The sequence below is a fragment of the Gorilla gorilla genome, chromosome 20, assembly GCF_029281585.2.
Source record: "Gorilla gorilla gorilla isolate KB3781 chromosome 20, NHGRI_mGorGor1-v2.1_pri, whole genome shotgun sequence".
Lineage (NCBI taxonomy): Eukaryota > Metazoa > Chordata > Mammalia > Primates > Hominidae > Gorilla > Gorilla gorilla.
The window spans coordinates 7521213-7795043 of record NC_073244.2 but is presented as its reverse complement, the minus strand read 5'-3'; the positions used below and the strand labels follow the sequence as shown (position 1 = coordinate 7795043).

Below are 273831 nucleotides of genomic sequence, written 5' to 3'. Positions count from 1 at the left end.
GTAGCTGGGATTACAGGCACCCACCACCAAGCCTGGCTAATTTTCGTATTTTTAGTAGAGATGGGGTTTCACCATGATGGGGTTTCACCAGGATGGTCTCGATCTCCTGACCTGGTGATCCGCCCGCTTTGGCCTCCCAAAGTGCTGGGATTACAGGTGTGAGCCACCGCGCCTGGCTAATTTTTGTATTTTTTGTAGAGACAGGGTTTTGCCATGTTGCCCAGGCTGGTCTCCAACTCTTGACCTTAGGTGATGAACCCCCTCCTCGGCCTCCTGAAGTGTTGGGATTACAGGCGTGAGCCACTGCACCCGACCTAGTTCCTCAATCTTTGTGGCATTTGTCTACCTTGACATTATGTATGTAGTAAGCGTTTTGGGGGAGTCCCAGCTCCGTCCACACTGACCACCCCCCACACCTGGCCTGGAGAGGGTGCTGGGCGTCTGCTGAGTGTCAGTGCACGTGGCCTGCATCCTGCTCGCTCATCCGCAGCTTCCCGGCCTCAGGCTATGTCTCTGTACAGCGGAGCCTGCGCCACGGAGCAGGCCCGCCACCTGGGTCCGGGGTCTGGGGTCTGGAGTTTGCGCTTGGTCTTTGGGTTGAGGGTTCCGGGTCTGAGGTATGGGATCTGGAATCCGGAGTCTGAAGTCTGGGGTTCAGAGTCTGGGATCTAGGATTCAAGGTTTGAGGCCTGGGGTCCCGGACTGAGGTCTGTGCTCCAGGGTTTAGGATCCAGGGTTTAGGATCCCCGGTCTGGAGTCTGGGGCCTGGTGCCTGGACCCCAAATTCTGGACCTCGGTCTGGAGTCTGGGCTTCAGGTCAGGATGCTTAGGGAGTGGAGCAAGAGGTCTTCCACCAGCCCCTCCCCTCTACAGGCCCCTCCTACTCTTCCCTCTCCTCCCCGTTCCCTCCCTCCCCTCCCCTGCAACAGCCTCCCCCATTCACCTCCCTTCTCCCCTCCCTCCTCCCCTCCCGCCTCCCCTCCTTTCCCCTCCCTCTCCTCCCCTCCCTCCTTTCCCCTCCCTCTCCTCCCCTCCCTCCTTTCCCCTCCCTCTCCTCCCCTCCCTCCTCCCCTCCTTTCCCCTCCCCTCCCTCCTCCCCTCCCTCCTCCCCTCCCTCCCCTCCCTCCTCCCCCTCCTCCCCCTACTCTCCTGCTTTCCCCTCCCCTCCTTCCCTCCTCCCCTCCCTCCCTCCCTCCTCCCATCCCCCGCCCGCGCCGCAGCCACAAAATGGCGGCGGGTGGGAGCGGCGGGCGTGCGTCGTGCCCGCCGGGGGTCGGGGTCGGCCCGGGCACGGGGGGCAGTCCCGGGCCCAGCGCCAACGCCGCCGCCACCCCGGCCCCCGGCAACGCGGCCGCTGCCGCCGCCGCCGCCGCCGCCGCCGCCGCCGCCCCCCCCGGGCCGACGCCGCCCGCCCCGCCGGGCCCCGGGACAGACGCGCAGGCCGCGGGCGCGGAGCGGGCGGAGGAGGCGGCGGGCCCGGGGGCGGCGGCGCTGCAGCGCGAGGCCGCGTACAACTGGCAGGCCAGCAAGCCCACCGTGCAGGAGCGCTTCGCCTTCCTCTTCAACAACGAGGTGCTGTGCGACGTGCACTTCCTGGTGGGCAAGGGGCTCAGCTCGCAGCGCATCCCCGCGCACAGGTGGGCGCCCCGACCCCGCCTGCCCTGGCCCCGACCCACCCAGCCTGCTGCCCCGGGCCCTGCACCTGAGGCCCTGCGCTCCTCTGTCCCCGAGACCCCCGCACCCCTCCGGCCCCAGGACTCCTGCACCCCTCCATCCCCGAGCCCTGCACCCCTCTGTCCCCGGGACCCCTGCACCCCTGCATCCTCAGGCTCCGAACCCAACTCGGCCTGCACCCCGGGGCCTGCACATAAGGCCCTGCACCCCTCTGTCCCTGGGACCCCTGCACCCCTCCGGTCCTGAACCCGACCCGGCCTGCACCCCTCCATCCCTAGACTCCACCCAGTTCCCTGGGCTCTGCACCCCTCTGTCCCTGCCTCTGCACCTCTCTGTCCCCGGACCCCACCAGGCCTGCACTCTGGGCCTCTGCACCCCTCCATCCCCAGGCCCCCCTGGATCCTCCACCCCTGGCTTGCGCCCCCAGCCTGTTCCCCGGGATCCCAGGCCCTGTACCCCTGGGACCCCTGCTCTCCTCCGTCCCTGGACCCACCCAGCCTGCACTCCGGTACCCTCCGTTCCTGGGACCCTCCAACTCGGCCTGCACTTGGAGCCCCTGGGCCCCTCCATCGTCAAACCCCACCCAGCCCGCACCCCAGAACCCTGAATACCCCATCCTCAGGGCCCTCCACCCCCCGCCTGCACCCTAGGACCCTCCATTCTTCCATCCCCAGGACCCTCCACCCCTGGACCTCACCCCTCCCTGCACCCCAGGTCCCCAGACACCTCTGCCCCCAGATCCCTGGGCCCCTCCACCTCCGGCTGGAACCCCTGCCTACACCCCAGGCCCCTCCATCCCTGGACCCCACCTGGCCTGCATCCCTGGGTCCCCTCCATGCCCTGGCCCTGCACCCCCACCCCCCACCCCTGGGACTCCTGTGACCCTCCAACCCTGGGACGTGTACCCCCATCTGCTCCTCCATTTCCAGGACCCCAACCCACTGTTACTAGGACCCATGACCCCACATGCCACACTCCTCCGTCCCTACACCCGGGTACCCTCAGGACCCCTCCATCCCCAGGCCCTGCACCCTTGCCTGCTGCCCCTCTCCCCCTGGGACCCCTACTGGTGACCCCTCCATCCCTGTACCCAGGGACTCTCCAGGACCCCTCCTTCCCCAGGTCCTTCACCCCTGCCCACTCCCCTTCCACTCTCTACTCCCGGGGCCCCCTGGGACCCCACTACACTCAAGTGTGTCACCCCTGCATCCCAGGATGGTGAGACGACTCCACTCTCACCTGAGATCCCCCCGTCCCCAGTCCTCACCACCTCAGTCCGTAACCCCCAACCTATGACTCCTGAACTCCAGGCCCCCTCCCTCCAGGGGTCCTGCTCTTTCCTCCACCCCCACCCATGACCCACAAGACTCCTCCCTCTTCCCCCACCATCCAGGGACCCTGCCACTCCCACCCGCACCCCTGTGCCCCAAGACCCCTAGGCCTTGCTCCCTGCGTCCTCCCCGCTGCCTCCAGACCCACTGACCCCCACCGGAGACCCCCAAGCTCAGCACATGATCTGGATCAGAGACCTTCAAACCATGCCGCTCCCCTCCAGGGATACCCCCTGCCCGCCCTGCAGTCCAGATCATAGACTACCATCCACAGCCCCTCCAGCCCCGGACCCCCACCTCAGCCAGAGACCCCTGGGCCCTGCCACCTCCCACTTCAGTGACCACCCACCTCCAGCTCCGCCACTGCCAGGCTCTGGACCCTAGACTCTGCAGGAGGCTGTTTCCCCTGGGCCCTGCTACCCCCTGCACCCCATCCTATGATCCCCTGCCACCAGGCCACCACCCTAGAGCCCCGCCCAGACTCCCATCTCCGGGCCCTTCCAACCCAGAGACCCCCAGCTCCGGGGTCCCTCCCTCCCCAGCCCCCAGCCCTTCTTTCTGGGAAAGAAGCAGGTTTGGCGCAGTATCTGTCTTTGCCAGTGTGCGGGATACCGGCCCCAGGCCCCAGGTTCCCTCCACTCCCGGGTCCCTCTTACCCTGCCCCTCATTGGTCGGGGGCAGGGGCTGGGTTTTCTTGCTGCAGGGCCTGGAGGGGGAGGGTTCTGCCCTCCCTTCTGACCTTCGGGTGCTTTTGTTAATGTGTTCTGGCTTCTTCCTGGGTGTTTATGGGCAGCTGGGTCTCCTTTGGTGGGGTCCTGCCCTGGGCAGTACTCAGAAGAGGTTCCTGCCCCTGGAGGGTTCCGGGGCCTCCTGCGGCTTGTGCCGTCCCTGTCGCCGCCCCTGTCTCTGTCGTCCTTAGCTGCTGGGCCTCTCCTAGCTTGGAGTGAGGGGCGGTGGGTTTGCTCCCTCCACCTGGGTGGTCTTCGTGCTCTTTGGGGAGGGGGTAGGTTGGATGCAGCTGGAACTCACCCAGCAGCAGGTGCAGCTGGAGAATCCCAGGCTTTCTGTTTGAGGGGGCAGGTGGGGCGCCCCGGGCACCGGCTGACCTTGGGACATGTATGCGATTGCACTTGAGGGACCGCTGGCTCGGTTGCAAAGTGGGGAAGATGGAGGCAGGACAAGGACCCCTTGGAGAAAAGTAGGTGAGGGGTCTGCCCCCGGGGGGCTCAGGAGAGGGCAATGAGGCCCAGTGGGAGATAGCAGCAAGGTAAGGTGGGCGGGCCTGGGACAGCGGACCCTCGACATGCGGGGTTAGGGGCGTGGACCCCCACTCAGCTCAAATCCGAGTACAACTTTTGACTCCCACGAACTTAACTAGGAATGGCTTCTCGCTGACTGGAGGCCGTGTGAGGACACTTGGTCAATGCACACCCGCTTCCTGTTCTCACAGTAACAGAGGCTGGAGACCAGAAAATACATTCAGAAAAGTCTAAGGGGCCGGGTGCGGGGGCGCACGCCTGGAATCCCAGCACTTTGGGAGGCCGAGGCGGGCAGATCACGAGGTCAGGAGATCGAGACCAGCCTGGTCAACACGGTGAAACCCTGTCTCTACAAAAATACAAAAATTAGCCGGGCGTGGTGGCACACACCTGTAATCCCAGCTACTCAGGAGGCTGAGACAGGAGAATCTCGTGAACCCAGGAGGTGGAGGTTGCAGGGAACCGAGATTGCGCCATTGCAGTCCAGCCCAGGCGACACAGTGACACTCCATCTCAAAAAAAGTAAAGGACAGGCTGGGCGCGGTGGCTCACGCCTGTAATCCCAGCACTTTGGGAGGCCGAGGCGGGCGAATCATGAGGTCAGGAGTTTGAGACCATCCTGGCCAACGTGGTGAAACACCGTCTCTACTAAAAATACAAAAAATTAGCCGGGTGTGGTGGTGCACAACTGTAGTCCCAGCTACTCGGGAGGCTGAGGCAGGAGAATCACTTGAACCCAGGAGGCGGAGGTTGCAGTGAGCCGAGGTTGCGCCACTGCACTCCAGCCTGGGCCACAGAGCAAGACTCTGTCTCAAAAAAAAAAAAAGGAAAAAAAATAAAAGGAGAAATCGTGTTTGCTGTTCACACAGTGGAGGTGGCCATGATGAAGGCCTCTGTCCTTGTGTTCATATTGAGGGCTGAGGAGCAGGAGCAGGAGGGTGGGTCTGTCTCCGGGGTGGCAGAGGTGGAAGGGGAAGCAGGAGAGGCCGGCACCGTCGGGGCAACCTTTATTGAAAAAATTCACATATGAGTGGACCCGAGCAGTTCAAGCCTGCCTTGTTCAAAGGTCATCTGTGTTTCCTTAGCATTTCAGGAGGGCTGAAAATGGAGAGGGGCACTGACCTGGTCCAGAACGACCCCCTGAGCAAGTGATGTTGATGGAGAATGCAGTGCCCCAGGCTCAGGGATGGAAGGCCCAGAGCCCAGAGGGGCTGGGCAGGTGGGAGCCATGGCAAGGCCGGAGCAGGAGGAGTGAGGGAGGCCCCGTGGCCCAGCGTGACCAGATCCGCATTGAGGGTGGAACGCGCCGTGGACGGGCCCAGGAGCGAGGCTGGGGAGTAGCAGCTGCAGACTCCAGGCAGGAGACAGCGGGGGGGCTTGGTGGGGACGGCAGAAGTGAGGGGTAGAGGATGCAGGTCCTCTTTGGAGGAAGCGAGTTCCTGTGGCCAGGAGAGGAGGCAGCTTGGCAGGTGAGGGCATGGGGGGCTATGGTGGGGGTCCCCAGACTTCTGGCTGGAGCATCACAAGCCAGGACAGGCTCAGGAGGGACAAGTACTGGCTTGGATGTGTTGGCGGGACCTGGGGCTGAGAGGTCCGCAGAGCAGTGTGTCCCAAGTGCTCTGTGCCTCAGTTTCCATGATTGAAACAAGGTCACTCAGACACGTCTGTCCTGGGGCTGTGGGAACAAACGGACCCGATGCGTTGCTGACAGCCGCAGGCCACACAGCAGAGAGAAAACAGCAGCTGAGGCCGGGCGCAGTGGCTCACGCCTATCATCCCAGCACTTCGGGAGGCCGACATGGGCAGACATCTGAGGTCAGGGGTTCGAGACCAGCCTGGCTATCGTGGCAAAACCCCGTCTCTACTAAAAATACACAAATAAGCTGGGCACGGTGGCACGCACCTGTAATCCCAGCTACTCAGAGACTGAGGCAGGAGAATGGCTTGAATCCGGAAGGCAGAAATTGCAGTGAGCCAAGATCGCGCCACTGCACTCCAGCCTGGGTGACAGGGCGAGACTCCGTCTCGAAAAAAAAAAAAAAGGTGGGGGGATGTCAGGACGAACTGGGGGTGCTGGGATAAAGTCTGGAGTTCACCGATGAGCAGAGGGGCTGGGCCTTGCCAGCTGTGAGGAGAGCAAGTGGCCTGGGCTTGGGCGTGGTCCCTGGCAGGGGTGCAGGGTGAGCTGAGACATGGCAGAGAGGAGGCTGGGAGCAGGCCTTGGCGGTGGCCCCAGTGTCTGGACCGTCGCGCAGGGGTCGGCGTTTGTGCTGGGGAGGAGGCCAGGGGTTGCACGTGGCTTCTGGGCTGTTCCCCGGTCCTGGATGGGCACCCATCCGTCTCAGCGTGCTGGAGCCTGGCACACAGTAGGCATGCAGTGATTGTGCATTGAATGATCTGTGGGAATTAAACATCTGATTCTCTCATGGGGCGTGAAGGGAGAACTGAAGATCTCCAGGGTTGCACTTTTGTAGATGTGCACATTGGCCGGTCCCATGAAGTTAGTATCTAAAATACCTTTTTTTTTTTTTTGAGACGGAGTCTTGCTCTTTTGCCCAGGCTGGAGTGCAGTGGCACGATCTCGGCTCACTGCAAGCTCCGCCTTCCGGGTTCACGCCATTCTCCTGCCTCAGCCTCCCGAGTAGCTGGGACTACAGGTGCCCGCCACCACACCTGGCTAATTGTATTTTTTAGTAGAGACGGGATTTCACCGTGTTGGCCAGGCTAGTCTCAAACTCCCGACCTCAGGTGATCCGCCCACCTCGGCCTCCCAAAGTGCTGGGATTACAGGCGTGAGCCACCACACCTGGCCTCCCCCCCTTTTTTGTTTTTTTGAGACAGAATCTTGCTCTATTGCCCAGGCTGGGGTACAGTGGCGTGATCTCCGCACGCTGCAGCCTTCGGCTCCCTGGCTCAAGCAATTCTCCTGTCTCAGCCTTCTGAGTAGCTGGGATTACAGGTGTGCACCACCACGCCCAGCTAATTTTTGTATTTTTAGTAGAGACGGTATTTCCGTCATGTTGCCCAGGGTGATGGTGAACTCCTGAGCTCAGGTGATCCACCCACCTCGGCCTCCCAAAGTGCTGGGATTCCAGGTGTGAGCCACCGTGCCCGGCCTAACGTATCTTTATTCACTCTATCATGGAACTGTCAGCATTGTAGCGAGGTCTAGAAGTAGAACAATCTGGCTGGGTGCGGTGGCTCACGCCTGTAATCCCAGCACTTTGGGAGGCCGAGTCAGGCGGATCACGAGGTCAGGAATTTGAGACCAGCCTGGACAACATGGTGAAACCCCGTCTCTACTAAAAATACAAAAAATTAGCCTGGTGTGGTGGTGGGCACCTGTAATCCCAGCTACTCGGGAGGCTGAGGCAGGAGAATTGCTTGAACCTGGGAGACGGAGGTTGCAGTGAGCTGAGATCACGCCACCACACTCCAACCTGGGCGAAAGACTGAGACTCCGCCTCAAAAAAGAAGAAAAAAAAAAACCACAAAAATTTGCCGGGCGTGGTGGCGCGCGCCTGTAACCCCAGCTACTGGGGAGGCTGAGGCAGGATAATCGTTTGAACCTGGGAGGTGGAGGTTGCAGTGAGCCAAGATTGTGCCACTGCACTTCAGCCTGGGCGACAAAGCGAGACTCTGTCTTGGAAAAAAAAAAAAAACAGTCTGTTCTGGGGTCTCGCATTTCATTGACTGCTTTGTGAGTCCTTGTTCCCATAACACATTGTTTGATGATTGCTGCTTTGTGGTATGTTCTGAGAACTGCTCACCAAATTCTTCCCAACTTTATTCTTTGTGAAGACTTTTCAGGCTGAGTGCAGTGGCTCACATCTGTAATCCCAGCACTTTGGGAGGCTCAGGTGGGAGGATCACTTGACCCCAGGAGTTCGAGACCAGTCTGGCCAATATAGCGAGACCTCATTACTTGGCCATGGTGGTGTGTGCCTGTGGTCCCTGCTACTCAGGAGGCTCGGGTAGGAGGATCACCTGAGCCTGGGAGGTTGCCGCTGCAGTGAGTCATGATCCTACCACTGCACTCCATCCTGGGCGATAGAGTGAGACTCTGTCTCTAAAAAAAAAAAAAAAAAAGCCGGGCACAGTGGCTCACGCCTGTAATCCCAGCATTTTGGGAGGCCGAGGCGGGCAGATCACCTGAGGTCAGGAGTTCGAGATCAACTTGGCCAACATAGTGAAACTCCGTCTGTATTAAAAATACAAAAATTACCCAGGCATGGTGGCTTGCACCTGCTGCTTGAGAGGCTGAGGCAGGAGAATCGCTTAAACCTGGGTGGCAGAGGTCGTGGTGATCTGAGATCGCACGACTGTGCTCCAGCTTGGGCAACACAGCCAGACTCCGCCTAAAAAAAAAAAAAAAAGAGTGGGCGCAGTGACTCACCCCTGTAATCCCAGCACTTTGGGAGGCTGAGGCAGGGGGATCACCTGAGGTCAGGAGTTTGAGAGCAGCCTGGCCAACATAGTGAAACCTTGTCTCTACTAAAAATACAAAATTAGCCAGGCGTGGTGGCAGGTGCCTGTAATCCCAGCTACTCGGGAGGTTGAGGCAGGAAAATTGCTTGAACCTGGGAGGTGGAGGTTGCAGTGAGCTGAGATCGTGCTGCTGCACTCCAGCCTGGGCAAAAAGAGTAAAATTCTGTCTCAAAAAAAAAAAAAATACTTTCTCAGCTGGTCTGACACATTTACTCTTCTAGAATCAGTCACCCACATCCACCCATCTGTCCACCCTACAGATACTCACTGAAATACAATCCTGGCTACAGGAGGTGAATATGACAGAAAAACATCTCCTTCCTTATGGAACTTATATTCTGTGTTTTATTTTATTATTATTATTTTTTGAGACAGAGTCTCACTCTGTTGCCCAGGCTGAAGTGCAGTGGCATGATCTTGGCTCACTGCAAAGCTCTGCCTCCTGGGTTCCGGCAGTTCTCTTGCCTCAGCCTCCCGAGTAGCTGGGATTACAGGTGTGCACCACCACACCCGGCTAATTTTTGTATTTTTAGAGACGGGGTTTCGCCATTTTGGCCGGGCTGGTCTCAAACTCCTGACCTCAGGCTATCCCCGGCCTCCCAAAGTACTGGGATTACAGGCGTGAGATACCGCCCCTGGCCTAAGGTGGGAAGATCTTTTGAAGCCAAGAGTTTGGTACCAGTGTGGGCAACATAGTGAGACCTTGGCTGTGTGTAAAACAAAACCAAAACAGATAAAAGACACAGGTGCCAGCAGATTCATGTGAAGGGTCAGATAGTAAATATTTTTGGCAGGCCATACTGTCTCAGTTGCAGCTACTTAATTCTGCCATAGCAGCACAAAAAGCCATAAATCAACAACATGTAACACAGCAAGAATAGCTGTGTTCTAATAAAACTTTATTGGCCGGGTGCGGTGGCTTACACCTGTAATCCTGGCACTTTGGGAGGCCGAGGCAGGAGTATCACCTCAGGTCAGGAGTTCAAGACCAGCCTGGCCAACATGGTGATACTCCGTCTCTACTAAAAATACAAAAATTGGCCGAGTGCAGTGGCTCACGCCTGTAATCCCAGCACTTTGGGAGGCCGAGGCAGGTGGATCATGAGGTCAGGAGTTCAAGACCAGCCTGGCCAAGATGGTGAAACCCCATCTCTACTAAATATACAAAAATTAGCCGGGCGTGGTGGCGGGCACCTGTAATCCCAGCTGCTTGGGAGGCTGAGGCAGGAGAATTGCTTGAACCTGGGCAGCAGAGGTTGCAGCGAGCCGAGATCGCGTCACTGCACTCCAGCCTGGGCGATAGAGTGAGACTGTTTCAAAAAAATAAAAAATAAAAAAATTAGCTGGGCATGGTGGTGAGCACCTCTAATCCCAGCTACTTAGGAGGCTGAGGCAGGAGAATCGCTTGAATCTGGGAGGAGGAGGTTGCAGTGAGCTGAGATAGTGCCAGTGCAGGCCAGCCTGGTCAACAAGAGTGATACTCTGTCTCAGAAAAAAAAAAAAACTTAATTTACAAAAACAAGTGGTGGGCCAGATTCACTCTAAGGGCCATAGTTTGCCAGCCCTGGGCTAATGGTGTCTGATGATCTTGAGAATCAGTTCGTCAAGTGATAAAGGAATTTATTGAGGAGATTGGTCTTTCTAAGGACATAAAGTTGGGTGATTTTTCTTTTTCTTTTTTTTTTTTTTTTTTTTTTGAGACGGAGTCTCGCTCTGTTGCCCAGGCTGGAGTGCAGTGGCACAGTGTCAGCTCACTGCAAGCTCCGCTTCCTGGGTTCAAGTGATTCTCCTGCCTCAGCCTCCCGAGTAGCTGGCATGTTTACTTTTTTCTGGTTTGAACTGTTTCTTCCTGAAGCCTTATTAGGTTTAACAGTTTTTCTGTGGGTTCTGTGGTCTTGTGCTCTGCAGTAGAGTATCCTGTAGTAACCGGGATGGTTTGGATCTGTGCTGTCCAGTACTAGGCACTCGTGCCAGTACGGACTACAGATGTGGACAGTGTGACCGAGGAGTTGAATGTTGAATTCAGCTTAATTTGGATATAGATTTAAATAGCCATGTGTGGCTAGTATTGACCCCTTGGACTCTTAGACTTTTTAAAAATTAAATTTTTTTTTTTTTTAGAGACGGGGTCTCACTCTGTCACCCACACTGGAGTTCAGTGGCTCGATCATAGCTCACTGCAGCCTCCAGCTTCTGGGCTCAAACAGTCCTCCCACCTTAGCCTCCCAAGTAGCTGGGACTATAGACATGCACCACTATGCTCGGCTGATTTTTTTCTGTTTAGTAGAGATGGGGTCTGCTGTGTTGCTCAGGCTGGTCTTGAACTTGTGGGTTCATGTGATCCTCCCAACTTGGCCTCCCATAGCACTGGGATTACAGGTGTGAGCCACTGCTTTGGCTAAAAAAAATTTTTTTTTTTTTTTTGAGACGGAGTTTTGCTCTTGTTCCCAGGCTGGAGTGCGATGGTGTGATCTTGGCTCACTGCAACCTCTGCCTCCCGGGTTCAAGCAATTCTCCTGTCTCAGCCTCCTGAGTAGCTGGGATTACAGGCTCCGGCCACCGCACCTAAGTTTTGTATTTTTAGGAGAGACGGGGTTTCATCCTATTGGTCAGGCTGGTCTCGAACTCCTGACCTCAGGTGATCCACCCGCCTCGGCCTCCCAAAGTGCTGGGATGACAGGCATGAGCCACTGCGCCTGGCTAAAAAATAATTTTGAAAATTAGCCACGCATGGTGGTGCACGCCCTAGTCCCAGCTACTCAGGAGGCTGAGGTGAGAGGATCACTTGAGCCCAGGAAGTCAAGGCTGCAGTGAGCTGTGATCATAGCACTGCACTCCAGCCTGGGTGACAGAGTGAGACCCTGCCTCAAAAAAGAAAATGTTAAACGTCAGGGTCATTCCACTCCGAGGCATTTATCCAGGAGAAGGAGAATCTGTGTCCTCACACAGCCTCGTGCGTGAATGCTCAGAGCAGCATGATCCACAGTAGCTCAAAACCGGAAAACCCGCAGACCAGCCAGTGAGTGCAGAAACAAACCGCGGTTCACAGATTCCATGGAATTTGGCAGTCAAAAGAATTCCTGGCTGGGCGCAGTGGCTCACGCCTGTAATCCCAGCACTTTGGGAGGCCGAGACAGGCAGATCACGAGGTCAGGAGATTGAGACCATCCTGGCTAACACGGTGAAACCCCGTCTCTACTAAAAATACAAAAAAATTAGCCGGGCGTGGTGGTGGGTACCTGTAGTCCCAGCTACTCGGGAGGCTGAGGCAGGAGAATCGCTTGAACTTGGGAGACGGGTTGCAGTGAACCGAGATGGCACCACTGCACTCTAGCCTGGGTGACAGAGCTAGCCTGGGTGACAGAGCAAGACTCCATCTCAAAAAAAATAATTTTTTTTTTTTTTGTAGAGATGGGGTCTTTCTGTGTTGCCGAGGCTGGTCTCAAACTCCTGGGCTCAAGTGATCCTCCTGCCTCGGCCTCCGAAAGTCCTGGGATTACAGGCATGAGCCACTGCTCGTGGCCTGATTTTATTTTCGACTCAGAGGGTATATATGAAGGTTTGTTATGTGAACCCTGAATATCTGAGACAGGTCTCAGTCAATTTAGAAAGTTTATTTTGCCTGGCCGGGTGCGGTGGCTCACGCCTGTAATCCCAGCACTTCGCGAGGCCGAGGTGGGCAGATCACCTGAGGTCGGGAGTTGGAGACCAGCCCGAACAACATGGAGAAACCCCGTCTCTACTAAAAATGCAAAATTAGCCGGGCGTGGTGATGCATGCCTGTAATCCCAGCTACTTGGGAGGCTGAGGTAGGAGAATTGCTTGTACCTGGGAGGCAGATGTTGTGGTGAGCTGAGATCATGCCATTGCACTCCAGCCTAGGCAACACGAGTGAAACTCCATCTCAGAAAAAAAAAAAAAAAAAAGTTTGTTTTGCCAACATTAAGGACGTGTGCCTGTGACACAGCCTCAGGAGGTCCTGACAGTATGTTCCCAAGGTGGTCGGGGCACAGGTTGGTTTTATACCTGTTAGGGGGACATGAGACATCAATCAATATATGTAAAATGAACATTGGTTCAGTCCAGAAAGGGGGGAAACTCTTAGCTGGGAGGGGCTTCCAGGTCATAGGTAAGAAACAGACCATTGCATTGAGTTTCTGATGAGCCTTTCCAAAGGCAGCAATCAGATACGCATTTATCTCGGTGAGCAGAGGGATGGCTGAGTTCTCTCTGTCCTTTGTCCGCAAGGAATTTCCTTGTGGACAGATTGGGAGGGAGGTATGTAGCTTTTTTATCTTAGTAGCTGTCCTTTTTAAGGAATAGAACAGAAGGCTGGTTTGTCCTAAGCGGTTCCAGCTTGATTTTTCCCTTTGGAGTAGTGATTTTGGGGTCCAGAGATTCCTTTTTCTTTTCTTTTCTTTCTCTCTTTTTTTTTTTTCTTTGACGGAGTTTCGTTTTTGTTGCCCAGGCTGGAGTGCAATGGTGTGATCTCGGCTCACCACAACCTCCGCCTCCCGGGTTCAAGCGATTCTTCTCCTGCCTCAGCCTCCCGAGTAGCTGGGATTACAGGCATGCATCACCACACCCAGCTAATTTTGTATTTTTAGTAGAGATGGGATTTCTCCGTGTTGGTCAGGCTGGTCTTGAACTCCCAACCTCATGTGATCACCTGCCTTGGCCTCCCATAGTGCTGGGATTACAGGCGTGAGCCACCGCACCTGGCCTTTTTTGTTTGTTTGAGACGGAATCTTGCCCTGTTGCCCAGGCTCGAGTGCAATGATGCAATCTTGGCTCACTGCAACCTCCACCTCCTGGGTTCAAGCAAGTCTCTTGCCTCAGCCTCCCGAGTAGCTGGGATTGCAGGTGCACGCCACCATGCCTGGCTAATTTTTGTACTTTTTTAGCAGAGACGGGGTTTCACCATGTTGGCCAGGCTGGTCTTGAACTCCCGACCTTGTGATCTGCCTGCCTCGGCCTCCCAAAGTGCTGGGATTACAGGGGTGAGCCACTGCACCCAGCCTGTGTGTGACTAATTTTTAAACTTTTCGTAGAAAAACAGGCAAGGCGGAGTCTTGCTACATTGCTCAGGGTGATCCTCAGCTCTTGGGCTAAAATGATCCTCCTGCCTTGGCCCCCAAAGTGGCGTCTTTCTTTTGATGTTGACGTAGCCACTCCAGCTCTTATGGTTTCTGTTTGGATAGAAAGGAAAATCTGTTTTTACTCCTCATAGGCGTTCTGGCACTGTGTGTGGGTTTTCCACAGCAAGTGATTCCTCATCTTGTAGATACAAACTGGGCACACTACAATTTTTTTTTCTTTTTTTTTTTTGAGACGGAGTCTTGCTCTGTCGCTCAGGCTGGAGTGCCATGGCGCAATCTCGGCTCACTGCAAGCTCCGCCTCCTGGGTTCACACCATTCTCCTGCCTCAGCCTCCCGAGTAGCTGGGACTACAGGCGCCCGCCACCACGCCCGGCTAATTTTTTGTATTTTTTTTGGTATTTTTAGTAGAGACGGGGTTTCACCATGTTAGCCAGGATGGTCTCGATCTCCTGACCTCGTGATCCACCCGCCTCGGCCTCCCAAAGTGCTGGGATTACAGGCATGAGCCCCTGTGCCCGGCGGCATCCTACAATTTAACTCAACCCTCACACCCACCATCCAGAGTGAGCACAGACCCCACAGGTGGTCAGCTGAGCCCCATGCCACCCACGTCAGATGCCTGTTGCAGGGGCGAGTCCCCAGGTGACCCACACTTCTCTCTGACTAAAATCAGGAGTCCCACATCTCCGTCCTTGAGCTTGATAATTAGCCATAACAGCTCACAGAACTTCGAGAAATACAGTTATCGGTTTGCCTGTAATCACAGCGCTTTGGGCAGCTGAACTGGGAGGATCGCTTGAGCCCAGGCGTTTGAGACCAGCCTGGGCAACATAGCGAGACCCCGTCTGTACAAAACATGTAACAGTTAGCTGGGCATTGTGGCTTGTGTGTGTGTTCCCAGCTACCGGGAGGCTGAGGTGGGAGAATTGCTTGAGTCCAGGAGGTTGAGGCTGCAGTGAGCTATGATCGTGCCACTGCACTCCAGCCTGGGTGACAGAGTGAGACCACACCTGTAAAAACTAAAACTAAAAATGAAAAATAAATGAAAGATTTAATAAAGGACATCTCTTCCAGGCGTGGGGGCTCACACCTGTAATCCCAGCACTTTGGGAGACGGAGGCGGGCGGATCGTCTGACGTCAGGAGTTCAAGACCACCCTGGCTAACATGGTGAAACCCCATCTCTACTAAAAAAATACACAAATTAGCCAGGCATGGTGGTGCTATGCCTGTAATCCCAGCTACTCGGGAGGCTGAAGCAGGAGGCTCACTGGAACTCGGGAGGCAGAGGTTGCAGTGAGCCAAGATTGCGCCACTGCACTCCAGCCTGGGCGGCAGAGCGAGACTCCATCTCAAAAAACAAAAACAGCAAGGACATCCTGCAGCCAGATGAAGAGGTTCACATGTCCAGAGGGTATCGGAGCACCTGCACCTGTGTCCTGTGGGCTCGGGATGGCCACCCTCGTGGTACGTGGACAAAGTCACCAGCTTGGAGGCTCAGCCCTGCGGTTTAGGGCTCTTCATGGACGTTGCATTGCGTAGATTACATCACGGAATCATTGGCCCTTTGTGCACCACACAATTCTTTCGGTCTTTAACCTGTTTTCTTTTCTTTTTGAGATGGAGTCTCAGTCTTGTAGCCCAGGCTGCAGTGCAGTGGCACGATCTCAGCTCACTGCGACCTCCGCCTCCAGGGTTCAAGCAGTTCTCCTGCCTCACCCTCCTGAGTATCTGGGATTACAGGTGCCACCACGCCTGGCTAATATTTTGTATTTTTAGTAGAGACGGGGTTTCACCGTGTTAGCCAGGATGGTCTTGATCTCCTGACCTCGTGATCCACCTGCCTCGGCCCCCCAAAGTGCTGGGATTACAGGCGTGAGCCACCGCGCCCGGTGCCTCCTGGGTTCTAAGTGATTCTCCTGCTTCAGCCTCCTGAGTAGCTGGGACTACAGGTGTCCACCACCACACCTGGCTAATTTTTGTATTTTTCATAGAGACAGGGTTTCACCATGTTGGCCAGGCTGGTCTCGAACTCCTGATCTTAGGTGAGCCGCCCGCCTCAGCCTCCCAAAGTGCTGTGATGACAGGCGTGAGCCACTGTGCCCATCCCCCATCCTACTTTCTGTCTCTGAATCTGAGGACTCTGGGGACCTCCTAGGAGTGGATCACACAGGATTTGTCCTTCTATGCCTGGCGTCTGTCATAGAGCGCGACGTCTTCAAGGCGCATTTGCGCCGGGTCCTGCATCAGAGCGTCGTTCCTGTTTGTGGCTGGGTCGTGTTCCGGTGCGTGGGTGGTCGCACCGTGTCTGTCAATGGACACTGGTTGTTTCCCCGTTCGGAGTTGGGAATCGTGCTGCTGTGAGCAATTGTGGATGTGTTTTTGTGTGGCCGTGTGTTCTCGATTTGTTTGGAAGGGGAAGGGGTTACAGATACATGAAGAGGGGAACGGCCGGGAGTGGGGCTGGGGACTCACGGTGGGCAGAGGAGGCAGTAGCGGTGCCCAGTGGTCGAATCCTGAAGGCCCATGCAGGTGTCTCCAGGGAGGGGCTCGGTGTTGGAGGAGCCCCTGCCTTGGGGACCGGCAGAGCTGCCTGGGGACCCGCCCATGTCAGAGGTGCTCCCTGATTCCAAACTGTGCATGGACGGCCCACGCCGGGCCCACTTGAGTGCCTCCTGCTTTCTGCTTTTGAACCCTCCTCAAAGGTTTTCCCCACAGGAGACCAAGATACATTTTTAAATCAAGAAAGAGAAGTCCCACGCACAGGTACTCTATTTCTGGAACATCGTGTGGGAGGGGAGCGTTTGTCCTGGGGCACCAGCTGTGGGTGATGGTGGCGCAGGGCCCTGAGGCCTGGGCCCCTGAGGACGCGGCCAGGAGGGCAGACGGGCGGGCGGCAGTCCCAATGCCCACACACTGGGGGGTCAAACTCAGTGGGTTCATCCTCTGCCAGTCCCGGAGCCCAGGACCATGGATCAAGGCGTACCAGGGCGGCGCTCCCTCTGGAGGCTCAAGGGAGGATCCTCCTGCCCCACCCAGCTTCTGGGGACTCCAGACATCCTTCGCCTGTGGCCGCATCGCTCCAGTCCCTGCTTCATGCGGCTGCCCACTCTGTTTCTTTTTTCTTTTTTTCTTTTTTTTTTTTTTTTGAGATGGAGTCTTTAGTCTCGCTCTGTCACCCAAGCAGGAGTGCAATGGCGTGATCTTGGCTCACTGCAACCTCCACCTCCCAGGTTCAAGCGATTCTCCTGCCTCAGCCTCCTGAGTAGCTGGGATTACAGGCGCCCGCCACCACACCCAGCTAATTTTTGTATTTTTAGTAGAGACGGGGTTTCACCATGTTGGCCAGGCTGGTCTCCCAACTCCTGACCCCAGGTGATTTGCCTGCCTTGGCCTCCCAAAGTGGTGGGATTACAGGCGTGAGCCACTGCACCCGGCCTTTTTTTTTTTTTTTTTTTTGTGACAGAGTCTTGCTTTGTTGCCCAGGCTGGAGTGCAGTGGCGCAGTCCTGGCTCTCTGAAGCCTTGACCTCCTGGGCTTAAGCAGTCCTCCCGCCTCAGCCTCCTGAGTAGCTAGGATTGCAGTTGCTCACCACGATGCCTGGCTAATTTTCAATGTTTTTGTAGAGATGGGGTCTCACTATGTTGCCCAGGCTGGTCTCAAACTCCTGGGCTCAAGCGATCCTCCCGCCTTGGTCTCCCACATGCTGGGATGACAGGTGTGGGCCACCGTGCCCGGCCTGTTTCTCCTTCTTCCAAGAACACCAGCCACTGGTGAGGGCCAGCCTTCCCCGGCGCCTTCGTCCTGACTCACGGAGTTAGCACCGGCCTGTTTCCGCCGGGCCTCGCATTCGGAGGTTCGGGGCGGATGTGGACGCTGTGGTCGGGGCCCGTGTGGAAGCCACCGCGTTGGTTTCTGACCTGACTCTCGGGCGCAGTCAAGCCCTGGGCTGGACCGGGTGGGCCGAGGGCCTGCGGGGGTCGTGGGGGCGCGTGTGGTGGGAAGAGAGCGAGGAGCTTCTCCTCGGAAGACGGGGGCTTTCCCGGGAGCTGTGTGGAGGTCGCCCAGCCAGGCCTGGAGGTTCAGCTGTGCAGGAGTGAGAAGCAGGTCCCATCCGTGCGGAACCACCTGCAGCTCCGGAGCTTTCCGAGCGTGGAGAGGCCGTTGAGAGCTGGCACTTGCTGTGGTGGGAGGCTTGGAAGGGGACAGGTGGGGAAGAGGTGACGCAGGGACCGCAACGTCCTGGGGCAGGTGCTCCGCCGCGCGCAGGCCGAGCGTCTATGATCCCACTTCGCGAGCGTCTATGAACCCGCCCCGCAAGTGTCTGTGCCCCTGCTGAGTGTCCGGGACCCCACACGCCGAGTGTCCGTGACCCCCCCCCCCCATGCTGTGTGTGCTCTCAGCCCCCTGCGAGGCCATCGTGTGGGCAGGCCCTGGGGACTGTACATGGACAGCACAGAGTGGCGGCTTGAGCCTGGGAGCCGTGGAGTCCTCCCCACCCCATACAGACCTGGCCAAACGCGGGTTCATAGCCGGCTCTTGGGGAGGCTAGGGAGGCACCAGCAGCCTTTCTGTGCCCACCGCACCCTCCTGCCTGTTGCGATACCGAATATCTGAGCCACTGAGTGGGCCCCATAGGCAGCCTGTGCTTCACACGGGGCAGAACCCCCAGCGTCCTCACAGCCACCGCTTTCCCAGCTGGGGCCACCCCAGCTGCCTCTTAACGCTCCTCCCACGCTCCTGCTGTTCCCTGGGCCTCCATGCCCTTCCCCATGGGCGTGGCGGCTCAGATGACCCCACAGGGCTTCCCTGGGCCTTGCGTTCCCGATGGGACCACGCTCCTCTCTCTTCTCTCACTCAGTGGGGGCTGTTCGGCCATTTGGTCCTCGTCTGTCTGCCTCAGTGAGGCCAGGCCCTGTGCCTGTAGCTGACTCCCTGGGAAAGCTTGTGCTGATGAGGGAATGGCGTGAGCAGGAGAGTGATAGAGAGTAGATGAGTGTGAATGAATGAGTGAATAATGAGACTAAGTGGATGAGTGCATGTGGGAATGAACGAATGTGTGTGTGTGAATGGGTGAGTGAATGAGTGTGCGATGAATGAGAAAGTGAATGAATGAATGCATGTGTCATAAATGAGCAAGTGAATACATGCCCACGGGAATGAATCAGTGGATCAATGAACGCATGTGTGGATGAATGAATGAGTGCATGTGTATGAGTGAGTGAATGTACATGGAAATTAATGAATGAATATGTGAATGATTGAATGAATGAACGCCTGTGTGAATGAATGCATGTGAATGAGTGAGTGAATGCATGCATGAATGAATGTATGTGTGAATGCATGTGTGAATGAATGCATGTGTGAACGCATGTGTGAATGAACACGTGTGAATAAATGCACACATATGGGTATGAGTGAATGAGTGCGTGCCTGACGCCTGGAAGGAAAGAGGATGGTGAGGGCTGGCAGAGCGTGAGGCCCTGTGTGGCCCAGGGCATGGTCGTAGCCCTGCCTGTCCTTGCCGTGGGTCCGTCTGCATCACCCTCCTGCTGTCCCAGGCCCCTTCCAGAAGCCTCTGCCATCGGGGGGCCTGGTACATGCCTGCTGGAGGCTGGCAGGGAGCCCTAGTGGGGTGGTCACCCAGGATACTGGGCAGGCCCTCCCGGCCGTGGGGCGGCGGCCACGGGGTTAACCAGGGCCTCCTCTCTCCCATACCAGGTTCGTGCTGGCCGTGGGCAGCGCCGTCTTTGATGCCATGTTCAACGGGGGAATGGCCACAACATCCACGGAGATTGAGCTGCCCGACGTGGAACCCGCTGCCTTCCTCGCACTGCTAAAGTAATGCTTCCGGATGCTTCCTGCTGGGGAGCTGGGCCTGGGGAGGGGGACCTCAGAGAACATAGACCCTGTCTGACACCAGCTCAGAGGCCCTGGCTTGGTGGAGATTTCTAGAACGTTCCTGTGCAGTGAGGGGTTTCAGAGGCACTTTTTTTTTCTGAGATGGAGTCTCGCTCTGTTGCCCAGGCTGGAGTGCAGTGCCGTGATTTTGGCTCACTGCAACCTCAGTCTTCCAGGTTCAAGTGATTTTCCTGCCTCAACCTCCTAAGTAGCTGGGACTACAGGCTTGTGCCACCATGCCCGGCTAATTTTTTTGTATTTTTAGTAGAGATGGGGTTTCACTGTGTTAGTCAGGATGGTCTCGATCTGACATCATGATCCACCCACCTCAGCCTCCCAAAGTGCTGGGATTACAAGCCTGAGCCACCGCGCCCAGCCCAGAGGCACCCTTTTTATTTTATATTTTTTAGACATAATCTTGCTCTGTTGCCCAGGATGGAGTGCAGTGGTGTGATCTCAGCTCATTGAGACCTCCGCCTTCCTGGTTCAAGTGATTCTCCTGCCTCAGCCTCCTGAGTACCTGGGATTACAGGTGTTCACCACCACACCCAGCTTATTTTTGTGTTTTTCAGTAGAGACAGCGTTTCTCTATGTTGGCCAGGCTGGTCTCAGACTCCTGGCCTCAGGTGATCCGCCCGCCTCAGCCTCCCAAAGTGCTGGGATTACAGGCATGAGCCACTGTGTCCAGCCAGTTCCCTGCTTTTCTTTTTCTTTTCTTTTCTTTTCTTTCTTTCTTTCTTTTTTTTTTTTTTTTGACAGTTTTGCTCCTGTTGCCCAAGCTGGAGTACACAAACAAAAAATAACAACGACAAAAAAAAAAAAAGGAAACATCAGTGAAAGAAATTTAAAAAGACACAAATAAATGGAAACACATCCCATGTCCATGGATTGAAGAGAATATTGTTAAGATGTCCACACAACCCACTGCGATCTGCAGTCAGTATAATCCTATCAGAATTACTGTTTTTTGCAAAAATAGAAAAACTATCCTAGAATTCATATGGAATCCCAAGGACCCTGAATAGCCACAATGATCTTGAAAAAGAACAAAGTTGGAGGGCTCATACTTTCTGATTTCAAAACTCACTGCAAAGCTACAGTCATCAAAACAGTGTGGTACTGGCATAAGGACAGAACGTGGGGACCAATGGAATGGAACAGAGCTCAGAAATAAATACCTTTGCACATAGAGTTAAATAATTTTTGCAAGGGTGCCAAGGCCATTCAACAGAAAAGAGAGTTTAACAAATAGCACAGGCACAACTAGAAATACACATGCAGAAGAATGAAGTTAGACCCTTACCTTACTGTATATAAAAATTAACTCAAATAGATCAAAGTCCAGGCTGGGCACGGTGGCTCACGCCTGTAATCCCAGTACTTTGGGAGGCTGAGATGGGCGGATCACGAGATCAGGAGATTGAGACCATGCTGGCTAACATGGTGAAACCTCGTCTCTATTAAAAATAGAAAAAATAAATAAAAAATAAAAAAATTAGCCGGGCATGGTGGCGGACGCCCGTAGTCCCAGCTACTTGGGAGGCTGAGGCAGGAGAATGGCGTGAACCTGGGAGGTGGAGGTTGCAGTGGACCGAGATCATGCCACTGCACTCCAGCCTGGGTGACAGAGCGAGACTCTGTCTTGAAAAAAAAAAATAGATCAAAGTCCAAAATGTAAGATCTAGACCTGTAAAATACTTAGAAGAATCCAAAGTGGCCAGGCACAGTGGCTCAGGCCTGTAATCCCAGCACTTTGGGAGGCCGAGGTGGGTGGATCATGAGGTCAGGAGGTCGAGACCATCCTGGCTAACACGGTGAAACCCCATCTCTACTAAAAATACAAAAAAATTAGCCGGGTATGGTGGCAGGCGCCTGTAGTCCCAGCTACTCAGGAGGCTGAGGCAGGAGAATGGTGTGAACCCAGGTGGCAGAGTTTGCAGTGAGCTGAGGTCATGCCACTGCACTCCAGCTAGGGCAACAGAGCAAGACGCCCTCTCAAAAAAAAAAAAAAAAAAAAAAGAATCCAAAGTATGGCTAGGTACGGTGGCTCACACCTGTAATCCCAGCACTTTGGGAGGCTGAGGTGGGTGGATCACCTGAGATCAGGAGTTGGAGACCAGCCTGGGCAACATGGCAAAACCCCATCTCTACAAACATACAAAAATTAGCTGGGCATGGTAGCAGGCACCTGTAACCCCAGCTACTCAGGAAGCTGAGGCAGGAGAATCGCTTGAACCTGGGAGGCAGAGGTTTTAGTAAACCAAGACTGCACCACTGCACTCCAGCTTGGGCGACAGAGCGAGACTCTGTCTCAACAACAACAAAAAAAGAAAAACCAGAATCAAATCTTCATGACATTGGGTTTGACCATGATTACTTGGATATGACACCAAAGACACAGCCAAGAAAAGAATAAACAAAGACATTGGACTTAGGGAAAATGTTAAAAACGTATACCTCAAAGGACAATACCGGCAGAGTGGAAATGCCACCCACAGGCTGGGAGAGAAAAAAATATTTTTTTATTTTTTTATTTTTTGAGATGGAGTAGCGCTCTCCCACCATGGCTGGAGTGCAGTGGCACGATCCTGGCTCACTGCAACCTCTGCCTCCCGGGTTCAAGTGATTCTCCTGCATCAGCCTCCTGAGTAGCTGGGACTACAGGCACACGCCACCACGCCTGGCTAATTTTTGTATTTTTAGTAGAGACCCGGTTTCATCATGTTGGCCAGGATGGTCTCGATCTCCTGATCTCATGATCCGCCTGCCTCAGCCTCCCAAAGTGCTGGGATTACAGGCCTGAACCACTGTGCCCAGCTGAAAAAAAAATATGTTTAGAGACAGGATCTCACTATGCCCACACTGGTTTCCAACTCCTGGTCTCAGGCAATCCTCTCGCCTCTGCCTCCCAACGTGCTGGGATTACAGATGTGAGCCACTGCTCCAGGGTGGAGACATTTTTTTATTTTTTATTTTTTTTTTTGAGAGGGAGTCTCACTCTGTCTCCCAGGCTGCAGTGCAGTGATACGATCTTGGCTCACTGCAACCTCCGCCTCCTGGGTTCAAGCGATTCTTGTGCCTCAGCCTCCCAGGTAGCTGGGATTACAGGTGTCTGCCACCACACCTGGCTAATTTTTGTATTTTTAGTAGAGGGGGGTTTTGCTATGTCGGCCAGGCTAGTCTCTAACTCCTGGCCTCAAGTGATCTGCCTGCCTCGGCCTCTCAAAGTGCTGGGATTACAGGCGTGAACCACCAGGCTGGCCTGTGCTGCTTTTTTTTTTTTTTTGAGATGGATTCTCGCTCTGTCTCCAGGCTGGAGTGCAATGGCGGGATCTCGGCTCACTGCAACATCTGCCTCCCAGGTTCAAGCGATTCTCTTGCCTCAGCCTCCCAAGTAGCTGGGACTACAGGCGCCCACCACCACGCCCAGCTAATTTTTGTATTTTTAGTAGAGACGGGGTTTCACCATGTTGGCCAGGCTGGTCTGGCACTTCTTGACCTCAGGCGATCTGCCCGCCTCAGCCTCCCAAAGTGCTGGGATTACAGGCGTGAACCACCAGGCCCAGCCTGTGCTTCTATTTTTGATCGGCCCAACTTCTGATCTGCATTCAGTGTCGTGTGGGCCCCTCGCTGGCAGGTGGTAATAGCGTCCATGATTATCCATGATCCTAATTAGCGTGTTGGGTTCTGTGATCCACCCAGAAGTGGTTGAGGTTTTCGGTGGTGCCCGAGGTGGGGAACCAACAGTTCCTCATGGAAAAGGCACCCAAGGAGGAGACACCCAGCTCCCAGTGCCCTCTCCTGGGGCATCCCGGGCAGAACAAGACAGGCCGTATAGACGCTTCCGGGTGTGTGCTGTGTAGATGGGTTCAGCCTCTTGCTCGTTTTCATGGGTGACCGCCTTGCCAAGTCGTGTCCCTATGTCAGAGGGCAACGGACAGGGGCTAATTCTGGAAGGTTCCTCGGGGAACCTGATGTGGGTGTTTGGGTCCTGCCAGCTCAAGGGCGGGTGGCCGAGTCTAACGGTCTGAGTGGTCCCCTGACGCTCTCCCCTGGGGGCGGGCATGGCGGTCCCACCTCACGGCCACCCGCGTTGCTTCTGCAGGTTTCTCTACTCGGACGAGGTGCAGATCGGCCCGGAGACGGTGATGACCACGCTATACACCGCCAAGAAGTACGCGGTGCCGGCGCTCGAGGCCCATTGCGTGGAGTTCCTGAAGAAGAACCTGCGAGCCGACAACGCCTTCATGCTGCTCACGCAGGTGGGCGGGGTCGGTACGAGGCGGGGGCGGGGCCAGGCCTGGCTGGGGGGGGCAGGGGCGGGGCGGACCGAGGCTGGAGGCGGGGCCGGGGGCGGGCCCGGGAGGCAGCAGGCTCCGGCCTGGTAGTAAAATGTGTTTTGGGCCGGGCGTGGTTGCTCACGCCTGTAATCCCGGCACTTTGCGAGGCTGAGGCGGGCAGATCACCTGAGCTCAGGCGTTCCAGACCAGCCTGGCCAACATGGCGAAATCCTATCTCTACTAAAAACACAAAAAAGAGCCGGGCGTGGTGGCGGGCACCTGTAATTCCAGCTACTTGGGAGGCTGAGGCAAGAGAATTGCATGAACCCGGGAGGTGGAGGCTGCAGTGAGCCGAGATCGCACCACTGCACTCCAGCCTGGATGACAGAGCGGGACTCCACTTGAAAAAAAAAAAAAAATGTGTTTTGGACTTTTCCGTGATACTTCAAAAAATTATTGGCAGGGTGCGGTGGCTCACGCCTGTAACCCCAGCACTTTGGGAGGCCAAGTAGGGAGGATTGCTTGACGCCCGGAGTTCTAGACCAGCCTAGGCAACATAGAGAGACCCCGTTTCTACAAAAAATAAAAAAAAGATTCAGGCCGGGCACTGTGGTTCATGCCTGTAATCCCAGCATTTTGGGAGGCTGAGACAGGCAGATCACCAGAGGTCAGGAGTTTGAGACCAGCCTGGCCAACATGGTGAAACCTCATCTCTACTAAAAAAAAATATTTCATAAATTAGCCAAGCACGGTGGTGCATGTCTGGAATCTCAGCTACTTGGGGGACCAAAGCAGGAAGATTGCCTGAGTCCAGGAGGTTGAGGCTGCAGTGAGTGGAGATGGCGCCACTGCACTCCAGCCTGACTGACAGAGTGAGACCTTGTCTCTAAAAAAAAAAAAGTAAAATAAATTTTTTTTTTGAGACGGGGTTTCTCTTGTTGCCCAGGCTGGAGTGCAATGGCACGATGTCAGCTCACTGCAACCTCCGCCTCCAGCGTTCAAGCGATTCTCCTGCCTCAGCCTCCACAGTAGCTGGGATTACAGGCCCCCACCACCGCGCCTGGCTAAAAAAAAAGAAAAAAAAAAACCAGAGAGAACTTTCTCTCTCTCTGTAAGGAAATGTCAGGTAGACAGAGCAGGGCCAGGGATCTCAGGGGACCCCAGTTGGGCTCTGTGCAGCCCAAAGGGCGGGGGCTGGGGAGGTCGTGCAGGCAAGGGAGGCTGAGAGGAGGACGTGGGGCCAGGAAGGGTGGACGGCCACTTGGGAGCCGTGAGCTCCTGGTCGGGGGTGGAGGGTGGCCAGAGGGGACAGCGGCACTGGGTCCTCTAATGGGCTTTGGGGGTCCAGCATCCTGGAAAGGACCCAGAACCTTCTCCCCCTCCATCCTGGCAGGTCAGATGCAGGGGATCCTGGACTCCCACAGGGAGGGGTTTCTTGTCCGGGTCATCTGGTCGCCTTGCTGGAGAGGCCTCTGCCTGACCTGAGAGGAGGCTGGAGCTCAGTCCCCGGGCTTCATCTTGTGGCTGCCTCAGCCTCCCTGCCCCTAAAACCACTACGAACCCACTTGAGAGGTGTCCTCGGGAGGATGCCCGCAGAAAGGCCTGCCTGGGTCCCTGCTGGCATAGGCCCTTCCAGCACTTTCCACTAACGAAGCCTCTGTTTCCCTAAGAGCACAGGCGACCTCCAGCTCTGTCACCTGACTGTCAGAAGTCATGTCTGCTGTTTGTCTTGGGATGGAGCTGCCGGGGACATGGCCCCTCCCACCACAAGTGGCCAAGGGCATGTTGTGGTCGGGAAGCTTCACCGGTCGGCCCCAGCCACCTCACCTCTGCCTGCCACTCGGGGCCCTGGGCCCTGCTGCCCCCCGAGTGCAGCTGCAACGCCCTTTTTGCCTAAAGCAGCAGGCCCTGCCAACAGGGACCTGAGCATCTTTTTCTTCCTTCCTTGGCCTCTGAGGTCCTGAGAGGGAACTCCCCAACTCTCCCGCCCCAGTCAGCGGTCACAGGGGAGTCTCTGGGCCCACAACAGGGCCGGCCTGGTGGCTGAGACCCTGGTGGCTCCTGGCCACGCTCAGGAAGGCCTGTGTGGTCAGGGCTGCGTTTGAGCCAGCCCCACACTGGGGATCTGCCGAGGGCTGGGTGCTGATGTCCCCCCCGCGCCCCCCGTCGATGTCTCTTGCCAGGCGCGACTCTTCGATGAACCACAGCTGGCCAGCCTGTGCCTGGAGAACATCGACAAAAACACCGCAGACGCCATCACCGCGGAGGGCTTCACCGACATTGACCTGGGTAAGGGCCCAGGAGCCCAGGTGTGGGAATCCCAGCGGGGCCTCGGCGGGAGGGTCCGGGGATTGACAGTGGGAGCTTTGGGCCTGGGGGTTCCCTGGGGGAGCTGCACAGGTGAGCTGGGGCCTCACCACTTGCAGCAGGTCAGGAGCTTGGGTCCTAGCACAGCCCCAGGGGAGTCTGGGGCCTTGGCCGGGAGACCACAGGCCAGAGCCCACCATCCCAGCTGATGGTGACCATCTCGTCCTCCGATGGTCCATGGTTTTGACTTTGCTGTTGAACAGCTTTTGTCAAAGCTACTCAAGTCTGTCCTTGTGGCTTGAAAACCACCACAGCCGAGGAAAATGAAGGGGCGTGGTCTTGTGTTGATAAAGCTTTATTTATAAACACACGCACAGGGCCAGATTTGGGCCACGGGCCGTAGCTGCCAGCCCGGCTTTAACTGCTGGTTCTCACGTTAGTCTCACTGCCTCCTGCAGGGTGGGCACGTGGGTGTCGTGTTCACGCAGCCCCTTCCTCCACCCCACAGACACGCTGGTGGCTGTCCTGGAGCGTGACACACTGGGCATCCGTGAGGTGCGGCTGTTCAATGCCGTTGTCCGCTGGTCCGAGGCCGAGTGTCAGCGGCAGCAGCTGCAGGTGACGCCAGAGAACAGGCGGAAGGTTCTGGGCAAGGCCCTGGGCCTCATTCGCTTCCCGCTTATGACCATCGAGGAGTTCGCTGCAGGTAACAGAGCTCGGGCCCAGGGGCTGGTTTGGGAGGGGAGTGGCACACAGGTGGGCATCTGGGTACCAAGGATAGTGCCCCCAAGTTCACTGCGGAAAGCCTGGCAGATGCCTGGCATATACAGATGGGAAGAAACCTGGCTTGTGAGGACGCGTCCACAGGGCCGTCTGTTAGCCCCGGCCCAGCTCTGTCCCCACCGTGCGCATTGCCAGACCCCGCCTCTCGTGTCTGTCCAGCTGTTTTGGTGGCATCTTCCCAGGAGGGAAGGGAGTCCCCGTTTCGGGCCCTTGTGCTACCTGCTGGTGCAGGTACCAGTGTCCGTGACGAGCCCAGGAAGGCTCTGACATGGCCGGGGTGGCTGTCATGTGCCCGAGTGGGCCTTGGGGTCCCCTGCTGCAGGGCCTGGGTTCCGGGGTGACGTGAAGGGGCAGCCCTAACGATGCCTCCTGCCCTCATGTGGCTGCTCACTGCCTGACGCCATCCAGCTCTGGAGCAAAACAGGCCTGGAACTTTCCAGAAGGGGCTGGGACAGAGCCCTGGGGCTGATGCACACTCGCCATCTGGCCTTCCCCAGGTCCACGCGGCCCCTGCTCTTGCTTAGCTGAAGGTCGCCAGATTTAGCAACAGGGTCTCTGTCGCCCAGGCTGAGTGCAGTGGTACAATCACAGCTCACTGCAGCCTCGACCTCCTGGGCTCAAGTGATCCTCCTGCTTCAGACTCCGGAGTAGCTGGGATCACAGGTGCCACCACCACACAAGGCTTATATTTGTATTTTTTTGTGGGGACAGGGTCTTGCTATGTCACCTGGGCTGGTCATGAACTGGGCTCCAGCCATCCTCCCATCTCGGCCTCACAAAGTGCTGGGATTATGGACATGGGCCACCGAGCCTGGCTAGATATATACTTCTTAAAAATACAACTGTTGATCAGCTGGGTGTGGTGGCTCATGCTTGTAATCCCAGCTACCCAGGAGGCTGAGGCAGGAGAATCACTTGAACCCAGGAGGTGGAGGTTGTGATGAGCCGAGATCGCGCCCCTGCACTCCAGCCTGGGCAACAAGAGTGAAACTCCATTTAAAATAAAAAAAAAAATACAATTGTTGGCCAGGCTGGGTCACTCACTCCTGTAATCTCAGCACTCTGGGAGGCCCAAGATGGGGGGAATCACTTGAGGTCAGGAGTTTGAGACCAGCCTGACCAACAGGGTGAAACCCCGTCTCTACTAAAAATACAAGATTAGCTGGGCATGGTGGCGCATGCCTGTAAACCCAGCTATGCTGGAGGCTGAGGCAGGAGAATTGCTTGAACCCTGGAGACGGATGTTGCGGTGAGCCGAGATTACGCCCCTGCACTCTAGCCTGGGGGACAAGAGCCAAACTCCATCTCAAAAAAAAAAAAAAAAATTAACATTGTTTATTGAGTTTTGATACTCAGTCTTCCTGATTCACTTAACCCATAATGGTCTCTCACCAGTTATTAAATGTGTCTGCACTGGGCTGGCTTGCAGCTGAGTGATGCAGAGTTGAGCCCACCTTGGTTGATGAGTGATTAGGTCTCAGGCAGGCAGGGCTGCTCTCATTAGAGCAGAGGGTGCTCACAGTGTCCCGGCACTCCTGGGGGTGGATGGTGGACCCCCAATTCTGCCCCTCCTGGCCTCCCCTCCCTGCGCAGAGCCCCTTCACATCCCATGCACGGTCCCTCCGCCTGTCACATCTCTGCACCGGGATTAAGAGCCTGGCTCTTGGAGCCTGCCTGGGGTCTGCTAGCCATCACCCCTGGGGGTGTAAGCGCTTGGGAAGGTGGCTGCCTAGGGCCCACCGTGGAGAGGAACCCCCAGACTGCTTCTAGAAGCCAGGGCTGCAGCCTGGGGGGTACAGGCCTAGCAGGGAGCCACAGTGACCCCTCCCAGCCAATGGCCCTGAGAGAACAGGCAGCGGAGCACCCCCCCACCCACAGTGAAGTGACGGGTGGTCCCTACAGTGGGGCCAGACCCTGAGGCATCGCCCCTGAGTGAGCGTATCTGTCGGCCTCTGGTCTGTGCCCTGGGACCTCTCCCTAAAAGCCCAGGCAGCAGGGGCCATGGCTGGTGGCTAGTCCCCCGGGGAGGGGCTGCCCAGGTCCCTGCACCTTGAAAGTCCGATGCAGACATCTTAGGGGGAAGGAGCGTGTCCTCCCAGGCACTCGGGGTCCTGGGGTGCAGCCCGGCCCCCCCCCACACCCTCCCTGTGCTGCAGGTCCTGCACAGTCGGGCATCCTGGTGGACCGCGAGGTGGTCAGCCTCTTCCTGCACTTCACCGTCAACCCCAAGCCACGAGTGGAGTTCATTGACCGGCCCCGCTGCTGCCTTCGTGGGAAGGAGTGCAGCATCAACCGCTTCCAGCAGGTGGAGAGTCGCTGGGGCTACAGCGGGACCAGTGACCGCATCAGGTGGGACTTGGGGTGCAGGTGGGGGGGGGTCTGGACATGGGGGTGGAGGACTCGGGGATGATGGGGGGCGCGCCGGGCATGGAGGTGGAGGGCTCAGGGATGATTGATAGAGGGGGCCGGACATGGGGGTGGAGGACTCAGGGACAATGGAGGGGGCCGGACATGGGGGTGGGCTCGCCCCAGCTCACCTTAGGCTGTCCCTGGGTATCCACACCGCCGCCTGTCATCTGCCACGGCAGGTTCTCAGTCAACAAGCGCATCTTCGTGGTGGGATTTGGCCTGTATGGATCCATCCACGGGCCCACCGACTACCAAGTGAACATCCAGGTACCAGCCCCAAGCCTCATCCCCAGGCCCCACTCAGGACCATGTCCTCTGTCCACCTCCATGGAACCCTGGCTGAACCCCCGGCCCTGGTCCCTGTGCTGCCCCGACCCTGGGCAGGTGGGCTGGGCCTCGAGGGGTCCCCGTCGACCCTCCCCAGGCCTGAGCCTCCCACTTCCCACCTCCCCGCAGATTATTCACACCGACAGCAACACCGTCTTGGGCCAGAACGACACGGGCTTCAGCTGCGACGGCTCAGCCAGCACCTTCCGCGTCATGTTCAAGGAGCCGGTGGAGGTGCTGCCCAACGTCAACTACACGGCCTGCGCCACGCTCAAGGTGCGCCGCCGGGGACAGGGGTCCCTCCGCGGGAGTCTCTGGCCCATCCTGAAGCCACCGGGGCACAGCACACACACTCCAGAGGCAGCCACCCTGGCCCAGTCGGGGCCTTGCCCTGTCCACACCTGGGGCATCCCAGCCTGGTGGTCCTTGACCTCACTGTACCCCTATTCCCTGCAGGGCCCAGACTCCCACTACGGCACCAAAGGCCTGCGCAAGGTGACACACGAGTCGCCCACCACGGGCGCCAAGACCTGCTTCACCTTTTGCTACGCGGCCGGGAACAACAATGGCACATCCGTGGAGGACGGCCAGATCCCCGAGGTCATCTTCTACACCTAGGCTGCCCGACACCGACACCGCCCTCCCTCCGTGGGGACAGCCGCAGCCCCAGGCCATCATCCGCTGCTGGGCCCCCCCCACGCGGTGCCAGGCCCAGTGTCCCCCGGGCCATCTGTCCACTCCACGCCCCCTCAGCACCAGGAAGGGGTTGCCCTGTGTTCACCACGAGTGCGGCTGCTGGATCAGGGCAGCCGGGGAGGTAGCCGGGGAGGTGGCCGGGCCAGTGGCCAGGCCCTGTGGAGACAATCCCTCAGGACTAGGGACAGGGCTGTGCCCGCCTGGGCCAGGGACCACGGACCCGCAGCTCAGGGCGCCTGCCCACGTCGTCTGCCGGCGGTGCGCCGCGGGCGTCCCTCGCGTCTCTTCACTGCACATTGCAATGCATTCGCGATTCCCATTTCTCTGCTAGGAGCCAGCCTGGGTGGCGCCGCTCCCAGAGCCGTGGGTCCCAGACCTTGCGTTCCTTTTGTTCCTGTCCGTTTATCGGGACACAGGCCCCACCTGTCACGTGCCCGAGGCCACCCAAGCCCAGCCTGCGGGGCGTTCCCACTGCCTGGATGCCGGCTTGAGTTCTGCGCACGCGGGATTCAGTGGGGACGGCCCCTGCGGGATAGGCCTAGCCCTGGCCCAGGTGGTGAGCGGTTTGCAGTGTCTGTTCTCATCCACCTGATGGGCCCAGATAAAGGCCCCCGCTGTCCAGCCTCCCTGGACAGCCCTCGCGGTCCCTGCAGCCCGAGATGGGACTCAGACCCTGTGCCCCAGAGCTCCCCTGCCGCAGAATGGGGCCCCAGCCGGCCCCGACCGGGTCCAGGAGCACTGCTCGCCTGTACATACTATTGCCGTAGCCCACCTGGTGCCGCGGGAGCCACCCCCAGGTGCTGGGGGCGCAGCCCCTCCCCACTCCGGCCACGCCCCCACCCACCCCGCGTGTTTCTGCCCTGTGACTCCTGGAACCTGTGTCCTCCCCAAAGCCATGGGAGGGGTGCCCTCCTCAGACCATGCCCCCAGATGATTTTTTTAAATAAAGAAACAAATGCACCTGCCTTGAGCGCACACTGCTTTGCTCCCCTTCACTCTCTGCCCTGTCATCCGGGCTGCAGTGGGCGAGGGACGTTGCGCCGAGAGGGACCCTGAACCCCGGGTCTGGTCGCCAGTGCTGCAAGACCCTCCTTAAGTACCCACAGGCCACACTGAAGCCCGGGAGGTCGAGACTGCAGTGAGCAGTGATGCACCACTGCCCTCCCGCCTGGGCAAGAGCAAGACCCTAACTCAACACCTCCCCCCAAACCCAAATGCAATGGACGTGTGTGCCGATTTCCCCGTGGGGAGGCCCTGCTGGCTGCTGGGGGACCGTGGATGTGAGAGATGGAGAGAAAGCAGGGAGTGCCCAGTTCTGGCCTCAGTGGCCAGAGGAGTCAAGCCGTTGGCTGCTGCCTCAGGAGCACACGTGCAGGGCAAGACATCAAGAAACCCGGCAGCAAGGCCGCGTGGTGGCTCACATGTCATTACAGCACCTTGGGAGGCCGGGCCGGTGGATCACCTGAGGTCAGGAGTTCAGGACCAACCTGGCCGACATGGTGAAACCCCATCTCTACTAAAAACACAAAAATTAGCCAGGTATGGTGGCGGGCACCTGTAATCCCAGCTACTTGGGAGGCTGAGGCAGGAGAATCACTTGAACCTGGGAGATGGAGGTTGCAGTGAGCCAAGATGGTGCCACTGCACTCCAGCCTGGGCGAGAAAGCAAGACTCCGTCTAAAAAAAAAAAAAAAAGCCAGCAGCAAACAGTTGCCAGGAGGCTGAAGGCTGAGCAGATCTCCACACTGCGCAGTGCTGGGAGCAGGCAATGGAGATGGAGGCTGGCGGGGTAGGGGGCCTTGTCGAACACCCTGGGGGCCGGGCGTGCTGGCTCACACCTGCAATCCCAGCACTTTGGCAGGCTGAGGCAGGACTGCTAGGGGCCAGGAGTTTGAGACCAGCCTGGGCAACACAGCAAGACCCCATCTCTAAAAAAATACATATTAAAAGGAAACACCTTGGGCTTCTAATGAAGACACCAGAAGGGCCACCCACCAGGAGCTAGGGCAACACTCCTGGGGGAGGACAGAACGGAAGACCTCATCACTCCAAAACAAAACCCTGGTAGGGTCTCACTAGGCTGCTGTTACGCCAGACCCTGCCAAAAGAGAACACAGCCCTGCGAAGACACATCAGCACCAGCTTCTACCATCTGTCATTTACAACGTCCAGCATCCATTTAAAAATGACAGGCTGGGCGTGGTGGCTCATGCCTGCAATCCCAGCACTTTGGGAGGCCGAGGCAGGTGGATCATCTGAGGTCAGGAGTTCGAGACCAGCCTGGCCAACATGGTGAAACCCGTCTCCACTAAAAATACAAAAATTAGCGGGGCGTGGTGGCGTGCACCTGTAATCCCAACTACTTGGGAGGCTGAGGCAGGAGAATCACTTGAACCTGGGAGGCAGAGGTTGCAGTGAGCCACGACTGTGCCATTGCACTCCAGCCCAGGGAGACAGAGCAAGACTCTGTCTCAAAAAAAAAAAAAAAAAAAAGCCAGGTACGGTGGCTCACGCCTGTAATCCCAGCACTTTGGGAGGCTGAGGCGGGCAGATCACGAGGTCAGGAGATCAAGACCATCCTGGCTAACATGATGAAACCCCGTCTCTACTAAAAAAAAAATACAAAAATTAGCCAGGTGTGGTGACAGGTGCCTGTGGTCCCAGCTACTTGGGAGGCTGAGGCAGGAGAATGGCGTGAACCTGGGAGGCGGAGCTTGCCAGTGAGCCGAGATCTCGCCACTGCATTCCAGCCTGGGCAACACAGCAAGACTCTGTCTCAAAAAACAAACAAACAAACACGCAAGGTGAAGCACAGTGACTAAAAACAATGGAAAAACAGATCGAGATACGTGACACAGTCAAAGGGTTGAAGGTATGTGTAACTGGAGTCCCAGAAGGAGAGGAGAGAGAGAATGAGACTCAAGCTATATGACAGCCAAGAATTTTCCAAAATGAATGAAAGACGTTGACCCACAATTTTTTTTTTTTTTTTTTTTTTGGAGACAGAGTCTCTCTGTCGCCCAGGCTGGAGTGCAGTGGTGCAATCTTGGCTCACTGCAAGCTCCGCCTCCTGGGTTCACACCATTCTCCTGCCTCAGCCTCCCGAGGACCTGGGCCTATAGGCGCCTGCCACCACGCCCGGCTAATTTTTTGTATTTTTAGTAGAGATGGGGTTTCACCATGTTGGCCAGGATGGTCTCTATCTCCTGACCTTGTGATCCGCCAGCCTCGGCCTCCCAAAGTGCTGGGATTGCAGGCGTGAGCCGCCGTGCCCGGACAACAAAAACATTTTAAAAACTTTGTCAGTGGAGCATGGTGGCTCACGCCTGTCATCCCAGCACTTCTGAAGGCCGAGGTGGGTGGATCACTTGAGGTCAGGAGTTCGAGACCAGCCTGGCCAACATGGTGAAACCCCGACTCTACTAAAAATACAAAAATTATCCAGGTGTGGTGGCACACGCTTGTAATCCCAGCTATTCGGGAGGCTGAGGCAGGAGAACTGCTTGAACCCGGGAGGTGGAGGCTGCAGTGAGCCGAGACCACGCCAATGCACTCCAGCCTGGGTGACAGCGAGACTCTGTCCCAAACAAACTTTGTCAACCTGGAATGCCACTCCCAACAAAAACATCCTTATTAAGAAAGGTGAAATAAATATTTTTTTCAGGGAACAAATGCTGATTTGTAATTTGTTACCGACAAAGCTGCACTCGGCCCGGTGTGGTGGCTCACGCCTCTAATCCCAGGGTCACTTTCCCACCTCGTCCTCCGAAAGTGCCTGGACAACACAGCCAGACAGGAAACCCTATCTCTACCTAAAAACAAAACAGAACAAAACAATTAGCTGAGTGTGGTGGTGCACGTCTATGGTCCCAGATACTTGGGAGGCTGAGGTGGGAGGATCGCTTGAGCCCAAGAGGTGGAGGCTCCAGGGAGCTATGACTGTGCAACTGCACGCCAGCCTGGGCCAGGCCCTGTCTCAAAAAAAAGCTGCACTGTAAGAAATATTGAAGTTCTTCAGGCTAAAAATTATCCCAGAGGTAATTTTGGAATTCTGTCGCCCGGGCTGGAGTGCAGTGGTGTGATCTGGGCTCACTTGCAAGCTCCGCCTCCTGGGTTCACGCTATTCTCCTGCCTCAGCCTCCCCAGTAGCTAGGACTACAGGCGCCCAGCTAATTTTTTGTATTTTTAGTAGAGACAGGGTTTCACCATGTTAGCCAGGATGGTCTCGAACTCCTAACCTCATGATCCGCCAGCCTCGGCCTCCCAAAGTGCTGGGATTACAGGAGTGAGCTACCCTGCCCGGTCCCAGATGTAATTTCTGATCAGCAGAAAGAAATGAAGAGCATCAGAAAAGGTTAACATGTGGGTAAATATATAAAGCACATGACAGGTAGTCCTTATCCCCAAGCTACTGCCGGGAAAACCATCGATGAGCTCATTCCATTTCCCTCTTGCCATTTGACTCTTACAGGTGCATTATTTCTGCTTTGTCACAACATATTACAGTGGTACTGGTCTTCCACCCTTGCTATCACCTTTAAAAAAAATTATTTTGGCCGGGCACGGTGGCTGACGCCTGTAATCCCAGCACTTCGGGAGGCCGAGGTGGGCGGATCACGAGGTCAGGAGATGGAGACCATCCTGGCTAACACGGCGAAACCCCATGTCTACTAAAAATACAAAAACAAAATTAGCCAGACATGGTGGCGGGTGCCTGTAATCCCAGCTACTCCGGAGGCTGAGGCGGGAGAATGGGGTGAACCCGGGAGGTGGAGGTTGCAGTGAGCCGAGATTGCGCCACTGCACTCCAGCCTGGGCAACAGACTGAGACTCCGCCTCCAAAAAAAAAAAAAAAAAAAAAAAATATATATATATATGAGACAGAGTCTTGCTCTGTCGCCCAGGCTGGGGTGCAGTGGCGCGATCTGGGCTCACTGCAACCTCCACCTCCCGGGTTCAAGCCATTCTCCCGCCTCAGCCTCCTGAGTAGCTGGAATTACAGGCGCGTGCCACCACTCCCGGCTAATTTTTGTATTTTTAGTAGACACGGGGTTTCGTCATGTTGGCCAGGCTGGTCTCAAACTCCTTACCTCAGGTGATCCGCCCACCTCAGCCTCCGAGAGTGCTGGGATTACAGGTGTGAGCCACCACGCCCAGCCGACTGCTCTGGTTTAATTTTCCCAAGTGCACGTTCAATGTGGAGGTTCAGGTCTTTTTTCTGCAAAGCTTCCTTGGACAAGGGTCTTAAATGCTAGTTCTGTTTCACCTCTTCAAAGACTCGAACACCAGCCCTTCTTGGCCCATCTTCCAGATTCTGTGCCATGTTTGGCAGCTTCGTGTCTTCTTTCGTCTTCCGGATTCCGTGCCGTGTTCGGCAGTTTCCCGTCTTGTTTTCCTGCCTTCAGTGCCTTTCCTCTGATTTTCATGGAGGTCTCAGGCACCTTGCAATTTATTCATTTCCAAAACCAGTTCTGTTCTGATGTTTCCTTCCTGAATTCATTTTCGGAGGTTTGTCCATTTCTGCGCTTAGTTTCTGAGTCTCTGATTCCGGATGGTTTTCCGGTCTTGCGTGCTTCCTGGAAGGGACCTGTCTGTTCCCTTCAGCTTCATGGTGACTTGTCTGAGGAGGGTGAGCTCTCTCGGCTGACAGCAGCGGAGTGTCCTCCCTGCCCCTGCCCTCTGCTGCCTTCACCTCCCTCGAGGCCTTGCAAGAGATGAGTGGGTGAAGACGAAGACCCCATGCGGCATCCGGGGACTTCTGCCTCCACTTCCCTTGCCAGCGCAGCTGCGGCGTGGGCGTGGACGAGGGCCTCCTCGCGGCTGCCGGGTATGGGGTGTTGTCTGGGGAGAAGGCATGGGGCGGAGCCGGGGCTGGTGCTGCCAAGGTCTTCACCTGCCTGCAGTTTCCGCTGTTCTTCCGGGAGCTACTGCTGATTCTTCACAGTGTCGTGGTTCCCGTGGAGATGTTTTCTGCCCTGCTGCGTGAACAGAGGGAGTTAAGGAGGCCTTCCGCTGTCAGAGCAGCCAGGACCATCCCGCCTGGGCCCCGTTGCTGAGGCTTTCAGGTATATTTGTGTAGCGTCGGGGAACGGGACCCCCGGGGCCAAGTCGCATGTGTGTGACTTCCCCTTTCCATGGTACGTGAACACTCGTCTCCTGCCCTCTCCCCAGACAGAGCCCAGCTCCGCCCTCTGCTTCCATCTTCCTTACCTTCCGCCTCATCAGTCGGTTTCTGTTACCGGAGGCTGCCGGCCGCTCTGGACTTGTCCCGGACAGGCAGGATGGGGATGGAGGCGACGCCCGTTCCAGGTCAAGCTTCGTGGAAAGCCCAGACAAATCCCTCTACACTTGGGTTTGGTTTCATTTTTCTTTTATTTTTTTAAAAAAGCCCCTAAATTCTATGGCTTCAAGGGAGCATCAGAGAAACGTAAATGCCATTTCTGTACACTTGGTAAAGCAAAAACTAGACTCACAAACACCGCCCTGGGCACGGCCCCAAGCTGCTCCACTCTGCCCGGCAGCCTCCAGGGCACCCCACTGGGGAACCGCCCGCCAGTCCAGGACCGCCCCCAGGCCCCTGCAATACACCTGCAGGGCTGGGCCGGGGGCTTTAAGGCGTTTTGTCTCCGGCTGCTTGCCGGGTGTCGGAGCAGAGAGGCAGGAAGCTCCGTGCCCACGCGCCCCACGCAGCAGGGCCCAGGGCCGAGCAGGGTGACACCAGCCGGTCCTCCCACCTCGGGTTCCAGGCGCCGGGGCGCAGCCTCCGGGAGCAAGTGCGTCGAGAAGCACCCGCCTGGCAGCGCCCACCCGCCCCTTGCCAGGGCCAGGCTGGGAAGAGAATGCAGTGGCCGTGCCCGCGGCGCCCGAGCTTTGGTGCAGCATTTTGGTTGGGGAGCCGGCTTCAGCCACGGCCCCACCCCTGCCTTCCCCTTTGGTTTCGGGGAGGCCTGGGGCACGGCCTCACCCCTGGCAGCAATGCCTGTCCCCCTCCCAGGAGGGCCTGGGCAAGACAGCTCCACAGCACCCCTCCAGGCCGGGCCTGCCCTCCCCTCGAGAAAACGGCCTTTGGATCGAGGGAGACAAGCTGGACTTTATGACGCTAACGGGGGCGGCTGGCGGGGCGGGGCCAGGCCGGGGGGCCTCCAGGATCACACTACTCACTTCAGCAAAGAAACGGAGGGGCAGGAGTGGGGTAGGGCAGGCCTCTGTTTTTTTTTCCTCTTTTCCTTGTTTTAAATAGTTAATGCTCTTGGAGGGGAGAACTAGACACAGGTGTAGAAATTTCGGCCAAAGTCTTACATGAAAGAAGTGACCCCACGTCCCGGGGGTGGGGCCGCCTGAGCCAGGCGCGGCCCCTGCAGTCTGCTTTCTGGCTTCCAGCCAGGGTCTGGCCCTGGGCCGCTGTGGGTGGGCCCCGAGGGCCTTGCACAAGGTCGCGCCCCAAGGGGCTGCACGGAGAAGATTCAGGGGGCTGCACGCGCCCAGGGTCACTTGTGTCGCTGCAGCGATTTTCTCTTTCTCCTCTTGAAGAAACAGCAGCATCTGAGGAGGGCGGTGGCTCAGGTAGGAGGACTGGGGCGCAGGGCGGGGGCAGCCCAGGCCTCAGGCCCTCCCACCCCCATGGGGACCCAGGGCACCCCCACCTCCCCGAAGGCACTGCCCCAGAGCCTTACTTGGTTTCATCGGCCACCTCCACCTCTGCAGGCGCTGTGATGGGGGCGTTGGAGTGGCCGGCCGTAGGGTCGTCCGCATTCAGCTCCCCGTTGGTGGAGTTCAGCGCCTGGTGGGGGCAGTAGGGGGTCACGCTGGCCGCCCGTGCCCCTCCCTGGGGCGTCGGTCCCGCCCGGGCCTCACCTGGTTTTTGCTGTGCGGCTGGGCTTTGTCCCGGAGCTGAGGCTGGGAGGGCAGGTCGGTGTGGACGGTGCCGATGGGGGTCGGCTGTGGGTGAGGGAGCAGGGGTCAGGATGGGCTGCAGCTCCGGTTCCCATCTCCCTCAGGGCAGTTTCCCGGTCCCCCGCTCCCACATACCAGCACCCCCACACCTACCAGGGGCTTCCCGGCCCAGTCGTACTCATAGTCGAACACGAAGCCACTGCGGTCGAAGAGGTCGGTGAAGAGCTTCCGCAGGTAGTCATAGTCGGGCTTCTCGAAGAAGTCCAGGCGCCGCACATAGCGCAGGTACGTGGCCATCTCCTCTGCAGAGAAAGCGCCAGCGGGGCCTCGGCGGGGGTGGGGGGCAAGGGGCGGGGGCGGGGACGCAGGGACCCCTTACCTGGGAAGTTCTCGCAGAGCACCTCGATGGGCGTGGCGCGTTTGGTGTCCCCGATCTTCTGGTACCGCTCCTTGAGCGTGTCGGCCTGCGGGGGTCTGTGGTCAGCCTTGCTCCCGCCCTGCGTCCCCGCCCGCCCGCCCGCCCGGCCTCCTCGCCCACCTTGAGCCCCTGCCAGGGGAGGCTGCCGCGCAGGAAGTACATGAACATGTGGCCCAGCGCCTCCAGGTCGTCGCGGCGGCTCTGCTCTGCGGGGACAGGGGCGCAGCCTCAGCGGGGTCCGGGCGCCCGCCCCCCGCCGCGCGCGCGCAGCTCACCCTTGCCCAGGTGCGTGTTGATGCTCATGTAGCGCGCCGTGCCCGTCAGGCTCTTGTGCTCGCGGTATGGGATGTGCTTCTTGGTCTCGGGGTCGATGTACTCCTTGGCCAGCCCGAAGTCGATGATGTGGATGGCGTGCTGCCGCTTGGTCCCCGGGCGGCCCACCAGGAAGTTCTCGGGCTTCACGTCCCGGTAGATTAGGCTCTTGGTGTGCACATACTCCATGCGCGTGATCTGCAGGGGGGCACAGCGGTGTCGGCCGGGCCCCTCCCTGTCCCATGCGCTCCCCTCCAGGGCCACCCTCTTCCCTCCGAGCCCCCCCCACCCCCGCCCCGCCCCGCCCGCCCGCCGCGCACCAGCTGGATGGCGATCATCAGCACCGTCTTGAGCGTGAAGGTCCGGTCGCACAGGTCGAACAGGTCCTCCAGGCTGGGCCCCAGCAGCTCCAGCACCATGGCGTTGTACTTCCCGCACGGACCGAAGTAGTAGACCTGAGGGACGCCCTCTGCGGCGGAGGACAGACGCACGGGCGTGCGGCGGCAGCCCCCTCCCTGCCCCTGCGCAGCCCCCGCCCCACCCGCGGGCCGCCCGGTACCTGTGGCGCTGAGCTGCTTGTAGAACCGGTACTCCAGGTGCAGCTGCGGGGCCCGGGACTTGATCGGCTCCTGGGGGCACAAGAGCGAGTCACCAGGGGACCGAGTCGCTGCCCTGAAATCCCTGGGGGGGCACGTCAGCGGGGGTGGGGTGGAGGGGCCGACTCACCAATTTGATAGCCACGTATTCATTTGTATAGAGATTCTTTCCTGCGGGGACAGAGACCATCAGCACCGCCAGCGCAGGGCCCACCTAGCCCCCACCTCCCCAGCCCACCCCCAAGGCAGGAGGCAGGAGGGGGTCCCTGAAGGACCACCCTCCAAATGGCACCACTGCCCAGCAGCCGGGCCTGGGCCCAGCCTGCCAGAGCACTGCACCGTGCCCTGCCAAGTCATCCCGACACCTGCACCCTGCCCATGTGGTCACCGCCTCAGTGTCTGCCACTCCTCCTCCCCCGCCCCCCCACCTCCCTAGCCCAGGACAGAAGTGGCACTGGGGAGGTCTCTCACGGCCTGCAGGCAGCCCCAAGGGCTCCACACTCCTCCACCCCTTTCTCAAAGACGAAATCTCCCGCATGCCCGAGGCCCGAGGCCCCCAGGTGAGCCCCAGCACAGATGGACAGGGACCTGTAGCCCACATGGGTTAGAAGAGAGGAGCCTAGGTCCTGTCCCCTGGGGCCACCAGCCACACAGGACTTCCAGGGCTCAGTCTCATGAAAGCGCAGAAGGTACGAGGCCCAGAGCCTTTTTTTTTTTTTTGAGACGGTGCCGCTCTGTTGCCCAGGCTGGAGTGCAGTGGCGAGATCGCAGTTCACTGCAGCCTTTGTCTCCTGGGCTCAAGCCATCCTCCCATCTCAGCCTCCCAAGTAGCTGGGACTACAGGTGCGCACCATCAAACCCAACTAATTTTTGTATTTTTAGTAGAGACGGGGTTTCCCCAAGTTGCCCGGGCTGATCTTGAACTCCTGAGCTCAAGTGATCTGCCTGCCTCAGTCTCCCACAGGGCTGGGATGACAGGCGGGAGCCCCTGTACGGCCCAGGGTGCAGCTTTTTACATGTTACACCCCCTGAGGAAGGAGAAGGCCAGCCCTTAACACAGGGGCGCTCTGCAGGGGCAGCTGTGGAAGCCGGCCTGGGAGGGGGCACGGCCCCACCCACTGTGGTGACTCAGCACCCGAGGGGTGAGCCTAGTGGTGAACAGGCCAGATCCCTGCAGGCACACACGGCCCTGGAGGGCTCCCCACGGCAGCTGGGCCAGACGACAGGCATGAACGTGTCTGGCACCCATGTGTCTCCAGCCCAGGATGGCACTGGGGCCATAGCTACCATCTGCTGGGTGACCTGTCCCGCGGCATGACAGGGCACCATGTGGGGCAGCCCCGTCTCTCAGGCACCATCCAGCTGGGTCACCGTGTTAGGACTGCAGTCAGCTGCCTTTGCCCGAGTAGCATACGCTGCAGAATGAGGCCTCTGTGGCCAGGCGGGGTGGCTTATGCCTGTAATCCCAGCACTTTGGGAGGCCGACGCAGGCGGATCACCTGAGGTCGGGAGTTCGAGACCAGCCTGACAAACATGGAGAAACCCCGTCTCTACTAAAAATACAAAATTAGCCGGGCATGGTGGTGCATGCCTGTAATCCCAGCTACCAGGGAGGCTGAAGCAGGAGAATCGCCTGAACCCGGGAGGTGGAGGTTGTGGTGAGCTGAGATGGTGCCATTGCACTCCAGCCTGGGCAACAAGAGAGAAACTCTGTCTCAAAAAAAAAAAAAGAAAGAAAGAAAGAGGCCTCCACTTCCTTCCGCCCTGCTGCAGCTGGACTGGCAGGGTGGCCGTGGAGACAATGGGTTTGGAAACCCTGCTGAGGTGGATGCAAAGTCCCAAAGCCCGGTGGCTGAGCTGTACACAGTCATGACCTCGTAGTCTGAGGCTGGGGTCCCACCTGGGCCCTGAGAGCCTCTTCCCCCGCCTAGTGCCCCTCCTGGGCATGCCTTGCAGCACAGGAATCGCTGGGGCTCCTTCTGGCACTGCCCTGTCCGCATCACGACCTGGGCTCTACTTCAGCACAGTTTCCCATCAGCTTGTCAAGTTCCCTGAACAGCCTCAACAACGTGGCGCCTTGAGGGTGCAGGATCGTGAGGACGAGGGAAGACCAGGTGCCTCCCTGCAGCCCTGACCCGGGGACCAGGGCTGGTCTCTCCAGTCCTGAGCCGGGGACCAGGGCAACGCCTCCAGCCCTGAGCCAGGGACCAGGGCAACCCCTCCAGTCCTGAGCTGGGGACCAGGGCTGGTCCCTGCGTTTTCAGAACAAATGGGCTCCCCTCCTACGTTCTCCCCAGTGTAACACGTTATTAGGAAATTCTCCTCGTAAAACAACAGGAGCCGTGCCCCAAACACCCAACACTATTGCCGAGGCCCCAGAACTAAACCTGCCACACGATCCATCCTCACAGCTACCATCCACCGGTCCATCTTATTTTTAGAGGCATTTCAAAGTTTTTTTCTTTTTGGAGCGGAGTCTCGTTCTGTTGCCCAGGCTGGAGTGCACTGGCGCGATCACGGCTCACTGGAACCTCTGCCTCCTGGGTTCAAGCGATTCTCCTGCCTCAGCCTCCTGAGTAGCTGGAATTACAGGCAGGCACCATCAACCGGGCTAATTTTTGTATTTTTACTACAGATGGGCTTTCTCCATGTTGTCCATGCTGGTCTCGAATTCCTGATCTCAGGTGATCCGCCCACATCAGCCTCCCAAAGTGTTGGGATTACAGGCGTGAGCCACTGCGCCTGGTCAGATTTCGAAGTTTTAGAGCTCAGGACACTGCCCCCTGAATCAGCTGCAGGTTCAGTCCACCATTTGCGTGTCCTTCCTGCGCTGCCCTTCGGAGGTGGGATTCACAGTGGATTCATCCCCCCTTCCCCGCCCAAAAGGCTGCCCCTGCGGTGGGCTCCTCGCCGTGGCGTGCTGCATGTGCCCGCCTGGTGCTGCGCCGCGGCTCACAGGGAGGATGGGGTTTGGTTTGCCCATCTGCCCTTGAGGCACGCCCTCCTGTCTCCAGTTCTGACTCTCCAGAGCGGAGTTCCGGCGAACACGGCTGCGTAGCTCTTCCTGTGGGCAGCCGTCCCCTTCTCCGGCAAAGTCAGTCACGTGCTGACCACCACCAAGCACTGAGCTGCGCCCCCCCAGGCTGAGGAGGCCAAGCCCTCGCCTGTGTGCTACACCGTCCCTCTGCTGTCTGTCGATGTATCATCCAGCTGTGGCTCCCTGACGGGCAGGCGGATGCTCGCCAACGTCTTCCCCAGCCTGGCTGGCCGCATGCTCTTGCAGCGTCTTGATGGGCGGGCCTTTGAAGCTCTGATGCATCTGATGGTGATGGGGTCTTTCCCGGCTCTTCTACTCTGCACTGTGGAAGAAACCTTCGCCTGACCCCCACCGCTGTGTGCGGCTGGCATGTCAGAGACCCGGGTGTGCGCTGGGTGGGTGTGGCAGCATCTGAGGCCTATGGATCTGCAGATTCCTGGAGGAGGTCGGGCGCTCTGGGCTCTGAAAGCCAAAGGGCCTCCTCCAGCAGTACTCGCGGTATATGCAGAGGGCAGGAGAGCCCACGGGGCCTGGCAGAGAACAGCTCCAGAGAGGCTCAGGACGTTCCGGGGGACACACAGGAGGGAGGATGCCACAGCTCCAATGGCCAGAGTGCGGGGTCCTCCCTGGATTCTCTACTTCAGCTGAGAACCCAAAAGGTCCACACCTTGGCACAGGGCTCCCTGGCCTTGGAGTCACTCATGTTTACCCTCAGCCTTGCCCCAGCAACTCTGAAACCAACCTGACAGAAACAAGGTGAGCCATGGGGACAAACTCAGCGCTCAAGCCGGGAGACGGCACCCTCCACACCTCACGGCACACACCACGGCCACGCCCAGTGAGGCTGTCCCACAGGTGAGTGAGGGGGGTGTGACCGTGACAAGGGAGAAAGTCAGCAGCAGCACAGACGTCACTCCACACAGTGCTGTATCTTTGATGCACCCCCCCAAGGGTCATGTGTTGGGAACTTGGTCCCCAATCCAGCACTGCTGGGGCTGGGGCTGGGGCCTAGTGAGAGGATCTGAGTCGCTGCCCTCGTGGATGAGTGAAAGCCATCAGCAGGGGAGTGGGTTCCTGACTAAAGCGCGAATCCAGCCCCCTCCGGTCCTTGCCGTCCTGCCTTCCACCATGCCTTCTTGCCATGACATGGCAAGAAGGTCTTTGCCAGACGCCACCCTCAATCTGGGGCTCGCCAGCCTCCAGAACGGTGAGCCCATCAATTTCTGTTCATTATAAATGACCTGGCCAGGTGCAGTGACTCACGCCTGTAACCCTAGCACTTTGGGAGGCCAAGGCAGGTGGATCACGAGGTCAGGAGTTTGAGACCAGCCTAGCCAACCAACACAGTGAAACCCTGTCTCTACTAAAAATACAAAAATTAGCTGGGTGTGGTGACGGGCGCCTGTAATCCCAGCTACTCGGGAGGCTGAGGCAGGAGAATTGCTTGAACCCGGGAGGCGGAGGTTGCAGTGAGCCAAGATAGTACCACTGCACTCCAGCCTGGGCAACAGAGCAAGACTCCATCTCAAAAAATAATAAAAAATAAATAAAAATAAATGACCCAGTCTGTGGCATTCTGTTACAGCAGCACAAAACGGACTAAGAAACAGCACAAACATGTTCGAAGATTTAAAGGAAAAGATGGCCAAAGTGAATGTGCACATGGGAAATCTCAGCTGAGAGCGAATGGACAATCAGACGGAACCGAAAAACGCCACTAAGCAATCAAAGATTCACCACATGGACTTCTGGGGTTGGAGGCTGCAGAAAAAGAGTAAACTTTCAAGCAGCAGCAGCAGCCGCACAGCCTGACACCAGGAGAGCACAGAGGCAGACGGAAAACAGCCAGGGCTGAGGGACCTGGGGACAGGGCCAAGCACTCCTGTCACACGCAGAACCAGAACCCAGGAATGAGAGCAAGGCTGGGTATGGTGGCCCACGCCTGTAATCCCAGCACTTTCAGAGGCCAAGGCGGGCAGATCACCTGAGGTCAGGAGTTTGCCAACATGGCAAAACCCTGTCTCTACTAAAAATACAAAAATTTAGCTGGGCGTGGTGGCAGGCACCTGTAATCTCATCTACTTGGGAGGCTGAGGCAGGAGAATTGCTTGAACCCAGGAGGCGGAGGTTGCAGTGAGCCGAGATCACGCCACTGCACTCCAGCCTGGGCAACAGAGTGAGACTGTCTCAAAAAACCAAAGCAAGGCCAGGCGCGGTGGCTCACGCCTGTAATCCCAGCACTTTGGGAGGCCGAGGCGGGCGGATCACGAGGTCAGGAGATGGAGACCATCCTAGCTAACATGGCGAAACCCCATCTCTACCAAAAATACAAAAAATTAGCTGGATGTGGTGGCGGGCGCCTGTAGTCCCACCTACTTGGGAGACTGAGGCAGGAGAATGGCATGAACCTGGGAGGCAGAGCTTGCAATGAGCTGAGGTTACGCCACTGCACTCCAGCCTGGGTGACAGAGCGAGACTGTCTCAAAAAAAAAAAAAAAAACAAAGCAGGCGAGGCATGGTAACTCACATGTGTAATCCCAGCACTTTGGGAGGCCGAGGCAGGTGGATCACCTGAGGTCAGGAGTTCAAGACCAGCCTGGCCAACATGGTGAAACCCCATCTCACTAAAAATATAAAAAATTAGCCAGGCATGGTGGCTCACACCTGTAATCCCAGCTACTCGGGAGGCTGAGGCAGGAGAATTGCTTGAACCCGAGAGGCAGAGGTTGTGGTAAGCCGAGATGGTGCCACTGCACTCCAGGCTGGGCAACAAGAGTGAAACTCCATCTCAAAAACAAAACAAAACAAAGCAAAGCAAAGCTGAGATGGAAAAACGTTTCATGAAATAACGGCTCACATTTTTCCAAAGTTAATTTGAAAAAGTACCAACATAGAGATCCAGGAAGTCAGTGGATCCCAAGCAGGATAAAAACAGAAAGCCTCATCTAAGGAAAGCATAGTCAAGATTTTAAATCAAAGATAAAAACCTTAAAAACAGAAAAAACGACACATTCTAGAACATTCTAGACAACGGAACAACATTCAACAACCGGAGTCCACAACAGGCTCAACACCAAAGCCACCAACAGTCCTGAGTGCTGGGGACGTGGAGTGCTCGATGAGCCCACTGCTATTCAGTTCTATTTGGGCAGTTAGTTCTATTCAGAAGGGCCCAAATCCGGAAACAGCCAAGCGTCCCTGTGCTGGGAGCAGATGAAGAAGGGCTGGTATGTCCTCCGATGGACGGCCTCCCAGCACCCCTGAGAAACCACGATGTGCGGCTGCCCGAGAAGCACACAGCGCCCAAAACGCCAGGCTGAAGAGAGCGCAAACCACAACTCAGTAAAAGCTGGCATCACCAGGCCGGGCGCGGTGGCTCATGCCTGTAATCCCAGCACTTTGGGAGGCCAAGGTGGGTGGATCACAAGGTCAGGGGATCGAGACCATCCTGGCTAACACAGTGAAACCCCATCTCTACTAAAAATACAAAATATTAGCCGGGTGTGGTGGCGGGCGCCTGTAGTCCCAGCTACTCAGGAGGCTGAGGCAGGAGAATGGCGTGAACCCGGGAGGCGGAGCTTGCAGTGAGCCGAGATTGTGCCACTGCACTCCAGCCTGGGTGACCGAGCGAGACTCCGTCTCAAAAAAAAAAAAAAAAAAAAAAAAAGCTGGCATCACCCACGTCACTCTCATCTGCCTACAGGGACCTGCACTGTTCAGCGGCCTGCAACCGCCGCCCAAGGACAGGACCCACATAGCCACCTGGGTTCCCAAAAGCCATACCCTGCAGGCTGCAGGTCACGGGATGAGCCTGTGTGCCCTGTATGCGTGGTTGTGGCTGTATGTGCCTGTGTGCGTGTGCTTTAGTGTGCACATGTGCATTTGTGGGCACGTGTGTACGTGTCTGCATGTGTCTGCACGTGTGTCTGAGCGTGCACACACACACAGGGTTGGGAGGCCACAGCTCCTGTCGGGAAAAGCTCAGTCTCTTGGCTGAGAAACGGAGCCCGGGCCTCCCGAGCCACAGGCCGTCGGACCGGCAGTGAGGCTTCGTGGCCCAAGCCCAGCCTCTGCACAGAGGTGGAATCCCAGCAGCCTCCCCAAGGGCTGGGGTGGGATCTGGTTCGGGTGGGGTCTCAAACCCCGGCCTCCTGGGGCCCTGGGTGCAACCAATGGGAACACAGAAGCAGCCAACAGTGACCCCAACAGCTGCCCTCGCCTGGGAGAAGCTGCTTGACTCATAGGACACACACTTCTGCCGCGTAACTGCCTGCTGAACCCTTCTGCCCATGAGTGGTAACTACCATTCATCCTCATTTAACAGGTGGGTAAACTGAGGCAGGAGGTGGGAAGCGGGGCCACAAAACATGCCTGGGGTCCAGGCTGCGACAGCCCATGCTCCTGCGCCCCTGGGCGGCCGCTCTTGAAGATGCAGCCACATCATGACCACTGCCTGGGCCTGTTTCCCTCATCTGACAACCTCATCGGGCTGAGGGTCCGGATTCTGGTACCGCCTGCCATGGGTGCCCACGTGAGGCTGATCCACTGCCGTGGCCTCCCGGACCTGCCCATCCTGCGCTGTTTCCCAGGGACCCTGATTCCCACCACGACAGACACTGACTGGGGTTGCACCTGGGTTCCGCAGACAACCCCAGCAACAGACGCCAAATGCCCTCCCGCAGGAGCTCTGGCAGCACCAGCAATAAATTTAACCACATTTCTGGGGATGATCCAGCTCCCTGGCACAGCTAATCACAGACTGGGAACGGCCCCAAAGGTGCTCAGAGCTCCCCCAGGCCTGATGGTCATCTTCAGGCACCCCCACCCCAGGGAAGGCACCCCTGGCCAGTGAGAGGCTCAGTCCTCGGCCCTGCTCCTCACGCCTGCCCGGGCAATCAGACCCCAACCTGGGAGAGGTTGGTGTGAGCAGAAGGGACGGAGCCAGGTGGGCCAGGTGCGGCCTTTTACATGGTGAAGCTGGGAGTGGCACACAGCAGTGTCATCACCACAGAACAGTCACTCCAGCCACCCGACGCCAGCTCCGGGCTGGCCAAGACCTCCCACGAGCTGAGTGCCGGGCAGGCACCTGCCGTTAAGGCCAGGGCTTCACCCAGCGCGCACATGGGCCAAGGAAGTCATTCACAACTTAACATCAGGCTCCTTGCGGCGTGGCCTGGCCTGCTCTGGGCCACCTGCCTCCCAACAGAACTGTTTCCCGAAAAGGTGACAGGGCCAGAAACCCACTCTCCCCACAGAACCTCCTCGAAGGGAAGTGGCACTCGCACCACGATGGTTCAACGCACCTGCCGGTGACACGGGGCGGCCCCGCCACAGGCCCCGGTGACCCCGGGCAGCCCCGCCAGAGGCTCCGGTGACTCGGGGCGGCCCTGCCAGCAGCCTCCCGCCCCCACCTACCACCAAGCAGGGCCTCACCTAGGCGGAGCTCCCCGAAGTTGCCGCAGCCGATCTTCTTGCCGACGCGGAAGTTGGGGCCCACCATCAGGACCCCCGAGCTGGTCCCCGAGCTCCGGATGCCGTGGCTGCTCCGGCCCCCGCCGGCCTTGGACATTCTCCGGCCCTCCTCCGTCTCCCCTTTCCCTCCTTTCTTGTCAAAATCCATAAGTTTGTGATACCCTGGCCTCTCCACGGTGACTCTGCTGCCGTGCAAATCCCAAGTCTCTGGAAACCTGAGGTCTTGGCTCCTCTGTGGCTAGAACATCACCGCGGCCGGTGGGCGGGGGGCCCGTGGCTCCCAGCTACTGAGACGCAGGCGTTCGGGCCAGCCAGGCCGCGGTGCTCATCCCAGTGGCCTCGGGGTCGCTCTCGGGGGCAGGAGACATTCTGCTGACACGTCCCACCGCCTCAAAGCTCACGGCTCACAGCTGCAGAGAAAGAGAGGCACAGGTGAGCACCGGCGAGGCCCCCGCGGGGCCACTGAGGACACGGGGCGGAGGCCACAGAGGACACAGCCAGGAGACTGCTGGGCTGGAAGGAGCTCTGAAGGCCAGGGCATGATAAGCACCGTCCCTGCCCGGAACCCAGCTGGGAAGCACGCACCACATGACATCAGAGGCCAGAGGTCTCGGCGTGGCTGCCTGGGGACGAAGAGGGTAGGGCTCAGGGGGCTTTCTGTAAAGCGGGATGGGTGGGTGGGTGGGTGGGTGGCACAGGTGGGAGAGTGTACTGCCAGGAGAGCGTGACTGCCAATCCCAGGTAGAGGCCCTGAGGATCCTGAAGCCAGGGGGGCAGTCCCACCCCCAGACACAGAGGGGCCACACAACAGTCCCCGTATCCAGGCCCAGGGCAGCTCTGGGAAAGAGGGAGGGAGGCAGATGACAGCAGGCAGGCCCAAGGCAGGGACACAGGAGACACCGAGCTGCCCCTGCCCATGGCGACTGGTTGACCCTGAGAGCGGGGAGAGTGGGCCGGAGGGCAGGAGGCCCCGGAGAGCCGGGCACTGATGCAGGAGCCCCCAGGGCCTGACCCAGGCTCGGGTTCTTCTCCAGCAGCCACTGGTGGAGCGGGGCAGGCTGGACGCCACTCGAGGCTGTGACGATGCCAGGCTGGGTCGGACCCATCCCCTTCGGTGCAGAGCGGAGCTGAGGAGGGAATGGCGGGGCTTGAGGGACCAGCGGAGCCAACAGCCACCTAAGCAAGGCTGGGCACGGGGCAGGCAGCAAACTTCTACCCCAGGGGAAAAGACAGAAGCCTCTGGTCCTGAGAAGGAACACGCAGTCCCTGCTCCCGGGATGGTGGGACCCCAGCCCACAGCCCCTCGCTGAGTCTGCACCACCTTAAATGCTCCCGAGCCCAGGGCCGAGGGCCCCAGAGCCTGTTGCCACCCACAGAGAAACGCCGTGTTTGGACAGGGGCTCATGGCTGAGGAGACTCTATGCAGGTCGCTCTCTGGAGCGAGGGGGCCAGCCAGCCCCGGCTGGCATGGAGCCCAGTCTCAGTGCAGGCCCCGACGGGAGGCAGGACGGTCCCCAGCAAGGAGCCTCGGGACAGCCTGGGGAGGAGGGAGGAGGGAGGAGGGGGGAGCCCCACCTGCAGAACTGAAGGGTGGTGGGGGCAGCCTGGGGAGGAGGGAGGAGCTCCCACCTGCAGAACTGAAGGGTGGTCGGGGGCAGCCTGGGGAGGAGGGAGGAGGGAGGAGCCCCACCTGCAGAACTGAAGGGTGGTCGGGGGCAGCCTGGGGAGGAGGGAGGAGGGAGGAGCCCCACCTGCAGAACTGAAGGGTGGTCGGGGGCAGCCTGGGGAGGAGGGAGGAGGGAGGAGCCCCACCTGCAGTACTGAAAGGTGGCGGCTGTGGTGTTAACTGGACGCTCGGGTGGTGCAACCCCAGGGACGCGGCTGTCACCTCCTGTCGCCCTCAAGCCAGGTACCCGCCCAGGAGGCCAAGAACCCTGCACCGGGGGCCACCACAGGCCACCTACCTGTCTGCACAGATCCTGCCAGGTCCTCCCTGACCCAGGCCCCAGCCACCCCCGGCCCCATTCTAGGGCTCCAGACAGACAGAAGCTCCACCCTCACTGAAGAAGGGGGACCACAGTTTGCTGCTGTGCCCCAGATGTGCAGGGGAAGAGGTTTCCTGGCAACCGGCAGGACGTAGGGGCTGCGGGTGAAGAGGGGCCGTGGGTGCAAAGCCATCGCCAAAAATGTTAGGACAGGAACTCCCAGCTGAGTAAGCCACATCAGAAAGGAAGGCACCGGCGTCACAAGCACTGCCCCCCTGGATGTGGCCCTGCGTTCCGGTGCCAGAAACACCCTGTGGCGATCGCAGGCCTTGGGTTCCGCACGGCAATAGCCGCTCGAATGTTCTGGTTTCCCGGTGCGCACACAAGTTACGTTCACAGTATACCGTGGTCTAGAAGTGTGCAGTAGTGTTGTGTCTAATCAAAGGACACACTGTAATTAAGCGGGGTGTGGTGCGCAAGCCTGTGGTCCCAGCTACTCGGGAGACTGAGGCAGGAGGATCGTTTGAGCCCACGAGGCGGAGGCTGCAGTGAGCTATGATCGCACCACTGCACTCCAGCCTGGGTGATACAGCAAGACCCCAGCTTAAATAGGTAATAAAGAAATAAAAATACTTTATTGCTAAGCAATGGTAATGATCATGGGAACCGTGAGTGGCCCTAATCTCCCCGGAGGAGGGCCTTGCCTCGATGTGGACGGCGGCTGACTCGTCGGGGCGGTGGCTGCTGGAGGCTGGGGCAACTTCTTAAACTATGACCACAAAAAAGTTGGCCACAGCGATGGACTCTTCCTTTCACGAAAGATTTCTCTGTGGGGCGTGATGCTGTCTGATAGCATTGATTACCCACAGCAGAACGTCTTTCAGAACTGCAGTCGGTCCTCACAACCCGGCTGCGGCTTCATCAACCGAGGTTCCGGGCTGTTCCAAGTTCTTTGTCCTCATTTCCCCCAGGTTCACAGAATCTTCACTGGGACTAGAGCGCAACTGAAGCAACTCCCCTGCTCACCCTTCAGAGGCAATCCCTCACGTGTTAAAGTTTTCTTGTGAGACAGCGGCAATGCAGTCACATCTCCAAGTCCTTCTCATTCTAGTTCTCTTGCTGCTTCTAAAACCTCCACAGTCCCTCCTCCACGAAGTCCTGAACCCTCACAGTGATCTTTCAGGCCTGGGATCAACTTCTTCCGAACTTCCGCTCATCCTGACATGTTACCTCCTCCCATGAATCACGCGTGTCCTTCACGGCCTCTAGAACAGCAAAGCCTTTCCGGGGATTTCAATTTACCCAATTTCCCCAGCTCCATCAGAGGAATTGCTCTCCACGGCACCTGCAGGCACCTAGAGCCTTACAAATGTATTTCTCAATAATGAGAGTCACGGGCGGCTGCGGTGGCTCCTGCCTGTAACCCCGACACTTTGGGAGGCTGACGCAGGCGGACTGCTTGAGGCCGGGAGTTCAAGACCAGCCTGGGCAACACAAGGAGACCCTATCTTTACAAAAATAAAAACAAAATTAGCCAGTCATGGCGGTGCACACCTGTGGTCCTAGCTACTTAGGAGGCTGAGGTGAGAGGATCGCTTGAGCCTGGGAGGTGGAGGCTACAGTGAGCTGTGATTCTGCTTCTCCACTGCAGCCTGGGCGACACAGTGAGACCGTGCCTCAAAAACACTAAGACTTGGCCAGGCACAGTGGCTCAGGCCTGTAGTCCCAGCACTTTGGGAGGCTGAGGCGGGCAGACTGCTTTGAGCTCAGGAGTTCCAGACCAGCCTGAGGAACATAGTGAAACCCCCTCTCTATGAAAAAATATAAAAATTAGCTGGGCATGGTGGCACGCACCTGTAGCCCCAGCTACTCAGGAGGCTGAGGAAAGACAATTGCTTCAACCCGGGAGGTGGAGGATGCAGTGAGCCAAGATCGTGCCACTGCACTCCAGCCTGGGTGACAGAGTGACACCTTGTCATGCATAAATGAATGAATGAATGACACGCCAAGGAATCATCTTGATTTCCGAGTCATTCATTCATTCATTGATCCACGGGCTGCAGGCTGGATGTTGTGCTAGCAGGGATGGAAACCATGATCTTTTTTTTTTGGAAACGGAGTCTCGCTCTGTCGCCCAGGCTGGAGCGCAGTGGCACAATCTCGGCTCACTGCAACCTCTGCCTCCCGGGTTCACGCCATTCTCCTGCCTCAGCCTCCCGAGTAGCTGGGACTACAGGCGCCCGCCACCACGGCCGGTTAATTTTTTGTATTTTTAGTAGAGACGGGGTTTCACTGTGGTCTCGATCTCCTGACCTCGTGATCTGCCCGCCTTGGCCTCCCGAAGTGCTGGGATCACAGGTGTGAGCCACCACGCCCGGCCGGAAACTGATCGTGTACGTCTCCACTAGGGATCTTGGGTGACCAGGTGCGTTGTCAGTGAGCAGTCATATTTTGAAAGAAATCTTTTTGGCCTGGCGCGGTGGCTCACACCTGTAATCCCAGCAGTTTGGGAGGCCGAGGCAGGCGGATCATGAAGTCAGGAGATCGAGACCATCCTGGCTAACACGCTGAAACCCCATTTCTACTAAAATTACAAAAACATTAGCTGGGCGTGGTGGTGGGCTCCTGTAGTCCCAGCTACTCGGGAAGCTGAGGCAGGAGAATGGCGTGAACCCGGGAGGGGGAGCTTGCAGTGAGCCGAGATGGCACCACTGCACTCCAGCCTGGGTGACGAGCGAGACTCAGTCTCAAAAAAAAAAAAAAAAAAACAAAAAACAAAAACAACTTTTTTCTGAACAATAGGTCTCAAAAGTGGGCTTCAAATATTCCATAAGCCAGGTGTTAAACAGATGTGCTGTCACCCAGGCTCTGTTGTTCTATTTATAGAGCACAGAGTAGATTTAGCATAATTCTTGCGGGCCCTAGGATTTGTGGAATGGTAAAAAGCCCTGGCATCACCTTCAAGTCACCAGCTGCGTTAGCCCCTAACAAGAGGGTGAAGAGGGTGGGCCTCTCCTTGGAAGCCAGGGAACCGCTTCTCCCACACGAGGAAAGTCCTGGGTGGCATCTTCTTCCAGAAGGCTGCTTCTTCTACCCTGAAAAGCCATCTCCAGCAGTGACCTTGGCTAGATCGTCTGAATGCTGGCTGACGCGTCTCCAGGAACACTTAACCCTTTTCACCTTGAACCTGGGTTTTTTTTTTTTTTTTTTACACAGGGTCTCACTCTGTCACCTAGGCAGGAGTGCCATGGCGCAATCACAGCTTGCTGCAGCCTCGACCTCCTGGGCCCAAGCGACCCTCCCACCTCAGCCTCCAGAGTAGCTGGAACTACAGGCACACATCACCACGCCCAGCTAATTTTTAAAAAAATTTTTGTAGGCCAGGCGCGGTGGCTCATGCCTGTAATCCCAGCACTTTGGGAGGCCAAGGCCCAGCACTTTGGGATCACCTGAGGTCAGGAGTGTGAGACAAGCCTGGCCAACATGGTGAAACCCCGTCTCTACTAAAAATACAAAAATTAGCTGGGCATGGTGGCGGGTGCCTGTAATCCCAGCTACTCAGGAGGCTGAGGCAGGAGAATCACTGGAACCCAGGAGGCAGAGGTTGCAGTGAGCCAAGATAGTGCCATTGCACTCCAGCCTGGGCGACAGAGCGAGATTCTGTCTCCAAAAAAAAAAAAAATTTGTAGAGGCTGGGTGCAGTGGTTCACACCTGTAATCCCAGCACTTTGGAAGGCCAAAGTGGGTGGATCACTTGAGGTCAGGAGTTCAAGACCAGCACGGCCAACATGGTGAAACCCTGTCTCTACTAAAAATACAAAAATTAGCTAGGTGTGGTGGCGTGCACCTGTAACTCCAGCTACTCGGGAGGCTGAGGCAGGAGAATCGCTTGAACCTGCAAGGCGAAGGTTGCAGTGAGCCGAGATCACACCACTGCACTCCAGCCTGGGTGATACAGCGAGACACTGCCTCAAAGAAACAAAATAGGCTGGGTGCGGTGGCTCACGCCTGTAATCTCAGCACTTTGGGAGGCCAAGGCAGGTGGATCACGAGGTCAGGAGATAGAGACCATCCTGGCTAACACGGTGAAACCCTGTCTCTACTAAAAATACAAAAAAATTAGCCAGGCATGGTGGCACACGCCTGTAGTCCCAGCTACTCGGGAGGGTGAGGCAGGAGAATGGCATGAACCCGGGAGGTGGAGCTTGGGCGACAGAGGGAGACTCCGTCTCAAAAAACAAAACAAAAACAAACAAACAAAAAGAATCAATGGGCTATAATAAACTCACGAGAGTACTGTATATTTTATTTTCATGAAAAATTTATAATAAACCACCATGTTACTCCCTGTCTCTGTGGCTGGGCCTGCCCTGGCCATTTCATAGAAATGGGATCACACACGGCATGTCCTCTGTGTCTGGCGTGTCTCATTGAGCCTGGAGTGTCTCATTGAGCCTGGCGTCCTGAAGGTGCGTCCACACCATGGCCTGAGTCAGAGCTTCTTCCTTTTCATGGCTGGGTTGTGTTCCAGTGCATGGAGGGCCGCACTACGCCTCCTCCTCTGCTGACGGCCATCTGGGTTGTAGCCACCGTCTGGCTGCTGGAGTCCACGGCGGCGTTTGCACACGGGCTTCCGCGTGGCTGTGGGCTTCCCCTCCATCTGGGTACGTAGCTGGGAGTGGTCTTGCTGGGTCGGATGGGAGATCCGTGTGTGTCTTTGAGGAGCCGCCAGGCCGTCTCCACGGCGGCTGCACCAAGTCATCCTCCACCTGCCGTTCCCGGGGGTCTGACTTCTACACACCCACCCCAGCACTTCTGTGAGCTTTTGTGTTTGTTTTGAGACAGGGTCTGGCTCTGTCGCCCAGGCTGGAGCACAATGGTATGATCTCAGCTCACTGTAACTTGTCTCCCAGGCTCAAGCAGTCCTCTTGCCTCAGCCTCCCGAGTAGCTGGGACCACAGGCATGGACCCCCATGTCTGGCTAATTTTTTTTTTTTTGTAGAGATGGGATCTTGCTATGTTGCCTAGGCTGGTCTCAAACTCCTGGGCTCAAACAATCCTCCCTCCTCAGCCTCCCAAAGTGCTGGGATTATAGGCGTGAGCTGTGGTGACCCCACTTCTGTGCTTCTGGGCACAGCCATGCTGGGGATGTGCTTTTTTTGTTGTTGTTGTTGACAGAGTCTCACTCTTTTGCCCAGGCTGGAGTGCAGGGGCACGATCTCGACTCACCGTAACCTCTGCCTCCCAGGTTCGTAGAGTTCTCTGCCTCAGCCTCCCGAGTAGCTGGGACTACAAGGCACCCGCCACCACATCTGGCTAATTTTTGTTATTTTTAGCAGACACGGGGTTTCACCATCTTGGCCAGGATGGTCTTGAACTCCTGACCCCAGGTGATCCGCCTGCCTCGGCCTCCCAAAGCGTTGGGATTACAGGCGTGAGCCACCGCACCTGGCCAGGGTGTAATTTTAATTTGCGTTTTTTGGCTGACTCCTGGTTTATTTTTGGATGCGAGTTTTCTCCACTGGACTGGGTCAGGGATGCAGTGCTGTGTTGATGCTGGACACGAGGGAGGTGGCAGGAGACACTGATGTGGCTGAGTGGCCGTGGTTGAAGAAGGGATGGCAGTCGGTGCCCCTCACCCCTGCTTAGCGGCCAGCAGATTTCTTGAGCTACCGACTCTCCTTACTGCCCAAACATCCAGAAACACCCACGCATGGCTAACCTAGTTTCTCTAAACCAGACCCATATTAAAATTTAACTTCCTTCCTGGGCGTTTTGGGGGAGGAATCTCCTCATGTGCCCCGGGAGAGGGATCTGTGACACGTAGTCCCCCACCCCCCACTGCAGCTCATCTCTCTTCCAGCACAGGGACTGGGCGCCGTGCCGCTTCGGGGGCACCCCCTAGTTCCAGACAGCACCTCCACGCCTCAACAGTGGGGCCCCTCCCAGGCTCCACTGTCCTGGGATCCCCCACTGAGGCCCAGCTCCTGGGACCACCCACCAGCAGGGCCTTCTGGAGAAACAGACAGCAATGGCCTGGAGTATAGGCTGCTGGGCCCTGCCTGCGAGGCTCCTCAGCATGGGCCGGAGACTCAGGGTGACGCACACACCCCAGCCAGGAGGGATACCTGAGGCAGCTCCACCCAACGCCTCTGTGTGGGGGAACAAGCAGCAGCGCTGACCACCAAGCCGGCCTCAAGTCCTCCACCCGCCACGGCCAGGTTCTGGCCACGGGGACCACCCCCTCCACGCCCCTCCACATCCATGAGAGCCACGGGAACAGACCCCTGACAGCGAGAATGCTACAACTGCGACGGCCAGGGCTGGGGTCACACTGGGCTGTCCCGGTCACAGCCCGTCCATCCATCTGTCCTTCCACTGCGGCTGCCAACGGGACGGACAGGGGGACTTCCGCAGAGGACCACCATGGGGGGGGTGACGCATCCACAGGAGAGGAAACCGGAGCCCGGCGCCTCTCCTCTGCCCACGCCCTGCCGCACACCGGCCCACACCTGGATGAGCCACCAGCACGGGGACATTCTCCTTCTTCTGCAAACCCTCTCAGCATCCACAGGAAGGGGGCGCTGAAACGTCCGTGCCTGCATTTTGTTTTGTTTTGTTTTGTTTTGAGACAGAGTCTCGCTCTGTCGCCCAGGCTGGAATGTAGTGGTGCGATCTCGGCTCACCGCAGCCTCCGCCTCCCGGGTTCAAGTGATTGTCCTACCTCAGCCTCCCAGGTAGCTGTGATTAGAGGCATGTGCCACCATGCCCGGCTAATTTTTGGTATTTCTGGTAGAGACAAGGTTTCGCCACGTTGGCCAGGCTGGTCTCAAACTCCCAACTTCAAGTGATCCACCCACCTTAGCCTCCCAAAGTGCTGCGATTATAGGTGTCAACCACCACGCCCTGACTACTGTTAGATTTTCCAGCCCACGAGAAAGCAAAACCACATGCGTGTACACAGACACACACACGGAGACCCCAGGCGCAGGCACACGGGGGACACATCAGCATGTCAGAGCCGGGTGTGAGATCCAGCATGGCAAACATCCCGAGGGGACACTGCCCAGAGGCCCCGCCTGAGGCCAGCCTGCTCGCGCCACACTGCCTGCCTTTCTCGACGAGGGCTGGAGGCTGCCCGAGAGGCAGCGTCCTGAAGACACAGGCCTCAGCTCTCCCCTGCCAGAAAGCGGCAGGACGTGTGGGCCATCTCGGGGGACTGCATGCAGAAGCCGGGCAGGGAGGGGAAGGGGCAGGTGCCATCCAGGGGACCTTCCCTGTGGACTGAGGGCGAGAAGGCCCAGGTCCCGGATGTACCTATCTCCTAAGCAGGACGCCTTTTCTTCCTACATGCCCCTGTGCTGACGCAGACATTCGGCTGTGGTAGGGTCAGGACTGGCACCAGGGAGGGCAGGGAAGCTCCAGACCCTACATGGGGCCCTGGACGTGGGTGGGGGCTTCTGCCTGCCTGGCTTCCCCAAGGTTATGCCCTTTACAACAGCAGGGAACAAACTCTCACTCCCCAGTTCCGAGAGTCCTGCGGGAGGACCGTGAATCCAAACAGGGTTGTGGAAGTCACAATGTGTAGCCAGGGATGTGGGGACCCAGGGTGGCACTAAAGGTGGGGCGGGTGCTGGGGGACCCAGGGTGGCACTAAAGGTGGGGCGGGTGCTGGGGGCCGAGCATTAAAGGTGGGGCGGGTGCTGGGGGCTCAGCCGCAGCCTGTAGGGTCCGTGCTACTCTGCGCAGGCAGGTGTCCAGGCAGGTAAGACACCCCGATGCCACGTCAGGAAAAAGACATCACACCCACCCTCTCTGTGAGCCCCAGAGCTCCGGCCCTTTCCCAGACAAGGGAGTGGGGACACTCACAGGCCACTGAGAGGGAGCTGCCAAAACCCTCGTTGAGGACAAGAGACTGGAGGCCACCAAGCAGAACCTGAAAAGCAAACGTCACCGACTTCACAAGGAAAACAAATCCATCCCTTCTCGCCATGAGGATGAAAATATCCTCTATTAGATGGCACAGACAGAGACACGGCCTCATGATGAGCTAAAGGCACTGAGCTGCATGAGTTACACAGCTAGCGGGTACAGCCCGAGAGTCACACCTCAGTTATTAATACAAAAACCAACTCGCACCCTGGGAGCAGACGGAGATGCAGACTGGGAAGCCACATGGGGAATTTGGGGAGGGGACGCTCAGGACCCAGAGCCAAAGCTCATACCCACACTCAATACCGGCTGCTGTGGCCCTGGACGGGGGCGGGGGGGACGGGGGGAGGGGGGACAGTGCCTGGATGGGGGATGGGGGACGGGGGGACAGTGCCTGGACGGGGTAACGGAGGACAGTGCCTGGGAGAGCTGGGCTGCTGCGGCCCTGGATGGGGGGACGGGGGGACGGGGGGACAGGGGGACGGGGGACAGTGCCTGGGAGAGCTGAGCTGCTGCAGCCCTGGATGGGGGACGAGGGGACGGGGGACAGTGCCTGGGAGAGCTGAGCTGCTGCGGCCCTGGACGGGGGGATGGGGAGATGGGGGGGACGGGGGAGATGGGGGGACAGGGGACAGTGCCTGGGAGAGCTGAGGCCCTCTACACACCTAGCAGGAGCCGAGCAGCTCTCCTGCCCTGGTGCACCAACCCCACGGCCCCCACTGCTGAGCCCTGCAAGACCGCCCTGCCGGGCTCCTGTTCCCCCAACATACACACTCGCTACCCAAAAAGGACCAAGCGAGGCCCAGCGGCCTCTGGGAACCACCGAGGAGGAAGCCATGCTCTGGACAGACATCAGGGGCACAGGCTTTGGTGGGGGCAGTGGGAGTCCCAATCGCCCCTCAATTCCAGGCAGGGCAGGCAGGTGCCCCATGAGGCTGCACTGCGCTTCCAACGCCTCCAGACCTGCTCGGGAGGGGCCCCTTACTCAGCCACCAACGTCCCTCAGGTGTCCCATTAGGATGTGGGCAGCACCGTCATCAGGACGCGTCCCAACACCCGGCTTCCGGACAAGACAAGCGCACACCTCCAACCCTTCCCTGCACACGGAGGAAGCACGTGGTGATATGAGGCTGGCTCTGCCGTGTGCCCCGCAGCTCCAGGGGGCCCTAAGCAGTGGCCGTGCCACACACACAGTGCCCGAGTGCCCACCCCACATACACGGCGCCCGCCAAGGGCCCACCCACACACATGGCACCCGCCGAGCACACACCCCCCCACACACACACAGCACCCACCGAGCACACACCCTGGTGTTTCCAGGGGAGATCTGGCAGCTGCTCGGATGCCGCCAGACGGCCTCAGAGGCCCCTCTGTGCCCACGTCTGCAGTCACCCGGGGTCCTGCGCACCCTCCAGTCTCTGCCTGTGTGGTGAGCTGTGAAAGTGGCCTGGCCTGTGGAGCACGCCCCGGGCGAGGGGACATGGGGGACCTGCAGGGGCAAAGGCATCTGCTCGGCTCCCTCGGTGAGGACAAACATGAAGTGGAGAGAGAGGTGCCTGCGCTCACTGTCCCTCCTAACAGCAAACCCAAGGTCTCCCACAGGCCCGGCCACCCAAGCCGCTCGGGGCAGCCCCCTTCTCTCCCAGGCTGCTCTCTGCTCAGCACTTGGTTTGCACGAGCGCCTGGTGCATCCCGGGACATCTCTCCCCCGGCTCCACTTCCGTCTGTGGTGCCCACGTGACCTCCCGGGCACACACTGCTTCTCATCCTTGCGGGCCTCCAGGCTGGGCAAGGCACCCTCCTGGGCACAGGGCCACTGGCCTGCTCTCCATCTAGGCTATCCCTCCTGACACGGTGGCCCTCGAGCCTGTGGGGCTGCCTGGAGGGAGGTGGGGCCTGCATCCAGATTGCTTTTCTTTCTAGCTGTCCCTGCCTTGCCCTTTCCACAGCCGGGGACCCCAGAGGCCCAATCTCCGGGTGGCACCGTTTAAGCCATGCAGCATCAGGGCACGACCGTCGAAGGCGGGCGCCACCACCAGCCTTCCCTCTGCAGAATCCCCACCTTCTCCCTCCTTCTCTCTTCCAGGTGAGCGATTGGCTTGGTCAGTTCCTTCTGCTAAGAAACCCCGAATGATGTGTGATTGATGAACTGAATTAACCCATCAGCCGCCACCTGGTCAGGTTCATCGAGGCTGAGCCCTAAATTCCGAAATGAGCCTCCTGGGGCTCTCTGGGGTGTCCTCCTGGCCCGGAGGCAGAAGCTTCTGGACGGCTGTCTCACAGCCCCCACGGATGTGGGCATGACCCACGGCCCCGTGTCCCGATGCTGGAGTCTGTAACCGCCACCTCCTTAAACACTCTCCCATCCCCAACACTCAGTCCACCCAGATGGGACTGAACACACCCCACCCAGCCCCTCTGTGGAGGGTCAACACCAACCACTGAAAGGGCCAATGCCGCAGGGTGAGCGCCTGTGCCGCAGCCACAGCTGCCGGGTCTGAGTACAGAGTGGCCTCGCCGGCTAGGACGCATGGTCTTCTGTTTTTTGAGACAGGGTCTAGCTCCATCACCCAGGCTGCAGTGCAGTGGCAGGATCTCGGCTCATTACAACCTCCGCCTCCCGAGTTCAAGCAATTTTCCCGCCTCATCCTCCCAGGTAGCTGGGACCACAGGCATGAGCCACCATGCTGTCTGATCTTGGCTCAGCTACGTGCGTTCCGGCTTTTGCAGAACAAAAAGCACCAAATCCCCATCCCAGCTGCACCTGCACAGACGACAAGCCCCACCCCCCAGAACCTGTGACGTGAGCGCTGCCCTGCTGGGTCTACCCACTGCCGGGTCTAGGGCCCCACTGCTCCTGGCATCCCCCTGGAAGCCTCCTTGTGCGACCCCCGGCCCCTCGTCTGGGTGGTGACCATCACCTCTCAGGTCCTGGCTCCCGCAAGGCCGCTTGGCACCCCTGCCCCATGACCTGGAGGCAGGAGGATGAGAAGGGGGCAGGCCCTGCACTCAGGGACCCAACGCTGTTGGGAGCTGGGGTGAAGGCCAGCCCAGGCTGTGTGCCGACCCTGCTCCGCCCGGCCAACGAGCAGGCTGCCCCGCTGGCGTCTGTTCTGATACAGTGGTCTTGGGTGTTGTGGCCCAGGCAGGTTGGGGTTGCTACTTTCTCTCTGGCCCCCTGGATGAGCACTGGCCTCCCTGTGCCCGGCCTCAGGGCCGGGAGCAAACCCCACTGTGCCCTGCAGAGCTGAGCCACACAGATGCACACCCGGCTTTGCAGATGGAGCCCGGAGCCGGGCAGCAGCCTCCTCCGGTGACAGCAGTGGCACGGGGGTCCACTGAGCACTCCCTGCACACTCAGGGCTGGATCCCGCCTCCAAGCATCTCACGACAGCCCCTCTGAGGGGGTCGTGGGCGGACAGCAGAGGGAGGGCCCAGCCACACCCATCCTAAGCCTGACATGGACGGAGAAGCCCCTGACCTGGGTGCTGCCCCCGCCTCACGGAGCCTCACCCAGGCACACACCCACCCCGCAGAGCCTCACCCTGGCACACGCCCACCCCGCGGAGCCTCGCCTCAGCCTGAGCCTCAGTGGGGGGCGCTGACCCACAGCCGGTGAAGGGCAGCCCAGTGGAAAACGGGAGTGCTGCTTGCACACCTGCCGCCCACGGTAGCCGCTAGCCCACATCTCCCACCTCAGGAGTGGCCCCGACAGTCACCGCCTGCGCCTGAGGCCCTCACAGCAGCAGCAGCAGCAGCAGCAGGAGGGCAGTCAGAGGACAGGCAGGGCCACCACCCTGGGCTGTGTTCCGTGGGCACAGGGCAGGTGCCCAGCTCCCCCTGCCCCCACAAACAAGAGCTGCCACCCCAAGACTCAGCAGCTTCCGAGGGCGCAGATCACTCCCTGGAGGCGGTCACCGCTCGGTCAGGGCCCAGCACCCGTCCATCACCAAGGAGGAAGAGCCCGGCCTCTTCTGGGGCTCTCCAAACCCCAGGGGGTGCCCAAGGGAAGCCAGACAAGGCCGGGGCCTGGAAGGAAGCGAGGACGTGAAGGCTGGGCACCCACAGTGCCCACGCAGGCCTGGGGGTTGGGGGCCTGCCCTGTTGCCTGAGGGCCACAGCGAAAAGCAACAACCCCAGGGAGGGACGAAGGGACGCTGATCCTCACCCAGCCTCCACCCAACCCACGCAGCCATGATTCCGTCCCAGGGAGTGAGTGCCAGCTCCGGGTCACACGCCAAGGATGGCTCCCGGGCGCCAACGAGCGGATTGCAGCCATCCCCACAAGGGGCTGCTCTCTCCCCGTCAGCTCCCATCCCCTTCCCCAGCCCTAGCCTCAGGCTGCTACCTGCCCTGTTCTTCTCGGGGTCCTCCATCTGGTCTGGGCCCAGGGCCAGTTCCCTGGGGAGGGCCCCGGGAGCCCCCTTCTCTGACTGTCTCCACTGAGTGATGTCACAGTCCCTGGGCTGACATCACCACACAGCCCTCAGCCCAGAGCCCAGGGCAAAGCTGAAGGGAGGCTAGGGACCTCACTGGGCTGGGCAGGTGCAGGCCACCCCCGTCCCAGTGCCCTAAGAGGCACCTAGACTCATGTGGACCCGGCCGCAGACCCTTCTGGGCAGCTCTGTCCAGGCCAGCCCTGCCCTCTGACCTGGGGCCGCAGGGGCTGGCCACTGTGGGCTCGGTTCCCTGCCACCCCGATTCATCTGCACCCCAAGGAAAGAAAATGAGGGGTTGCAGCGCCCCAGTACCCAAGAGCCCCCAAACACCAGGGCAGCACATACTTCCAGTCCCAGGGCCACAGCAGAGCGGGGCCAGGCCCAGCCCAGTGACGCAGGGCAGACGGAAGGGCGCCCTCCACAATGGAGGGGCGCAGGAGCTGCCGCGGCCAGGACAAACCAACCTCAGGCTGACCTAGGCCGGTAATGGGTTTAACGCATCAGGTGCAAAAGAGAAACACCCCACAAATCAGGGAAAGGAGGGAAGCCGCCCACCCCATGGGAGGAAGCTGAGGAGTGAACGCCAGGGATGGGCAGGGCCGGTCCTCGAAGCACTGCAGACACCAGACCAAGGGCGACTGTCATCACCACGAGAAGGCCCCGTCCATGGCAGAAGCCAACCTCACCGCGCCAACTGCACCAGAGACGCCCACGAGGACAGCCGGCCTCTGAGAACGCAGCTGAGCCGTCACAGGCCGCCATCAGCAAAGGCAAGGGTCCAGGTAAAGAACACAGGAGGGCCACAAGTGACCGCGGCACAGCGGCCAGGACCGGACCCTGACGCGGGGGGAGGCGGCAAGGCTGCACAATGGCAGCTGGGACCAGACCCTGTTGGGGGGATGGGGGGGGACAGCGAGGCTGTGCAGGGACCCCATCCCACAGGTCAGCCTCGCCCTGGTGATGGCACAGACCACAGGTGAGGGCCACGGGCAGAGCTGACCAGGGAAAAGCTGGCACTCACCCAGCACCGGACACATAAGGCAAACGCCACCGGCAGCCTTGGCGGAGGGCACTGTCCCTGCAACTAGTCCACATAGGGGCAATTTTCCCAAAATTCAGATTATGCAAATGGAGGCAAGGCTGCCATGGACTCCAGAGCCTCAGACGCCATCAACAAAAGCAAAGTGGACACATCTGCATCAAATCCATCACAAAGACGGCCTTCCAGACTCTGGGGGAAGTGAGAACACCCCCACCCAGGCCCCCATGGCGCACAGGCCCCCATAGCAACCCTGCACCACCTCAGCAGCCTCAGCTCTGGTTCCTGCTCCGTGGCCCGAGGGCAGAGCTGACCTGGTCTTGCCAGGGGGGCAGGGGTCCCCGGCCCCAAGTGGTGCCACAGACAGCGGGGGGAGCATGCAGGCAGAGTCAGGCACCCCACCAGGAAAGAAAGCTCCCATGGCAGGTCCCGGGGGCGCGTGGGACCCGGGGTGGCTCCCATCAGAATCCTGCTACATCTGAGAGGACACGGGTCCTTCCAGAAGCGTAACCATGAACAGCCGTGGAAAACCTGGGTGGGCTGCGTTTCTACATTTCCTTTGTTTTTTTTTTTTCAGACGGAGTCTCCCTCTGCCACCCAGACTGGAGTGTCTTTTCCCCTCATCGTGTGGGAGCCGCCGGGCGACATCCCGCCCCGGTTTCCCTCCACTCGAAGGCAGTCACCTCGGTTGCCAGCTCCTGCCTCTGTGATGATCCCCACGAGGGCTACAGAGTGAAGGGCACAGCGGGGTTCAGCCTAACTCCCCGGGGAGCCCCAGGCGAGAGGGCTTGGTCCTGGGGAGCTGCCCAGGTCTTCTACATCCCCTGGCCTCCATCCAGTCCCGCACGACTCGGCTCCTGACCCTGTGCACCGGGCGACGCCTCCTAGGCGCATGACCCTCAGAGTCAGGCCTGTACTCACCTCAGCGTCTATCGAGGGCCTTCAAGGATCGGGTTTTTTTAATCATCGTCAAATATATCGTTATTAAAAAGATACGTACACTCTGGGAGGCCGAGGTGGGCAGATCACTTGAGGTCAGGAGTTTGAGACCATCCTGGACAACATGGTGTAACCCCAGTCCCTTCTAAAAATACAAAAATTATCCGGGCGTGGTGGCGGACGCCTGTAATCCCAGCTACTCGGGAGGCTGAGGCAGGAGAATCACTTGAACCCAGGAGGTGGAGGCTGCAGTGAGCCGAGATGGCACCACTGCACTCCAGCCTGGGCGACAGAGCAAGACTCTGTCTCGAGAAAAAAAAAAAAAGTTGAGCACGTGGAAGCATCCCGCCCTCCGCCACTCGGGCATTGTCAGTGCTCACAGGCCGCAGATGACACACGCTATCGGCGCACTAGCTTCTGCCCCCTGGGCCCTCGTCCAGCCCTGCACCCACTGCCCACTGAGGGGCCAAGGTGTGCTTGCTGTCCTGCAGTGACCATCACGACCCGTTTCACACAGAAGGGTTGGGCAATCCCCGAAAAAGACATGCCGCGTCCTAGCCCCCAGTAAACAGGAACGCGGCCTTATGTGGAAATGAGGATCGCCCCAATCTCACCACTTCTCAGCTTAAGGTCCTGTTTCACGATGCTGAGTCAGAAAACAGCAGAGAATGGCTGGGCCCGGTGGCTCTCGCCTGTAATCCCAGCACTTTGGAAGGCTGAGGCGGGTGGATCACGAGGTCAGGAGATCGAGACCATCTTCGCTAACACGGTGAAACCCCGTCTCTACTAAAAATACAAAAAATTAGCCGGCTGTGGTGGCGGGAGCCTGTGGTCCCAGCTGCTCGGGAGGCTGAGGCAAGAGAATGGCGTGAACCCAGGAGGCGGACCTTGCAGTGAGCCGAGATCACACCACTGCACTCCAGCCTGGGCGACACAGCGAGACTCTGTCTCCAAAAAAAACAGCAGAGAAGAGGAAGGTGGGGAGGGGTGGACTCTCACCGCTTCCTCCCGCCCAGCCTGCACATCCTGAGGGCACCCAAGCATCCCCCATCCTGGCCCATCGGGAGGCTGCACCCCCCCAACTGGGACCCCTGTCCGTCATGCACACCACAGCTGGTGCTGCCTCCTCAGGGAGCCCCAGAGGACACAGGCAGCTGGGCCAGTCTCAGGATCTGGCAGGGTCTGAACGGGAAGAAATCAAACGGTCCCAGCAGGCCCCCATCTTTGATTTTTTTTTTTTTTTTTTTTTTTTTTGAGACGGAGTCTCACTCTGTCGCCCAGGCTGGAGTGCAGTGGCGCGATCTTGGCTCACTGCAAGCTCCGCCTCCCGGGTTCACACCATTCTCCTGGCTCAGCCTCCCGAGTAGCTGGGACCACAGGCGTCCACCACCACACCCGGCTAATTTTTTGTTTTTTTAGTAGAGACAGGGTATTTTAGTAGAGCCAGGATGGTCTCAATCTCCTGACCTCGTGATCTGCCCGCCTCGGCCTCCCAAAGTGCTGGGATTACAGGCGTGAGCCACCGTGCCCGGCCATCTTTGATTTTTATAAACCAGCTAAACGGCAGAAAGTGTTGCCTCCCCAGACACACGGCATCTCCTCTTACCTCCCCTCATTTCAACAGCAGGGGACAGACACAGACCACCCGCCTGGTCAGCTCTCTGACCCCCATGGTCTCCCCTGAAAACTGGGCACGGGGATCACCCAGGGATCTAGGGGGGCACCAAGGCGAATACACGCCCAGCTCACCGAAAACTTCCCAACACGCTCCGCCATGATACCCCATAACCCCCAGCAAAACTCCCGCAGCCCCTCCCTCCTGGATGCCCCAGAGCAGGTGACACCTCCCTTCCAGCAGCCAGGTCCCCACCTGACGCTGGCTGGAGGGAGGCAGGGGGACGGGTGCTGGTGGCCTCTGGGGCACGAGAAGGCGCCTTGGTGTTCGGTGGGCAGCAGCAGATTTAGGCTGAGCCAGCCCAGGAAGGCCCGTCCGTCCCAACATGGAAGGAGGCCTTGGCTGTTTCTAAGCGCACCCCCTCCTGTCTCCCAAAGGCCTCAGACAATCTTCTGTGAAAGGCGGACGGTGCTCATCTCCTGGAATCTGAGGTTTGTGAAAGAACAACTTCTTCAGATGTTTCTGTAATGTTCAAGTTCTCCAGCACTGCTGACTTCTCTTTTGCTACTTAAAAATAAACATCGATGGCCAGGCGCGGTGGCTCATGCCTGTCATCCCAGCACTTTGGGAGGCCGAGGCAGGCGGATCACGAGGTCAGGAGATCGAGACCATCCTGGCTAATACAGTGAAACCCCGTCTCTACTAAAAATACAAACAATTAGCTGGGCGTGGTGGCGGGCGCCTGTAGTCCCAGCTACTCGGGAGGCTGAGGCAGGAGAATGGTGTGAACCTGGGAGGCAGAGCTTGCAGTGAGCCGAGATCACGCCACCACACTCCAGCCTGGGGGACAGAGCGAGACTCCGTCTCATAAATAAATATATAAATAAATAAAATAAATAAAAATAAACATTGATTTTTGTGGCCTCGAAAGGCCAGGGCCACCTCGATGATCCTGTGGGGCTGGGGCCTGCCGGTCACTCTGTGGACACTGGATGCCTCCGGCCTCTGAACTCGCTGTGGTGAAGGTCACGGGCAGCACATCCATCTGTCTGTCCCACTGCCCGTGCTCATCACAGGGTGCAGGATCTGGCCCTGTGCCTGACAAGGCAGTGGGGACACCGGGCACATGCAGGACCCCTGGCTTTCTAGACGGCGTGGGGATCAGGACAGCAGGGTCCCTGATGCCCTGCAGGCCAGAGAAGCATCGGGCCGAAGGACAGGAGAAACCAAGTCACCGGAAGAGGGGAGTGGTCATTGCTGTGCAGAGATCCAGTCCCCAAAACCCGGCAGGGGACCCAAACAGTGCAGGTATGGATGGCCGTCTGCGGCTCCTCAAATGGTCCAACCGGGAGTGGCCCTGTGACCAGCGGTTCCACCGCTAGAAGTCCACCTGACAGAATAATCACGCAGCCACACGGGAACTGGACACGGATGCTTGCAGCAGCCACACGCAGATGCCATGCAAACATCTATCACAGAAATAAACGCGTGGCCACCCACACACCGGAACACGACTCAGGCACGAACAGGAGCGAGACTCGGACGCGGGCCACGGCGCGGATGCACCGAGGGTGTCACGCTCAGTGAGAGATGCCAAACACACAAGGCCTCATCCCGTGTGATTCCACCCCTAGGAGGTCCCTGGAGCCCTCAGAGTCGCAGAGCCAGAAAGTAGGATGGGGGTGCCAGGGGCTGGAGAGGGCACAGGAGTGAATGTTTCACGAAGACAGCGTCTCAATTTGGGAAGGTGGGAAGGTTCTGTAAAGGATGGTGTGGAAGGCTGGCTGCTGATGGGGCCAGGGCTCCCTTTGCAGGTGATGAGAACGCTCTGGAATTAGAGGTGGTGGGTGCACTCACAGAGGAGCCTTGACCACGGCGGGTTTGAACTGACAGGTCCACTCTGATGTGGATTTTTTCAACAAAGGTTGCCCTGAGGGCGCCGGCCTCTCCTGGCTCCTTCCCGCTCTGCCACCCGAGACAGCGAGACCCACCCTCCCTTCCTCAGCCCTCAACGTGAACACTATGAGGACAGAGGCTTCCATGAGCATTACTTCCACTGTGTGAAGAGCAAACAGAGTTTCTCTTCCTTCTGCTTTTCTCCACATGTTCTGGTCTCCAGCTTCCCTCACTGTGAGAACGCAGCACCTAACACAACACACGAGGTATGTGTGCGTGGACCACGTGTCCTCCCGAGGCCTCTGGTCACCAGCAGGCTGTCGGCAGCGGCGTCTGGAGGACTCGAAAGCTATACGAGGGTATTTTGCTACATGAGGGGCTGCTGCCCTAAACCCCACCCTGCTCAAGGGTCAGCTGTACAAAAACCACTTGCGTGCACACGTTGCCGAATTTTACCAAACGCGGATTATGTTCCGACCAAAAAAAAGTGGCTCATGCTCTAAGGGCCACACCGAAATAGGCTGGTAAGAGAACAGTGTGATGGGATCGTTTTTTTTTTGGCTTTTTTTTTTTTTGAGACGGAGTCTCACTCTGTCGCCCATATGGACTGCAATGGCGCAATCTCAGCTCACTGTAAGCTCTGCCTCCTGGGTTCACGCCATTCTCCTCCCTCAGCCTCCCGAGTAGCTGGGACTACAGGCACCTGCCACCGCGCCCAGCTAATTTTTTGTCTTTTTAGTAGAGACGGGGTTTCACCATGTTAGCAAGTATGGTCTCAATCTCCTGACCTCGTGATCCACCCGCCTCGGCCTCCCAAAGTGCTGGGATTACAGGCGTGAGCCACCGCGCCCGGCCGGGATCATTAATTTTAAGAAACGCTGTGAGCCCAGCTCTGGCCAGCACCCTGGGGATGAGAGCGGGAGGGACAGGGCCCAGGGCAGCGGCCTTCCAGAATGGCTCCCTCTGGTGCAGGATCAAGTCTGAGCCCAGGGCAGGGCCGCCCCCCGAAGCCACACCTCCTGCTCACAGGGCAAGGGTTTAACCAGCTCTTCCCGGGTCCCGGCCCACGAAGCTTTCAGAGGAACCGGGGCTGTGCGCCCACAGGAAGGAGAGGCCAGTGCCCGGGCACAACGAGGACGAGCTGACTCATGGGGGCCCCAGGACATCACCACACCCATTGCCCAGGGCCGCGGGCGAGGTCCAAGGGGCAGCGGAGGTCCCCAACAACTCATGGGGCAGCCACGGTCCACCCAGGGCTCAGGCAGCGAGCCCCACACAGCGCCCCTCTCCACGGCGTACAGGCCTGACCAGCATGATGGCACGGCACGCACACACCTGTGCAGACACCAGCGCAAACGCACACCACCCCTGCGGCCGCAAGCCCTGTCCCAGCCCACCTGCAGGCTCCAGGGCTCTGGCTGGCCTGCACGTGGCTAGGGCCCGGCTGGATCCCCCTCGGCGCACCCACCCTCAGAGGAACTCAAAGGCACACCCAGCAAGTCAGAGGCAGACACGGGCCAGTCCGTGTCCTCACGCTGGTCCCGTGCGCTGCCCTCAGGCTCCCGTCCCGAGAACTGTCCGCAGGCAGAGCCTGGGCATCGGCGCCGGCTGCCCTGCCCCAGGACCACTGGAGCAGAAGCCCAAGGGGCACAACTGCCACGGACAGGATGAGCCCTCGCACACCTGCCATCTTTCCTGGGGACAGAGGTCAGATGGGAAGGGGCAGAGGTCACCGCAGATTACATGAGCATCACCTGGGAAACAAGGTCCCTAAGGAGGGCGGGTCCCACCTGCAACAGGGCCCGAAGCACCACGGCCAAGGGGGGAGGACTGGCCATCAGGCCTCACAGGCGGGGACTCTGTCCACGAATCCAGACCAGGACTTGGGGTGCCTCACTCTGGAGGGTGGAAATTTCCAGATAATTGAGGGATTACCTTTAAGCACAACTTTGTTCAAGCCTCCAAAGGCAATTACGCATCAACGAAACACCGCTGGTGACAATAAAAAAACCTCTAAGATTTTCTCTGCCGTTTAAATAGCGATAGGGCCGGGCACGGTGGCTCACGCCTGTAATCCCAGCTACTCAACAGGCTGATGTGGGAGAACTGCTTGAACCCAGAAGGCAGAGGTGGCAGTGAGCCAAGATCGTGCCACTGCACTCCAGCCTGGGCGACAGAATTAGACTCCGTCTCAAAAAAAGTAAAATAAATAGGCCAGGCACGGTGGCTCACAAGGTCAGGAGTTTGAGACCAGCCTGACCAACATGGTGAAACCCTGTCTCTACTAAAACAATACAAAAAAATTTGCCGGGCATGGTGGCGCGTGCCTGTAATCCCAGATACTCAGGAGGCTGAGGCAGGAGAATCGCTTGAACCTGGGATGTGGAGGTTGCAGTGAGCCAAGACGGTGCCACTGCACTCCAGCCTGGACAACAGAGCGAGACTCTGTCTCTAAATAAATAAATGAATAGGCCAGGCACAGTGGCTCATGCCTGTAATCCCAGCACTTTGAGAGGCTGAGGCGGGCGGATCACAAGGTCAGGAGATGGAGACCATCCTGGCTAACACAGTGAAACCCCATCTCTACTAAAAATACAAAAATTAGCCAGGTGTGACGGCGTGCACCTGTAGTCCCAGCTGCTGGAGAGGCTGAGGCAGGAGAATGGCGTGAACTCGGGAGGCGGAGCTTGCAGTAAGCCGAGATTGCGCCACTGCACTCTAGCCTGGGCAACAGAGCGAGACTCCATCTCAAAGAAAATAATAATAATAATAATAATAATAATAATAATAAATAAATAGCCGGGCGCGGTGGCTCACGCCTGTAATCCCAGCACTTTGGGAGGCCGAGGCGGGCGGATCACGAGGTCAGGAGATCGAGACCATCCTACCTAACACGGTGAAACCCCGTCTCTACTAAAAGTACAAAAACTAGCCGGGCGTGGTGGCGGTCGCCTGTAGTCCCAGCTACTCGGGAAGCTGAGGCAGGAGAATGGCGTGAACCCAAGAGGCGGAGCCTGCAGTGAGCTGAGATCGGGCCACTGCACTCCAGCCTGGGCAACAGTGCAAGACTCCATCTCAAAAAAAATAAATAATAAATAAATAAATAAATAAATAAATAAATAAATAAATAAATGAATGAATAAGTAGTGATGGGCCAGCCCTGGCCCATGACCCCCGAGCCTCTTGCAGTCTTTCTTCCCACTGCCCTCACCTGCGCCCCCTCCTCTGAGCGGCCTGAGACACAGACGTGAGGCAGCTAGCTCCCCCTGCAGGTATGGAATGGGAGTGACCTCCCCGGGACAGGCCATGGGATGCACTTCCCACCTCTCCCGGGAACATACGCGTGCCCTCTGCTCCTAGATGGAATCTGCCGTAACAAGAGTCATACCCCACGGGTCAGGCTGGCCAGACCAGTGTCTCTTGCCCCACTCCACTGGGCTGCCTGCCCCACTTGGCACCCACAGCCTCGGTCCTCACCCCACGGCCTCTCCAGGGAGGGACCCACTGCTCTACCCCAGCGTGCCCCAGAAGTTCAGCAGATACACATCAAGGGAGAACCAGCCTTTTTTTTTTTTTTTGAGACGGAGTCTCGCTCTGTTGCCCAGGCTGGAGTGCAGTGGCGCGATCCTGGCTCACTAAAACCTCCACCTCCCGGGTTCAAGTGATTCTCCTGCCTCAGCCTCTCGAGTAGCTGGGATTATGGGCGCACGCCACCATGCCCGGCTAATTTTTGTATTTTTAGTGGAGATGGGGTTTTGCCATGTTGGCCAGACTAATCTTGAACTCCTGACCTCAGGTGATCCGCCCACCTCGGCCTCCCAAAGTGCTGAGATGACAGGCGGGAGCCCCCGCGCCTGGCCAGAGCTAGCTGTTTTCAATATGATGTCACGCGAAACTGTCTCGGGCCTCACGGTGCAGGGAGGCCGCTGGGCCACCCAGGAGCACGCCTGAGGGTGACAGGAGGGATCCCTGGGCAGGGCTGGCAGGGGGCTGCCCCGATTCCCTGTGCAGGGGACACGTTCGGGGCTCTGAGCAAGGGGGATGATCCCCACACCTCAGACGCGTGCCCCGAACAGTCAGCCGCAGTGGGGGCCAGGGCCGCCTGAGTGCTACCGGGGGAGCCTGGGGCCGGCCCGGGGGTCTGAAAAGCGGCTCCCCTGTGGGCCCAGGACAGAGCTCACACTGCACCTGCAGAGGGGCCCTGGCAACCTTGCGGGCGCACAGGCTGGTGCAGGGCCCCAAGCGGCGGTGGTGGCCAGAGACTCTGGGCAGGGGGAGAAGGGGCCGCGGAGCCTGGAGGCCTCAGAACCCAGCAGGGCTTCAGGACAGTGCCTGGGGGACAGCATGGGCAATGCTCCTGGGCACAGCTAGCGCACGCTGGCCACCCGGGGCATGTCCTGCTTTGTCCCATGCCCTTGCTGGTGACAAGTTGATGTGGGTGGTGAGGGGGGCAGAAAAAGGGCAGCAAGGGTGGGATGCTAGAGGTTCCTGCCCCACTACAGGAGGACCGGGCAAAGGGAGGAGGCTCACTGGGCTCCACCCGCCAGAGGGGTGCTTGCCAGGAGCCAGGCAGGCCCCAGCCCTCACCCAATCCCTGCCCGCTGCAGGGCTGCCCACAGTGCATTGAATACACCGTTCTGGTGGTCCCAGCCCCTCACTTTGAGCCCTCGCTGAGGTAGCACAAAGGGGTACCTCCCCCACCCAGCCAGGCCAGTCAAGCTCCCGGACAGACCCACCCAGCAGACGGCTGCACCCACGTGCCAGTCACAGGGCGGCACAGCCCTCTAGACACAGAGCCAGCAGAGAGGATGGGGAAGGCGGTGAGGCCGGTCCCCTGGCCGCAGGGCCACCACCCCTCACTGTCACTGCTCCCACTGGCACGGCGAGTGACCAGAGGAGCACAGGTGTGGGAGTCAGCCCTCGGGAAACACCACCTTCTCCTCTACCCAAGCAGGCCAGGTAGGCCTCGACTTCCTCATCTGTAAAATGGGCGCTCCACCCACTTCCCAGGAAGCCCCACAGCACGGGCCCCACGAGAACTCCAGAATGAGGAAGAAGCAGACGCGGAGCCTCCCGACCTAGGGAGCCTCCAGACTGCAGGCCTCACTCAGACGGCCTTGCCCAGAGGCCGCCAACCAACAGGTTCTCTCGTGTGGCTGCCGGCGGAGCATTTGCAGATCTGCAGATCTGCAGATCCACGGGATGGGGGAGGCGGACCAGGCACGCCTGACACCAGAGCTCGACCCAACACGCGCGCGGCCACCGAGCCCTAGCTGGACACGGGACTTGAGGCTGACCTGAGGAAGAAGCCCACAGCTGCCCGCCACCACCGCAAGCCTAACCAGGACTCGGGCCAGGCCTCCTTCACATGGGCCCTGTGTCCCCTCTGGGTTCAGAGAAAGTCAGCCAGCCCCACGTGCTGGCCTGCCCACCGCCACCCGAGGCCCGCAGCCCCTGCCAGGCTGTGCCCGGCACTCGGCCCCAACAGCACCCACAGCGCTGCCTCCACCCACCACCCGCCCTCCGCCAGGCCTCGGTCAAGGCCTTGACAGACCATGAGCCCCTGGGGGCCTGGGGCAGCTCGGTGGGGGATGCAGAAAGGAGGCAACGTCAAACGCTCAACAGGATCCCCCTCTCCAGATGCCCCAGGGCAAGCAACTCCGACTGTCCCTAAGCTCAGCTTCCGTCCGTCCCAGTGGCTCTGCGGACGCATCTGCTGGGGCGCTAGGGCCTGCCACTCGGGCGCGCGGTAACCCCCACCAGTCCCAACAGACACAGTGCCCCCCCTCCCAACCGTGCCTGGCACACCAACAGGACTACCCCAATCCCCAAATTAATGGCTGGCATACTGGCTTCCCCTAAGCTTGGGATGAGCAACAGGAACTTTCAATTAAAAAAACCCTCGCCTACTTCCTTTGTAGCCCAGAGTAATTACTGTATTATTAAAAAGGAGGAGAAGAAAAGAAGAAACCCAAATCGGCAATTCCACAAAATCTGTCTGCACAAAGTGCTGCACCATCGCGGGCCGTCCTGCAAACAGCCTGGCTCCCAGACCTGCCCAGAGCCCAGGCAATGAGGCGCTGCTCCCTCATCCTCTTCAGAGGAACTAGACAGGTTCGAATCAGACAGGAAGCCCCTATGCACACAAGGAAGTCCGAAGGCACAGCAGGCATAGTAAATCCAGACACTACAGACCACTTGGGGTTCGCCTCCCACCGGGGTGAAGGGAACAGAGCCAGCTCCTCCAACATCGCACCCCATTTGCCCGCTGCACGGTCCTGCAGGACACATGGCTGGCCTCTCACCCCCAGACCTGGCCCTCCCACTGGGACCCCGTCCAGACCCGGCTCCCCTGCATGCAGGTCTCCCGTTCCCTCTCATCTGTGCAGGAGCGGCTCTCAGAGCTCACTGTGGGGGGCTGAGCAAAACACTCTCGGCCCTAGAGACGTCAAGGCAGGCGTGCGCGTGCCTGCACACACTCCCGGGGGCTGCCTGCCTGGGAAACTCATCAGTCAGCCCAGCCCAGAGCGTTTCGTTTTGGTGGAGACACAGGGGAAAACAAAACAAAGTACCAGTGACAACCGCGAACTTCCCCCTTTCAAACCTGGGGGCCCTGGCACACAGTCTGTCCTCTGCACAGAGGCACCCCAGGCTAGGCTGGGCTGTGCAGGGCAGAGTAGCCCGGGGTGCTTCCATCCCCAGCTGCCAACCCCCGCCCAGCCCCCTCCCTAATCCGAGCGCCTTCCCGTGGCGGGACGGCTGGGTTTTTCCCCCAGACAGGAGCCTTTGTACCTTCCTGCTCAGCTCCCACACCCACGAGCTACCAGGGCCTCCGGGAGCCAGGAAACACCAAGAAGGCTCCTGCATGTCCTGGGGTGGGGAGGCAGAGCCCCACATGGCCTTGTGGACCGCCCCCAGCGCACTGGGCCACACGGTGGAGCGTAACGGGGAGAAGATGCTGGACTCCACCTACACAGACAACCCTCCGGCCCGCTTCCTGCAAACAATGCCATCCGGAGGCCACAGGAATAAGAACCAGCTGTCCCAAAGCCATTCTGGCTCAAGACGCAACAGTCCCCGAATGTCCTCTCAGCCCCCACGCCCCTCAACGGGAAAGTCTTCCCCTAAGAAAGTTGGGAGAGAGGAGCCAGGCGGGGATCGGGGATCGGTGAGGCCACCGCAGGCCCTGCTCAGACATCTCACCCTCCCTCCCTGATCCGTGCGTTTCCGGAAAACAAAGCCGGTGGCCACAGCGGAAGGGGGAGGGGGCAGCGAGCCCAGCCGGGAGTTCCCAGGCAGTGCCGCAACAGGTCCCTGCGGATCAGACCACCTTCCTCCCCCCCCCACCCCCTGCTCTCCCCCTCAAGAGCTTTAAGACCACAAAGTGAGGACGGGGACACAGCTGCGTGGGGAGGGGCCAGGCCAAGACAGGAGGAGGCGATGGGGCCAGGTGGGCAGGGGCCTCGGGACCAGAACGCGGGGAGGCGTGAGGGACGCGGGTGAGTGGGCGGTGGGCTTGAGCACTGGGTGGGGGAAGAAAGCGGGAGGTGGGGTGGGGACGAAAGGCTCAGCGGAGGGCAGGAGAGTTGGAGCACGACAGTCACCAGGGTGCAGAGTGGGGGGGGTCACTGGGGCGGCGGGGGCAGGGTCTGGAGTGTGAGGATCACTGGGGCGGCAGACTCCTGAGTGTGGAGGTCAGCGTGGGGCTGTGTCCGGAGGTCCTGAGCGCGGGTTAGCGCGGTGGGGGACGCTGGGGTCCCGAGTGCAGGGTCAGCGGGGTGCTGCGGCGGTGGGGCCCTGAGTGTGGGGGTCAGCTTGTGGGGCGGTTAGAAGGATTGGGGGGCGCTGGGGTCCGGAGCGCGGGGTCGGCAGGGCGCAGGAGGGCAGTGGACACCGAGTGTGGGGGCGGGAGCGCCGGGGGTCACTGGGGGCGCCCAGGGCCAGGGTGCAGGGGGTGAAGGGGCCGGGGCGGGCGCGCGCGTCGTTACCTTGGCTCCGCCGTGGCCGGGCCCGCGGGCAGCGTCTGGGCGGCCGGCCCGGCCTCAGCAGCGCAACGCGGACCCCCGCTCCGGGCCCCGCGCCCGCTCGCGCTCCGGCTCCGGTGCCCGCTTGGGCCCCCGCTCCGGCTCCCGCGCCGCCTGGGCCGGCCTCCGCATGTTCGGGACGGGAGGCGCCGGGCTCGCCGCGCTCCGCCGCGCCCGCTCCGGGGCCCGCGCGCCTTACGCCGCCAGCGTCTGCCAGCGGGGGGCGGCGGCCATACGCGCCCCACTGCGCAGCCGCGGCCAGGGCGCCGGGGGCGCGCGCCGCCGACGTCACAGTGGGGGGCGGGGCCAACACCCGGCCGGGCGTTTCTCGCGCCGCTTTGCGACAATGGATGGCGCCGCGCGACGGCCACGGCGCTTTGCGGCCGCTACGAGGCCGCCGGGCCGCTGCCCGCGGGGGACACCGAAAGCGCGTGGCCGCGAGGGCGCGCGCGGGCAGGAAAGGGGGTCTAACGGTTTCCACACCCTCCTAGGGGCGGGGCTTCCGCCGCCCGCCCCTCCCCGCCCGCTGTTGCCATGGCGACGCGTGGCTGGTCGTCCTGGCACCGCCCCGCCGCCGTGTGTTACGTCACAGTCTCGCCACCTGACGTCATGGACGGGCGGCGCCGCGGGACGTTCTGTGCGCGGGGCGGTGGCGGGCGCGGCGCGGGGAGGCGGCAGGCTGCGCGCGCTAGGCCGCGAGGTTTCCGGGACAGGCGCTGGAAGGGGCGACTGGCCAGGAAATGAGCTGGTTAAGGGCAAGAGGGTTTTTCCATCTGGCTTTCCTGGGCCAGGAGGGGAAAACAGTTCTAGAATAACTGCTCCGTGTTCAGGGGGAGAACAGCGGTGACGTGGGTGCCCCGTTGTCTTCATCCACCGTGACATCAGCAAGGAGCAGAGAGGAGGTGGCCCCGGACCCGCGGCCGGCAGCTAGACAAATGCACTGCTGGGACTGCCATGCCGAGCACGGGCCGCTCCCCTGGGGCTCTGCGCGTAGAGCCGACTCCTTGCTTGTACCTGCCTGCCTTCCGGCCTGCAGCGGGCAAGAAACGTGGGGAGGGGATCCACAGGCCAAGGCACCGCACAGTGAGGCCCTGCTCCATCCCATGACAGGGCCTGGAAGGGGACTGGCAGCTGCAGAAATGGTTTCCGGCCTTCCCACATCCCCCACGCACCTCCCGGTGGGGGCATTTTTAAAGTCGAAGGAGACACATTCATTCAAATATGTATTAAGTGCCTGCCAGTGGCTCTGAGAATAGAACAGTGAGCTAGACTCTTGGCATCGTTTCCTAGGGAGTCCTCGGTCCTAGGGGGAGGAGAGAGCCCTGTGTAATGATTTCAGATGATGTTATAAGGTAGGGTGTGGGGCGGGCGCGGTTGCTCACGCCTGTAATCCCAGCACTTTGTGAGGCTGACGGAGGAGGAGGCTTCGTTGAGCCCAGGAGTTCAAGACCAGCCTGAGTAGCAGAGACCCTGTCTCTACAAAAAATCAAAGTAGCGGGACGTGGTGATGCATGCCTGTGGCCCCAGCTACTTGGGATCCTGAGGCAGGAGGATTGCTTCAGCCAGGAGGTCGAGGCTGCAGTGGGCTGTGATTGCACCACTGCACTCTAGCCTGCCTGACAGAGCAAGACTGTCTTAATAAGGCCAAGGCCGGGGGCGGTGGCTTACGCCTGTAATCCCAGCACTTTGAGAGGCCGAGATGGGTGGATCCCCTGAGGTCAGGAATTGGAGACAGCCTGACCAACATGGCGAAACCTCGTCTCTACTAAAAATACAAAAATTAGGCGGGCGTGATGGTGAGCACCTGTAATCCCAACTAGTCTGGAGGCTGAGGCAGGAGAATCGCTTGAACCTGGGAGGCGGAGGTTGTAGTCAGCCAGGATCGTGCCACTGCACTACAGCCCGGGTGACAGAGCAAGACTCCGTCTCAAAAAAAAAAAAAAAAGCTGTAGAAAAGCTGGGATTCCAGGTGTAAACCACTGTGGCCAACCTTGCTTTCTCATTTTTAACCCACTTCAAATGTGGTCCACATGTTCCTGATTCATTTCAGCTTTAATCATGAGGATGTCATTGGGGACAGCTGGTGGGGGGGGTGAGACTAGCCCCTTTGAGGGTTTTTATTTATTTGTTTATTTATTTATTTAGAGTTTCGCTCTGTTGCCCAGGCTAGAGTGCAGTGGCATGATCGCGGCACATTGCAACCTCCGCCTCACGGGTTCAAGGGATTCTCCTGCCTCAGCCTCCTGAGTAGGTGGGATTACAGGCGCGCACCACCATGCCCAGCTGATTTTTGTACCTTTAATAGAGATGGGGTTTCACCATTTTGGCCAGGCTGGTCTCGAACTCCTGACCTCAGGTGATCCGCCTGCCTTTGCCTCCCAAAGTGCTGGGATTACAGGCGTGAGCCACCGCGCCCAGCCGGGTCTTTTTTATTTTGAGACAGGATCTGACTTTGTCACCCAGGCTAGAGTGCAGTGGCACAGTCTTGGCTCACCGCTGCCTCTACCTCCCCAGGCTCAAGCAGTCTTCCCACCTAAGCCTCCCCAATAGCTGGGATCACAGACACGCGCCACCACGCCCGCCTAATTTTTTTTTTCTTTCTTTTTTTTTTTTTTTTTGAGACGGAGTCTTGCTCTTTCGCCCAGGCCAGACTGCAGTGGCACTATCTCGGCTCACTGCAAGCTCCATCTCCCGGGTTCACGCCATTCTCCTGGCCTCAGCCTCCCAAGTAGTTGGGACTACAGGCGCCCGCCACTGCGCCCGTCTCATTTTTTGTATTGTTAGTAGAGACGGGGTTTCACTGTATTAGCCAGGATGGTCTCGATCTCCTGACCTTGTGATCCCCCCGCCTCGGCCTCCCAAAGTGCTGGGATTACAGGCGTGAGCCACCGTGCCCGACCACGCCCGGCTAATTTTTTATAGAGACAGGGTTTCGCTATGTTCCCCAGGCTGGTCTCCAACTCCTGAGCTCAAGCAATAGCACCCACCTCAGCCTCCGAAAGTGCTGGGATTACAGGCGTGAGCCAGTGTGCCCAGCACTCTTTGGAGGTCTTAACCTAATAAGAACAGTATAAAGATAACAACTTGTCCACGCCCATCCCATCCTCTAGAGAGAAGATCTCCCAGCCTCCAAGTAAATCCCAAACAGCTCTAGGTTTGGGGGAGGAGGCAGGCAGGAAGTGCCCCCTTCTGTTCTATTCCTATACTCACATAAGAGACGTTCACACTTGTAATCCCAGCATTTAGAGAGGCTGAGGTGGGAGGATCCCGTAAGACCAGGTGTTCAAGATCAGCCTTAGTGAGGCTAAAAATACAGAGTGAGGGCCAGGCGCGGTGGCTCACGCCTGTAATCCCAGCACTTTGGGAGGCCGAGGCTGGTGGATCACCTGAGGTCAGTAGTTCAAGACCAGCCTGGTCAACATGGTGAAACCCCGTCTCTACAAAAAATGCAAACATTAGCCAGGCTTGGTGGTGGGCGCCTGTAATCCTGTCTACTCAGGAGGATGAGGCAGAAGAATCGCTTGAACCTGGGAGGCAGAGGTTGCAGTGAGTCAAGATTATGCCACTGCACTCTAACCTCAAAAACAACGAAAAAACAAAAACAGGCCCTCAGCAGATACCAAAGCTGCCCACACCTTGGTCTTGAACCTCCACGCTCTCCAAAGCTGTGAGAAGTAAATTTGTTGTGTCTAAGCTGCCTCACCTACGGTATTTTGTTAGAGATGCCACTGTCCCAACAGCCCCACATCCTCTGCCCAGGAAGCCCTTCTCCCACTCTCGCCCCATTCATCCCTGAAGGCCCAGCCTCAGGGTCGCAGCGTCTGGGAAACCTTCTGGAAGCTTTTCCCCCCTTGCTCACCTCCTGGTCCTGCCGCATGTTACAGCTGGAGGTGTCCCCACAGCCCTGTAGCCCGGGGCCCTCTCGGGGCCACTCATTCCGAGGCCGGGTTGGCTGGAGGGTCAGGAGCCCGGGGGCAGGGGCCAGACTCATGCCTCGCAGGAAGGAAAGCTGGGTCCTGTTGCTGAGGCCGCCACGGGCTTGTGCCTCCAGCCATGTGTCTTCTTCCTGCTGTCCACCCTGGGCCTCCATTCCCCTTCCAACCCCAGGAGGAGGAGCACATGGGGCCCTAGGGGGTCACGGAGCCCAGATGAGGGACCGTGAGTCCTGAGGTCACCTGTGGAGCAGGTCCTGTGGAGCTGCCTGGGTCGCCGGCCTGGAGCAAGAAGTAAACGTCCACTGTGCCGGAGCCGCTACGCCAGGCAGGCCGATTTGTTAAAGCAGCTGGGCCTTATCGGTAATGTGCTAATACACAGGTGCAGCCCATCACAGATGCTGGGCTGTGGAACTCAGCGGTCGGGCAGAGCTGCCTTCAGGCATGGCTGCAACCAGGGGTGACTCAAGCTCAGTGCCTGTGGACCTTTCTCTTTGTCCTCGTGTCTCTCTCTCTCTCTCTCTTTTTTTCTCTCTCTCTGTCTCTATCTCTCTGTCTTTTCCTGTCTCTGTCTCTATGTCTCTTTTTTGAGATGAAACCTTGCTCTATTGCCCAGGCTGGAGTGCTCGCCATCTTTCTGTCTATGTCTCTGTCTCTCCCTGTCTCTGTCTCTCTATTTGTCTTTCTGCCTCTTTCTTCCTCTGCCTGTCTCTCTGTCTCTCTCTCTGTCTCTCAAGCTCTCTGTCTCTGTCTCTTTGTCTCTGTGTCTCTCCCTTTCTCTTCCTCTATCTCTCTGTCTCTCTCTCCCTTCCTAGCTCTCTGTCTCTATTTCTCCCTCTCTATCTCCCTCTGTCTCTGCATCTCTCCCTCTATCTCCAACTGTGTCTCGTCTCTTTCATCCTCTGTCTCTGTCTCTCTCTCCCTCTCTATATCCCTCTGTCTCTATCTCTACCTCTCTATCTCTCTGTCTCTCTCTATCTCTCCCTCCCCACATCTCTCTCTGTCTCTACCTTTCCCTCTCTCTCTCCCTCTCCTTGTCTCTCCGTCTCTGTGCCTTGGCTTCATTCTTTCACTCCAAGCTTCTTCCATCCGTGGTGGCAGGTGTGGCTTAGTTTAGCAACCCCAAATAAAACAGAGCTCTTCTCTCCCAGGATCGTTATAAAATCCCAGGAAAGTCTCTTATTGTCTGGCATTGGCCCATCCCAGATGGCTGGCCAGGCCTGGTTTAGGCAATGTCCTGGTGACCAGAAGGGCAGGTTCCACGAGGGGCAGCGCTCTGGGAACACAGGAGTCAGGTGGGCCAGGTTCCCCACAGCAGGAGAAGTAGTTGCCGGGGAAGGGGAAGGACGCTGAGCAGATGACAACAGCTGCCTGCGACTTGGCGGCAGCGTTCAGAGCAGCTCCAATGACAAAGGGCTTTCCCGCCTGGAGTGGCTCACTGCCTAGTCTTGGCCCTGCCAGCCTCAGTGGCCTCCCTGCAAGGGGACAGTCCTGGCCATCATCTCCGGGTCCAGCCCTGGACAGCAGGGATCAAGTGACTCATGCCCTGGGCTGAAAATGTACATGACCTTGCAATTTTCCTGAATTTGCTCCAGGAACAAGAGACAAAGCTAATTCCCAGGAAGAGGAGGAGGGATCTGCCCTGTAGTTGCCCTTGACCAGGTCCCTGGGCCTCAACCTTATCTATAAAAGGATAGAGTTGAAGACGGATTGAACTGCCAAATTGGTTTCCTCCTGGTGCTGCTTGATTGATTGGTGATGTCTGCTTTGTGCGTGGGAGGGAAGCAGTGTGGGCATCATTGGTTGATTGGTGATGTCTGCCCTGTGCACAAGAGGAAGGCAGGCAGGACAAACAGCAGCGTTCCCCGGTCAACCAACATCATTGCTTGATTGGTGATGCCTACCCTGTACACAGGAGGAAGGAGGGCAGGAGAAACATCATTCGTTGATTAATTGGTGATATCTGCCAATGTTGCCATGTTGGCCAGGTTGGTCTCCAACTCATGACCTCAGGTGATCCACCTGCCTCAGCCTCCCAAAGTGCTGGGTTTACAGGCATGAGCCACTGCGCCTGGCCCGATTCTACAACTTTTTTCTATTTCCTCATTTTAGATCATTCCAGAACTTTCTGGGAATTACACCCAACAGTCTCTAGTAGGGCATAAACACAGACTTGGGGGAAAAGAAGACCTGTCTTTGCAGCCAGTGGTGGCACCCCTTCCCAGCTGGGAGGCTGGGCCTGCCCAGCACTGCATTCCCATATGCAGTGCAGCCAACGGAACAGGGCGACGTCAGGAAGTTTTGGTGGGTGAGGAAGCAGCACAGAGCAGGGTCTGCCCTCACCCCCACCAACCGCAGGGACAGAGCCTGGGGGCAGTGGGTGACCCCAGAGCCAAGTGTGGGGCACTGGGATCTGCCTCTTCACAGGGGCATGGGATCCAGTCAGAGGATGGGTGACTCTGAGAGAAGTTTCCTTTGTCTACTTTCTCTGCTGTCCCAGAGAATGAAGGCTCATCCTGCAGCATCCTTTGAGGGTACATGGCTGTGTGTTTGTGTGTCTGTGTGGGATGCTGTGTGTTGATGTTTGCGTGTGTCTGTGTGTATGTCCATGGATGGGTGTATGTTTGTGTGTTTTGTGTGTCTGTCTATGATGTAACATGTTGGTGTGTGTGGATGCATGTCCATGCATTTGTATTTTGGGGTTGTTTTTTTTTTTGAGACGGAGTCTCGCTCTGTCGCCGAGGCTGGAGTGCAGTGGCGCAAGCTCCGCTCACTGCAAGCTCTGCCTCCTGGATTCCCACCATTTTCCTGCCTCAGCCTCCCGAGTACCTGGGACTACAGGCGCCCGCCACCATGCCCAGCTAATTTTTGGTATTTTTAGTAGAAACGGGGTTTCACCGTGTTAGCCAGGATGGTCTAGATCTCCTGACCTTGTGATCCACCCACTTCGGCCTTGCAAAGTGCTGGGATTACAGGCGCGAGCCACTGCGCCCGGTCATATTTTGTGTTTTGTGTTTTGTTTTTCTGAGACAGGGTCTCCCTCTGTCACCCAGGCTGGAGTGCAGAGGTTCAATCATAGCTCACTGCAGCCCTCACTTCCCAGGCTCAAGTGATCCCCCTGCCTCGGCCTCCCAAAGTGTTGGGATTACAGGCATGAGCCACCGCACCCAGCCTGCATTTTGTATATGTGTTTGTTGTTTTCCAGTGTGTATGTCCGTGTACATGTGTGCATGGGTGTGTGTGTGTTAGGTGTGTCTGTGTGAGGTGGCATGTTGGTATGTGTGGTCCGTGTGTTCATGCATTTGTGTCATGTGTATCTGCGTACATGTGTGCACATGTATGTGTGTGCACGTCTGTCTCTGGGTCTTTGTGTGCGTGGGTGTGTGCGCGCACCTGTGCATCTGGGTGTGTGTGTGTGTTCGTCGGTGGGTCTATGGGGAGGTGTGCACTTGTGTGCCTGTGTTTGGCATGCCTGTGTGTGGTGTGTGTTGGTTTGTGTATTGTGTGTGTGAGCGTGTGAGTGCCTGCATGGGGGGGATTCAGGAATGCTGCTGTGAATGGCATCGCTCAGCCCCAGGGACCCGTCTTGCTCCAGGTTTTGGGCTGTTTCATGGAGGCTGGGGGATGTTCTTGTTGATGATGCAGCCTACTTGGACTTAACTTATTTTTGGTCATATTGCACCTAAATGGTCCTCCTGGCATTCACTCTGTTCATTTGCCCCTGGTACCTGGCGACTCCTCCCATGGTGGTGACCAGGGTCTCTCCCACATCTCTTGTCACCAAGGCCAGCCACAGAGGGCAGCCTGCAGTGGACAGGGTGCAGGACAGGGCAACAATGACCATGATGCTTCATGGAAGATGTGAGCTCCCCCCAGGGAGCCTCCCATCCAGAGCCCCCACCCCTCAGCTCGATGGAATGCCCAGCCCCTTGGTGCTGCAACCCCAGTAGGAGGGTGGCATCCTGGACCCAGGCAACAGGGATGCTGCATGCCACAAACACTGAGACACAAAGAAGAAGTGGTTCAAAAGCTGGGTGTGATGGTCACAGATTCTTTGCTGCTCCTCCCACGGAAAGACACAGATCATTTCCCCTCCCCTGAATGTAGCTGCTCCTGTGACCTGTTTTAGCAACAGAAGGCAGGGGAAGTGGTGCCTTGAGACTTCTGAGGCAGGGTTCAGAAGCTCAACAGTAGGCCGGGCACGGTGCTTACACCTGTCATCCCAGCACTTGGGGAGGCCGAGGCGGGCGGATCACCCGAGGTCAGGAGTTTGAGACCAGCCTAGCCAACATGGTGAAACCCTGTCTCTACTGAAAATACAAAATTAGCCAGGCGTGGTGGTGGGCACCTGTAATCCCAGCTACTCGGGAAGCTGAGGCAGTAGAATCACTTGAACCTGGGAGGCGGAAGTTGCAGTGAGCCGAGACTGCGCCATTACACTCCAGCCTGGGTGACAGAGTGAGACTGTGTCTCAAAAAAAAAAAAAAAAAAAAAAAAGAGCTCAACAGTGTCCTTTCTGTTTGGAACCCAGCTGCCATCTTGTGAGGCAGCCACCTGGAAGTCCCTGGGTTATGGCACCACTGAGCAGGCACCACCTGCCAACCCTGTGAGTGAGCTACCTCAAACATTCCTGGCCAGGGAAAGCCACTAAATGATTGCTGATTACCCCCCATCACCACAGGGAGCAGAACTGCCCAGCTGAGCCCAGACACCCTGCATCATGTCAGATATAATCCACTGCCATTCTACCTTAGCCACCCCAAATCCCTAGGGCTGAATGAGGTCATCAAATAATGATTCCTCTCCCACTCTCTCCCCTCTGCTAGTCCCTGGCAGACTGGAGGATGGCCCAGAGGCAGCCAGGTGAGGGGTGACGCCCTTCAAGGCCCTGCTCCAGTGGTCCTCACCAACTACAACCGCCCTGCAGAGCCCCGCCATGCCCTGCACCTGCTCCCCAGCCCTCATGCCGCTGCCAGGAGTGTCTGTGCTCATCTGTCTTCTCTCCCCTCCAGCCTGAGAAAGCTCCTTCTTCCCACCCCTTACCAGAAATATAAATTGGCCGGGCACGGTGGCTCATGCCTGTAATCTCAGCACTTTGGGAGGCCGAGGCGGGCAGATCACGAGCTCAGGAGATCAAGGCCATCCTGGCTAACATGGTGAAACCCCGTCTCTACTAAAAATACAAAAAATTAGCCAGGCATGGTGGCAGGCGCTGGTAGTCTCAGGTACTAGGGAGGCTGAGGCAGGAGAATGGCATGAACCCGGGAGGCGGAGCTTGCAGTGAGCCAAGATGGTGCCGCTGCACTCCAGCCTGGGCGACGGAGTGAGACTCCGTCTCAAAACAAAAAAAAAAAAGAAAAAAAGAAATATAAATTTACTCCTTGCCCCTTCTGTGTTTCAAAGGAGGGCGGCTTTTCAAAGTCCCCACAATGGGGACAGCATTCGAGGCTGCCTCAATGGCTGGTTCCACTTCGCAGCCCCATCTATCCATCAGGACGCCCTCTGCACCCATACTGACTTGTTCCTTTCCAACCCACCCTGACCCTCCACCCATCTGAGCCTTGTCTGGCTTCTCTCAGCCCAACAGGTCTGGCAAAGCTCGGGCAGATGATCACCTCTTTTGGGAGGACTCCATGATACATCAGGCCAAATGAATCCAATCCACCAGCCTCTGGAACTGCTTTCATCCATGTACTTATGTGTTCTGCCTTCCATGATGGATATTCATGGTCTGTCTGCCCCACTAGGCAGCAGCTCCTGAGGACGGGAACTAAACCTCTTTAAAATGCCTTCAAAAACCCTGCCATGCACCCTGATACAGCCCTAGTTAGTGTACATATTATTATCAGGTTTCTGAAGATAATCCAGGAACACCTATTGTATCAGTCAGCTACTGCTGCATAACAAATTATACCAAACTCAGTGGCTTAAAACAACACATGTCTTTGTGATATGACTGGTGAAATAAATTAAGCAAAAACAAATTATTATTTTTTTTTAATAAAAAAGAAAAAAGAGGCTGGGAGCCATGGCTCATGCCTGTAATCCCAGCACTTTGGGAGGCTGAGGCAGGCAGATCACCTGAGGTCAGGGGTTTGAGACCAGCTTGGCCAACATGGTGAAACCCAATCTCTACTAAAAATACACAAAAATTAGCTGGGTGTGGTGGCGGGCGCCTGTAGTCCTGGCTACTTGGGCGGCTGAGGCAGGAAAATCTCTTGAACCTGGGAAGCAGAGGTTGCAGTGAACCGAGATCGCACCACTACACTCCAGCCTGGGCAAAGAGCAAGACTCCATCTCAAATAAATAAATAAATAAAACAAAAATAAAATTAATAAGTAAAACAACAAACATCTTATCAAGTTTCTGGGGCTCAGAAGACTAGAAATGACTCAACTGGGGGGCCAGGCATGGTGGCTCATGCCTGTAATCCCAGTACTTTGGGAGGCTGAGGCGGGTGGATCACCTGAGGTTGGGAGTTTGAGACCAGCCTGACCAGCAAGGAGAAACAGAAACCCTGTCTCTGCTAAAAATACAAAAGTTAGCTGGGCATGGTGGCACACGCCTGTAGTCCCAGCTACTCTGGAGGCTGAGGCAGGAGAATTGCTTGAACCCGGGAGGTGGTGGTTGTAGTGAGCCGAGATCACGCCACTGCACTCCAGCCTGGGCGACAAGAACAAAACTCCGTCTCAAAAAAAAAAAGAAAAGAAAAAAATGACTCACCTGGGTGGCTCACGCCTGTAGTCCCAGCACTTTGGGAGGCTGAGGCGGGTGGATCACTTGAGGAGTTCGATACCAACCTGGCCAACATGGCAAAAACTAGTTTCTGCTAAAAATATAAAAATTAGCTGGGTGTGGTGGTGTGCGCCTGTAATCCCAGCTACTTGGGAGGCTGAGGCAAGAGGATCGCTTGAACCTGGGAGGTGGAGGTTGCAGTGAGCCGAGATTGTGCCACTGCACTCCAGTGTGGGCGACAGAGTGAGTCTGTCTCTCTCTCTCTCTCTCTCACACACACACAACACACATACACACACACAGCTTGAGATTGTGCGTTCATGCTGGGAAATCTTGAGACATCCCAAACATATCACATTCACACTCCTAAATTGCTGTTGGAAGGCGATGGCTCCCTCATGTGGAAGAAGGATTTAGCAGTGGGGTTTGTGGAGGCGTAGGCAGGGTGAGGGGCAGCAACGCCAGATGACACAGCCCCTGGGGTTGGCAACAGTGGGTGCCTTACAGGTGGGGGATGGGCTGCAGAGAGGGACCCCCATGGACAGGCTGTCCTCTAGAGGGAGGAGGCCAGGGACCAACAATCGGCCTCACTTCTCCTCCCTCACTCTCCCAGCCCCCTGCCCCCTGGTGCAAGTCCCCAGCTGGACCCCGCTGGGATGGAAGCTGAAGCCAGAGGGTTGAGGATCCGTCCCTGCAGTGCCCCCAGGCCTGGGTCTGGGCGTGGAGCTCAGTGGCAGGGGTGGAGGGGGAGCCTGGAGGGCCCAGCCCAATGAAGCCATCACAGTCACTCTTTTAGTGACGCCCACCCCGGGGACTCACCACCAGGGGCAGCAGCCATGGTGGGGGGCACACGATGCCCCCAGCTGCCCGCCAGGTCCCCCGCCATGCCTGCAGTTCCGTCTTCCTTTCCTCATTCCCTGGATCGCCCCTGTGACCCTGAAGGGGACGTGGCCACTCAGGAGCCACATCATGCCGGCTGCACCTTGTCCAGAGGCGGTCACTCCCCATTTTTTTTCTTTTTTTTTTCTTTTTTTTTTTTTGAGAAGGAGTTTCACTCTTGTCGCCCAGGCTGGAGTGCAATGGTGCGCTCTCAGCTCACTGCAACCTCTGCCTCCCAGCAGATTCTCCTGCCTCAGCCTCCCAAAGGGCTGGGATTACAGGCGTGACCCACCCCTGCGAGAGTTTCTGTTAGAACCTGAAGCCTGGGAGCCAGGGCAGAGCCCGTCCGACTGGAGTCCGAGGGCGCCCTCTGGCGGCCGAGCGGAGGGCGGCGGGGTCGATCTCCGAAGGGACGACGGGGCAGTGACTGGGGCGACAGTTTGCAGAAAGAGGGGCGTGATATTTAGGACGCACAGCAGAGGCTGCGGTCCCCGTCAGTACCCTGCAGCACCTGTCACTCCTGAACATGTAAACGCACACACGCATTCACACATGCAAACACGCATCGGTTTGCTAGGGCTGCCTTGACAGGTACCGCAGACCGGGCGGCGCAAACACCTGTTTATTCTCTCTCGGTTCTGGGGCTGCGAGTCCCAGTCGAAGGTGTGAGAGACGCTGGATCCTTCTGAGCCCGAGTGGACTCTGTCCCAGGCCTCTCTTGGCGGTGACCGGCGTTCTTGGCTTGCGAAAGCTTCACCACGGTGTTCGTCCTGTGTGTGTCTGTGTCCCAAATTTCCCTTTTTTTTTTTTTTTTTTTTTTTGTCTTGCTCTGTCACCAAGGCTGAAGTGCAGTGGTGTGATTTCGGCTCACTGCAACCTACACCTCCCGGTTCAAGCGATTCTCCCACCTCAGCCTCCCAAGTAGCTGGGATTACAGGTGTGCATCACCACGCCTGGCTAATTTTTTGTGTTTTTAGTAGAGACGGAGTTTCACCATGTTGGCCAGGCTGGTCTTGAACTCCTGACCTCAGATAATCCACCCGCCTCGGTGTGCCAAAGTGCTGGGATTACAGACGTGAACCACTGCACCTGGCATTTTTTTTTTTTTTTTTGAGATAGGGTCTCTCTCTGGCACCCAGGCTGGAATGCAGTGGTGCCGTAACAGCTCACTGCAGCCTCAATCTCCTGGACTCAAGCAATCCTCCCACCTCAGCCTCTTGAGTAGCTGGGACTACACGCATGTGCCACCATGCCCTGATACTTTTTGTATTTTTTGTGGAAATGGGATCTTGCTATGTTGCCCAGACTGGTTTCAAACTCTTGGTCTCAAGCAATCCTCCCACCTCGGCCTCCTGAGTAGCTGGGATTACAGGCACGTGCCACCATACCTGGCTAATTTTAATTTTTTTTGTAGAGATAGGGTCTCATTATGTTGCCAAGGCTGGTCTTGAACTCCTGGGCTCAAGCAATCCTCCTGCCTCCGCCTCCCAAATTGCTGGGATTACAGGTGAGAGCCACTGGGCCCAGCTCAAATTTCCTGTTTTATGTAAAGGACACCAGTCACACTGGATCAGTGCCCACCCTACTCCAGAATGAAGTCATCTTAACTATATAATTTCATCCTCAATGACCTTATTTCCAAGCAAAGTCACATTCTGAGGTCCTGGGGCTTAGGGTGTGAACATATGGGTATTGGGGAGGACCTAATTCAATCTGTAATAAAACACAAACACCCATAGACACACAGATGCATATACACACACACACACGATACACACACATACAACACACATGCAACACAAGCACAACACACACAGAACAGCATCCATGACTCTCCACCTGAGGGCGGAGCTAAGCCTCCCCGGCCCCCATACCATTTGCAGGGGAGTTGGAGGATAAATACCCCAGCTCCCTCACCTCCGGACGACAACCTGAGCCAGATCCTCAGTAGGACTGAGCTCCAGCAGCCTGGAGCTGTAACCTCCCTGTTCACGCCTCCCTACGGACCACTCCCCATCCCCACACCCCTTCGGTACTTCCTGGGCTCATGTCCTAGATAGACCATTTGCCCTCAATCTTTGTTGTGGCTAAAACACCCTTTTGCGACAGAGCTGATGAGCCATCCCTCTTGTCCTCTATGAAGCCAGATGTTCAAGAGTTTTGCACACATTTAAAAAAGTATGCCACCCATCCTCCTGTTTAAAAAATGTATTTGAGGCTGGGCACCGTGGCTCACACCTGTAATCCCAGCACTTTGGGAGGCCAAGGCGGGTGGGTCACGAGGTCAGGAGATCGAGACCATCCTGGCTAACACGGTGAAACCCCGTCTCTACTAAAAATACAAAAGATTAGCAGGGCGTGGTGGCGGGCGCCTGTAGTCCCAGCTACTCGGGAGGCTGAGGCAGGAGAATGGCATCAACCTGGGAGGCAGAGCTTGCAGTGAGCAGAGATGGCGCCACTGCACTCCAGTGTGGGCGACGGAGTGAGACTCGGTCTCAAAAAAAAAAAAAAGTATTTGAAAAAAAATATTAACATGTAGTAAGTTTATTCTTTTGTTGTTTTTTGGTTTTTTGTTTTTTTTTTTTTGAGACGGAGTCTCGCTCTGTCACCCAGGCTAGAGTGCAGTGGCGCCATCTCGGCTCACTGCAAGCTCCGCCTCCTGGGTTCACACCATTCTCCTGCCTCAGCCTCTGGAGTAGCTGGGACTACAGGCGCCCGCCACCATGCCTGGAGAATTTTTTGTATTTTTAGTGGAGACGGGGTTTCACCGTGTTAGCCAGGACGGTCTCGATCTCCTCACCTCGTGTTCCACCCGCCTTGGCCTCCCAAAGTGCTGGGATTACAGGTGTGAGCCACTGCGCCCGGCCGGGTTTGTTTTTTGAGACAGAATCTTGCTCTATCACCCAGGTGGCAGTGCAGTGGCGTTACCTTGGCTCACAGCAACCTCTGCCTCCCAGGTTCAACTGATTCTTCTGCCTCAGCCTCCCAAGTAGCTGGGATTACAGGCACCTGCCACCACACCTGGCTAATTTTTCTATTTCTAGTAGAGACGGGGTTTCACCATGTGGGCCAGGCTGGTCTTGAACTCCTGACCTCGGGTGATCTGCCTGCCTTGGCCTCCCAAAGTGCTGGTATTACAGGTGTGAGCCACCACACCCCACAACCCCTTTTTTCTCTCCAGAGTCTCCCTCTGCCGCCCAGGCTGGAGTGCAATGGTGCAATCTCGGCTTAGTGCAACCTCCGCCTCCCAGGTTCAAGCGATTCTCCTGCCTCAGCCTCCTGAGTAGCTGGGATTACAGGCGTGTGCCACCACGCCCGGCTCATTTTTTGTGTTTTCAGTAGAGACAGAGTTTCACTATTTGGCCAGACTGGTCTTGAACTCCTGACCTCAGATGATCCGCCCACCTCGGCCTCCCAAAGTGCTGGGATTACAGGCGTGAGCCACTGCGTCTGGCCGATGGTTGCTTTTTACTTAGGGCCAGTGACACTGGCTTTCCATTTGTGCAAGTTTCCTTTTTTTTTGAGCGGGGGGGGGGGGGCGGGGGGGAGTACAGTGGCATGATCTGGGTTCACTGCAACCTCCGCCTCCTGGGTTCAAGCGATTCTCCTGCCTCAGCCTCCTGAGTAGCTACAACTACAGGCACCCGCCACCGCGCCTGGCTAATTTTTGTATTTTTAGTAGAGGCCGGGTTTCACCACGTCGGCCATGATGGCAGGGTCAGCCCTGGGCACACCTGGCTACAGGGCACCCGGGGCCTGGGTGGAAGGAGGCGCTGCAAGGGTGCATCCTGCCAGAGGCCATGTGCTGAGGGGTCTCCCAAGGGAGAAGACAGCCTGGGGGAACCACACATGCTCACAGCACAAACGCGGCAGGTCCCTGGCTCTAAGTGCAGAAACATGTATTTATTTCCAGGATATTTTCACGTAACAAAACCCCAACGATGCGGCGAGGGGCCACACACGGCGGGGGAGGGGTGGGGGGGATGGGCCTGCCAGGTGAGATTTTATCTGCATCAGTGCAGGCGAGAGGCTGGGGAAGGGGGTGCCTCTTGGCAGATTGGCCGGGGGCAGGACCTGAAGACCCTGAAGCATGGCCGTGAGACCCTTGGGTGCTCCATCCTGGCTGCCGTCCATCGAGACACCACGGCCACCTCCGGGCACCCAGCGGCATTCCGCACCAGCGAGGGGACTGGCCCACATCCCGGGGAGGGCTCCAGGGCAGCAGGCGTCCTACAGCAACAGCATCCTGGGGGTGAACGGGTGGTGAGGGGTGGCAGCCTGGGGTGTCCAAAGTTGTGGTCAGCGAGTGCAGGAAATGATGAAGGAAAAGTTTCTTTTTGGCCCAACCGTTGTGAATGGTGCTGTGAAAATGTCTTGCCTGGGGGAGGTGTTCCAGGGGGAGTTGGGGGGTGAGGGGACAAGACAATTGTGGCCGCTGCCGGACCCCTCCATAAGGCACAGATTTGACGGGTCCCCTCTCATAAAAGGCCACTCCAGGCTGGGCGCGGTGGCTCACACCTATTATCCCAGCACTTTGGGAGGCCAAGGCGGGTGGATCACTTGAGGTCAGGAGTTCGAGACCAGCCTGGCCAACATGGTGAAACCCCATCTGTACTAAAAATATAAAAATTAGCTGGGCACGGTGGCAGGCACGTGTAATCCCAGCTATTTGGGAGGCTGAGGCAGGAGAACTGCTTGAACACGGGAGGCAGAGGTTGCAGTGAGCCGAGATCACATCACTGCACTCCAGCCTGGGCGACAGAGTGAAACTCTGTCTCAAAAGAGAAAAAACAAAACAAAACAAAAAGGCCTCTCCTGCAGGGCTCCGGCTGCTGGGAAACCGGCTCTCTGCCGGTTTGCTGGGTTTGGGGAGCGGCTGCGCTCCCGACCTGGCCTGGGTCCCCGACTCTGAACTCAGGGGCGTGGAAAGACAGCCTGCCAGGGATCCCTGTTTTGGAGGCAGGGAGGGTGGCCCCAGGACACCCTGGACCAGGAACTCCCCAGGTATGGTGCACGTGGGGAGGGGGCGAGGCTGGAACCGCACAGATCAGGGGATGGCGGGGACAGCGAGGACTCGGCTAGGCACCCAGCCCTCTATCACTGCAGGGGACCGGAAGCTGGCCCCGACGCCTCTTCTTAGTTCTGGCCAAGGGCATCTGCCATGGTGACGGCGGGTGGCCGGTGTGAGACGGAACTCCCCATCAGACCTGCTCTGACCTCAGCGCCTGCAGCTCTGGGAGGACGGGAGGGCGGCCGACCTGCTGCCACCTGTCCCCCGGAGTCAGGCCTCGAGACCTGAAGACAATGCCGTACCAGCCGTGCAGTGGACGGCAGGTGACCACACGTTTCCGGGAGTAAGAGGGCGTCCTGTGGACGGCAGAGGCCAAGGGCTGCTGGGGAGTGCTTGTCAGGAACTCCGCTCTCGGATGAGATGAACACGGGTTCTGTGGCCCTGGCAGGAGGCGGGCGGTCCATGGCCACCACCGGCTTCCACCATCCCAGCTGGGGGGATGGGGCCCCAGGTACTCCCAGCCCTCGGGACTAGGGGTGGCAGCAGGAATGAAGGGGAGGAGGTGGTGGGCGGTGGGAGCAGGGCTAGATCCCTCTAAGGCCACTGGCCACTGCCCGGGTAGCTGGGCACAGTGGGGTACTCGGGCAGGCTGTTGCCTGAGAAGTTGTTGTACTGGGCCTCCCTCGACGGTGGGTTCCGCCAAGTGCCCGTGTTCCACTCCGTCTGTGCCTTCTGGAAGCTTCCGCCGGCCCCTCGGTAGATCCTGTGCACCTGCAAGGACAGAGGACAGGGAGGCAGAGAACAGAAAATGAGCGTGGCGGCTGGGCACGGGGACTCACACCTGTAATCCCAGCACTTTGGGAGGCTGAGGCAGACAGACTGTCTGAACTCTGGAGTTCGAGACCAGCCCGAACAACATGGTGAAACCCTGTCTCTACTAAAATATAAAAAATAGGCCGGGCACGGTGGCTCACGCCTGTAATCCCAGCACTTTGGGAGGCCGAGGCGGGCAGATCACGAGGTCAGGAGATAGAGAGCATCCTGGCTAACACGGTGAAAACCTGTCTCTACCAAAAATACAAAAACAAAATTAGCCAGGTGTGGTAGCGGGCGCCTGTAGTCCCAGCTACTCGGGAGGCTGAGGCAGGAGAATGGCATGAACCCCAGAGGCGGAGCTTGCAGTGAGCAGAGATCGCACCACTACACTCCAGCCTGGGTGACAGAGCGAGAATCTGTCTCAAAAAAAAAAAAAAAAAGCATTTTGCTGTAACTGAACGTTTCTGTTATGAGCCCAGCTCAACACTTCCGCTATCTTCAGATGGAAACTGTGACTGGGAGCCTGCAAGGGGCCCCACCCTCACTGACAGGACAGCTCCAGGGCCTCAGCTGTTCCTGCAAACACTGCGGTTTACACACAACCCCTGCTTCCCTCTGGAGTCTGGACTCCCGGCCCGGGGGGCCACAGGACTGGCCCCATAGGAACCCGGGCGCTGGGTCCCTGGGAGTGTCCCTGGTGACAGTGCCTCCTGCTGTCATCCCAGCTCACTGCTGGGGATGAAGTGCGGCCTGCGTGACACCGCGGGGAGAGGGCCCAGCTCCTCGATGTTCACCCACCTGGGACAGTTGAGTGACGAGGTTCATGGAGAAGGGGTAAGGGCTCGACATCACAAAGCCGAGGACTCACCTTCATGATCGCGATGGCCATCATGGCAGCCGACACGGAGAACATGATGGCTGGAAGCAGCATGACCACGGCAGCGCCCGGGCTGTACTGGAAGAATCCAATTGCCGACAGCCAGCCGCTGCAAGGGACAAGAGAGTGCGTGGGTGCCTGCACACCTGCTGGATGAGGGCCCATGGTCCTCCCCATATAAAGAGCTCTGGCCAATCAACAAGGAGTGGACAGCTCATACAAGGACCACCAAGTGGCCAAAAAACATAAAGCGATACTGAGAGGCACCAACTTCAACGCGTGAATACGACCTTATCCCTTCACCATCGCAGCAGCGGGCCGCGCGTGCAGGGGATGGAGACCAGTGCTTCCCCATCAGTTTCCCTCAGTGAGTCCGGCAGGCACCAGCCACGGAAAGACTCAAAGGCCCCGTTGAGCCTGCTACTAAGAACCCAGCCTACGGCAACTGTGTCTAATGATGGGAACTGCTGAAACCTACATCCGCATGTCCGGGAGCAACGCGGATGGAAAATCTGCCACCGTCACCCGGTGGGCACTGAGGGAGCATTAGAAACAATAGGGAGGCCGGGCACAGAGGCTTACGCCTGTCGTCCCAGCACTTTGGGAGGCTGAGGCGGGCGGATCACTCGAGGCCAGGAACTGGAGACCAGCCTGACCAACAAGGTGAAACCCCGTCTCTACTAAAAATACAAAAATCAGCCAGGCATGAGGGCGCACGCCTGTAATCCCAGCTATCTGGGAGGCTGAAGCGGGAGGCTGCAGTGAGCCGAGATCGTGCCGTTGCTCTCCAGCCTGGGGGACAGAGCAAGATTCTGTCTCAAAATAAAAAAAAAAATAAAAAAAAAACCGAGGGAAAGCACTGCTTAGATCAGTCACCAGCGGGACACTGGGAAGGCCAGCACGCCCTGGGTCCCTCTGTGCAGGACCAGCCTCTGGGCATTGCGCCTGCCTTTGAGACCCAGCAGGCAGAAAACACAGTCATTTTGAGATTTTTGTCTTAACAGGTGATAAAACCACAGGGTTTAAAATTCAGGGAACTTAAAGGCAGGCACGACGTACAGTCTCTCTCCTGCTCACTCCCCTCCCTGGCGCACAGGCAGCCCGCAGGACCCACACCCCCGGATGTGTCCGGGGAGCTTATGCACACACATGCACAGGGCGGACACGCACGCACACGCGGTACCCCCGCCGCGTCCCTGCAAGATGCTGGCCTGTCCTGCGTTCACCTGCTTGGAGCCTCCACAGCATCACAGGCTGCATGGTCTTTGGGTCATTCCTTCCTCTTTTTTTTTTTTTCTGGAGAGATGGTTTTTCCCTATGTTGCCAAGGCTGGTCTGAACTCCTGGCCTCAAGCAGTGATTCTCCTGCTTTGGCCTCCCAAAGCGCTGGGATTACAGGCGTCAGCCACCATGCCTGGCCTCTTTTATTTTTTAAAAAAGTAAACCTCTGTTTGGATGTAATTTTAGATTTATGAAAAGCGGCAAAGGCATCTGAGGACTCCTGCCGCCGCCCCCGCAGCTTCCCACTGGCCGGCATCGCACGCCCCCGCCTGCAAGTGTCAGGTCTAGGGAGGCGCCCGGCACACTGTCAGTGGGCTGCATGCTCCGCTCAGAGGCTGTGGCGCCCGCTGATGTCCAATTCCTGGCGGGGTCCACCGGGGCCCCCTGCTGCACCGTGTCCTCAGTGCCTGGCTGCCGGCACATGGCCACCCTCACCGTCTACACAGCTAGGCCCCGCTGGGGGTCATTTCTCTGGAGTTTCCAGTCCTCTGCAACCACAGATGCTGCCGTGGCTCATGGCCTCGGGCATGCGTCACCCCTGGGGAGGTGACGCTGGTGAAGCTGCCTGGGGCAGGGAGAGCGGGGCTGTCCCCTCTCGCCCCACAGCAGTGCACAGAGCGTGTGGGGAGGTGGCGCTGGTGAAGCCGCCCAGGACAGGGAGAGCGGGGCTGTCCCCTCTCACCCCACAGCAGTGCACAGAGAGTGTGGGGAGGTGGCGCTGGTGAAGCCACCCAGGATAGGGAGAGCGGGGCTGTCCCCTCTCACCCCACAGCAGCACACTGAGCGTGGGGCCTCACTAAGCCAACGGTGGACATGAAGTCGCCGTGCGCTGTGGTTTGATTTCTCTCATTACGAGGGGGGCCGGGCTCTCCTCTAAGAACCGCTGGGTTTCTTTCTCAAGAGCGTTCACCTTCTGTCCACCTCGGGCAGGGACCGCACGCTCAGCTTCTCCCGTGACCTGCGGGAGATGACCCAGGCTCCGATGAGGAGAGCCAAGTCGCTGCTGCCGCACGTGCACGAGGGCCGAGGGGGCAGGGAGGTCTCTGAGGGTCACATGTGGGCACTCACCTCATGCCGGGATCTCAGGACCACCCAACATGGGCACAGGCCTGTCCACCCAGCTCAGCCTGGGAGAGCTGGGGAGGCACCGGGGAGGCGGCTCGCAGGAGGCACTGGAGCCCAGGGAAGGGCCAGTGGGAGCCGAGCCGGCAGCTGGGAGCTCAGGAGGACTCGGAGGATGACGAGCAGTGCCTTGACCTGCAGCCACAGCCTCTGCAGGAGGGGGAAGCACCCCAAAGGCTGGCAGAGCTGGAAGCCCCAGGGACACGCTCACTATGACTCTAACTCAGACCCCTGGGGCAATGTCACTCAGGCTCTTGGGGTGGCAGGTGACAGACCAGCTTCAGCGGCACATCCAAGGGGTGCACAAACCACAGATCCCGGCCACCCTGGAGGGCCTGGTGCCGGGGGCAGGTGCAGGAGGGGAGAGGCCTGCAGATCGAGGGGCCCTGAAGGGAGAGGAGTCACCATCCCAGGAAACCCGGGACCTTATCTGGATTCTGATTTGTGCACTGGCGTGAGAGCACTGCAGTCTTGTGGGGCAGGAACCCCGGAACAGGAGCTTGCTAACGGGAGCCCAGGAAACCAAAGGCACCCACGGCTCTGTGAGCAGCGTCACCCATGGGGAGCTCCCGCCGTGCCAAGGACAAGGGAGACACGTCGGGGACGTGGGCGAGAACAGTCACTCTCTGCAACTGAGAACTACAAATTATTCCAAAATAAAAAGCCTATTTAAAAAGCCACAAATTTGGCCAGGCACAGTGGCTCACGCCTGTAATCCCAGCACTTTGGGAGGCCGAGGCGGGTGGATCACGAGGTTAGGAGTTTCAGACCAGCCTGACCAACACATGGTGAAACCCCGTCTCTTACTAAAAATACAAAAATTAGCTGGGCGTGGGGGCACACACCTGTAGTCCCAGCTACTCGGGAGGCTGAGGCAGGAGAATCGCTTGAACCTGGGAGGTGAAGGTTGCAGTGAGCCGAGATTGCACCACTGCACCCCAGCCTGAGTGACAGAGAGCGACTCCATCTCAAAAAAAAATAAAAAATAGTTTAAAAAAAGGGCCAGGTGCAGTGGCTCACACCTGTAATCCTAGCACTTGGGGAGGCCGAGAAAGGCGGATTGCCTGAGCTCAGGAGTTCGATACCAGCCTGGGCAACACGGTGAAACCCCGTCTCTACTAAAATACAAAAGAAATTAGCCAGGTGTGGTGGCGGGCGCCTGTAGTCCCAGCTACTCGGGAGGCTGAGGCAGGAGAATTGCTTGAACCCAGGATGTGGAGGTTGCAGTGAGCTGAGATTGCACCACTGCACCCCAGCCTGGGTGACAGAGTAAGACTCTGTCTCAAAAAAAAAAAAGAAAAAAAAAGGCAGAAATTTAAGACACCAACACAAACACTTCTGGGCACCTGGCAGCCTTAGAGAGTGACTGTGAGTTTCTCAGGTGTGGTAACAGCACCAGGTGTGTGTGTTTTTACAGATGTCCAGGTCTTCCTCCTGCAGCGATCTGTGCAGAAACATCAGCAGCCAGGAACTGGCTCCCAGACCCCGGGTCAGGGATGTGATCAACACTCAGGAGATAAGCCTGGCTGGGCGCTGGCGAGGACGCAGGCACTGCCAGGGCGAGCTCGGACCCCTCCCTAGGAGAGTGCCTACAATCCCAAACCATGGCTGGGTGCTGGCGAGGACGTGGGCACTGGCGAGGACGCGGGCGCTGCCAGGGTGAGCTCAGACCCCTCCCTAGGAGAGCGCATACAATCCCGGACCAGCACACTCCGGTGGCCGCCTGGCTTCCCAGCAGGCCCACAACCTGGCAGCTGAGCCGCGTCACAGCCACCACGCCCATCAGAGAGAAGCTTACCACGCGCCCCAGCCGGAGAAGCCAATTGCCTGGATGACGGTCAGGACAAACTGGGCTCCGAAGATGAAGAAAAACGCCATGAAATTAAAGGAGCTGTCGGCTCTGGGGAGGGACAGAAAACATGACGGTTACCACAGCCCTGGCTTCTCCCAGATGCGCCTAGAGAGGAACGGGCCAGTCAGAGATGGTGAGAGCAGAGGCTCTATTTTATTCCTTTTTTTTTTTTTTGAGATGGAGTCTCACTCTGTCGCCCAGGCTAGAGTGCAGTGTCGAGATCTCGGCTCACTGCAACCTCTGCCTCCCGGGTTCAAGCGATTCTCCTGCCTCAGCCTCCTGAGTAGCTGGGATTATAGGCGCCCGCAATCACGCCTGGCTAATTTTTGTACTTGTAGTAGAGACAGCGTTTCACCATGTTGGCCAGGCTGGTCTTGAACTCCTGACCTCAGGTGATCCGCCAGCCTCGGCCTCCCAAAGTGCTGGGATTATAGGCCTGAGCCACTGCACCCAGCCAAAATTACTAGAAAGCAAAACAAAACAGACAGTAGTTGGCTCTGGCTTGTGGGCCACAGTTTGCCACCCCGAGATGTGAACTGTCTTTCACACTGGGCAGAGAAAGGGACAGCTCCTCACAGCGGGGCTGGGACTGGGGTGCAGAGTGGGCCCTGGTTCCCTCTGGGTGCAGGCGGCCCCCGGCAGCTCTGCTCACCGGAAGGCCTTGTAGACAGGCCGGAACCAGCACACGTAGCCGCAAGGCGTGAACAGGAGCAGCCACACGAAGGCCAGGCCAAAGTTGGTCCCCGAGCCTCCGCCAATCCACCAGGCCAGGCAGGCGATGAGGTTGACACCGAGGGTGGCGCAGTAAACTGCAAAGAGAGAGGGAGGATGGATGAGCAGGCACGGGAGGGCGTGGCTGTGGGAAAGCACGGGCCCAGCAATGGGGCACCTGCTGTCCGCCTCCCCAGCCCGGTGACCCCACATCGAGGATGAACTGTGCAAGCCAAGACACTGGGGCCTGGACACCGGCCTCGTTCACCGCAGGGACCACCGGGCCCAGGACGGCTTCGGTAGACCGTGGGCCCCCGACGGGCTGCCCCTGCCTGAATGCCACTCCCTCCCTCGGGGAGCCCTGCCTCCCGCTTCCCGCCTCCTGCCCCCAGGCGCACTCACACATCCACAGCCGGTAGATCCTCTTCACCAGGACCTGGTGCTCCACTGGGATCTCGTCGGAGAAGTTCTGGTAGAAGCAGGGCTTCACAGGGATGAACCTGGGCAGTGGCGGGAAGTTGTTCTCCTTTTCTGTAGGGACAGAGAACCCACGGACAGAACCAGACTTTGTCTCTTGAAGGAGGCCCCACCTCATCCCTTCGACCCACGGCTGGGTTGCCTCTCATGGCAGAAGGGACTCTGCAGTTGGGATTGAGGGCAGGACGCTGAGACAAGAGAGGGTCCTCATGGCAGCCTCACGAGAGGAGACGGGAGGGTGGGAGTCAGAGAGAAATGGGAAGAGGCTGCGCTGAGGCTGTGAAGGGGGAGAAAGGGGCCCTGAGTGGAGGGATGTGGGCGCCTCTAGACGCTGGGCAAGGCGGGAACCGGCCTACAGCTTGATGTTAGCGTTTCTGGTCTCCAGAACTGTCAGGTAACCGACTTCACTGTTTTAAGGAACTAAGTTTATGACTTTTTTTTTGAGACGGAGTCTCGTGCTGTCTCCCAGGCTAGAGGGCAGTGGTGCGATCTCGGCTCACTGCAGCCTCTGCTTCCCAAGCTCAAGTGATTCTTCTGCCTCAGCCTCCCAAGTAGCTGGGATTACAGGCGCCCACCACCACACCCGGCTAATTTTTGGATTTTTCTTTTTAGTAGACACGAGGTTTCACCACGTTGGCCAGGCTGGTTTTGAACTCCTGACCTCAAATAATCTGCCCACCTCGGCCTCCCAAAGTGCTGGGATAACAGGCGTGAGCCACCGCGCCCGGCCTCCATCTCTTCTTATAAACACAGCAGGCACTGGGATGAGAGCTCGCCCTGCTCCAGTACTTTATCTTAAGTCCATCACGTCTGCAAAAGCCATATTCCCAAATGAGGTCCCACTCACAGGTTCCAGGGATCAAGATGGGAACACAGCCTTTGGGGCACTCAGCGTGGCACTGGGAGCCCCCCAGGAGCTTCTGCTCAGCCAGCACTGCCTGAGGAAGTGTCCCTGGGCGCCTGCGAGGGCCAGATGGTGAGTCAGACAGCAAGAGGCCCTGTCCTCAGGGGCTTACGCCCCACTGGGGAAGGCTGCCAGTAAATGAGTGGGTGAGGGACCCCAGGGCGCGTGAGAACACGCCCGCTGCTATAAGGAAAGAGCAGCTGTGATGGCAGGGGCACCCGGCTGGGCTGTGCTTCGGGTCAGTGAGGCGTCCGAGCGGATACACAGGCGGCTCTGCTGTCCTTTGCCCCCAGCAGAGGCGTGACTCCGGCTGTGCTGGGCTGCGGGACCCGAGGAGTCAGAGGCCAGGTGGGCCAGGAGGACACTGTGTGCCAACGGCCAGGACCGAGGGCTCCTGCGGGAACTGCTGGCATCTCCCTCCCGCCCACGCTGCTGGAGGCTCCCAGGCAGGCAGGACTCACCTGACATCTCTGTTTCACCGACCAGCGCAGGCTGAAGCCTGCAGCTGCCTGGAAGGAAGACAATCACAGTCAGGGAACCCTGAGCCGCCCTGGGCAGAGCGCTAACCACCCACCCACCGTGGCTGAAAAGCCCTTCATCGTGCCCTATGCTCTGGACACAGCAGTGGCTAAGCGGGAGCCACAGGCCTGACTCGACCCAATGTGTTACCCCACAGGTCCCCCTCCCCTCGGCTCCAGTGCACACCACCCATGCTGGCAAAATGGGCAGGGCTGGCCGCAGCCCCTCCCACCCACCGCCCCAGCCAGGACGCCTCTTCCCCGCTGTCCTAGGCCCCTGCGTCCCCCAAATCCCGGCTTCAGCCCACAACGGGTGGGCGCCACAAGGTGAACGTTGCAGGGCCTAGGACCCCATGGCACCCGCATGGCACCCTGGCCGTTCTGAAAGGGAACCCCATGAGCTCACGCACCAGAGCAGCCCCACCCTGCCTGCCATCCACCCACGACTGAGTGGATCTAGCTGCTTCCGTGATCCTGGGGGCGGACCTGCCATCGGGAGGTGGGCCAGCCCAGCAGGGGCATGCCTGCTGCCCATTGGGCATCACAGACCAGTGGGGTGTGAACCGTCCCAGATCCTGGCAGGGGAACAGGCCCGAGGGGGCGGGCACGGGGCCAGGAGCTGCCTCCCGCCCACAGTCCAGGTGAGGCGGTTCCCAGGAACTGAGCCCTCCACTCACAACCCGTTCAGGGACACGTCACCGTGGGGTGGGGCACCCCTGGTTCTTGGGACAGGACATCCTCCCCTCCGCCCGCCTGACGCCTCCCACCTCTCACTCCCTCCTCCCTGACTTCCTGCCCCTCAGGGGAAGGAGCTGAGCACCTGAGCATGAAGGAGGCCCAAACGCTGCCTCTACCACTCAACTGGGCACGCCTCTGCGGCTCCCACCTCCTCACTCCACGCTGTGGCTCTGGCCCCATCAGGGACCCTCCAGCCCACCTCAGTGCCACCCCCACGCACGGACTCCCCCACTGCAGGCCTGGCGGGCTCCTGGCCAGCAGTGGTGTTCTGTCCACTGCATGAGCTCCCCACGCAGAGCCCCCACCTGCCGGATCCCCTCCCCTACGGGCTGGGGGCTCACAGCAGGCGTGTCTGGGGGCTAAGCTGCACCCACATGGTCAGGCAATGGACGCTTGCCGGGTGGACCCACAGGTCCTGCTCCAAGTTCTGTAAAAACGGCTCTAGTCCTCACTGTGCTGTGACCGACTAGCATCAGGCCTTTGGGGTCCCCTGTTGCCACTTGTGAAGAACACTAAATCCCAAGGCCCCTCCTTAGGGTCGGTGGCCTGTGGACTACGCCTAGTGTCCACACACTTGGGCCAGGCAAGCCTGGAACCATCAGGACTCCAGAAGCGGGCAAGGAGGCAGCAGCTGGGGGCCTTGCTCTACCCCAGAATCAGCCCAGGTCTCTGACCACACGTGGCTCAGCAGGTCCCCTCCCGCTGAGCCACCAGGCCCTGTACAGACCCCACCCCACTCGGGACCCTGGCCACAAAGGCACACACCTCCTAACAGACACCCACTTGGTTTTGGGCTGTTTATTTTCCCATCAGAGCAGTTTCCTGGCCCGCGAGACAGAGGGGACACAAAGGCAGCAAGGGCACCCGCAGAAGGGCACCGCAGGCACGGGGTGGCCCCAATGACCAAGTCCAGGAAAGCTCGATCCGCACGGAAGGCAGCACCCGTGGTCCCCGCTGGAGGCGGTATGTGTCCCTGAAATCCACGGACAGGCTTGTGTGGAAGAAATCGAGGCCCGGAAGTCCAGGAGGGGCGCCCCACGGCCGGGAGCGGGAAGGGTCCGGAGGCAGGAGGGCGGCGCCTACGTGTCGGGGTCCAGCCAGCGGCACTGCTCCTCCAGCACCCCGCGGAACACCTGGAAGCGGTGGTTGAGGTCGGGCCGTGCATGGATGCGGAAGCGGGTGCCCAGGGCGCCATCGGGCGAGGGCGCACCGTAGAAGACGCGCAGGATGCGTGCGTGCACCAGGGCCATGGCGCACATGGCGCAGGGCTCGCGGGTCACGTACAGGTCGTAGCCGGTGCACAGGTAGGGGAGGCCGTCCTCGTCTGCGTCCAGTTTACGCACGGCGCCTGCGCGGACGGCCTGGGGGGCAGCGGCCGGGGCAAAGGAGCAGGCGGGGAAGGGTCTGAAGTCGTAGGTGCCGCGGCCCTGGCCGCGCGCCACGAGGTCCACGCACACCATGACGGCGTGCAGGAGGGGGTTGTCCGCGCAGCTGCAGTCGTGGCCGGTGGCCAGCACGCGGTCCGAGGCCGGGTCCACTACCACAGCCCCCACGGCCCGCAAGCCCCGCGCTGCTGCCCGCCGGGCCGCCCACACCGCCCGCTCCATGTGGCTCTGCATGGCGGCGCGCTCCTGCGTGGAGAAGAGCCGCCCAGCCAGGGCGCTGGTCACCTGCTTGTCCTCGTGGAAGGACGTGGGCCAGTGGGCCCGGGCCTCCTCGAACTGGCCCCTGGTCAGAGGCGGCCGGGCGGGCACGGGCACCAGGAAGGGTTGCCCCAGGCCGCGGGGGTCCACAGCCGGCCGTGGCAGGAGCTCAGCCAGCGAGCGCGGGCCCGAGGCCGGCCCAGCCAGGCAAAGCAGCATCTCCAGGGCGTGGGGGCTGCCGGCATCGCGGCTGGGCCGCACCCGCTTGAGGTGAGGCTGGGCGGGGAGCGGGTGCAGGGCCGACACCTCCTTCAGGAGGCGTGAGGTCTGGCGCTTGTCCAGGACGGGCGCGGCGTAGGCCAGCACCAGCTCCACGTCCCCTGACTGCTTCTCGGACAGGACAGGGAGGGCCTGCCACGGCGCCGGCTCAGGCTCCGGGCTCCCGGCCTCCAAGCACTTGGGCTGCTCCACGAGGCCCGGGGCGGGCTCCATCCTCAGCAAGGCCGACTGTGGGAGACAGAGACGGGAGCAGAGGATCATCCGGCGGCTGCGGGCGGCTGGGGGAGAGCCGGGGAGTCCGTCCCGGGAGGCCGTGGCTCCACAAGGCAGGGCGTGCTGCCACCAAAGCTGAGGCTAGTCCGAGGGCTCCGGCCCAGGTCACCGCATCAGAGCTACACTCCCTCATGTCCTGCTAACCCCTGGTTTGCACAGAGTTTAAACAGCCATTGGTTTTTAAAAACGAAGATATAATTCACCTACCAGAAGACAGATCATTTTCTTTTTTTTTTTTTCTTTTTTTCATTTTTGAGACGGAGTCTCGCTGTCACCCAGGCTGGAGTACAGTGGCACGATCTCAGCTCACCGCAACCTCCGCCTCCCGGGTTCAAGCTATTCTCATGCCTCAGCCTCCAGAGTAACTGGGATTACAGGCATGCGCCACCACGCCCGACTAATTTTTGTGTATTTTTAGTAGAGATGGGATTTCACCACGTTGTTCAGGCTGGTCTCAAACTCCTAACCTCATGTGATCCACCCGCTTCAGCCTGGTGGTGGGATTACAGGTGTGAGTCACTGCGCCCAGCCAAGACAGGTCATTTTCAAAAGCACAATTCATGGCTAGGTACCAGCCGCTCACGCCTGTAATCCCAGCACTATGGGAGGCCGAGGTGGGGGGGATCACTTGAGCCCAGGAGTTTAAGACCAGCCTAGGCAACATAACAACACCCCATTTCTACTAAATATCAAAAAATTAGCTGGGCGTGGTGGCACACACCGGTGGTATCAGCTACTCGAGAAGCTGAAACAGGAGGATCACTTGAGGCCGGAAATTCAAGGCTGCAGTGAGCTACAATCGTGCCACTGTACTCCAGCCTGGCTGACAGAGCAAGATGCCATCTCAAAAAAAAAAAAATGAAAACCCGGGCACGGTGGCTCATGCCTGTAATCCTAGCACTTTGGGAGGCCGAGGCAGGCGGATCACAAGGTCAGGAGATCAAGACCATCCTGGCTAACACGGTGAAACCCCGTCTCTACTAAAAATACAAAGAATTGGCCAGGCCTGGTGGCACGCACCTGTAGTCCCAGCTACTAGGGAGGCTGAGGCTTGCAGGAGAACCCAGGAGGTTGAACCTGGGAGGCACAGGTTACATTGAGCCGAGATCGCGCCACTGCACTCCAGCCTGATAACAGCGCGAGACTGTCAAAAAACAACAAAAAAGCCAGGCGTGGTGGCTTAAGCCTGTAATCCCAGCACTTTGGAAGGCTGAGGCAGGCAGATCATGAGGCCACGAGATGGAGACCAGCCTGACCAACATGGTGAAACCCCGTCTCTACTAAAAATACAAAAATTAGCTGGGCATGGTGGCGCGCACCTGTAATCCCAGCTACTCGGGAGGCTGAGGCAGGAGAATTGCTTGAACCTGGGAGGCAGAGGTTGCAGTGAGCCGAGATCGTGCCACTGCACTCCAGCCTGGTGACAGAGCGAGACTCCGTCTCAAAAAAAAAAAAAAAAACCTCAAAAACCAAAAACTATCAAGTGTCCTATTCAGTGGCTCTTAGTACGCTTGGAGTTGTGCAACCATCACCACTATAAAATTCCAGAACATTCCATCACCCCTAAGAGAAAACTTGTCTCACCACCCCACAACACACACAGCAACCCAGGCAACCACTGATGTGATCTCTGCATCTCCAGAAGCCAGAGCCTGGAAGCAGAAGCCGGGGACAGGCAGCGCCTGGCTGCCAGACAGAAGGGCCATGTGGCCAGGAACTGAGCAAGACCCTTGGTCCCCTGGCCGCAAGGTGCTGAATTCCGCCAACACCTGCGTGAGCTGCAAGCAGATGCCACCCCCGTTGAGCCTCCAGATGACAACACAGCCCTGGCTGACACCTGGGTTCCAGCCCGGTGAGACCCCGCACGGAGGAGCCAGCCATGTCACATTCAGGCCCCGACCCACAGAACCGGGAGCTGGCAGTGTTGTATTAAGCCCACAGATGCACGCAGTCTGCTATGCAGTGACAGAAAGCAAGCATGCCAAGTGTGGGGGACATGGGGCCACCTCCCAGAACAGCACACAGCCTGGCACTGACACACAACACCCACCTCCAGTGGTTTCTGTAAACACTCGCCCCCTAGTCGGCCAAGGGCTAGGAAAAGAAAGACCTCAGAAGACAGGCCACGAACCATAAGCCCTGGAGCGCAGCCCCTCCCCTGGTGGGCCCGACTTCCCATCCCTTGACCACATTCCTGCAGCCGTGGTGGGCCCTGGCTGTTGGGTGGAGCAGGCAGCCACTGGGGTGTCCCTGCTTACTCAGTCACAGAGGAGGCCCTGGCTGGAGTGGGGCTGCGGGAAGAGCTGGGATCACCCCCGGGGCTCCTGCTAACATCCCTGACTGCCGGGCAGTGTGCCAAGGCGGCTCTCGGGTGAGAACCTCCCGGCCTGACATCACCAGCACTGTTACCATCCCTGCCGCTGGCACAGGTGAGGACATCCCTGCTGCTGGCACAGGTGAAGATATCCCAGCCACTGGCACAGGTGAGGACGGGAGGCAGTAGGGCCGTTACCATCCCTGCTGCTGGCACGGGTGAGGACAGGAGATAGTAGGGCCATTACCATCCCTGCTGCTGGCACAGGTGGACATGAGGCAGTAGGGCCACTCCACTGGAGAGGAAGGGCTGGTGGGGCCCCCGGCTCTCGGGATCCCCCCATTAGAAGGGAGCCTGCCCTAGGTGGGCAGACAGCACAGCAGAGAGGCAGGCGTGGGGACAGCCAGCCTGCAGGGACTGCTCACAAGGCCCTGGGGGACAGCGCTTCTGGCTCCCACATCTCTGGCATCCACCCCACCTGAACACCCCCAAACCACAGTCTCAGCTGGCCAGCCTTCCCCCACCTGCATCTGCCCCACAGACTTGCACCGCAGGCCTGAGGTTGGATTACAGGCGTGAGCCACCACGCCCAGCCCACATTTTTTTTTTTTTTTCAGACAGAGTCTCACTCTGTCGCCCAGGCTGGAGTGCAGTGGCATGATCTCAGCTCACTGCAACCTCCACTTCCCAGGTTCAAGCGATTCTCCTGCCTCAGCCCCCCTAGTAGCTGGGAATACAGGCACATGCCACCACGCCCGGCTAATTTTTGTATTTTCAGTAGAGAAGGGGTTCCACCATGTTGGCCAGGCTGGTCTTGGAACTCCTGACCTCAGGTGATCCACCTGCCTCAGCCTCCCAAAGTGCTGGGATTACAGCTGTGAGCCACCGTGCCCAGCCCACATTTCTTAAAAGTATAAATTAGTTGGGCACGGTGGTGTGCACATGTAGTCCCAGCTACTCAGGAGACCAAGGAGAGAGGATCACTTAAGCACAGGAGTTTGAGACCAACCTGGGCAAGATGGAGAGACCCTGTTCCTTTTTTCAAATAAATAAATAATAATAAAATCCTAAAAACCTTACTACCTGTGTGCTCACAGTTATTTAGCAGACAGTACTGCCTCAGATGGTGCTGGGGCTAAGCCGCAGATGATCTTAAAATGACTCCAGCCGGGTGATCCTGAACTGCCCGCCTGGACTACACATCCCCGCTGGTATGGACGGCTCCTCCCACAGACAGGGATGTGTCTCTGGATCATTTCGCAGCCGCGCAGCTGTGGGTGCTACTCCTCGAGATGCACTGCCCGGTCCACGCCTCAGCCGCCGGGGCGCCCCACAGATGGGGGACCAGCAGCCAGTGGAACTCCAGGCCAGTGGCCTTGGAGGTCACGCTGAAGCGGCCCCAGCGCTGCCCGAAGCTCACGCGTTCAACAAAGCACAGAACCGGAGACGCAGTGGGAGACAGGAGCAGGAAGCGCGGAGGCAGCGCCAGGTGTGGCCGCTGCCCGAGGCCCCGTGCCAGGTGGGGCCCGTAGCAGCCGACTCGCTGGGCCCTCCCAAAACGCACACCACGCGCGACCAGGACCGAGAGGCCCGCGCGGCCCGGCTAGGCCACAAACACTCCACTGTCTCCAGGGTAAAAGACAAACACAGCCTCGCTTGTCCCTCCAAGAGTACAACCTCTGTCTGATGAAAAACAAACGACCCAGAGAGGAGGCAGCTGCCGGGACACTGCAGGCTGGGCCTGCCGCGCCCTTGGAGGGCAGGTCAAAATCCCGGAACAGGCACAGTGTTCAGGCTGATTGTCCCAGGCCAGGGCGGCCTCAACTGCCAGAGCACCTCCTACCCACCTGCTATGGCCCAGGGGGGACGTCTCATTCTCACAGCGACTGCCCCCCAACAGCAGGGGGCCACCTGACCCTCCCTCTACCACACCCACCCAGAAGGCAGGCGACCGACCACTGGGACCCCTCAGGAGGCCAGGCAGCCCAGGTCCCAGGTCCCAGCAGAACACGGCCGCCAGCCTGGGCTGCGAACTGGCATAGCTCCAGGCAGGTGAGTCAGACCCTGCATGGTGACAACCCTGGTGAACTGGAGGCTGGGAGGCCTTTATCTAAGTCCACAGATGAGGAGGCCAAGGTCCGCGCCGGGACCTGGGTGTGTCCGCCCAGAAAACACACCTAGTCCCCAACCCGCCCTAGAGGCGTTCAGCCCAGCGCGGTCAATTCCTGACTGCGAGAACTCAGGCACCAGTCCTGACTCCTCCAAGCCTCGGCTTCCACCCCTGTGAAATGGGAATTCCTGCTCTACCTTTTTTTTTTTTTTTTTAAGGCAGAGCTGTCAGGTACATAAGAGAAAATCGGGGGATGGAGGGGCCTGACCATCTTCAGCAGAATCCAGGAGGGCTCCTCGGAGGCAGTGACCCACAGCCCAGCCTGGAAGGCTGGGGAAGTAGGAGAGAGAACGCGGAGAGGGAACAGCTAATGCTCAGTTCCAGGGCACACCAATAGTCTGCGTGGGGGCTTTTTTTTTGGGGGGGACAGTCTCACTCTGTCCCCCAGGCTGGAGGGCAGTGGAGCGATCCTGGCTCACTGCAACCTCCGCCTCGCTGGTTCAAGCAATTCTCCTGCCTCAGCCTCCCAAGCAGCTGGGACAACAGATGTGCACCACTATGCCTGGCTAATTTTTTATATTTTTAGTAGAGGTGGGATTTCACCATATTGGTCAGGCTGGTCTCGAACTCCTGACCTCGTGATATACCTGCCTAGGCCTCCCAAAGTGCTGGGATTACAGGCGTGAGCCACCGCGCCCAGCCTGGGGCTTGTTTCTTTACACACACACATATATAATTAATTTTTTTTTTTTTGAGACGGAGTCTCACTCTGTCGCCCAGGCTGGAGTGCAGTGGCACGATCCTGGCTCACTGCAAGCTCTGCCTCCTGAGTTCACACCATTTTCCTGCCTCAGCCTCCTTTGGGAGTAGCCGGGACCACAGGCGCCCACCACCATGCCTGGCTTTTTTTTTGTATTTTTAGTAGAGACAGGGTTTCACCGTGTTAGCCAGGATGGTCTTGATCTCCTGATCTCGTGATCCACCCGCCTTGGCCTCCCAAAGTGCTAGGATTACAGGCGTGAGCCACCACGGCTGGCGCTACACATATGTATTTTATTTATTTATTTAGAGACAGGATCTCGCTCTGTTGCCCAGGCTGGAATGCAGTAGTGCCATCACAGTTCACTGCAGCCTCAACCTCCTGGGCTCAAGCAATCCTCCTGCCTCAGCCTCCCAAGTAGCTGGGACCACAGACATGTGTCACCATACCTGGCTTATTAAAAAAAAATTTTTTTTCTTTTTTTTGGAGAGTGAGTCTTGCTAGGTTGCTCAGGCTGGAGTACAATGGTGCCATCTCGGCTCACTGCAACCTCCGCCTCCCAAGTCCAAGCGATTCTCCTGCCTTGGCCTCCCGAGTAGCTGGTTTTACAGGCGCGTGACACCACGCCCAGCTAATTTTTGTATTTTTGGCAGAGATGGAGTTTCACCATGTTAGACAGGCTCGTCTCGAACTCCGGACCTCAGGTGATCCACTCGCCTTGGCCTCCCAAAGTGCTGGGGTTATAGGGTGAGGAACTGCACCCAGCCGTCCTTGTTTCCACGGAGTCGATCCTGTTTCTGGCCACCCTACAAGGAGGCCTTCTCTGCAAGACAGCGGGGAACCTCGGCCCTCGGGGTAGGGTGTGGGAGATAACTGGGGGCCCGTGATACAAAAACTTGAAAAACTCATACTCTAGGTAACGATGAGGAACGATGGTCAATTCTGGGGATGTACCAAGGCCTAGGGGAATCTCCACATAAAGGCAAACCAGACCTGGGGAGGAAGGACGCGAAGGCTACGGAAACTCGCGAGAGCGCGGTTCGGAGGCAGGGGACTGCGGGACATGACCCGAGGAAGGGCCACCGGGAGCAGCTGAAGGATACGGGGTCTCCCGCACGGACCATAGGGGCGCGCACGCGCAGAAAGGCGCTAGGCCCGGGGGAGCGCGGTCCTGAGGCTTCCCCCAGGCCAGCGCCGCGCGCACGCGCATTCGCGCCGCCTCCCCGCGTCGCCCACCGGCCCGCCCGAGACGCGCGCGAGGCTGGCCTGGGCCCCCCGTTTTCTCCCCACGAACGGCCGGCGCCCGTCACCGCCGAGACCCCCCACGTCAGCCCCTACTCCCCCTCTGGGGAAGTCTGAGCCTGGAGACCCCGAGACCTCGAGGCCGCGCGCTTACCTGAGGGATCCGGGCGCGAGCGCAGCGCTTCGCCAAGTCTTAGCAACCGGCCCGGCCCAACCCACCCCACTCCGCCTCGTCTCCGCCTGGCGCCGCGGAGCACGACGGGAGCGTAGTTCCAGGGGCGGGATCGTCGGGAGGCAAAGGTGGGGCAAGGACTACAATTGCTAGTAGGCACTGCGCGCCGCCGCCTCGCCCCGCCCCCCTCCGGCACTGCGCTCACATGACCTCCGGGCGGCGGGGGGGAGGAGAGGCGGGGCCGCTGCGCTGGGCGAGCGCTGAGTTTACTGGTTCGAATCCCATCAAGCGGCCAGGGAAAACTTGGAACCCGGGGGATCTTTGGAAGATTAGCAGAGTGGGAAGGATGAGGCAGAGGGGGTATATGACACCCGTCCCCTGAGTCCGGGATGGGGCCAGGTTCCAGTTCTGCCTGTTACTGCACTCCGACCTGGGCCCCCCTCAGGTTTGAGTTTTCTCATCAGTACCGTAGGTGAAGAAGACCTCTTGCCTCTCCTGGGCCAAACAAGCGCACTTTTTTTTTTTTTTTTTTTTTTTGAGACGGAGTCTTACTCTGTCACCCAGGCTGGAGTGCAGTGCTAGGCTCACTGCAACCTCCACCTCCTGGGTTCAAGCGATTTCTGGCTAGTTTTTGTACTTTTAGTAGAGAAGGGGTTTCACCAAAACATGCACATTTTATGAGCAATTTGTTACTCCTTCCAGTTGGACAGGTTTAACCAAGTGGTTCTCAACAGGAGGGAATTTGTCATCCCCTCCCCCAACAGCTTGACAGTGCCTGGCTGTAACCAGCTCAGGCTCCGATGCCAGAGTCTTGCCAAACCAGTAAGGAGGAAAAAGTGCAGTGAAAGGAAGGTGACTTCCTTTCAGAGTTCGCAGCGGGGAAGCAGCTGGTTTAGGCCTCCAGAAACCCCTTCAAACTTGAGGCTGGGGCGAGAGGCTAAAAAAGGGGAACTGGGAATGGTGGGTGTGCAGGGGAGGTGCTGAGTATAAGCTCTGTGTGTTCATGAATTTTGGTGGCTTAAAAGCGCAGGCTGGCCTCATCCTAATAAGGGCCGGGTTGCAGACCACCTTGAGGAAATCTCTGGGATTTTGCAGGTGGGTCTCCGTGCTTGGCCTGTCTCCAGATTAGCTCCTGAAACGTTCTTTCTTTTTTCTTTTTTTTCGAGACACTGTTGCTCTTGTCACCGAGGCTGGAGTGCAGCGGCATGATCTCAGCTCACCGCAACCTCCACCTCCCAGATTCAAGTGATTCTCCTGCCTCAGCCTCCCGAGTAGCTGGGATTACAGGCACACGCCACCATGCCTGGCTAATTTTGTATTTTTAATAGAGATGGGGTTTCTCCATGTTGGTCAGGCTGGTCTCAAACTCCCGACCTCAGGTGATCCACCCGCCTCGGCCTCCCAAAGTGCTGAGATTACAGGCGTGAGCCACCGTGCCCAGCCTGTTCCTGGAACTTTTAGGTAATCACATAATTAGATAGATGCATACAGTTAGGTAAACTTGCAGAGTGTGAGGGAGTTTATGGTGAGAAAGGGGAGGACGTGGTGTTTCAAAGAAAGTGCATTTCAAGGTCGGGTGCGGTGGCTCATGCCTCTACTCCCAGCACTTTGAGAGGCCAAGGTGGGTGGATCACCTGAGGTCAGGGGTTCGAGACCAGCCTGGCCAACATGGCGAAACCCCATCTCCACTAAAAATACAAAAATTAGCCAGGCATGGTGGCGGGGGCCTTTAATCCCAGCTGCTGGGAAGGCTGAGGCAGGAGAATCACTTGAACCCGGGAGACGAAGGTTGCGATGAGCTGAGATCGCACCACTGCACTCCAGCCTGGGCGACAGAGTGAGACTCCATCTCAAAAAAAAAAAAAAAAACCCAGCATTCCAGGAAACTATTTCGCTCTCAGTTGTTTTCTTTTTTCCTTTTCTGAATAAAAACTCAGACTGCTGTGAGTTTCACTTTTTCTTTTTTTAGCTTAAATACACATCTCTCCATCGCTGGATGCCTTATGCAAACTAGCCAAGAGCCCCTGTTTTGCTGATTTGTTTAAAAAAGAAAAAAAGACAGCCTTTATTTGGTAAGTCATTAAATCCAAAGCCCAGATTCTCTGCATCTAAAAAAATGAATCTAGGCCAGGCATGGTGGCTCGTGTCTGTAATTCCAGCACTTTGGGAGGCTGACACATGAGGTTTGCCTGAGGCCAGGAGTTTGAGACACACTGCCATCTCTGCAAAAAAACAAACAAACAAACAAAAAAAGAATTGCTGGGTCTGGAGGGGCACTGAGTAAGTGGGACAGCTGGGACAGCTACTCAGGAGGCCGAGGTGGGAGGATCACTGGAGTCCAGAAGGTCAAGGCTGAAGTGAGTTATGATTGCGCCACTGCGCTCCAGCTGGCTAATTTTTGTATTTTTTAGTACACCATGTTGGCCAGGCTGGTCTCAAACTCCTGACCTCTGGTGATCTACCCGCCTCAGCCTCCCAAAATGCTGGGATAGTGCGAGCCACCATGCCTGGCCTTCTTTCGGGTTTTTGTTTTGCTTTGGGGTTTAAGCTAGTTTCAGTCATGATTTCAGCCTCTACTGATGAGACCCCTTTTTTAATTGACATTGTTCTTTATCCGGAACTTTTCTTTTTCTTTCTTTGTTTTTTTTTTTTTTTTGAGAAGGAGTCTCACTCTGTTGCCCAGGCTGGAGTGCAGTGGCGCGATCTCAGCTCACTGCAAGCTCCACCTCCCGGGTTCACGCCATTCTCCTGCCTCAGCCTCCCGAGTAGCTGGGACTACAGGCGCCCGCCACCACGCCCGGCAAATTTTTTTGTATTTTTAGTAGAGACGGGGTTTCAACATGTTCGCCAGGATGGTCTCGATCTGTTGACCTCGTGATCCGCCCGCCTCGGCCTCCCAAAGTGCTGGGATTACAGGCGTGAGCCACCGCGCCCGGCCTTTATCCAGAACTTTCCAAAACGAATGTGGCCCACAGCCGGTGTGCTGGCTCACACCTGTAATCCCAGTGCAATCCCAGGACTTTGGGAGGCCGAGGCGGAGGGATTGCTTGAGTCTAGGAATTTTGAAATTGCCCTGGGCAACACAGCGAGACCTTGTCTCTTTCTTTAAAGAAAAAAAACAACATAGCTGGGAGTGGTGGCGCCTGTAGTCTCAGCTACATGCCGGGAGGCTGCGGCAGAAGGATGGCTTGAGCCCAGGAGGCAGAGGTTGCAGTGCGCTGAGATCACACCAATGCCACTTCACTCCAGCCTGGGTGACAGCCAGACCGTCTCAAAAGAAAAAACAAATGGAACGTGACCCTCCCGACTCACAGTAATGGGTCAGGGTCCGGCATCGAAATGTTGCAAAATCATGGAGTCGGTTCCCCAATCGTGAGCTTAGTGGCCGCAGAGAATCAGCCAGAAGCCTAAGTCAGACACTGGCGGGCTGGGTGGCCCCAAGTGACAGGCAGTCAAGAAATGACCAGGACCAAGCTCGGGGGCTCACGCCTGTAATCCCAGCACTTTGAGAGTCCAAGGTGGAAGGATCGCTTGAGCCCAGGAGTTTGAGACCAGCCTGGGCAACATAGTGAGACCTTGTCTCTACACAAAAATTTTAAATTACCCAGGTGTGGTGTGTGCCTGTGGTCCCAGCTACTTGGGAGGCTGAGGTGGCAGGATCACTTGAACCTGAGAGGTCAAGACTGCAGTGGGCTTTGATCAGCATTACTGCACTCCAGCCTGGGCAACAGAGGGAGATCCTGTCTTTGAAAAAATAGGCCTGGGTGGGGCGCGGTGGCTCACGCCTGTAATCCCAGCACTTTGGGAGGCCAAGGTGGGCGGATCACGAGGTCAGAAGATCGAGACCATCCTGGCTAACATGGTGAAACCCCGTCTCTACTAAAAATAAAAAAGCCAGGCGTGGTGGCGGGCGCCTGAAGTCCCAGCTACTCGAGAGGCTGAGGCAGAAGAATGGCGTGAACCCAGGAGGTGGAGCTTGCAGTGAGCTGAGATTGCGCCACTGCACACCACCCTGGGTGACAGATGGAGACTGTGTCTAAAAAAAAAAAAGAAAAAAAAAATAGGCCGGGCATGGTGGCTCACGGCTGTAATCCCAGCACTTTGGGAGGCCGAGGTGGGTGGATCACAAGGTCAGGAGTTTGAGACCAGCCTGACCAACATGGTGAAACCCCGTCTCTACTAAATATACAAGAATTAGCCGGATGTGGTGGCGCTTGCCTGTAACCCCAGCTACTCAGGAGGCTGAGGCAGGAGAATAACTTGAACCCGGGAGGTGGAGGTTGCGGTGAGCTGAGATTGTGCCACTGCACTCCAGCCTGTGTGACAGAGCGAGACTCTAAAAAAATAAATAAAATAAAACAAAACAAAATAAAATAAAATAAAAATAAGACCGGGAGTGGTGGCTCACGCCGATAATCCCAGCACTTTGGGAGGCTGAGGCGGGCGGACCACTTCAGGCCAGGGGTTCTAGTTGTGGGATATAATGGGGTTTCTCTTCAAATAATCTGATCAATCATTTATTCTTTAATTCATAGTACCCCTCCTTTCCCTTCTTTTTCTCCTTTTTCCTTTTTGCCTTTGTTAAATGCCTAGACACGCCTCAATACCAAGCGTTATCAGCATCAGCTTACATTCCTTTCCTTATTTTAAAAAAAGACTAACTTTCTAGCTCATCACAGACACCCCCTTCCCCATTCTCTCCACTTTCTTTTTCTTTCTTTTTTTTTTTTTTTGAGGCAGAGTCTTGCTCTGTCACCCAGGCTGGAGTGCAGTGGCACTATCTCGGCTCACTGCAAGCTCCGCCTCCCGGGTTCACGCCATTTTCCTGCCTCAGCCTCCCGAGTAGCTGGGACTACAGGCGCCCACCACCACGCCTGGCTAATTTTTTGTATTTTTAGTAGAGACGGGGTTTCACCGTGTTAGCCAGGATGTTCTCGATCTCCTAACCTCGTGATCCGCCCTCCTCGGTCTCCCAAAGTGTTGGGATTACAGGCGTGAGCCACCGCGCCAGGCCTCCCCTTTCTTTTACATACCCACCCTATCTAAAAAAAACAAATGTTTAGCCAACCAAAATTAGTTTAGATTGTGTGACCCGACCCCAGCCAATAGGAAAAAAGTACAGAGGCTGAGGTGGGTGGATCATGAGGTCAGGAGATTGAGACCATGCTGGCTAACACGCTGAAACCCCATCTCTACTAAAAAAAATACAAAAAATTAGCCGGGCGTGGTGGCGGGCGCCTGTAGTTCCAGCTACTCGGGAGGCTGAGGCAGGAGAATGGCGTGAACCCGGGAGGCGGAGCTTGCAGTGAGCGGAGATGGCGCCACTGCACTCCAGCCTGGGTGACAGAGCGAGACTCCGTCGCAGAAAAAAAAAAAAAAAGCCAGCGTGGTGGCTCACGCCTGTAATGCCAACACTTCGGAAGGCTGAGGCGGGTGGATCACCTGAGGTCAAGAGCTCGAGACCAACGTGACTAACATGGTGAAACCCCGTCTCTACTAGAAATATGAAAAATTAGCCAGGTGTGGTGGCGCATGCCTGTAGTCCCAGCTACTCAGGAGGCTGAGGCAGGAGAATCGCTTGAACCCAGGAGGCAGAGGTTGCAGTGAGCCGAGATCGCGCCATTGCACTCCAGCCTGGGCAACAAGAGGGAAACTCCGTCTCAAAAACAAAAACAAAAACAAAAAATCAAAGTCCTAAGATTATAGGCATGAGCCACAGGGCCTGGCTAAGAAACAATGTTTTCAATTATGAAAACAAATATTTTAGGCAGGGCGTGGTGGCTCATGTCTGTAATCCCAGCACTTTGGGAGGCCAAGGCAGGCGGATCATGAGATCAGTTTGAGACCAGCCTGGCCAACATGGAAAAACCCTGTCTCTACTAAAAATACGGGCGTGGTGGCGTGCACCTGTAGTCCCAGCTACTCGGGAGGCTGAGGCAGGAGAATCACTTGAACCTGGGAGGCAGAGGATGCAGTGAGCTGAGATTGTGCCACTGCACTCCAGCCTGGGCAACAAGCGAAACTCTGTCTCAAAAACAAAAAAGAAATAGTATCAGACAAAGTGTGATGAAAACTGAAAAAAATTAATAAAGTTAAAAAACAAAACAAAACAAAACAAAACAGGAATGCGTCCAAAAAAGGAGAGGAGTTCCCCGCAAGACCTCTGTCTGTTTCCACATGGCTGAGGCCAAAATCAGTATCAATTTCCCTGTCACCACCTTGTTCAGCTTGTTTCTTTGCGTCAGCATCCCATTAACTTTCTGATTGTTTGTTTGTTTTGAGACGGACTCTCGCTCTGTCACCCAGGCTGGAGTGCAGTGGCATAATCTTGGCTCAGTGCAACCTCCGCCTCCCAGGTTCAAGCGATTCTCCTGCCTCAGCCTCCTGAGTAGCTGGGACTGCAGGTGCCCGCCACCACGCCCGGCTAATTTTTTTATAGTTTTAGTAGAGATGGGGTTTCACCACATTAGCCAGGATGGTCTTGATCTCCTGACCTAGTGATCCGCCCGCCTCGGCCTCCCAAAGTGCTGGAATTACAGGTGTGAGCCACCACGCCTGGCTATATATATATTTTTTCGAGACGGAGTCTCGCTCTGTCTCCCAGGCTGGAGTGCAGTGGCACTATCTCAGCTCACTGCTACCTGTGCTTCCCGGGTTCAAGCGATTCTCGTGCCTCAGCCTCCCAAGTAGCTGGGATTACAGACGCCTGCCACCACGCCTAGCTAACTTTTGTATTTTTAGTAGAGACGGGGTTTCACCATGTTAGCCAGGATGGTCTCGGTCTCACCTCATGATCCACCCGCCTGGCCTCCCAAATTCCTGGAATTACAGGCGTGAGCCACAGCGCCCGGCCAAGGATGTCTCATTTATTTCAGCTCCACCAGGACAGGACGTTTTGGTGTTTTTTGTTTTGTTTTTGAGATGGAGTCTCACTCTGTCCCCCAGGCTGGAGTGCAGTGACATCTCGGTTCACTGCAACCTTCGCCTCCCGGGTTCAAGCGATTCTTGTGCCTCAGCCTCCTGAGTAGTTGCGATTACAGGCGCCCGCCACCACGCCTGGCTAATTTTTGGATTTTTAGTAGAGATGGGAGTTCGCTGTGATGGCCAGGCTGGTCTGGAACTCCTGATCTCAGGTGATCCTCCCGCCTCAGCCACCTAAAGTGCTAGGATTACAGGCATGAGCCACCGTGCCTGGCCTTGCTGTGTTTTTTTTTGTTTTTTTGGTTTTTTTTTTTTTTGAGACAAGATCTGCCTCTGTCACCCAGGCTGGAGTGCAGTTGTGCAGTCATAGCTCACTGTGGCCTTTGCCACCCGGGCTCAAGCAATCCTCCCACCTCAGCCTCCCATGTAGCTGGGACCACAGGTGTGTCCCGTCACGCCCGGCTAATTTTTGTTGTGGTTGAAATTTTTGTAGAGTCGAGGTTTTGCTGCCCTGCCCGGGCTGGACTTTCATTCTCTGCGGTATCCCTATTGCCCAGCACGCACGTGGGCAGCCCTTGTTGCTGTTATCCTGGCAAGGCAAGTGGGATCGCCCCCGCCTCTCCTTGGAGCCCTGCACCAGCCTCTCAGACCCTCCCCAAATCAAGCGGACACGGTTGCCACCTACCGACCAAAGGCAGCTGCACCCCGGTCACGGGGCTTCCGGCCGGATCTAAGCACGTGTTTACACCCTTTCCCAGAAGGTCCACACCCACCATACTCGGCTCCGGTGGGCGGGAGACAGTGCTGGCAACAGAGAACAATCACACTCCCTCATCAGCAGTGCAGAAGTTTAGAAGCTCTGTGCTAACACTGGGGTCAAAAATGGAGTCTGTCAGCCGGGCGCGGTGGCTCACGCCTGTAATCCCAGCACTTTGGGAGGCCGAGGCAGGTGGATCACGAGGTCAGGAGATCGAGACCACCCTGGCTAACACGGTGAAACCCTGTCTCTACTAAAAATACAAAAAATTAGCCCGGTGTGGTGGTGGGCGCCTGTAATCCAGCTATTCGGGGGGCTGAGGCAGGAGAATGGCGTGAACCCTGAGATCACGCCAATGCATTCCAGCCTGGGTGACAGTGCCAGACTCCATCTCAAAAAAAAAAATTTTTTTTTTTTTTGCAGAGACAGAGGTCTCTCTTAGTTGCCCAGGCTGGTCTTTTTTTTTTTTTTTTTTTTTGAGATGGAATCTCGCTCTGTCGCCTAGGAGTGCAGTGGCACGATCTTGGCTCCCTGCAAGCTCTGCCTCCTGCGTTCACGCCGTTCTCCTGCCTCAGCTTCCCAACACCACCCCCGGCTAATTTTTTTTTATTTTTTTGAGACAGAGTCTCGCTGTATGGTCCAGGCTGGAGCGCAGAGGCGTGATCTCGGCTCTCTGCAAGCTCCGCCCCCCGGGGTTCACGCCATTCTCCTGCCTCAGCCTCCCGAGTACCTGGGACTACAGGCGCCCACCACCACGCCCGGCTAATTTTTTGTATTTTTAGTAGAGACGGGGTTTCACCATATTAGCCAGGATGGTCTTGATCTCCTAACCTCGTGATTCGCCCACCTTGGCCTCCCAAAGTGCTGGGATTACAGGCGTGTGCCACCGCGCCCAGCCCCAGGTTGGTCTTGAACTCGTAAGGCTCAAGTGATCCTCCCAGTCTGCCTGCCAAACTGCTGGGATTATAGGCGTGACCTAAGGCACTCGGCGTGGAGACAGGAAGTCTCTTTCTGTGGCCCAGGCTGGAGTGCAGTGGGAGCTGATCACGGCTCACCACAGCCTCAAACTCCTGGGCTCAGGGGATCCTCCCACATTGGGCTCCCGAGTAGCTCAGACCACAGGCATGTGCCCCGACACCTGGCTAACCAAATTTTTTTTTTTTTTTTTGTAGAGATGGGGTCTTGCTGTGTTGCCCACGCTAGTCTCAAACTCCTGGGCACCAGTGATCCTTCTGCCTTGGCCTCTCAAAGTATTTGGATTACAGGCTTGAGCCCCTGTGCTTGGCCCCCGCCGAGACAGGACTTTTTAAAGAGATTATTAGGTTCAAATGACGTCCTGAGGGTGCGCCCAAATCCAATCTGACTTGTTTCTCTTTAAGAGGCAATTACGGCCAGGCATGGTGGCTCACACCTGTAATCCCAGCACTTTGGGAGGCCGAGGCGGCGGATAACCTGAGGTCAGGAGTTTAAGATCGGCGTGGCCACCATGGTGAAATCCTGTCTCTACTAAAAATACAAAAATTAGCCAGGTGTGGTTGGCGGGCACCTGTAATCCCAGCTACCTGGGAGGCTGAGGCAGGAGAATCGCTTGAATCTGGGAGGCGGAGGTTGCAGTGAGCCGAGATTGTGCCTCTGCACCCCAGCCTGGGCGAGGGAGCAAGACTTCATCTCAAAAAAAAAGAAATAGGCCAGGCGCGGTGGCTCATGCCTGTAATCCCAGCACTTTGGGAGGCCAAGGCGGGTGGATCACTTGAGGTCAGGAGTTGAGACCAGACTGGCCAATATGGTGAAACCCTTTGTCTACTAAAAATACAAAAATTAGCCAGGCTTGGTGGCGGGCGCTTGTAATCCCAGCTACTCAGAAGGCTGTGGCAGAAGAGTCGCGTGAACCCAGGCGGTGGAGGTTGCAGTGAGCCGAGATCGCGCCACTGCACTCCAGCCTGGGTGACAAAGTGAGACTCTATCTCAAAAGAAAAAGAAAATAAAGAAATAAATAAATAAGTTAAATAACCCAATTCCTGGTGGGCTGGTGGGAGCAGAGGGTGCTGGGTCTGGTTTGTCGAGGGGACAGGGCTGGGTGCCTGCAGGAAAGGTCGCTAGGAGGGTCCCCTGCCCTGGCCCTGCCCCCTCCCCGCACCTCTGACCGCGTGGTTGGGTGATGCTATTTTAAGATGCCCCCCCCCAACTTCCTTCCTTCTCATGTCTGGAACCCACTTCCTGAGCGGAACCCACTTCCTGAGCGGGTCCCACTCTCTCCCCTCTGGGAGGGGTATCCCTCCGCAGCGCTCAACGCCCCTGACCCTGGAAGGAGGCCTCCCGGTCCTTTCCCCAAAAGAAGCCTGGCTACAGAATCTTTGAGGCCAAGCTCAGAATGACAATACAGGGCCCCTAGTTTAAAAATGTTTAGAAATTTTTTTTTTCTAAGACAGAGGTTTTTTTGCTCTTGTTGCCCAGTCGGAATACAATGGTGCTATCTCAACTCACAACAACCTCTGCCTCCTGGGTTCAAGCGATTCTCCTGCCTCAGCCTCCCAAGTAGCTGCGATTACAGGCATGTGCCTCCACGCCCGGCTGATTATGTATTTTTAGTAGAGACGGGGTTTCTCCATGTTGGTCAGGCTGGTCTTGAACTCCCGACTTCAGGTAATCCGCCCGCCTCGGCCTCCCAAAGTGCTGGGATTACAAGCGTGAGCCACCGAGCCAGGCCTTTTTTTTTTTTTTTTTTTTTTTTTCCCCAAAGAGACGGAGTCTTGCTCTCTCGCCCAGGCTGGAGTGTAGTGGCATGACCTCAGCTTACTGCAACCTCCGCCTCCTGAGTTCAAGCAATTCTCCTGCCTCGGGTTCCCAAGTAGCTGGGTCTACAGGCATGCGCCACCACGCCCAGCTAATTTTTGCTTTTTCAGTAGAGACGAGGTTTCACCATGTTGGTCAGGCTAGTCTCGAACTCCTGACCTCAGCTGATCCGCCCGCCTGGGCCTCCCAAAGTGATGGGATTACAGGCATGAGCCACCAGACCCAGCCAATTTTTAGGAATTTTGAGACAGTAACCACAGAGCATTATATTATGCCTAGATTCCTCTGAGTGTGGGTCCCCAGCGGACCCCTGAGGCCTCTGCCTGCGAAGCTGGCGCTAACCAAAGCGCTCGTCTAACTCCGTGGTTTTATGAACATTGATTTATTTGGTTGTGGTAAAATACGCATAATATAAAGTTGACCATCTTAACCCTTTTATTTTATTTTATTTTATTTTATTTTATTTATTTATTTATTTTTTTGAGACAGTCTCTCTCTGTCGCCCAGGCTGGAGTGCAGTGGCGCAGCCTTGGCTCACTGCAAGCTCCGCCTCCCGGGTTCACGCCATTCTCCTGCCTCAGCCTCCCGAGCAGCTGGGACTACAGGCGCCCGCCACCACGCCCGGCTAATTTTTTGTATTTTTAGTAGAGACGGGGTTTCACCGTGTTAGCCAGGATGGTCTCGATCTCCTGACCTCGGGATCCACCCGCCTCGGCCTCCCAAAGTGCTGGGATTACAGGCGTGAGCCACCACGCCCGGCATCTTAACCATTTTAAGTGCACAGTTCAGCCGTATTAAACTCATTCACACGGTTGTGCGACCATCACCTCCAGAACTTTCTGATCTTTGCAAACTGAAACTCGGCCCCATGAAACGCTCACTCCCCGTTCCCCTCCCCAGCTCCTGGCGGCCTCCATCCTACTTTGTGTCTCTGTGAATCTGAGGACTCGAGGGACCTCCTAGGAGTGGATCACACAAGACGTGTCCTTTTGTGTCTGGCGCCTCCCGCTGAGTGTAATGTCCTCAAAGTGCATCCGCGCGTTGTGGCCTGAGTCAGAGCCTCGCTCCTTTTCTTTTTTCTTTTTTTATATTTTATTTTATTTTATTTTATTTTTTTTGAGACGGAGTCTCGTTCTGTCTCCCAGGCTGGAGTGCGGTGGCGCGATCTCGGCTCACTGCAAGCTCCGCCTTCCGGTTCACGCCATTCTCCTGCCTCAGCCTCCAGAGTAGCTGGGACTACAGGCGCCCGCCGCCACGCCCGGCTAAGTTTTTGTATTTTTAGTAGAGACAGGGTTTTACCATGTTAGCCGGGATGGTCTCTATCTCCTGACCGCGTGATCCGCCTGCCTCGGCCTCCCAAAGTGCTAGGATTACAGGCGTGAGCCACCATGCCCAGCCCTCATTTTTATTTTTTAGAGTCAGCATCTCCCTCTGTCATCCAGGCTGGAGTGCAGTGGTGCAATCACACCTCACTGCAGCCTTGAACTCCTGGCCTCAAAGAATCCTCCCACCTCGGCCTCCCAAAATGCTGGGGTTCAGACATGAGCCACAGCACCCACTATTTTCTGGGACAATTGGGACAGAGGCTCGATCACAAAGGGTCTCTGGGGAGGAGGAAGGGATGGGTGTCCTTCTGAGACATTTGAGTGTTTACAGCGTGCGTTTACCTTTCACCAGGTGGCCTTGGATTGGTGGGCCACCCTGCGGGCTTATCCTCCTCCCCTTGGATGGTGTCTCCCTGTGTCCCTGTGGGGGCTGTCGTTTACAAGTGGAGCTGGGCTTTCTGGTGTGGTCCAGCCCTGGTCCTGCCTAGCTCACAGTGGGAAGGGGCTGCAGGGAAGATGGGAGGGGGGAAGGAGGCGGGGGACAGGCCTCTTCTGGCCCTGGTGCTCAGAGAATTCACAAGGACCTAGGAAGAAGCCTGGACTTGTTTTGACCTTTGGACCTCAGGAGAACCTCAGCGGAGGCTGGGAGCCTCAAGGGGGACAGCAGAGGCAGGGGAATGCTGGGGCAGCTCTTGACAGCCTCAGGGAGACCCAGGCAGCTGAGTCCTGAGCAGGGGCGCCAGAGGTCCAACAACACTGGAAAATCAGAAAATGAGGCAAAGCAGCCAGGTGTGGTGGTTCACGCCTGTAATCCCAGCACTTTGGGAGGCCTCCGAGGCTGGCAGATCACTTGAGGTCAGGAGTTCGAGACCAGCCTGGCCAACATAGCGAAACCCCATCTCTACTAAAAATACAAAAATTAGCCGGGTGCAGTGGCGGGTGCCTGTTAGCCCAGCTACTCGGGAGGCTGAGGCAGAAGAATCGCTTGAATCTGGGAGGTGGAGGTTGCAGTGAGCCGAGATCGCGCCACCGCACTCCAGCCTGAGTGACAGAATAAGACTCTGTCTCAAAACAACAACCAAAAAAAAAAAAAAAGGAAAGAAAATGAGGCAAAGAAACCCTGGGCTGTCTCAAAGTCTCTAGTCTTTTGAGCCTGAATCCTTCCCTGGCAGCTGTGTCCCGAATTTGAGGAATGAGCCCCTGGGGGCAGGATTGGCCCAGGAGCCTCAGGCTTATCTCAGAAGAGTGGAGCTAAGATGAGAGTCCCTGGGACGGAGCGGGGGCTGCGGTTGCCTGCGGGCTGGAGGAGCATTTTGAGCTGGAAAAGGCACGAAAGCTGGGGGAAAGGCACATGCGAGAGAAGGCCTGAAAAGCAAGGCTTCCCACCAATTCACACTCACACTTCCAGGCTGGACCCCTTCGGTGTCTGCAGCCCTTTCTGCCCCTGTCCCTGTCACCTCCTTAGAAAGGCCTGCCCTGACCACGCTCTGAGATTCTCCAGTAACCTTCTTCCATTTTCTTTTCTTTACCTTTTTTTTTTTTTGAGGCAGAGTCTTGCTCTGTCACCCAGGCTGGAGTGCAGTGGCGTGGAGTAGCTGAGATTACAGGTGCGCGCCACAACAGCCGGCTAATTTTTGTATTTTTAGTAGAGATGGGGTTTCACCATGTTGGCCAGGGTGGCCTAATTTTTGTATTTTTAGTAGAGACGGGATTTCACCCTGTTGGCCAGGCTGGTCTCTCGAACTCCTAACTTCAGGTGATCTGCCTGCCTTGTTCTCCCAAAGTGCTGAGATTACAGGCGTGAGCCACCGGGCCCTGCCATAATGCAATTTTTTCTTTTTTTTTTGAGATGGAGTATCGCTCTGTCGCCCAGTCTGGAGTGCAGTGGCGCGGTCTCGGCTCACTGCAAGCTCCGCCTCCTTGGTTCACGCCGTTCTCCTGCCTCAGCCTCCCGAGTAGCTGGGACTACAGGTGCCCGCCACCACGCCCGGCTATCTTTTTGTATTTTTAGTAGAGATGAGGTTTCACCGTGTTAGCCAGGATGGTCTTGATCTCCTAACCTCATGATCTGCCCGCCTCGGCCTCCCAAAGTGCTGGGATTATAGGCGTGAGCCACCGCGCCCAGCCCATAATGAAATTTTTTTAAGAGACAGGATCTTGCTCTCTCGCCCAGGCTGGAATGCAGTGCAGTGATCATAGTTTTATTTATTTATTTATTTATTTATTTATTTATTTATTTATTTATTTATTTATCTGAGACAGAGTCTTCTTGCTCTGTCACCTGGGCTGGAGCGCAGTGGCGCCATCTTGGCTCACTGCAACCTTCGCCTCCCGGGTTCAAGCGATTCTCCTGCCTCAGCCTCCGGAGTAGCTGGGACTACAGGCGCGTGCCACCATGCCCGGCTAATATTTGTATTTTTAGTAGAGACAGGGTTTCACCACGTTCGTCAGGCTTGGTCTCAAACTCCTGACTTCAGGTGATCTACCTGTTTCAGTCTCCCAAAGTGCTGGGATTACAGGCGTGAGCCACCGTGCCCGGCCTAATGTAATATTTTAAAAACTAATGCAAAAGAATTTCTGATGAGCAATAGATAAAGACTTTAAATAAGCTGGGCATGGTGGCTTGTGCCTATAGTCCTAGCTACTCAGGAGGCTGAAGTAGGAGGTTCACTTGCTCCTGGGAGGTCAAGGCTGCAGTGAGCTAGGATGGCACCAGCCTGGGTGACAGAGTAGACTCCATGTTAAAAAAAAGAGGCCGGGTGCGGTGGCTCGTGCCTGTAATCCCAACACTTTGGGAGGCTGAGGCAGGAGGATTCTGGGGTCAGGAGTTCGAGGCCACACTGGCCAACATGGGGAAACCCCGTCTCTACTGAAAACACACAAGTTAGCTGGGCATGGTGGTGGGCGCCGGTAATCCCAGCTACTCGGGAGGCTGAGGCAGGAGAATCGCTTGATCCCAGGAGGCAGAAGTTGCAGTGAGCTGAGATCGCGCCATTGTACTCCAGCCTGGGCGACAGAGCGCGACTCCATCTCATAAATAAAAATATTTTAAAACATTTCTAAATGTTGATGTCTGAGTTTTTTTTGGCGTCCCTGTAAATTTTGTTTTCCAGGCGAGAACTTTACTGGCCTCAGCCTATTCCGGGTCCCCAGGTGAATGAAACCTAAGTTTGGCCCGCCCACAGAGCAGCAGGCCACGCCCCCTCGATATATCAACCCCGCCCCCGAAACCAGGCCCCGCCCCCAGGACGCTAGTCGCGCGGTCGCTCTGTGCCTGCAGACACCCGCCCCGCGCGCTCCTCGCGTCACTTCCGGGGCGGTGGTGAGAACGAGGCTCACTTCCGTCCGTGGGGGGAGCTGCGGCGGTGGCGGTGCAGGAGGCCGGGCAGGGGTGCGGAGGGACCGTCGGACGCACGGGCGGGCGGCCGGGAGCCATGGAGCGCGGCCCTGGGGCCCGGGGGCGCGGGCCGGGGTGGTGAGTGCCGGGCAGGGGCGGGGGCGGGCGTGGCCGCGCGGGGTCCCGGGCCGGGCCTCGAGGGCCTGACAGCCCGGTTGGACGTCCCCGAGACCCCTGCAGTCCCAGGGCTTCCGCGGGTCCTGCCCGAGGAGCCCAGAGCAGGGGCGCGGACCGCGGGTGAGCGTCTGTGATTGGAAAAGCCCTGTCCCCATCCATTCAGCTCTCCGGCGTGGGTTGCGCTCCCACCCTCCTGCGGACGCGGCCCTTGCCTTCGGGGAGCACCGGTCCGAGCCGCGGATTCCGCTCTTTTGCCCCGAAACTGCCCCCAGCCCGACAAACGCTTCGGCCTCTCGCCCCCCATGGCAGCTCCCAGGGGCCCTCCCGAGCCCTGCTTCCCAAGCAGCTCCCAGTCGCTGTTTCCCTTGTCAGGCTTCTTCCTGCCGCCCTGACTCCTGGGCGGGCTTCCCGGCCTCCGCTCGCGTCCGTTCTCCGGGATGCAGCCCTTCTCCTATGTTGTGCATCGCTTGCTCGGGACTTCTTCGTGGCCCCGCCATTTCTCCCAGGATGAAGTGCAAACTCTCGGGGGCGCGACCTCACCCGTCCCAGGCTCTCTCTTAGGACCCTTCTGCTCACTTCTTCCTCCCAGGGTCTGCTCTAGCCAGGAGCCTGCTCTGTCACCTCTGGGGTTTTGCCCCTGCTTGTCCCTCTGTCCCATCCCCCTGTCACCTGGCCCGTTTGTCTGCCCTCTGATATGGCCGCGCCTCCCCCCAGGCGGGTTTCCCACCCTGACTGGTTGAGTGAGGTGCAGTCACCGTCTCCCATATGTAGGTCATCTTCCAGTACTTTGGCTGCTCGGTTGCTTGCTGGTCCTCAGAACACCTCTAGCTTGCAGAGGGGTGCCCAGTTAAGTGCGTGGGAACGGAATTGGTGGGATTCAGGGTGTCAAGGGGTGTGTGCCCAGTGAGTGAGGCGTCTGGGTTTGCACTCCCCAGTCCACGCCCATTAGTGACACTAGGGAGGTTCCAGGTCCCTGTGGCTGGAGAGGAGAGGAGACTAGACTTTCCCTTCCCTGTCAAAGCTGGCGGACCTTGGGGATTCTTTTCCTCCTGTGCTTCCTCCTTAATTCTGTGCTGCCTACCACCTGCCCATTCCTTTAGTGAGTGGCAGGTCATGGTCCTGCTCTCATAGAGTTTCTGGTTTGGAGGTGGGGGGAGATCTGGCCAAACGTGTGAAAAATACAAGCTGTGGAAAGAGCGTGTAAGGGTCCTGTCCCAGCTTCGAGGACTCTGAGAGCGTTGGCAGTGAGGTGCAAAGGGTGGTTGGGATGGGCAAGGCTGTCTAGTGAGGTTGGGGAAGGGAGTTCCTGGCAGAGGAGCAGAGGCAGGAAGGGGCAATTTGGCTTGTCTTGAGGGAGCCAGGGGTGGCAGGGTGTGAGATGAGTGAGTCTGGAGAGGTCGGCCTGAGCCAGAATGCGGACCTGGCAGGCTGTGGGGAGGGCTTTGATCTCTATCCAGGGAATAATGGGAGGCCCCCAGGACACCCCAAGAGGGAAGCGGCTCCATTGCATTTGTGTCGTGAAAGTTTGTTTGGCTGCTGGGGGAGAATGTCCTGGAGCAGGTGATCAGCAAGGAGGGAGGCTGTTGCTGTGGCTCTGGTGAAAGGTGATGGAGGCAGGGACCGGGCGGTGGCTGATGGGAGACAGGCAGAGCCACCGGGCTGGTGATGGACCGGCTCAGATCCAGTGGGTGGAAGGAGGTGTCAAGGATAACATCTTTGTTTCTGGAGTGGATAGTGGGGCCCTGGCCACCTCGGTGTGCCCCTTCATCTCTGTGGTCTCCAGGGGCCTGCTACTGTCCACTGGGCTCTCAGGACCCAGCTGCATGATGCCACCTAAATTGCAGGGCCCTCCAAGTCCCCAGCACCAGCGGGGCAGCACCGGTAGGGCCTGGACCTCTTTGAGAATATGTTGAAAAGCCGACATCAACCTCGACGCTGTGGATGTTGGGCCTGATCATTCTTTGGGGTAGGTCTGTCCTGGGCACTGCAGGGTGCTAAGCAGCCTCCACCCAGTCCCCAGTGGCGACACCCAAAACTGTGTCCAGACATTGACAGGTGTCCCCAGGGGGGGAGACTCGCCTCCATCTGAGAAGCAGAACCAGCCTGACAGTCCACCTCCCGGCTGAAAAGTGCTTGCATGTGCGATTTGCCTCCCGCCTGGGAGTCTGGGGGCGCTGGGATGCCATCCTTGCCCCACTCTGGCTTTCAGAGCTCTCTCCTCTCCTCCTCGTGTGCCCATGAGTCCAGCTCACAGGAATGTGGGTCTCACATCAGGTCCCGAGGGAGCAGGTGTGTTTCTGGGCCTGAGGCTGCTCCTTGGTGGTGAGGGTGTCCCCACGAGCCGTGTCTGTGGCGCCTGCAGCTGCCTGCATGTCCATCTGTGTCCGCATCTGCCTTTGAGCCTCATCTTCCTGGCCCCATGGTTTTCTCATGCTGTGACCCAAAAGCCGAGCATTCCAGGGTGTTCTGCTGAAATTGAGTTGTGAGCGTGTCTCTCTCCTCGCTCCAGTCTGAAGGAGAAGCGTGGTCGGTAGATAGACGTCTCAGACCTTTGTGTTTTCTTCACGTCTGTCTGTTGGCAGGTCCTTACAGTATTGTGGTTGCTTTAGCAACTTAGCTGTTGTCGACCTAATGTGTTTCATGACGTTCTGCAGCAAGGAAGAAGGTCCGAGTTTCCACTCTGAATCAGGCACCTTCGTTCCCCTCCCCCCCTCACTTGACTTCCTGTGGGGTATGTGGTGTCTGCACTTATAGATGAGAACGCTGAGGCCTCAGGAGGGCAAGTGACTCGCCCAAGGTCACGGAACCCTAAGTCAGGGGTGGAGAAGGACCCCCTGACGCCAGCCCACCTCCCCTGCCCCTCAGCAGGCCTGGCCCCAGCACAGAGAAGAGCCATTGTTGCTGCTCTGGGGGCCCTAGGAGCCTGGGATGTATCCTGCCTTTGTTTCTAGAGCCTTTGTTTGTTATATTTCCTCTGTCTCCAGACATCGCAGGCCGGTGGGGCCCGGCGCCTGTGCAGGCTCACGTAGCGGGGCCTGTTCAGGTCCCTTGTGGGTCCCTTCAGTCTGAGCTCTGTCCTTGCCTCAGCGGCCCGTCACCCATAGGGTGGCAGAGATGGGCCGGGGGAGGGAGTGGGCAGCAGTGCGGACCGAGTCCTGGCGCATGGGGTTTCCCTGGTGCTGGAGCTGGGCGTTTCGGGGGTGTGGGCGGGGCTGGGGTCATATCCCCTGCATGCCCCGCATGCCATGGCTGTACTCACATGGCAAGAGGTGGTGATCGCCAGCTCAGGGAAGGTGGGGGTTCCTTCATCCTGTGGAGAGGGGGCTGAATTGGGGTCCCCTGAGCTGTAGGGTGCAGTGCCTGACAGGCCGTGGGGAGGGCCGAGGGGATGGGGACTGACAGGCCCCGGGCCCATGCCGCCCCCTGGCACGGGTGGATGCCCCGCTTCCCGGGAGTGCCCAGCTGGACTGTGGCACCCCCAAAGGACCCCACATGTCACTGTTCCCCCGCAGGGCTTCCCACGGCACGACATGGAGACCTGTGGTTGCGAGGCTCCCTGGGGCTCGGCTTGGACCGCGATGGGGCTGGGCCCTGGCCTCCTAACGGGGCTGCTGTCTGGGGCGGTAGCTGGGGGGGCGCTCTCCCCCCTGCCCGCGACTCGGAGCACCCCCACCCCTCCCCTGCCGGGCCAGGCCGGGCGGCGTTGTTGGCGGGGGCCCCGGTGGAGGCCCGGCCCGGGTGGCGCCCGCCATGAACGGGCTGTCGCTGAGTGAGCTCTGCTGCCTCTTCTGCTGCCCGCCCTGCCCCGGCCGCATCGCTGCCAAGCTCGCCTTCCTGCCGCCGGAGGCCACCTACTCCCTGGTGCCTGAGCCCGAGCCGGGGCCTGGTGGGGCTGGGGCCGCCCCCTTGGGGACCCTGCGGGCCTCCTCGGGCGTACCTGGGCGCTGGAAGCTGCACCTGACGGAGCGTGCCGACTTCCAGTACAGCCAGCGCGAGCTGGACACCATCGAGGTCTTCCCCACCAAGAGCGCCCGCGGCAACCGCGTCTCCTGCATGTATGTTCGCTGCGTGCCTGGTGCCAGGTGAGCAGCTGTGGCCGCGCCTGGGCTGGGTCACCCTGTTCTTGGGGCTCCCGTTTCTGCCTGTGGTGCTTGGTGTGGTTGGTGGTGCCCCTGATGGCCCGAGCCTGCCGTGAAGGGCCATCCAGCCAGCAAGGGTGGTATCCCCGATCAGGCCGGCCTCGTCCCTCTGGCAATTTTCTCTCGCAGACAAGAACACCAGGCTCAGGGAGGCCATCCCCAGCTGGCATGGGTGGGCAGGCTGGGCGACTCCAACAACCCAGCGCCTGGTGGTTGCCTGCTGGGCGAGAGCTGGGGCACAGGGGCTGCCCTGGCCTGCGGGTACATCCACCTTCTCGCCAGGTGGGGTTCTGACCAGATCTGAGTCCAGAGGGCGAGCCTTTACCTTCTGGCTGGGCTAGGTGGGGGCCTGGGGGAACTGGAGGAAGCAGTCCATGGCAGGGCCAGCCTGGCCACCTGCTCCTGGCACCACCTGGGGCAGCTCCCGTGCTGGGAAGCAGACAGGCCTTGCAGCACAGCCTTGGGGCTTGGGCAGGGTGGTGGGCCAGGAGGGGCTGCGTGAGTGTGAGCAGAGATTGGCCGCATTTGCTTGTTGGGGGCAGGGGTGGGGTCCAGTTGTCCCCCAACAGTGAGGGCACCATTCTGTGAGGGGAGGGGAGATAGCCCTGCCAGCAGCAGCGTGGGCTCCCCTGGGAAGGTCCTGAAAGGTGGGCCTGTGCGCTCCATCCCCGGGGGTCCAAGTTCTTCCAGGAGGAAGGGCAGTGAAGCCTGCAGTATCTGAGCACACACTGCGAGTCTGCCCTGAGAGAGGATGTGACCGATGGTCCCAGTGTCCCGCTTCACAGATGGGAATCCTGAGGCTCCCTGGCTGGCCTCTGCAGCCCAGGCTGCCTGTCCCCCTGCCAGCTGTCCTGTCCTCTCCCCATGGGGAACCCTCGGAGATGGAGCTGTGCTGTCGTAGCCTCCCCTCTCCATTCACTGGCTTCTGGCCCCCTTGGGAGGGGAGTAAATGAGGCACTGGGCATGGCTGGCCACCGGGGTGGGCTGTCAGTACGCATCCTCCTGCCCTGCAGCTGGGCGCTGGGAGCGAGGATGTGAACGGCCCTTCTCGGCCTGTCCCAGGTACACGGTCCTCTTCTCGCACGGCAATGCCGTGGACCTGGGCCAGATGAGCAGCTTCTACATTGGCCTGGGCTCCCGCCTCCACTGCAACATCTTCTCCTACGACTACTCTGGCTATGGTGCCAGCTCAGGCAGGCCTTCCGAGAGGAACCTCTATGCCGACATCGACGCCGCCTGGCAGGCCCTGCGCACCAGGTGAGGGCGACCCTGGGGGCAGCTCAGCCTGGGCACACCCGAGAGGGGACCAGGCCGGGGGCCGGGGGGCAGGCTTCCCTGGGAGGAAGGTGGGCGGCCCTGCAGGAGGGGAGCCACAGTGGATGCTCAGGGCCAGAGAGCCGGACAGGCGAGCTTGGGTGTGCAGGTGCCGCCTCCACATGGCTGAGGTGTGGCCAGGCGGTCCTCTCACACCCTGGCCTGTGGAGCCAGGCTCCCTGGGAACCCCTGGCCTGAGGATGGGAAGGGGCTGAGCTTGTCCCAGGGGCGTGGATGCCACCCGGCGGGAGGGAGTGGGTGGTGGTCTGGGGGTCTGTGCACGTGTGGCTGGAAGCCCATCGGCCGAGGCAGCACTTTGGAGCCAAGTGAGGCGAGGCTGCTGCATCCAGGTCCGGAGGCGTGGCCCATGAGGCCCTGTGGCTGCGGAGCTTGGCCATCCTGGGGCAGGGCCTACAGGGTAAGGTGCAGACCCGCAGCACACATCCGAGGTCTGGGCCAGCCTCGATTCCAGATCCAGCCCTCCTAGTCATCCACGTCCCCAGGCCTGCGCTTGCCTAGGCCCTTCACCGGTGTTTGAGCACCGCCCGGGCCGGTGCTGCTTTGGACGAGGAGACCCGGGTGGGCCTCTGGTGGCTTTTCCTGCTCTCCATCCACTGGGGCTGTCTCGTCCTGGCCCTGCCCAGCCCACTGGTCTGACCTGCTCCTGCAGGGACCAGGCACAGCTCTGAGAAGTCAGAGACCCTAGGGAGGTGGGGTCGTCGTTGCCTTGGTGATATGCAGGCAGTCCCTGCTGTGGGCCTGGGAGCTGGTCCCCTGGCACCACCCTGGCTCTGGGGGCCTCCCAGCAGTGTGGGACGCTGACACCAATCACCACTTCATGTGACTTCCTTGGCCCCTCCTGTCTCTACTGCCTGGGCCACTGGCAGAGTCACACCCGCCATGGCCACCTCTGAGCTCTGTCTGCTCAGCCATCTGTCCTGCTGCCACTTTGTCCTGCAGGAACCTAGGCCCAGAGCTGTGAAGGGGAGGCCAGAGCGTGCCCAGGGCCTCCACTGGGGATGTGTCCTGTTCGTTTGAATGGTGACATCCAGGTGGCAGCTGGGGGCTCCTGCCTGTAGCAGGTGACAGGGCTGGGCTGGCTCAGCACACTACTGACCATGGCTGCCAGGGAGCAGGCCAGGGAGGCTGAGGCAGAGCTGGGGCCACAGGCACAAGCCAGGCAGCATCCTTTGGGGCATGGCTGAGTGGTGAGCTGTGGAGTGCTGCCAGGAGGCTGGGATTCCAGGCCAGGGACGGGGACAGCCCTGCTGGTGGAGTCCGAATGCCAGGCAGAGGGGATGCACACCTGCCCATGCTCCTACCTTGCAAGAGGGCATCTGCCTGGGATCAGAGCCTAGAGCATGTGGGAGGAGAGTTGTGGGGTCCCAGCATGGGCAGGGTGGCAGGTGGGTCCCGCGTGGTTGGGACTGGGCACAAGGAGGCCTTGTAACTGGTGCTGGATCAGCTGGGTCAGGGGCCACACACCAATGACCTGGGGGTGGGGGTGGCCCTGGGTGGGAGCTGGTGGTGCTGAGGTGGCCGAGGACTTGTCCACTCCCAAGGGAAGGTGCTGGTGGGAGGGGGTGCCACCTCCGCAGCCACCACCCTCGATGCTGACCTGGGTTGCACTGGCATCTCATTGGGCGTGGGGACTCCGAGAGTCCAAAATTGGGTGGAGACATTTGGGGACACAGCTGCCTGAATTCCTCATGGCCAAGGGGGTGGGCAAGGGCTGCAGGGAGGAAGAGTGTCCGCTGTCCTGGCCAGTGCACCAGGAACGGCTTTCTAACCCGGGCAGGAAGGCGTGAAGCATTCAGGATGTGGGGGCCACACAGTTCCCAGTGTGCACCTAGGGGTGACCAGGAGGAGGAGAGGCGCCAGGGCCTCCCCTACCCCCGCCCCGGGGGCACTCCGTAGGCGGGATCCCTGCAGATCCTAGCTAGGAAACCCCAGTGAACGGCAGCGCAGGGAACGGGGCGGGGCCGCTGGCTTCGCCCACCGACGCGGTGTTGGGGGCTGGGGGTGGCCCTCGGGACTGGTGTGGAGCCTGGGCCTGACCCACTGACTTGGCTGAGTGGGGAGACTGGAGGGTCGCATCCGGAGCTGGGCCCGGGGACACCCGCTGGTGGGAAGGGTGCGCGCGCGTCGGAGGCCGCGGCTGACCCTGCTCCGGCGCTGCCAGGTACGGCATCAGCCCGGACAGCATCATCCTGTACGGGCAGAGCATCGGCACGGTGCCCACCGTGGACCTGGCCTCGCGCTACGAGTGTGCCGCGGTGGTGCTGCACTCGCCGCTCACCTCGGGCATGCGCGTCGCCTTCCCCGACACCAAGAAGACCTACTGCTTTGACGCCTTCCCTAAGTGAGCGGCCCGGGCGGGGACGGGGGCGGGGCGGGGCCCGGGCCGGGCGCGAAGTCTCACCGGCTCCACGCCCCTCCTGCAGCATCGAGAAGGTGTCCAAGATCACGTCGCCCGTGCTCATCATCCACGGCACGGAGGACGAGGTGATCGACTTCTCGCACGGGCTGGCGCTCTACGAGCGCTGCCCCAAGGCGGTGGAGCCGCTGTGGGTGGAGGGCGCCGGGCACAACGACATCGAGCTCTACAGCCAGTACCTGGAGCGTCTGCGTCGCTTCATCTCCCAGGAGCTGCCCAGCCAGCGCGCCTAGCGGCGGCCCCAACCGGCCGGACCTCAGCAATAAGGCGGCCCCCGGACCTCACCCCGCGCCGGCCCCCCAGGGGCTGCATGTGGACCCCCCGGGCGGCCCAGGGGACCCCGCCCCGACCCAGGGGCTGTGGACGATGTACAGGCAACAGAGCTACGCACTCCTTTCCTTTTGGAAGCAAGAAGAAAATACGTGAAAACGGAAATTAAAGATTTAAAATTTTAGGGCTGCTCTCCTTACTTTCATGGCTCTGCTCACTCGAGCGCTCAGCGAGCTCGAAAGGGGGCCGGGGTTCCCAGGTTTCGTACCTGAGTCCCTAGGAGAGATCGGCACAGACCCCCTTATAGGTTTTACTCTGCGGAAGCGGGGTGGGTCTCTGTCTAGTCCGGGGAGCCCTTAGGGAGCTGGTTGCCTGGGCGATGATGGGTGGGGGAGCGTTTGAGCCCAGGACCCCTGCCTGCTTCCTAGGGAGGCTGGTGAGCCCTGCTGGGTGGGCGCGATGAGGACGCCAGGCGTGGGGGCCCTGCTGCCATCGCGGGACTGCCGCCTCGACAGCTTCCCGTCAGTCCTACTGCAGAGGGGCCAGGACAGCGCACTCTGGGTCCTGAGGTGCCGCGCTTGACGGACCCCAGAGCTCGGGCAGGCCGCTTCCTTCGTAGATGGCGAAGCTGGGGTCCAGCAGAGGGCGGTGGCAGGTGCTTGGGCCCCGAGGGTCTCCCCTGGAAGAGGGAGCCGACACTGGAGCTGGGATCACGAGAAGAGTTCCTATGATCTCTAGGGCAGAAGGCTTAGGACCGGGAGGACTCGGGAACCGGTGGCCTGTTGTCCACCTTAGGGTTGGGCAGGGTTCAGCCTGTGTCTCGCGACCAGGCGGTGGCGAGGCCGGGACCCCAAGCTGCATCCAGCTAGCTCTAGTCCGCGGCCCCTTTAAGGGGGGGCGGTGCTTCAGTCTGGGCGCGAGAAGGCGCTGCGTCACGTGCGGGGCCGCAGCACGGACGGAAGCGGAAGTGGCGGCGTGCGTGCGGAAGTGGAGACGGTGGCGGCGGTGGCTGGCGTCAGGCTGTGGGCGAAGAGGCGGCCTCGGTGGTAAGTGGCGGCCGCTGGGACCCAGCCAGGTACCGGTCCGGCTCGGCCCTGCCCCTTTCCGGCCGCTCTCACTCCTTCCCTCGGCCTCGAGTTCCTCGTGGGCGCGTGGGGGCCGCCGCGGGGTCGGGGCTGAGAGGCAGCGCCCACCGTTCCATGGTAAGCGGTGCTACAGGACGTTCGGAAGGAAACCTCGCTAGAGCAGGGGACGCCTGGGCTCCTGGCTGACCACGGGGCCTTTGCACGGCCAGGGCTTTGCGACCGCAGTGTCTTCCTTCTGTCCCCGGTCTTGCGCCGTGTCCCCCAGCGCGGCTCACGTTTCGGAACACATCTGCCTTTCATGCCTCCCGAAGAGCCTCCCCGCATCCCGTGCCCCCTGCTCGCTGCTGCCGCTGACCCTTGGGCGCTGCGCTGGTCCAGAGCGTGTTGTCCTCTGACGCCGTCAGAACCTAAGCTCCCTGCGAGCTGGGACTCCGCCGTGTCTTCATTGCCTCCAGTGCAAAGCAGCTGCTTGCAAGAGAACAAAAGTGTGTTCAGGTGCACAGAGTAGAAAATTCAAGGAGCCTGAAAGGGTATTTGGTGAAGACTTGATGTGTTTTTCCCAGTCCTTATCTCCAAGGCCCAGTTCTCCCCTGGGGCAGAGGGAAACCCGTTTCTTACGTGTCTACAAAGAAAGTCTAGCAGGAACATCTACGTGCGTTTCTGCAAAAGGTCAGTTACTTTACTTGGGGCCCTTATACTTAACGTAGCTCGGAGAGCGCCCCATGCATTCAGATACAGGTGGGATTCATCCGGAAACGGAGTTTTATAGCACCAGAATTTATCCCCTTTCCCGTAGAAATTTAGGGTTTTTGCTGTCTTTTATAACGAACAATGCTAGCTTGACTATTCCTTGTACAAACCGTTTTTTGCCCAAGTCGGACTATTTTCTTAGGTTAAATTCCTCGGTGCAGAAGTGCGAGGGCTGTATTTAGGCCCCTAAAGGGGTGGTACCAAATTGCCCTCCCCCACCAGCATAAGAGGGGGCCTGTGACACCCTTGCCCAAGCTGGATTTTGCAGACCTGGTAGGCGTGAGATAGTATTTCACTGTAGCTTTGTGTTTCCTGTAAGTATAGTCGAACGTCGTGATGTTCCTGTTACATCTATGTTATGTTGATCATTGTTACCACTGACAGTCGTTTCGAGATTGGAAAATATGTTTATTATAAACGTTTGACTATTTAAAAGCCATTTGTATTTTATCTTCTTGGCTCATTTTTCTGTTGGGTGGATGGTGGTGGTTTCTAGGTGCACTTTACAGATTAAGGAAATTCGCTTTCTGTCTAGTAGAAGTGTTTCTTTTTTTTTTTTTTGGACTCTGACACATTTATTGCTGAATACCATTTCTCGGCTGACCCGGAAGTGTTTCTTTTTTTCTATCTGTCATTAGTCTTTGACTTTGTGTGTATTTTTTTCTTCAAGCCAAGCATCTACAATTGTTACTGGTCATTAGTTTTTTTCTCTTTACGGCTCCTGCATTTTTGTGTCATCTCAGGAATATCTTCTCTGCTGTAAGATTATAAAACATTTGAGATTTTCTTCTAGAAATGTAGTGGGTTTTTTTTTTCCCCATATATTTAAATGCTTATGTCTAATTTTAGAAAGTATTCCTGGTAAGGAGTAAGGTAGGAAGCAAAACTTTTTTTCCACAAATTGTCCCAACTTTATTTCCCAAAAAAAGCATTCTTTTCCCCACTGAAGTGCTGTCTTTATGGCAAGTAGATTTGGGTCTGTCCCTAGACTCTTATCCCAGTTTTCCAGAACCCCATTGTCTTCCTGACCTCATGTCCGGAGGCCCCGCCTCCTTGCATTATTTTGCACGTTTCTTTTTTCTCCTGAACAGCAGGCACGTTTATCTGGTTCTCCCACCGTGATCTTCTTTGAAAACATTGAGATTGCTTAGATTCTTAGATTTACAGATCAAACCGAGATAAAATTCTCATCTTAAAATAGTTGACGACTTCATCTGATCCATGTGGTACTAGTTCCACAAGACACTGTGGTGAAGAGGATTTTGGAAATCTAAGTATTTGGGGCCGCCCCTCCCTCCCTGCGGGCTGTGGATATTCACGGTGCGCGATGCTGGCCTTGGTTGCGGGCAGCCCAGTTCTCAAGCTGCTGCGAACTCAGCACCGAGGCTTCCGTAGGGCTCCCAGACGCCTTCAGCGTACACGTCTGTTTTCCCTCTGCCTGTCCCTCTCACATGGGGTAAACTGAGTCCGGGCCTTCAGGCTCCACGCTGTCAGGCCAACTTCCACCCTCGGCCTCTCCCCACCACCCCCTGCTCTTGGGACCCGGGAGGACCCCGCAGGGGTGGCGACAGGGGAGGCCAGCACTCTATTCCAGGATGCGTGCTCTCCCCACCTCCCACTTGGTATGGCCCGGGGCCAGGCCACCTGGGAGTAGGGCCAACTTCCCATTCTCCATTTTGTGGATTTTCCAGGACACACTTGTTCAAGCCCTGCAGCAGCGTTCTCCCAGGTAGGGCGCCTGGGGGCTGAGTCTCTGGTCCACCCTGTGTCACCTGCTCCTGGTACACCCCAGCACGGGGCCCTGGGTGACGGGACAGACACCAGCCAGGTGACCCTGTGGCCTAGGCCCACTCTGGTACCCGGAGCCCGGGGGGAGGGCAGACCCTGCCCAGGGCCAGTGGCTGGAGCATGGCTGTGGGTGTGGCAGAGGCTTGCCTGAGATGTGGGCTAGGCCCTTCCAGTGGGTCAGGTCTGGGGCGGTGCCCAGGGCTGTGCACCCTCAAGCTGCTCCCCAGGGGACCAGTGGCCTGTCAGCCCCGACTGGCATTCATGGGGTCCCAGCATGTGTGTGTGGGCAGCTGACCAAGCTCTTATGATGCTGTGGCTGCATTTCATCCGTCGTCCCATTAATGCCAAGCTGATGGGACCCACCCGGCTGGCTCTGTTCTGCATGACCTGAGGGCCCTCTGGGGTTCTGGAAGAGGATGGAGACCATCCCTGCTTGGCTGTGATTCTGTCCTCTTGGCCTGTGGTGGCCGTGACCTGAGGTGGAGCCTCTGGGAGCAGGCGCCTCCTCTTTCCTCCCCTATGGCAGGCACCTGCCTGTCCACCTCTGAGACCGGGTGTCAGGATCAAGGTGGGAGCGCAGGGCCGGCTTGTTAACTGGGAGTCCATCCAGCGGGCGCCCAACTGGTGTCAGAGCGGCCCAGGGGCCAGCACAAGCCCCTGGTCCCACTTCCCTCCCGGTTCCGGGCTCCGGCCACGGGCCACCGGCCATGTTGATCTTCACAACGACTCTGGGCTGCTGGGGTCACTGTCCCTGCTTCCCCACCGAGAGAAGTAGCCGAGACCCCGGCCAGGCCCGCGCTCCCTCGGCACTCGGCGTCTCCCAGCCATGACAGCACAGGTGGCTCAGAAATAAGGTCCCGGGACACACATCTGCCCGGCCAGACAGCGAGCACCTCCCGCCAGACCAGAGCCTATTCTCTCCGCAGCACCCAGCCGGAAGCAGAGCTCAGAACGGGCACTGTGTGTGTCCGTGGAGGATAAGAGCGCAACTCTGGGACCCGCCCTCCCCAATAGCCTCACGGAGGGAACAGGCCCAGGCGGGGTGCTTTATGTGAAGCCTGTGGCTGTTAGCAGAGCACCCCGAAACCCCACCACCAGGCCGGGCGCAGTGGCTCACGCCTGTAATCCCAGCACTCTGGGAGGCCGAGGCGGTGGATGACCTGAGGTCAGGAGGTCGAGACCAGCCTGACCAACATGGTGAAACCCTGTCTCTACTAAAAAAGTACAAAAATTAGCTGGCATGGTGGTGGCGTGCGCCTGTAGTTCCAGCTACTCGGGAGGCTGAGGCAGGAGAATCGCTTGAACCCAGGGGGCAGAGGTTGCAGTGAGCCAAGATTGCGCCACTGCACTCCAGCCTGGGCAACAGAGCAAGACTCCATCTTAAAAAAACAACGAAAAACCACCACCACCTGTCCGACCCTGTTCAAGGAGGAAAGCTCTTACGGAAGCTTTTCATCATCTTTGGGAGGCCAAGGAAGCGGGGTGCCTGGGGGTCCTGGTCCCCTCCTGGCTCCGTGCAGATAAAATCCCTGGCCCTGGCCCTGCAGTCCTGCTGAGGAGGGGCTGGGGGTGCAGGGGGCGGGGTATTTGCACGGGAAAGGAAATGCCAGCCGGATCCTGCCCCTGCTGCCCACCCTGTGCAGGATGGAGGAGGCCTTGGTGTCCCTGCAGCAGCTCCTAGCATGGAGGCCGTGGACCCCAGAGATGCTCCCTGCAGGACCCCACCCAGGGGCTTCCTTGCAGTCGGCCAGCAGGGTGACCTCGCTGTGTCCTCCGGTTGGAGGGTGGCAGCTGCTGCCCCACCTTCCCACCTGGCTGGTGGAACCTTGTCCTCTGTCCCCCAGGAGCTTGCAGCTGCCCCCCCACCCCCCACCGTGCGTGGTGGCCCCCCTGGACTGGACCATGGTAAGTGATTTAACGCCTTAACACAGAAATACACCCTGAGTGGCTTTGGGGGTCGGCGTTTTGGTCACGTAATGCAACACGTGCAGTAACGTAAATAAAGGCTTTATCACCAGACCGCAGTGTCCTGCAGGAGCGCCAGCCCCGGGGGGGTGGGGACTTTAGGATTTTGTTGACAATCAGGATCACCGGGAGAGGTCAGGGTCACACCGTCAGATACTCAAATGGGTGGCACAGACCGCTGAGTGCGTCCTCTGCAGGCCTCATGGCCACCTCCGCAGCCCGTCCGGTCCCTCCTGCTACGGCCCCGGGTCCCTGCAGGCCTGTCGGGAGGTGGCTTCCACAGGTTGGCAAAGGTCATCCGTGAATAAACAGCCTGTGGGTACAGCTGACAACACACGGAGAATTGAGGCCACGTCTGGGGCACAGGCTTTACTGTGAAGCTTGCTTTTGCCACCCCATCCGTGAGGCTCTGCAGCAGGACTGACGGTTCTGCCTGATTCTCCAGCAGCCTCAGGGTCTCTGTGGCCCCGCCGCTGACACTGGGGTCCATTCTCTGTTTTTTCCGTTACTAGCAGTACAGTGCACAGCCCTATGCACTCTTCCTTACGGATCTTTCTTTTTTCTTTTTTTTTTGAGACAGAGTCTCACTCTGTGGCCCAGGCTGGAGTGCAGTGGCGCAATCTTGGCTTACAGCAATCTCCGCCTCCTGGGTTCAAGTGATTCTCCTGCCTCAGCCTCCCGAGTAGCTGGGATTACGGGCACGTGCCACCACGCCTGGTTAATTTTTGTATTTTTAGTAGAGACAGGGTTTCACCATGTTGGCCAAGCTGGTCTGAAACTCCTGATCTCAGGTGACCTGTCCGCCTCTGCCTCCCAAAGTGCTGGGATTACAGGCGTGAGCCACCACGCCAGGCCAGGAATCAGGAATCTTTCTTTTTTTTTGGGTCAGACTGTCACCCTGTTACCTGGGCTGGAGTGTAGTGGTGTGATCATGGCTCCCTGCAGCCCCAACCTCCCAGTCCTAGGCTTGAGTGATCCTCCCACCTCAGCCTCCCAAGTACCTGGGACCACAGGCACACGTCACCACACTTGGCTAATTGTATTTTGTGTAGAAATGCAGTCTTGCTTTGTTGCCCAGGCTGGTCTCGAACTCCTGGCCTTAAGCGATTCTCTCACCTTGGCCTTCCAAAGTGCTGGGATTACAGTCATGAGCCACCATCCCTGGCCCTTAGGAGTATTTCCTGGGTGCCTTTCTAGGAGTGGACTTTAAAGCAACTCCAAGCAGTGCTGCAAATGTGAGCTGCTGCCCCGCTGCCATTGTCATTATTATCATTCAGTCCAGTCACCCCCACATCCACTTTTCATATTTGTTTAAAAAGTAAGTTTCGGCCGGGTGTGGTGGCTCACGCCTGTAATCCCAGCACTTTGGGAGGCCGAGGTGGGCAAATCATGAGGTCAGCAGTTCGAGATCAGCCTGGCCAACATGGAGAAACCCCGTCTCTACTAAAAATACAAAATTAGCTGGGTGTGGTGGCACGTGCCTGTAATCCCAGCTACTCAGGAGGCTGAGGCAGGAGAATCACTTGAACCAGAGAGTCAGAGGTTGCAGTGAGCCGAGATTGCACCACTGTACTCCAGCCTGGCGACAGAGGGAGACTCCGTCTCAAAAAAAAAAAAGAAAAAGTATTTATCTTGGGCTGGGTGTGGTGGCTCACGCCTGTAGTCCTAGTACTTTGGGAGGCCAAAGCAGGAGGATTGTTTGAGCCCAGAAGTTGGAGATCAGCCTGGGCAGCAAAAATAAGACCCTATCTCTAGAAAATGAAATTTAAAAAATTTAGCCGGGCATGGCGGTGTGCACCTGTGGTTCCAGTTACTTGGGAGGCTGAGGTGTAAGGATCACTGGAGCCCAGGAGGTAGAGGCTGCAGTGAGCTATGATTGCTCCACTGCACTCCAGCCTGGGCAACAGTGAAATCTCATCTTAAAGACAATAATAGAACAGTTTTTATTTTGGGATAGTTTGAGGTCTACAGAAGAGCTGCACGGGTGGTGCAGAGAATCCCATCAACCCTTCACTGGCTTCCCTTGTGGTAACACCCCGTCAAAACCAGAACATTTTCTTTTTTTATTGAGCTGGAGTTTCACTCTTTCACACAGGCTGGAGTGCAGTGGTGTGATCTTGGTTCACTGCAACCTCCGCCTCCTGGGATCAAGTGATTTTCCTGCCTCAGCCTCCTGAGTAGCTGGGATTACAGGCGCCCACCACCACACCTGGCTAATTTTTTTTTGTATTTTTAGTAGAGATGGGGTTTCACCATGTTGGCCAGGCTGGTTTCGAACTCCTGACCTCAAGTGATCCACCTGTCTCGGCCTCTCGAAGTGCTGGGATTACGGGCGTGAGTCATCACGCCTGGCTAAAGCCAGGAAATTAACATGGGTACAGCTCTGACAGTGAAACCCCGGGCTCTCTGTTCCAGCTTCCTGTTTTCCCCCAAAGTCTTTTCCTTTCCTGGCCCGGCCCCCATCCAGGGTCCCACATGGCATTTCATCCTGAATGTCTCTTGAGTCTCTTAAAAGTCTATCTTGGTTCTTCAGGCTTTCCTTGTCTTTAATGACTTTGACAGTCCTGAGGAGGCCTGCTCAAGTGTTCTGTAAAACATCCCCTCATCGGCCGGGTGCGGTGGCTTACGCCTATAATCCCAGCACTTTGGGAGGCTGAGGTGGGTGGATCACCTGAGGTCAGGGGTTCAAGACCAGCCCGGTCAACATGATGAAACCCTGTCTCTAGTAAAAGTACAAAAACTAGCTGGGCATGGTGGTATATGCCTGTAATCGCAGCTACTCGGGAAGCCAAGGCTGGAGAATTGCTTGAACCCAGGAGGGAGTTTGCAATGAGCCGAGATTGTGCCGTTGCACTGCAGCCTGGACAACAAGAGCGAAACTCTATCTCCAAAAAAAAAAAAAAAGCCCGGTGTGGTGGTGGGCACCTGTAATCCCAGCTACCTAGGAGGCTGAGGCAGGAGAATCACTGAAACCTGGGAGGCAGAGGCTGCAGTGAGCCGAGATCGTGTCACTGCACTCCAGCCTGGGTAACAGTGAGACTCTGTCTCAAAAAAAAAAAAAAAAAAAAAAAAAAAAAAAAAATCAACAAAAATAATGCCCTAATCTGGGTTTGCCTGTCTTCCTGAGGTCACACTGAGGTGACAGGGTTTGGGGCAGGACACCCCCCTGGAGGCCCCTTTCTCCTCACATCCTAGCAGGGGTCGCCGAGACCCCGACGACTTCACCCCTGATGTTGACCTCGGCCCCCTGGTGCAGGTGGGGTCACTGGATGTCTCGGGGCCCATCGCCATCATCTCCTGTCCCTGCCCTGTTCTGCGGCAGCAAGTCCCTCAGTCCAGCCCACACTGGGCAGGGGGTGGGGGGAGGTTTTATTTAGAAGATGAATTTTCATACAGAAAAGCCTAAAAATGAAAGGACAAATGGCCCATCATTGCATTGCTTAGATGCCTGTTGACATTCAGAGGCATGTAGTAAATACACATGGTAAAAAAAAATGTTTGAGTACTACAGAAAAGTACTATTAAAACTATCACAAAGCAAAGACCCGACTGTCTTAAATCAAGATGTGGCAGTTCCAGGGCCTGCACACACACACACACACACACACACACACACACACACACACACACGTCCTTACACATTACCCCCTCTTCTGCTGCACCTTTGTTATTTATTATTGTGTTTATTTATTTGAGAGGGAGTCTTGCTGTCACTCAGGCTGGAGTGCAGTAGTACAATCTTGGCTCACTGTAACCTCCACCTCTCCAGTTCAAGCAATTCTCCTGCCTCAGCCTCCCGAGTAGCTGGGATTACAGGCGGCCCCCCACCACGCCTGGCTCATTTTTGTACTGTTAGTAGAGACAGCGTTTCATCATGTCGACCAGGCTGTTCTTGAACTCCTGACCTCAGGTGATACATCTGCCTTGGCCTCCCAAAGTGCTGAGATTACAGGCATGAGCCACCACACCCAGAAAATCTATCACTATTTTTGGAGACAGGATCTCGCTCTGTTGCCCAGGCTGGGGTGTATCACAGCTCACTGCAGCCTTGACCTCGGGGCCGCAAGCAATCCTCCCGCCTCGGCCTCCCGAAGAGCTGGGACCACAGGTGTGCACTGCCACGCCTGGGTAAGTTTTGAATTTTTTTTTGTGCAGACAGGGGTCTCACTATATTGCCCAGGCTGGTCTTGAACTCCTGGGCTCAAGCAGTCCTCCCATCTTAGCCCCCTGAAGTGTTGGGGTTACAGGCGTGAGTCACTGCACCCGGCCCTGCACCCTTGTTTTTGGCCCTCACTTACCTTGGGGTATCCATGTTGTGGGTGCACCCCCGGTTATGTAACCTCTGCCCTCATCTGTCCTCTGGGAGACTGTGTTCTTTGCCCTCTATGAGGCAGGGCCCCAGTTCCTGGCTCCGTGGCCCCTCTGAGAGTCCTGCTGTGTTCTTCCTGCCCTGCTAGAGACCCATCCCCAGCGACACCTGGGTGCTGTCTGTCCCCTGCTGAGCTTTGCTCCATGGCCCTCAGGCTTGGGAGCTCCATCTTTGGGGCTGGGAGGAGCTGTCCCCCCGATCCTCTTGGGCGCTGTCAGGGAAGGGTAGACGTGAGCCCCCATTTACAGGTAAGGAACAGGTTTGAAGAAAGAAGGGGCTGAGTTATGGATGCCCCAAAGTGTCTGCTGTCTCTTAGCTGTGAGCAGGGGCCGGCTGTTCTCGGTCCTCTCCCAGTCTTGATTTTTTCATCTGTAGAATGGGAATGACAACTCCTTTTTTTTTTTTTTTTTTTTTTTTTTGAGACAGGGTCCCACTCTGTCACCCAGGCTGGAGTGCAGTGGTGCAATCACAGCTTACTGCAGCCTTGACCTCCTGGGCTCAAGCGACCCTTCCACCTTAGCCTCCTGAGTAGCTGGGACTACAGGTGTGAGGCCACTGCGCCCAGCTAATTTTTTTTTTTTTTTTTGAGACAGTTTCTCTCGTCACCCAGGCTGGAGTGCAGTGGCATGATCTCGGCTCACTGCAGCCTCCGCCTCCTGGGTTCAAGCGATTCTCCTACCCCAGCCTCCTGAGTAGCTGGGATTACAGGCATGCGCCACCAGGCCCGGCTAATTTTTTTTGTATTTTTAGTAGAGACGGGGTTTCTTCATGTTGGTCAGGCTGGTCTCGAACTCTCAACCTCAGGTCATCCGCCTGCCTCGGCTTCCCAAAGTGCTGGGATTACAGGCATGAGCCACCATGACTGGCCTCCAGCTAATTTTTTTTTTTGAGATGGAGTTTTTGCTCTTGTCACCCAGGTTGAAGTACAATGCTCGATCTCAACTCACTGCAACCTCCACCTCCCAGATTCAAGCGATTCTCCTGCCTCAGCCTTCTGAGTAGCTGAGATTACAGGTGCCCACCACCTGGCCCGGCTAATTTTTTCTTGTATTTTTAGTAGAGATGGGATTTCACCACATTGGCCAGGCTAGTCTCGAACTCCTGACCTCACTCAGGTGATCTGCCAGCCTTGGCCTCCCAAAGTGCTGGGATTACAGGCGTGAGCCACTGCACCCGGCCTGCAGCTCATTTTTTAATGTGGAGAGTTGGGGGTTTCATTACGTTGCCCCGGCTGGTCTTGAACTCATAGCTTCAAGTGATCCCCCTACCCTGGCCTCTCAAAGTGCTGGCATTCCAGGCGTGAGCCACCGCGCCCGGTGGAGAATTTACAGGGTCATAGAGAGGAGAGTAAGGAAGAGAGGACAGAGCCCTGTGCCGGGCGCTGCTGGAGGTTTGTCCATGTTCACCACAGGGGTCATGGGTTGCCTGAATGTTCCTGGGGCTTAGGAGTGTGAATAGAAGCCTCATGGGTGGGGTGTGGGCTGTGTGCCCCCACCTGGGGGCTCCTGCCTGTGGAGTGGCTGGCATGACCCGCAGATGAGGCCACTAACTTGAAACCCTGATAATGGCTGGAGTGGGCAGACAATGGAGTCTCACAGTGAAGGTCCTGCCTGGGGCCATGTGGCCCACCCCTGGAGGCTGCTCACCCCTGCCCATCCCATCGTTAGCCTCCCAGTTACAACTGTAAGCCCCTTGAGGGCAGGGCTGGTTGGTTCTGCTCTAAGCCCAGGAAACATCAGTGGAAGACGCATGGTTGGGTGTGGACCCTGAGGCCTCAAGACACACCTGTCCACAAGCCAATGCGGGGTTCCAGGACCCTGGGGGCTGCTGGGATGGTGGGGACCTGGGGGACCTGCCCAAGTGGCCCACCGTCCTAGAAGTTCAAAGACAACAGAGGCCCAGCAGGAGCAGGAACGCCGACCCCCAGCGCCCACCGAATGGTAGGGGTGCAGAGAGGGCTCTGGAGCCCAGGCCTAGGAGAGGGGCAAGTGTGTGCAGGGCACCCTGTGCCCTCCCACACTTCGCTGAACCTCCTCTCTCTCGGCTCCGCTCTGTCCAGCCACGTGGAGTGGGCTTACTGGGGCCCAGGGAGGGCTCAGCTGGCTTAACCAAGCATGGTTGAGCCCAGGCGCAGTGCGGGCGACCCAGGGAACAGTGGTCAGCCTCAGGGCGTCAGCTGGGGTTGCAGGTGGGCGGGGGATGGGGCTAGAGAAGCCCCGAATCGGGTCAGGGCCTCTGTCCATGCCCAACCCAGAGCAGGAGGTCGCCGCAGGCCAAAGCAGCTCCGCCCCCTGGAGGCAGCTGCGGCCACTGCGCAGTCCCCGCCGCCCCACCGGAGCTGGGAAGGGGCGGGAGCGCGGTCGCGACCGAGGGGGGCCGCCCAGTTTCTGTGCCCCCGCCGCCTTGGGCCTGCGAACTGGGCCATCCGCGTCCGTGGTGTCCCCCCCAATATTTAGCAAGTTGGCCTGGACGTCCTTGCGGCCGGGAGGCCCCAATACCTGGCCTCAGTTTTCCCGTCCGAACCCCAAGAATCGATGCCTGGGAATGGAAAGAGAAGCCCCGGACCCCGGTGTCCCAGCAGGGCGGGGAACCTCTGACCCGCTCAGGCGCCCCCAGCCCAGCCCAGCCCTTTGCGTTCGGCCCCCTCTTCCCGTCCCCCTATCCCGACCCTCTGGGACCCAACCGGCCCCCCCCCACCCCCAGTGGGGCGCGCTCTAGTAGCTCCGGAACTGGGTGCAAAAAGAGGAACGAACGCAGGCTTGCCCCACCCTCCCGGGCCCCGCCGCGGGCGCGGGATACCGGGTGTCTCGGCCGGGAGGCTCCGAGGGGCTCTGTGAGCGGCGAGGGGGAACCCCAGAGAAGAGGACGAGCAGATGCCTGAGTACGGGGTCAAAGCAGGGCCCCAGGCCGGGAGAAGAGGGGGGGAGGGTCGCGCACGTGGCCTGGGGGCGGGGCCGGCCGCTTCCGCACCCCTCCAACCCCGGCCACGTGGGGATCGGAGCCCTCCTCCATCGCGAACGGGGGCGCGCCGGGGCCAGGAGGGAAGCATCCGGGGAGGGGGCGGGCTCCCGCCGGCCGCGCGCCCCGGCGTGGGGTGGGCGCGCCAGCGAGGAGGCGGGGCGCGCTCTGGGAGGGAGGGGCGTGCCGGGATGGGGCGGGGCGCGCTCTGGGAAGGAGGGGCGTGCCGGAGAGGGGGCGGGGTCCTCGGCCTCCCGCCCCGGCTTGAGGGGGTGGTGCTCCGGGAAAGGGTACGGGGGCGCGCGCTGGAGTGGGGCGCGCCGGGAGGGGGCGGGGCTCCCCGGCCTTGCACCCTAGCGCGGGGAGGGCGCGCTCCGGGCCTAAGACGCTGGGCGCTGGCGGAGGCCGGAGTGGGCGCGCCGGGGGGGCGGGTTCCTCCGGCCCGAGCCCCGCCCCCGGCGGCCGCGCGCGGCTCGGAGAGCGGTGGAGGGCGCGCCGGGCGGGGGGCGTGGCTGCGGCGCCCCGAGGGGGCGTCCTCCGGGCGGGGCGGGCTGCGGCCGCCCCCGCGGGCTCCGGTGCGTCAGGGCGCGTCAGGCGGGGCGGGGCAGGCCGAGCGCGGGCGGCGGCGGCGGCGCGCGCCGGGCCTCCTCCTCCTCCTCCGCCTCCCGCACTCGAGCAGCCGCCGCCGGCCGGACGGACGCCGCTCCCGCCGCCTCCACTCCGCCCGCCGCGCCGCGCGCCCTTGCCCGGCATGTCGGCGGCCGTGGCGTGCGTGGATTACTTCGCCGCCGACGTGCTCATGGCCATCTCTTCGGGCGCCGTGGTGCACCGCGGGCGGCCCGGCCCCGAGGGCGCGGGCCCCGCCGCCGGCCTGGATGTGCGCGCGGCGCGCCGCGAGGCCGCCTCGCCGGGGACCCCGGGGCCACCCCCGCCGCCCCCGGCCGCTTCTGGCCCGGGCCCCGGCGCCGCCGCGGCGCCCCACCTGCTGGCCGCCAGCATCCTGGCCGACCTGCGCGGCGGGCCCGGAGCCGCCCCGGGGGGCGCCTCGCCCGCCTCCTCCTCCTCAGCCGCCTCGTCCCCGTCCTCGGGCCGCGCCCCCGGCGCCGCGCCCTCCGCCGCCGCCAAGAGCCACCGCTGTCCCTTCCCGGACTGCGCCAAAGCCTACTACAAGTCCTCGCACCTAAAGTCGCACCTGCGGACGCACACAGGTGAGTGCAGCCGCGATCCCGGCCCGCGCGGGGGCGGCCGCCTGAGACCCCTCCCCCGCCAGGACCCCGAAACTGCGTGGCGCGTGGGGGGCGGGGAGGGGGGCGCGCCCGGGCCGCCGCCGCGCCGGCCGGCAGGGCGGGGCCTCGGTGGGTGGGGCGCGCGCGGGGGGCGTGGCGGCCACGCGGTCGGGCGGCGAGCGGATGGCCGCCCCGGCGGCAGTGGCGGGGGCTCCGGGGGCCCAGCGAGGTCTGCGGGCGGGATTGAGACTCCTGGGCAGACCACCTCTCTCCCTCTCTGGGCCTTGTTCCGTTTTTTTTTTTTTTTCTTTTGCGTTCTGGTCTGGGCGGTGGGCACCGTGGTTGGAGCATCCGGCTCTGGGGTTCTGGGTCCTCCCCCTCCCCCAGCCTCAGTTTCCTTATCTGTGAAAATGGAGGAGGAACCGCGTCGCCGCCGCCGGGGTGGCCGCGCGGATTCTCCCCAGAGGTCGGCAGAGCACCTGGCGTGGGGCCAGGATGGGGGGAGCCCGGCACGTTTTCTCTGCGTTCTCTGTATTTTAACGAGGGGGAGGGCGAGGCTAGGAGCGCGGGTTGGGGCCTGAGTCTGGGCGGGGGAACTTTATAGTATGGAGGACCCTCGAGGGGCTCGGGTCCACACTGCTGTATTTCCCCGGCGTGTTTGTTCACCCCTGCCTGGCGGGCGATTCGGGAAGGTGCGCGTAGTTGGAGCGCTTCGGCTACACCAACGCCCCTCCTAGCGCAGTCCCCGGGGCGGCGAGGGGAACCGGGAGCCTGGTGGGCCTGGCTGTATTTTTTCACTCCGTCCCCTCCTAGGGTTCCACTTTCTGGACTGGGAGTTTGGACTGGGCAACAGGGGACCGTGGGCCTCGATGGCCGGCCCTGGTTTGGGCATTAGAGGTGCTTGTCCCTTCCGGGGAGGGTGGGGGGCTGGGGGAAAGCTGTGCGGCTGCCCTTGGGCTTGGCATTCTGGCCTTGCCACCAAACAGAGGACCTCTACCCGATCTGGGTCTCGATTTTTTCATTTCTATCAAGAGTGCGATGCTGCCTCTATTTCATAGCCGTAGCGGTGGCCGCTTTGGGCAGCTGGACACTCCAAGGAGGCTTGGTCCGTGGGCTCGGATTGTAGGGACACGTGGAGCAGCCGAAGGGAAGTGGGCCGTCCAGAGTGGTGGGGCTGAGATGAGCAGGGGCCGCGAATGCCTTGCGGAAGAATTGAGGGTCCATCTTTGGGGTATGGGGAGCCGCGCTGGGACGCCTGAGGGTGGAGAGCAGGAGGGCGGGTGGGGGCGGTGGTATGTAGCCTGCAGGCCACCCCCTCTCTGTTCTGCACTCTTTTCACCCCTCGCTCAGTCCCTGTCCTGGTCCCAGGGGCCTGGAGGCTCTGCCCACCTTGAGACACAGACGGGAACCGAGGGCGTCAAGACAGGACTTGGGTGGGGTCTGCGTTTTCTGCGAGGAGCCACACATCCTCGGCGGAGGGGTCCCAGGGTGTTACCTCTTTTTGAGGGCAATGGGGTCCGTGTATCTCCGCGGGGAGGGATATTGGGGGTCTGTGAAGATGGCGAGGCAGCGTTGGGAACAGAAAGGGAGGTGCCTCTCCTGGCGGTGGGCAGGGGTCCAGGAGTGCCCTGGCTTTTTGGGGGTAAGTTGGCCGATCTGAACAGACAGGGGGCTGAAGTGGGAGCCTGTTGGGAAAGCGACTCCCACCTGTCTACCCAGGTCATTCTTTGCTTGCCAGATGGCGTGGCCTGAGAGCTCCATTTGGGTTTTCTGAGTTTCTGGGTTAAGTGGACGGGATGGCCACCTCCCTGAGTGGCACCCAAGAGGCGCTTCCATAGGCCCCCGGGTATTGGGGCAGCGGTCCCTAAGCCAGCAGGCAGGGGAGGGATGGGTTTGGAGTCCTGGGAAGGCAGTATTGTTATCCCGGGATTGCAGTAAGAAACAGGCCTGGGGGTGCCCAGTCGGGCATCCCCAGCGGTGGATGCAGTTGTGCTGATGACGCGCCACCGTCTACCCTGTGTGGTGGGGGAGGGCAGGGTGGATCTCCTGGCACCCTCCCCCACCCCTTGGGAGCCTGCTGACGTCCCATTCCAAAGCCCCCTTTACAGTAACGATTTGGGGACTGGGAGGGCAGTCCCAGGCCCAGGCACCTTGGATTCGGTTTCCAAAGGGTTTTGGATACTTGTGGCTTTCCAGGCTCCTCTTCCGGGCCTCCCCAGCCCCCAGGACCACCAAGGGGTCTGTGTAAACGGCCTCTTTTAGTGGAAGGTGGTCTGGTTTTTTCAGCCCCCGGAGGAGGGAGGGAATGGCTGCCGTTAAGCTGGTTTTGGGGGACAGGAAGGCCATACTTTTTTTTGGGAGGGAGCCCCATTGCAGGGCTGTCCCTGAATGGAGTGGAGGCCGGGAAAGATCCGCAGACGAACCCGAGTCACCGGTGGCTGCAGGGCTGTCCCGGGGGCCATTGAGAACGAGTTCCACCCCCACCCACCCCTGCCTGGAGTGCTTCTCCTCTGTAAAGGGAACACCAGTCGTGGCGTGGCCCCATTTTTACAGATAAACCAACTGAGGCACACTGGAGGAGCCCCACCTGTGATTTCGGCCACATTTGGCTCTGGGAGCAGGGAGGCCAGGGGAGCAGTGGGATGTTCTTCATGGGGGCAGCAGGCGGCAGGACTGCACCTCCCGTCCCCTGGGTCTGGCCCACAGCCCCTATCCTAGCCCGGCCGGCTCTCGGCTCTCTCTCTCCTGCGTGGGGCGGGGAAGGACTTTGGAAGCTGTGGGTGATGTTGACGCCGTTGCTATGGTTACGGAGAGTGAGCCAGCCAGCGAGTTGGGGCGGGGGCGGGAGGAGAGGCTGGCTGTCGGCTCCCTGCTCTCCAAACCCCCTGCATCCCCGGAGGGGGCACCCCCCTCCCCTGGCATGCCAGTGCCCGGCACACCGTCAGCCTGCACCTCCAGAGGGTTTGCCGACACCCTCCCCAGGAGAGGGGCTCAAACCTGGAAGGGTTCTTCTCACCCAGGGCTTCTCCCCTCCGCACTTACCGAGACATTTGGGGCCTGATCGTTTTCTGGGGAGGGGCTGTCCTGGGCACTGCAGGGGGCTATGCAGTGTCCCCAGCCTCTACGCACTCCATGGCAGGAGCACCCCCTCCCCAGTCTTGACAATCACAAATGTCCCCAGACCTTGTCAGGTGCCCCCCAGGGGGCTGCAGGGTCACCCCCAGTTGTATCCCACTCTGAAGTCCCGTTTATTTGCATCTGAGAGGTCTTGGTGAGCCCCTGCCGCAGGCCAGCACCCAGCATCCTAGTCCCCGCGCCCCAGGATTTAGGGAACTGTGTCCGTGGTGGCGGGGGGTGGGGTGGGGGGTGGCAACAGGGATGCTAGTGATGACGGAAAGCGTTTCCTGGAGGAGGCAGCCTGAGGCCCACTGGGCTGGGTGGGGCAGGGAATGGGAGAGGAAGGGCGTGCTGGCTCTGGGGTCTGCTGTGGAGGTAGGGACTTGAGGTGGGGAGGGGGCACCTCGGCAAGGTGAATCCCTGCACTTAATCCCGAGGGTGGGGACGCTGGGGGCGGCAGTGAGCCAGGCTGGGCTTTGCAGAGGCAAATCCATTTATGGAGAAGGGATTAGGATCAGAGAGGGGTTGAGGAGGGCAGGACGAGATGTGGGAGGGAGCGAGGCGTGCTGGTCTACGCACTGGGTTGGAGGGAGACTCTCAGGACGAGGTGTGCAGAGGAGTGTCTGAGTGCCTGCCAGGTTTCTGATTCCTTGCTGAAGAGGGCCCCAGGAGGACAGGTGGGTGGGGAAACTGAGGCCCAGAGGGGGAAGCAGCCATGCCCCACCTCATTCTCCCCTCCACCCCCAGGCAGAACTATGCGCTCCTGTAGGGTTGGGATGGCGGTGCTGGTGGGCAGAGCTTGGGAGAACTGGCAGCTTATCTGGGGAGGGTCGGAGTGGGGCAGTGCCAGGCCGTGGGGGGTAGGGGGCCAGGGACTGCCCTCCCCCACCCACCGCCTCTCCAGCCTGCAGGTGCCCCAGCTAGTGGGATGGGGAGGGCTCCCCCAGGGTTGTGGGGGGCGATAACCACCCCCACCCAGGCTCTCTGATAAAAGCAGCCCAGATCGGTGGGGAGGAGGCACATGATACCAGCGGGGTGAGCTGTGGGGGTGGGGGGCACCACCCTGGCTTAGACCATTTCTGGAACAGAGGTTACACAGGCGCCAGGGTCCTTGAGGGGGTTGTCCCCTGCCGACCCCCAGGTACCCAGAGTCTGGTGCGGGAGGTCCTGGCCTGGGTTGGGCCTCAGGTGGGCCTCCTTTTATGTAGAAGGGAGTAGTGATAGTTTGGCGGCGGGGTGGGGAGGACAGGAGTATTCAAGATGCTGAGCAAACATTATCTGCCCTTGCTCTTGTTGGAACCAGAGCTTCATCCCCTAGGCCTGCATTCTCCTTTTCCACAGATATGCATTAAGCACCTGCTGTATACCAGGCCTGTGCTGGGCATTGCTGGGGACCCAGCCGTCAATGAAGTGCCTGCCTTCAGCTCCCACTGGAGTGCAGGGGTGCAGATATTACACCCACAAGATGCATGCGTTTTTGGAAGCCTGGTACAAAGACAGAGAAGCTGACCGAGGGTGCTTGGGGGGCACCAGGCCACTGTGAGGGGCACCGCTGCTCAGAGAAGCTCCGGGCAGGATCAGCCATCAGTTTTGACCCTAGGCCAGGGCAGAACTCAGGAAAGCCAAGTGCAGTCTGGGTGGCCCAGGCGGGAGCTGCTGGACTACTGCACTAGTCCAGGCGTGAGCTGGGAGGGGCAGGGTGGGGCCTGGACGGATCCCGAAGGCGATGGGATTTGGCTGGCAGGTGGCACGTGGGGAGGTACGGGATTGACACAGGGGCGGGTATGCCTGCCTGCGTGTTTGGCGGGAACAGCAGGGGGTTTGGAAAGGGGAAGTCTGCTGGAGGAGTGGGGATGGGGGAGGAAGGAAGCTTTGGCTTTGGGAAGTCAGGGGAGCTGGGGGCAGAGTGGGTGTGGGGGTTGCTATGGCCCAGATAGTATTCGAGACCCCACCCCCAGGCTGGCAGGGCCTCACCATCAGTGTTCCCCCTTTTCTGCAGCGGCTCCCAGAAGCAGCTGCCTATAGGTTCTATAGAACCTGCTCAAGGATCACCTTCAGGAGCTCCTCCCCTCCCTGGGTGGGTAAGAGGCCTCCCCAGCCCCAGCCTTTCCTGGCTCTCCTGGGATGCTTGCTTTGCGGCTGGGGCTGGTCTTCCCCACCTGTGCCCTCCCCTACAGACCCGACCCCACCTGTTAGGCGGACGTGAGTGCTCCTGCAGGCGGCCGGCCACAGCCCCCCTCCCCACCCCAAGGCCCCCCAGACAAGCTCAGGAGGTGAGGCTTCCCTGTCGGAACCAGGGCCCTTGGCACAGTCCCGCAGTCCCGTCTCCAGGCCCCTCCTGTGCCGGCTCAGACGGGGCCGGGCCAGGTTTCCAGGACTTCCTGGACTCCATTTTTCTGAGCCAGCCTGTTTCCAAGGCTGTCCTGAGCTCACCCGGGCCCAGCCTGAGTCAGAGGGTCAAGTCCACCGCGGCCCCGCCCACACTGCCCTCCCGCGTTGTCCCCACCCACCGCATCCTCCGGGCGCTGCGTCTCGGCCAGGTAGCGCGGAGCGGCTGGGTGGCTGTGCACCTGGGGGCCCGGCCTGCTAGGAGCCAGCGCACTCTGGGCCCCCACAAGTCACCCCACCCTCCTCCCTGCGAATGGATTGTGTGCGAGGCAGGGCCTGGCATTTCGTAGAGGCGCTTCGCCCAGCGCAGCGGGGGTGGGTAGCCCGTGCACCCCCTGCCCCGCCACCCACGTGCGCATGTGCGCGCCTCAGTCTCCAAGCGCGGGGCGGGGCTGGCAGGCACCCAGGCCGGAGAGGCGACCCTGGCCCGGGCCCCCTGGCCCCGGCGGGAGTGGGACCACGTGAGCGGGGCCGGCTGGGGCTGCGGATGTCCCCGCCGCCGCCGCCGCCGAGCTACGTGCGGCAGCTGTGTTCCCAGCGGCCGCGCGCCCCTGCCCCGGTCGCCCCCCGCCCTGGCAACCTGCTCCTCCTTGCAAAGTGGAACTGGGGGAGAGGGAGTGGGGACCAGCCCCGCCGCCCTGAAAGGGGAAGTGAACCAACTGACTGCCCGGCACCCAGCCGTGGGATGTTCCCCCTTCCCTCCTGCTGCCTCCCCGCCTGTGCCTTGCAAGATGGCGACACGGCGGCATGTTCCCTGGAGGGGCGCGAGCCCCAATCCAGTGGTCTGCTCCAGCCGCGCTCCCACAGCCAGAACCCGTCCCCAGACTGAGGCCCTTGGGAGCTGTCAGGGCCCAGTGGTTGAGATGGGAGTGGGGTCCCTTCCAGGGCTGCTTTGCGCCTCTTGCTTGGGTTGTAGACGGCCCCCAGCTGAGGGGGACCCCCGACCCCAGCTGCATCCTGGGTTGCTTGGGGGATACTTGGGGTGTGGAGCAGGCAGCCCCAGGGATTTGAGGCTACTGTTGGTCTTGGTGACAGTTGGTCTCACCCCCTCTCCAGCTGCCTGGATTCACAACCTCTTGGGGAGGGGGGCTGCTGGTCTCTGTCTGCAGTCTTGTTTTGCTGAGGGTGTCGGGGTGTGGCAGGGAGGAAGGATGAGATGAGAAGGGAAGGTTTTTTCTTCCAGCTCTTCTTGGGTCACGGGTGATCGCTGGTGCCCCTCAGTGGGCAGACCCCTCCACCCTCCCGTCCCCCTCCTCAGCCGGGCTCCCCAGGGCGGAGATGTCACTGGGTCACCCTGAGCATGGCCGTGCCCCTCCCGCCGTCTCTGTACCCCTCACCATGGTCCCTGCTGTGGGTCCTTCCAGGCCCCTGGCTGGCTGCAGTTCTTCATGGACTGGTGGGAGTGCTCCCAGGGCCAGAGCAACCTCCAGTGCTGGGCGTGGGCTGCCCAGTTTGTAACCCACCGGGTGACTACCCTCCTGGCCCTGCTGCGGCTTCCTTGAGAACAGGCTTTGGGGCCACTCAGGGGAGTTGGTTCTGACGTCTCTCTTGCTACTCAGGGCTCCAACCAGTGCCACGAGGGGCATGCACGTCCAGTCTCCATCCACACAACCCACCCTGTAAAACCCTGGGGTGTCACGGGAATAACGTCCGGGAATGCCAGGGTCCCGGGTACCTGGTGCAGGGCCCGAAAGGGTGGGAGCTTCGGGGGTACAGGGCCCTTTGTCCTGCTCCGCTCCCTGGGTGGAGGTGGACTGACCTGCCCCTCCCCAGTCGTTGGAGACCCCTATCTGCTGGGTAGACGCTGACATCACGACATCACGATGCCACATGCTGTGGGTGTGAGACCCCGGCTAGAGGAAGGGGGTCGGGTGGGACAGTTCTAGAGCAAAGACCCACACTGCCTGGAGGCGCACAGGCAGGCCCAGATGGCGACGGCTGGTTAGGGGCAGGATGGGCGAGGCCCGGCCTTGGCGGTGGGAGGGGACTGTGGAGGAAGTGGCCGGGTGGTGGCCCGCCCCTGCCCAGCGCCATCTGTCCCGTGGGGGTGGGGCGAGTCCAGCCCTCCGGGCCCCGCCCCTTCCCGGGAGACCCCGCCCCCTCCCCTCCCTGTGAGCTTTCCTGCCTGTCTTCCATCTAACCACACCCCGAGATCGGGGCCCAGACTGACTGTGCCTGCGGGTTCCTCCCATGTCCCCTTGCTCGTGGAGGGGCCAGGAGGGTTAGGGAAGTTGCCATGATTGTACCCCCTTAACCCAGCCTTTGCATCCCAGGTGGTCATTTGGAAAAGGAGGGGATCATGCACAGATGGAGGCCCCTGAATGCCCCTGGGTGGGGGGCAGGGACAGCCTGAAGGCCGAGCATGCCTTCTGAGCGAGCCTGTGCCTGGGACAGACACTGGGAGGCCTTTGCTAATCCCTGCCAGGGTCCCGCCTGGGGCCAGAGGCTGGGAGGGCCTGGGGAGCTTCAGCCTTGGGGGTCTGTGGCGGTTACTTAAGGTTAACAGATTCTGGGCTCGCCGGAGAGTCCTTTCTAAGAGCTGGTAGGAAATAAGAGGATTATTTATTAGGGTCTCATGTTGGGCCACCGGAGGGTGGGTAAGGGTTGTATTCTTTGTGCTTTTCCATGTTTTAAATTCACACCCAGAACTCAGCCTCTAAAACGGCACGGGACAAATGCCCGCCACCCTTTGGGATCTGCTGGAATGTGTCTGTCATCTCCCCCCGCCCCCGCTGACCCGCTGTCTGTCTCTGTCTCTCTGTCCAGGGGAACGCCCTTTTGCTTGTGACTGGCAGGGCTGCGACAAGAAGTTCGCCCGCTCCGATGAGCTGGCCCGCCACCACCGGACGCACACGGGCGAGAAGCGCTTCTCCTGCCCTCTGTGTTCCAAGCGCTTCACCCGCAGTGACCACCTGGCCAAGCACGCCCGCCGCCACCCCGGCTTCCACCCGGACCTGCTCCGGCGCCCTGGTGCCCGCAGTACCTCCCCCAGCGACTCGCTGCCCTGCAGCCTGGCCGGGAGCCCTGCGCCCAGCCCCGCGCCCAGCCCAGCCCCCGCAGGCCTGTAGGGCCCTCGTGCAGCCCACCCTGACCGCCAGGATGCTTCTGCCATCCAGGGGTGTAGTGAGGACCCACGGGGAGCCTGGGCCCCTTCCAGCCGTGGGCAAACCCTGAAGACACCCCTGCCCCCCTCCAGAGAGTGAGGAGGGGGTCTGAGACTGGACCTGGGTCTGCCTGACCTCAGAGGTGGCTCTCAGGATGGGTGACGGGGGCTTGTGTCTGTAAATAGCCATGATACTAACTTTCTTCCCATCTGTGCAACGGGGCCCCCCCCAGGGCAGCTAGGAGGTCCTCCCCTCTCCTCTCCACCACCCCCTGCTGCCCCCCTCACGGGGTGGGGTTTGGGGGGGTGGAGTGGACTTCTGGGAGCCGGCCCGGGGAAAGCACCCCCTGCCCCATCCCTGCAGATTGGGATGAAGTGTGCAGACAGCCATAGAGGAGTCGGGGGTTGACACGGCCCCTGCCTCTCCCCACCCCACCCCACCCCACCCCACCGAAAGCCATGGGAGTAGTTCAGGGAAACGGGGGTGCAGCCCAGCCACCCCCCATTCGGGTACTCAATCTCAGGTGTCCACAGGTTCTGCCCACGGTAGGGGCTGCCTGGCCCCCCAGACCTCGGGGGTAGAGCCAGGAGTGGGGCGGCGTTATGATGCCCGGAGGGGCTCCAGGTGTTGCTTCTGAGACCTGGGATGGGGAGGGAGGGGACCTCTGGGTTCTTCCAAAGAACATTTGACTCAGTGGGGTCGGGAGGGAATGCTGGCTTATTTATTTTCCTCTGTCCTCGGGTGTGGGGGCCCTAGCTCCCCCTCTCTGGGTGGGTGGGTGAGAGAGGCTGCAGGGGAGGCTGGCACCGGGCCTGGCCCTCCAGTCCCTGCCTTGCTGACTTTGGCCTTTGCGGTATCACGTGACAATCAACTCCCTTAACGACGACTGCGGCCGTTGGGCTGCGCTGCCCTCCCTGGCCTGCAGGTGGGGCCGTGGAGCCCATGCCCGCCGGGGTTGCAGGCTCTTCCGGGCCTGGGCTGCAGCCTGGCCCGGCCCTGCTTCCCCGGCCTCCCCTCCTCCTGGGTGCTTGGAAGAGGTGGGCCCTGGCCCATGGTTGAGGTCTTGCCTCGTGGACTGGAAGCAGAGGGCTGGCTGTGCAGCCTCCTGGGGTAGCTCGTTTTTTTTGCACCGGGTAGAATATTTTTTCAGGCACGGATTCCTTTTTTCTGGGCCCCCATGGGTGGTCCGGCATCCTCAGGGGGTGTGAGTGTGTGTAGGGGGTCTCTGAGCTGAACTTGGGTGGGGTGGGGACTTGTTCCTCGGGGGCCACCTTTGTGTCTTTGCCAGCAGTCGTCCTGCTGTGGCCTGGGTTGCATTTCCTCTTGGGGGGGTATTGAGGACCCCCAGCCTGGAATGAGAAGGGTCCCCGGTTCCATGTCAGACCCAGAAAGGTGGATCCCCCCACTGTTGGCTGCAGGAGGTTTTTGGTACCCCCTTTTGTTCCAGAACCGTCCTGCCTCTCACTTGGGGACAGGGGGGCTTTGGATGGCACTGGTGTGCTCCTGGACCCAGCCCCGGCCTGGCAGGATCCAGGGATGGGTGCCTGGGATCCTGGGGGGAGGGAGGCAGGGGACGCCCTTCTGGAGCTGGGCTCGGAGGGTCCTGCCCCATCCAGCCCTCGGCTCTCTGTGTTCTCTGTCCCTAGCCTCAAACCCTCTTCTGGCAGCGCTAGTGAGATGCCTTAGTCTGTGGGGGTGGGTGGGGGACTGGAGCCCTGTTTTCCTTTGTGAGTCTTGTTTGGCCCCAGCCTTGGCAGGGGCCTGTCTGGAGCAGGGGTAGGTAGGGCTGTGGGTTCCAGAACTCTATAACTGGGCCCCTCTCCAGTGTCCAGGGGCTTGGAGAGACCTGCGCCCACCCCTCCACTCTCCAAGGAGTCGCTGATCACTGGGACCTGGTTCCAGCCGTTTGCAGGGGAGGCGGCTCCAAGAGGCGTGTGCTTTCCGTGGGTGGTGCCCCTTCCCCGCCCTGCCTGGCCTCATCCTTGTATTTAATTAATTAAACAAGCCCCTTTTTAAACCCTACTCCAGCGTGTGTGTGGTCTCTCCCGTGGCAGTCCCCAGCCTGTGGGCACGCTCTGAACCCCTCTGTCCCACCCACCAGTGTGGTCCCAAGTTCATCCACCTCGTGGGGAAACTGAGGCAGCGGGCTAGTGAAGGGGGTCTTGGCCAGGCCCCTCTGGCTGAGACACAAAATGCCCTGCCCCTAGCCCTAAGCCCCGCGGAGGGGGCTGCCTGCAGCGGCGCGCGCTGCGCCCGCCGGGTGTCACCCACGCCTGGCGTAGCTGCGCCCTCCGCCCAGCTTCCCGCCCGCCCCGTTGCCTGGCAACCGAGGCACAGTGACACGGCGCCCGGGGGCGTCCACCGCCCGCCCCTTCCGGTGCCGCAGGGGATGGGGGAGCTTGCGCCCCCGGGGCTGCTGGCCGGCACGGGACAGGCTCCTCCACGGAGGGTCCCCCGGCCGCCTCCCAAGCTCCTGTGCTCCTGTACTGAGCGCCTACTGTATGCCAGCTCCCCTAGTGGGAATAGGGAAGAGGGGGCGGTGAGAGCTTTGAAGCCCTCCCCAGGAAAAAACCACTCTGGACTCCAGCGCTCTCCAGAGCCTGGAGGCCGGCGGGGCTGGGATGGGGCTGGGCAGGCCACTCCTACACACCTGCTGAGCCCTGGGGCTTCGCCTGCTGCCCGCCCGGGGAAGGGGGTGGTCGGCCTCTCGTATCCCGCGGCCGGCGCCGGCTCACGCCAGACCCCTCCCCAACCTGGGCGGCAAATTCCCGGCTTTACTCGAGGGCAGCCTCCCTCGTGCACCCCCAATCCTGCCCGACCCATCCTCCCATTCTACCAGACGCCCCACAAACATCACTCCCGGGACTCTCGCACCCCTCCAGCTCCTGCCTGGTTTTCTGCCCCTCTGGAGCAAAATGTCTAGAATATGGGGTCTACACTCGCAGCCTCACCCCTCTCTCTGACGGACACACTCGCATTAGGCTTTTAAATTACACCCCCCACCCCCAACACACACACGTGCCGAGAAACAGCACCATCCTTTTGGTGCCTTTGGGACCCCGACCCTCCTGGGCATCCCTCCTGCCCGCAGGCTGCCCTTGCCATGCCCCCTCCTCGGTCGAGGGCAGTTCCATCCTGCAAGGCCAAAATCCTTGGGGAGTCACCCTGGACCCCACTGTGTGTCTCACCACCCACATCTGGCCCATCTGAAACCTCCTTGGGCTCTACCTTCAAAATAGATCCAGGATCTGGCTGCCTTTCCCTGCTGTAAGGGCCTCCACCGCGACGGTCTAGCCTCCTCACGACTCACCTGAACCAGTGCAATCACCTTGGCCCTGGTCTCCTCACGGTTTGTCCTCCCCACGGCCACCAGAGGGCGTCCGTGAACACCTGGGGCAAGTCTGGTTCCTCCTCTGCCCGCAACCCTCCATGGCTCCCACTGCCCTCACAGTCAAAGCCCAAGTTCTCCCTGAGGCCCATAGGGTTCTGCACAACCTGCCCCGTCCTCTCCCTGCTCTTCCCTCCTGCCTCTCTCCCCCTCCTCACCCTGGTCCAGCCACACCGGCCTCCTCGCTGTTGCTCCAACACACCAGGCGCAGTCCTGCCCACGGCCTGTGCCCTCTGCCCGGAATGCTTTTCCTCCAGAAACCTGCTTGGCTCCCTCATCATCTTTTATTTATTTATTTTTTTTTAATTTTTTCGAGACACTGTCTCACTCTGTCACCCAGGCTGGAGTGCAGTGGTGCAATCTTGGCTCACTGCAACCTCCGCCTCCCAGGTTCAAGGGATTCTCCTGCCTCAGCCTCCCGAGTAGCTGGGATTACAGGCATGGGCCACCACACCCAGCTAATTTTTGTAATTTTAGTAGAGACGGGGTTTCACCATGTTAGCCAGGCTGGTCTCGAACTCCTGACCTCAAGTGATCTGCCTGCCTCAGCCTCCCAAAGTGCTGGGATTACAGGCGAGAGGCACCATGCCCGGCCCCTAATTTTCTTTAAAACCGCAAAAATCCTGCCTTCCCCATAGAATCACCCAGACCAGCCCTGTGCCCAGTCCAGGCTCTTCTCCTGTTTCTGTTCTCAAAGCACTTTCCACCTGGCTTCAGGCTGTCTCACTTATCTCTGTGTTCACTGTCGGCCTCCCTGCCTACACCACCACCTCCACCCGAGTGGGGTTCTCTGCTCCGCTTATGGATGTTTCTAGCATTGTGTGGCACACAGTAGATGCTCAGTAACTATTTCCTGAATGAATGACCGACACCAGCCGGCACGGATGGAGCAATCGCATAAATGAGACTTCATCTCTCACGCATCATCAGGAGCCATGACAGGGAGTCTACGCCTCCACTGCCCGTGATGGGACAGCTTTGAGATTAGATCAGGTCCTCCGCAGAGTCGCCCATGACCCATCCCAACCCACGTCCCCTCATCATTGCATCCTGTCATTTATTTATAATTGTGGTGAAATCACATGCACGTAACATAAAATTTGTCATCTTAACCATTGTTTTATTATTGCTATTTGAGACGGACTGTCGCTCTGTCACCCAGGCTGGAGTGCAGTGGTGCAATCTCGGCTCACTGCAACCTCTGCTTCCCAGGTTCAAGTGATTCTCCCGCCTCAGCCTCCCAAGTAGTTGGGACTACAGGCGCCCGCCACCACGCCAAGCTAATTTTTGTATTTTTAATAGAGGCGGGGTTTCGCCATCTTGGCCAGGCTGGTCTCAAACTCCTGACCTCAGTTGATCTTCCCTCCTCGGCCTCCCAAAGAGCTGGGATTACAGGCATGAGCCATCGCGCCCAGCTAATTTTTGTATTTTTAGTAGGACAGGGTTTTGCCATATTGGCCAAGCTGGTCTTGAAATCCTGGGCCCAAGTGATCCACCCGCCTCAGCCTCCCAGAGTGTTGGGATTACAGACATGAGCCACTGTGCCCGACCTAAGACTTTGCTTTCTATTCTTTTTGGGTGTATACCCAGGAATAGAGTTGCTCATAGGGTAACTCTGTTTAACTTTTTCCATCTCTACACAAAATACAAAAAATTAGCCAGGCATGATGGTGCACACCTGTGGTTTTAGCTAGTCGGGAGGCTGAGGTGGGAGAATCACCTGAGCCAGGGAAGTCGAGGCTGCAGTGAGCCGTGATCGCACCACTGCTCTCCAGCCTGGGTGACAGAGCAAGACCCTGTCTCTTAAAAAGAAACTTTTTGGGTTTTTTGTTTTACATAGCAGTGGCACTATTTTACAATCCCACCAAAATGCACCAGGTTAAACTTCCCATTAAGACGTGGGTCTACTCCACCAGACTACAGAGTTGCCCCATCACAGCCTTGTTCCTCGTTTGTCTGTTAAAATGCACCATCTAGCCTGGTATACAGTAGGCGCTCAATATTTGTTGAACAAATGAGTGAACGTGGACCTGGTCATTAGACTGATGACAAGAGTCGAGGTTGGGGAGATTAAGGCGTTTCCTTAGAGCCAGCTGTATACCAGGGCAAGCGGATTTTTAAAGAGTGTGAACGGAGTGATTCAACCGTGGGTTTCACCTGGCCCAGGTTTAAGGCCACCTCCCCGCAGAACTCTCCTCGTCCAGCAGAGGGCGCTTTAAGGTGATATGGTAACGAATGGAAATAATATGCAAATGAGTAATAGCGGGCCCCGCGGGGCTTTTTTGGTCAGGCGCGCCGTGGACAGCCCTGGTGCCGCAGGGGCCTGGGGCTCAAGATGGCGCCGCTACAGCCGCCGAAGGTCGGGCGGCGGCGCTGGCGAGGCTCCCGGAGACCGCAGGCAGGGCAGCCCCCGCCCTCCTTACTTCCTCCCGCGGCCGTCTGTCCCGGCCCAGGGGTCCGCCACCAGCCTTGGTCGCGCAGGAGCAGGCGTTTCTGAGCAGGCGCGCTGCGGGCAGCCCCTCCCGGGGTCCCTTGCGGCGGCGTCCCGAGGGCCTCCGGGGGCCTCGGAGCAAGATGGCGGCGGCGGGGTCCGTGAGGCGCGGGCGGCGGCGACCGCGGAGACCGCGGCGCCAGTGAGGGGGCCCTGGGGCCCGGGCGGCTCCGGGCCGGGGCCCCGCCGCGGGACGGACCATGCTACGCTCCACTGGCTTCTTCCGGGCCATTGACTGCCCCTATTGGTCTGGGGCGCCCGGGGGGCCCTGCCGGCGGCCCTACTGCCACTTCCGGCACCGTGGGGCCCGGGGCCCCGGCGCGCCCGGTGACGGCGGAGAGGCGCCCCCCGCAGCAGGTAATGCCCGCCCGCCTGCTTGCCTTGGGCTCGGCTCCCCTGCCCGGGTCTGGACCCCACCCCGGTCCCGCCGGGGGTCCCCGTTCTCGGCCCAGCCTCCTCCCCACACGTTCGCGGGCGACGGTTTTCCCAGTCGGGACCGGGACCACCCACCCTGGGACCCGGTGCAAAGCACTAGATGTCCCTAAGCCTTCGTCTTCACGAGTGTGAAATGTCAACTAGGAGGACGCGTCCTGCCAGGGCTGTCTAGAGGGCGGAGTGCGAGCGCATGTTGAGTACCGGGCACCGGGCCTGACACGAGGGGGCTCGGGAGACGGGCGCGGCCGGCGCTAGGCAGGTCCTGGACTCCTGCTGCCCCTGATTCGCGCCCGCCGCTTCCCGGACCCCATGTGCTTGTGGCCGCCCTTGTTTATTTCCATGACGTTTCCTCCGGCCGCGCCTCTGGCAGCGGCCACCTCAGTCTCCAGTCGTTGAGTCAGGATGGTCCGAGGATCGTCTCCTGTGTTTGTCGAGCCCTGTGTCCAGCATGACTGGCAGGGAGGAAGTCAAAGCTTACTCGAGTGGGCTCCGAGGAATTCCATGCTTTTGGTCGGGCAGAGGACGTTGGTGGACTCCACCTCACAGCGTCATGGTGGTTTTCATCGTCATGGCAGCGTTTCTTGGAGGAGATGTGGGATTTGGATTGGAGAAAAAGAGGGACATCGCAAGGAAAGTCGTGGAGGGAGGGTTATCGAGTGTGATGTCATTCAGACTCCCCTGTTACCTCTGTCCCTTGATAGTGGCTCTCTGCTTCCCCCAGCCCCTGACTTCCTTCGTCCCAGATTTCCTCACTGGGCGTGAGTTTCAAGCATTGTTTTTACTTTAACCACGAAACAGTCTCAGCTCAGAAGCTTTTCCTGCAAAAGAGAAACATCTTCTCTAGGATTTAAGAATAGGTTTATTTTCCTGTTTTGCCAGAAAAGGTAGCATTTTTTTCTGATTTCCCTGATAAGTGTGCTTAGGACACCTGCACCTGTGGGCGGTTGTTTGCAGGTGGACAGATGCAAGCAATCACTTGTCAGCTCCCCACCGCCCAGCGTCTTCGCTGTGTTTGAGGCGGGGGATTCAGAGCTGCGTACGATGCTGGCTGTGCTCTCAGGGACCTGCCGACAGCTGTGCCTACAGATCCCTTAGCATAGGTCGTGATGTCTTGGGAGCACGCAGCTGGCTTTGGCGGGGGCTGGGAGTTGGTGAAGAAGGCAGTGCGTGGGAGAGGCTTCTCGGAGGCTGTGACACCAGACTCACGATGCTCATTTTAACCTATTTTTAGAGACAGGGTCTCACTCTATAGTCCAGGCTGGAGTGCAGTGGTGCGATCACAGTCTTTGAGGCCTCGACCTCCTGGGCTCAAGGGATCCTCCTGTCTGAACCTCCGGAGTAGCTGGGACTATGGGCGGCGGGTGCCACCACGCCTGGCTAACTTGTATTTTTTTGTGGAGATAGGGTCTCGCTATGTTGTCCAGGCTTGTCTCAAACTCCTGGCCTCGAGCAGACCTCCTGCTTCGGCCTCCCAAAGTGCTGGGGTTACAGGTGTGAGCTACTGCACCCGGTGCAAGTCAGGCTTTTGATATCTGTCTGCATCCCAAATGGCTCATTTGTTTCCCAAAGGCTTATTTTTGAGGGTCCCTTTGGTGATGTCGTCTTCCTGTCTGCCCCGCGTTCCTATGGGAAAAATGCAGCTGCCTGCCTCTTACCATGGTGTGTCTGCATTTCCCTTTTGCTGCTGAGAATGAACTCCTTTTCCCATCTCTGGTGGGGTGGTAGGGCTTCTTGTTACTGTCTGGTAGAAGACTGCCTCCCCCCGCAGAAGGCAGGATCCATCTTCCTTGCGGTGAGGTTTCTCTGACCCTCTGTTTCCTCCTCCGTGACATGTTCATCAGGCTGCCCTCTGAGGACAGGGGGGAATGCATGTCCCATGTCCACCCCTCCAGATTTACACACGCCCAGTTTCCTATGAGATTTGAAGAGGCTGGCGTGATCTAGCCTTTGCCATGTCCTCTCAAGGGGATTTCAGGGTGCACAGGGCAGCGGCCTCCAGAGAGGAGATAGACAGGAGCGCTGGCCTCCCAGGATTGAGAGTGGACAGAGGTTCAGGTGAAAAGCCCTCAGCTAGCCCTGGAGCACCTGTAGGGCCATGCTCTGTGCTGGACACGCGCTGCATGGTGACCCTGTGAGCTATTTGCTGCCGGTGGGGGAAACGGAGGCTTATCGAGGAACGTGTTTTGCCCATACTACCACCTGGCCAGGGCAGGTCTGGAGCCTCCAGGGCCTCTGGGAGTAGGAGAGGGCATCTGATGAGGGCACCAAGGCAGGCAGGGTTGGGAGGCTTGGCGGAGCTGCGACGGGAACAGGAAGGTGGCTGGTGCTCCTGGGCCCTGGGTCACAGGCTCAGCGGGTCATTGGCGACCTTGAGCAGCACGGCTGAAGGACTCAGGTTTCCTTCTGGGCTCTTATCCCTGGACCTGCTCAGCCATTTTATTTAATTAATTAATTTTTGAGACAGCGTCTCACTTTATCACCCAGGCTGGAGTGCGGTGGTGCGATCACAGCTTACTGCAGCCTCGACCTCCTGGATTCAGGGGATCCACCTGGCTCAGCCTCCTGAGTAGCTGAGACCACAGGCATGTGACACCACACCTCGCTAATGTTTAAAATTTTTGCCGAGACGGGGTCTCACTTTGTTGCCCATGCTGGTCTTGAGCTCCTGGACTCAAGCGATCCTCTCTCCTCAGCCTCCTGAAGTGCTGGAATGACAGGCGTGAAGCACCGCGCTGGGCTGCTCAGCCATTTCAGAGCCGGCTGGACCTGCCCAGGGTGGCTTGGAGGGATGGTCCAGCAGCCGTTACGGCAGGCACCGTGTAGCCCTGGGACGCAGGGACGTGCAGCCCCGGCCTAGAGGGGCACGTTCTATCCCAGCCTTGTGAGTTGGGAATGAGCGTTACTCTCCCCACCAGTGGCCGCTCTCTGCTGCCTGGGCCTTGGCTGCAGCCTGGTGGTAGGTGAGGGGCCTCGGTTGTCTATGTGGAGCGGGCAGGGCTAGATCCCACCTTCCTCCCATCTGACCTCAGAACCCAGGCCCCTGCCCACTGCCCCACACTCCCTGCGGCGTCTCAGGGAGTCTGTGTCCTACTGAGAGGCAGGACACTGTCTTCCAGGAGAGGGAACCCTTCCGGGGAGGATTGCAGGAAAGTCCAGGGCTCTCCAGAGGTGCGGTGGGCCCCAGCTCAGGGCTTCACAGCTCCGGCAGGAACGTGCTCCCAGATGATGCTTCTCCTGAGGGAGGCAGAGGCTGAGGGCACCACGTTGAGGGGATGCTGGTGCCGCGCCACAGGCTGACTCAGGCCCCAGCAGGACAGTCCCAGGCCTGGGGAAGGGGCCATCCTATACTGCAAAGTGAGCGGCAGACATGTGCGCGGGGCGCACAGCTCCTGCCCTTGGGGATCCCGCAGTCGGGTTCAGGATCTGGCAGCCTGGTGCCAGTGGTTCTGAGTGGGGCTGTTGGCGGCGTCCCAGCTGGGGCTCCAGGCGACTCTCCAGAACTGCCTCTGTAGAGGGCAGGGGCCCTGGGGTAGAGGCGCTCAGGGAGTAGCCCAGGTACATGGGGAGCCCTGAAGCCCACCCACTGTGTACCCAGTATCTCCTGAAGCCCACCCACCGTGTACCCAGTATCTCCTGAAGCCCACCCACCGTGTACCCAGTATCTCCTGAAGCCCACCCACCGTGTACCCAGTATCTCCTGAAGCCCACCCACCGTGTACCCAGTATCTCCTGAAGCCCACCCACCGTGTACCCAGTATCTCCTGAAGCCCACCCACCGTGTACCCAGTATCTCCTGAAGCCCAGCCACCGTGTACCCAGTATCTCCTGAGCCTTCTAGCAGAGTCGGGTCAGGCAGGGGTCGTCCTCCTTCTGGCTCTTCAGATGTGGCCCCTCGCATGGGCTCTGGGGTCCCTACCTCTGGACTTGGCCACTACCACAGCAGTACTGGGCGGACTCTGCCTGTGACCCCCAAATAGCAGTGGGAGTGGCTCTTCCCAGTTTACAGATGAGGAAACTGAGGCCCAGCGCCGGGAGGCTGCTCACCTGTGTACGCGTGGCTGGTAACTGGGAGTGCTGGGTTGGATGTGGGTGGGCCGGGGCCCTGCCTGCCTCCTCTGCTGTTTTTGCTGCCAGCCTCTGTGGGCTGGGCACAGAAGGGAACTTGAAACCTTCCAAGGATGGGCCTGAAACAGGCCTGGCTCTCCGGTGACGGTGACAGCCTCCCATCCCCCTGCTAGGCAGGTGAGCCCTGGGATCCTACTGATCTGTTAGGGCTTTCCAGCTCTCCTTGGAAACTCTGAGGCCCCGAGTCAGGCGAGAAGGGAGGAGGAGGCCAAGAATGGCGCCTCGCTGCAGAGGATGGCTTGCCTTCATCTCTGGCCTCACAGGAGGGTCAGGAGCTCCCGCTGGCTGCGTCCTGTGCTGCCTCCTCCTGGTGGATGGGAGACAGCCGGCTTTCCGTGGGGCAGTGAAGGCACCGTCTGACCACCTGTGTCACCTTTAGAGACGTGACAGTGTGTGCTCTCCTCGGTCCGACTTTTCATCCGCAGTGAGCCGCGTCCAGGAAGGAATGGACTCTAGGGGAGAACCCCCGCAGCCAGCAGTGTTGTCTTTTGGTTCCCCAGGCCTGACCAGGGCGTATGAGGACCCAGGGGTGATTTTACCAGCGGGTGGCAGGTGGGCAATCGGGCCACCGGGGCCGCCTGCCTGCCTGGCCTGGAGTGGCAGCTATGGAGCTTGCTGGAGGGACGGTTGGTGCTAGGGACATTGGGGGCCAGATTGTTGTCTGGTGGGCCGTCCTTTGCATTGTAGGATGTTGAGCAGCGTCCCTGGGCTTCCCTGACCCCAGTGGTCACAACCAGTGGTGGTGCTGAGGCCATTTCTTTTTCAGCCCTCGCCGGGGAGCCTGCAAGTCCAGCTGTGGCTCTGGGCCCTGGGAGCTGGGACCCTCTGGGCTGGGGGTTGAAGCTTTGCCCAGCTGCGGCTCTGGGCCCTGGGAGCTGGGACCCTCCGGGCGGGGGGTTGAAGCTTTGCCCTGGCCTCGAGGAGGAGGAGCCCCCAGCCCACACTCCTACCACAGAGTGGGTGGCTCTGCTGCCCCGTGACTCTTGATGTTCCTGTGTGGAGGGGGTTAGAGGAAAGGGGCCTGGGGTTTCCAGAGCAGCCGCCTTCTTGCAGATGCTGGCAGGATTGTGCTGGCAGCTCTCCCCCAGGTGGATGGCGATGGGAAAAGCGCCGGGTTCCCAGGGCCTGGGGGCCTGTCTGTGTTGCCACGGGTCTCTGGGTGCTTTACTTTTGAAGGTACTGTTTTCTGGCCTGGGGAAATGTTTGTTTTAGAAACATCGGAGAATACGGAAGAGCCGCAGGAGAAGTGTGGCTTCCTTTGGCGAGTCCGGCACCAGGTCGCTTGCCGGGCCTCCTCCAGACCCCACACCAGAGGCCCCGGGCTTGCTGTGCTTGAGCCATGGCTGGGACCCTGCCTCACAGATGAGGTTGGATTCTGTTTTTTTGGGGGGGCTTTTCCCAAGGTTCTGAGGTCCTCACCTGACTTCCGGAGCGCCTGGGCAGCTTTGAAAACCTGGGTGCTGGGCCCGGAGCTGCCTCCAGGCGTGGGCCGTGCCAGTCGAGGCTGGTTTTGGTATTTTATTTTAAGATTCTTTGCTTAGGTCTTCAGTAGAGCAGTGACTGATCCCGACAGGGCGGTTCTGCACCTTGGGAATGTTAGGAGATGTCTGGAGATGTTTTGGTTGCCAGTTTGGGGGTGCAGGCACAGAGAGGGCAGAGGCCAGGGACACTGCTCAGCACCCTTCAGTGCTGGGGACAACCCCACAGACAGAGATCTAGCTTGGGGCAGTAGTCCCGAGGATGAGGATGCTGGTCTGGTGGCCCTGCCTGCTGCTTTGTGTTTTCTTTGCTGCTGCTGCTGCTGCTTTTTTTTTTTTGCAACAGAATCTGGCTCTGTCGTCTAGGCTGCTGTAGTGCAGTGGCTCCATCTTAGCTTCCTGTAACCTCCGCCTCCTGGATTCAAGTGATTCTCCTGCCTCAGTGTCCCAAGTAGCTGGGATTACAGGCACCTGCTACCACACCTGGCTAATTTTTGTATTTTTAGTAGAGATGGGGTTTCACCATGTTGGCCAGGCTGGTCTCGAACTCCTGGCCTCAAGTGATCCACCCGCCTCAGCCTCCCAAAGTGCTGGGATTACAACCGTGAGCCACTGCGCTGGGCCTGTTTTTGTGTTTTCGAGAGGGATGGCTGAGCTGGCGCTCTGCCTGTAGGGTAAGGCAGAGACCCTGAGAAGCACCGTCCCTGCCCCCAGAGCCTGAGATGGGAGAGGCAGAGCAGCTCGCTGGGGCTGGGGTCAGCAGGGACAAGCGTGCCTGCTGGGAGGGGTTCCGGGGACTCTTGCAGCGCCTGAGCCGCTCCCCAGAGCGCTCCCCCCAGAGCCCTCTGCAGCTTTACCATCTCCTCCAGGGACTGCGGACTTGAGGCTCAGGTGCCAGTGGCCGGCCTCTGTCCCTCTGGAGACCATACCCCGGAATGAAGGCGTCTTGCTTGGCTTTCTGTGGGGCAGAGCTCGCTAGGAAGGCCCTGGCCTCCTCCTGCTGGGCGTTACCCCCTTGAGCCTGTTGCCTCCTGAACCTCCCTCGGCCTCCGCGAGCTCTTCTGCACGATGGGGTCGTGGCATCTGAGTGTGACGGGAAGGGTCGTGCGGGCTGTGCCGTAGCAGGCCTCACTTTGACGAGAAAACGCTGTCCTCCTCCGCCCTCCTCCCCACCCTCAGAATCCCTTCTGCAAAGCAATCCCTAGAGAGGAGCAGGCAGGTTTCCGGGGAGCGCTGGGTGTGCCCGGCCGTGGCTTGTTCCTTACGCTGTCTGCGCAGTGGGTAGATTCTGTTGGTATGATCTGCTGCAGAACAAAAAGCAAAAACCTGAAAAGAAAATAAACAGGGTAGAAGGAGACGCCTGGGTCCCAGGGAGCCAGGAGCCTGTCAGGGCAATCCTGGGGGTCCCTGAGCCTCACGGGGACCTTTCGAGTTGCCATTCCTCTTCCTCCTCTAACAGCCAAGTCCTCTGGGACCCTTGGAGGAGCCGCATATGCACTGGCTGTTTCGGGGCCGTCCCTTCCTTAGGCTCCGAGAGGTTTTTGGGAACAGCTGTGAGGACGGAGCACCTCCCGTCCCATGACAGGCTGCGTGCCTGGAGCCCGGGGTTCTGGGACCTGCCCCTGCTTCCGGCCTCAGGAAAGGAGTGGTTGGGGGAGGACTCGTGACGAGCTGTGGGCTGAGCCTGGACACACAACACAGGACTTCCGTGTTCTCTGTAAAGCCAGGAGCTGGTCCTGGTGCCCTCCAAGGCCCTGCCTGGGTCCATCTAGACTCAGTGTCTGTGGCGCCAGGCTGAGGGGACTCGGGAAGCAGAAGCGGAGGGGGTGACGTGGGGTGGGCCCGGGTCCGGGAGACAGGGCGGCTGTCACTTGGAGTTGCAGGGAGTGGAGGGGTGACGTGGGGTGGGCCCGGGTGTCACTCAGAGTTGCAGGGGGGTGGGGTGAGTGTTTCCAAGCACAGGATTACTGGGCTGGGTTTTGGAGGATGAATAGGAGTTTGCCTGTGGCTGGAAGTGGGATTAGGGCTGTGGGCTCTGGAGATGGAGACAGCCTGCGGAAAGCCTGGGATGTTCTCCTGCTCTGGGCTTGGGGCTGCTTGGGAGCTTGCCGCCAACGGGGCTCGCTGTTGATATGCTGTCTCATCTGTCCCCAGCCTGGGATTGCTCCTGCGGTTGGGCAGTCTGCGATTCTCAGCTTTCTGGAGTCTCTTCCTGTTCCCACAGAGACTCATGTCTGGAGAGTCGGTGTGCTGCAGGTGTGGAGGGGCCCGCGCCTCTGGGTCAGTGTTTCCTTCCCCTTCCCAATTTCCTTCCTTCCTCAGATCTCTGCAGACATCTGCCCTGGGCCAGCTCCATCGACGCTGGGGTGCTCAGAAGAGCCTGGCAGGGGGCAGGGCCAGGAAGGTGGCAGAGAGCGTGTGCTTGGGGGTGTGGGCCTGGCGTGCACTCCAGGCATATCCCCGCCCTGTGGCTTCCCAGCCTGTCCATTTGTCCTGGCGACAGGTCCATCCCCACCCTGTTAACGGTCATGGGTCACAGTCCGTTTTTCTGAGACCCCTCCCTCCTCCTCTCCCAGTGGCTCAGAGGCCCTCAGAGACCAAAAGGGAGCCAGCCTGCCTCAGGAGCAGGCTTTAGGGAGACAGGATCTGGAAGCCATGGAAGTGGGCCTGGGCAGGCCCAAGTTGGCCACCGCCCCGTGCACCCCGGCTGAGGAGGTGGAGTGAGGTGAGGGCTCCACCATGCCTTCCACCTCTGTATCCCAGGCACTATGCCAGGCACTGCTGCTTCTGCAGGGAGGACTTTGGAGGGCTGCCTGGAGGAAGTGGACTTTGGAGGAGTGGATGAGACAGAGAGGGAGGGCCCTGCCCTTTGCGCCCTGCAGGCTGCGTGCCCTCTCTGAGGTCCTGGGCAGGTATTCAGAGAACATGTGCTGGAGGAATGAATGATGGGGCCGGGGTCGGCCCACATTGCCAGCCAGCACCCCGTCCCCCCAGCATCTGCACACAGGTCACCAAGTAACAAAAACAGCTCGTGCTTGCAGTCACCCTGGTGTGTGGGTTCCTCCTTAGGCACCATGGCACCCATCCTAGGAACAGCCTGTGAACCCCTGGCTGAGGAGCAGCGCCCCGTGGAGGTGCCCACTCCAGCTTCTCTGTGAGCCCCTGGAAGAGGCTGCAGGGCTCCTGGATGCTTTTAGTCCTCTGTGCCTGACAGGGAGCACAGGAGCCCCGGAAACACCCACTGGGAAATGTCCTTTGGGGACAGAAAAGGCTGTGGGATGAGGAGGAGCTGAGAGCTGGACTCTTTTTTTTTTTTTGAGACAGAGTCTCACTCTGTCGCCCTGGCCTGGAGTGCAGTGGCGTGATCTTGGCTCACTGGAACTTCCGCTGCTGGGTTCAAGTGATACTCTTGCCTCAGCCTCCCGAGTAGCTGGGATTACAGGAGCACGCCGCCATGCCCGGCTAATTTTTTGTATTTTAGTAGAGACAGAGTTTCACCGTGTTGCCCAGGCTGGTCTCAAACTCCTGAGCTCAAGGCAGTCCGCCCGCCTCGGCTTTCCAAAGTGCTGGGATTATAGGCGTGAGCCACCGTGCCCAGCTGCTAATTTTTGTATTTTTAGTAGACACAGGGTTTCACCATGTTGCCCAGGCTGGTCTCGAACTCCCGGGCTCAAGATCCACCAGCCTTGTCCTCCCAAGTGCTGGGGTTACAGGCGTGAGCTACCGTGCCCAGCTGAGAGCTGGACTCTTAACTTACTCTGTGTGGACCATGAACGTGGCTCACAGCCAAGGTGGGCTCTTGGCAGGGATGGAGAGGCACAGGGGGAGAAGGTCCCGCTGGCCCCTCCCTGCCGGTTCTTGTCCTTTGCCATTTGTACCCTTCTGTTTCAGTTTTTTTTTTTTTTTTTTTTTTTGTGAAAAGGAGTCTTGCCCTGTCCCCCAGGCTGGAGAGCAATGTCACGATCTCGGCTCACCGCAACGTCCGCCTCCCGAGTTCAAATGATTCTCCTGGCTCAGCCTCCCGAGTAGCTGGGATTACAGGCGTGAGCTACTGCGCCCAGGCATGGGATTACCTGGGATTACAGGCATGTGCCACCACACCTGGCTAATTTTGTATTATTTTAAGTAGAGACAGGATTTCTGCATGTTGCTCAGGCTGGTCTCGAACTCCCGACCTCAGGTGATCCGCCCACCTCGACTTTCCAAAGTGCTGGGATTACAGGTGTGAGCCACCACGCCCAGCTGGTTTTTTTTTTTTTTTTTTGAGATGGAGTTTCGTTCTTGTTGCCCAGGCTGGAGTGCAGTGGCGCCGTCTCAGCTCACTGCAGACTCCACCTTCCAGGTTCAAGCAATTCTCCTGCCTCAGCCTCCTGAGTAGCTGGGGTTACAGGCACCCCCACACCCGGCTAATTTTTTGTAGTTTTAGTACGGACGGGGTTTCCCCATGTTGGCCAGGCTGGTCTCAAACTCCTCACCTCAAATCATCCACCTGCCTCGGCCTTGGGCTCCGCCTCCCAAAGTGCTGGGATTAGAGGCGTGAGCTACTGCGCCCAGCCTGTTTCTACATTGTTTTGAAAGGCAGCGACCTCTGTCCTGGTTACCATCCCTGTCCCCTAGCCTCGAGCTGTAAGCCTTGGGACAGCAGCGCGTCCAGTCATGGCATGTGGGGACGGCCGCCCCATGAGGTTAATAAATGCCCAGGACGCCCCAGAGAGCAGAGCTGGTGGTCCCCGGTCAGGCCGGGGCCTTTTTCTTTTTCTCCCCTGGACCCTGCCGTGTGGCTCCACCTGCTGGGAGGTCCTGGCACTGCACACTGCGCTGTCGAGGTGGGGAGGGCGGTGCCTTGGAGCAGAGGGGAGGCTCGGATCGCAGCCCTGGGGGTCGAGGAGGACCCTGGGGGCGGTGGGGTAGACCCCAGGCGCCGCTGCTGCAGGCACAGCCCAACCTCCACAGCAAGCTCTGAGACCTGGGTGGAGTCTGGTGTGGGGGGTGGGGCAGAGCTGGGCCACCTTGGATTTCAGAGAGGGTATTGGAAGCTGCTGGGTGGTAGAGGTCCAGGCCCCCAGCACTGGCTGGACTCTTTCTCGAAGCCCTCTCCAGGTGACCCTGTTTCTGCCCCGTGTGGTCTAGGAGCTGTGGGACCTCCTCTGGGTGCAGAGTGCTGGTCCCTTTGCCTCTGAGCAGCGGGTTCCTATCTGTCCAGTGGGCTGTGCATGGAGGGCCCCGGGCGCCCGCATGTCCAGGAATGGGGCTGGAGGACATCCTGCCGTGAGGGTTGGAGGGGAGGCCCCAGGAGCAGGGACCCCCAGAGTGGACGTATGGCCATTTGTGGGGACCTTATGGTTACTCTGCCGTCCGCAGGAGGTGGACTTCAGGGGTGCTGTCCTCCAGACCCGTCTTCCCAGAGGGTCTGTTATGGGGTGGGCGCTCCCGTGGACACAACCAGCCTTGCGCTTCGCGAGGGTCAGCCCCGTGCCTTCTCTGCCGCTGTGGCTGTTTTGGGAATGTCCTCTCCTGTCTCCACCTTCAAAGCCTCAGGCCGCCCAGATGGCTCCCCCGGGGGCTAGGTTGGGGGTAGTCTTGCTTATCTGTCATGCCGCAGTGTCCGGCTTATCTTTTTTGTCCGGCTAAGCCCCAGGCGGGAGGGACTGTCTGTTTCCTTCTGGGGTCTCTGCCTGGCCTGTTCTGGGCCAGCATGCGGGGCCCACCACCTGGGCTGGAGGGGCCAGTCCTGCTGATGCCTGGTTGTGGTGAGAGCCCTGCAGGCCCACCGAACGGCCTCCGGAGCAGGGGCTGGGCCTGCCGGGTTCTTTTTTTTTTTTTTTTTTTTGAGACAGAGTCTTGCTCTGTCGCCCAGGCTGCAGTGCGATGGCGTAATCTTGGCTCACCGCAGTCTCCGCCTCCCGGGTTCAAGTGATTCTCCTGTCTCAGCCTCCCGAGTAGCTGGGACTATAGTCGCCTGTCGCCACGCCCGGCTAATTTGTGTTTTCTTAGTAGAGACGGGGTTTCACCTTATTGTCCAGGCTGGTCTCGAACTCCTGACCTCAGGTGATCCACCCGTCTCGGCCTCCTACAGTGCTGGGATTACAGGCATGAGCCATCGTGTCCAGCCAGCCTGCCGGGTTCTTTAGAGCCACTGAGTCTCCCCGTCTGAGTGGGAGGGTCCTGGGGCTCCTTGTGGGGCTGGGAGCTGCCGGCTCTCGCTGGCACTGGGTGTCCTCATCTTTGAAATGGGCTGACTGAGAGAAGACAGGAGCTTGGACGGGTCTCACGAGAGAACCTTCTGGAAGTTCAGGTTGGGGTCTTCGTGCTCCATGATCTTGTCATTTTTGCTGCCTTTCAGTCTCCATGTGGGGTTGGAGCTCATGCCAGGTTCTCCCCATTGCTGGGGACAGGACAGCTGTGTGGGTGGATTGAGTGTGGTGGGGCGGGGGCAGTGGGAGCAGAGAGCAGAGTGGACGCCCAGGGTGAGGGGTTTCTCGGCCAAGGGAAGGTTTGGGGGCCAGGAGATGGCCTTGGGCAGATAGTGCTGGTCCCAGGCCCCACACCTAGAACCCTGGGAAGAAATACCATCTTTGTCATCCAGCCCGTCCCGGGGCTGCAGGGCACTGGTCTCAGGAGATGCGGTCAGGATGGGTGGTGTAGGGAGTGGGCTCTCTCCTCGGCCGGGACAAGGCTGGGCTGTGGTGCCCGTGGCTGAGCCCTGGCTGGAGAGGCTGGGGAAGATAGCCAGCCAGGCGTTGTGGCCTCTCAGGACCACTGGGGCTGGGTGGTACCTCCCAGTCCTGGCCTTGGGGTGAAGCAGGGAGGAAGGGGCAGCTCCCAGGCCTCTGGAGGTAGGCTTTTCCTGTCAGCCAATTCACCGTGTTTCCCAGAAACAGATTGACCTGGGCCACATCCAGGAAGGAGCCCACCTGCTCCTATCCAAATTAATTCCCAGCCGTGGGACGGGGCCTGGACGGGCCCCTCCCACTTCCAGAGTCGGCATTCATTTATGTATGTGTGTGTGTGTGTATGTATGTATGTATAGCTCTGTCGCCCAGGTTGGAGTGCAGTGGTGCGTTCTCGGCTCACTGCAACCTCCACTTCCCGGGTTTAGGTGATTCTCCTGCCTCAGCTTCCCGACTAGCTGGGATTACAGGTGCCTGCCACCAGGCCTGGCTAATTTTTTTTGTATTTTTTAGTAGAGGTGGAGTTTCACCACGTTGGCCAGGCTGGTTTCGAACTCCTGACCTCGGTGATCCTCCCGCCTCCGCCTCCCAAAGTGCTAGCATTACAAGTGTGAGCCACCACGCCTGGCCCAGACTCGGCCTTTAGATGTGACCCCCTGGGTGGGCTCCCAGGGCACCTAGCAGCATGCACATACCACCCTGGGGCCTTTCCAGTCCTGACAGGTACCCAGATCCAGCCCTCTGAGGCATGGTGGGACGGGGAGGTCCAGGGAGGCAGTGGTGCGTACCAGCTTCAGGTGACCTTTCAGGGGCTCAGCACGCTGTACCCCCTGTTCTGAGCTGCAGGCAGCCATGGCCGAGCCCCAGGCAACTTCCTGTGTGAAACTTCCAGACCTGGCTGGAGCGCCCAGGCCAGGATGCTGCCTTCCAGCACCAGTGGGTCACAGGCTGCAGGGTGGGGGAGCCCAGTGACCACAGGGAGGAGAGGCCGTGGTGCAGATCCTGATCTCAGTCTTCTTGGACCCGCCTAGCGTGCCTGCTTTCTTTTTGGTGCAGTCTTTGTGGAGGTGGTAGCAGCCTCCACCCGGGAGTGAAAATGCTGAAACCCCCTCTGCAGAGTGTGCCCTCCGGCCTCCAGGTGCCCCTGCTCTTTCCCATCTGTTGGCTAAAGGCTGGGGCAGGTTTCACAGCCCTTAAAAGACAAGCAGTGCTTTGGGAGGCTGAGGCGAGAAGACCGCTTGAGCTTAGAAGTTTGAGACCAGCCTGGGCAATTACAGTGAGACCCCCGTGTCTACCAAAAAAAGAAAAGAATTAGCTGGATGTGGTGGTGCACGCAGGTGGTCCCAGCTACTTGCGAGGCTGAGGCGGGAGGATCACTGGAGCCGGGGAGGCAAAGCTTCAGCGAGCCATCATGGTACCACTGCACTCCAGCCTGGGCAATGCCTGTCTCCACAAAACAACAAAACAAGTACTCACACAGGCTTCCAGTTAGAAAGGCAAGCCCACGTCCCCCAGATTGGACCCTTATCACCTGTCCCCCGGTCCTGCCCTCTGCTTGGGGGCCTGTCTCCACTCCTGGGAGGCAGGTGCTATTCCTTCCAAGACCTTCCAAAAGCACCTTTTGGGGAAATGGTCTCTCCTTTCAGAGTCCACAATGTCCAGAGGTCTGAATTTCCTTCCTTTGGGAAGGGCTCGCAGGTGTCTGCTGGCTGGTGTGTGTATTGCCCGTGACTCTTGGCTCCCTTGGGCTGGGTTGATCTTGCAGGCTGTGTCTTAGAGCCCTGGGGTCCAGGGCAAGGAGGTGGAAGCCCCTGAGTGGAGTCCCTTATCCTTAGCCCCTTAGAGATGCCTCAGTCCCCTCCAACCCCGCCTGCCCTCCTGGGGCCTAGTCTCACTGCTGCCCACCCCTTCTTGGGGAGGAGAGCCTTCCCGTTAGGCGGGCTCTTCCTCCTCTCTGCATCCCCGTTAGCTGGAGCCTTGGGAGGGGAGACCAGTGTCTCCCTGATCTGGCCTTGCTCCTCCTCAGTAATTGTGCTCTGTCACCTCCCCTCCATGAATCTCTGCAGCTCACGCCACAGTGGCCTTGGCCTGGCCCCTCCACGTCACTGGGCAGCTGGGCTTCCGGGGCTGGGGGAGGGCTGGCACTAGTTGCCCTGTTCACCAGGCGGGTGGCAGGGTGGCGTGCTCTGCAGCCGGCTGGGTCAGGGAGGAGCCGGAGCCTCCCCCAGTGAAGTGGGCCGGGAGGGCGCCCTTGAGTTGCTGCTGGCCTCCACAGCCCTCCCCTGGGTGGGGGCTGACACCCAGCCCCAGCCGGCCGTTTCCCTGCCGGGAGCATCCTCCTGGCCTGGCAGCTGTCCCTCCCCGCGCAGAGGAACTGGCAGCCACAGTTGCTGATCCTAGTTGGGTGCCCTCGCTGACTCCCAGGGTCCTTGGCTGTGAGATGGTGCCAGAATGGGCCCCTCTGCACCTGCTGGGCACATGGGGTGACGTTTCCTGGAAATGCCTTGGCTGTGGCCTGGCACAGGCAGAGAAGAACCTGTGGCTTCTGTGTGATGTTCCCCTGCCTGCCCGTACTTCGTGGCCCTCCACACAGTCCCCGGAGTTCCGAGTGGTCCAAAACAGACACACGGATCCTTCCTCCTGTCTAAATGCTACTTAATTTTATTTGTTTTAGAGACAGGATCTTGCTCTGTTGCCCAGGCTGGAATGCGGTGGTGTGATCACAGCTCATTGAAGCCTTGACCTCTTAGGCTCAAGAGATCCTCCCACCTCAGCCTTCCAAGTAGCTGGGACCACAGGCATGCAACCATCACACCCAGCTCATTTTTTGTATTTTTTGTAGAGATGGGGTCTCGCCATGTTGCCTAGGCTGGTCTTGAACTCAAGCAGTCTGCTCATCTTGGCCTTCCAAAGTGCTGGGATTACAGGCGTGAGCCACTGAGCCTGGCACTAAGTGTAATTTTTTTTTTCTTTTTTTTCTTTTTGAGACAGAGTCTTGCTCTGTCGCCAGGCTGGAGTGTAGTGGTGTGATCTTGGCTCACTGCAACCTCTGCCTCCTGGGTTCAAGCGATTCTCCTGCCTCAGCCTCCTGAGTAGCTGGGATTACAGGTGCACGCCCCCATGCCTGGCTAATTTTGTATTTTTAGTAGAGATGGGGTTTCACCATGTTGGCCAGGATGGTCTTGAACTCCTGACCTGGTGATCTGCCCGCCTTGGTCTCCCAAAGTGCTGGGATGACAGGCGTGAGCCACCGTGCTGGGATGACAGGCGTGAGCCACCGTGCCTGGCCCCTAAATGTAATTTTAAAGATGGGCACAACACTGCTGTGATTTCAAGGGAAAGGCAGCAGCTGCCCCTGACCAGGCCTCCTCCCACCTCCTCTGCAGCCTCCAGGTCCCGGCCTCCCGCTGTCCCTGCAGGGTTCCCGGGAACAGGAGAGGCCTTCCGCCTTCGCAGGTACAGGCAGCGGGCAGCTGTTTTCCACTGCACTTTCATCACCCGGTGAGGCTGCATTCATCCCCGTGGGCCTTAAAGCAGCACACTCTCTCTCAGCGCTGGGCTGGGAAGTCCAAAGTCAGCCTCGCTGGGCTCAAGTCAAGCTGTGGGCAGGACTGGGCCTCCCGGAGGCTTCAGGGGAGAGTCAGTGCCCGCCTTTCCCAGCATCTGGAGGCACCTGCATCCCTTGGCTCAGGGCGCCTTCCTCCCCTTCAAACCCACAGCACAGCCTCTTCCAGTCTCTCTGACTCTCACCCTCCTGCCTCCCTCTTTAAAGGACCCTGTGAGGACACTGGGTCCCCGGATAATGCAAGATGTTCACCCACCCTCAGGGTCCTTTGTTCAAGTCGCACCTGCAGTCTATTGGCTGAGTGAGGTGGCCTGGCCACAGGTCCCAGGGATTAGGATGGGGACTTGCCTGGGGAGGCTTTTGTTCTGCTGGTGGGTGTGTCTCGGGGGAGCAGCTTGGGAAACCAGCCATTTCTTTTTTTCTTTTTCTTTCTTTTTTTTTTTTTTTGAGATGGAGTTTTGCTCTTGTTGCCCAGGATAGAGTGCAATGGCTCAATCTCGGCTCACTGCAACTTCCGCCTCCCAGGTTCAAGCGGTTCTCTTGCCTCAGCCTCCCGAGTAGCTGGGATTACAGGCATGGGTTACCACGGCTGGGTAATTTTTTTGTATTTTTAGTAGAGATGGGGTTTCTCCTTGTTGGTCAGGCTGGTCTCGAACTCCTGACCTCAGGTGATCCGCCCGCCTCAGCCTCCCAAAGTGCTGGGATTACAGGTGTGAGCCACCACACCCGGCTGAAACTAGCCATTTCTTTCTTATGCCTGCTGGGGCTTGAGGGGGTGTGGGTGGGGGCCATAGGGGAAGCCTCCAGTTCTGTTGCTGTTCTCTGCATCGCGCACAGTGGGAGGTCTTGTGCCTGCCTCCCCTTGGCTGTGTCCAGCCATTTCTCTGCACGGAAGTCTTAGCACACTGTGGGGGTCGATCTCCAGGTGGGCCGAAGGGCAGGCAGGTTTTCGGAGTGGAAGAAACACACCTGAGGCCCGACCTTCAGACAAGCTGCAAGTTCAGTCAGAATCAAGTCAGAGCCAAGTGGCGTCTTGGTGCGGGCAGGTTCCCATGGGGCTGTTGCCTTTTGCTACATGGTGTCACAGCTCCTTATCAGCCTGTCGGGGATGTGTGTCAGCATTCACGTCCCTGTTGGCAGTTGGCGTTGGGTGCAGCATAAATGAAGGCCAGATTGCATTTGCTGCACCCCATGGGACTGCGGGCTTGGTGTGGGCCTGTGCGCCTTTGTTGGAATCTGATCTCACTGGGTTTGTGGAGCTGCTTTTCAAAGGTGAGAGTGTGCAACATTCCTTGCCCCTCTTCTTCCCCATAGCAGTGTGACTTGGAGGTCCCTCCAGGGCGCACGCCTCCCCTTTAACCACAGGTGACCTGCGTTTAGGCTTCTAGGTCATCTCCTGCGTTATTTATTGTTGTGTTTTTGCAGCGAAGGCTGCACCAGATGCATCTGTACCTGCCCTGTGCGGTCTGTCTGTGGCACGGGTTCTGAGGATTCTGAGTCTGAAGGTGGTGGTGTTGAAGCTGCATGGGATGGTTGCGAAACTGCTCTGCAAGATCTCGGCCTGTCCATGGCCCCCTCAGTGACGGGCAAGGGAGATTTCACCACATCTAGAGCCCCATTTGCCATCTAAGGGGATATACCATCTACAGGTTCCAGGAATTAGGACGCAGACGTCTTTGGTGCCATTTCCTGCCAACTCCAGAGGATCAGACCTATTGACCTTTAGAGACCTTTAGAGATGTTACGGAATTACATTCAGTGGAACTTTATTTTATTTTTTTAAGAGCTGGGGTCTTGCTTTGTTGCCCAGGCCAGAGTGCAGAGGCACAGTCCTGGCTCACTGCAGCCTCAAGCCCCTGGGCTGAAGTGATTCTCCCACTTCAGCCTCCCACATAGCTAGGACCACAGGTGTGTGTCACCATGCTCAGCTTATTTTTAAGTATTTTTTTAAGAGATGGGATCTGTGTCATCCAGGTTGGTCTTAAACTCCTGAGCTCAAGCAGTATCCTCCCGCCTCAGCCTCCCAAAGTGCTGAGATGATCGGCGTGAGCCACTGTGCCTGGCCGTGCTCAGTAGAATTTCTAATGGTCAACTTCCAAGTTTCTGGAGTAAATATTTGAACTTGGTTTTTATTGCTTCGCTGGAATATTGGGCTCCACTTGCTCATGTTTTCTTTAGACTCCTTCAGCCTGTCCCCACAGGAGGCTTCTGTGGTTCTGACTTCTGTGCTGACGTTGGTGGCATTGAGGTTGTGAGGGTCTGCTAGACTATGTCCTGGAACCACGTAAATAACATGCGAGTATCATGTTCCCAGCTGCCCCCCGGGAAGACAGTTCAGCCGTGTGCTTTAAGCCAGGCACAGCAGCTCGGGCTATAGTCCCAGCTATCTTGGAGGCTGAGGTGGGAGGATTGCTTGAGTCTCGGAGTTCAAAGCCAGCCTGGCCAATATGGTGAGACTCCACCTCTACAAATTTTTTTTTGTTGAGACGGGGTTTCACTCTTGTCGCCCAGGCTGGAGTGCAGTGGTGTGATCTCGGCTCACCGAAACCTCTGCCTCCCAGGTTCAAGCGATTCTCCTGCCTCAGCCTCCTGAGTAGCTGGGATTACAGGCGTGCGCCACCACGCCCGGCTAATTCTGTATTTTTAGTAGAGACGGGGTTTCTCCATGTTGGTCTGGCTGGTCTCGAACTCCCGACCTCAGGTGATCCGCCCGCCTTGGCATCCCAAAATGTTGGGATTACAGGCGTGAGCCACCGCGCCCAGCTACAAAAAGTTTTAAAATTAAATTAAAGTAGGCCAGGTGCAGTGGATCACTTGAGGTCAGGAGTTCGAGACTGGCCAACATGGTGAAACCCCATCTCTACTAAAAATACAAAAATTAGCTGGGTGTGATGGCGCACGCCTGTAATCCCAGCTACTTGGGGGACTGAGGCAGGAGGTTTGCTTGAACTCGGGAGATAGAGGCTGCGGTGAGCCAAGATCGCACCACTATACTCCAGCTTGGGCAGCAGAGAGACTGTCTCAAAAAAAAAAAAAAAATCTTCCTGTGGATTTTGTAGGGTGGCCCATCAACTGGGCATGTCCCCATCCCCCGGCCCTGCTCAGCCACATCACCGCAGGCACACCGCCACCACACCACAGCCACACCACAGGCACACCACCACCACACCACAGCCACACCACTGCTGGCACACTGCTGGCACACCTCCGCCACACCGCGGGCACACTGCTGGCTGGGTGGGGCCGTGTTAGCTGAGGAAGGGCTCTCCTGTGTCCACCGTCAGGCTGTGGTTGTCGGCCCAGCCCAGTCCTGCCTCAGCCCAGCACCCTGAATGCTGGGAGCTCCACACCCGCCTGCCCCGGGGAGTTCCAGCCTGTCGAGTGTCCACCCCGCCATGGTCATTGTGCGCATTTCATGAGCCGTGTGAGGGAGCCTCCAGGACCCAGGGAGCTGTGTGTCACGCAGCCCAGGCCCGTCCAGCGCCCATTGGTCAGGGCAAGGCGGGGCCCGGCACAGGGCCTGAGATGGCGCCATGGCCTGTACCCAGCTGGGCACCCCAGAGCCTTGGCGGGCGCCAGTGCGCGGTGGATTTCGGAGGCAGGTCTCTTCCCTTCCCTGCAGTTTGAGGCCGGGGCCGCCCCCACGCTGCGGGCTCCTCTCCGGCAGGCTGGTCACAGCTGTGCTCTCTGTTCCCTTCAGGGCTGGGTTACGACCCCTACAACCCTGAGCTGCCCAAGCCCCCCGCGCAGAGGGAGAATGGCACCCTGGGCCTGGGGGAGGAGCCGCGCCCGGATGTGCTGGAGTTGGAGCTGGTCAACCAGGCCATCGAGGCCGTGCGCAGTGAGGTGGAGCTGGAGCAGCGGCGCTACCGGGAGCTGCTGGAGACGGCCCGTGAGCACCGCTCCGCCGAGGCCCCTGCCCTGGCACCCCGCGGCCCCAACGCCAGCCCCACTGTGGGCCTGGACGAGGACGCCTTCCCACTGGCCTTCGACTACAGCCCCGGCAGCCACGGCCTGTTAAGCCCTGATGCTGGCTACCAGCCCACCCCACTGGCCGCCCCTGCCGAGCCGGGCAGCAAGTACTCGCTGGCGTCCCTGGACAGGGGTCAGGGCAGAGGTGGAGGGGGTGGCGGTGCCCTGGAATATGTCCCCAAGGCTGTGAGCCAGCCCCGGCGGCACAGCCGCCCCGTTCCCAGTGGCAAGTACGTGGTGGACAACTCCAGGCCACCCACAGACCTGGAGTATGACCCTCTCTCCAACTACTCGGCCCGGCACCTCAGCAGGGCCAGCTCCCGGGATGAGCGGGCCGCCAAGCGGCCCCGGGGCTCCCGCGGCAGTGAGCCCTACACACCTGCTCCCAAGAAGCTCTGTGACCCCTTTGGCAGTTGCGATGCAAGGTTCTCAGACTCAGAAGATGAGGCCGCCACGGTCCCAGGTAACGAGCCCACCACGGCCAGCACCCCCAAAGCCAGGGCCGACCCTGAGATCAAGGCCACCGGGCAGCCACCCTCCAAAGAGGGCCTGGAGGCCGAGGGGGGCGGCCTGCGGGAGACCAAGGAGACGGCCGTGCAGTGCAATGTGGGGGACCTCCAGCCGCCCCCAGCCAAGCCCGCCTCCCCAGCCCAGGTCCAGTCCTCACAGGATGGGGGCTGCCCCAAGGAGGGAAAACCCAAGAAGAAAAAAACCGGGGCCCCACCTGCCCCCAGCTGCAAAGACGGGGCCCAGGGGAAGGACAAGACCAAGGACAAGGGCCGAGGGCGGCCTGCAGAGAAGCCCCGTGCAGACAAGAAGGGCCCGCAGGCCAGCAGCCCCCGGCGCAAGGCAGAGCGGCCGGAAGGGACCAAGAAGAAGCCATCTTTGGTCACTCCTGTGGCCACCTCAGGGAAAGGGAGGCCTGACCGGCCAGCGCGGCGGCCGAGCCCCACAAGCGGGGACTCCCGACCGGCGGCCGGCAGAGGCCCACCCCGCCCTCTCCAGCTGCCCGACAGGAAGAGCACCAAGGCCCCGTCGGGGAAGCTAGTGGAGCGGAAAGCCCGCTCACTAGACGAGGGCGCCTCCCAGGACGCCCCCAAGCTGAAGAAGCGGGCCCTGAGCCACGCCGACCTCTTTGGGGACGAGAGTGAGGATGAGGCCGCAGGGCCAGGGGTGCCGAGCGTGTGGCCCTCTGCCCTCCCCAGCCTCAGCTCGGACTCAGACTCCGACTCAGACTCCAGCCTGGGCTTCCCGGAGGCGCAGGGGCCGCCCAAGCGGCTCAAGGCCTCCCCGCCCCCCTCCCCCGCCCCATCCTCCTCCTCCTCCTCCTCCAGCGCGGGGGCGGATGTGGACTACTCGGCCCTGGAGAAGGAGGTGGACTTTGACTCCGACCCCATGGAGGAGTGCCTGCGGATCTTCAACGAGTCCACCAGCGTCAAGACGGAGGACAGAGGCCGGCTGGCCCGGCAGGTGAGGCGTGCGGGTGCTCGGGCTGGGCTCAGGGGCAGAGGCAGAGCCGAGGGCCTGGTGAGAGACGTTCTATCTGGAGTGGTTTCCAGTTGGCTCGGAGGCACGGGGTGGAGGCAGCTCCTCAGTGCTGGTCCCTGAGCCTGTTGAAATCTCAGGAGCTCAGGAGCACCCGGGCAGCCCTGTTGCCCCTGTTGCCCCTCACCCACCCAGAGGTCACTGGCCCGTGGCCACCAGCCAGGCTCCTGTGGCCACGTGCACACGGTCTGTTCCCACTGACTAGCAGGGGGATATTGGCCCACCCACCCACCTCAGGGGAACCCACCTCCGGCACACCCTTTTAGCCCCTCTCCCCTCGCCTCTCCTTTCCTCCCTTCCCCTCTCTTCTCCCCTCCTCCCTTCCATCTCTGTCTCTTCTCTTCCAACTCCTCTGTCTCCTCTCCTTGCCTGCTCCTCATCCCCTCCTGCTCCTCTCTTCTCCCCCCCTCCTCCCTACTCCCAGCGTGGGGAGCTCTTGCTCTCCTGGGCCAGCCCTGGACCCCTGGGTCTCCTGGCCCCGTGTCCCCACATTGGCCACCAGGGGGAGCTCACTCCACACAGACTGAGCCCAAGTGCTGAGCCGGCAGCAGCTGGTGCGGCCCAAGGTGGCCTCGCTTTCCCAGTGTGCTTTCATTCTGCAGCCCTGGGGTCTCCAAGCTGGGGCCCTGGGTGCACAGGAGAGGTAGCCTTGGGCATCTGCAGAACGTGTGACACCTCCCCACCCCCCCAGACTGCACCCACACAAAGCCCAGGGACTGTTGGCCCTGAGCCCTGGAGTGGTGGCCCTGAGCCCTCAGCTGCTGTGCCTGGGGGCTGGACTGTTCCATTCCCCACTTGCCGGGGGCAGTTTGAGGTTGGGGTGTGTTGGTGTTGGCAGCGAGGGCAGACCCGTGCTGACGGACGGACATGTGTCTTAGCCCCCCAAGGAAGAGAAGAGCGAGGAGAAGGGGCTTTCGGGTCTGACCACTCTGTTCCCCGGGCAGAAGAGGAGGATCTCCCACCTTTCCAAGCAAGGCCAGGAGGTAAGGTCGGCAGAGGCCAGGCCAGCAGGAGCCTTTTTTTTTTTTAAAGACAAGGTTGGCCTGGCTTGGTGGCTCACGCCTGTAATCCCATCACTTTGGGAGGCCAAGGCGGGTGGATCACCTGAGGCCAGGAGTTCGAGACCAGCCTGGCCAGCATGGCAAAACCCCATCTGTACTAAAAATACAAAAATTAGCTGGGCGTGGTGGTGGGTGCCTGTAATCCCAGCTACTAGGGAGGCTGAGGCAGGAGAATCGCTTGAACTCAGGAGGCAGAGGTTACAGTGAGCCAAGATTGCACCACTGCACTCCAGCCTGGGCGACAGAGCAAGACTCTGTCTCAAAAAAAAAAAAAAAATTATAAAAAAGGGGGGTCTTGCTTTGTCACCCAGGCTGGTCTTCCAACTCCTGACCTCAAGTGATCCTCCTGCCTCGGCCTCCCAGTGTTGGGATTACAGGCGTGAGCCACTGCTCCCAGCTTCATCCCTCCGTTTTCTGTTTGTTTGTTTTTTGGTTTTTTTTTTTTTTGAGACGGAGTCTTGCTCTGTTACCCGGGCTGGAGTGCAGTGGCACGATCTCTGCTAACTGCAACTTCCACCTCCCGGGCTTAAGTGATTTTCCTGCCTCAGCCTCCTGAGTACCTGGGATTACAGGTGCCCACCACCACACCAGGCTAATTTTTGTATCTTTAGTAGGGACGGGGTTTCACCATGTTGGCCAGACTGGTCTCGTGATCTGCCTACCTTGGCCTCCCAAAATGCTGGGATTACAAGCATGAGCCACTGCGCCCAGAGGTGGGCAGATCACGAGGTCAAGAGTTTGAGACCAGCCTGCCCAACATGGTGAAACCCCGTCTCTACTAAAGATACAAAATATTAGCTGGGCGCGGTGGCACGCACCTGTAATCCCAGCTACTCGGGAGGCTGAGGCAGGAGAATTGCTTGAACCCGGGAGGTGGAGGATTCAATGAGCCAAGATCGTGCCATTGCGCTCCAGCCTGGGCGACAAGGCAAGACTCTGTCTCAAAAAGATAGATAAATAAATAAAATAAAATGAGTTATCCATTCATAAACTTCTGATTTCTTTGGGACATTGTTCCTGTAAGTCTGTGACGCTTTTTGTAAAGCATCAGTGATTTCCCCATTCGTTCTTCCACCCAAATTTCACCATAAATTTGATGCTTAACATTTGCTTCAATTTTAGCAGAACTCCTGTTGCTCTGACTGGGGCTCTGTTCTAACTGATGTCTTACTTTTTTTTAGTGCCTCAAACTCCGTCTGGTTCAGACATGTTATGACAAGTTAGTATCAGTTTATTTTGGGGCAAAAAAACTTGAAAGCCATGCAAGTTTCGTCACAACGCACGTTTTCCATGAGCTTTTTGAAGACACCTTATCTTTGACGCTGCCCGAGTTCCAGAGGGAGCTGGCCCTGCCCCTTCCTGTTAGATTGCCACGCTGCTGGGGCGGGGGACAGAGCAGCTCAGCAGCCCCAGGGTGACCTCCCCCAGAGTGCGGCAGACTGCCTGCTGCGCCGTGTGTGGCCTGGGCCGGTTGTCCAGCTCTGAGCTCCAGTGTCCTCTGTAGCCCGGAGACAGTAGCACTTGTCAGGCCCCTGTGCAGACGTGGCGAGGTAGTGCGGGAAAAGCAGAGAGCCTGGCTCCGGGGTCAGCAGCCAGGAGAGTCCCAGTTGCTCCAGTCCCAGAGCCTCCCCAGAGGAGGGGCTTTGAGGAAGATTAGGCGTAGTGGGATTGGATTGGAGTGCCAGTGTAATCGGGGTAGTCCCGCCCACCCGTGCCTTATCAGGGCTGAGGACACAGCCTGGGCACCGGGAGACACTGGGAGTGGGGGAGCCTGGAGCCACATGGCATTGAGGACCACTGCCCCGTGCTGCTTCCCCCTGGTGTGCCCAGCAGCTCAGAAGGCAGCCAGGGAGGTGGTGCCTCCGGCCCCCGAGCTCCAGCCACCCTCTCCCAAGCCTGCCCGGGGCCGCCTGCTCCAGGTGCCCCCGCTGTGCTGCCAGGCCTTAGCATTTGTGGTGACGCAGGTGGAGCCCCCGAGGAGGAGTCCCGCGGTGCCCCCGGCCCGGCCCCCAACGGCGCAGGAGGTGTGCTACCTGCGGGCCCAGCAGGCGCAGAGGGCATCGGCGAGCTTGCTGCAGGCCCCCGCCAGGCTGGCGGAGAAGTCGCCCTCCGTCCACATTTCCGCCCCTGGCGAGAAGAGGAGGATCGCCCACATCCCCAACCCCCGCCTGGCTGCAGGTGAGTCCTGGCCCAGGGGGCCTGTGCTGGGGGGCCGTGGGCATGTGGGCAGGAGAGGTGGCACCCTGAGGTCTCTGAGCTCACCTGAACCACATGGTGCTTGCTCATGGGGTGACTTTGGGCCCCCTCCTTGGGGCCCTCAGCCTGCCTGTCTGTGAAATGGGGACTGTTGAGGGGTGCAGGAGGCCTGGCCCAGCACCTTCCTTCCCTGACCCAGCTCCGGGGTTACTAGGAGTCCAACAGCCTGCTGGGGACTGGGCTGAACCAGGGCCTGAGCCTGTGGTTCCAGGGAATGGGGAGCCATGTCGGGGTGCCTGGCATTGGGTGGGGAGCAGGCTTCTGCAGGTGTGGCTTTCTCCTGGCGTGTGAGTGGGGGGCGTGGCCTCTGATGGAAACGAGTGCTGTCTTCCCAGGAGTGGGGCTGTATTTCCTTTACTCCGAGGGGCACTTCCCCCCCAGCAGGGTCTTGTAGAAAGTCGGGCCAGGCCTCAGTGGTGGGTGGACAGGACCCTTCACGGGGGGTCGTCCTGTCTCCTGCGTCTTCACATCAGTGGTGTCTGTAGAGCGAGAAAGTATCCCTGGAGGCAGGTCACAGATGAGGGTCCCCCAGAAAGCTCCTAAAAAATGCAGGTTCTGGTCTGGAGGCTGGGAAAGGTCTGTGTGTCTGGCAAGCTCCCTGGGAGGGCACGGCTGCTGTCCGAGGACCACCCTGAGAAGCCTGCTGGTTTGGAGCCCCTGCCTCCCTGGCGCTGGCTGGAGAGCCTTAGGGCCAGCCCCGGCGATTCCCCTGCAGATCCCATGGATCCCACGGCCCTCCCATGCTGGACCTGGAATGAGGCCCTCCTTAGGGAGAGCTCTCCAGGCTCCTCTGACCTCCCCTCCCCAGAGCCCCCTCACAGCTGAGGCCTTAGCCCCAGGGAGGGGAAATCATTGAGTTGGGCCTATCCCAGGACCCCACACGCTTCCCGTCTGTGTCTCCGCGCTCGGGTTGTCCTGTTGCTGATCCGTGGTGGGTGCTGAGCTGTCGCAGCGCCCTTGGGGCCCGTCGCCTGAAGGGAGTCTGGCGTCCCAAGTGCTGGCAGTGCCGCAGGGCGGGCTCATCTGGCTTGGAGGACTCCTGTGGCTGCCTGGGCTCACCCCCAGCGTGCGGCCGAGGGAGCCTGGAGGGTCTCTGTCCGTTCCTGAAGAGCAAACCCTCCACTGCAAGAGGCGCGTGCCAGCCTGGCGGGCAGCCTGCTTCCTTCCTGGGCGGCCCGCGGTAGCATGAGCAGACTCAGCCTGCCTCCCTCGCACCTTCTGGGGCCAGATGGCATTTCGAGGGATGTTGCTCTGAGACTAGGGCCAGATGTCCCTGCTCACAGCTCCCCTTCCTGGGTCGGTGCCGAGCCCCCAGTGCAGAAGCCCCCCGCCACACAGACGTACGTGCCCAGGTTGCAGCTGCCCGCGTGGCCAGCCCTCCGAAGCAGCCCCTGCAGGCCTGGCCTCCTCCCTCTGGTTTGTGACTTCATCAAAGGGCAAGGCAGAATACAGAGGCCGCAAGGCAGGGCAAAGCCAATGAGCAGGTGGGGGCATCCGATACCCTTCGGTCCTCTGTCCGGAGCCAGGGCCTTTCCCTCAGACATCGATGCCTTGGGCTTGGGGTCAGAACACGTGGCAGAGGCCTGGACCACCCCACCGGTGACGTGGCCTGAGCGGCCTCCGCAGCCTGACCTGTGTCCTCTGCCTCGATGGACTTGCCTGAAGGCGGCTAGAGCCTGATGTCATTTCGCAGCCCCAGCCCCTCACTCCGGCCCGGCCCCCTGCACGCGGAGATGCACGTGCTGCTGGCGCTGAGCGGCCACGGCTGCCTGGTGCTCCGCCACGTGGTGATGGGCAGCCACTCGCCCTGTGCCCACACCCCCTGTGCCCCGCCAGCCCCCACAGGTGCAAAGAGGACCCTTGCGGCCAGTGGCAGCCAGCCCTCCAACGGCCCCGAGCTGGGTGGCCAGCAGCTGAAAACACGCACATTGTCGGGGATGGCGTCCAAGACTACCACCACCATCACCCCTAAGCGAATCGCCCACAGTCCATCCTTACAGGTAGCCCCTCCCATCTCGGCCAGGACCACCACCCCCAAGACCACGCCCTGAGGCCCGGCCACATGGGACCTGCGGAGGGCTAGCCTCGCCCCTGCCCTGTGGGCCTTCGTGCTCCACACCGCAGTACAGCCTTCACCTTCCCTCCCCATGCCCTGGTGGGTTTTTTTTTTTTTTTTTTTTTTTTTGAGACGGAGTCTCGCTCTGTCGCCCAGGCTGGAGTGCAGTGGCGCAATCTCGGCTCACTGCAAGCTCTGCCTTCTGGGTTCACGCCATTCTCTGGCCTCAGCCTCCTGAGTAGCTGGGACTACAGACGCCCGCCACCACGCCCGGCTGTTTTTGTATTTTTAGTAGAAACGGGGTTTCACCATGTTAGCCAGGATGGTCTCGATCTTCTGACCTCGTGATCCACCCGCCTCAGCCTCCCAAAGTGCTGGGATTACAGGCGTGAGCCACCATGCCCCACCGCCCTGGCGGTGTTTTTTTGTTTTGTCTTGTTTTGTTTTTTTGGTTGGTTGGTGTTTTTTTTTTTTGTTTGGAGACAGGGTCTCTGTTGCCCAGGCTAGAGTGCAGGGGCGCAATCATGGCTTACTGCAACCTCGACCTCCTGGGCTCAGCGATCCTTCCACCTCAGCCTCCTGAGTAGCTGGGACTACAAGCCAGTGTCATCACACCCCAGCTAATAATTTTGTTTTTTATTTTGTAGAGACAGGGTTTTGCCACGTTGTCCAGGCTGATCTTGAACTCTTGGCCTCAAGTGATCCTCCTGCCTCAGCCTCCCAAAGTGCTGGGATTATAGGCGTGAGCCACCACGCCTGGCCTTGTTTTGTTTTTAATTAATAGACTTTATGTTTTTTGAGCAACTTTAGGTTTCTAGGAAAATTGAGCAGAAAGTACAGCAAGTTCCCTTGTGCCCCCATGGCCTCAGTTTCCCACGCCCTTAGTTCCGCTGCCCTCAGTTTTCCCTGCCGCTCCTGTCTTGCCTTGGCGTGTCTGTCCCTACTGCAGCCAGGCTGATCTGTCCCAGCACACCTCACTGTTGCCTCCAGCCATGGGCACGGCCTCATCGCGTCTGCGTTCCCCACTGGAGGCCTTGTGGAGGCCCTCACCCACGGCAGCTTTTGCCTTCCCTCTAGAGTTTAAAGAAACCCATTATCCCCAAAGAGTTTGGGGGCAAAGTCCCCACCGTCATCCGCCAGCGCTATCTCAACCTGTTCATCGAAGAGTGTCTCAAGTTCTGTACCTCCAACCAGGAGGCCATAGAGAAGGTGAGGTCCTGGAGTTCCTATCTGGCCGGTCGGGTGGGGACTAGGGGTCCAGGGTGGTCCCCAGACATCCCCCGGCCTCTCAGCCGCAGCTGTGACCTGGAGCTGCTTGGGAGAGATGCAAGTCCCCGACCCCATGGCGACCCCACCGCTGGGGCTCCCCGGCACCAGGCAGGCATGGCCTCAGCTGGGCACCGTGTGTCCCCCAGGCACTGAACGAGGAGAAGGTGGCCTATGACCGCAGCCCCAGCAAGAACATCTACCTGAATGTGGCCGTGAACACCCTCAAGAAGCTCAGGGGCCTGGCCCCCAGTGCTGTGCCCGGCCTCAGCAGTGAGTCCCGGCGGGCGGGGCCTCAGCAGTGAGTCCTGGCGGGTGGGCGGGGGAGGCTCAGGGTTGCTCTTGGGGTGGCAGCTGGGCTGGGACCCTCGCTGGGACCTTCACAGCCCTGAGCTCAGCCACAGTCTCAGACAAAAGGAAAGCGCAGTGCTGTGGGGGGGCTGCCTGCTGCCTGGTTCCCAGGCTTCTGTGTAGGACGGTCCTGGCCCTGGTGTCCTTGCTGTCAGCCGCCTTCCTCTGCTGAGTCGGGTCTCCGAGCCGAGCCGAGGGGCCGCCTGCTAATGGAGCCGCGGCAGCCTCTTCAAAGCAGGAGGCCCAGGGCTGGGCGAGCTCCACGCATTAAGCTCTGGGGAGGAAGAAAGCGGAGACCTGGGCGTTTCATTGCAGCCTCTCCAGGCTGCATTAAGCTATCACCGGCCCCCGCCTCCGTCTCCGCCTCCATTAGCACTCGGAGGGGCCCTGGGTTGGCGTCGCAGGCTGGGTGGCCCATGAAGGCTCAAAGCCCTCGAAAGCCATTAGATCCCCCGTGCTGTTCTCCCGACCCTTCCCCCTTCGCTTGAGGGGAGGGGACGAAGACTTTGGGTGTGGGGCCTCCGTGCAGCTCTGGGGCCTGCAGAGCTGGCGGCTGCCCTGCATCCCCGGCTCACCGCATGTCTGCCTCTCCTGTTCGGGTCAGGCTGGAACCCGGGGTCAGTGGGGTGCTGTCCCAGAAAGGGGGAGTTGAGGCAGAGGTCTGAGGAGGGCAGGGTGGGTGGGAGAGCAGGCGGGGCAGGAGTCTGAGCCAGCTAGTTCACACCCTCCTCCCCTCCCTCCCTTCCTTCCAGAAACCAGTGGCCGCAGGGTTGTGTCCCACGAGGTGGTGTTGGGGGGCAGGTTGGCCGCCAAGACCAGCTTCTCGCTCAGCCGTCCAAGCAGCCCCCGGGTGGAGGACCTGAAAGGTAAGGCCTTGCCCCTGCTCTGCCACACGGTACTTTGTGGGCCCCTGCCGGCCCAGCCGCCTTTCCCGGTGGTGTCCACCGCCCCGTGGGCCATCCCAGGCAGGGGCTGACCACTGTGCCTGTCCACAGGGGCTGCCCTGTACAGCCGCCTCAGGGAGTACCTGCTCACCCAGGACCAGCTCAAGGAGAACGGCTACCCCTTCCCGCACCCAGAGCGGCCCGGGGGTGCAATCATCTTCACAGCTGAGGAGAAGAGGCCAAAGGAGTGTGAGTCGCTGGCCTGCGAGTCGCTGGCCTGCGATGGCCTAGGCGGGCAGGTGCGGGATGTGGGCAAGGCCGGGCACGCGGGCCCCAGCGTGAGCCTCAGCTTCCACCCGGGTCCCCACCCACAGCTTCCTGCAGGACCTGCTGCCGCTGTGGCACAGAGTACCTCGTGTCCTCTTCAGGCCGCTGCATCCGGGACGAGGAGTGTTATTACCACTGGGGACGGCTGCGCCGCAACCGGGGTAAGGCCTTACCCGGGTCCTCCCCCTTCCCACCCATGGCCCCCGGAACCTGGGCCTTCCCTTGAGGCCCCCAGAACCGGGGTAAGGCTTTACCCAGGCCCTCCATCCCACTCAAGGTCCCTGGGCTGCACCGTCTTTGGCAGAGCCGGGGCTAGCCCTTGGCCTCATTTTCTCTCCACCTGTTCTTTATGCAAAAGTAAGACAAGAGCTTTCCCATGACAAAGTTCAAATGCCACCACCCGAAAGGCCGTGTCCCTGCCTTCCTGTGCCCTTGGTCCATGGAAATGTGGAGGTTGCTGGCCCCAGGAGCGGAGGGGCTTGTCCCACCCTTGGCCTGGTGGTTCTATTCAATCCCCCAGGCAACCACGCAGCCACGCTCAGGGCACATGGTCAGTCTTGCACAGCCCTGTGGCGGCCCCTAAAGCCATCGCCTCAGGGATACCTGGAGGGTCCTGCCCGAGGCAGCGCTGCCGAGAGGCCTCTGCAGAGTGCACTGGTCTCCCTGGATCCAGGCCTGGGCGTCCTGGCTGCCACACTACTGCCGGGGCCTGGTCTGCTTCCAGCTCCGCCAAGAGGCTGAGGCCTCCTGTCCTCAGTCCTCACTCCCTAGTAGGGCTCGGTAGATGCAGGTGGTCAGTGCCCTGGGGGCTGTGGAGTGGGCCTGGCCAGGCCCTGACTGTGTGTCTGTGTCCCCTGCAGTGGCCGGAGGCTGGGAGACCCAGTACATGTGCTGCTCGGCTGCCGCCGGCTCTGTCGGCTGCCAGGTCGCAAAGGTGAGCCCTGGCGTCCCGGTCCCCTCTGCCTGTTCTCAACAGACTTCTGCCTCCCCATCATTGATGTGGGTCTCGGGACACAGCACAGTCCTGGGCTCAGGGTCTGGGCCCCCGGGCAGCCTTTCTTGTGTTACCCAGAGAACGTAGCGCCTGTAGGCCCCAGGCCCTGTCCCTGGCCACTTCCCATCCTGGGAAGCCGTCCTCCCTGTGTCTTCTTGGCAAGCCCCCTTCCCCACCTGCTCACCAGGGTCCCAACCAGTGAATGGGCGTGATGGATGGATAGGATGGTCCCGAAGGGCTCAGAGATGTGCTGCTGCTGCCACCCCCGCCCCCACTGCACCCTGAAGCTGCGCTCACCTGCCTTCTCCACCCCCAGCAACACGTGCAGGATGGCCGGAAGGAGCGCCTTGAGGGCTTCGTGAAGACCTTTGAGAAAGAGCTCTCAGGAGACACCCACCCGGGGATCTACGCCCTGGACTGCGAGATGGTGAGGCTGTTCTCTGCCCAGCGTCGGGTTTAGGACTGGGGAGGACCTGGCCTGGTGCGGCCGCCCCATATGGCCCCATCTGGGCCTGGCTCACCGGCCAGCGCTCAGGGTTTCTCTCGCAGCACCGGTGCCTGTGGCTCCTGCCCTGGACCAACACCCCATACTTCCCAGCAGAGCCAAGCACACCGGGCACTGGGCCCCGGCTCTGCCTGTGAATGGGAGGCAGGAGGGCTTTGGGAAAGGGGGTTGCTGAGGTCACACCCCACTCGGCCTCTCTTGGAAGTCCCACAGAGTCTCTGGCCACTGCCTCTGCCTGGAGGGGCTCTGGAGACCCAAAGAAGGGGCAGGGGAGGGGAGGGAGGGAGGCCGGTGCCTGGGGCACATTTGAGGTGCATCCCTTGCCCGCAGTCCTACACCACATATGGTCTGGAGCTGACGCGCGTCACGGTGGTCGACACGGACGTGCACGTGGTTTATGACACCTTCGTGAAGCCTGACAACGAGATCGTGGACTACAACACCAGGTGTGGCCAGTGCCCTCCAGGAGCCGGGAGCCCTCCCAGCCGCCTCTCCCCAGGGACCCACCCTTCCCGCCCCACCAGCCAGTGCTTCCAGGCTGAGCCCTGGTGCCCCTCCTGCCCGTTCCCCCAGGTTTTCGGGGGTGACGGAGGCTGACCTTGCCGACACAAGTGTCACGCTGCGTGACGTCCAGGCCGTTCTGCTGAGCATGTTCAGCGCTGACACCATCCTCATCGGACACAGCCTGGAGAGCGACCTCCTGGCCCTGAAGGTGCCCTGCCGGCCCGGGTCCCGCGCGGTTCTCCAGCAGGACCTGCGCAGGCCCCACGTGCGCTGATCTCTGCCGCTGCCCACAGGTCATCCACAGCACCGTGGTGGACACGTCTGTGCTCTTCCCCCACCGCCTGGGCCTCCCCTACAAGCGGTCCCTGCGGAACCTCATGGCCGACTACCTCAGACAGATCATCCAGGACAATGGTGAGTGCCGGTGCCTGCCCTGGGGCCGTCCCTGCGCAGGGGCCGAGTGCTCACTGCATCTGCCCCGCAGTGGATGGGCACAGCTCCAGCGAGGACGCCGGCGCCTGCATGCACCTGGTGATCTGGAAGGTTCGAGAAGACGCCAAGACCAAGCGATGACGCCTGCCCGCCTCCCACCCGCCTCTCCTGCCGTCCCGCTGGTCCTTAGCCCCAGGCCTCTTCCAAAACAGTGCAATAAATCTCCGGTAACCCGTCCACCTGGCCGAGGCAGCCCAGAGCAGCGGGATGAGCTGGCGGCCAGAGAACGCCCAGCCCAGCCCAGCCCACCCCCGCTCACGTCCTGCCGCACCCCTCCGCCGGTCCCCACCCTCTGCCCCCCAGCCCTCTGGCGTCTCTAGAAACTGCTGCTGATGGAGACCAGGACAGAGCCCGCCCCCACCCGGCCCGCAGCCCCTCCTGCCCCTCCTGCCAGGCCCTCCCTCCCAGGTGGTGGCCGGCACCTCTGCTCCTCACGTGGGTCGCGGGGCGGGCTTGTCCCAGGTTTGTTTGAGACAGTCTTTTTTTATTTTGTATTGTTATTTTTATTATTTTTAATTTAAACCTGATGACTTGCACAGCATCTTTCCCACCGGGAAGAGCGGGCCTGCTGCCTTCCCTCCTGCGGGGTGGGGGTGGGACAGACCCCAGTGGGGGCCAGGGCCACACTCAGCCCAGTGTGGGCTGGACCCGCCTCTGTGCTCCAGGGGCTGGCCTGTCTTCAGGGGCGTCGGCTTCCACCACTCGCCGCCCCACCCCTGCACTCCGTGACCTCTGAGAACCCAGCTGGCCCCTCGTTAGCCCCAGGGTCTGCCGTCCAGAGGGAGCCCACCGGCCTCCGGACACTGTCTTCCCGCTAGAGCCCCGTCCTCCTCTGCGGGGCTCTCCGGACCCCCTTCCCCCTCACCTCCAGGCAGGGACAGAATAAATGTTTGTATGGATTTTAGATTTTGTGGTGGTCTTGGTCTTGGTGCCTGGTGAGGCCTCTGCATGTGCCCCGGGGAGGCCACTGTCCCTGCAGCCGGGACTGATTCTCTTCCCATCAACGCAGAGAAAACAGCAGTGAAACTTTCCCTCACAAAAGCTGGCCCAGGACTGGCTCCCCCAGGGCTGGGCCACACCTGCTGTGGGGTCCCAGTTCCAGCCCCAGATCATGGGCCACCATCCTGCAGCTTCTAGTGCCTCTCGGACAGTGGGTGGTGTCCCCAGCCCTGTGTGGAGCTGGGCCCTGTGCACAGAGCTGGCTTCCCTCTCTGCCTTGCCCAGAGATAGGGACTGCACACAGATGGGGAGAGGGGATTAAAGAGACTGGGAGCTGCTGCGTGTTGCCCGTCAAAGGATGGAGTGCAGACACGGAAAGTTGCTCCGGCCCTTGCCAGGAAACGCCACACATTGTGTAGTGCACGCACGTCTCGGGCAACTGTGGTTGCATCGGGACCCCATTTGGGAATGGGAGGCCCAGGGGTGTTTAGGCCCCACTTTTTATTGACCTCAAGTAGAAAAAGTGATGAGCCTTGCGGGACAGGACCCAGCAGCTGGGGGCAGGTTGCCTGGAGTGGGTTTCCTGCCACCCTGGTCTTGGGCTTCTGCTAAAGGGCAAGGCCAAGGGCGCAGGTCCCGGGATGAGGACGTGGGGGCCCTCCCCAGAGGACTCCATCCCAAGGCTCCCTTCCCGGTTCTGCGCTCTGCATCTCTCCAGGGCCCTCCTGGGGGACCGTGGTTAGGCCGGGTCCCTCCACCCTCGAGGGCTGTTCTTGTGACTAGTGACTCTCCCACCTCTTCTGTAAAGGAGTTGTTTTCTTTTTCTTCTTTATTTTTGAGACACAGTCTCGCTTTGTCACCCAATCTCAGCTTGCTGCAACCTCTGTCTGCTGAGTAGCTGGGATTATGGCCGTGCCATCACACCTGGCTAATTTCGTATTTTTAGTAGAGATGGGGTTTCACCACGTTGGCCAAGCTGGTCTCGAACTCCTGACCTCAAGTGATCCACCTGCCTCGGCCTCCCAAAGTGTTGGGATTACAGGCATGAGCCACTGTGCCCGGCTCTGTGTTCTAAATAAATGGTGCAGGCGTGTATTCGGTCTGTTTCTGTGCATTCCCATGTGATGTCTGCCTCCCCCTTCCCAGAATGCACCTGGTGCCTCAGGACATAGCCCACGGGGGGTCCCAAGGCTGGCCAGCCCTGGCTTCAGCCCCCAGGGACTCCCTTCAGCTTGTGAAGCCACCTGTTGCCACTGGAGGCTTCAGGGCCTTTGCACAAGTTCCCTGGGCAAGCTCCTGCCCCCAGTAGTGCCCCCTGCGAAGGCTGGGGTGGGGGAATCTGGTCCTCACAGCTGCACCCAACCAGGTCTCTTCTAAAGTTTATGAGAACAGTGTGTTCAAACCCCCAGCCCCGGCTTTTTTTCATAACCACTGAGCAAGCAAGCACAGGGGAAGTGTTGAAGGAATGAAAGGAGAGAAGTCAAACACAGTGGCCTGCCTGCCTGCTTGTGGTCCCAGCTACTCTGGAGGCTGAGGCAGGAGGATCGCTTGAGCCCAGGAGGTGGAGGCTGCAGTGAGCTCTGATCGCACCACTGCACTCCAGCCCGGGTGACACAGTGAGACTCTGTCTCTAAAAAAAGAGAGGTTCCCTGGCAGCCTCCAGGGCCCAGCAGGCTTCCAATTTGGGCTTCCAAAGAAAGAGGGTTTGTGATCACCGAGAGCCCTCAGGTGGTTGCCGCTTTGATGGGGGAGGTGGCCTCCCTATCCCCCTCCACCCATGTTTGCCTCTCCCTTTGGGCCCTCACCCCAGGTAGCCTCACTCTTGGGGGCATTTCATCTTCAGCAGCCCCTCCGCACACACTTTCTGACCCTGGCTCCAGGCCCTATCGCTGGCCTGGACCCGCCCTAGCCTCGTCGCTGAACTCACCCCTGCCACTTCTTCAGTAAGGATCCCTGAGCCCCTGCCACCTGCTGGAAAGAACCCTGCGGGCTTCCGCTTGGCCTTAGGGTGGTCTCAATGGCTATAACCGCCTCTCCCCAGCCTGGTGCTCAGCCCTGCATCTGCGCCTAGGAGGCGCTCGTTGAACGTGTATGGGATGAATGAACGAACCCAGGACACGGATCAGACATGACTTACATAACCGCCGTTACCTGTGGTCCTTCCTCCTGCACTCTGCCACGCTGGCCGCACCAGCCTCAGCCCCGTCAGGTCTGCAAGGCCCATTCCGACCTGACCCAGGCCCACCTTTACAAGAACCCTTCCAACCCCGCCCTGCGGTGCAGGTTCTTTCTGCTTCCTGACCAAGCCCGGCCCGGCCCGGCCCTGCCCTGACACCCTCTTCCCTTTCAGGCTCCGCCCCTGCACTGGCACTGCTCCCTAAGGCCCTCCCAAGGCCCTCTCTGCCTTCTGTCCTGGACCCACCCTGAGCGCCCTCCTACCCTGACCCTGCTCTGCGCGGCCCCGCCTTCCTCCTTTGTCACGCCCCCGATCCCAGCCCCGCCCCTACCTTGACCCTGCTTTGCAAGGCCATGCTCAACCCCGCCTCCCTCTTTGGCCACGCCCCGGGTCCTGGCCCCGCCCCTACTCTGACTCTGCTCAGCGACACCCCCTTTCGGCCCCGCCTTCCTCCTTTGTAACGGCTCCGGATCCCAGCCCCGCCCCTACCATAACACTGCTCCGCAAGGCCATGCTCAACCCCGCTTCCCGCTCTGGCCAAGCCCCTGAGTCCCGGCCCCGCCCCTACTCTGACTTTGCTCAGCGAGACCCCGCTCGGCCACGCCTTCCTTCTAGTCCCTTCCCCAAAGTCCCGGCCCCTCCCCAGGCCCAGGCACTGCTCCCAAGCGTCTTCTATCCTGGCCTGTTCTGCGAGGCTCTGCGAGGCCCCGCCCTTCTGCCGTGACCACGTCCCTGAGGCCTGGCCCCGATCCTGCTCGGCCGTGCTCCGCTCGGCCCCACCCTCGAGGCCCCGCCCCTTCTTAGCCTTGGCCCCACCCACCCCTCCAGGCCCCGCCCCCGGCCCCCTTCCGGGCTCCGAACTGGCTCCACCTTCGCCTTGGCCGGGCCCCGAGGCCCCGCCCCGAGACCCCGCCCCCCGTTTCAGGACCGTTGGCACCGGGCTAACGGTTCCACCACGTCCGCCGCCCTGGACGCCCGCAGCCTGCCCCTCCCTGCCTCTCCTGCGCCGGTGAGCGGCGGGTGCTCCCACTGCTGTGCGTCCCCGGGAGCCCGCGCACCCTCTCTGGGCTCCACCCAGGCTGAGAGCTGGGGTCGTGGCGGCGGGGGTGGAGAGGGCGCCCCTAGAGTTTCGCGCGGTCGGGGCCCCGGGGCGGGTGCAGACAGCCCTGGACTCTGGAGCCCTGTCCAGGGCGGTCCTGTGCCTCTGCGGCTGCGGGAAGACGGGGTGGGGGGCTTCCGAGTAATGGGGCATCCCAGTTAGTGAGGGTGCAGGAAGCCAACGCTGTGTCCGTGTCTGTTTCTGCCCCCAGATACACTTCGAGTGGATTCTGGCCATTTGAGCATTCTCTCCAACTCTCCTATCCCCAGTCTGCCCCCACGGGGGTCTCCCCCACCTCTCCCCCGTCCCACAGCCTAAACCCCTCTTCGCCCTGAACCTCCCTTTTCCTCATGTGGTGAATGGGCACTGGCCCCGCTCAGACTCCCAGGAGCACCAGAGCTGGCCCTGAGCCAAGCCCTGCCCCACCAGGACCTGGGGACACGGGTGACTCAGACGTGACTCAGGAAGGCTCAGGTCCTGCTGGCATCCGCGGAGGTGAGACGGTGATCAGAGCTGGGATGGGAGACTCCCCAGGCAGAGGGGCACCCGAGAGGAGGCACAAGGCCCAGCCTGGCCGGGCTAGGAAGTATGAATGGAGACCAGAAGGGTGAGGACGGGTGCATCGGGTGACCGGAACACAGGGGCAGGGGCTTGGCGGGGAGGGCACTGCTAGAGAGCTGGCAGGTGGGGGGCCAATTGCTGGCGTCTAGGGGTGGTTTGCCCATCCTCACAGGGGGCCAAACCAGGGCCCCCAGTGCAGGGCTAGAGCCAGACCCACATTCCTGAACCTGCTAGTGGAGAAGATTCTGGGATCTTCTGATGATGTCCGTCTGCCTCCATCACCCCCATCAGAGTTTGCTGCCCAGCCTGGGGGGGTGAGGAGGGGAGTGGCCATGCCTGACCCTCATGCTGTGTTTTGAGATATAACATATAGCCCGGGAGTCCCATTCAGTCAGTGAACAGACGACTGAGCCCCTAAGCTGGTACCACATGGGGAGAGGGGCAGGAGGCCGTCAGTGAAACCAGGAGGAGGTGAGAGTGGTCCTTTCAGGAAAAGTGAGGTGTGGGGAGCAGTGGCCAGAGGCTGGCATGGCCAGAGGCTGGCATGGCTGGCGGTAGAGTCCTTCTAGGCTGTACTGGCGGGAGGCGACCAGGGTGGCTGGCAGGGGACACTGGCAGATGGGCTGTTGCAGGTTTGAGGATCATCTTGGGGTCCCCTGGGTCTCAGGATGTCCAAGGCAAGACACACAGCCTATGGCTGGACATTCAGAGCCTGGGGGGGAGGCTGCAGATGAGTGTGGGAGGTAGCATTTGAGAGGGTCGGCCCCTAGGCTGTGAGCTCCTTGAAGACCGAGTGGTGCCCAGCAAGGGCTGGGGTCACTGCTGTGACCCGGGGCCCTTCTCTCCCACAGCCCCACCAGCATGGGCAGCCTCGGCCAGAGAGAAGATCTCCAAGATGAGGACAGGAACTCAGGTGCTGATCCTGGGCGGAGAGGGCGGTGCAGGTGGGAGGGATTACGAAGTTCAGGGCTGGCCAGGCGCGGTGGCTCTCGCCTGTAATCCCGGCACTTTGGGAGGCTGAGGCGGGTGGATCACTTGAGGTCAGGGGTTCGAGAGCCTGGGCAACATGGAGAAACCCCGTTTCTACTAAAAGTACGAAGATTAGCTGGGCGTGGTGGCGTATGCCTGTAATTCCAGCTACTTGGGAGGCTGAGACAGGAGAATCACTTGAACCCAGGAGGTGGAGGTTGCAGTGAGCCGTGATTGTGCTACTGCACTCCAGCCTGGGTGACAGAGCGAGACTCCATCTCGAAAAAAGAAAAAAGTGCAGGGCTGAGGCTGAGACGGGCTGGGGCCCCCAGACCTGCACGTCAGGCCTTGCCTAGGATTCTCATTTGGTTTCTAGTAGTCTCCAACCCTAGTACTGACTGGGTTTGGGGAATTTGGCTCAGGATTTGGGGGCTGCATGCCCAGAAAGATCTGGGCCACCAGCTGGATGTATGGCCTTGGACACCCAAGAGCCCATCACCGAGCCTCAGTTTACCCCCCTCTGTAAAATGTATAGGCCTGAACGGTCTCCCAGGGCCTGTTCTTTGCGTCTCAGGACAGGCCCCTGGCTGGGGGGTGTGGGTGGCCACTCTCGGAATCCACTTGTGCCGGCGCCAACTATGGGCAGGGGTCTGGTAGGTCCCCAGGTGGTGCCTGCTGCCCGACTGTCTGTTTACGGGCTCCAACATCTCGGGCCTCCCCGGTGCCTGGGTCCTGCGGGCCCCATTAGCCCTCCTCCGGGCGGTCATTAGGGGTGTTTGTCCTGGGCCTCGAGCTCCAGCGACGCCCGGCTCTCTCGCTGCAGCATTCACCTGGAAGGTCCAGGCCAACAACCGCGCCTACAACAGGCAGTTCAAGGAGAAGGTGATCCTGTGCTGGCAGAGGAAGAAATACAAGGTGGGCGGCCCCTCCCGTGCCTCCCCGCCCCAGAGGAGCTGCCCTGGGGAATCTATTCCCTCGGGGAATCTATTCCCTCGGGGAATCTATTTTTTGCTCCTCCTGAGTCCTGCCTCTGCTTGTATTTGCTCGATAGTTTTCTTTTTTCTTTTTCTTTTTCTTTTTCTTTTTCTTTTTTTGAGACAGAGTCTCCCTCTGTTGCCCAGGCTGGAGTGCAGTGGCGACATCTCGGCTCACTGCAACCTCCACCTCCGGGGTTCAAGCAATTCTCCTGCCTCAGCCTCCCGAGTAGCTGGGATTACAGGCATGCACCACCACGCCTCACTAATTTTTGTATTTTTAGTAGAGACAGTTTCACAATGTTGGCCAGGCTGGTCTCGAGCTCCTGATCTCAGGTGATCCACCCACCCCGGCCTCCCAAAGTGCTGGGATTACAGGCCACTGTGCCCAGCCTCTTTTTTCTTTTTTCTGTTTTGTTTTAAGATGGAGTCTCGCTCTGTCGCCCAGGCTGGAATGCAGTGGCGAGATCTCGGCTCACTGCAACCTCCGCCTCCCGGGTTCAAGTGATTCTCCTGCCTGAGACTCCCGAGTAGCTGGGATTACAGGCGCCCACCACCACGCCCGGCTAATTTTTTGCATCTTTAGTAGAGATGGGGTTTCGTCATGTTGGCCAGGCTGGTCTGGAACTCCTGACCTCAAGTGATCCACCCACCTTGACCTCCCGAAATGCTGGGATTACAGGGATGGGCCACCATGTCTGGCCGATATTTTTATTTTCATCTCGAGGACCGAACCGCCCGTCCTAACCAAATCACTGGTTTGGCACAAGAGTTCTGTGTGTCTCATTTGCCCTGTCCCAGTGCACGTGAGGGTCAGTTAATACCCAACCTGAAAGTACAATGTGTCCATCGGGGCCCTACCTGAAATCCTCTTGGGTGTCTTGCTTTGGGAAATGCCGGTCACAGCTCGATGAGTCTTTGCACTCAGTAGAAGCTCGATTAACGCTGGCTCCAGGCTTTTACATTACTGAGCAGGTGCTCAGTAAATGCTGGCCTGAGGCCTTGCATTCAGCAGGTGCTCAGTAAATGCTGGCCTGAGGCCTTGCATTCAGCAGGTGCTCAGTAAATGCTGGCCTGAGGCCTTGCATTCAGCAGGTGCTCAGTAAATGCTGCCCTGAGGCCTTGCATTCAGCAGGTGCTCAGTAAATGCTGCCCTGAGGCCTTGCATTCAGCAGGTGCTCAGTAAATGCTGCCCTGAGGCCTTGCATTCAGCAGGTGCTCAGTAACTGCTGGCTCAGTAAGTGCTTAATGAATGGTGTCCCATAGCCCAGAGGATGCTGGGCGAGGCCAAGTGAGGCAGGTCTGGCCTCGGGCACCCCCATCCCCTGGCCTGGACGGCACCCCCCTGCCAGGCAGCCCGCGGCTCTCGTTCCAGACCAACGTCATCCGCACGGCCAAGTACAGCTTCTTCTCGTTCCTGCCGCTGAACCTGTACGAGCAGTTCCACCGCGTGTCCAACCTGTTCTTCCTCCTCATCATCATCCTGCAGGTGAGGCGCGTTGCCTCCTCCAGGAAGTCCCCCCTAGCCACCTGGCAGCATCGATGTGTTTGTCTGTTTGATGGGTGGGTTCACGTTCCACTCCCCAAGGACCCTCAGCGCTGAGTCCCTACTACCCTGCCCAGGGCCTGGCACACAAGAGGCGCTCAATACATGCTGAATGACGAAGGTGGATGGATGCACCTTCCAGGTCTGATGACGGCACCCTCTCCACGCCCCGCTGGTTCCTGCTGGGCAGGGCTGGGCATCGGGAGGCATAGCTGTTTCCCAGCCTAAACGGCCTCGGCCACGCAGCTCCCCTGGCCCCCGCCCTCCTAGCTGACCTCAGAGGCGAAGGGGAAGGAGGAGCCCAGAGCATGTTCTCAGGACCTGTGGAGCCACTTCCTGGTACCTGGGTGGTCCAGGCCAGCGTGGGGCCGGCATCCGGCCGGGGGCGCTGTTTTCAGAGCACCCAGTCTCACCCAACATCTCCTTTCTGTTCTGGATGGAGAGGTTCTCCTTTCATCCATCGAGTCATTCAGCATTAATGGAGTACCTACTGTGTGCAGGCCACTGGCCGGGTGCCAGGGTGGGGGGTGGTGGAGCTCACACCTGCAGGGTGACCTGGGGAAGCAGGGACATGGGAGGGAGGGGGAGCAGTGGCGGCCAAGCTTGGGGCTGGGGGCAGCTCCCTGGAGAAGGCACCGTGGGAGCTGGGCTTGGACGGGAGAAGAGGAGTTTGCTGGGGAGACGAGGCGTGTGGGAGAAGTTCCAGGCAGGTGGAGGGATGCCGGGGGGTTTGTCCCGAGGGCTGGGGGTTGCGGGAGATGGCTGGACCCCGCTCAAGGTGGCCAGCAGATGCGTCACGTGGTGTCAAGTGCGGGGCTAGGTCGGCTCGGTGGAAGGGCAGGGGACGGGGGAGTGGGCTGGTGTGACCCTTCCTGTGGCCCCCTCACGTCAGAGCATTCCCGACATCTCCACGCTGCCCTGGTTCTCGCTCAGTACCCCTATGGTCTGCCTCCTCTTCATCCGTGCCACCCGGGACCTGGTGGACGACATGGTGAGTGCTGTTGGATGCAGCTGCCTGGGGGAGGGAGCGGGGCTGGTGGGGGTGGTCTCTTGATCCCTGGGCGAGAGTGGGAGGAGGGCTGGGCTTCCTGGAGCATTAGGGGAACGTGGGCCTGGGAGCCTCAGCTGCTGGGGCTACATTGTCCTTATCCGCTAGCACCCACACTGGGCAGGTGCCGCTGGTGGCGTTGGCTCTGTTGGTGCGTGGTTTTGGGGCCATTGAGCTTTGGTTGGGGGGTGGTCTGGCAGGCACACTAGGTGGTGGGCAGCACGCCTGTCTTCGCCCCGCCAATAGCAGTGGGTCCAGTGGCCCCCACGTCCGGGATCCCTGAGCAGACACAATGTGGCGTGGGGCCAGCAGACAGGGACCCCGTGTTGTGGGCGGGCACTGCTGGGCTGCGGTGCGGCAGCGGCCTGGGCGGGGGCAGGAGAGGCTGGATGGTCTCTCTGATCCTTTCCCTCCTGGCCCAGGGGAGACACAAGAGTGACAGAGCCATCAACAACAGACCCTGCCAGATTCTGATGGGGAAGAGGTGAGGCTGGGGCTGCAGCTGGGGATCCGCGGGGACATGGGGGCTCCGGCCCAGCAGGGTCATCGGCCTCGGCAAGTGTCCATCACCTTCCGTGCTCCCCGATCTCCCTGCTGGTTGAGTCCGACAGGAACCGGGCCTGCATTCATTAGGCGTTTGGCCGGGATGAGGACAGAGGCCGAGGCCCTGATGGCGAACCCTTGCAGAGCTTAGGGCTCGGGCGATGGGGAGGACAAGGAAAGTCTGAAGAGGACGTGGGTGCAGGACCCTGGAGGTCATTGGGTGGGAGCGTGGACCCGCGGGGAGTGGGGTGGGAGCCCGGGGAAGGCTTCCTAAGGGGGCAAAGGCCCGGAGGTGGGGACTGCAGCTGCGGGCCCCCCGTCATCCCGTGCCTCTGGTCTCCCGGTGTGGGGAGGGTCGGCAGAGGGAGGGGGCCTCCTTCATAACCCCCTCTCCCCGCAGCTTCAAGCAGAAGAAATGGCAGGATCTGTGTGTGGGGGATGTGGTCTGTCTCCGCAAGGACAACATTGTCCCAGTGAGCTGGGGTTGACCCCGAGGTCCCAGAACCACGCGCCCCCTCACCGAGAGCGCCCCTCCCAGGGTGGGGAGGGCTGCCGCGCCCCCAATTTGTCTTGCATCCCCTCTTGCAACGCTGCCCCCCACTCCACCCCAGGCCGACATGCTCTTGCTGGCCAGCACGGAGCCCAGCAGCCTGTGCTATGTGGAGACGGTGGACATTGACGGGTGAGGAGCTGTGGCATCGCTGGGGACCCTGGGGGGTGGGGAGCATGGCCCGGAGGAGCCCCCTTCCCCAGTCACCAAGGAGGCGGCCAGCCAAGGTCGCTCAGAGACTTTGGTCACTCACCCCATGAGTGTCTGAGGGGTGGGTGCTGCCAGGCACTGAGGGGAGGAAGACGCCCACCCTCCCCATTGTTTCCATTGTGTGCATACGGGCAGGAGGCCCTAGGCCCTGGCCTCAGCACTTTGCAAATGTGCTGTGTGGCCTTGGGCAAGGCCTTCTCCCTCTCTGGGCCTCAGCCATCTGACTGGCAGCTGGCAAACTAGTAGGTGCTCAGTGAAAATGTTTGAGTGACTCCAGAAGGGGTCTGGGGGCTCCTCGAAGCATCCATCAACTCCACTTTCACCTCCCTCCTCTCCTCGTCACCAGGGAGACCAACCTGAAGTTCAGACAGGCCCTGATGGTCACCCACAAAGAACTGGCCACTATAAAGAAGATGGCGTCCTTTCAAGGTGAGAGGTGTTGAGCAGGGAGTCACGTCCCTCGAATCTGTAAAAGTTAAAAGTCAGGGTATTTTGTTGTTGTTATTACTGTTTTTAAAACAAGGTGCTGGCCAGGCCCAGTGGCTCACGCCTGGAATCCCAGCACTTTGGGAGGCTGAGGCAGGAGAATCACTTTAGCCCAGGAATTGAAGACCAGCCTGGACAACATAACGAGACCCCATCTCTACAAAAATAAAACAAGTAGCTGGGCGTGGTGGCACGTGCCGGTGGTCCCAGCTACTTGGGAGGCTGAGGGGGAGGCTCGCTTGAGCTCAGGGAGGCTGAGGCTGCAGTGAGCTGGGATCACATCACTGCACTCGGCCTGGGCAGCAGAGTGAGACCCCTGTGTCAAAACCAAAACTAAAGTGCTACATTCTATTCAGTGTAAAATTTAACCATAACACAGTCATGTTTGGTTGTTTCATTGAAAAGGCACCTGCGTGCATGGGCTGGCAATTCCTGTGGTGGGAAGGCCTCTGAGAACAGAGTGCTGACACCTCCAATGCCTGGCTGTTTCTTTTTCTTTTTTTGAGACGGAGTTTCTCTCTTGTCTCCCAGGCTGGAGTGCAGTGGTGCGATCTTGGCTCACTGCAACCTCTGCCTCCCAGGTTCAAGTGTTTCTCCTGCCTCAGCCTCCTGAGTAGCTGGGATTACAGGTGTGTGCCACCACTCCCAGCTAATTTTTGTATTTTTAGTAGAGACGGGGTTTCTTTTTTCTTTTTTTTTTTTGAGACAGAGTCTCGCTCTGTTGCCCAGGCTGGAGTGCAGTGGTGCAATCTTGGCTCACTGCAAGCTCCGCCTCCTGGGTTCACGCCATTCTCCTGCCTCAGCCTTCCGAGTAGCTGGGACTACAGGCGCCCACCACCAGGCTGGCTAATTTTTTGTATTTTTAGTAGAGACGGGGTTTCACCGTGTTAGCCAGGATGGTCTCGATCTCCTGACCTTGTGATCCACCCACCTCGGCTTCCCAAAGTGCTGGGATTACAGGCGTGAGCCACCGCACCCGGCTGAGACGGGGTTTCATCATATCGGTCAGGCTGGTCTTGAACTCCTCACCTCAGGTGATCCGCCCACCTTGGCTTCCCAAAGTTCTGGGGTGACAGGTGTGAGCCACCACACCCGGCCTGCTTGACTGTTTCTTATTTTCCACCTGGAGATGTTTCACACGTGATGTGGAAACAGTTACTCTTTGCTGCAGCCCAGCCTGGGGGTACAGTTTTGTTTGGTTTTCTTATCTTATTGTGAAGGAAAGTCACTCTAATTGGTTTGAGGACAGAATCTTTTCCTTGCTCCTGACACCCAAAGAGGTTTTCCCCATCTGTCTGTGATATCTGGGGAAAGGCTTAGCCCTGGTGGAGGGGGCCACACCCATTCTCTCTAATTTCCCTGACAGTCCCAGAACTCGGCTAAAGGTTCCTTTTTTTTTTTTTTTTTTTGAGACGGAGTCTCGCTCTTGTTGCCCAGGCTGGAGTGCAGTGGTGCGATCTTGGTTCACGGCAACCTCCGCCTCCCGGGTTCAAGCGATTCTCCTGCCTCAGCCTCCCGAGCAGCTGGGATCCCAGGCGCCCGCCACCACGCCCGGCTAATTTTGTATTTTCAGTAGAGACAGGGTTTCACCATGTTGGTGAGGCTGGTCTCGAACTCCTGACCTCAGGTGATCCACCCGCCTCGGCCTCTGAAATTGCTGGGATGACAGGCGTAGCCACCGCACCTGGCCGGCTTCCTTCTTTAACACCACTGGGACACAGAATCATAGACAGGCAGCGACTCTTCCTCTAGCATTTCCTCCCGGGCTGAGCAAGGAGGCTTTTGTGGGCCCTGGCCTCGTCCATCTGCCCCAGCATTCTCACTGGGCATAGACCCATTTTTCAGAGGAAGACACTGAGGTTCAGAGAGGTGGCCTGAGGTGTGGGCTTGCCCCGTGGTTCTCTGCCCTCTGGCCGTCCCACCATGAGCGTCTCCGATTCCTACATCCAGGATGGAGTCAGTCTCCCCATCCCTAAGACACGATGGGGAGGCAGGTGAGGACCCTTCAGGAACCCTGTGGCCCCTCTCTCTTCTGGGGTCCCAACCCATGCCCCATTGTCATTTTAACCCTCACTGAATGCTGCCCCGGGCCAGTCTGTGCAGTTCTCCAATGAAGTGAGGCCATTGCAGGGTGTTGGTGGACAGGCCCCGGCACCCAACAGGAGGCTCATCGATCAGGCGTCCCTTCTCCTCTTCCCTCTTGACACATTTGTTGAGCACCTACTGCATGCAGGTGCTGGGCCGTGCCCTGGGGTCAGAGTGTGGCCGAGATGAGGCTGGCACCAGTTCTCATGGAGTTCACAGGCATTAACAATAGCTTTGCACAAATAAATGTCTCATCACATGCTGGGATCAGAACCATGAGAGAGGGAGCTAGGAGCTAGGAGGGGCTGATCTGGCTGTAGGATCAGGGAAGTGTGAGTCCCCGTGGAAGGAACAGCCTGCCCAAAGTCCCTGAGGCCAGGTGGGGACAGGAAGGCTTTGGAGCCTTCCTGAGGCAGCCCAGTGCTGGGGCACCATAGGGCAAGTTTGGGGCACAGAGGGGCTCGTGAGGGTGGCCGGAATGTTCTCACCTGCACCCGGTGCAGGGAACCTGGGGAGGAGGGCCTGAGCCCACTGACCCACTGACCACCTGGCCGCCCACAGGCACAGTGACGTGTGAGGCGCCTAACAGTCGGATGCACCACTTCGTGGGGTGCCTGGAATGGAATGACAAGAAATACTCCCTGGACATTGGCAACCTCCTCCTCCGAGGCTGCAGGATTCGCAACACAGACACCTGCTATGGACTGGTCATTTATGCTGGTACGGCTGCTCCAGGGTCCTGGAGTGGGAGCTGTACTGATGGGAGCGTGGTAGATGGATGTGGGGATGGGTGGGTGGGTAGGTGGGTGGATGGATGTGTGAGAGGATGAGTGCATGGATGGATAGACAAATAGATGGGCAGATGGGTGGGTGGATGGATGTGGGGATGGGTGGGTGGGTGGATGGGTGAGTGTTGGGTGGGTGGGTGGATGAGTGAGTGGGTGATGGGTGGGTGGGTGGGTGGATGAGTGGGGGGGTGAGTGGATGGGTGAGTGATGGGTGGATGGGTAGGTGGGTGGATGAGTGGGGGGGTGGGTGGATGAGTGGGGGGGTGGGTGGATGGGTGAGTGAGGGGTGGATGGGTGGGTGGGTGGGTGGATGAGTGGGGGGGTGAGTGGATGGGTGAGTGATGGGTGGATGGGTAGGTGGGTGGATGAGTGGGGGGGTGGGTGGATGAGTGGGGGGGTGGGTGGATGGGTGAGTGATGGGTGGATGGGTAGGTGGGTGGATGAGTGGGGGGGTGGGTGGATGGGTGAGTGATGGTGGGTGAGGGGTGGATGGGGGGGTGGGTGGATGAGTGAGTGGGTGATGGGTGGATGGGTGGGTGGATAGATGGATACATGTTTGCAGGTTTTGACACAAAAATTATGAAGAACTGTGGCAAGATCCATTTGAAGAGAACCAAGCTGGACCTCCTGATGAACAAGCTGGTGGTTGTGGTGAGCTGCCAACAAGTGCCCCTGCCCCAGGAACACAGAGGAGTGCAGGGTCAGGGATGTCATCTTCCAGGCCTCAGTTTCCTTCTTCTGCAAAATGTGCGGCCTGATCCTGTGGGCAGGTCTTTGGGCCAGAAAATCTTTCATTAAAGTAATTTTTTAAAAAAGTTTTCTAAAATAATTATGTATTTATTTATTTTTTAGAGATGGAGTCTCGCTCTGTCACCAGGCAGGAGTGCAGTGGCGTGATCTTGGCTCACTGCAACCTCTGCCTCCCGGGTTCAAGCAAGTCTCCTGCCTCAGCCTCTCGAGTAGCTGGGACTATAGGTGCACACCGCCACGCCTGGCTAATTTTTTTGTATTTTAGTAGAGACGGAGTTTTACCATGTTGCCCAGGCTGGTCTCGAACTCCTGAGCTCAAGCAATCCGCCCTCCTCAGCCTCCCAAAGTGCTAGGATTACAGGCATGAGCCACCGTGCCTGGCCAAAATAAATATATTTTTAGGCTGGGTGAGATGGCTCATGCCCGTAATCCCAGCACGTTCTGGGGCCGAGGTGGGTGAATCACCTGAGGTTGGGAGTTCGAGACCAGCCTGAACAACATGATGAAACCCCATTTCTACAGAAAATCTAAAATTAGCTGGGCATGGTGGCTCACACCTGTAATCCCAGCTACTTGGGAGGCTGAGGCAGGAGAATCACTTGAACCCTGGAGGTGGAGGTTGCAGTGAGCTGAGATTGCGCCACTACACTCCAGCCTGGACAACTGAGCAAGACTCTGTCTCAATAAATAAATAAATAAATAAAAATACAAATAAATAAATGTTTTTCGGCTGGGTGCAGTGGCTCACACCTGTAATCCTAGCACTTTGGGAAGCCGAGGTGGGCGGATCACGAGGTCAGGAGATCGAGACCATCCTGGCTAACACGGTGAAACCCCGTCTCTACTAAAAATACAAAAAATTAGCCGGGCGTGGTGGTGGGCGCCTATAGTCCCAGGTACTTGGGAGGCTGAGGCAGGAGAATGGCATGAACCTGGGAGGCGGAGCTTGCAGTGAGCCAAGATCGCGCCACTGCACTCCAGACTGGGAGAGAGAGCGAGACTCTGTCTCAAAAATAAATAAATAAATAAATAAATAAATAAATGTTTTTCTATCTCACTCTATTGCCCAGGATGGAGTGCAGTGGCGCCATGATATCTCACTGCAGCCTCCTGGGCTCAAGCGATCCTCTGGCCTCAGCCTTCTGAGCAGCTGAGACTACAGGTGTGCGCCACCATGCCTGACTAATTTATTTTTTAAGTTTTTCGTCGAGATGAGGTCTCACTTTGTTGCCCAGGCTGGTCTTGAACTCCTGACGTCAAGCCATCCGCCTGCCTTAGCCTCCTGAAGTGCCGAGATTACAGGCGTGAGCCACTGTGCCCAGCCCCAGCCTTATCTTTGTGTTTACCCCATCCTGATGGCAGAGTGGGGGACCCCCGCCCCCCTCACCCACCCTGTCGCGTCTGCCTTCCAGATCTTCATCTCCGTGGTGCTTGTCTGCCTGGTGTTGGCCTTTGGCTTCGGTTTCTCGGTCAAAGAACTCAAAGACCACCACTACTACCTCTCGGGGGTGCGTGGGAGCAGCGTGGCCGCAGAGTCCTTCTTCGTCTTCTGGAGCTTCCTCATCCTGCTCAGCGTCACCATCCCGATGTCCATGTTCATCCTGTGAGTCCCCGCCAGCCGCGTCCCCGGTGCAAACGCGGAACGGGGAGGCATGGGGGGATGGCACACAGCAGGCGGGGCTGACCGTGACCCCGAGTGCCTCTGCAGGTCCGAGTTCATCTACCTGGGGAACAGCGTCTTCATTGACTGGGACGTGCAGATGTACTACAAGCCGCAGGACGTGCCTGCCAAGGCCCGCAGCACCAGCCTCAACGACCATCTGGGCCAGGTGGAATACATCTTCTCGGACAAGACGGGCACGCTCACGCAGAACATCTTGACCTTCAACAAGTGCTGCATCAACGGCCGCGTCTACGGTGCGGCCCCGACACCTGAGCTCCCACCTGGGTCCTCGATCTTCAAGGGGCTCTGGGTGCCTGAGGACCAGAGCCACGTCTGGCCCCATGCCCAGCACCCCCGCCCGAATCTGAACCAGGGAACCGTAGCCAGATGGCCTGGTTTCCTTTGGAGGGGGCCAGCAAACTTTTTTTTTTTTTTTTTGAGGCAGAGTCTCACTCTGTCTACCCAGGCAGGAATGCAGTGGTGCAATCTTGGCTCACTGCAATCTCCACCTCCCAGGTTCAAGCGATTCTCCTGGCTCAGCCTCCCGAGTAGCTGGGATTACAGGCACCTGCCACCACACCTAATTTTTTTGTATTTTTAGCAGAGATGGGGTTTCACCATGTCGGCCATGCTGGTCTCGAACTCCTGGCCTCCGGCGATCCACCTGCCCTGGCCTCCCAAAGTGCTGGGATTACAGGCGTGAGCCACCATGCCCGGCCGACTTTTTTTTTTTTTTTTCTCTCTCTGAGACGGAGTTTTGCTCTCGTTGCCCAGGCTGGAGTGCAGTGGTGCGATCTCGGCTTACTGAAACCTCCGCCTCCTGGGTTGATTCTCCCGCCTCAGCCTCCCAAGTAGCTGGGATTACAGTTGCGTGCCACCCTGCCTGGCTAATTTTTGTATTTTTTTTTTCAGTAGAGACGGGGTTTCACCCTGTTTCCCAGGCTGGTCTCGAACTCCTGACTTCAGGTGATCTGCCTGCCTCAGCCTCCAAAATATTGGCATTGCAGGCATGAGCCACCACACCTAGCCAAACTTTTAAACAGTATGTATTTATTTATTTTTTGAGATGGGGTCTTGCTCTGCCACCCAGGCTGGAATGCAGTGGTGCAATCATAGCTTATTGCAGCCTCGAATTCCGGGGCTCAAGCAATCCTCCCACTTCAGCTTCCCAAGTAGCCGGGACTACAGGAGAGTGCCACCTTACCCAGCTTATTTTTGTATTTTTTGTCAAGACAGGGTATCCCTATGTTGCCCAGGCTGGTCTTGAACTCCTGGGCTTAAGCGATCTGCCTGCCTTCGCTTCTCAAAGCACTGGAATTACAGATGTGAGCCACCACACCCGGCCACTGCTCTTCTTTTGACTTTCACAAGCCTTTATTTGTGGATGCTGAAATTCGAATTGCTGAGTATTTCTCAGATCACAAAATAAAACAGTTTTGTTTGTTTGTTTTTTGTTTTTTTTTTTGAGACAGAGTCTCGCTCTGTCGCCCAGGCTGGAGTGCAGTGGCGCGATCTCGGCTCACTGCAAGCTCTGCCTCCCGGGTTCACGCCATTCTCCTGCCTCAGCCTCCCGAGTAGCTGGGACTGCAGGTGCCCGCCACCACGCCCGGCTAATTTTTTGTATTTTTAGTAGAGACATGGTTTCACCGTGTTAGCCAGGATGGTCTCGATCTCCTGACCTCGTGATCTGCCTGCCTCAGCCTCCCAAAGTGCTGGGATTACAGGCGTGAGCCACCGCGCCCGGCCACAAAACAGTATTAGTATTATTCTAGTCATTTTTTTTCCTGACCATTAAAAATCCAAAAACAATTCTTAGCTCGCAGGCCGTATAAAAATTGATGATGTGGTGGGGTGTAGTTTGACAGCCCCTGGTCTAATTTATAACCAGGGCACGTGGTTTGGACTGGGTCATAATTTAGTGTAGTGAGAAGTCCCCAAGAAATGGTTCAAGTTCAGCTATAGAAAAATGGGCCCGAGGTTGAGGCGGGTGGATCACCTGGGGTCAGGAGTTCGAGAGCAGCCTGGCCAACATGACGAAACCCCGTCTCTACTAAAAATACAAAAATTAGCCAGGCATGGTGGCACGCACCTGTAGTCCCAGCTACTCAGGAGGCTGAGGCAGGAGAACTGCTTGAACCCAGAGGTGGAGGTTGCAGCGAGCCAAGGTCATGCCACTGCACTCCAGCAGCCTGGGTGATAGAGAGAGACTCCATCACACACACACACACACACAAAAGACACCACAAAGGGGTGGCATGCACCTGTTGCCCCAGCAACTTGGAAGGCTGAAGAGGGAAGATGTCTTGAGCCCGGGAGGTTGAGGCTGCAGTGAGCTATGATCGCACCACTGCACTCCAGCCTGGGCCACAGAGTACGACCCCATCTCTAAGAACAACAAAGCATAAAAAGTGGCTGGGTGCAGTGGCTACGCCTGTAATCCCAGCACTTTGGGAGGCTGAGGCGGGCGGATCACTGGAGGTCAGGAGTTTGAGACCAGCCTGGCCAACATGGTGAAACTCCATCTCTACTAAAAATACAAAAATGAGCCAGGCGTGGTGACATGAGCCTGTAATCCCAGCTACTCGGGAGGCTGAGACAGGAGAATCACTTGAACCCAGGAGGCTGAGGTTGCAGTGAGCTGAGCTTGTGCCACTGCACTCCAGTCTGGGCGACAGAGCAGGACTCTGTCTCAAAAATAAAAATAAATAAAAATAAAAAAGAACAAAAACCCCAGGAGGAGGAAACAAAATGTGTCCCACGGATGGGGCTGCATCCCGCTCCAGGCTGTCCTTTTGGGGTCCCTGGGAGACGGGACGGGGCCACATCCTGCTCCAGGCTGTCCTTTTGGGGTCCCTGGGAGACGGGATGGGTGTGCTCCCCTCTTCCCCGCTTTCTGCAGGTGGTGGAAACCAAGGTCAGCTTTCGCCCCAAGATTGCTCGGGGTGTCGGTTCCAGGGCCGCAGGCCTGGCTTGTGTGGCTGCACCCAGTGGCCCCCGGAAGCCTGAAACTAGGGGTCAGGGGCTATGGGATCCCGAATGGGGGGCCTGTGGGAGCTGAAGCAGGAAGCTGTGTCTTTCCCCAGGGCCGGATTCAGAGACCACGACCCGACCTAAGGTGAGCCTGCCTGGCCTGCAGCGCGGGACGGTGAGGGGGATGGGGCACGGGGAGTGGCCCGCCCACAGCCGGCCCGTGCCCCCCGCCACCCCCAGGAGAACCCCTACCTCTGGAACAAGTTCGCCGACGGGAAGCTGCTCTTCCACAACGCGGCCCTGCTGCACCTCGTGCGGACCAACAGGGACGAGGCCGTGCGGGAGTTCTGGCGCCTGCTGGCCATCTGCCACACGGTGATGGTGCGGGAGAGCCACCGTGAGTGCCCAGGTGCGCCCACCCACCTCCTCATCTCTGAGGCCGCTCAGCCCCCGGGGCACGGCAGTGTCCCCAGCCCCACGGCTCACCCGGCCCATCTTCCAGGGCTTTCACCTGGCTTAGGGGGCGCTGAGGCCGGTGACCCCAGCCCCACCTCGAGGGCGTCCGGGCCTGGAGCCCAGACAGTGCTGACAAGTATCGTGGCGGGAGGGCGGACGTGTCATCGTCAGGGCTAAAGGATGTCCAGGCCTGCGGTCGGTGCCCGAGGATCTGTTGTTGAGCGGGAAGGTCATCTAGTCTCAAGTGCTCACCTCCATGCATTGGGTTGTACAGGCGGGGGTCCCTGGCCACCATCAATAAAGGTGTAGCCCAGGCGATACCCATCTCCTCCCTGCACTGTGGAGATGGAGACGGGCTCCACCACGTGACCCCAAAATGACCCCCCCCCCTCCCCACCAGACCAGCTGTTGTACCAGGCGGCCTCCCCCGACGAGGGGGCGCTGGTCACCGCAGCCCGGAACTTCGGCTACGTGTTCCTGTCCCGCACCCAGGACACCATCACGATCATGGAGCTGGGGGAGGAGCGGGTCTACCAGGTCCTGGCCATAATGGACTTCAACAGCACGCGCAAACGGATGTCGGTCCTGGGTGAGCCCCGCCACCCAAGCCCTGGGCCCCCCAAGGTGGGGCGGGCAGACGGGGAGCCTCTGTGGGCAGCAGGGCCTGTTCCCCCACAGTTCGAAAGCCAGAGGGCACCATCTGCCTGTACACCAAGGGCGCCGACACGGTCATCTTCGAACGCTTGCACAGGAGGGGGGCAGTGGAGTTTGCCACAGAGGAGGCCTTGGCTGTGAGTCCCTGCAGGAAGGCTGGCTTTGTGTGTGTGTGTGTGTGTGTGTGTGTAGGGACAGGAGGAGGAGGAGGCAGGGGAGGAGACTGTATGGAGAAACGGAAGGTTGCAGGTGCCTGGGATGGCTATGTACAGTGAGGTATGTTGTGCACTGTACAAAACACCCTCCCCCGGCAACACACAAAACACATACACACCGGCTGGGAGGCAGCTGAACTCCAAAGTGTAGCCCCCAGAGAGAGAGCGTCTTTTTCCTTTTCTTGTCTTGTCTTTCTTTTCTTTTCTTTGAGACAGAGTCTTGCTCTGTCGCCCAGGCTGGAGTGCAGTGGCACAGTCTTGGCTCGCTGCAACTTCCGCCTCCTGGGTTCAAGTGATTCTCCTGCCTCAGCCTCCCGAGGAGCTGGAATTACAGGCACACACCAGTGCACCCAGCTAATTTTAATATTTTTAGTAGAGATAGGTTTTCGCCATGTTGGCCAGGCTGGTCTTGAACTCCTGACCTCAGGTGATCTGCCCCTCTTGGCCTCCCAAAGTGCTGGGATTACAGGCATGAGCCATCGCGCCCAGCCTGCCTTTTCTTTTTTGAGAGGGAGTCTTGCGCTGTTGCCCAGGCTGGAGTGCAATGGCGCAATCTTGGGTCACTGCAACCTCTGCCTCCCAGGCTCAAGCTATCCTCCTGCCTCAGCCTCTCCAGTAGCTGAGACTACAGGCGCCCGCCACCAAGCCCGGCCAATTTTGTATTTTTAGTAGAGATGGGGTTTCACCATGTTGCCAGGCTGGTCTCCAACTCGTGACCTCAGGTGATCTGCCTGCCTCGGCCTCTCAGTGCTGGGATTACAGGCGTGAGCCACTGCGCCCGGCCAAGGGTGTATTTTTCTAATTTGCACAAGACAACCGTGTGGTTGAGCTGGCCCAGCTGCCAGGACACACTCAGCTCCGTCTGCTCCAAAGCTTTCCACTCTGTGGGGGAAGCCCGAACTCCTCGGCCCAGGATTTGAGGCTTTTTCTGTCCCCTGCTGACCTCTCCAGCTTGGTCTCTCTTTGGCCTCAGCAAGGGACTCCCTAGGACCCAGTTTCTGGCTTGTGACTTCCCCACGCTCAGGTGATGCCTTGGCACCTTTGCACATGCTGTTCCCTGTGCTTGGAGGGTCTTCCCTGCACCTTTGTCATTCAGAAGCTTTCGGTGTCCTCATGACTCAGCCACAAGCTCCCCACACATGGGGCCTTTCCTGCCCCACCCCCTGCCAACATGGGGCTGTCATCACCCCAGGCTGCCTCCCCCTGGTCCAGCCCTGACCCTACAGGGCCAGAAGATTCTGTGTCCAGCCTGGGGGCTCCTCACAGGTTCTGCTGGGGCCCCAGCAGCATGGAGCACAGGGCAGCGGGGTGTGTGTGGGAAGATGTCTTGTGTCCCCTGCTCTGCCAGGATGTGGGGGGACTCTGAACTGGAAGTGCGGTCACAATAATGACCTAGAGCCCAGGAGCTCAGCAGGTCAGCTTAGCTCAGCCACCCCAGGGAATGGATGGGTAAATTGAGGCCCGAAGAAGTGTCAAGGCCTGTCGGAGGCTGCCAAGGTCCGTGAAGCTCCTCTGCTGTGTCAAGCCCAAGCTCTCGGACCCGTGCCCCATCAACAACAAAAGAGAAATCAGACATGGTGGCGCGTGCCTGTGGTCCCAGCACTTTGGGAGCCTGAGGCAGGAGGATCGCTTGAGTGCAGGAGGTGGAGGCTACAGCAAGCTGTGATCGCACCACTGCACTCCAGCCTGGGCGACAGGGCGAGACCCCTGTCTCTTAATAAACAGGTTTGTGCGATGGCTCACGCCTGTAATCCCAGTGCTTTGGGAGGCGGGCAGATCATTTGAGGTCAGGAGTTCGAGGCCAGCCTGACCAACCTGGTGAAACCCTGTCTCTACTAAAACTACAAAATTAGCCAGATGTGGTGGTGCAGGCCTGTAGTCCCAGCTACTCGGGAGGCTGAGGCAGGAGAATTGCTTGAACCCGGGAGGCAGAGCTTGCAGTGAGCCAAGATTGCGCTACTACACTCCAGCCTGGGCAACAGAGTGAGACTCCATCTCAAAAAATAAACAAATCAATAAAAATAAATAAATAAACAAATTTGAGACCTAAGGCCACCCCTTGGAGCAGAAAGCTGGGGGCAGGGTCGGGGGGTAAGAAGCCGTAAGGGCACCTTCCTTGGGGACCCCCCTGACCCTCAGGCCACCCTTGGGGTGCCTGCTCTCTGGGCCTGCCCAGTTTCCTCCCAGCCCCTAGAGGCCCCAACCCTGGGTCCGGCCCTTGAGAAATGAGGGGCCCAAGGAAGGGGCTCAGAGAGCCGAAGTTGACGGGTCAGAGGGAGGGGCCTGGGACTGGGGGAGCCCCAGCTGGGGAAGGCACCGGGTGGGTGGACTGCATAGAAGGTCTTGAGTGATAGTCAGAATTCGCCATGCAGGCCAGGTGTGGTGGCTTCTGCCTGTAATCTCAGTGTTTTGAGGCTTAGGTGTGCAGCTTGCTTGAGCTCTGGAGTTCGAGACCAGCCCAGACAACATGGTGAAACCACCTCTATTTTAAAAATATATATATACAAAGAAATTAGCTGGGTGTGATGGCATGCGCCTATGATCCCAGCTATTTGGAAGGTAGAGACAGGAGAATCACTTGAGCCCAGGAGTTCGAGGCTGCAGTGAGCTATGATTGGGCCACTGCACTCCAGCCTGGGTGACAAAGTGAGACCCTATCCCCCACCCCCGAGAAAAAAAAAAAAAAAGAATTTGCTGTGCAAAGCATAGGGAAGGTGTTCCTGGCAGGGAAACAGTCCTCCAAGAAGGTCTGGAGGCAAAAGAGAGCTAAGAGTCTGGGGGTGGGAGCGGGTGTCTGAGACAGAGTAGGTGGGGAGCAGGGGCAGCTCAGTTTTCTTTTCTTTTTTTTTTTTTGAAACACAATCTTGCTCTGATACCCAGGCTGGAGTGCGATGGTGCGATCTCAGCTCACTGCAACCTCGGCCTCCCAGGTTCGAGGGATCCTCCCACCTCAGCCTCCTGAGTAGCTGGGATTCCAGGCATGGGCCACCACACCTGGCTAATTTTTTCTGTGTTTCCAGTGGAGACGTGGTTTCACCGTGTTGGTTAAGCTGGTCTCAAACTCCTGGCCTCAAGTGATCCGCCTGCCTCGGCCTCCCAGAGTGCTGGGATTACAGGTGGGAGCCACCGCGCCCAGCCCTCTTCCCCACTTTCTTTCTATTGTTTTTTCTATTTTTTTTTTGAGATGGAGTCTCACTTTGTCACCCAGGCTGGAGTGCAGTGGTATGATCTCAGCTCACTGCAACCTCCGCCTCCCAAGTTCAACCAATTCTCCTGCCTCAGCCTCTCAAGTAGCTGGGACTACAGGCACCCACCACCATGCCTGGCTAATCTTTGTATTTTTAGTAAAGACAGGGTTTCACCATGTTGGCCAACCTGGTCTCAAACTCCTGGCCTCAAATGATCCGCCTGCCTCAGCTTCCCAAAGTGCTGGGATTACAGGCATGAGCCACCGCACCTGGCCTCAGACCAGTTTTCTGAATCCCTTCTGGCTGCTGTTGGCTGGGGAGGCAACAGGCTTTTGGTTGGGGGGGCCCAGGATCTGGAGCCCGGCAGGGGGTTGGGGAGGGCTGAACCTCGGATGTCGGCTTCAGCATGGTGACAGCTTCCACCTGCCCGGCCCCCAGGCCTTTGCCCAGGAGACCCTGCGGACACTGTGCCTGGCCTACAGGGAGGTGGCTGAGGACATTTACGAGGACTGGCAGCAGCGCCACCAGGAGGCCAGCCTCCTGCTGCAGAACCGGGCACAGGCCTTGCAACAGGTGTACAACAAGATGGAGCAGAACCTCAGGGTGGGTGGGCAGCGGGGGCACCCAAGGGGGCCCTGGGACTCTTCTGCCCCCGGCAGGGAGGCTGGACGGCTGCTCAGCATCTTCCCCACCCTGCCCTCCTCCCCCACCAGCTGCTGGGAGCCACAGCCATCGAGGACAGACTCCAGGACGGCGTCCCTGAAACCATCAAATGTCTCAAGAAGAGCAACATCAAAATATGGGTGCTCACCGGGGACAAGCAGGGTGAGTCCCGGGCAGCTCTGGGTGGCTAAGCCCCTGCAGCATGGGTCTTCAAACTTTCCCAAAGTTTGAAGGCTCATGCCTGTCATCCTAGCACTTTGGGAGGCCGAGGCGGGTGGATCACTTGAGGTCAGAAGTTCGAGACCAGCAGGGCCAACATGGTCAAACCCCATCTCTGCTAAAAATACAAAAATGGGCCTGGCTGGGTGTGGTGGTGCATGCCTGTAATCCCAGCTACTCAGGAGGCTGAGGCAGGAGAATCGCTTGAACCTGGGAGGCAGAGGTTGCAGTGAGCCGAGATCGCGCCATTGCACTCCAGCCTGGGGGACAGAGCAAGACTCTGTCTCAAAAAAAAAAAAAAAAAAAATGCTGCAACTCTCAGAGGAGCGCAGTGGCACATGCTTGTGGTCTCAGCTACTCCAGAGACCGAGGCAGGAGGCTCGCTTATGCCCAGGAGGTTGAGGCTGCAGTGAGCCGTGATTGCGCCACTGCCCTCCAGCCTGGGTGACAGAGTGAGCCCTTGTCAAAAAAAAAAAAAAGTGATTTTCAGGGTGCCCTCTGTTGGCCAGGAGCCAGCCCAGGGAAACATATTCAATTATTTCCCTTCTGATTTAAAAAGATATTAAGACATTTTGGGGGTTCCTGAAGGCACTGTGGATCCTAGGCACATGTGCCTGCTGATCCTGGCCTCAGACACATCTCTGGGCAGCCCAGTCCTGGCCAGAACTACAGCCAAAATCTCAGGGCTGGCTCTCATTGGCGAGCCTGGGTTACAAGCCCTTCTCTGAACCAATCACCATGGCCAGGGGGTGGGGCATGTGGCTGCCATTGGTCGGGCCAGGATTCACCGGGCAGAGTGGGCGTGGCCCCCAGGCAGCCAGTGCAGCGCGGGTCGCAGAGGCGCTGAGCTGGTCCGCTTCACAGAAACGGCTGTGAACATCGGCTTCGCCTGCGAGCTGCTGTCAGAGAATATGCTCATTCTGGAGGAGAAGGAGATTAGGTAAGAAGTGGGGAGTTGGGGGGTGAGCAAGGGGAGTGGGGAGGTGAGGACAAGGAGCACCCAGGTGCGTGTCTCACTGGACGGGGAGCCCAAGGCACAGTGGGAAGGGGGGGATCGAGAGGGGAGACAAGGGTAGGAGGAAGGAGTGTGGTAATGAGGAGTGGAGGGAGCGTGGAGGGAAGGGGGAGGGGCAGTGGAGGGAGAGGGGGAGAGGCAGAGGAGGGGGAGGAGCAGAGGAGGGAGGGGGAGAGGGAGGGAAGGTGAGGGGAGGGGGAGGGGCAGGGGTGGCGAAGTGGGCAGTGGAGGGAGAGGGTAGGGGAGAGGGAAGGGAGGGTAGGGGAGAGGGAAGGGAGGGGAGGGGGAGGTGCAGGGGTGAGGGAGTGGGCAGTGGAGGGGAAGGATGAGGGGCAGTGGGGAGGAGGGGAGGGGCAGTGGAGGGAGTGGGAGGGGAGAGGGAGGGGAGGGAAAGCGAGGGGAGGAGGGAAGGGGAGGGGGGAGCAGCGAAGGGGAGAAGGAAGGGAGGGGGAAGGGTATGGGTGGGGGAGTGGGCAGTGGAGGCAGAGGGGAGGAGAGAGGAGGCAGAGGGGAGGAGAGAGGGAAGGGGGAGGGGCAGGGGTGGGGGAGAGGGCAGTGGAGGGGAAGGGGAGGGGCAGTGGCGGGAGGAGGAGGGAAGGGAGGGGAGGAGGAAAGGAGAGGGGAAGAGGGAAGTGGGGAGGAGAAGGGGCAGGGGTGGGGGAGTGGGCAGTGGAAGGGGTGGGAGGGGCAGTGGAGCCCCCGGGGAAGTGGGGAGAAGCCCGCCCCCTCCCCTGCCCCGCTGACCCCTGCGCCCCGCAGCCGCATCCTGGAGACCTACTGGGAAAACAGTAACAACCTTCTAACCAGGGAGTCCCTGTCGCAGGTCAAGCTGGCCTTGGTCATTAACGGAGACTTCCTGGTCAGTGTCGCTCAGGGTGGACGGCGGGGTCCCGGCGCCAGGGAGGGGCCTGGAGGGGCGGCGGGCTCGGGGTGGGGACTGCTGGCGAGGCCGAGGGCCGGGCAGGGTCCAGTCTGGACTGGAGGCCACGGCGCCTGGCACTGCCCCCTCCCCGCCGGCCAGGACAAGCTGCTGGTGTCCCTGCGGAAGGAGCCGCGCGCCCTGGTGCAGAACGTGAACATGGACGAGGCGTGGCAGGAGCCCGGCCAGTCCAGGAGGGATTTCCTCTACGCCAGGCGCCTGTCCCTGCTGTGCCGGAGGTTCGGGCTCCCGCTGGCTGCACCGCCAGCCCAGGACTCCAGAGCCCGCCGTAGTAGCTCCGAGGTGCTGCAGGAGCGCGCCTTCGTGGACCTGGCGTCCAAGTGCCAGGCGGTCATCTGCTGCCGCGTGACGCCCAAGCAGAAGGCCCTGATCGTGGCCCTGGTCAAGAAGTACCACCAGGTGGTGACCCTGGCCATCGGGGACGGTGCCAACGACATCAACATGATCAAGAGTGGGTGGCGGTGGCGGGGCTGGGGGTGCCTGGGACGAGTGGGGGGCGGCTGATGGAGGCGGTGGTGGGACTGGAGAGACCTGGGGCAGGTGGGGGTGGGGGCTGATGGAGGCGGCGGTGGGAGTGGGGGGACCTGAAGCAGGTGGGGGGGGCTGATAGGGGGCAGAACAGTGCGGGGGTCTGGGGGGGGCGGGCGGGACTGGGGGCGTGCGGGGGGCTGACCAGCTGCTTGTGCCCTGCAGCCGCGGACGTGGGCGTGGGGCTGGCGGGCCAGGAGGGCATGCAGGCAGTTCAGAACAGCGACTTCGTGCTCGGCCAGTTCTGCTTCCTGCAGCGCCTCCTGCTGGTGCACGGCCGCTGGTCCTACGTGCGGATCTGCAAGTTCCTGCGCTACTTCTTCTACAAGAGCATGGCCAGCATGATGGTGCAGGTCTGGTTTGCCTGCTACAACGGCTTCACCGGCCAGGTGCGTCCCCCACCCTGGCTGCCCCATGACCAGGGCCTCTGGGGATGCCGTGCCCCTCCCATAGCTGCCAGGAGCAGCCCTGGACGCACTGAGAACCCTGGGATCCTCGGTGGACAGGGCTTGCCTGAGGCCACATGGCAAGGCTGCGTTAGTAGAGGCTAGAGTCCAGGTGAAGGGAGGTGATGGTCCCTGTCTAGCTCTGTGCCCGACACCTTCCAGGATATTTGTTTTGTTTTGTTTTGTTTTGAGACAGAGTCTCACTCTGTCACCCAGGCTGGAGTGCAATGGCACGATCTCGGCTCACTGCAGCCTCCGCCTCCCGGGTTCAAGTGATTCTCTTGCCTCCACCTCCCAAGTAGCTGGGATTACAGGCGTGTACTATCACGCCTGGCTAATTTTTGTATTTTTAGTAGAGACAGGGTTTCACCATGTTGGCCAGGCTGGTCTCGAACTCCTGACCTCAGGTGACCTGCTCACTTCTGCCTCCCAAAGTGCTGGGATTACAGCGTGAGCCACTGTGCCCGGCACACTCAGAGCTTTCAAGCAAGGGCAGGCACTGCACATGGACCTCCTCTTCTGGGGAGAGTTGAGCGAACAAGACCTTGAACCCCAGAGAAGATCCGATTGTGGGAGCTGGGGCTCTGGTCAAGACTCTGAGCGGTATCCTGACAAGGACTAGAGGAGCCCCAGGGCAGTGCTATTCCCTGCGTGTAGGGAAACTGCTGGGAAGCAGGTGCCTTGGAGAAGGAATGAGCTCCCATCACTAATACCTGGGCATTTGAGAGGGAGCTTTACAGAAACCCCTTAGTAAGTATATATTGGTTTCTGTTTTATTTTTATTATTATTACTTTTTGAGACAGAGTCTCGCTCTGTTGCCCAGGCTGTCGTGCAGTGGCACGATCTCGGCTCACTGCAACCTCTGCCTCCCGGGTTCAAGCGATCCTCCTGCCTCAGCCCCTCTAGTGGCTGAGATTACAGGCACCTGCCACCACGCCTGGCTAATTTTTATATTTTTAGTAGAGACAGGGTTTTGCCATGTTGGCCAGGCTGGTCTCGAACTCCTGACCTCGTGATCTGCCCATCTCAGCCTCCCAAAGTGCTGGGATTACAGGCATGAGCAATCGCACCCAGCCTTTTTTTTTTTTTTTTTTTTTTTTTCAGACAGAGTTTCACACTTGTTGCCCAGGCTGGAGTGCAATAGTGTGATCTCGGCTCACTGCAATCTCCGTCTCCTGGGTTCAAGCGATTCTCCTGTCTCAGCCTCCCAAGTAGCTGGGATCACAGGCGCCTGCTACCATGCCCATCTACTTTTTATATTTTTAGTAGAGACGGGGTTTCACCATGTTGGCCAGGCTGGTATCAAACTCCTGACCTCGAGTGATCTGCCCGCCTCGGCCTTCCAAAGTGCTGAGATTATAGGTGTGAGCCACCGTGCCTGGCCTGTATCCTTTTTTGATGCCATCCAATTAAAACAAAAACTCAGAGGTGCCATTATGAGGGAATTTGATCATGCTTTCCTCCCTCCCTTTATCTTGCCGCCTTTATCAGGCCGCACTTCACCCCACCCCAGTCCCAGCCCCAACCTTGAGTGTAACTCGACTTTCTACCTCACCCAGAACCCTCCCTGGGTGCCTGCTTGGCAGGCTCCTTGGGCGCCTGGAGGCTGACTTGTTCTCCTTGCCCTTCTCCCCTGGCTCAGCCCCTGTATGAAGGATGGTTCCTGGCTCTTTTCAACCTCCTGTACAGCACCCTGCCAGTTCTCTACATTGGGCTCTTTGAGCAGGTGAGCAGGGCAAGGCCGGGTCTTCCTTCTAGGTCTCTGCTTAGCCTCTCCTCCTCTCCTCCGCTCCTTGGGGCGGGGAGAGGGAGCCTGGGAGACCTTCAGGCCATGGGGTGGGGCTCAGGGGGTGCAGTCCAGTACCTTCTCCCACAGGAGCCTACGCTCATCCTGGGACCATCCAGCTCCTCCTGTGTGTGGGAGCCCCCACCCTGTGCTGGAGCCCCCGTGCCTCTGTCTACCCATCCATGCAATGGGCAGAGGGGATCAGAGCAGATGACTCTGCTAGGTTTATCATCCCCCAGCTCCAAGAGGCCCTGGCTACGTGATCTGGGGTTGGGAGGGTGGGTCACATGGAACATTCCAGATGATGGAAGTGTCCCACAGCTATGCAATCCAGCACAGAAGCCAGCAGCTACACGTGCCCATGAGGAACGCTTGTGTTGCGGCTGGTGTGACCCAGGGACTGGATTTTACATCTCATTTCATGTTTGCTAGAATCTTTTTTTTTTTTTTTTGAGACAGGGTCTCGCTCTGTCGCCCAGGCTGGAGTGCAGTGGCACAATCTCAGTTCACTGCAACCTCTGCCTCCTGGGTTCAAGCGATTCTCCTGCCTCAGCCTCCTGAGTAGCTGGGATTACAGGCGTGTACCACCACGCCCGGCTAATTTTTTTATTTTTAGTAGAGACAGGATTTCGCCATGTTTGCCAGGCTGGTCTTGAACTCCTGACCTCAGGTGATCCTCCCACCTCGGCCTCCCCAAGTGCTGGGATTACAGGCGTGAGCCACCGCACCTGGCCTTGCTGGTATCTTTAACCGTGGTGGAATACAAATCACGTAAACTGCCCCGTCTCAGCCAGACTCATGCGCACAGCTGAGCATCACCTAGTGCATTCGTGTGGCCAAGTGACCAACCTCCAGAGCTCTTTCCACTTCATTTTATTTTATTCTGTAGACGAGGTCCCATTCTCTCACCCAGGCTGGAGTGCAGTGGTGCGATCACAGCTCACTGCAGCCTCCACTCCTGGGCTCAAATGATCCTCCTGCCTCAGCCGCCCAAGCAGATGGGATTACAGGTGCGCACCACCACACCCAGCTCCTTTAAAAGGTTTTTTTGGAGATGGGGGTTTCACTATGTTGTCCAGGCTGGTCTCAAACTCCTGGCCTTAAGCGATCCTCCCACCTTGACCTCCTAAAGTGCTGAGATTACAGGCGTGTGCCACCGTGCCTGGCCTTACTTTATTTTAATTCACTTAAACTCAAACCTGGCCTGCCCGAGGAGGTCCTGATCTCTGTTGGGGGTCCCCCGCCCCCCACCCAATCCCAAGAGCTTCCGCTTGCCCCAAGGACGTGAGCGCAGAGCAGAGCCTGGAGAAGCCGGAGCTGTACGTGGTGGGGCAGAAGGACGAGCTCTTCAACTACTGGGTCTTCGTCCAAGCCATCGCCCATGGTGTGATCACCTCTCTGGTCAACTTCTTCATGACACTGTGGATCAGCCGCGACACGGCAGGACCCGCCAGCTTCAGCGACCACCAGTCCTTTGCGGTCGTGGTGGCCCTGTCTTGCCTGCTGTCCATCACCATGGAGGTGGGCAAGATCCTCACCTCCCCGGGGCCTTGGACATGGCCTGTGGAGGCCTCCTCCCCCGGGGACCCCTGCTTTGGGGGCATTGCCAGGTACCCTTCCTGGACCCCAGGGGCTGGTGTCCTGGTGCAAGCCCCGCTAGGTCCCGGATTTACCCCACCGCTGCCTGTCCAGGTCATTCTTATCATCAAGTACTGGACCGCCCTGTGCGTGGCGACCATCCTCCTCAGCCTTGGTTTCTACGCCATCATGACTACCACCACCCAGAGCTTCTGGCTCTTCAGAGTATCCCCCAAGACCTTCCCGTTTCTGTGTGAGCCCCCATGGGGAAGTGGGACGGGCGGTCGTGGTGCAGGAGAGCCCCGATGGAAGAGGTTGCAGGTTGCTCATGACAGTCGTCCGGCAAAGTGTCCTGGGGAAGGCGCTCCTTTATGGACCAGGCACAAAGGCACCAAGGTGCTCCCTAGCCTGGGGGCATCCTTGGAGCTGGGGGCAGGGAAGGCGGTGCAGGCTCCGAGCAGGCTCTGCTGTGACCCCGCCCTGTCCCCAGACGCCGACCTCAGCGTGGTGTCCTCTCCCTCCATCCTGCTGGTGGTCCTGCTGAGTGTGTCCATAAACACCTTCCCTGTCCTGGCCCTCCGAGTCATCTTCCCAGCCCTCAAGGAGCTACGTGCCAAGGTGAGGTGGGCCTGGGCCTGGGGTCCTCATCCGGTACATTCCAGGACCCTGGTTGGGGAGCCGTGCAGGGCGTAGGGACTGCAAGGTGTCCCGGCCCCTCTTGGCCCTCCAAGACACTAGGCTGGGGGGAAGGGTGGGTGCGGAGCCCCGGACACACACCCAGTGCCCCCAGGGCCTGATTTCCCAAGAAGGGAGACCTCACTCCCCCGACAAAGCAGCAGAGAGCACCCAAAGGCCACCCTGGATTCCAGTGCTGATGCCATCGGGCTCTTAAGGTTTTATTTATTTATTTATTTTTACTTTTTGAGAAGGGTCTTGTGCTGTCACCCAGGCTGGAGTGCAGTGGCACAATCTCGGCTCACTGCAGCCTCGACCTTCCGGGCTCAAAGGATCCTCCCGCCTCAGCCTTCCAAGTAGCTGAGACCACGGGCATGCACCACCACGCCCAGCTAATTTTGTAGTTATTTTCTAGAGATGGAGTCTCATTATGGTGCCCAGGCTGGTTCAAACTCCTGGGCTCATGCAATCCTCCTGCCTTGGCCTCATAACATGTTGGGATTTCAGGCATGAGCCACACTGTGCCTGGCTGACACCATCAGATTCTACCGTGAATGATCTAGAGCTTGGGGGCTGAGATGACGGAAACAACCTTGAAATGGTTTAGGCAAAAGGAGGAACTTAGAAAGAAGAGTCTGCTGACAGATGAGTGAGTCAACACGGCACGCTCCATCCGTGCAATGAAACACGCCTAGGCCGTGAGAAGCAGTGAGGCTCTGACACAGGCCACAGCGTGGATGCACCTTGAGGACATGTGCTCAAGGCCGGGCGCAGCGGTTCACACCTGTAATCCCAGCACTTTGAGAGGCTGAAGCAGGTGGCTTGCTTGAGCCTGGGAGGTTGAGGCTGCAGTGAGCTATGATTTTTGCCACTGCACTCCTATCTGGGCAACAGAGCAAGACCCCACCTCAAAAAAAAAAGGGAGGGGGACTTACTAGCCCATGTAACCAAAGCATGCATGGAAAAGCAGGTTGCAGCTGAGATGGGCCCCAGAATTGACTGGAATGGTGTACCTGCCCTGCCACCTCTGTTCTCCCTGCCCAGCTCCTGCCACCTTTACTGCACAGGCTGGACACCTGGCTGTCCCAGGCTCACCTCTCCTGGATTTGCCACCAAAGGGCAGCCAAGGCACCTGGTGGCTGGTCCAGAGTCGGGGAAGGACTCTGGCTAAGCCAGGGTTAAGTCCCAGGGAAGGACTCTGATTGGGTGGTCCTGAGTTAAGTCCCAGGGAATAACTCTGATTGGCTGATCCAGGGTTAGTTTCCAGGGCAAGGCCAATTAGTGGGTCTTGAAAAGCAAAGGACTAGAGTCCTCCTTAGAACTCAACACTGGGAGTCGAGGACTCTAATTGGCTCAACTTGGCTGGGGAAGAACGTAGCCAATCAATAGTGGCCAAGGGCTTTGAATCCTGCCTCTCCTACTTGGGGGACCTGAGAGCCATCAGCCAAGCATAGGAGTCTGATTCCCCTGCTCTCCCCTTTGCTCTTCAGGAGGAGAAGGTGGAGGAGGGCCCCAGCGAGGAGATTTTCACCATGGAGCCCTTGCCTCATGTACACCGGGAGTCTCGTGCCCGCCGTTCCAGCTATGCTTTCTCCCACCGTGAGGGATATGCAAACCTCATCACTCAGGGCACAATTCTGCGGAGGGGACCAGGGGTCAGCAGTGACATAGCATCTGAATCCCTAGACCCATCTGATGAAGAGGCAGCTTCGAGCCCAAAGGAGTCACATTAGCACCTCAGGAAGATGACCTTCCTGGGAAGAAGCAGCACCAGCCAGTTCTGCTGCAATTCAACCAGCATGCAGGGGGCCTTCCTCTAAAGACAAGGACTCCACATGCTTTTCTTTTTCTAATAAACCAGGGTCCATCTGACCCCAGCGCTAATTCAGGCTCACTCTTTCCCTACACTTTTTTTGTGATGGAATATTCCTTCCTGGTTTTTAAAATCAAAGCACTGACCTCTAGTGGTCCAGCCGGGTATTTGCAGGGAAAACTTTTCTTCTTCATGCTGGGGTAAGATAATGTGGGTAAAGCTTCATTGCTCTCAAAAGTTGCTTATTAAAAGCTGTGGCTCCCCCACTGCCTGACAGCTGGCCCCTCCCAAGAAAGTTTATAAATTCCAGTTCTGGTACCATCTAGCTTCTTCCTCTATCGGGAAGCCCTGGTTTCTCCCATTCAAATACACCTTCATTCACTGGGGCCTCCGTTCACTTTAGACTCCAGAAAGCAATGAGCAGTGATGTCACAGAAGCAGGTCCTGACAAGGTCTGCATCTTGGGGCTTGGTTGACTCAAAGGCGCCAAGCTTTTCCTTCTAAGGCGCCAAGCTTTTCTTTCTGATTCTTTTTTTTTTTTGAGATGGAGTCTCGCTCTGTCGCCCAGGCTGGAGTGCAGTGGCGTGATCTCGGCTCACTGCAAGCTCCACCTTCCGGGTTCACAGCATTCTCCTGCCTCAGCCTCCTGAGTAGCTGGGAATACAGGCGCCCATCACCATGCCTGGCTCATTTTTTGTATTTTTTAGTAGAGACGGGGTTTCACCATGTTAGCCAGGACGGTCTCGATCTCCTGACCTCGTGATCCGCCTGCCTTGGCCTCCCAAAGTGCTGGGATTACAGGCGTGAGCCACCGCGCCTGGCCTCTTTCTGATTCTTAACCATTCCCTGTGGGTGGTGGACTTGTGTGGGTGGTGGAGTTGTGTGGATTGTGGAGGCTCAGAGCTGGCCACTGGCCCAGGAAGAAGACGGGACTCAGAGCAGAGAGGGGCGAGCTGGGTGGAAGCAAAGTCCGTCTTCCCTGCACTCCGGTCCTCCCTCCCCGGCCTCGAGGTGGGCGAGTTCCATTCCCACCCCCTATCTGTGCCCGACCCATCGGCTAACACACACGCCCAGGTGAGTGACTAGAAAATAATTTATTGAAGAAAAACAAATCAACAAACCTAGCACAGCAATGGTTAACAATGACGAGATTTTTTTTTTTTTTTTAGCTTTTAAGCCTGTCGCCCAAGGGTGAAGGTGGAAAAGGGCTTCTCTCCCCTGTCCCTGGAGGGGAGGGGACTTTGGAGGGTCCAAGTGGTGTCTCCCCTGAAAGCAGCCCTCAGTTCCAGTCTATTCAAAACACTCAAGGCCGCAGGGCCTCCTGGCTCTTCCGTCACCCCCGGCTGAGCTCATTCCACCAAAACCAGCCCCTGCGTGGTCTGACAGGGCCACGAGGAGGAGCCCCAGGAGTCTACTGGCCTGATTTTGCTTCAACTGCTTGGGGCAGAGAATGTGAAATGGCCCAAGCTCCTGCTGGTGCAAGGAGCATCCTGGCCCCGGCATCATTTCAGATTTGAGGTCGGCTGAGCCCTCAGCCCCAGGCCCAGCCCTCCAGACCAGGGCTTTCTGCTTTATGGGGTGAGAAGCACCCCGTTTAGCTACCCCGCACCCCCTACTGGGGCCTGTCCCCGAAAGCGGCCCCTCTCATCTCTCCCCTGCCGCCCTCTCCTCCAGCCTCTGTTCCCAAGCCGGCACATCTGTGCCCCTTTCCACCTCCAGGGGCTATCTGGGGATGGCTCAGGGACATGACCTCATGGCACAAGAGGAGTCAGAGGCAGAGGACATTGTCCCAGAGCCCCCTTTGATGATTTTGGGGAGTCTTCTGTTCTGTAGGCTCCGAAAGTGGGCTGGGAGGGAGGGGTCTCTGCAGGCGTACACCCCCTGCCTCCCGGGCTGGACAGAAAGGCAGACTCATGCCCAGCCCAGGGAGGGAGGCCGAGGCTGTCTGGGTGGAGGTGGGGGGGAGGGGGAGGGGGTGCTGGTGCCTGCTGTTGGGGCCTTCAGGAGGGTCCTTCAGATCTCAGGAAGTTGGGGCACACCCCCGTCCCCCACCACCCTGGGCAACAAGACAAGAATAGGCTGATTGTCTCTCTCCTCTGAACAAGACACTTGGGAGTTCATGCTAGAGTGAAAACAACCGGGTGATGGGGGGTTGGGGGGGTCTGAGATATCGATGACACCAGAGTGCCCCCAAGAACCAGGAACTGAGTGGGGGACGCTCGGTGGCTCCCGCCTGGCTGGGGCAGGCAGGTGGCATCTCGGGTGGAGATGGACAGGCAGGTGGAGGAGACCTGGGTACTGAGGCTCTGTTCCCGCCCCCTCTACCTGGGGCCCCGTCCACCTGTCCCGGCTGGACACAGTTCCTTAGAAAGGAGGAAAGAAACAGTAACGAAAAACCACTGAACAGCACCGATCAGGCACCAGACACACAGATGCGACACGGAACCGGGCCACGCCCCCCGCCCCCCCACCCTGACCACTTTATTACAATTAGCGTCAAGAAAGAGTACATTAGTCATGCACCAACTCAAATTCCATTTTGTCTTTTTTTTTGCATTTTTCTTCCTTTTTTTTCTTAAATTACATTTGAACACAGAACACAGAGAATAATAAATACTCTTATAAGACATGACTCCAGAAAACAAGAAACAGAACAAGCCAGAGAACAGAAAGGTATACCTCTGCCTCTCTCTCTCCCTCTCCCTCTCTCTCTCTCCCTCTCTCTCTCTCTCTCTCTTGCTCTCGCTCTCTCTCTCTCTTCCTTTCTTTCCTAAAGGACTCATTTAAATAAGAAATCTGTAAACGCCACTGGTCCTTTCTGCCGCAGTCTCTCTTGCGATCACGTTCCCTCTAACTTTCCCTCTGGTCTCCAGCCCTGACATTCAATGCGTCTCCCACGGAACTCGTCAAAGAAACGACATGCCATCGTCTGCAAAATTATAATTTAACGGTATAAAGCTTCAAGTCACGTATTCCAAAAACTAGCTAAGGATTTTTTTTAATCACATAAACTATACATTAAATATTTTGAGGTATTTCAGAGAAAATTGTCAAAGGCTCGAAGGAATTGTGCTGGAGGTGGTGTTCCCTGCATGGAGAATGGATGCTCTTTGGTATGTGACAGCCAAGTGGGCATGGGGGGAGGCAGGAGAGGGCCCGAGGGGCTGGCGGGCAGGTCAGGGATACAGCCTTCTGTGGGGGTCTGGCCAAGTTTGGGGTGGAGTCTGGAAACAGGGGTGTGTGTGCATGTGTGTGTGTGTGTGTGTGTGCGTGTGTGAGAGAGATACGAAGATATCTGAAAAGGATCCAGGAGTCCTGGGCCACTTTATTTATTTTTTTTTGTAGAAGTGGGGTCTTGCTGTGTTGCCCAGGCTGGTCTCAAACTCCTGGCCTCGAGTGATCCTCCTGTCTCGGCCTCCCAAAGTGCTGCTGGGCCACTTCTGTGACCAAGAGGCTTGACCTGATCTGACCACAGTTCAGCATAGCTAAAACGTTCTACAACCAGAACGATCCCAAGCGAAGTCCTAAATTTCCAGCAGGGGAGAAAACTGGAGGCCCCCTAGCGTCTTACCCTTGGGGCCTTGAAGGCCAAGCAGAGGGTATCTAGGAGACCCAGCTCCCTGCAGGCCCGTGCTCTGGCCAGTGCCTGAGGCCCAGGCATCGATTTTCTAAGAAGCTCACTGGGCCAGGGCTGCAGCGTGATTCTCTTGGATCAGAAGCATTTTATTGCCTTTGAGAGCCTCTTCCTCCACTAAATGTCTATCTACCTGTAATCCTAGAACTTTTGGAGGCCGAGGCAGGAGGACCCCCTTGGGGCCAGGAGTTCAAGACCAGCCTGGGCAGCATAGTGAGACCCCATATCTACAAGAAATGCCTTAAAAAATTAAATGGGCATGGTGGTGCCTGCTTGTGGCCCCAGCTACTGGGAGGCTGAGGCAGGAGGATCACTTGAGCCCAGGTGGTCGAGGCTGCAGTGAGCTACGATTGCACCACTGCACTCCAGCCTGGGTAACAGAGCAAAACCCTGTTTCTAAAAAAGAAATTTAAAACATTGTATATCTATAGGCTACCTTGGTATAAAGACGAATAATATGGTATGTTGAATGGGCTGCATCTTCTTGGACCTAAAGCATTTTTTTTTTTTTTTTTGAGATGGAGTTTTGCTCTCGTTGCCCAGACTAGAGTGTAGTGGCGCAATCTCGGCTCACTGCAACCTCCGCCTTCCAGTTTCAAGAGATTCTCCTGCCTCAGCCTCCCAAGTAGCTGGGATTACAGGCGCCTGCCACCATGCCCAGCTAATTTTTTCGTATTTTTAGTAGAGACAGGGTTTCACCATGTTGGTCAGGCTGGTCTTGAACTACTGACCTTGTGATCCACCCGCCTCGGCCTCCCAAAATGCTGGGATTCCAGGCGTGAACCACCGCGCCTGGCAAGACCTAAAGCTTTTTAAAAAGAAATTAAAACGTGGGCCCTGGACCTGCTGGGCCCATAGGCTACGTCAGTCCGGCCTGGAGTGGACAGGACAGCTCTAGGTTCATCCATCAGGAATTTAGGGGTGGGGACGGGAGAGAAATTAAGGCCCAGGTTTTAGTGGGAGGTGGGAGATACGGAGTTGCTGGCACCCAGTGACACCACAGAAAAACAGGGGCCAGTGTGTGTATGTGTGTGTGCATGTGTGTCTCTGTATGTGTGCGCCTGCGTGTGCCTGCATACGTGTCTTTGCATGTGTGCATGTGTGCCTGCGCGTCTGCATGTCTCTGCATGTGTGTGCACGTGTGTGTGCATGTGTCTGCATGTGAGTGCCTGCATGTGTGTGTCTGCGTGTTGTCTGCATGTGTGTGTCTGCATGTGTGTCTGTGGGGGGGTAGAGAGGTGCGGTGCTGAGCAGGAATGGGGACCCTTTCTACTATTGGGAACCCCCCAACACCCAAATGTTCTAGAAGCATCACTCAGATCCGGTCGCTTGGAAAGCTGGGAGCAGAGCAAGTCGATAAGGACAAGAGAACACTCCATACACGTCTTTGGTTCAAGAAGAAGGCACTCATCGACCTCACGATCCTCTCCCTCCCTCTCTCCCTCTCTCTCTCTCTCTCTCTCTCTTTCGCTCTCAGGTTCGGGAAGGGGTGGCACTCGGCAGGCGGGGCCCCGAGCCGGGTCCCAGGCCAGGGAATCCTATCATCCAGCACAAATCCTTGGGAGAAATCTTTGGTATCAGGCGTGATTTTCCAATCACAGACATGAGCTTGAGTGAGGTAGCCTTTACCTGGGGGAGGGGAGGGGCATTTCACTAGAAATGTCTTTTGCATTTTCAAGGGGGGTGGGGGGGCCGCCTCCTCCCTGGGAGGCAGCCGATGGGTGGGGGGATTTCAGGGAGAAGGTTCCTTCTGGCCTCGGATCTTGAACCCCCGGAGGAGGCGGGCTCCTGGGATCCCGCGGCCGGCCAGTCTCGGAGGTCACCCAGACCAGATGAGAGGAGCGGGGGAGAGCGCGGGGTGCGAGGGGGGGCACTCATCTTCATTTCCGACCCTTCCCATTTGTAAATATATTTGGCAAAAAATGGAGCAAGCGGAATCCACCTTCCTCGGCGTCCTGTCTCTTTGGCGAGAGTGGAAACCAACACCACGTTCAACCCCGCTGCCCCCTGCAAGCCCAGTTCAGCCCCCGACGCGGGCGGAAAGGGGGGCGGTGAATTCCAGAAGGTTCCACGCAGGAAGCGTCTCCACGGGCCCGTGCAGGGGGGCTCCTCCGGGCGGCCCCAGCGGCGCCTTCTCCGTCCGGGTCCCCTTCTCCTGGGAGCCTGGGCGTGGTCTCCCGTGTCCGGAGATGCGTCCTTCCTTGCGCTCCACGAAGGTGCCTAAAGGTAAAGTGAACTCAACAGACGGGGCGGGGCGGGGGCGTCTGGAATTTACCCGCACGTGGGAGCCCCCCGTCCCCTGCGGCCTGGGATGGGGGTGGGAAGGGTGCTCGCCCGTAGGTGCTGGGCGCCCGCCGCAGGCCCCTCCCCAGACTTTAAGGCAGGCGATTCTTGGCACGAGGAATCCTGGCCGCAGAGAGGGGCAGCTCAGTTCTCGGCCGCAGGGGCCGTCCTGCCAGCGGGTGGGGTTGGTTTTGGAGAGGGTGGGGGACCGTAAGGATCCGGCTTGATGTGGGTTTTTGGCGACTTTGGAAAGGGCTGAGGTCCCTGGGGAGGGGGCCGGGGCGGGTGGGGAGGAAGGAAGTTTTCTCCTACCTCCCTCGGTGGGGCAGGGGATCTGACGGAGGAGGGGTTATTCTTTAAAATTCCATTTTTAAATACCCGGTTTATATTTCTAGTATGTGCTTCTTGACCCGCTTTAGGGGACAACACAGTGAGCCCTGGTTTTTCTCGAGGCCCTCTGGGGGTCCTGAATGGAGAGGGGGCTGGGAAACCCCTTTCTGTCACTCCCTCCCCTCCGGGGGGGGGGGGTGGAGGGCTTCCTTTGGCCTGGAGGGAGTGGGCATGGAGGGAGGAGGGGAGGCCCTTTTTGTGCACTTGGGCTGGGGGGTGTGCTGCTTCCCCCTCCCCGGGTGTGGGGGGCCCGGATAGCACCCCCTCCAGGTGCCCCCTGGGGGCGGGTCTCCGGGCCGGCAGGATGTGGGGAGGTGACGTGGGGGCACAGCGCCCAGGCCGTGGAGGCAGGGAGGGCGCGGGGCCGGGGCCCCTCAGGCCTTGGAGAAAGTGGCCGTGGCGCCGGCGGGGCCCCCGGGGGCCGTGCTGGGCTCCTCAGCCCAGCGGTTCATGCAGCGGCGCCGCGCGTTCATGAAGAAGTTGCTGACGGTGTTGAGCTCCAAGCCGAGCTGCTGCGAGATGGTGACCTGCATCTCCTTGGACGGCCGCTTGTTCTCCTTGAAGATGGCGATCAGCGTGCGTCGCTGCAGGTCGGTGAACACCAGGCGCTGCTTCTTGGGCTGCAGCGCGCGCTCCTTCTGCTGCTCCTGTTCCTTGCGCTTGCAGGCTGCGGGCGGGCGGGCGAGCGGGACACAGCGCCACCGTGTGGCCGGCCGGGGAGAGGCAGGAGGCGCACGCCGCCCGGAGGATGAGGAGGGGAGAAGGGACACGTTGGGGAAAGGCGAATGCACATAAGGTCCCAAGGAGAGCCCAGAAGCAACAAGAATGCAGGGAGAGGCGGAGGGGGAGACAGCGGGGAACACAGGGACGCACAGAGACAGAGACAGGGAAACAGCAAGGTCAACAGGGAGACAACAGGAAAGTCCAGGATGCAGCCAGAGGGCGGTGGAGACAGAATGGAAGGCGAGGACAGGCAGGGAAAGCAGATGCGGTGGGGGTGGGGGGAGGACAAAGAAGGGGACACAGTGTGAGTGCCCCTCTGCAGGCATGGCTACCACCCCCTCCAGCCCCCTTCTCCATGGAGCCCACTCAGGCACCCCCCAAGCCTCATACCCCCCCAAACCCCGTCCTACCCTCAAACGCTCCCGACCTAAAGGACCACAGAAATTGATATTGGTAACTTTCTCCTCTCCTTTCTGCAGCCCCAATCTGGGGGTGTTGGGGAAATGACATGGAAACTGCACATGTGAGTTTTTGGCTCAGTGTAGACTTGGGTGAAATAACTGGTTAATTACTAGGTCCTGGGGTGCATCACAAAACCCAGCAGCCTTCCCCAGAAATGATGGGCTAAACAGGGCCTTTCCTTTCTTTCTTTTCTTTTTTTTTTTTTGCAGAGGGGAAGTCTTGCTATGTTGCCCAGGCTGGTCTCGAACGCCTGGCCTCAAGTGATCCTCTGGCCTCAGCCTCCCAAAGCACTGGGATTACAGGTGTGTGCCATGGCAACTGGCTGTGACAACCAAGCTCTACGAATGAGCAGCAGCGACACTCCTGTAAGGCCTGATACCCTTAGGGACCCTGTGAGTCCACAGCCCAATTCTGACATCTGAATCCCTGCCTCCTGCTCCTGCCCCTATCCACAGGCTGAGATCACCCAGGCTTGGCCTCCCTCGAGCACCCAGTGGACGCTCTGGAGCGCAGAACATCTAAGGAAGAAGACTTTGGAGGAGGAGGGGAGAGTGCAGGGACCACCTCTTCCTCTCCCAGATGAGCAGGTCACCCTTCCTCTTGGTCAGCCCGCACAGATCACGGAGAGGGCTGAAGGAGGCTGCCCCATGGCCTGCAGACCAGACACTTGCAAAGGGGAGAAAAGCAAAGGCTCGGGGTGATGGGGCAGGGCTGAAGCCGAGTCCTGCTCTTCCTGCTCCAGCAGCAAAGTGAAGCCCTCCCCTCAATGCAGTGGGTGTCAGTGGGTACAAAACACAGGCTTCCCCCCCTAGGAGCTGGGCCACAAGTCAGATGGGCTCATTTGTGGCATCAGCTTGAAACTCCATCAGAATCTCAATTTCTCTCCTGCATCCAGACTGCGACTGTGGTGCTGAAGAGGCTGTCCTGCCCTTGTCTCCATCCCGGAGTTCCAGCTACTCTGTGACCCCCAGAAGTGGCCGGTGGTGCAGGTTGTACTAGTGGGTCTCTGCTTCCAGTCTCTTCTCTGTGCCAGCCGTGGTGGCCTACTGGGATGGCACAGAGAGCTTTTCTTTTGGTTGCAGAACAGCCTGGAACATGACATGCTAGATCAATGTCCATACACGTCCACAGAAATAAATGAATGTTCCCTCTGCCATGACTCATGTCTCGGGGACAACAGGTCCGCCCGTCTAGGGTGTGAGCTGACACACACTTCACTCCCTCTGACCTGGAATGGGTGGGGCTTCTAACTGCGGTTTCAGGTTTTACGATTAAATGCAAGTGATGCCTGTGGGTTACTGCACATTTTAGAAAAGCGTCTAACATGAAAAAGAGAGGGAGAGAGAGAGAGTGAGGAGGGAGGAGGGGGGAGAACAATGGAGAAAAATGGTTTGGTGGGGGAGGAATAAACTCAGAAGGAACCGACAAGGCAGGCGAAGCTATAATTAATATTCCCAGAGGAGTTAAGAGAAAAATATCGTATCCACGAAACAAGTACAGGATGCTGTTAAGTAAAAGGGACCATTAGAGAGTGAGGAAATGCTCTTAAAATGTGAATATATAACAGCCAGAGTAAAATAATTCCATGTAAGGACTGGAAGATAAAGTTAAGCAGATATTGGCTGGGCGCAGTGGCTCACGCCTGTAATCCCAGCACTTTGGGAGGCCGAGGCGGGCGGATCACGAGGTCAGGAGATCGAGACCATCCTGGCTAACATGGTGAAACCCTGTCTCTACTAAAAAAAAAAAAAAAAAAAAATTAGCTGGGCGTGGTGGTGCATGCCTGTAATCCCAGCTACTCGGGAGGCTGAGGCAGGAGAATTGCTTGAACCTGGGAGGCAGAGGTTGCGGTAAGCCAAGATCATGCCATTGCACTTCAGCCTGGGCAACAAGAGTGAAACTCCATCTCAAAAAAAAAAAAAAAAAAAAAAAGAGTAAAGCAGATATCCCAGAAAATGGAACACAAGCAGCTGCAAAGATGGGAAATGAAAGAGAATAAAAAGTTAGAGGATGAATTAAGATGAAGCAGGGTTGTCACCTGATCAAGAGACAGTTCAAAAATAGAGGAAGAGATGATCAAATAATGAAAAAAAATCTAGTGTTGAAAGATGAGTTTCCAGTTTAAAGGTGGTCAGGTGCAGTGGCTCATGCCTGTAATCTCAACATTTTGGGAGGCTGAGGCAGGACGAACACTTGAGGCTGGGGGTTCAAGGCTACAGTGAGCATGATCTCACCACTGCACTCCAGCCTGGGTGACAGAGTAAGAATGTCTTTTAAAATAAATAATTTTTAAAAATAAATAGGCCCACTGGGCATGGTGGCTCATTCCTGTAATCCCAGCACTTTGGGAGGCCGAGGTAGGTGGATCGCTTGAGGTCAGGAGTTCGAGACCAGCCTGGCCAACATGATGAAACTCTGTCTCCATAAAAAATACAAAAAAAAAATTAGCTGAGTGTGGTGGCAGGCGCTTGTAATCCCAGCTACTGGGGAGGCTGAGGCAGGAGAGTCGCCTGAACCCAGTAAGCAGAGGTGTGAGCTGAGATCACACCACTCACTCCAGCCTGGGCAACAGAGCGAGACTCCGTCTCAAAAATAAATAAATAAATAAATAAATAAATAAATAAATAAATAAATAAATAGGCTGGATGAAGTGGCTCATGCCTGTAATCCCAGCACTTTGGGAGGCTGAGGTGGGAGGATCACTTGAGCCCAAGAGGTTGAGAGCAGCTTGGACAATATAGTGAGACCCCATTGCTACAAAAAATTTAAAATTAGCCAGGCATGGTGACTCACACCTGTGGTCCCAGTTATTCAGGATGCTGAGGTAGGAGGGTCATTTGAGCCCAGAAGGTCAAGGCTGCAGTGAGTTATGATCATGATACTGCACTCCAGCCTGGATGACAGAGCGAGACCCCAGCTCTAAAAAAATGGGGGTGGGACATCAAGTCCTCAGCTCATTGAATGAAAAAGACACTCAAGCCTCATTGTTGTGAAATTTCAGAGCACCAAGAATAAAGAGAAAATCCTAAAAAGCGTCTAGAGGAAAGCCAGATGTCATGCAAAGGATCAAGAATCCAAGCAGCTTTGGGTGTGCAAAAACTAGCAGACAACAGAGCAAGGCTTTCAAAGTTCCAAGGAAAAGTTATTTTCAATTAGAATTGCTAAATAACAAAAGACCAAACATGAAGGTGCAATAAAGATATAATCAGATGTTCAAGGACTCCAAAACTTAACTTCCCACATACCCTTTCTCAGAAAGCTACTGGAGGATGTGTTCCATTCAAACGAGGAGGTAAATCAAAAAAGGATGGTGCGGGATTCAGAAAATGTGATCCAACCTAGCTGAAAGAGAAAAGGGGTCCTCCAAATGAGGATGAGGGGGACCCTGGAAGACAGCTAGACAAAAGGACCCAGGGTATGGAGGGCAGCCCCACCCAGATCAGAGATGACCTAATATGTGTGGAAAGTCCTATTGAGTTGGTTTTAAATTTTGTTGGGGAGCATGGGAAGAATTTTTGTTTGGCAGCTATCAACTCCTGGAAAACCAAAGAGTTGTACAGAAAAGGAAATGCAGTCCTAGTACTCTACATGGCTCAGCTGTGGACAATGTTTGCCAAAAGCATAATAATGTTAATTACTAAATGTTAATTTAGGCAACAGACTGTATTTGTAATTATATTGAGAGACTGACAGAGAGGGAGAGTATGGGTATGAATCTGGAAAGATGGCAAAGGAAAACCTGAAGGGTGAACAGTGTACCAGGGAGCCTTTGATGTGTGAAAGGAGAGACAAGAACCTATGTTTATATTTTATCTGCATAAAGAAACATGGAAGAAAATGCAAAAAACTGAATTGACCTCTCACCTCTTTGGCACTCGGCCACCCTGTGAGGATTACGGGAGAGGACCCAGTCCTCCATTCTTTCAAAGGGAAAGCTGAGTCAAAACTCAACCGGGGCCTTGAAATTCCAAGGGAGGCCCTTCTCGCTCACCTGTTGTAATGTTTAATTCATTCACTCACTCATTTATTCATTCACTTAGCAATTTACTCACAAATTTATCCTACATTTACAGTAGGGACAGAAATACAAATGCTCCTCAGAAAGCTCACAAGATCTTTGTGTCAAGAGCTTTATATGTATCTGGTCACTCAATTCTTAACAATAATTCTTGTTTTGTTTTGAGACAGGGTCTTGCTGTGTTGCCCAGGCTGGAGTGCAGTGGTGCAATCACGACTCACTGCATCCTTGAACTCCTGGGCTCAAGCAATCCTTCCACCTCAGCCTCCCAAGTAGGTGGGACCACGGGTGCACACCACCACATCTGGCTAATTAAAAAAAAAAAAAACAAAAAACCCCACAAACATATATATATGTTTTTTGTTTGTTTATAGAAATGTGGTCTCACTATGTTGTCCAGGCTGGTCTCTAACTCCTGGGTTCAAGCAGTCCTCTAGCTTCGGCTTCCCAAAGTGCTGGGGTTACAGGCATGAATCACAGTACCCAGCCTCAATCCTTACAATAATTCTACAAGGCAGGGGGTTTTCTCCTTATTTACTCAGAGAATGTGAGCCACCCCTCAGGCTTGCCCAGCCAGTCCCAATAAGGCAGCCCAGAAAACAGAGTCCACTGGCCTAGATGGGGGAGGGAGGTAGGATGCATATCGTCCCTTTCCCACCCCACCTCCCAGGCTCCAATCTGGTGCCTAATGGGGACCCCAGAGGCAGAGGCTGGGGGAGGGGCCGGGCCAGGCAGAGTCTGAAAAAACTTCCCGTTTTGTCGATCGCAGCAAAAAGAGGCTCTGCTGCCCCCCTTCCCGGCGTTCAATCTAATTACAGCTCCTCACAGCCGAGATCGATCCAGTCGGAGCTGTTTACCGCGAGCAGCTTTGTCATTGCTCCCATCCCCCACAGCCGCTGACAGAGGTGTGAGTTGGAGTAGGGGGGCCGCCTGGATGCCCCCTCTGTGCGTCCCCTACCCATCACCACCGCCACCTGACCCCCGCCAGCACCCCACCCGACATCAGGTTCACCCCCACGCCAATCCTAAAGGCCACCCCTGTGCCAACCCAGAGGCCATGGTGGTTATGGACCCCTTGTGCAGAAGTGAAAACTGAGGCTTGGAGAGAAGGACTGACGGGGCTCAGAGTGGGGACGGGGGTAAAGCCCTGGACTTGGCCCTGGTACCAACCACCAGCCTCATGCTGCCAGGGCCCACCATTGCCACCTCTGCCACGTGACCTCCACCAGCCTCCAATGAGGCCTCCACTTCCGTCCTCTCCTCCACCATCACTCCTGCACCACCAATGTCAGTGCTATCCCATCACACCCTCCATATCACCTCCAACTCCAGCACCTCCTCCTCCTCCACCACCTCCACCTCCTCCTTCATCACCTCTTCCTTCACCACCTCCACCTCCATCACCTCCACCTCCAGCACCTCTTCCTTCACCACCTCCACCTCCACGACCTCCACCTCCATCTCCATCACCTCCACCTCCAGCATCTCCTCCTCCATCACCTCCACCTCCACTTCCACCACCTCCACCTCCAGCAACTCCACCACCTCCACCGTCACCTCCACCTCCACTTCCACCTCCACCACCTCCACCATCACCTCCACCTCCACTTCCACCTCCATTACCTCCACCTCCAGCACCTCTACCTCTACCTCCTCCACCTCCACCTCCACCACCTCCACCTCCATCACCTCCACCTCCAGCACCTCTTCCTTCACCACCTCCACCTCCATCTCCATCACCTCCACCTCCAGCACCTCCTCCTCCATCACCTCCACCTCCAGCACCTCTTCCTTCACCACCTCCACCTCCATCTCCATCACCTCCACCTCCAGCACCTCCTCCTCCATCACCTCCACCTCCTCCAGCACCACCTCCTCCTCCATCACCTCTTCCTTCACCACCTCCACCTCCAGCACCTCCTCCTCCATCACCTCCACTTCCACCACCTCCATCACCTCCACCACCTCCACCGTCACCTCCACCTCCACCACCTCCACCATCACCTCCACCTTCACCATCACCTCCAACTCCACTTCCACCTCCATTACCTCCACCTCCAGCACCTCTACCTCTACCTCCTCCACCTCCACCTCCATCACCTCCACCACCTCCACCATCACCTCCACCACCTCCTCATCTACCACCTCCACCGCCACCTCCACCTCCATTACCTCCACCTCCAGCACCTCTACCTCCACCTCCTCCACCTCCACCTCCACCATCACCTCCACCACCATCTCTTCCACCTCCACCATCACCTCCACTACCTCCACCTCCATTATCTCCACCTCCAGCACTTCTACCTCCACCTCCTCCACCACCATCACCTCCACTTCTACCTCCATTACCTCCACCTCCACCTCCATCACCTCCACCCCCTCCACCATCACCTCCACCACCTCCTCCACCTCCACCTCCTCCACCTCCACCAACTCCACCTCCTCCATCTCCACCTCCACCACCTTCTCCACCTCCACCTCCTCCACCTCCATCACTTCCATCATCACCTCCATCTCCACCTCCATCACCTTTACCTCCACCAGCCCCATCACCTCCACCCCCATCACCTCTACCTCCACCACCGCCATCTCCATCACCTCCACCACTTCCACCTCCATCACCCCTACCTCCATCACCTCCACCACCTCCACCCCATCACCCCTACCTCCATCACCTCCACCACCTCCACCTCCACCTCCATCACCTCTACCTCCACTACCTCCACCCCCACCCTCATCACCCCTACATCCATCACTTCCACCTCTACCACCTCCATCACCTCCACCTCCACCTCCAGCACCTCCACCTCTACCTCCACCACCACCTCCATCACCTCCACCTCCATCACCTCCACCTCTACCTCCATCACCTCCTCCATCACCTTCACCTTCCACCCCCATCACCACCTCCATCACCTCCACCTTCCACCTCCACCACCACCTCCATCACCTCTACCCCCATCACCTCCACCTCCACCACCTCCACCTCTACCTCCATCACCTCCTCCATCACCTTCACCTTCTACCCCCATCACCACCTCCATCACCTCCACCTTCCACCTCCCCACACCTCCTCCATGACCTTTCTTTTACTCACCCCCTTCCTCTGTTTTCTTCACCTCCCCCTGATTTCCTTCATTATCCTCATCAACACTGCTGAACCCCATCCTGGGATTCTCCTAGTATGTGGCCAGCACTGGATACTCAGCCCCTGGTTCCATCACCAGCAGCTCCCGACCTGTAGTCGGGGGGATAGAGAGTGGCCCCCAACACAGACCTTGGCCACCAAGCTGGAGGAGGAGTGGGGCGGGGCCAGGCTGTCAGGCTTGCTCTGGGACCCTAGGCGAGTCCCATTCCTTTGGAGGCCTCAGTCCCTTCCTTTGTAAAGACAGTGCGCCCCCTTCAGGCATGTCCCGGTGCAGGCCAGTCCTTCCTGGGCTCCTGAGCTCTTCCAGGCGCTTCCCTCTCCCCATCCACCACCAGCCGCCTCTCTGTCCGGCCTCCGCCGCTGGCCTCGCTCACTCAGCTCCTTTGCACGACGGTTCTCTCTGCCTGGTTGCTCTTCCCCAAGTCCCCTCCTGCCCCCCTCAGCTCCTTCTAGTCTCTGCTCAGGTATCTCCTTCCCTGCGAAGCTACCCCAACACCCCTTGTCTGATCCCACAACTCTCCCTGTCACCCCTGCCACCTTCTTTTCACAGCAATTCACCTGCTCTGTCCAGGGGCCCCATTGATTGAGGGTTTGGGTCCTGACAGGATGCCCACTCCCTGCAGCCAGCCCTGCACCTCCTCCAGGACCCTGGGGACTGAGGCCCTGATTCCAGGAGCAATCACCCCCGAGAGGCTCTGATCTGAGGACTCCAGGTACCCCACCCATCCCATCTCCCCAACGGTTATCAGTCTTTTTGGAACCTAAGGATGAGGAAGATCTGGGGCTGGTTCCTGGGGGGTCCCCGGGGCCCTGGGAGGAGATCAAAGATCAACTAGAAGAGACGGAGACCCCACGCCCACATCTGAGCCCATGCACAGGGAGCCCGGCAAACGCAGTCATGGTGGCTTTACTGTAGCGTCCAGCCTCCCGCCCCAGGGTACCGTCCTGGGCCTGCGCCGCCGCCCCCAGCATCAACAAGGCGGTCGTTTTATTTTCTGGGCAGGTGGGATCAGGAAATCTGTGGGCGGGGAGGTCCCGGGGGTGTGGCCGCCCCTTCGCTCAGTTATCCCTGCTGTTCCCGCTGTGTCCAGCAGAGGGCAGCCGTCCCTGCCCCAACCCAGGAAAGGGCGGGGGCTGTAGGCTGTGTCTCATGGCGGGGAAAGGGGGCTGGACTGGGGGAGATCCTCAAGTTCCGGATGAAGGCGTTTCCTGCAGACCCCTTGGGATTTGGCCCCCACACACCAGCTCTATCCCACTTCCTGCCTTTCTAAAAGTTGCTGGGGACAGCCGACCATCCCGGGGCCCAAGAGGGTGGTCTGACCTGCTGCCCTCTTGGGCCCTGCCTGGTGTTGGACCATCTTAGCCTCAGTTTCCCCAACTGTAAGATGGTCTTGATCATGGTTGGGCTGTGGGGAAGGGTCTAGCCAGAAAAGTCCTGAATGAATACGGCAGGGCTAACAAGAGGCTCCCAGCTCCCATCTGGGGGTCCCTGAGAGGAGCTGGGCTCTGGGAGACACTTGCCTTCCAACCACGAAGTTTCCCCCTCCCTCAAGGAAGGCCTTGAGCCTCAGGTTTTCTCTCAGGATCTTCCTGGAGAGGGGAGAAATGGAGAAACTGGGGCCAAGAGTAGAAAGTTGGGTCACTCCAGCCAGAGAACTCCTACACATTCCTCAACGCCCAGGAGCAATGGCCTCTCCCCAGGAAGTCCCTCCCTCCCCCCGCAGCAGAGCCCGGGGCCCCTCCTCTGGGACTCCCAGGGGCCACTGTTCCTCCTTTTAGCCTCGTGGGGCCTGAGATCTTTCTGTGGCCCAGCACAGGGTGGAGGTATAGGCAGGGGCTGAGTGATTGTGCAGTGACTAACATGTTCCTGGGTTGTCCTACACGAGGGTGGTGGAGCATGGGGGTGGTCTCAGCCCAGCCTGCAAGACCCTGCTGCGGAAGACCAGCAGCCACTGCCCTGGAGCGCCGGGTGGGACAGTGGGGCTCCCCGAGTGCCCTCAGCAGGAAGCCAGTAGCTGAGCAGGGGCCCTGAATTCACTCATTGCTGCAGCCCAAGCTGGGGCCCACCTGTCAACCCCCATCACCCTCCAAGAGGGGACCAGCCCCTCTCCTCCTCCTCACCCCTCCTTTCCCCATCATCCTCCAAGAGGGGACCAGCCCCTCTCCTCCTCCTCACCCCTCCTTTCCCCATCACCCTCCAAGAGGGGAACAGCCCCTCTCCTCCTCCTCACCCCTCCTTTTCCACTCACCCTCCCTCCCTCTCCCCTCTCTGCTCTTTTCTTTTCCTCCCTTTCCTTCCCTCCCTCTCTTTACCTCCCTCCCCTCCCCTCTTCCCCTTCCTTCCCTCACTTCCCTTCCTTCCCTCTCCCCCTCCTCCTCCTTCTTTCCCCCTTCATCCTCCCCTTCATCCAGAGGCCTTTGGAGGGGCTGGGCTTGTAATGGGGAGGCCTTCAGGATGCAGCATCCGCCTCACCCCTGGAGGCGGGCCCGTGGGTGCCTCTGCGCGCGCCTGACGTTGGCCGCGTGCGGGCTGAGGGTGCCAGCCTCCGTCCACCATCGGGTGTGCCCGCGTGGGGCTGCCTGAGGCTTCCCAAATGTCCCGGCGGGGTGGAGGGCGAAGTCTGAGCGAGGTGCTGTGTGTGGGTGGGCGGCGCCTGCACGGGCGCTCAACCACGATGGGGGTCGGCAGCCTTGCACATCCAAACCCCACCCAAGTGAGAAGCTAAGAAACCTGTGACCGTTAGGAAAGCTGTTCCCGTTCTGGGCGGGAAAACCGGCGTCAGCTTGCGGGGCCTGGACGGGCGGTGGATGAGGCAACGGATCTCGGTGTGACATCCCTGTGTGGGATGCAGCTGGCTCGCGGTGTGGACGTGAGACGTGAGAGCTGTGGGGTTTGCAGGGTCTTGGGCTGAGTCTGGGTGTCACCCCGCAGAAGCCTGCGGTGTGGGATACGCATCCATGTCCGCCCAGCCCCAGGGTGGGCTCCTCTCTGCCTACTCCTGCTCCCCTCACCACTGCGGCCATGGGGACGCGGGTGGGCTCTGCGGGCTGAGTGGCCTTGAACGCGCACCCTGGCCTCTCTGGACACCAGGTTCCTGGTTTATCAAGTGGACACAGTGACCCAGAGCCCTGTGTCCCCACCGGGCCGCAGTCCCGAGAGTCATGAAGGAATGAACGCCGAAGCGCGGACCTGCAACCGACTCATCCATTCACCATTCAGGGAGCAGCTGCTGCGTGAGGCCAGAGAGAGGCAGCTCCAGGAGCTGTCCTCCACTCACAGTCACAGGACAGCGTGAAGCGGCGGCTGCCTGGGACTCTGCTCCCCAACGAGGAGGCCAGCTCCGCTCTGAGTCCAGGAAAGGGGGAGAGAGGACGCCTTTGGGTGGGTACTGGAGGGGAGGCGCGGGCTCCACTGGGCTCTGTGAGGCCTCCGAGTGGATACACTGCTGGCTGGGAGGGAGGATGGACCAGAAGACCAGGCCCAGGCTTCGGGACAGCTGGAGGGAGGGTCCCTGAAGCCCAGTGGACGCCGGCAGTGCTGGGGGCGGCACGGCAGGAGAGGCACAAGCCAGGGTGGCACCAGGAGTGGGGGACGTGGAGGCTCCTGGGGGGTCCCCAAGGTCCAGGGAGGAGATCAAAGAGCAACTAGAGGAGATGGAGACCAGCTGGGCAATGCCCAAGGGGAGAAGAAGACGCCCCAGGATGCAGCAATGGGCGATTCAAGTGACCGTCCCCTGTCCCTCTGTGCCCGACAGTCTGTACAGTGCCCCAAACCACCAAGCCACGTGAGTCTACCCCGCTGTGTGCCCATCCTCCCCGTGTCCTGGAGCCGGAGATCCCCTCCCTCAGCCACCTCTGGCTTCAGGGAGCAGACAATTCAATATGGAGCCCGGTCTCCGGCTGGGATGATGACCGGTTTCCTTGGCGACGCGTCCTGTCCCCGCCACCAGCTGCCCGGCCCCAGATGTGGGTTGAACTGATGCCCCCCTCCCATGCTGGGGTCTTGTCCCCCCTGTGCATCCCCCCCGTGGCCTCTCCAGACCCGAGTCAGTGGGTGACTTGCCCAAGGTCACATGTCCAGTTACTGTGGGGGGCCCGGGTCACATACCTACACCCTCTGTCTACACCCTGCACCCCTGGGGGAGCTGGAAAATTGATTCCCATGGGTGGGAGGCAGTGGAACCTTCTCCAAGGAGATGGGGCTGAGTCATACCCCAGGCGTGGACCCCCAGAGGCCTCCCCAGCCCCTCATCTGGCCCCACTCTGTTCCCGCTACCCCTCCACTCTGGGTGGCTTACCCTCCGCATGCCTGCCCTGCCCACATCTCACGCGGAGCCCACCTTGGCCTCAGCAGGCGCCCAGCCTCCCTCTTGTCCCCACCCCTCTCCCTCCAGCTTTCCCCGCCAGCCTCCCCTGATGGGATTTTAATGACTGCATTTTCAAATTAGTTCTGAGCCTTCAAAGACTTAACCGGGAAACGCGTTTCCACTTGGACTCTCGGGCTGTCCCTCCCTCGTGGCTCCATCTGGAGGCTGGGCCGCCATGGGGTGGGGGCATGGGGGTGTCAGGGGGCACCTCTCACCCTCGGACATTCAGCTACAGAGACCCACCCCATTCAGGCACCCTCAAACAGGAGCAAAGCCAGTGGGCAAACACACGCACGCACAAGGCGTTGATTTTTTAAAAAAATGTTACGGAGACACAGCGCCTGCAGTGGGAAATGGATTTGAAAAAGATGACAGGAAAGGAATCAGTGATAAGAGGCGGCTGAAGCGGCCACCCAGAAAGGCGCTGGGGAGGCTGACCCAGCGGTTCAATTATTGGGAAATTAATCCACAGATAAACTCACACTCCTAAAATGATCCGCCCCGGACGTATTCACTGCAGCCGCTATGGTGACCGCGAACGACTGGAAACAGCCTAAATGTCAGTGGGGCGGGGAAGTGGTTCAGGAAAACCTGAAACCACCGCCGAGTCAGAGAGTACTAGGCAGCCGGCAAAAATGACCAGGATGCGCGCTTCACGGATCTGAGCGGGGGGAAGAATCGCGGAGCATCTGAAGCTCCCCTTTCTGTTAAAAAAAAAAAAAAAAGGGAAATAAAAAGAATGTATCCCTGGAGCGCAGCCTTTTGCAAGAAGGAGAAATACAAACTGTGATTTGCAGAAGGGAGGGCAGTGGAAGCCACCTCATCTTGCGTTTAAATTCGGAAACTGGCGAATGCGTTAACTATTGTAAAATCATGTCGATTTATTTGTTTATCATTTTTTGAGACAGGGTCTGCCTGTGTTGCCCAGGCTGGAATGAAGTGACGCAGTCATGTCTCACTGCAGCCTCGACCTCCCTTGCTCAAGAGATCCTCCTGGTTCAGCCTTCTGAGTAGCCGGGGCCACAGATGTACACCACCACATCTGGCTATTTTTTTTTTTTTTTTTTGAGATGGAGTCTCACTCTGTCACCCAGGCTGCCGGAGTGCAATCGTGCAATCTCGGCTCACTGCAACCTCTGCCTCCTGGGTTCAAGCGATTCTCCTGTCGCAGCCTCCAGAGTAGCTGGGATTGCAGGCACGTGCCACCAGGCCCGGCTAATTTTTGTATTTTTAGTAGACATGGGGTTTCGCCGTGTTGGCCAGGCTGGTCTCGAACTCCTGGCCTCAGATGATCCACCCACCTCGGCCTCCCAAGGTGCTGAGATTACAGGCGTGAGCCACCGCGCCCGGCCACATCTGGCTAATTTAAAAACATTTTTATAGAGATGGGGTCTCCCTATTGCCCAGGCTGGTCTGGAACTCCTGGCCTCAAGAAATCCTCTTGCCTTGGCCTCCCAAAGTGCTGGGACTACAGGCATGAGCCTCCCCGCCGGGCCAAAAGAATGTAGAATATTTTAGGGAACCAGGGAGCAAAAACAAGGGAGGTGGAGGAGGGGAGGAGGAACGTGTCTTGTCCTCCCACTGCGCTGGAGCTGAGCGCACCCGGGACGGCAGTGGTTCTGGGGCGCCGGACAGGGAAGAAGAACACTCGCGCCTGGTGCGGCGCGGTTTCCCCTGGGGTGGGATGCGGGGGTGGGATGGTGGGCGCCTGCTGGGGGCTGCGCTTTCCTGCGGAGCCCGCACCAGTGACCCTGAGGCTCCAAGGCCGCGGGCGCGTGGTCCCGGGTCCCGGGTCTCCTGGCGCCGGGGCACGTGCGTCCAGGTCCTGTCAGGCTGTTGGGGGCCGGGCGCGCTCTGGGATCCACACACCCGCCGAGGACCGACGTGCGCAACGCGACGGCCCCAGCCCGACTCCGCAGCTTCCCGGGTGCTGCGGGACGGCGTTTGCTGGGTGATGGAAACTGAGGCACAGTCATCCCCCCAGCAGGTCCTTGGACGGGAAAGGGCGCTTGGAAATGCGTGGACCCCTGCTGCCCCGCAACTAGCGTCCCCCACTCGCTCATCCCACTCACTGAGGGTCTGCTCCACCTTCCCAAAGCCCCAGCTCCAGGGAGGAGAGCCCAGCAGCTTCTGTCCCGACTCCCAGAGAGGAGGGCAGGAGGGCAAGAGGGCTGGAGGGCTGGCGGGCGCAGCTGGGGGCGCGCGGAAGGCTCGCAGGACCCTCAGCAGCCAGCACGAGGGTCTCCAGATGGCGCAGCCACTGCGTGCAGGGGGAGATGGGGCGTCTTCCAGATGTCCCCGCACCCGACTTAGGGGAGTTGCTGGCTCAAGACTCTGCCGGAGGGCGGATGGGGGTCCTGGGTCAGTCTGCACTCGTCCCAGTGTGAACGGAGGCGTCTACACACGTGTCTCCGGGGGCGTCTACACTTGTGACCCGGGCACGCCTCTCCAGCAGCCTGTGCCAGGCACATCTTCCGGTCTTTGTTTCTCTCTGCTGTGAATCTGTGGCTCTGAGGTCATGACTTGGTAGCTCGGAGGGGTCCCCCATCGCCCCCCACATCTGCCCACACTCGGGACTCAGGAGGGGTGCCGGTTTCTCAGCCCCCTCACATTAGCACCTACTTGGCAGAGGGAAAACTGAGGCCGTAGGTGTCCCAAGGCTGCCCAAGGTCAGCTGGGTCTCCCTGGCTCCTGGTTCAGCCTCTCCCTACCCCACCAGTGCTTCCCTCCCTATTGATCAGGGCCCATATTTAATTAAGAACTTGATTCCACCCAGCGCCAGCTCTCCCGGGTAAGCCGGGCTACCTGCCGGCGACTTACAAAGGCTCAGCCTCCCTCCTAACAGCTGCTCAGGACTTTCCCACCTCCCAGCCTTTGTCCCTGCTGGTCCCACCGGCCAGAAGTCCCCTCCCACATCCACGCAGGAGGCCAGGGTCAGGCACTGTAGGCCACCACAGGAAACCACATTTATATCTTAGGGCTCTGGGGAGCCATGGGGCAGGGTGCCAACCCAAAGTGGCCATGCAAAGCTCCCTTAGGATGTGGGGGAGACGGCAGTGAGAAGGAGGAGAGGGCTGGGCACCGTGGCTCATGCCTGTCATCCCAGCACTTTGGGTGGCCGAGGTGGGTGGATCATCTGAGGTCAGGAGTTCGAAACCAGCCTGGTCAACGTGGTGAAACCCGGTCTCTACTAAAAACACAAAAATTAGCTGGGCGTGGTGGCTCGTGCCTGTAATCTCAGCTACTTGGTAGGCTGAGGCAGGAGAATTACTTGAACCCGGGAGGCAGAGGTTGCAGTGAGCCGAGATTGCGCCACTGCACTCCAGCCTGGACGACAAGAGCAAAACTCCAGCTCCAAAAAAAAAAAAAAAAAAAGCGGGAATGGAGCTGGGAGGCCATGATGGAGGCAGAGGAGGAGACCACCATAGTGGTTTAGACTAGAGTGGTAATGGTTGTTGGAGAAGCAGCACGGAATGGGAGGGAGATTCAGGGAGAAGAATGAATGGTCATGATTACTTCTAGGACTTCAGGCTAAGAGGACTTCAGAGCCAAAGGCCAGCTCCAGCCCCTCACCACTCAAGAGACTCCCCCAGACTCCTCTGTGTTGGGGGCGAGCGTCCCTGTCTCCCAGGCTACAGAAAGGAATTATTGGGACTGAGGCTGACGTTGGGAGGGGGAGGTCTGCTGGGAAAAGCAAAAGCGGGTATGGTCCTGGGGGCTCTGAGCTGGACTTGGTGAGGCTGGGACCTGGCCCCCCCCCCCACCGCCCATCCTCTCTGGGAGTCTCCGGTGGTCTCCCAGGTGAGAGGACTCACATGCCCACAACATCATCATACTTGGAGGTGCTGGAGGACGGGGGGAAGTGCAGCGCAGGCCTCACCACCCCTAAAGGATGTGGCTCCTGTGAGGTGGGGAGGCGGAACTGGCCGGTCACCTGGCCCCACCTGAGGATCGGCCAAGTGGCTGAGAACGTGGAAAGTGCCACCCCCCTCTGGTCCCTTCTCTGTGGTCCTTGACCTCAATACACCTCCAAGCCTTCGTCCCGAAGCGTCACCTTCCTGGAATGCTCCCCCGTCTCTGCTGGAGCTCAGGGAGCCTGGGCATCTCCAGCCTAGTGTTAGGCCCACCAGACTCAGCGGGGTCGGAGCAGCCGAAAGCCCCACGCCCTGGTCCTGTTATGGCCCCTCCTGGCGGAAGCTGGCTTCACATCAGAAGCAGTGTGGGGCTCTGGCAAGCGCCTTTCTCTTCAGCCTCAGCTTGCTGGTCTGTAGGGTGGGCATGGGAACCGCATCGGGTTCAAAATGTCATTCCGGGCAGGTGAGCTGAGGAGGAGGGGAAGGGCTGTGGGCACCCAGTGGGACCCCTCCCCATCTCCCTTCCCCTCTGCACGGGAGGCAGGAGCCTGATCCCTGATCCTGGCCCAGGTCCCTAGCTAGGGCTGCTCCTCCCCGGGCCCTGAAGTTTTGTGGGAGGGTGCTGGTTTGGGGGCACCACAGTCACCTGAGTCTCGCGCGCAGCCCCACGTGGGTCTGGTTCTCATGGCCCTGGGCACGGTCTGGGTCTATCCACACTCCGTGCATCCCTGTAGAAACCTACGGTGGCCCCTTCAGACCCCTGAGCCCCTCCAGCACCTCATACCCCCTCTCTTAGGCGTCATTTCATTCTGCCCGTTTCTCAGATAAGAAAACTGAGGCTCAAGTCCTTTTGCCAGGGATCAGCCAGGGACAGAGCCCAGGGAAGGCCCGGGTCTCCAAGCCCCCGACCTTGGTTATCTCTACTGTCTAGTGGCGTGGGGCATCTTTTTCTGGGGGTGTCCGTAAGAGGCGTGGACCCCTTGCAGTGGAAAGTGGGGTTTTTGCAAAAGGCACAGGGGTCTTTACCTCTCTCCTCTCTCCCCTTCCTTCCCTCCCTTCCCTCTCCTCCTCCTCCTCCTCTCCCTGCTCATCCCTCCCCTTCATCCAGAGTTTGGGTGGGGCTTCCAGAGTGCTTGTGGGGGGTGGACACCTGTCCCTTTAAGGGGGACTCCCAGATTGCCTCGCCCATTTCAACCTCAGCCCTTGATGGTGGCAGCGGGTAGGGGGAGAAGTGGGGGAGGGAGGGCCTGTATGAGCCTGGGTGGGGAAGAGGTTCTGCCTCTTTTTCCTTTGCATGTCCTTCCCCTCAGGTCCCCAGTCCCTGGCATCCCCCCTGCTCACCCACCACCAAACAGAGGTGCCCAATTCCTGCACCAGCTGCCCTCAGCATGCAACTCCATACACAGCTCTGGTTTTTGTCCCTAGGACAATTTGTTCTGCTTAAGGGCAAAGCATCCCATCCACCTGGGGTTGGGGGGGGGTCCTCCCTGCCTCAGTTTCCCCCATGCTGGGCTCCACCATCCCTCAGGGATTCTGGGCTCCTGCCTCCGCATGGTGCCCACAGGAGGAGATGAGGCCTTTCTTTCAACCACCTCCATCTAACTTTGTGTTATCTATATACGTATTTTTTTTCTGATCAGTTACAAAAAATACTTTTCCTCCGGAGTTGCAATTTAAACAATATTTGAAGACGGCCGAAGCTATCGACCCGGTGACGGTGATGAATTAGAGACGGTAATTCGAATTCATCGACCGCCCCCACCCCCGCCGAGGAGCCCGCCCACCCCTCCCCCAGCCCCTCTCCCATAATTACTGTTGGAGACGGCGCCAGGGGAGGGCGTTGACCAGGAGGCAGCTCGGAGTGCGGGACTCGGAGGACCTTGGGGTGGGGGTAGGGTGAGGCTCCCAGCCCCATGGGAATGGGCTTGGGGGCTGCAGGACTCCCAGACGACGGGGTCCAGAATCTGACAGTGTCAGACCCAGAATTCGGCCCGCCACACGCACATTTTACAGATGGGTAAACTGAGGCAAGCAGAACGGGCAGTGGGGCCGGGACTCCGAGGTCTGCGGTGGGGTTTCTTGCGTGCTTTGGTGAAACAAGGAAAACACCCATTGCCCTCTCCCCAGTCCTACCCCATGGGGAAGAAGGAGGGGGCCGTGGGAGGGCGAGGGTGGGCACAGACGCAGCCTCCAGCACCCAGAGTTCCTCTCCCATCTCTGTCTCTGTCTCTCTCTCTTTTTTTTTTTTTTTGGTCTCTCTGCCTCTCTTTTCGTCTCTCCTTCACCTCTGTTCCTTTCTGGGCTTCTTTTTCTCTCCTCCCCGTCTGTTTCTCCCGCTCCCGGTCTCTCCCTCCCCACTCTCTGGTTTTGTCTCGCGACCCCTCCCTCTCTCTCCATCTCCCCCTCTCCCCCTCCCTCTCTCTCCATCTCCCCCTCTCCCCCTCCCTCTCCGTCTGCACCTGCGGGTCTTTCTCCCTCCCTGTCCCCGTCTCTCTCCTGGCCCCGGCGCCCGGCAGGACACTCGGCACCTGCGGAAACGCGTGGCCGGCCCCGAGCCGGGCAAGCGCGACGGGAGACCCGGGGCGCAAAGTTCTCCTTGGAGGAGGCCTGGGGAGGCCCGCGGTGTTCACGGAGCGGGGAATGGGGATGCCCGAGTAGAAAGGGCGGCGAGTCCTCTGCTGCGGGGTTGAAATGGTGCGGGGGCGGGGCGAGGGCAGAGTTCCCTTTCCGAGCACCAGCGTTGGGGCGTCGCCGTCGCCGTGTTAGGTGGAGATGGGGACGCATCCGGCCATCTCCCCCTAACCGCCGCGATTTGCCGCCACTTAACCGCTTTTCATTTGCGCAGCGACCGGAACTAAAGGCCTGGGCCGGAGCCTAATGACCCCGCGGCCCTCGCCCCCGCCACCTCTTACGTCCCAGGCGGAGTCCGGTGGTGTAGATGCGGCCCCCAGGGCACCTGAGACGCGACAGGTGCGCAAGGCTGACGGCGTGAACCCCGCGGCCGCGGGGCTTTGCGGGGCCGCGCGACGGGGCCACGGCGTGGGCAGCGGACTCGGCAGAGAGCAGGAGGGCAGCGTGGTCCGGGTTTATCATCCTCAACACCCCAGCGCCCTGCGGGAGGCTCGGGGTGCCAGGAGCTGCGCTCACCCCTCCGGTTCCCCCACGCACCCCTGAGACGGCGACTGTTCTAACTCTCCCTTCCTCGACAGGAAACCCAGACTCCCAGAGGTGAGACTGTTTGTCACTGTCACAAGTCAGGAAGGCGAGGCACAAACGGAGCCTGTTTCCCCATCTGCAACTCTCCCCGTGGCAGAAAGGGGACGGCGGAGGCCTGGATGGCGGTGGGGTCGGCAGGAGCGAACACCGACCTGGGTGCAGGGTCGGGTGCAGGCGAAGCAGGCGGTGTCCACTCAGGGCGGGTGCTGGGTGCTGCTGACCCGGCTGCGGGGAGTCCACCCCCCTCCATGGGACTTCTCGCCTGCGGTTTGCCCTTCTGTGACGCTCTGGCTGATGTTTTCTGTGGCCCCCAAATCTGCAATTCCAGTACTGCTAATGGGTCATTAGTTACATAACGTGACAGTGGGAAAAATGGAGAGTGGTGTGGACTCTGGGTGCACCCACGGTGGACACAATGTCCCCCAAATATGTGCTAGAGAGGAGGCAGGAGGTGGTGGGTATCGGGCTATAGAAACTGTCCCTGCCTTACTGGTGTGATGGCAACCACTTGGTGTTTAAATGTCAGAGGGAGGCCCGGCGGGGTGGCTCAAGCCTGTGTAATCCCAGCAATTTGGGAGGCAGAAGCGGGCGGATCACCTGAGGTCAGGAGTTTGAGACCAGCCTGGCCAACATGCTGAAACTCCGTCTCTACTAAAAATACAAAAAAAAAAAAAAAAAAAAAAAATAGCCAGGCGTGGTGGCGGGCGTCTGTAATCCCAGCTATTCAGGAGGCTAAGGCGGAAGAATCGCTTGAACCTGGGAGGCAGAGGCTGCAGTGAGCCGAGATCGCACCACTACACTACAGCCTGGGCGACAAGAGTGAAACTCCATCTCAATAAATAAATAGAGCTGCCAGGGGTGTGCCCTCTGCCACCTGAGGCCTCGCACTGCACCTCGAGGGCCGTGGCTGTGTGCGGATATGACCGCCTGTCTGCGGTGAGCGCACGAGTGCCGCTGTATGTGTCATGGGGAGGGGAGCAGGATAGACTGAAATCGTCCAGGTTCCCGGACCTCCCTGAGCACAAGGTTACCCTGCCACACGCGAAAGTCTATTTATTTTCCCGTGCCCCAAGGCAGAAAAATCTAAGAATCCCATAAGAGGTTCCAGCTAGTCACCTTGCTTGCTCTGCAGAAGGGGGAAACTGAGGCCGGCCTCTGGGTCCAGGCTCCCAGGGGGTTGTCTGGTCCTCCTGGGGTGGAGGGAGGGAATGACTTTCTAGGGAGGAACAGCACAGGACCCCCCGCTGTCCTCTCTTTGCCCAGCCCCCCTGCCTGAACGGGCTGCCTGGGGGCACAGCCGCAAGCCCCTCTGCCTCTTTGCTAGTGGGGCGCCTCCCAGAGCCCCCGCCTTTCTCGCCCTTGTGCTCGGAGAAGCGATCGATCAGGCGCCAGCCGCCGCGGCTATTGTCCCTGTGGCCCGGGTGGACAGCCCCCTTCCCAGCACCACCAGGGAAAGAAACCCCCACCTAGGCCAGGGGCCCTCCTGCACCCCTACACCCCCACCTAGGAAATGGGGGCCTGGCCGGGCTGCCTGTCAGAGGGCAGGTGTGGACTTAGCTGTTGTCAGCTGGGAGGGAGGAGGGAGGAGGGTCCCCAGGGGGCCGGTGGCTGAGTATGAGACAGAGACAGAGGCGGAGAGACCGACAGGGAGAAGAGATAATGAGCAGGAACAAGAGCAAAACGGAGAGCAAGAGAAAAACATAGAGATACCAGTGTGTTCCGACCGAGAGAGGAGAGAAGTGGACATGAGAGACACAAAACCCCAAAGCCAGGCGGGCAGGGGCGCGCGCACCCGAGCCACGACCAAACTGCGCGGGGCGGGCGCCGGGTCGGGGTGTGAAGGCCTCCGGGCGGCGCGGGCCGAGGGTCCCCGGGGCCGCCCCTCCCCCGCCATTCTCGGGTGACCTTTGCCAGCGGCCGGAGGGAGAGGGAGGGGGTATCGATCGCGGGGCCGAACTACAAAGAAGCGCGCGCTGGGGCAGGTGGGGGGATGAGCGCGGGCTCGGCCTCTGCTGCTGAGCTGCAGGCGCCCGCCGCAACGTCTCGGAGCTATGTGGCCCGGGGCTGGCGGCTCAACAGCCCCTCTCCACCCATTCTGAAGGAGGGGAGTGGCACCTTAGCGGACAACAGCAGCTCGTTCGGGGACACAGCTCCCTCCAACAGGCGCGCGCTCACACACACACACACGCACACACACAATGAGCTTCCCTGAGGGCTGCTTGGGGAGAGGCTCGGAGCCTCCCAGCAGTCTAACGAGGACTAGAGAACCCCTACGCGCTCCCGAAAGGGGCAGAAGCGGCGACCGGGGGGCGGGGAGGCGGCACAATCCCTTTCTCCCTTTTGGCAACGGTACAAACGGGCAACGGCGCGGATCGCGGTCTAGCTTTCTGATAGGGGGTCCCGGGCTGCCGGGGCGCACGGGCGGGGCTTGGGGCGCTGGCCCCGGGCATCAGGCCGCCGCCCCGCTAGGTGCTCGGGAGTCCAGAGCCGGCGACCCCAGGGTCTGGCCCTGCGCGCCACGCTCCTACCTGCCAAGCGCAGCGCCGACATGCGCTGGAACTCTGGCTCCTGCAGCCACTTCCACATCCTGCGGAAGGTCTCGCGGCCGGATTTGAGCTTGCTCCACGGCTTGGGGTTGCGCAGCAGGTCGGAGAGCGTGCCCTGAGAGCGACACAGGATCCGCTGCGCGAAGATTGCCTGCGGGATGCTGTAGCGCTTCAGCTCCGCCGTGATGCGCTGCGCCACCTCCTTGGTGTTGATCTCCTCGGCCGCTGCGCCCGCGCTGGGGCCGCCGCCGCTCCCGCCGGGGCCGCCGCCTCCCCCGTGCGGCCCGTGTGCCCCGGCCGCCGCCAGCCCGCCCAGCGGCGCCAGCAGCCCCGCGGCGCTCCCGCTGCCCGCTCCGCCGCTGCCTGTGCCGCCGCCGCCTCCGGGCAGCCCGCGGGCCAGTGCGTCCTCCGCGCGTCCCAGCAGCGCGGCGTGCGGCTCGAAGGCGGCGGGCGGCAGCAGCTTGTCCCCAGCCAGGTGGCCTGGCGGGCCGTAGGCGGCCAGCGGCGGGGGTGGCGGCGGCGGCGGGGGCTGCGGGGCGCCGTGCAGCGCGGGCGGCAGCGCGTTGGGCAGCGGCGACAGCGGCGACCCCATGGCGGGCAGCTCCTTGCCGTAGGGTCCGTAGAGGTGGCCCACGGAGGCGAGCGCCGCCCGCTCGTCGCGCATGAGGGTGAAGCTGCCGCTCACGCTGGCAGCCAGACGCTGCGGCGGGGGTGGCGGGGGCGGCGCGGCCGCCGGGTGCGGGTGCGCGTGGGGATGGCCGCCGTGCGCCCCGGCCACGGCCGCGGCCGCCGCGTGCTGGTGGAACTTGTCGGCCACGGCCGCGAGCGGCGGCAGGTGCTGCAGGGGCGTGAGCGTCGTGTAGGTGCCGCCCAGGCCCGGCGCCTCGCAGGCCATGCCCATTGCCGGGTGCAGCGGGCCCGCCAGTTCCCCGCGGAAGTCCGCGCCGCCGCCCGCGCTGCCCGCGCCGCCCGCGCCCCCGGCGCCCCCACCGCCGCCGCCGCCGCCGCCGTCCAGCAGGCTCGCCATGCCGGCCACCAGGCCCGGGCGCCCGGGCGCCACCAGGCCGCGGTGCTGCGCCGCCGCCGAGCGCGCGTGGCCCGGGCTCAGCAGCTCGCCCGCCTGCGCGTGGGCCACGCTGTGCAGGCCCCCCAGGCTCTCCAGGCTCAGCTCCATGCTCGGCTGCCCTCCCGCCGCGCGCGCTCCTCAGCGCCGGCCCCTAGTGCTCAAGGCCGCTGCATGACTCCCGCCCGCTCCCCGGTGGCTGCGCGCGAGGCTGCCAGGCTGCGCGGCGCACGGCCCGGCCCGGCTGCGAGCGCGGCCACCAGGATGTGGCAGGGGAGCGGCCGCCGGCGCCCGGGCCCGGGTCTGACGTCAGCGCCCCCGCCCACCCGCTCCTGCCACCGCTGCCTCCCGCAGCCTCGCTCTCCGCCCGCCCCGGCCCCCTGGAGCACCAAGCAGGCCGAAGTCGGCCAGACTTGGGGCTTCGGCGTCCCTGGCCACTGCGCCCGCCCGCGCCCCCTGGGGCAGGCTGTACCCGGGGGACAGCGGGCGGGGGTCCGAGGACAGACTCTGCCCAGGTGGGGCTGGGGGCCTCGACCCTGAGTGTCCGATTTCGCGTCTCTGTGTGATTCTCTCCAGAGTCCCACATGTGGCTTTCCTGCCTGGCACCCCCAAGTCCATCTCCAGGGAGTTTCTGGGAGTGTGGCTGGACGGTCGCCTGTAATGTACGTGTCCCCCCCCCCTTCCCTACAGACCCCCAGGAGCTAGATCCCCACTGCAAGCTCAGCTCCCCGCGACTCCCACTCACACCTACGGAGTCACAGCCCCCTTCCCACAATCTCTTTGTGGAGGAAGTGGGGGAAAAGGGAGGTCCTCAGGCTAGGTCAGGGCCTCCGTGCGCCCCAGGCGTCAGCATCTGCCCATGTGTGGGCACCTGGGCCTCCGTTTCCCCAACTGTACAATGGGCTGCCCGGCCTCGGAGTTGCCAAAGGCCCCTTCTAACTGCAGGGCCTTTTTACAGTGCGGCCGCTGGAGGCACTGGAGCCTGGGGGTGACTGCTAAGAGCCCCTGTCACCCTCCAGCCCACGGAGGCTGAGGCTGGATCCCCTGTCTTCTGAGACGTCCCTGGGGCTTCTCTTCAATGTGGGAGGAGGCAGGGGTCTCCTTTTTCTCACCACCTGGAGACAGGTGAGCCCCAGGGGCCCCTGGGAACTGGGATAGATGGGGGAAGGGCTCCTATAATCAGAGAGACCCCCAGGGGACTAGATCCCGCCAGTGGGGTAAGGTCAGGGCTGGGGATCTGGAGGGGCCAGACCAGAATCTAGAGGATGCCCTCTCTTGTAGGCCAGAGGCTACGGTACAGAGTCCAAAACCAGCCTCAGCCCCTTCCTGCTTCGCCGTTGCCTCTGCCCCCCTCCCCGGGGTAACGCTTGTGCACTTTCTAGAAGAGGAAGGGGATGGGTCAGGCAGTCGGTTTGCGGGAGCCCCCAGTTACCCCCATCTCAGAGGGTTGCATCAGGGCTCAAAGCTGAAGGAAGAGGGGAGGACACAGTCAGGCTGTCACTTCCCCTTTGGTGCAAACCTTTTGGGCAAACCCCAGCCCCAGCTTTGCACCTGCATCCAGATTCCCTGGCCCCTGTAGACGTGGCTACACATTGGAGATGCGATTTTCTGAACCAAGACTAGGTTGGCTCTGGAATAGGGCCCTTTCTGTGCCTCAGTTTCCCCTTCTCTGGTGTGGGAGGGGGTGTCCCCCAGCCTGCCCAGCTGGGGGCTGGAGGTGAGTCTATGCTGACCACAACAGCCAGAGAGAGAGGGGGCCTGAATGATCTGGGCCCCCAGCCTGAGGTGGCCTGATCCAAGTCCTGGGGAGGGATAGTGCTGAAGGGGACCTCTGTTAGTACTCGCTGCTTAGGGCTCGGCATTTAGTAAGTGCCTGTTATTTACCAGGCATACTCTCCTCTCTCAGCCCCAGAGAGGGGGAAGTCAAATCACAATTTTTCCCGGTGTCTCTGGCCCAAGGTGGGGGGGTGGTGGCCCTAGAGTTCCCCCCTTCATTCCTACATCTGCCCAAGTGCTAACTCCCGCCCCCTGAAGTGTCGGTCCCTAAACTTTCCAGTTCCAGGGTTCAGGTATAATTTCTGGAGTTTACATAATTACACCCATCTTCCAGGTGGGAAGAGAGGGGCAGGTCCGAACAGTCGCGTACCCCACTCCCCGTGCAGATGCTGAATCTCGGCGGGGGGGATGTGGCTGCACAGAGCCCCAGCCTGCGCTCCTCAATCTCACCCTCCAACAATCACAGATAATTAAAAATAATCGTGAGATCTAAAAATCAATCAGCCGCCATAAAACGCTAGCATCCCAGGCTCAAGAAGCGCAGACCAGGTAGGGGCTGGGGGTCTCTACGGGTGGGAGGATACCAAGGTGGAAGGAAGTTCCCCCAAATGCCAATGTGGGGGAGCTCCTAGGGAGCTGGGATTTTGCAGGCTTCCTTTTAAATATATTTTTTACAGCTTGATTATCGTGTTCATTTTAATAGCAAGCGTGTGTGGCTTTTCTAGCAGGGAAAGCATCCATTTTGAAAGAGAAGACGAGGGTCAGGGACTCCGAGAGGAAGGGGGCCTCTCCCCTCTGCTGCCTCAGGACATCTTAAGGTGGCCACAGACCCCTCCCAAAGCTCCCTAGACTTGGAAGGGGCAGCCCAGCCTGGTGGACCTAACCCTATCCAGGTCTGCGAAGCCCCTCACCCCTCCATTCGGCTGATGGAGACTTGGACTCCCCCAGGGATGGGGATCTCACTCCTTGTAGAGGCTGTGGTCCTGTTGGGAGATTGAACAGAATTTTGCTGGCCCCAGGAGAGGGAGTGTGGCCCCCTGGAGCCCCCAGCTTGCTTCTCCCCACCAGCAGCAGCCTTTTAGTAATTAGTAAAATAGAATTGAGCCGGCCACCGGGTAGGCTGGCTGCCCAGGCCCAGATCGATCCTGGGTCATTAGGCAAATTGTGGGCGGGGGAGGGGTGGGCTGGATCGGGACAAGAAGTCCCCCTTCCCCACCGTGCAGGGACCTCAGCCACCTCGAGGAAGGGCTCTGGCCTCAGTATCCCCTCCAGGAAGATGAAAGTTTGACTCCCAGAGCCCGAGTCTGTGTCTGGGAGTTGGGGAGGGGGACCTCAGCAGGTGCTGGGCTGCCCCAGACCAATGCTCACCCTCTCTGTGCCTGGCCTGCGTCTGGGAGGAGTCAAAAAGGGCAGCCTCTGGTCCTGCCAACCTCAGGGCTTGGAGAGTCCCGCGGGTGGAGGGGAGGATTGGGGGCCTCCACCCATGCCCCAGGGGTGCGCACTCTCCACGGCTTCAACCTCCCTAAACCGACCCCCTAAGCTTGAACCCCCTCTTTGATGCTCCACACCTCCCCCATTTTTGGACACACCACCTTCCCTGTTGTTATTGACTCTCCCATTGCAGCTAAAAATATCAAAGGCAGAGTCAGATACCTCAAGTTTTCCTTTCCTGGGGCTCCCCCAGAACCCTGCACAGTGCGCCCCCGACTGACTTTCTGATTCGATTTGTCTCCCACCGAAATGAAAGTGTCCGGGCTCTGCGCACCCCTCCCTGCTTTTATTAAAGCGAGGTTTTACTAAACGATGGCAATGAATACGCGCCCCACCCAAGCCCAGCCGCAGCCCTAGATCCGCTCTGCTCCCACTCCCGGCCCCCGAAACCTGCGGGCGCCCCAAATCCCGGCCGCCGGCGCCTAGCGTGTGGCAGGAGTTCTCCCTCTGGACTCCAGCCGCCTTCGTTCGGGCGGGGTCCGGGGATTTTACTTAGATTTGGGGGGAGACTCTGGGCTTTTACGTCCTGGCGGGGGTCCCGGCGGGGCTAAGCGCGCAGCTCCCGAAGGTTCCACGTTGGCCGTGGGGACGTCCTGACCTCCCCACCCCGGGTGTCGCGACTTTGGGGTTTCGCCCCTGGCGGGCCCGACGTCCCGGATTTCCTGCCCGCAGTTGCGGGGCGCCCGGGCAGCTCTGGCCCGCGGGTGGATGCTCCCGCGGGCTCTTAGGCGACAGCTGTGCCCGATCGATCCCCGCGCCCGCCCGGGCTCCGTTGCCCCCGCCGCGGCGAGCGGCTCCATCGAATCCTCATCGCTCTCGGGCCGCGCCGCCCGCCTCGCGCTCGGCAAACACCGCGCTTGTTTGCGCCGGGGCACCGAGGCTGGGCGGCCGCGGCTGGCCGGGGAGCGGAGGGGGTGGTCCCTGGGGCCCCGCGTCCTCGTCCCCTCCCTCAGCAGCTTGGCCTCCGTCGTCCCAGAGTTCTGGGACACAATTAGAGGAGGGAATTCCATGCCCTCTTCTCGGGGCTCTGTCTGGCAGGCGCGGGAGACGGCCGGGCGCGGGACTTCCGCCGCATCGCCCTGGCCGCGCCTCAGTTTCCCCATCTAGAAAGTAACACGCTGGGGCGGGGGCGTCCGAGGGTGCCCGAGGGGAAGGGTCCGGCCTCAGGCGGGAGGTCAGGCTGCTCTCTTCTCGCGGCCTCCGCCTGCTTTGCTTCCTCTGTGCCCGGCCCGACCCATGCAGGTCAGAGAGCCGGGCTGGGGGCTGAGGCGCAGCGGGAGGGGTCTGGGGACAGGAACGCGCCCCGTCTCGCAGGCCTGGACCCCTCCTCACTGGACGCCGTTGGAATCGTCTCCCCGCAGCGTGCGCTCAGGAGAAAACCAGTTCGTTTGCTGCAGTTTGCACTGTGGGAAAATGGGGCTTGGCGGCGAGGGGCGCGGGCTGCAGCCCCCCGGAGGGTGTGAGGGAGGGGAACGGCCTGGATCAGGGGTTGGGGGCCTGGAGAACGCCCCACTCCAGGGCTCGGCTGACAGCCTGGGGACTGGGCGCTGCAGGCCACGGACTTCCCCGACGCAACGAAACCCGCGTTGGGCGCCGCGCTCCGGAGGGGCCCAATCGTCCGCCCAGCGGCGGGGTTCGCGGCCCCCGCAGCTGAGCGGGATCCCGGCGCTGAGTTAAACCACCTGAGCGCCCTCCCTGCCCTGCCAGAAGACAGGCTCCTTTGACCATTAAACATGTAAATATCTAGATTTAATTCTCTGCGCACTCCTCTGGGATGGAGGCAGCCGGCGGATCCCGGAGCGGGGCTCCGCGGCCCGCGGTGGGTTGGTTTGCGGAGGCGCCGGGCTAGGGGACCCGAGCACGGCTGCAGCGGGGCTGCCCTCGGGGCGTCTCCAGGGCCGCCGGTTCTGCGGGACCGGAGCTCGCCGGCTTGGACACCTGGGAGTGTCCACTCTGCACCCTGAAAGCCGAGACGAGACGACAGGTGGGTGGGGGGAGCACAGGCCTGGGGGCGCCCACTTCGCAGATGCAGAGACAGAGGTCCTGGTCGGGAGTGAGGACCCCGCCCCGGGAGGGTCCGAGGGGCGCCCCCAGGTGGGTTAGGCTGGGCGCATCTGGCTCTGAGCCTCACCTGGGCCTGGCCTGTTCCGGGCCGGAATGGCGCCTCGATTAAGGCGCGGTTTATCTGGACACGCCCGGGCGCTTTCTGCTGGGTCAGGAAGTGGGGAGGGCACGGCACCTCCTCCCCGCAAGACCGACCAACGCCCACGTCCTTGCCTCTTTCTTTGGGTCTGTCTCGCCTCGTGGACCTCTGGGTGGGGAGGGGGTGTTGGACTGGGGATAGGGAAAGGGGAAGGAATTCGCACCTCCTTAGGCAGAACCTGCAGACTGGGGATGGGGGAGGGGAACCAGGCCATTCGCTGGATTTAGCAAACTTCTCAGATCACTCCTGCTCCCCTGCCCCCAACCACCCTAGAGCTGCGGCCTCAGCCTCTGTCCCTCCCGCTGGGGCTCCCATAGTTAGGGAGGGGAAAAGTAATCCCCATCCCCCTGAGATCAGGACTGGGGAGGCGGCAGTCCTCCCTTCCTGGAGGAGGAGCCCTGAGGTTGGGTTTTGTAGGATGTGTAGGAGTCCAAGTCAGGTAGGCCAATGGAAGGACGAAAAGACTCCTCGTCATCTGAGGAAGAGGCGGTGGGGCTGGGGAGGCGTCTGGCGTTAGCCCAGTTTCGGGGCCCTCACAGGACTTCATTAGGGAATGTTTGTTGAATGAGTCAATGAGATAAAACTGAATGAAGCTGGGGTGTGTGTGGGGGGGCATGTGTTCAAAGCCAGGCCTTGAATGCCAGGCTGGGGGTGGTTGGGCCTTCTCTCCCTGGCTGTGAGGCCAAGCAGGGAGGGTCCCGGGCGGCCCTTAGAATAATCCCCCCACCCCGCAGGTTAGTACGCACCCAGGGAGGCCATCACAGATGTGGTGGGGTAGAATGACTCACCCCCTCTCCGTGCTGTGCGGTGTGTGTGTGTGTGTGTGTGTGTGTGTGTGTGTGTGGCGGGCGGTGGGGGGTGGCTGGGGGAGCTTTGTCCCTGGGCCAGCAGGTGAGTCACCTTGCGCTAGAAGAAAGCTTGTTTCTCCCATTGTTCAATCAGCAGCCTCCCTCCGGGCTCGCCAGGGATGGGGGTGGCGTCCCCAATTCCCTGGGGGAGGGGTACGTCCTGTACGTCCTGCAGGTCCCCGCTCTATCTCCTGCCCCATCCCCACTGTATCTGCAGGAAGCTAGGGGCGGGGGTACTCTGAGGAAGCAACTCTAATTATTCCCATTTTTCAGGTGAGGAAACTGAGGCACAGGGAGGTCCCGAGATCTGCCTCAGGCCACCAGCTGGTGAGCTGACCTAGGCCTGAGGGACTGGGTGGCCTGGAGCTGAGTCCCAGCATGCTGAGTCCCAGTGTGTGTGTGCTGTGTGGACACACTCAGCATCCAATCTGGCTGGCGGTGGAGCCGGTCTCTGGAGAGGGTTGGCCACGCAGAGAGTCTCAGCTGAGTTCCTGGGTAGAAACGTGGATCTCAGTTACAGAGAACGTTCCCTGTGCCAGGGTCCCCCTCCGACCCAGCCCTTCGGGCGATCCCAGGGAGCTCAGGACCCTCTGGATCCGGCAGTTGGGGGAGCTCTTCAGCCTGAGCTGGAGGGGTCCCCCGTTCTGGCCCATGCGCCGGTCAAAGGTGTGGAGGGTATTTGAGGAACAGGCTCCCAGTGTCCACTCCTCACGCCAGCCGCACTGGTTAATCATTTGAGGCAGCGGACAGGGGAAGGGGTCAGCCGCCTCCTGCTCTGGCCATCACCTGCCCACCTCCCAGCTCCAGGCCTGCAGCAAGAGAGCAGGAAGCAGAGCGAGCCCTGTGGGGCCCTGGGCAGGGCATAGAGGGAGTCCCAGAGGGGCCTGTTGGTTGGGAAAGCTCTTGTGGGGTGTCAGAGCAGAGCCTTCTCTCTGGGCCTCAGCTTCTCCCACTGGGGAGGAAAACTTGATGCTCTTGAAGGGTGAGGATCCTCCTACCCCATCCTCCCCCTCCTCCTCCATCCCCCTCCTCCTCTCCCTCCTCCCCATCCTCCCCCTTCCTCCCCCTCCTCCTCCATCTCCCTCCTCCTCTCCCTCCTCCCCCATCCTCCCCCTTCCTCCCCACTCCTCCTCCATCTCCCTCCTCCTCTCCCTCCTCCTCCATCCTCCCCCATCTCCTTCCTCCTCTCCCTCCTCCTCGCCCTCCCTCTTCCTCCCCACTCCTCCTCCATCCTCCTCCTCCTCTCCCTCCTCCCCCTTCCTGCCCCTCCTCCCCATCCTTCCCCATTCTTCCCACTCCTCCTCTCCCCTCCTCTCCCCTCCCTCCCCATCCTTCCCCCTTCTACTCCCCCTTCGCCCTCCTCCCCATCCTTCCCCATTCTTCCCACTCCTCCTACCCCCTCCTCTACTCTCCTTCCCCCTTCCCCCCTCCTTCCCCCTCCTCCTGTCCCTCTTCCCCCCTCCTCCCATTCCTAGTCTCCCTCCTGGCTCCTCCCTTTCCTTCCTTCTACTCCCCCTTCTCCTTCCAGCCCTCCCCTCCTCCCTTCCAGCCTCCTCTCCCTCCCCCATCCACTCTTCCTTCTTCCTTCTCCCTGCTCCCCTCTTCTCTGCTTCCTCCGTTTCTCCTTCCACCTCCTCCCCTCCCCTCGGTGCTAACAGCTGTAATTGCTGTTTCTCCCACCTCCCTAACAAGCACAGGACCCTCCGAGCAGAGCCTCCCGCAGTTCCGCTCAGTAATCGCCTCCATGATAAATCCCCACAATTGGGCTGGGCAGGAGCCATTGGCTTCGCGCTCTCCCTCCTGCTCGCTTTAAGCAAAACCAAACAAAACGTTTCTGTTATTATTGAACTCCCTGGGCGCCAGGAGGTGAGAGGGTGGCATTTCCCAGGGATGGAATTGGAGGGGGAGCCTCCTCCAGCACCTCATCACCCCACCTCTGCCTGGAGGTGAGAGTTGGGGGGCTCCGCAGAAAATGGGAAACATTGTCCCCCCCCCCGTGGCAGGCCCCAGTGGGAGGGTCCCTGGGGGCTGCCAGGCCCGGGGGGCAGGGGCTCCCTAGGGGTCATAGCGTCGGCAAGAAGAGGAGGGGATTGGGGAGGGATGGGGTCATCCTGTTGACCCCTTGCTTTTACCGATGAGGAAACTGAGGCAGATCCAAGGCTCTTGCCCCCCCAGAGAGGGCGCCTCTCATTCCCTGGAGAAAAGCCAAAGAACCCCCCTCAGCTCTCAGAGGGGAATAGAAGATGGAGGTGGGTGCGTGTCCAGCCAGCTCTGCATCTCCAGGGGTGGCGTACCCGGTTAACAAGTGGGAGCCCCGACTCCTGAGGGCTACTGGGTGATCTCCATGGGGCTGCTGGGCAGGGCAGGTGACCTCTGACCCCAGCCCGCCCAGTCCATCCGCCAAGGGTGCCTCATTCCCAAAGCGCCTGCGTGGTGTCCGGGGCTTCACCCCTTTGGGGTTGAGGGTGGGTTCCAGACTCAAATCCCAGCCCCGCCTTCATTTCCCACATCAGGGATCCTTCTGGAGCCTCAGTTTCCCCATCTGTGGAATGGGGATAAAACACACACAGTGCACCCTTGAGGACATCTGACAGCGCTCAGGAAAGGCTGTGACAAGGGCGGCCACCAGCCTCTGCCCACCCCATAAACAGCCAGGGTGGACCGGTGGGGGAGGGGCAAGGAACCCTGGGCCAGGCTCAGAGGACAGAAGCTGGAGGGGGGAAGAGGAGGAGGGAGGGGGAGGTGAGGGAAAAGGATGAGGAAGAAGGGATGGGGAGGAGGGGGAGGAAGAGGAGGAGGGGAGGAAGCAGAGGGGGGATGGGAGGAGGGTGAGAAAGGGGAGGAGGGAGAGGGGGGAGGAAGAGGAGGAGGGGGAAGAAGCAGAGGGGGGATGGGAGGAGGGTGAGAAAGGGGAGGAAGGGGAGGGGGGAGGAAAGGAGGGGGAGGGAGGAGGGGAACTGGAGGCTTCCCAGAGGATCCCCCCTCCCCCCACAGCCCGGTGCTGCTGCTGGAATTGATCCTCCCATCCATCCTGGGGGAGCTGGAGCCGGGGGCCAGCTCTGCTCTGGAGGCCGGGGCGAGGAGGAGAGGTTTGCACAAAGCGAAGGGAGGCTGCTTTGTCCCTCTCTGCGCAGATTCCCTCATAGTCCCTTGAGCTGGGCGGTGCAGGCCCCATTTCACAGGTGAGCAAACTGAGGCCTGAGGGGCGGATTCTGGGGAGATGGTGCTGGGGCTCCCGTGCAGTCAGAGTTAGGTGGCCTGGGGTTCACCAGCCTCAGTTTTATGGGTTCGTTCTGGTTTCCCTGTGGGCACCAGCCCTGGTTTTCTGTTCCTTCCACCTTCCTGGGGCTGGGGCTGGTTTTTGATTCCTCTCAATGGGTAGAAATGCTGGGGCTGCAGGAGAGGAGTGAATGGGGTGCTCGAGGCAGAGCCCAGGCCTCCTGGGAGCCAGCTGGTGTGGGGCCCGGCTGGGGTGGGGGCCTGGATTCTGCTTCTTTAAGAATCGTCAGGTGGGGTGCAGTGGCTCACACCTGTAATCCCAGCACTTTGGGAGGCTGAGGTGGGCAGATCACCTGAGGTCAGGAGTTTGAGACCAGCCTGGCTAACATGGTGAAACCCCGTCTCTACTAAAAATACAAACAATTAGCCGGGCGCGGTGGCGGGCACCTGTAGTCCCAGCTACTCGGGAGACTGAGGCAGGAGAATGGCGTGAACCCGGGAGGCGGAGCTTGCAGTGAGCCGAGATCGTGCCACTGCACTCCAGCCTGGGCGACAGAGCGAGACTCCGTCTCAAAAAAAAAAAAAAAAAAGAATGGTCAGAATGGGGGCCTCTGTTCATGTCCCCTTCCATCCCTTCCATTCCCCGCTGCCTAAGCGGGGACACTCGTTCCCATTTTGTGAGTGAGCAAACTGAGGCCGCAGCTCCCTGAACCTTAAAAAGGGCAGAACTGGGATGTGGACTCAGGCCGTGGGGCTCACCACGGGACAGGCCAGAGCTCCCGAGTTCAGCTGGCACCCCTTGCCCTGCTGACGGGCCCTGGGCAGCTCAAGTCACTCGCTGTGCCTCAGTTTCCCCATCTGTAAAATGGGGACCACGTCGACTTATTGAATAGATGTAAGTCGCATGCTTGGCCCGGGCCCTGGTACATGGTCAGCGCTCATCCACGTCAGCTGTTCAACCCGGAGGGCGGCCCGAGGAAAACCCAGGCGTGCAAGGAGGACCCCGGGCCTGCGCAAAGCTGCAAAGAGGTGGCTTCGGCGGGGAAGTAGGAGTCAGAGGTCGGTATGGCCAACAGGGCCCTACTGTACCCCTGCCCGGTGCTGTAAAATCCGTCCTCCTGTTCCCCTGCTGCGGACCTACTGTGCGCCCCCTGCTGCCAGCATGGCGGGCTCCTTTTTCTGTTGTCTCCCTCTCCAAGCCTGGGAGCCCTTGGAGGGCACAGAGTTTGGGATGATGTCCCCATCACCCGGCTCCGGCTGGGGGGCACGCCGTGGGGAAACGTGCACGAGAGTTCTGTTCAGTGGAATCCGGAGCACGGGACTCAGGGCCTGTCTAGCTCATGAAGGCACATGGCGTTGGATCCTGGTCTTCCCATTGTTGGGGGAGCAGATCTGGGAGGGCTGTAGGGCCCAGCCAGACCCTTGTCTGGTGGCCAAAAGGGGCTCCTGGACAGGCCTGGCGTGTGGACTTCGTCGGGTGCAGCTGGGCCAGCCGGTGGACGCCACTCGAGGGAGAATTCCCTGAAGCAGCACTTTCTCTCGTAGGGGATCAATGTGTGGTGGAACGCATTTGTAAACTATTTTTTGAGACGGAGTCTTGCTCCGTTGCCCAGGCTGGAGTGCAGTGATGCAATCTTGGCTCACTGAAGCCTCCACTTCCTGGGTTCAAGTGATTCTCCTGCCTCAGCCTCCCGAGTAGCTGGGATTACAGGTGTCCGCCACCACACCCGGCTAATTGTTGTATTTTTAGTAGAGATGTGGTTTCACCATCTTGGCCAGGCTGGTCTTGAACTCCTGACCTCGTGATCCACCTGCCTCGGCCTCCCAAAGTGTTGGGATGACAGGCGTGAGCCACCGTGCCCGGCCTGTAAACGATTATTTATGCCAGTGGCAGCCCACATTCAAAGCTTGGGCTGAGACCCCGGGGAGGAGGTTGCGACCCTGGGGAGGGGGTTGCGACACCACAGTCCCCTGCTGGTGGATTCTCCTTGCTTGGTCACTCTGCATGTAGAGCATGTCAGTGTGTAGCCCACCTCTCAAATCTGCCCGCTGGTGGATCACAAGGTCAGGAGTTTGAGACCATCCTGGCCAACGTGGTGAAACCCCATCTCTACTAAAAATACAAAAATTAGCTGGGTGTGGTGGCATATGCCTGTAATCCCAGCTACTCATAAGGCTGAGGCAGGAGAATCACTTGAAGCAGGGAGTTGGAGGTTGCAGTCAGCTGAGATTGCACCACTGCACTCCAGCCTGGCGACAGAGCGAGTCTAAAAAGAAAAAAAAATCTGCCCGCTGGGGATTGAGTCCAGGTTCTCATCCCAGCTCTCCCATCTCCCAGCTGGTGTCCTTGGGGTGGCTCTCACGACCTCTCTGTGCGGCAGATCCCTCCTCTGTAGGAGGAGATTTCTTGAAAACATAAAATGAGAAAATTCTTGTAAGGTCCTTAGAACTGCACTCAGATGCTGAGCAGACAGAAGCCGCTGCCATTGTCAGCCTCTATGGGCCCAGAAAGACTGGGGAGGAAGGAATTGCAAACAGACAAGGCAGCCAGGGAAAATGAATTACAACCAAGGTCGAGAGATGTCGCTGGAAGAGAAGTCACAATAGGTGGTTCTGAACCCTTGCTACACACAGGCCGTAATTTTGGCTCTGAGCTTCCCAGTGGGCAATGCAAAAAGAGAAACACTGGCCAGGTATGGTGGCTCATGCCTGTCATCCCAGCACTTTGGGAGGCCGAGGTGGGAGGATCACAAGGTCAGGGGTTTGAGACCAGCCTGACCAACATGGTGAAACCCTGTCTCTACTAAAAATACAAAAATTAGCCAGGTGTGGTGGCATGCACCTGTAATCCCAGCTACTCAGGAGGCTGAGGCAGGAGAATCAGTTGAACCCAGGAGGCAGAGGTTGCAGTGAGCTGAGATTGTGCCATTGCACTCCAGCCTGGGTGACAGAGCAAGACTCCGTCTCAAAAAACAAAAAAACAAAAAAACAAAAAACAAAAAGAGAAACACTTGCAAGTATGTATGTCTATGGCTACGCACACTTTTGTGGCCATTTGAAGGCATGGATGTGGGCCTGTATGCATGGGGGAGGGCAGGTGCATGCCCGAGCCAGGTGTGGTTGATAGAAAGTGGCCCCAGTGGCTGGGCGCGGTGGCTCACGCCTGTAATCCTAGCACTTTGGGAGGCCAAGGCAGGCAGATCACGAGGTCAGGAGATCGAGACCATCCTGGCTAACATGGTGAAACCCCGTCTCTACCAAAAATACAAAAAAAAAAATTAGCCGGGCATGGTGGCGGGTGCCTGTAGTCCCAGCTACTCGGGAGGCTGAGGCAGGAGAATGGCGTGAACCTAGGAGGCGGAGCTTGCAGTGAGCCGAGATCGCGCCACTGCACTCCAGCCTGGGCGACAGAGCGAGACTCCATCTCAAAAAAAAAAAGAAGAAAGTGGCCCCATGGTCTCAGCCCTCAGGTGTTTCATCCTGCAAATCCCTTCCCCTTAAGTGAGGCCTGGGCCTGTGACTTCCGTGTAGCCAACAGAATAGGGCAAAGGTGTTAGGTGTCACCACCACGATAACTTGTGTTGTGTAAGACTCCACTCTGGAGTTGGGCACAGTGGCTTGCACACCTGTCATCCCAGTGATTCAAGAAGCTGAGGCAGGAGAATCGCTGTCGTGAGCTATGATCGCACCATTGCACTCCAGCCAGGGCAACAGAGTGAGACTGTCTCAAAATAAAAAAAGCCTCCATTTAGCAAACTGAGAACCTTCTCTCCTGGTCCCTGGAAGAGGCCAGGCAGGGAACGGTGGGTGGGTGAACTCTGACAGTCAGGAAGAAAACAGGGTTGAGGTGGGAGGATCACTTGAGCCCAGGAGTTTGACACCAGCCTGGGCAACATAGTAAGACCCCTTCTCTACCAAAATAAAACAAATCAGGGACTTCAGTCCCACAACCTCAAGGACTCGCATTCCTCTGACAACCACAGGAGTTTGGTCAAGGACTTTCAACTTCAGGAAGGAGCTCAACCCAGCCAGCACCTTGATTGGCACCGTGGGAGAAGGTGGAAAGAGGACCCGGTCAAGCCACTCCTGAGCCACGGAAGCCGGGAGACAGTGCCTGCGTGTTGCTGTAAGCTGGTAAACTTGGAGTGATTTGTTACACAGCTGCAGCTAGCACATTCATGGGTGCCATGACCTTAGTTTCTGCATTATTCATTTAGAGACAGGATCTTGCTCTGTCACCCAGCCTGGAGTGCAACAATACCATCATAGCTCACTGCGGACTTGACATCCTGGGCTCAAGCAATCTTCCCAGGCACATACCACCATACCTGGCTAATTGTTTTTTTTTTGTGTTTTTTTTTTTTTTTTTGAGACAGAGTCTCACTCTGTCGCCCAGGCTGGAGTGCAGTGGTGCGATCTCAGCTCACTGCAAGCTCCGCCTCCCAGGTTCCCGCCATTCTCCTGCCTCAGCCTCCCAAGTAGCTGGGACTACACGCACCCACCACCCTGCCTGGCTAAGTTTTTATATTTTTAGTAGAGACGGGGTTTCACCATGTTAGCCAGGATGGTCTCAATCTCCTGAGCTTGTGATCTGCCCGCCTCTGCCTCCCAAAGTGCTGGGATTACAGGTGTGAGCCACCGCGCCCGCCTTTGTTTTTGTTTTTGTTTCTGAGACACAGTCTTGCTCTGACACCCACTCTGGAGTGCAGTGGCATGATCTCGGCTCACTGCAACTTCCACCTCCCGGGTTCCAGCAATTTTCCTGCCTCAGCCTCCAGAGTAGCTGGGATTACAGGTGCGTGCCACCATGCCAAACTAACTTTTGTATTTTTAGTAGAGACAGGATTTCACCACGTTGGCCAGGCTGGTCTCGAACTCCTGGCGTCAAGTAATCCGCCCGCCTCATCCTACCAAAGTGCTGGGATTGCAAGCATGAGCCACTGCAGCCGGCAAATTTTTGTTTTTTGTAGAGATGGGGGATCTGGCTATGTTACCCAGGCTGGTCTCAAACTCCTGGGCTCAAGTGATTCTCCTGCCGTGGCCTCCCAAAGTGCTCATGTAGCAGGTGTGAGCCATCACGCCCGTCTAGTTTCTGCATTTTCACTGGCCACCAGCCTGGTGAAGGCCTCTTGCCCCTTCATCAATCCCATACACAGCCTTCATCAGCGCTCACAGTCAGTGCTTACATTTATTAAACACTTGCTGTGGGCCAGGCTCTGCATTAACCACCCTACCTGTGTCGTCTTGGTTCGTGCCTTCACCAGCCACAGGAAACCAGGAAACCTATCAAGCACCCACTTTCCAGATGGGGAAATCAAGGACCGGAGTTTCAAGGGAATTCTCCTAGAGAACCCAGAGGGTAAGTGAGGGCTCTGGGATTGTCCGGCTCCGGCCCCCACCCCTTGCCAGCTCCTTGGGGTCGAGGATTGGCCGGTGTCTTCATCTCACAAAGCCCCTGAGTCTGTGGTTCTCGGAGTGAGGGCCCCGGGCCAAGAGCATCAGTGTGACCCGAGAACTTGTCAGAAGTGCAAATTCTGCAACCCCAGCTGCTCTGAATGAGGGCCTGCCAATGTGGGGGGCTTCTGGATATGGGAGGGAGCGGGAATCTGGGCTTCAGTGAGGCCCCCGGGGGTCCTGCTGCACGTTCAGGTCTGAAAACCACTGAATGGGCAGG

General features: G+C 59.0%; 9 protein-coding genes and 2 long non-coding RNA genes across 26 annotated transcripts; 5 read left to right on the top strand and 6 right to left on the bottom strand.

Moving 5' to 3' along the window:
* Positions 1 to 1212: 1212 nt before the first annotated feature.
* BTBD2 (BTB domain containing 2) lies at positions 1213 to 31519 on the top strand. Its single transcript, XM_055371152.1, has 9 exons — positions 1213 to 1637; positions 19573 to 19692; positions 23858 to 24014; positions 26216 to 26321; positions 26848 to 27045; positions 29279 to 29471; positions 29711 to 29798; positions 29988 to 30134; positions 30315 to 31519. The coding sequence occupies exons 1-9, from the start codon at positions 1228 to 1230 to the stop codon at positions 30474 to 30476; spliced, it is 1581 nt and encodes a 526-aa protein (XP_055227127.1). The 5' UTR covers positions 1213 to 1227; the 3' UTR covers positions 30477 to 31519.
* On the bottom strand, positions 28373 to 29279 carry LOC129528822 (uncharacterized). Its single transcript, XR_008674099.2, has 2 exons — positions 28515 to 29279; positions 28373 to 28427 (listed from the first exon to the last, which is right to left on the bottom strand). It is a non-coding gene; the product is annotated as an uncharacterized lncRNA (long non-coding RNA).
* A 5388-nt stretch (positions 31520 to 36907) lies between the features above and the next one.
* CSNK1G2 (casein kinase 1 gamma 2) lies at positions 36908 to 76255 on the bottom strand. Of its 2 annotated transcripts, XM_055371155.2 has the most exons (12): positions 76116 to 76255; positions 48244 to 48692; positions 39904 to 39944; positions 39737 to 39806; positions 39498 to 39646; positions 39141 to 39375; positions 38986 to 39071; positions 38827 to 38911; positions 38601 to 38749; positions 38409 to 38492; positions 38228 to 38334; positions 36908 to 38096 (listed from the first exon to the last, which is right to left on the bottom strand). In XM_055371155.2, exons 2-12 carry the CDS (start codon positions 48428 to 48430, stop codon positions 38042 to 38044), a joined length of 1248 nt encoding a protein of 415 aa, XP_055227130.1. In that variant the 5' UTR covers positions 48431 to 48692; positions 76116 to 76255; the 3' UTR covers positions 36908 to 38041. The 2 variants fall into 2 exon arrangements, with proteins under 2 accessions (XP_055227130.1, XP_055227131.2); XM_055371156.2 differs by lacking the exons at positions 48244 to 48692; positions 76116 to 76255 and adding an exon at positions 42161 to 42191.
* Positions 76256 to 91579: 15324 nt separating this feature from the next.
* Positions 91580 to 110971, bottom strand: SCAMP4 (secretory carrier membrane protein 4). The gene is made up of 7 exons (XM_055371148.2): positions 110779 to 110971; positions 101209 to 101256; positions 99769 to 99897; positions 99308 to 99464; positions 98602 to 98703; positions 94393 to 94510; positions 91580 to 93479 (listed from the first exon to the last, which is right to left on the bottom strand). The coding sequence occupies exons 2-7, from the start codon at positions 101213 to 101215 to the stop codon at positions 93303 to 93305; spliced, it is 690 nt and encodes a 229-aa protein (XP_055227123.1). The 5' UTR covers positions 101216 to 101256; positions 110779 to 110971; the 3' UTR covers positions 91580 to 93302.
* On the bottom strand, positions 101209 to 110972 carry ADAT3 (adenosine deaminase tRNA specific 3). Its single transcript, XM_019015651.4, has 2 exons — positions 110779 to 110972; positions 101209 to 104153 (listed from the first exon to the last, which is right to left on the bottom strand). Exon 2 carries the CDS (start codon positions 104136 to 104138, stop codon positions 103083 to 103085), a length of 1056 nt encoding a protein of 351 aa, XP_018871196.1. The 5' UTR covers positions 104139 to 104153; positions 110779 to 110972; the 3' UTR covers positions 101209 to 103082.
* Positions 110973 to 125916: 14944 nt separating this feature from the next.
* On the top strand, positions 125917 to 134450 carry ABHD17A (abhydrolase domain containing 17A, depalmitoylase). 3 transcript variants are annotated; one of them, XM_031007820.3, is made up of 5 exons: positions 125917 to 126067; positions 129619 to 130188; positions 131308 to 131502; positions 133742 to 133921; positions 134004 to 134450. In XM_031007820.3, the coding sequence occupies exons 2-5, from the start codon at positions 129857 to 129859 to the stop codon at positions 134227 to 134229; spliced, it is 933 nt and encodes a 310-aa protein (XP_030863680.2). In that variant the 5' UTR covers positions 125917 to 126067; positions 129619 to 129856; the 3' UTR covers positions 134230 to 134450. The 3 variants fall into 3 exon arrangements, with proteins under 3 accessions (XP_030863680.2, XP_030863679.2, XP_063558019.1); XM_031007819.3 differs by having other exon boundaries at positions 126479 to 130188; XM_063701949.1 differs by lacking the exon at positions 125917 to 126067 and adding an exon at positions 130375 to 130527 and having other exon boundaries at positions 126090 to 130188.
* Positions 134451 to 134527: 77 nt separating this feature from the next.
* KLF16 (KLF transcription factor 16) lies at positions 134528 to 159038 on the top strand. 2 transcript variants are annotated; one of them, XM_055371146.2, is made up of 2 exons: positions 134528 to 135312; positions 156679 to 159038. In XM_055371146.2, the coding sequence occupies exons 1-2, from the start codon at positions 134886 to 134888 to the stop codon at positions 156978 to 156980; spliced, it is 729 nt and encodes a 242-aa protein (XP_055227121.1). In that variant the 5' UTR covers positions 134528 to 134885; the 3' UTR covers positions 156981 to 159038. The 2 variants fall into 2 exon arrangements, with proteins under 2 accessions (XP_055227121.1, XP_030863687.1); XM_031007827.3 differs by lacking the exon at positions 134528 to 135312 and adding an exon at positions 147538 to 148389.
* Positions 159039 to 162728: 3690 nt separating this feature from the next.
* Positions 162729 to 196286, top strand: REXO1 (RNA exonuclease 1 homolog). 3 transcript variants are annotated; one of them, XM_031007824.3, is made up of 16 exons: positions 162734 to 163252; positions 182870 to 184611; positions 185565 to 185669; positions 187712 to 187925; positions 189840 to 190003; positions 191137 to 191268; positions 191475 to 191598; positions 192429 to 192542; positions 192672 to 192809; positions 192935 to 193048; positions 193748 to 193821; positions 194198 to 194308; positions 194717 to 194832; positions 194960 to 195098; positions 195184 to 195304; positions 195375 to 196286. In XM_031007824.3, the coding sequence occupies exons 1-16, from the start codon at positions 163096 to 163098 to the stop codon at positions 195461 to 195463; spliced, it is 3654 nt and encodes a 1217-aa protein (XP_030863684.2). In that variant the 5' UTR covers positions 162734 to 163095; the 3' UTR covers positions 195464 to 196286. The 3 variants fall into 3 exon arrangements, with proteins under 3 accessions (XP_055227119.1, XP_055227118.1, XP_030863684.2); XM_055371143.2 differs by having other exon boundaries at positions 162733 to 163252; positions 195184 to 196286; XM_055371144.2 differs by lacking the exons at positions 194717 to 194832; positions 194960 to 195098; positions 195184 to 195304; positions 195375 to 196286 and having other exon boundaries at positions 162729 to 163252; positions 194069 to 194205.
* Positions 186958 to 189517, bottom strand: LOC134757751 (uncharacterized). Its single transcript, XR_010132190.1, has 2 exons — positions 188886 to 189517; positions 186958 to 188482 (listed from the first exon to the last, which is right to left on the bottom strand). It is a non-coding gene; the product is annotated as an uncharacterized lncRNA (long non-coding RNA).
* Positions 196287 to 199375: 3089 nt separating the features above from the next.
* Positions 199376 to 228987, top strand: ATP8B3 (ATPase phospholipid transporting 8B3). 10 transcript variants are annotated; one of them, XM_055371135.2, is made up of 30 exons: positions 199376 to 199506; positions 199808 to 200203; positions 201009 to 201070; positions 201950 to 202041; positions 203476 to 203589; positions 204539 to 204637; positions 205117 to 205178; positions 205638 to 205710; positions 205849 to 205919; positions 206344 to 206426; positions 209130 to 209288; positions 209919 to 210007; positions 211519 to 211709; positions 211815 to 212023; positions 214853 to 214884; positions 214980 to 215136; positions 215596 to 215784; positions 215874 to 215986; positions 219085 to 219180; positions 219691 to 219855; positions 219966 to 220077; positions 220999 to 221074; positions 221909 to 222008; positions 222171 to 222540; positions 222783 to 223006; positions 224707 to 224790; positions 226132 to 226371; positions 226543 to 226681; positions 226919 to 227046; positions 228594 to 228987. In XM_055371135.2, exons 2-30 carry the CDS (start codon positions 199956 to 199958, stop codon positions 228834 to 228836), a joined length of 4020 nt encoding a protein of 1339 aa, XP_055227110.1. In that variant the 5' UTR covers positions 199376 to 199506; positions 199808 to 199955; the 3' UTR covers positions 228837 to 228987. The 10 variants fall into 10 exon arrangements, with proteins under 10 accessions (XP_055227110.1, XP_055227111.1, XP_055227108.1 ...); XM_055371136.2 differs by having other exon boundaries at positions 214980 to 215148; positions 219691 to 219825; XM_055371133.2 differs by having other exon boundaries at positions 214980 to 215148.
* A 1081-nt stretch (positions 228988 to 230068) lies between these two features.
* On the bottom strand, positions 230069 to 258888 carry ONECUT3 (one cut homeobox 3). The gene is made up of 2 exons (XM_055371131.1): positions 257540 to 258888; positions 230069 to 235890 (listed from the first exon to the last, which is right to left on the bottom strand). Exons 1-2 carry the CDS (start codon positions 258729 to 258731, stop codon positions 235598 to 235600), a joined length of 1485 nt encoding a protein of 494 aa, XP_055227106.1. The 5' UTR covers positions 258732 to 258888; the 3' UTR covers positions 230069 to 235597.
* Positions 258889 to 273831: the final 14943 nt, after the last annotated feature.

What these genes read in the sequence shown, in the direction of transcription:
- REXO1 (XM_055371143.2), top strand. Translation starts at nt 163,096, where the DNA reads ATGCTACGCTCCACTGGCTTCTTCCGGGCCATTGACTGCCCCTATTGG. An exon ending in AGAGGCGCCCCCCGCAGCAG is followed by an intron (nt 163,253 to 182,869) that starts GTAATGCCCGCC and finishes TGTTCCCTTCAG; the next exon opens with GGCTGGGTTACGACCCCTAC. An exon ending in CCGGGTGGAGGACCTGAAAG is followed by an intron (nt 192,543 to 192,671) that starts GTAAGGCCTTGC and finishes GCCTGTCCACAG; the next exon opens with GGGCTGCCCTGTACAGCCGC.
- CSNK1G2 (XM_055371155.2), bottom strand. Translation starts at nt 48,430, where the DNA reads ATGGATTTTGACAAGAAAGGAGGGAAAGGGGAGACGGAGGAGGGCCGG. An exon ending in TGATGATCGCCATCCAGCTG is followed by an intron (nt 39,376 to 39,497) that starts GTGCGCGGCGGG and finishes GCCCCCCTGCAG; the next exon opens with ATCACGCGCATGGAGTATGT. An exon ending in GCTCTGCGAGAACTTCCCAG is followed by an intron (nt 38,750 to 38,826) that starts GTAAGGGGTCCC and finishes CTTTCTCTGCAG; the next exon opens with AGGAGATGGCCACGTACCTG.
- BTBD2 (XM_055371152.1), top strand. Translation starts at nt 1,228, where the DNA reads ATGGCGGCGGGTGGGAGCGGCGGGCGTGCGTCGTGCCCGCCGGGGGTC. An exon ending in GCCTTCCTCGCACTGCTAAA is followed by an intron (nt 19,693 to 23,857) that starts GTAATGCTTCCG and finishes TTGCTTCTGCAG; the next exon opens with GTTTCTCTACTCGGACGAGG. An exon ending in CTTCACCGACATTGACCTGG is followed by an intron (nt 26,322 to 26,847) that starts GTAAGGGCCCAG and finishes TCCACCCCACAG; the next exon opens with ACACGCTGGTGGCTGTCCTG.
- SCAMP4 (XM_055371148.2), bottom strand. An exon ending in GATCTACCGGCTGTGGATGT is followed by an intron (nt 99,465 to 99,768) that starts GTGAGTGCGCCT and finishes CTCTCTTTGCAG; the next exon opens with TTTACTGCGCCACCCTCGGT. An exon ending in TGGCCATCGCGATCATGAAG is followed by an intron (nt 93,480 to 94,392) that starts GTGAGTCCTCGG and finishes CTGTCCTTGCAG; the next exon opens with GTGCACAGGATCTACCGAGG.
- ADAT3 (XM_019015651.4), bottom strand. Translation starts at nt 104,138, where the DNA reads ATGGAGCCCGCCCCGGGCCTCGTGGAGCAGCCCAAGTGCTTGGAGGCC.
- ONECUT3 (XM_055371131.1), bottom strand. Translation starts at nt 258,731, where the DNA reads ATGGAGCTGAGCCTGGAGAGCCTGGGGGGCCTGCACAGCGTGGCCCAC. An exon ending in GTCGGCGCTGCGCTTGGCAG is followed by an intron (nt 235,891 to 257,539) that starts GTAGGAGCGTGG and finishes GCCCGCCCGCAG; the next exon opens with CCTGCAAGCGCAAGGAACAG.
- ATP8B3 (XM_055371133.2), top strand. Translation starts at nt 199,956, where the DNA reads ATGGGCACTGGCCCCGCTCAGACTCCCAGGAGCACCAGAGCTGGCCCT. An exon ending in CGACATCAACATGATCAAGA is followed by an intron (nt 222,541 to 222,782) that starts GTGGGTGGCGGT and finishes TGTGCCCTGCAG; the next exon opens with CCGCGGACGTGGGCGTGGGG. An exon ending in ACAACGGCTTCACCGGCCAG is followed by an intron (nt 223,007 to 224,706) that starts GTGCGTCCCCCA and finishes CCCCTGGCTCAG; the next exon opens with CCCCTGTATGAAGGATGGTT.
- KLF16 (XM_031007827.3), top strand. Translation starts at nt 147,933, where the DNA reads ATGTCGGCGGCCGTGGCGTGCGTGGATTACTTCGCCGCCGACGTGCTC. An exon ending in GCACCTGCGGACGCACACAG is followed by an intron (nt 148,390 to 156,678) that starts GTGAGTGCAGCC and finishes CTCTCTGTCCAG; the next exon opens with GGGAACGCCCTTTTGCTTGT.
- ABHD17A (XM_063701949.1), top strand. Translation starts at nt 129,857, where the DNA reads ATGAACGGGCTGTCGCTGAGTGAGCTCTGCTGCCTCTTCTGCTGCCCG. An exon ending in TACATCCACCTTCTCGCCAG is followed by an intron (nt 130,528 to 131,307) that starts GTGGGGTTCTGA and finishes GGCCTGTCCCAG; the next exon opens with GTACACGGTCCTCTTCTCGC. An exon ending in TGGCAGGCCCTGCGCACCAG is followed by an intron (nt 131,503 to 133,741) that starts GTGAGGGCGACC and finishes CGGCGCTGCCAG; the next exon opens with GTACGGCATCAGCCCGGACA.